The following is a 284672-nucleotide window of genomic DNA, read 5'->3' as shown; positions in this document are numbered from 1 at the left end:
AAACCCAAATAAAAAATAAAAGTTATATTCAAAGTTGACATTGGGAGCCGTGGTAGCCCAGTTGATAAAACGGTTGCCCCTCACTTTGAGGTCGCGGGTTCGAATCCAGCACAGGCCTAAACCAATGATTGTCGAATTTATTTTCGAATTGTGAGGAAACCCACGTTCCCGAGAAATGCATTTTATGTGACCTAACCTGTATTGGGCTGGTTTTCTCTTCGCGTGTTGGAAGGTCAGACAAGCAGTCGCTTCTGTGAAAAATCGGACCTGTCAAATCTTCAGGTTTGGTACGCGAACCCTGTGAATAACAAGATAATGCTAGGGAGATGTCGTTTCAAAGTTGACATTGAATTTGTCCTTGATTCCAGGATATCTCGACGTAAATCAATAACAGTCATTAACCGCAAACTATAAAAGCGTGAGGAAGAACCTTAATAAAGATGGAACATTAAGTTTCTTTTAAGAATCTATTAAACGAGAAAGTTATAATATCGGATCCCGAGCAGCGTCGTCGTCGTTTACTATCACTTAACTCATTTTTATATTCGCCATTTTGGCTGGCTCGCTGTCCCAGATTCGCTATGAATACAGAGTGGAGCCCACATAATACGATACATGGCCTGCTTTGAGAGGGTTTTTCCCAGTTTATATTAGTTGTTTACATTGTATGTACATACGGGACTTCCGTACATGGGGCATTTTGTCGTCCCAACATTAAGTTTAAGGTTACCCCCTCGTGTGCCGCTTGTTACCTCACACTGTTATATTTGTATTACCTGCTATAAATATTCATGTAAGTAAATTACTGTTGTTGACAAATATGAGGATTATGCCAGGGTTCTCTTACAAAGGAATAGGGAAGCAAATAATACATGTTAAGATGAAGAACTGTAGGTATATGCATTTAATTTACAGTGACAGACATTGAGCGACGCGCCGCCGCTGCCATCGCAGATCGAAGGGTTAATTCCTGTTCCAAAGTGCAGCATTAGTTGGACCTCTCTAAATCAATACACCGTATAGATGTACCTTATTGAATAGTGAATGTCTAAGACGAAGCTTAGGGTGCAGTGAGCGACCGCAAGCGGAGCAATAAGGCGCGTGAAGCGGTCGGGCCTTGTCTTAATTGTCAATAAACGTGAGTCCCAGCGCGCCCAGCCAGCTCCCGCCGAATAATTAACGAACTTCCGCGATTTTCGAGTTTGTAAATTGCCTCATGGTCTCGTCGACCCGCGTCCCTGGTTTGCTGATATAAATTATGTGCGCGGAAAATTAATCTTACTGATTTAAGAACACCCCTTCGCTGTAAACCCGCCGCATTTTTAACTGAAGATAAAATAGCTTAATCTATGTATTTTGCAAGAGCGTTTACCGTGCGCCAATTATTAAACCGAACAGGTACCATTAACAAAAAGCTATGAATAGGACATAATCATTTTATAAATCGAGAAAGTCTACATCATATTTAAGTACGCATTAGGCGAAAGGAGCCACAAAGAGCTCAATGATATATGTACAAGGCTTTTTATATTTATGTATCCAATACCCGAGGGGATACGACACTTATCAATAATGTCGCCGACTTTGAGCGTTTCATAGATGCTTTGAAAATAAAAGCTGTAGTGACAGACAGCGGAACTCTTTTTTAGCGACATTTCATATATTCTTTCCGTTATTCATTGACACTACAATATAAGTCTCTGTAGCACAGCTTTCAGCCTCTGAGCCTTAAACAATTTATTTTATGATATAACAAGCGATATTTTTTGAAGATCTGATAAAAAAACCATCCACAAAACAGTCAATTTATTCTATCTGAAGAGGACGTCACAACGGCCGTGATTGCGAAAGAAATCAACACCATTTATCTTTAAAATGTTATATAATGGGCGAGCGAGTCTGAGAAAGTATATACATACTTACACACCAATTTTCTTATTTAGAGTCTATATATACCAATTTTCATACATATACTCCACATTTTACTTGGTTGTCATTTTTCATGAATACGATAAAATTAGAATTGTGTACTACCTAACATCGGAGAATAGAAATGAAAGTTTCCAGGAACATCTATTTTCATGTAGCACGTGCACGAATGCCGCGAATACGATTACAACGTTACTGATATGAAGGATCTTTATACGCGGGTGCGGGGCCCCTACTACCGTGATAAACAGTATAAACACAGAATTTACAAGGAAACGCCTTTCATTAAAATGTAAACAAGCTTCCATATAATTCGCGGTGCGTAAATACATCAAGGGGAATCACGGGGGCGGGCGGGGCTAAGGGCATGTTTGTGGTCAGCATTTAGCCGCGTGATGGTCGAAATTGTCATTTTGTACTGAATTCACAACCACTGGATTGAGCAGATTAAGTATTTAAATCTATCGCGTATGTAAATCACCAAATATACTGCTCCAAAACACGTTTGCGGTGCTATCATCATAATATCTTATAAATCCTGCAAAACGCTTTGCACTTGTATAGTTATGTCCTTTCAATTATTATACCTACTGATTTTACCTTCAAGATTGCTCTGAAAGGACATTTAATGTCAGACACAGATTACTTGAATTTCTACTACGGTTTCCATCCAGTTTCGAAATTGAAATAATGTCTTAAGTAAAGAAAAGCTTATAACTACTCTAGCGACTGCTGGAATATTTTTTAAGATTTTCGGTTATATTTCTTAATATTTGTAAAAGTAGACGCAGAATTAAATACGAAATAGTTTTTATGGTGTATAATTGCGCTATTAAGTATTTATTTAACAACTTTTCAGAATTGCCGCCATGAAAAAATAACAACAGAGAATCAACTCTTTTCATTAAAAAACCACAGGCAAAAAATGTACCGAACGTAACAAGTTTGCCAGTATCATTTCAATATTGAGCCTCCTTGCTAGATTATACCAACTGTAATCCACCAAGGAGTATTATTCTGATTGTTAAATAAAATAATTGCGTAATAATAAATAACAGCTCTGCTCAGCTTAAACTATATCATCAGCACAAGAAAGAACAGCTATACAGCCATCAGCGATCTCACATACATATGATATACATATTAAAGAAATGGCGGTGATTGTCTGTTATCTACATTCCAAAAAATCGATGTTATCTTCGAGTCTGGGGAGAACTCAAATACTATTTAAATATTTAATAATAAATGTATTTGCTAGGATTTCGAAGAAAAACAGAATGAAAGGTTATAAGAAATATTGATGAACTGACTTAGCGCGAACTAATATATTTTACCATTGTAACGAAAAACTTTTAACTAACTAAACCTAGTTGGATAATGAGGGTAGGTACTTTTAGTTTCTTTTAAATTAGTTTTTCTGATACTTAGGTTACTCAAACAAGCTAAATTAAACAAAAAAGGGGTAACAACATTAACAAAAACCGACTTACTAAGATTGTGAAGAGCTTTTAATACACCTATTCCTTGACTACAGACTACATAATTTAAGTCTGTGTAGTTATAATATTGGGGACCGCGTTTTGAAAATCATTTCAAGGTCTTCTGTACTTCTGTGGGCATATAAAGCATAAGTCGGTCCCTGTACCCTTTAGGAGACTTGAAAATATATGGCCATTGGGTTGGGTTGGCTGCTTACTTGCCGCCCCCAACCCAATGTAGAACAATGTAGCGATTGTCTTGTTGATGAAGAAAGGTCTATACCCCGTGAGGGTTTTATATAGTCTGTTCACGTATGGCTGTGGTGTTGAGTGGTTAAATTCATCAGCTGAAAACTTTTCTGCGCCCACATCAGCCTGAAACGTCGGCTGTTTTCTCTCAGTCCCTATAATTAAATGCTCCCGTGTAAACATGTCCCATCCTACAATGATTAATATACTTACTTTACATTATTATGAATTCCGTGTCTCGTCAGACATTCAGAAATCCGCCTTTCAAAATTAATTTTATTTTGCTCCGAAATTGCGCTAGCAGACGAAATAATATAGGTACTTACCTACACACAAATAATTTGATAACCGATTTCTTCTAATTGTTTGACAAATTATAGATATACTTACATAACAAAAAGTTTGCAGAGTGGAGAGTTGATCCTCTAGTTGTTAACAGATCGAAAACTATCAACGAAGTAATGCATTATTTGGAACAGTTAGTCAATATATGGTCGAACGTTTCGTAGCATTTGTATCGTGTTTCACCGTGCTTTTTAGGGCATGTGAAATTTATATCTCTGTCAACTGGCTCTTAGTTCCACCCATCGACTCGTATGCCGTAGTCTAGCAGTTAACAAATGTGTCCACTATTTGGTGCACGCTATCCGCACATGTTTATGTGTACCCGTTTACACCAATAAACCTACTTCTTCTTATTTATTTTCGATCGCTCGTCAATGTAATTTAAAACAGCTTATAAACATTACGTCATTCTTGTCGAACAATATTTAAAGTATATTTTGCGCAAGAACAAACTGTGCAGTGAAAGTTTTATAAGTAGTCGCAGTTCGCGTAGTTCGGAGGGGATCGGGGATCGGTCCGCCTATGGCATGTCTGCTGACGGCACAACTTGGAAAGAATAGCACCATTAATCGCATCTGCCTTCTACACTCTAATGCAAATGATTCTTCAAAGCTGTCAAAGACTTCAGATGCAAACGAAGCAATTTTTTGCACACCACCTACTTGTACCTACGAAAATACTCGCTATAAAATGCAACTGAATGTCGTAGATATGTCGAATAGTATACATACGTAACATCGTAATGAATATTGAGGGGGACGATTCAAACCATGATTCTGAGCTAATATCAAGTGGAATTTTCTGACGTAAAATTATTAAACTTATTTTCAATTTGCGATAGGAAATTCCACTTGAAAATAACTCAGAATAATGAGCTGAATCATCTCCCTCATTATTCGTTACGATGTTACTTACTAGTACTACAGGTAGCCACACACAGAGACGATTAATGACACCATAACAAATACTGACGGCGATGATGCAGACCATGATTCTGAGTTGATATCAAGTCCTCTCGGAAAATTCATATTTTTTTTAATTGCTTTCAGTTCCATAGTTTTGTGACGGCAACTTCCATTTCATATTATCTCACAATCATGGTCTGAATCACTCCTCAAAGTTTTCGTTATGATGTCACTAACACCCTGTATATAAAAGTGGATTTCGTTCAGTTACTGTTTAGAAGAAGCAGTTATAACCTCGACGAGTAGTATGTAAAGGGTCGTGCAATTAGAAGGTACCTACCAATGTTTATCCGAAGGGGTACGCAATATCTACACCGAGTCACGTACAAAGATAATGTTAACCTATCGTGGTCCGACGACCTCCGTGGTCCAGTGGTTGAGCGTTCCGACTCACGATCCGGAGGTCCCGGGTTCGATTCCCGGTGGATACATGTCACAAAAAAATACTTTGTGGTCCCTAGTTTGGTTAGGACATTACTGGCTGATCAGCAGATTGTCCGAAAGTAAGATGATCCATGCTTCGGAAGGCACGTTAAGCCGTTGGTCCCGGTTACTACTTACTGATGTAAGTAAGTAGTCGTTACATGAGCCATGTCAGGGGCCTTTGGCGACCCAATAGTAACCCTGACACAGGGTTGATGAGGTTGGTACTCCACCTTACCTACAACCCACACGATAGAAGAAGAAGAACCTGTCTTGTTATTGTTATTATAAAACTATATAAACATTACGCTGTTAATGTACTGAGGTGGTCACGGAGCCCATTAAATTGTAATTTTGTACCTTTTTTGGTTTGACCATTATAATTGGAATGAAATAAGGGGTGTGTGAAACTCTATAACTTTAATATTTCCGCTGCGGTTTATGGGTTTGTGTTTCAAAGCTTTAAATTGCGAAATGAAAAGCTATTGGAAGGCTATTAATTTGGAGTAAAATAATGTTCAGTTAAACTATGATTTTTATGAAAAGCTTTCTGGGTAGCTAAACTAGAATGGCGCACTTCAATTCTTCCATTTGATGTAATAAAAGCGACGCAAGTACTGAAATGGAGATGTCTGCAATGATAGCTAGTTTACGAGTACATCCTAGTATTAAGTTTGATGCCGCAGTGTGGGAGATAAGATACGACATTACGACTCTACTGTGTCAAAACTTCTTTAGTGACGAGAGTTTTGAGTACGTTACATTTCCAGAAATCTAAAAATATTTGTATCTATTCTCATGTTTCATCATCATCATCACCAGCCCATTAACGTCCCCACTGCTGGGGCACGGGCCTTCCCTATGGATGGATAGGGAGATCGGGCCTTAAACCACCACGCGGGCCCAGTGCGGATTGGTGGTTATTAACGACTGCTAATGCAGCCGGGACCAACGGCTTAACGTGCCTTCCGAAACACGGAGGAGTTCGAGATGAAAACTTTTTTTTTCTCATGTTTAATAAACAATAAACTTTATTAATAACGGAAGTTAAATATAAGAAGTCGCATTTACGTAAATTCGTTCTCAATAACTAATTGTAAACCATAGCATAAGTTTATCTAGAAATTAAAGGTCAGTTTAATAACTTAAGTAATATCTGATATAACTTACTAACAAATAAATCTGGAACGAGAAGGGTAAAGCCAAACAAAAGTGACACTACATAATCACGTAAAAGCGTACATTATTCAGCGGCTCGAGCCTACGATGGGAGAAGTTATAGCTGTGATTGTCAAGGCAAAAACCACATTTCATACCATCACGAGTACTAGACGATATCATAAAAACTTGGGGAAAGTTCGTGCGTTGAGACTACCGACCCTTACCGCTGGAAATTAACTCACTTGGCAAATTGTTTTATACTCGTCGACCCTCGTCTTGGCCCCGACAATAAATTGTATCCGATATAAATTTCATCCTCGCGTCGAAACATCAGCACACAGTTAACTGGGTCGGAGATAAAAAGATTCGCGCAAGAGTGACGATCACTATATATTTTCCTTCTCTATACGTACCGCATAACTATTTAGTGCACCATCTTATTTGAAAGACATCATGTACGCGTGTAATCTTTGAGATAAAGAATACTTCAAAAATCCTTAGAGAATGCTCTCATAGAAACTCGTGTACTTTGTTAATTACAAGTCAAAGGACTTCTAATTTTAGAATAAACGCTTACAACACACATTGAAGATGCCGAATGCTCAGTACAACCAACCAATACCAATACCTTACACAATTTCCTCATTGAAGCACATAAGCCTCAGCTGTATCATAACGCATTGATTTTTATCAATTATGAGAACACAGATGATCCTAACGTTATCCGTTTACCTGCAATAAGTATTAGGTATTGTACGATATCACATCAATAATACGGATTTAATGGATCTGAGTTTAGGACATCGAAATGTTTAATACGCCAATCAAAACGTAATTTATGGACGGCTCAGGATTTATTCGCTTGAATTGCAAATAGGGTACCAACGTACAATGGTCCTCGCAATTACACCCATTAACCCTAAATAGTTGGTAATTCAGCGGTTTGATAGCTAATTACCATAGAATTGCCATCGCGGAACAGTTTAAGACTACACAGTAAAGTTATATCTAAACAATAATGTTTCTTTTTTGTCTATATGTTTGTTATTGTGACTAGGTACATATTCCAGACAAAGCTGTGCCTGGTATTGTTAATGACTGTTTACAAATAAACATTTTTGAATACTTCGGAATTATCATTCTAATGTTTCTATAAATTATGTTGAGAATCGTTGCGAATCGTTTAGTTTATAAGCATCTTCACCTAACGATGAGACTGCTGTTGAGTTGTTGATTTGTTTTGTATGTTGCGTGCAATAAACTATATTTTGATTTTTAACGGGAATTTACCTACAATAAAAAAAGAACTCTCTCTCTGTCTCTGCTTACCCCGGTGGAAAATACGCGTGAGTTGATGTATTGTATGTATGTAAAAAATAAAACTATTTCCTTAGTAATTATTGTAGATCACAATCTTCATCCAGGGTCGCCCAATGTACCAAGCAATTGGGTCGTGTAATAATTTCAAGATAAATAATGAAATTCTGATTACTATATAAAGACAAATCTAACACTAACGAAAAATATTTTCTTTTTTCATTTTAACTAATTTTAAACGTAACAAATAATAAGTTCGACATTTTATCACGTTTTCTATGACGTTAGAGTGTGCTTTTTCATACAAATTCCATAGTAATTTCGTGTTTTGATGTTTAATAAAAAGTAACTGATTTGACTACTTGGAAACTACCCTATTACATCTTCAATCAACAATTCCTTTTGTAGAAAGTAAGTATATTTATTAAAAACATTTAACTTTATGGAGACGTGGAATGAATCCGATTACAACGTATAACGGAGGGATGGCTTTATGTTCTATTCACATGTGGTTTGGCCCGAGCCTCTTAATCTGGGCGAGGCTTAGCGGATGCTCTTATAGTGACTCGCATTAATTTATTGTCTTTGAGCTTAGCTTCCATAAGGTGGGAGCTAAACTTGGGAACGCTTTGTCTCTCTCCCCAGAGATTATACCCGTGGCTTGACTTCAAGTTCTTTTTTAATAAACTACTCAAGTTGCAATTACAAGCGTTATAGCTCTCTCAAGAGGTCCCCGATGACCTCTTAATTGTTTGCTTGTATTGACCTGAACAATGTTGAACAAGTAAGGTAAGTTTCTATTGAACAATCACAGGAAAACCTACCGGTAGCTACTTATTTTTTGTGTTGCAAGAGAAACGGGGTTTAGAAAAAATAATAATAGGTATAATATATCCAATTACTCGTATATTACTAGTAAAATAAGTATATTTATTGATTTACTTACGGTAAGTACCTACGTATATTAATTATTCAAGAATTGAATAAGAAGGAAAAACATCTACAAAATGTGTACTCATATTTGTTTTCCTGATTACATGTGAATTCCTAAGGCAGATATAACGTACCTTCATAATAATATAATATATCCCTACGTCATTCTCGGGGGACGAATCCCTGCTTCGAGTAATCTACGGGCTTAATCCAAGGCAAAATGTTAATTAATATTTTCCTGATAGCGGCACCATAATATCTCTCACGAAACGTAAAACCGTTTAAATCACTTAGGCTCTGCCCACCCCATTAGGGATTACAGGCGTTAGTTCATGTATATGTATGTATTAAATTACGGTTGTATTTGTAAATTGCTTCGATTATGGCTGAAGGGAATGATGAGCAATTATCGGAGGCTTCAAATTCGTCAAGACAAGTACGCGCCACTTAGGAAATATGAGAAGGCCATAACTCTGGTAAATGAAGGACGGGCGGATCAGAACGGCCGCCCGCGCCCCTGAGTAATGGAAGTGACAAGGGTTCCCCGAATGATGGAAGGAATTCCAAGGGTTCCACTGGAGAGGCGCGTTTTATGAGTCCCGCTGAAGATAGCAGTCACTCCTTCATTTCGACTCTATATCAGAAATGTCTGTTGCATTAGTAGGTACCTATGTTCGAGAATACCAATATCGAAAGTGATTCCTAGATGTGCTCACATTATTAAACGAAAATGTAACCGCTTTTCATACATACTTGCAGTTTTACATAAATCTAGATATCGAATTTACACGAGAATATAATAATAATGTTATTCAGCTCATCGTTCTGAATAATGTGTTCGAGTCCCGATATGATACCTGTCTGGCGCGGTAAACTTGGAGTATTGTTGTGCGGAACCATATTAATGTTATTTTTACTCGGAACAGATTTTCATTGTGGACTTCATAATGCGCAAAGTAATTATCTTACCGTAAAGATGTCCAACCCGTTAATCCAACAGTCGTAGCCTGCATCTACGCCTAAGGGAACGAATAAATGAGCCCATTGTCCCGAGCTCGTTCCCAACCCATTTAAAGATAGACAATACCCATTGTCGTATACTCAAATTATCCTAAATTTGTTTGTGAACAGGAATTTTATTTCTCAGAAAAATAAACGTCGGACCAAACACCAACGTTAAGCTTATTATAAACTTATTTACAGACACGTGTCGCCGATACAATGTTTTATGAGATTGAGATTGATTTCGTTATACATTTATTAGGGGAACAATAGAACACAATGAAAAAGTCATATAATAAATGTGTGAATTGTACGAAATAGCTGTGACACTACGAACTCACACATAAAGTCCATTTTATCGCGCCACTCAAACTACGCTCGTAAAGTAGAAAAGAGGCGCAAACATGTATCGCACAACCGTAAGTGAATCTTTGAAGCTAAATGAAATCCCCAAGTAAGTATCTGAGTAACATCAGCGCCACTTGTTAACAATGCTTCGTAGTTTGCAATGCAGATATTTAAAATTTGTTCCAGGACAAAGAAGAAGAATAAATTTCGAGCTACAAAGTTGTGCATGTGTCTCGAGAGTAACGACGCTCTCATTTCTGAGAGTAGGCACCAGATTGGACGTCAACTTTTCGTCTTTTTCCGCTCGTGACAGTATGTAGCTCCACACAAAGAGCTCATCTTTCGATGAGGAGAACTTTACTCGGCATATCGCAATATTATGCAACACACGTGCTTCTACTGCTTGGCACTATCATTCGAGTTAATTCTATGTATCATATATGTATAGCTATATTATATATTTCTTCGGTATGACTGCTCAGCACTGTGGTTTTGTTATAATAAAATCACCTCTACATTCAAAAAAGCCTTTCGGCGAGAACAAACATAGCGAATTTCGTCTATAGACTAACAACACAATTCAATTGATTCAAACTCAAACGTTTCCTGAAATAAGAGAAAATTGGCGCTCATTATTGAAATTCCAATAAATTGGAGTTGAAATGCTCTGTGATGTTCATTTCACGACAAGTTAAAATCCAGTGACCATTTTATCACTTAACGATAATGGGTTCATTATGTTCAATATTTATTTATCGTATGTTTATTATCGACCGATCACTTTATCATATTAAAGCGGTGAACCGGAAGACTTATTTTTCGATGTAAGTAATGACAAATTATTGACATCAAATGTGCTATCAGGGGGCGTGGGAGCTAGAAGACTTGGGGAAGACGTCGCGCGTGCAGTGGCATAAGCCACGCTCGCGAGCTTGTCTCGTGACGTTCCACACAAACGGGAAAAAACCCGCTCGCGCTCTTTCTAAAGCAGTTACTAAACGTGTAAACGTACAAACGTGTAAACGTACAAACGTGTAACACGTAAAAACGTGTAAACTACCTATGTTCCAATTTCAATTTCCAACTTACTTTCGCTACACCCCAATATTTTTATTATTGTTATAAACAATTTAAGTTTCATAGCTTTTGTTTTAGGTTTGTTTGAACATGGAACACCGCATTTCCATAGCTCGATCAACCTAGCAATCACTTCGTTTTTACATTACCCGACTTTGCGAGTTTCGCCTTGTAAATGTGTGTGTGTGTGTGTAAATAAGGTCTTCATTTATTCATCTGCTTAGGAAAAATAACATAGTGTCTAATCCTGATTAGCGATGGGATATTCTATCTGTGGTTTCCGCACCGTGTGTGTGCGCATCGGAGACGACGCTGGCTGACACTCGACATGAGCTCTACGTGACCGCGCAGACAGCTGCACTAATCTGTTCCCCACGATATTTATGAGTCGCAAAATGTTATTCTTTACTCAGATAACTACGTATTTGCAACAGGACACAACAATCGTGATTTTCTTCATGTACATACATAGACTTACGCCAGTACCGGGTGAGAGCCTTCAGCGGTCCCCGTTTGTCCGGCCAAGTAGTTAATGCCATCTGCGGCAAATCTACAATAAGTCACGTCAAAAAAACAAAGACTTACGCCGATAAACACCGTTGTAGTAGTTAGAGTCACAAATTATTAGCAACAGCCCAGCATCGGTTCAGCCAAATATTGTATAACATTTTTAGCATAAAAATATTTATATCCAGTCTATTTACGTTTCATACCATTGGGACAGGCGTCTACTTTTGAGTGATTTTTTTGAGTTTGCCAAACGAGATGTGGCTGTTTTAGCTAATGAAACATCTCCAACTTGGCAATGTGAATTCGTTTTAGAAGTCAAGATTTTGGGTCAGTACATTTGATTTGTGAATGCAGTTTTTTTATAGGCGAGAATGAAGAACAGGCGAACCAAATGTATAACGAAAGGATGTTGTTTAGATGTGTATACAATTTCTCGGTCACGTACTACGCTAGTGCACGCGCCGAACTTTCCCCGCGCCCCTTCGATGACAAAAAGACAGAGAAAGCGAGAAATAAATGGTGTCGAAATGTCGAAGCGTGCTGTTTTTGTATTCAAACTTTGCTCCTAAATCAAAAACTACTTTCAGAACTGCGCATATAATAAAACTCGAGATATGTTGTGTCATCGGCATGGACATTTCTCCCATATATCGCTAATCTTTTCTCTCGAGACGCCACAAAAATGTTTTGCGTTTTCATAAGTATGTTTTTATGTCATGTTTCTATCTGTTTACATAATCAAATAGTTGATATCTTGCATCTGGCTAAGTTTAATGCCATTTGCGGCAAATCTACAATAAGTCACGTCAAAATATTAAAAAAATAAATAAAATTTTAAAATTAATACTTTAAAAAAGAAGGGTTGGATTTCGATGTAATAATGATAATCAAATAATATAATAAAAAAAATAGGTATTTTTTTACATAATTAGTATTACAGTTTTAATGGACTATGTTTTCCTTCACCACCACTGTGCACACAGGGTTATCACGAGCGTAGTGAGTAATTGCCTACTTGAGATATCTTCATAACTATCAAGTGTATAAAGTTAACATCAGTCATCTGAGATGTTGGGTCTAACTATTGCTCTGTGGCTAACGATGTTAGTCTCGTTAACTAAGTTTCGACAGTTACTACTACGTACCGGCTTAACAAAGTTTATGCAAACCAACTGAAATAAATTTATTTGCTTACCTGATATTAATTTACACAGTTCGAACCATCGGCGTGTCGATTAAACGTTATTAACACAAGCTAATTGAAAAGTTTTACCGCGATCTCGTAGGGTGGAAAGTTAAGTAAAATTGTATGTATTAGTACTTTCACAACATTATGAGTTGTGATATGAATAATTATAAATAACAATGAACGATATGTGAACTCTAACAAATTCATAATCAAGGATCGTAGTATGAAATTGACCCAGAATGAATGGCTTTGAGCAATCACCACAAATTACTTTTGAAGATTTTCACCCGATCGGAAAAAAAAGTGTGTGAATATTAATATGTCGGCGAAGGAATTTAATATTTGATGTAGGACAAGAAAGCAAGGGAAATTCCACACCTGAGTGCCGTGTATGGAATTGACTGTGGTAGAACCCGCCGAGGGGTAAGCCTGATACTTCTTTATGAGTTTTCTGAGAGATCAGGAATGTTGTAATGAAAAAGTTTACGGGTACAAATATTTAATAAAATTCACACGCAAAATCATCGATTATTCGCATACAAGTTATATAATAATGATTAACTGCGTAAACATGTATAGATTAGAACTATAATCAAAACCTTACAAAATCTTTCTTTCTGTGTAAGCAAATCAAAAAAAGGAAAAAAGGCTAAAAACAAATAAAGTAAGAAATATAAAATTATTTCTATTTCGTACTCGTAACTATATAAGACTTTTCATTACTAGTCTATTACATCAATTATGCAATCTTATTTGATCGTAGCAAGTAGTACTGGTGTACTAGTGGCCGACAGCCGTGATATTATTTATATAAAATATATCTAAGTAAGTATATAAAATACGCAACCTAACCTCGTCGCAACCTAGTCTACAATACTTTCTGAGTTAGAGCGGTTTTGGTGTTACGCGCACGCGGGAACGCGGGAAGTTTGAGTTTGAGTTTTCTACAAGTTGCGTAACGGTACAGTAGTGTTCTATAATTTTAGTCAACGGTGATGATTCCAGCTGATTCTAGAGTTCTGCCTAAAATTGACGTACGTTCCATGTTTTTATAGCCTGACGATTATCCGTCACTTTCCTTTTCCGCGGATAAGAAAATGACAGATATAACTTGAAATTATACTATACAAGTGTCAACTTTCATTTACACAACACACACGTGTACCCCGCGTGTAAAATAAACACTACAGTGTTATTACAAAACAAAGACTAAAGATAAACTAGGTTAAAAGTAAGAATTCGCGCCACAAAAGAAATCGACGGATTTTAGTGGAACCACAGTTATATCTATGCAAAATCTGCGACCGTACCGATATGTCACGCTTTACAAATAAATCCACATATGAATAAGTTCTTTGAGGGTGCTACGCATGTCGGCCTATCTCGCGTGCGTGAATAGAAATCTGCATGATACTAAAATATTATCGAGTATGGCTTCGTCCAGTCTCCAGTCAAGAGTAACTTAGCGTTCTCAAATCCCCCGGTGGAAAATTTTCAGCACAATCGGAGCAACTTTTCTTCTGAACTTCGACTAACCATAACTTCCAGTCATTTTATTTTTTAAAGAATTTCATTCTCCATAAATTTCCGTATTCTCGTCCAATTGACTAGGGTTTTGAACAGTAGTCCGGCCATTTAATATCCTATGCCGATGATACGGTGCTCTTGTTCTCAGCTAAGACCTGGCAGGATGTTTTCATCTGTGCCCAAAGAGGATTTAATAAGGTATCCAACTGGCTGTCAGAAAATGCACTGACCCTTAACTCCAGTAAAACTAAATATTTAACTTTTTCACTCCGCAATGTCTCAAAATTTACTAAAAACCTCTACATTCGAAGTCACTCTTGCAATACACCTGAATCAATCAATTGTTCGTGTTTACCCCTGGAACAGTCATTTGTTATAAAATATCTAGGCATTCAACTAGATCACAATTTAAACTTTGAGAAACATATAGAATCTCTTTGTGGAAGGATACGCAAACTCATTTACATATTTAAAAATTTAAGACACGTCGCTGATAGACCTCTACTACGGCAGGTTTATTATGCACTTGGTCAGTCGCTTCTCACCTATTGCATTTCATCTTGGGGTGGTGTACCTAAAACTAGACTTAAGTCCTTGGAAGTAGCCCAAAGAGCTGTTTTAAAGGTTGGTTTCTTTAAACCATTCCTTTACCCCACAGACCTCCTCTATCAGTCTTGGTTGGTTTTAACAGTGCGACAGCTTTTTGTTTTGAGCATTATTCTCAGGCAGCATAGTGAACTAACATACGACCCAAACTTTCTCCGTAAGCGTCGATGTGATGTGGTATGTCATAGGTCTTCTAAATTCAACACAGCATTCTCAAATAGGTTTCTTTGCTTTATAGGTCCCTACCTTTACAATAAAGTAAATAAAATCATGTCACTATATTCATTAAATAAATATGAGTGTAAAACCAAAATTACTAAGTGGCTTCTTAAACTTTCGTACGAGGACACTGAGGAATTATTGCATATTTCTTCATAAAACTAAACCCAATTTATTTTCAAGAATAATTATCAAATAAGACTAAAGAAAGAAATAACACCAAAGTGTTCAAATTTATATAATATAAATAAAAAAAAAAACTTTGTATTCTTTTTATGTTTTACTCTTTTACACACCCTCTCACACACACTCACGTACAACTACATTCCACACAAAGAGAGGATCTTTCTTTCTTTCTGTTTTTTTTTGTCTTTTTATTTTGTTAAGCCAGTCATTAAAAACTTTTGTATTTCTTTGTTTTGGTAACATAAGTGCGTAAACTAGCTAGCTTAAGTAACATAAATATCCAGGAGAGAGGCATCATAGGCTGTAATACAAGTATTTATAATACTTAGTCAGCTATGGTACCTACCTATTTATACCTGTGTCCAAGACTAAGCTATTTTAAGGAAAAAATTGTGCCTACTTTTTTGGCAATAAATTATTATTATTATACACTTCTCATCAAAAAAATCGAAACACTTCCGTTTTCATTGTTTCTGTCCGAATTTAACACAAAAAAGAATTCATACAATGAAAAAAAATACATAAATGTATAGCTGGCAGTTTGGCCATTACAGTAATAAGCGAAAATTCTAAATTCAAAATTAGAATTTCATTTGTTTATCTTATAAACGAAATGAATCACTGTTTTGAGACAAATGTGTGTTTAGGGTTGGAGTACATTTAGCGTTTAAAAACTAAAAATTGGCGCCTATCCTTAAACTTTTTGTTTTTTATTTCAATACTGTGACTTTGGGACGTCTGAAAAAAGGTTTTTTTTCTAAAACGTATGGATACTTCGCCCACAGAAGCCGCCCAAGTTGTGGCATTGCTGGATTCTGGCCTTAGTCAGCGTGCCCAAGTAGCAATCAAGAATTGTGATTAAGTCATATATGTCTAAACTTTAGCTAAAGTGAGATTTATCCAAATCAAATAGGACTTATTAGGACTTCATAAATTCATTTCCTTCTTTAATACTATATAGTTTTCAACAAATCCTACTTTAGATAATTTAGAATACACAAAACCAAGTTAAGTATTCACAAAACTATTTAGTCTTATCTCAGCCTACTGTTAAGTCTACAAGTATTCTTTTACTTTACTCAGATTATTTGAAGGCTCACTTAACACTAAATTTAGTGAAGTATCAGTTTAGTCTTGTAAAGTAAAAATTGATTGCCTAGATATACTTAAGGCAATTTTTATTATTTGTTGCTCCTATACAAAACTGTTTTATTCGTTTTTGACTACAATAAGTAAAACATAAGAAAAGTCTATTCAATGGACGATAAAATCGAAATAGAAGCAAGCAGAAAGATGGATGACGTCCAAATAATAAAAGGATCTGGTGGTTTTCGAAGGCAGAATATTAAATACAGAAAATTAACCTGTGATAATGCACATCCCACTGTTTTTGTTAGCGATGCGATATCTTCTTCATTGCCATCATTTTTTTATATCGATTGGTATAACACAATTTTTTTGGCAAAAAAATCTTAAGTTCCTGTTTTTCAAATCCGATCCAGCGTGTGGCGGCCCAGGTACGTCTCGCACAAATCTTCTCAAAAATGACTAAGCTAGTCTAACCTAGTCTAAGCGCACGGCAACACTACACCATGAAAAATGGAGTTTTATATTAAAACCTGCTAAGTTCAAATATAAAATTAGGTACCTATTAGTCTAATAACAAATAAATCCAATCAAAAACATAAATGTGAAATGAGAGCCAAGTTCAATATTATGATAAATGCTTTGGTTGTTGACTTCAACGACAAAAGAAGTGAGATCTAAATGGGTGCCAAGTTCAATGGTCAGTCCTGAAATTTATTTATAAGTAACAGTATAACATATCATATCTTCTTATAACATAAGATAATATATTGTAGCCTAAGGTCTGTCTTATTATAGGTAAGTACATATCCTCGTAACGCGTGGGTCCTTTTAAAAGGACAAATTCAAAACTAAAAGTCGACTTTATAGATATAAAACATTTGAATACCTATTAAACTCGTTTAAGATTCACGTTAAGTTAAAAAAAAAAATATGCCAGTAAAATGGATGAGAGTTGTGTTGTATCGTGGGCGAAAAGCTGACAACCTATCACCGCTAAACACATGTTCCAACTTGCTTACCTACTCTTAAAGTACTTGTCGAATGTGTCGAATGTGTGTCAGTCAGTCAGTCAGTCAATGTTAAAAATGAGGATTTTAGGATAAGCTTATGAAATTTAGAACACTTATATGTATCTCACAAGTCTCAATATATGAGCCAAATTTGATACGTTTATGTGAAATAGTTTTTGATTTATGAGGGGGTCAAAAATATTACACACGGTGCGGCTCGCCAGTTCTATTTCTTGAACTTGGCTTGACACGCTACCGCGTGTCTAGATACTTTTCTTAATAATTTTAAAATGTACCTATTTTTAACTAAGCTTTATTCACAATCATAAACAAAACATATCTATTTTAAGTTTTGTGTATGGTTAAATGCATTTAAAGTGGGCATTAGATTCGATTCCTTTATTGTTTTAGCTTGATAAAGACATCGGGAATTTGGCCGCCTTTTTTAACAATAATGTTTTTGGTGGGATTAGAAACTACCGCGCACACACACGACGTTAATCAAATTGCAAGGGTTCTTCGTATATACAATATTCAACGGATACTCGTAAATTTTTACAATGATCACATTATTTCCGTTGGCAATTAGAAGCGCGGTGATCGTACCTACTTTGCGTCAGCGAACCATGTAGGTACCTATGAGAATGTATGCGCGGAGACTCATTAGCAAATTGAGTTTATGTTTGTTAGTTCCAATTGTGATAAATATTAAATAATTAAGTAAATCACATTCCTATCCAAGTAAGAACTCAGCATAACAATATTTTTTTATCTTCCACGAGTCGAAAAACTTACCTCTCAAACAAACATACTTTCCATAGGTTTTAAGCTTGTTCGATTTTAATTGTTACTTGTTACATAGATGATTCTGGCACAGAATAAACAAACATGATTTTACGACATTACTTTACTAAATCAAAATAGAGGATCACTTTAGATATAAGAGTTTTAAGTAGAAATTCACTAAATACTTTTTGTCTTAAGTTGGTATACTCCTAGACAATTGAAGTAAAATTTATCTTAACTAGTACTTGATGAAGTGCAACTGACTGACTTTACTTTTCTAAACTGATTCTTACGAAATCAATTGTTTCTAAAGTCTTACTTCATTTAGAAAAATATTACTTAACGCCATTTTGCACTTACAGGAAGAAAACTAATATTTTTTTGACAATATTATCGTCAAAAACTGAAGTAAATTGATATATATTTCTGTTGTAGTAACAATTACTACGTTCAGCTGTCACATATTAATAGAAAATGAATTTCTCTATACTATATGTCACCATTTTTTTTATTTGCTGAATAATCAATCCAAATTATATTATTATTTTTCGGGTATATTAAAGGCCCTTCTGTTTTTTAACACTTTCTATCGATTTTACACGAGAAACAATCATGCGTTTATAATTTCCTGTATGTGAAACGGCAGAATAACCTTTTGTTAAAACAACTTAACAAATATTTTAGACGCCATTTTCTTACAGACTTCATTTCTTGTGTTAATGTAAATGTTCGCCATTATATTCTAAAATAAAGACGCGTGAAGTAAAAATCGTTTTAGTATGACCTGAAGTTTTACTTCGTTAAGTTACAATTGACTCAGTGCAATTCAATCCTATAGTCTAAACTAAGTATTGTAGATATCTTCAAGTATACATTCTTGGTATTAAGTGATACTACAAGAATTCTAAGTTTAGAATACGCAAGAACATTGTCTAAAGTAGGGTTTAAGTCTGACTTAGCGTTGTCTTAAGTCTGTCTTGTATAAGAGTTAAAGTATGTGCCCACTTTTACTAAACTGTGTCTTCAAGATATCTTGAGGGATATCTTTGAGACCTATAAGACTTATCCAAGACAAGGGTTTGATTTAGTCTACTTGCCTTCAAGATATCTACAATTCTCTTTTAAGACAATCGGTTGCTACTTGGGTGTTGTGGCTGCAAGACTGCATCTAAGCCTGTCATCTGTTCATAGAGTCTATAAACGTTATCGGGAGACTGGTTTGTTCACGCGCCGTTCAGGATCTGGCAGGAATCGGGTCACTTCTGAGCGAGATGATCGATTTATTGTAACAACTTCTTTAAGAAATCGACGCCTTAACGCTTTTCAACTGCAGCAGCGGCTTCGTGTTGTACGAAGGGTGGCTGTAAGTGACTCTACAATTAGAAGAAGGTTGAAGGATCGTGGACTGGTACCGCATAAGCCAGCAAATGGGCCGAAATTAACTGCAGACCATCGAAGAGCGCGCCTTAACTTTGCACGTGAGCACCTAAATTGGTCATACCTACAGTGGAGCAAAGTTCTCTTTTCTGATGAGTGTAAAATTATGCTGTATGGTAACGACGGAAGGAACAAGGTCTACAGAAGAGACGGAGAACGCTATGCACAATGCTGCATTGAAGAAAAGGTCAGCTATGGTGGCGGTTCGTGGACGGTTTGGGGAGGAATGAGCGCCGACGGTAAGACAGAGCTTGCTTTCGTGTCTGGGCCACGTCTGCCTGCACTAAACTGTCATCGGTACGTCGAAGAGTGTCTCGAGCCTCATGTGATGCCCTATGCACATTTTATTGGCAACGGCTTCATATTCATGCACGACAATGCTAGGGCTCACACCGCGGGCGTCGTACGAGATTATCTTAACGAAGTCGATATCTCTATTATGGAATGGCCAGCAAGAAGCCCGGACATGAATCCCATTGAACATCTGTGGGATGAATTAAAGAGACGAATTCGAGCAAGAGATCCTGCCCCAGAAACACTTAGCCAGCTGCAAGATGCAATCCAAGAGGAATGGGACAATATACCACAGCATGTGATCGTGACTCTCATCCGATCGATGAAGAACCGTATGGAAGCAGTAATTAGAGCTCGGGGAGGGAATACAAGTTATTAAATAAACGTTTTTTAGCTTTTTTTCATTTACGTGTGTTGTTTTATCCATTTCCTTTATACTCCATACGGAATAAAAATGACTCATTTAACAAAATACGAAACCTATGAAAAATTCATTTAAATTTAGAACATTAACATTAAGATTTGATAAGCTCATATTACTCACTATTAAACGACATTTAACATTTATTCCTAAATGTACACATTTTTCTGATAATCCTGACAAAACGTAAACTTGCAAGGTGTTTCGATTTTTTTGATGAGAAGTGTATTATTATTATTATTAGTAGGTTGTTCGAGCTGACATTTTAAATACTTACTTACTTTCGGTTTCCGAAACGATAATAACTTGCTCTGAATTTTAAATCGATTATTTGATGAGTTAGAGAGTCAATATCAATCAATAGCTTCAATGGAATTGCATGAAAATATATAACTGCACTTATTCCAATAAGTCATTATTTAAAGTTCTTTTAAACTCTTTCTTAGAATATCCAGATATATTTCTGCATGTTTGGGTTGAAACGTCAACGCCGGCCGGAGTCGGATGGACTTATCACCACAGGGTCCACTTATCACACCTTAGGAAGAAAGTAAAGACATCAAAACATGACTTTAAAACATCTCGTGTACCTATGGTTTCGCATGGTTTCGTTGTTTCGTGCCTACACCACAAACTTTTCTTCCGCATAAAACGTATTCAAAATATCGCTATTCGTTCCTGCTATTGGTAAGATATTCTAACCCTGTTTTTTATTTTAAATTGCATTGTTTCTATTTGTAATACTTATTTAAAACAAAAACAAAATCAAACCTCCTCAAAGCTCTGCGTGTTTTGTCACGAAAGAAAATTGTGCTAAGTATAATATCTACGGCATCTCTCGAAGTTGTATCTTTCTAACTTAAACTTATTATATCAATGTATTATACAGAAATATATACATACCCTTTTCCTTTAATATCCTGTTGAGTCTATCTCTGGTCTCTCCGTCTTTACAATCGTACGCTATGAATGTACCACGACCACGCACGCTATTTATAAGACCCGACATGTCTTTCTCCATCTTGAGAAGGCCGTTCATAAGGATCTCTCCAGATTTTTTTACCACATCCAATAAATTTTCTTTGTTTATAGTTTCAATAATCTTTTCTAATAGTATTAGCTTCCCGGGGTCGCCCATCCATGTGTTAAAAATTCTATAGGGTTGGGCGGGCCTAGAAAGGAAAACGGAACTTATATGCCTTTACGACGACGAAGGGTGCATCGTGCTGAAGGAAAGGTTACCCTGCAAGCTCCGGGACTAGTCACCACCAATTTTAATCATTTTGAAAACATAAAGAATGCTGATACCGCTTTGAAAGCGTAAAGTATTCAGCCAGATGATAATTAAGATTAAACAAAATCGGAGTTACAAAAGTAACAAATATAAGTAAAGTAAATACTTTAAAGCTTCCGTGAAGAAGAATCCACCAGTCTGCATTTTTTTGCTGAATATCACAATATCGGGCGACGAATGAAGACCAAAGTGCTCATGACACCACATTTTTCCCGTTGGCCCGCCGCCAGTTTGTACCTCATCCATGATAAAGATGATTCCATTCTGAAAAATAATCATCATCATCATGATAATTTTGAAAAATTAATAATTTTTAAATAAAAAAATATTCAGTGACTTATGTTTTCCATTCATGGTCAGTGCAGAAAACGACTTATCACTTAGTTTCATGCACAGCTATACAGAAAGTTAGTGATGATACTATGGATGGTGCTCAAACATAAATAGCCTATACACGTCCCACTGCTGGGCACAGGCCTCCCCTCAATCAACCGGGGGGAAAGTGGGAGGGGCGGATTATGGTGCTCATTAGTATCTTAATACAAAAAGTAGCTCAAGATGTCTCTTCGTGATTTGTTATTTGTTACGTACACATAGTTACCTTCAATGCAGAAAGTGTGCAGTGCATTTTAACGTCAAAAAATTGAATCTTCTTTTGTATTTCTTCACGGGGTGTTCTATTGTACAATAATTTGCATTTATGCATGGTACGGGCAAAAAAGTAGGAAAAAAAAAGGTAAGCCAAGGCAAAAGGAAAAAAAGGAGAAATTGTTGTTTAGCGGGCGCCTATTGTGCTTATTTTATTCGTATGTATATGTTTTGTACAATAAAGAATTATTGATTGATTGAAAATAACAAAATAATATTGCGCACTATTTACTCACTTACCTTTTTGCATATTGTCTGAAGATTCTGGAAGAATTGTGGTGAAGCTTCCCTGTCTCCACCTTCGGCCTGTATCGGTTCAACAACTACAGCGGCCACGGGATAGCAATCCTTGTATATGTCTATGAGATTCTGCACTTCTTGAAGACAGCTAAAATAATATACTTATCATACAAAAGGGTTGACTTGTTTTGTATGTTGTGTGCAATAATGTATATTTGTATTGTATTATTTGTACGAATTCACCAACAATTATTGAACTGATTACCTACATTTGCGCATATAAAAGTAAGTGCGCAATGCATACAAATGTCAAATAGCAATATTGCTTTTTGATTAATTAATTTGATGTGGCCTTTCTAAACCCCCTGCACAAAATAGAAAATACGACATCTCAAAATCAGAAAATGATTTCGATGTAAACCTGATCCACCTTAAGCCTCATCTCTCCTTTCCGTGAATCAAATAAATTTCTCTTGAAAACCAAAACCAAATGAACAGATATTAAAAATGCAGGAAATAATAAATAGTTAAATACTTGACATCTTGTACTCCATTATGCCGGACGTTTAAAGCAAGAGGATATTTATATTGCGGGAATGAAGCAACTGGCCATTTCAATAACGGGAAGTCCAGTCTGTGGAGGGGTTTCGACCTGGTTGCTGAAAGAGCTCCGGTGGTACGCCCATGAAAACTACCCTGCAATATAAACTAGAAAATTATTTCAATCAATGGGCCTGGTACTTTCCAATATCTGCCTAATCAATATACCTACAAATATTATGAAACATCAAAGTTGGTACGCATTTTTCATGAAAAATAAATAAAATATATCGTTATATTTTAATAATGCAGTTCATTATTCTACCTGCTGTACAAGGTAGGGCCACTCAAATTCATTTACCCAGCTGCTTTGAAGATTTTGTAAAATCTATTTAGTGGAAATGTGATCTGCCACTTCAACCCGAGTATTCCTTTGATATATGGTAACTGATTTCACCAACGGACGGATTAATTATGATCGTAATATACGATCCCGACGACGCGATTACTCTAGCCATAGAGGCGGCCAATCAGCTCGCAACACTAAACACTTCAGAACCCCGACATCGACTCCGCCGGCGTGGTCGATGATTTCTCTCATTCAGCGCTTATCGCTATTGACCCACGAGGTCGATTAATTCTTTCAAATATTCTTCCTCTCAGACGACGCCCTGAGCCGAGGTTCGCGCCCAAATGGGCACCCTCAGGCCTTCTTAAATTTTGTACCGGGTGAGAGCCCTCAGCGCTCCCTATTTGTCCGGCCAAATAGTTAATGCCATCTGCGGCAAATCTACAATAAGTCACGTCAAAAAAAGGCTTATGAATTTGAACTCTAAAAACTCTAGAAAATCAAATATTTTACCATAAAAGACAAAATAGAGACATTCGGACAGCCAGGCGGTTCGTTCATTAAGGAAGTATTCATTTCTTCTTGTGTGAAGTTAGTCGTTCCACGTTGTTGAGTACGATACCAGATGAAGGCTGATTTGTAGGCATATTCGTTCGCGCATGCGCCACACATCATTGTATGAACATGGTCCAAACCTCGAGGAGCGATTGATAACAGCACCTCACGCATGCGACAAGGCCAATCAGATCCTGGAAAAACGCCAAGGGCTGGCCGATTGATCATGGATCTCTGAAATATATGGATTATCATTTACATAACATGAAAAGCGTATTCAAGGCTACATATCTAGAACTACGTCGCACCTAGTTCTAGACCAAAGACTATTGTTAAAATTTGGTCTTCTAACTTTTGTTTCTAGGATTATCTTTTCTTCTTCTGGTGTTATGGTTATTACTGATCCACCAGAGGCTTGTACCTAACTAGTAACTAGGATAACGGCTTAGCCAAAAATCTTAGGTTCGGACAATCCAGACATGTCGTCAAGTTGTGAGCCAAACGTTCGAGCCAGTGGACCACATAGTTTGATATCATTTTAGTACTTAATCTTCTTCTATAGTGTGGGTTGTGAGGTGGATTACCAACCCCATCAACCCTGGTGTCAGGGTTATTATTGAGCCGCCATAGGCCCCTGACATGACTCATGTAACGACTACATACTTACATCAGTAAGTAATAATCGGGACCAACGGCTTAACGTGCCTTCCGAAGCACGGATTATCTTTCTTTTGGACAATTAGGTGATCCGCCTGTAATGTCCTAACCAAACTAGGGATCACAAAGTGATTTTTGTGATAGTACTTAATAGGTAGGGGTCATTAGTTGAGACTGTTAACAAACGCTAACCTACTCCTATTTGTAATAAAATCAATTTTGCTCCTCCATTTTCCAAACAAGCAATTCTTTATTATCATTACGTCATTTACTTACCAGAGCATGTTCACTCTTGAATGCATTCAATAAATTTGGATGGTTATAGCCTAGAGGTACAGAGGATATTTGTGTGAACACGTCCAAGAACCGGTTGCCATCGACATCGGCCAAATAATTTCCATAACTGTTATTGTAATCGGCGAATAACTGCACAGCACCCGCTTGCTACAATATAAATGACGAAATAATATTATAAATTCTACATTGATTGGATGCCTACAAATGGACGTCGTAGCAGACGTGTCTGCAAAAGAAGGTGGATAGATGATTTGGCTGCTATTGAAAAGGACTGATTTTGCCATCGATCCTTATCTGCCTGGATAAGGAAGATGCTGTGCAAGAGGAGAAGGTAGGCCTTTGCTCAGCAGTGGGACACGATAGAGAAAACATAATATAAAACTAATAGTATAATACAAAATACAGAAAACCGCTGGCAATCAATTTTGATACAAAGTCCTAAGATCCATCGTGTTAGAAAGGACATACTTAACACTTCCATTGATATTTGTCATGGTCGGGAAGGTGAGCAGATGAACCATTTCTATTGTTTTTTATTAGCTCCCGGTATAGCATAGGCCCAGTCGTCTTTTATTTGGATAAAAGGTTTATTTAATACTACTTTAGATCATGGCGTAGTACAAATCTTTAATGAAACTGCACGTGTACAGTCATGAGCAATATCATGTACCCACTTTAAAACCCTGTCGCACTATCATATTTGTCATTTTATGAGACTTACGGTTTAATTTGTTAATAAAAAGGTAATGTGACATGGTTTCAAAGTGTATACATATGAGTACTCGTGGCCGTACGTGAACATAAGTACCTGCATTTGGTTAAGCTCTGCTAACAGACACTGTGTCTTCGGGCCAGGTACTTCGGTCATCACTTCTGGTTTGTCAGGTTCCTTTGAAGCATCTACAAAGGTAACTGCTGGCAATATCAAAATTAAACAAAGTACCTACTATAGGGAAAATGAAGTACTCTCGACAATCCAACATTACCAAAGACAAATTCCACCCATGATAGACATGGGGAACTTTTAGATTTAACACTTATTAAAACAATCAATACATTTTATTGAGACTATCTCTTATTGAAAACATATGTAAAGAAATGAAATATATAATGGTTTTCCGGGTACCTAGAGGCGTGTTGGTTCAGCAAAGAAAGAAAGAGAATATCTACCTATTATCAGAGTGTACCACAACGATTAACGTTTGTAGTTAGGTAGGAACCCTTTAATATCCTTATACTCTATTTAACAATACTATGAGTAAGTAGTATTATTATAAAGAGCAAGGACAATTTGTATGAACGTATGAACTCACAACGTTCTTCACACACAGTAGATTCACTGGCACAACGCACCGAAGTTTGTTTATAGTTTGAGGTTGGTACTACTGAAAAGGAACAAAATTTTATTTAATAAAAAAAAATATACGGCATATGAACAATCCAAAAAACAAATATTGTCTGCTCAATTGTACTTAATCGACTTAGATACTAATGCTTTAAACTTATAACAACCATTTTATCTTGAATTGGCGGTTAAAACATCTACTGGAGTATACTATAATATCCCATTTATATGTTATGTCGAGGCGTGACCGATGTAAGTAAGGTAAAAATTGGATAATTTTAAAATATACATATTATACAAGCCCAAACGGTTTTGATAATATGAAAAAGTAAGTTTTCGTGTCATCACGGAGGAATATTCGTTTGTAACTTACTTTTCATGAATGGTACAATATGTTTAGGAGTGCGAATTAATAAATCCTTTGTTAATAACATTTTAAACACAATATAATATAAAATACTGTATATTTACAATATAAAATTGTGAGAAATGTTTAAGAAACATACAAAACTGACATAAGAAATAAAAATTTGACAAACGGCCACTCTGTCAAAAGAAATCAGCGTTGCAAATAAGAAATTCTTTTTGGTAAACATCTTGCATTGACACAGTTGGCTTAACCATGATAAACGGCGATACAACTCACCACCTATCACGTCGCCGTCGGTCTAACAAAAAGCTCGTTGAGGTGTGGGTAGGTAGTTCATCATGAGGTGAATGTACCTCCGACTACCCTTATTGGGAATAGTACTAGGACGACTATCGTAGTCGTGAACTTATGATAAACAATAAAATATATTCTCATGCTTTAGGAAACCTGTAAGCTCGAACCCGCGACATTCTCTTTTGTGGCAAAACATACCTAAACTCAACTCTTATTTACTTACATAGGGAAACTTGTAGAGTGAAATGAAAACTCTCAACGAAAGAACACGGAGAAGAACTGAACTTTCACAAGATAATACCCATGCGCGATGGTTTCCAAGTAAAACATCATATTAATATCACGTTGTGAAGTTAAGTCGTAAGACAACAGCGGTGGGGTTCATCGAAACAACAAACCATTAGGTACCGCTGAAGTGCCGGAGACATTAACTAGGTGCGAGGTAATGTTCGGTATTCTCCGCCAAATCGCTTGCTTTCTAATTTACGTCCCAAATTCGGTGACACGTGCGCTTTATTGATTTGGTTTGTTATTAACGAAGCAGGGTTTACGCTAAATGAAGCCGTTATCTTAAGTAACTTTATTGGAGGAAGTGGAGTCAGTTTTCTTAAAGCAGAATGAAGAACAAAAATATTTTTAAAATGTCAGCAGGGTTCTTTTTAGTAAAGTAATCTTACCTACAAATAAAAACTGTCCTTCAACTACTACCTTTCATTTAGGAAAACTACTAAAACTTTTTAGCCTATTGGATCAGAGAACCTACGATATTATGATAACATCCTACATCGTACGATCTTCGCAATGAAATAAGAATATAATTCGGACGAAACATAAAACGCCGTCACCAATATGTTTTTTATGAACAGTAGGCGGTCCATTGCGTAATTTGTAATCCCCTCTCGGGGAAAATAAGTCTCCAACCATGGTACTACAGTTTTTTGTGGTTTTGGCACAGTGGGAGGCTTACCAACTAGGTCGCTAGCATATCCGTAACGTACACACAAGAGGAAAACGGAAGAACTAGATTAAGAGAAGATGGATAGATTTGGCATCAAAAAATCGTAGGAGAGTAACATAACATAAATAGTCTATACACGTCCCACTGCTGGGCACAGATCTCCATTCTATCAACCGGAGGGTGTACGGAGTGAACTCCACCAAGTTAAGTAAATGGAATAGTAGGTTTCGTAGGGCAACAGTGTGCTGGAGTTCGTTCTCGTTCGTAAGAATACCTTGAGGGCAGACGCCCAATAGGTATTAAAAGGCTAGATTTATCCTTACTTATATTATTTATTAAAAGAAAATATATACATGACACATTAATTAAGATTTCTCGAGAGCGGGTTAGGTTATTTGCATTTTATTCCTAGGGAATTAAGATTCGTGTCGCGCCGCCCGCGTGCCGACTGACTTCGCACACGCTTCGTGCAATTTCAACCTAGCTGATAAGCAGCGCAATATTTCACATTACACATGACGCTGTTTTCAGATAACTACAACAGGACCGTGTTACGGTAGTACCATTAACGAGGGCCCGTAACAGGGGGAATGAGGATGGGTTCACCTAAGGTATTTTAGTAACACGTCGTGTGTCGCTAACACTCGTACGGAAAACACAAGCCGAACTAAGTCCATACATGCAGTGCTGAAAACAGCAGGCAACTTTTATTTCACCCTCAGTGCTGGTGCAATGTATCCCGCGTGCTAGTAAATCTTCTTATCTGTGTCAGGTAATGCTCTACCTAAGCGAAGGCGAATCCTTGACTTCGGGTGTTTATAAAAGAAAGGTGCTACGAGTGAATTCTCTTAGGACAACCAACAACAAAATTAACTTACCTAAAGTTGTCATTTAATTTATTATACGCATACATAGGAAAACGTAATTTACCATATTTTTCCCATTGTTTCCCTAGGCACTTCGGTTTGGCAGTACCAATCGAGTCATGGGAGATTATTCTTTCCAGTGACACTATGGTAGTCTTTACATAGGTATTCTGTCTACACAACAGCGGTTACGAGCTTCGTCATCTGTCGTATTGCATTTTAAGAAGCGTTTGCTTTGTCTCAACATTACCGACACTTACTTTTTAGCCATTTTGGTATTACACATTTGCTTTAATTGTAGCAATTGTAGAACCATAGTCGTATAAAATTTGCTTGTACATAATTTAAACAAATTGTATCGAGGTAAGGAAGAAATCTACTTGGATAAGCGTCAAACTCACTCCACTAACTCTTAACTCCTGCCTTAGAGCAATACGGGCCTTCTTAGGTACTGTCACATGGGTAAAAATAATATTTAGTTTTAAAAATGTCAGAATCTGTAAATAGATCATGGTGATGATCATATCATGAGCATGAGAAATGTTTAAATTAAGTACGAAATATTTTTAATTTAGAATTTTACTCAAAAACGATTACCCGCAACTTTTAGAACAGGTGGCTCAAACATCTGTACCTGCACTGATACTATATAAAGAGGTACGTTAATATCTGGAACCACTGAACTGATCCAAAAAAACTTTAGAACACTGTTGGAGTAAGTAATACAATATGCTGCACTTTATTTTGAGTACTAAAGTTGTCTTTTATTTAATAGGCTACTTGGCAACTTGGTCGAATGAGATACAATATTTACTTTCTACGAAATGTCAAAGGGAACTTTTCTTTAGAGTTTGTATGGAAATACTGCCCTGTGATGTTATCAATAAAACGGTTAAACGTCGTACTCATACTTACTTAATTCACAAATAAAATTTGAAAATAAGTCAAAAAGTAAAATGACCTTGATTTTTGATAATCTTAGACTGGCATCTATATCTAAAATAATCAGCATTTTATAATTTATCTTTGACCAAGTCAAAAATCTAATCTAGCAGCTACAATACAATACAGGCTAGTTCCCAACTAGTCAAATCAATTACATTTTACTTAACGTCAAAACACGAAATCACTATGAAAAAAATATTAGAAAAACGTGATTAAATGTCGGACGTATTATTACGTTTTTTTATAAATACTTAACTTAAAAAAAAGTAAAATGTATTTCGTTAGTTTTAGATCAGTTTTTATTTAGTATTTCATAATTTATCTTTGACCTAGGACACTACACAATTATGCTTTATTGCACAGAAGGAACACATATTGCACAGAAAGTACACAGGAATACAAAATAAACAAACATGGTAAGTATTACAAGTTCTTATAAAAATATGCACAAACATGTGACACCCTGGCTTATAGCAGCTACGTTTACTTTGTTATTGGCTGTACTAACCGCATTGCTAAGTGTTCCGTACGTTAAAACATAGATTTTAGTTTGTGCACTATCCCAGACCTCTCGTTAAGAAGATAAACGTAACTTTATTTGGGGTTTTATCTATTCGCAACTACACGCTATGAAACTAAATGAGTTTCCGATAACAAAGTTGAAACTGTATGACCGAGTTACTGGTTTACTGCCCTGATTAACATGACGTAATATACAAACATTTTACTACATATTAAAAGTTCAAACACTTTGATCGTTGGTATCCTTTATACTATGCATGTACTAAGTACGGTGCTCCTCTAAGGTTTACCTGGAGAGCTAATGAAATCATAGAATACTTTCAACTTGTCTTGCCGGGCATGTCGTAAAATCCGACAGAGGGATTTTTCTTTCTAAAACGATGGACATTTTTTACGGGCGACAGGCCGATTCCTTGTCACCATAAGGTTCATCATATCCATCTTATTTCGTATCAACAGTGGCTGCAAGTTGTATTTGAGTGTTTATTTGTGACTTTGTCCATCCTATTAGAGATTACTTGCATGAGTTTATGTGCCTATGTAAGTATGTACTAAGTACAAATTATATGTATATAACTCATGACAAAGTATGCTATGTAAATATTATAATTAAAAGCTTTAAAACATAACTTTCGAATATTGTAGTGGGTACAAAGTAAAATGCTAAAGATTTTAATTCAAAGGTCTCTCAATAACTGATCACAGACGCGATAAAGGAGACGTCGCGTCGGGTGGGAGAGAATAAAAATCCCAGTCATTGTGCGCTCTGCACCCTCTGTGGTCCAGTGGTTTGAGCATTGGGATCACGATCCAGAGGTCCCGGGTTCAAATTCCGGTGGGTCACAAAAATCACTTTGTGATACCTAGTTTGGTTAGGACATTACAGACTGATCACCTGATTGTCCGAAAGTAAGATGATCCGTGCTTCGGAAGGCACGTTAAGCTGTTGCACGTAGCACTTAATGATGTAAGTAAGTAGTCGTTACATGAGCCATTTGGCGGCTCAATAGTAACCCTGAACCCTGACACCAGGGATGATGGGTTTGGTAATCCACCACACAACCCACACGACACCTTAAAAAAAGGCTTGTGTAAAACTAACTTTTAAGAGATAACATTCTAAATCTTCTCACTTTCCAATGTCAAAATCCATTCGGAATTTATATCTGCCCATACAAAACAAACACTAGAAACAATCCTCCATATAAAAACCTAACAAGAAATATGACAAGAAAAATTTCACGCACCACCGACGTAGCTTTTAAAACTCCGCTTTTGCAACATTAAACTAGGCATGCAAAACATGGATTAATGTCGTGTCAATTTCACGAAGCCGCAAAATAAAATGTACAAAAAATTGGTTAATGGCGCGCAGAAGCGAAATATTAATAAAAACGTTTCAGTTTCAAGTTTTTATTTAAAAAAAAATAACGGCTCTTTTGTAACAGGTTCGTTTGAAACTAGCTCGTAACTCGGGACAAGCGTTTAAAGTAAAAACTTTAAAAAACTATTAAATTGGATAGCCCAGTCGTGTTGGCACGATTCCGGAGTTCCAGAGGCTTTTGCTATTTTGTTCGACCTAAATAAATAAGTAGAGGGATTATAAATTCTTTTGGATGTCTATCAATTCCTTTATCTTTAGTGCCGGCTATAAAGCTGGCTCAAGTAAATAAGAAATAGTTGTATTAAATAAGGCAGACCGTAACTCCTTAGTGATAACGAGCCCTTTGTCTCATCGCTGGCGTTATTTACCCAACTTGATTGATAGAGATGAATATTCAGACGGGCCGTCGACAAATCCCGCTATGTTTCGTCTGTAATGGCCTGTTTCCCCTCACCTTCTGGAATTGCAACATAAATCTCTGTCCGAAATGGGTACTTTGCTTCACATCATTGCGTTACTGGACGAAATTATGATTCAAAATCCTGTTTACAGTGCATGTAGCGGCGGAAAATGTACATTTAACGGTTTATTAAACTTTATTAAGCATATGATTCACAATAATGTACCGAGACTGAATACCTGTTTCGTTTTAAATGCTGTGCATATTATAATTCTTTGCGCGTATTTGTTACTAGATAACACAACAGGGTGTTAGTGACATCATAATAATTCTGAGTTAATATCAAGTATAATTTTCCGTCGCAAAATTCATGATTTTTTTAGTTTTTTTAAATTATTTTCTCTTTCTTTATTATTGTTTTTTTTGCGATGGAAAATTCGACTTGATATTAACTCAGAAAAATGAGCTAAATCATCCCTCTCAGTATTTGTTACGATGTCACTTATACCCCGTACAAGTACGTACGGTCACGAGCATTAATATGTATTCACATTGGTACCATGTCACATTCACTTTTTTGACAAATTGAACTTCAAGTCTCACTAAGTGTCAATTATGTTAGTGCGACAGAGTCCTAAAGTGGGTACATTATATTGCTCATGACTGTACAGGTTAAAGCACATAGTAACGTGTAATATCAATTATAATTTTCCGTCACAAAATTCATGAAGTTTTTTAGATTTTTTTAATTACTTTCAGTTCCATACTTTTGCGACGGAAAATTCCACTTAATATCAACAAACAATCATCCCTTAAAGTTTTCGTTACGATGTCACTAACACCCTGTATGTAAGTAGCTATATACGTCCGTCAACTGGGTACAGGCCTCACTTGAATCAACCGGAGGGGAATAGAGGATGGTTACTATCCTCATACCGTTAATCATAAGTATTTAACTTAAGATACGAGTGCCAAGTAGCTGCAGTTAATTAATCTTGATTGGCTTGTGTCTTTGACTACCCCTAAGGATTATGCACATAAGTTTATGTAATAGGTAAGTACTACAAACTAGCAAGTTCGGACATCGGGAGACTGTGGAAATGCACAGGAATTGATTCACATTCATCGGTGGAATTTATTCTAAGAATATTTGTGGGCCGCAGTTGAGTCACCTCTTGCATTTCCTGGGCGTTTAGCCCGCTCCCGGCGAGATCATAAATATCAGTTCTAGAGAGCCTTGGCAAGGACTCGGCTTGGAATCCTACCAAATTTAAATATCCTCTTTGCAAAATCATAAAGTTCGCATTACGTATGACAAAGCGGCTGCATTGTCTACTTTTCTTTCCAACTCACCATCTTTCAACTAAATTAAACCGCCGGTCAATTTCGCCATGCTAGAGAATTTTCGTTATTTTAGTTGTTTGCATTTTTTATCAAGTTTGTAATACCTTTTGATGTTAAGGGCTGTTTAGAACAGAAAATGAAAGCAGATGAAAACTCGAAATTGGTTTGTAAAGAATACTTTTATGCAAATTAGGCGAGAGAGAGATTAGAGGCAACCCTGCAGCGGGGAGTATTCTCATAACGGTTTATGTCGACAATTTACTGAGGTTTAGCCATGCCCGCGCCACATTTGTTTGAACTTCTGCACTCAGAACAACACAAATATACGCTTCAACTTTAGTGTTATGTAATGTTAAACCAAATAAGGTTCAATTTGAGATTTGCGTTGACTTCTGTACTAAGTTTCATTCATGTTTTGTGAGAAGGGATAACGACTTAAGTAAGATACAAGAGTAAACTTAATTTGGAATGAAATGTATTAGTATGGTTTAATGGTTTAATGGTATTGATCTAAAATATTTTATTGTAGTTGAGGTTAGTATTCCCCTTAGTATTCCCGCATATAAAAGCAGCGTTGTGTGTCAACTTCAAGCAAAATTAAAATTATTTACAGACATTACTTCGGCCTAATCCATACATGAACTACAAAATTATTATTTACCCTTATTACTTTTCAACTTTTTTCTATTTTGTTATTTTCTCTTGACCATGACTTTCTGGGGGTGAAGGCCTAGAGTCATAGAACACAGGGTATCCTAGTTTAGGCTCCAGTTTCTATAAATATTACCATGTATTTTAAAATAAAGATGTACATACTTTACCAAAGAAAATAAAATAGAAAGAGAAACAAAATCCCCCACTGCTGCGCCTTGAGACCGGATTGGGATTCTGACAGAATAAGTTGTCTGCTCATCCACGCCTTCTGAAGATAATACAGTTTATGACATTGTATTTTCACAATATCGAAGAGTCCTGTTCCGCAATGTTCTAAAATGCACCACAGGGAGTGAACATGTATTTCTGTGGGGCGCGGCAGAGTCAATCCAATTTGCTCCGACATCTAGTGGCCGCTACACAGGTTTATTTGTTCATCATATCGCAACAGCGGGAGATTTACACCAGAATATCGTGTGACATGTATTCCTCGCAAACGAGGTTTGTTCCAACTTGTCTACTTATTATTCAAGGATCTAATACATGGGTTAGATAGGCTAGCCTATAACATACATCCCATTTGGATAATAATGTACGAAATTATGGATTCAGCCAGACAAATGGATATTCAAATAGCAGAGCCCGAAACAAAACATTGGTTTAGAATTGAACAATGCCAATTTATTGACAATGGTCCCGAGAGCGTAGATATTAAACACACATACCTGCCTAAACTTACCACCTTGCTCTCTTTGCGGATGGATAGAGATACAAGTCGATGTAGACAACTTATACTCGCAGCATTGGATAATAGATATAATATGATGACTCTATTAGCAAACAGCATTGATACGCTACACGATACAGATTTCTAGCCTATCGCTTATAAAAAATAGTTTTTTACGTTAGATACCTTGGTATAAGAAGTCGGCGAAGGAATCATAATCATATCTAACGTAAAACTAATTATTACAGGCGACAAAAGCATAGGCTTTTGTTTGTTGAGTTACTGTGGTCCTGTGTGTCACAAGCTTGCTTCTCAAACGGACTTGCAGCAATAGGTAATGATGATTTTTTACTGACACAGTTGGCTCGATCATTATAGACGGCGATACGCCTCATCGCTAATTCAAAATGTGATTGAGCAAATAATAACAGGCATTTACTATAAGGCAACGTTATGTAAGATGATCTAAATTAATCCTTTCATCTGATAATAATATAATATTTATATAGCGAGCGTAAGTATATATATCTTACATGGCTAAGCTTCGCAAAGAAAGCTAGATTGATTTCTGGCCAGTGTCGGGGGACATCGCCTTTTTAGGAATGTTTCATTAAGCCGTCCTACAAGATCGACTTTTCGATAAGTCCATTAGCTTGAAAGATAAGGCAGATAAGATACAAAGTCTTCGAATTAAAAACTTCCAGATTGATCCGCAGCCAAGGTGGAGTTACCTTATTAAAAAGTTTCACACTGAAAGCCGAAGTAATGGACATCGTCAATTTTAAGTTACGTGATCGGTTTTAATAATTAAAAGAGTTCACTGTTTACAGTTATATCAATAAGAAAAAATTACAGAGACAGAACGATTCGACGGACAATTCTTTAAGACCGGAAAAGTTCTTTAATTTTCCATGTAAGTACTCGTAACATGTTTACATTTCTTCTATCATTTTAAATCAGATATTTCCTAGAATTATATTTTACTCGAAGTAAAGTCATATTCATAACAAGACCACAAAAAAGTATTTATTTCTGGATGTAATGTTATCAGGAAATTTATTAATGCGCTTATAATTTCTAACACACTAAACTGTATCTACAAATTCATAATAGATCTTTTTAATATAAACATAATAAAATTAACGCCGCTAATAGTTAAAACTTAAACTCTAAGAAAAATAGCAAAACTAAATTTGTGTGTGTGTCCGTAAACTTTGAAAGGTACTCATACCTTAATTAAAACACATAATAACGGGTTCTTACCACGTTTAAAATAGGGATATGAGACACCCGATATTTCGACACTATATGCCTATTTTAAACGCGGTAAGCACCCGTTATTATGTTTTAATTATGATAATACCGCGTAAACTTAAAACAATGTACCCATACCTTTCTTCTAATAACACAAATTATGACAATATTCCTGAAGTAAACCAAACTGTAACACAAATTACAAATTTTATCTTCATTTGAATAAATTTGTAAGGAGTTTTTGACGCGATAACGCTACAAATATATATAAATACTGTACTGCCAATACGGTATCTAAGGGTAAAAAATTACGCTAATTCTAAAAGCATTTCGAGATTTCGTCTTATTTAGCTTGACTTCTCTAGTTTTAGCGCTCAAATCAGCCAGATGGTGTTTATTTTAGCAATAATCGCGTATTTATTTGACATTCTTCTGACCTCTAAAGGTAGTCTGTTTACCCAAATTGCCGTTGCCATATGGCGTTTATAATGTAATTAATATAATCTATGGTCATCACTAGAGTAAAATGTCCTACGAGTGTGCGGTTAAGAAGCTTAATGAAATAACTTCAATAATAATAATGAGGTTAGTGATCCTAACTCCCATCATGTTTACTAGAAGGAAACTTAATTGAAGAAATTAATAATAAACAACATTTTGTTTGTATCTATCTTTAATGGGCCTGAGTACTCTTAGGGACCGCCCAAAGCTTGGGCACATTGCTCTTAAAATTTTAATACAAACTATGCAAAGGCAAAGGCATAAACGTCATTCAGCCTATATTAGGAGAAAAGCAAAATTATTCAAATTCGTTTTTTAGAAAAGTGGAGTCAATGTAGGGAACTTCTAACTTGCCGAGGACAGGTCAGATTTCAATGATTTTTTCTTTTGAAAAATGTTTGGTTTTTTTTTAATCCAATAAAAATGGATTTAAACTACTTTTCTAATTCTGTACAGTGCTGTCCGTTTGTCTGTCCGTAAATGCCGTATCTTTTGATTCCTATTTGAAACCTAGTTGAAATTTGCACAGAATATGCATTATTATAGCGGTTATACATCAATTCATAAAAAAAGTTTTTGAAACGAAGGGGGGGCCATACATGTAACATGATCGAAATATTTCTTTGCCTAACTCAAAAAGTTTGTGATTTTCAATGATATAAAAAACTACGCCTATAAAAGAAAAAAATCATCAAAATCTGACCTGTCCCTGGCAAATTAGGCTTTATTGACCCCACCAAACGTTTTATATAAAAATATAATAAAAAAAAATACCCTCAAATACTTTACATTCCCAATTCCAGTCGGCTGCGCTATTCCGCATATTCGATAATCAACGGAATTCGACAACTTCAATAAGATTTATATTACATTGTCCCCTTAATAATTTCGTTTGGTGGAAATCGCTTCTTTCAATATTTTACACTTGGCTTGATAGAGAACAAATTATAATAATATATTTTTATTTTATGATGTTTCTATAATTATTATCACTCATGTAATAAAAAAAATAAGGAAACGGTTTATTAAATCATACATTTGGAGCATTGCACTCTATGGAAGTGAAACGTGGACTATGACACAAATAGACAGAGAGAGGTTGGAAGCGATTGAGATGTGGTGTTGGCGAAGGATGGAGGGTATAAGCTGGACTGAAATGGTGTCAAATGAAAAAGTGCTGGAAAGAGTTGAAGAAAAAAGAACCATAATGAAGACTATAAAGAACCGGTAGGGAAATATGATTGGCCACCTGATACGACACGATTCATTTATAACAAACATCATAGAAGGAAAAATTGAAGGGAAGAGAGGAAGGGGTAGACCAGGAGAACAATTATGAAACAAATAAAAGAAAAAGTGCAGGTCGTGTCGTATCAGGAGGTGGAGGATTTTACAGGAAGAAGAGAGGAATGGCGATTACTCCACCGACAAGAGCGCAGCTCTTAAATAAAGAGAGAGATATTGCAGATAATCATACCATTATGAAGACAAGCAATTTTAAACTGGTTACTTATAAAAAAAAAACAGATTGTACTATCTTGAGAGGATGTGTTTTTAAAACATGCTGCACGTAAAATGAACCACGATTTAAAATTTCCACGTTATTGCTTTACAACCGTGTGTAACTTACGGTATAAAGTAAACGGTACACCTACTTACCATGGAGCAAAGTGAATATTCCTAATTCCAAAAGTGGTTGTTTTTTCACAAAGCCGCGGCAACTTTACGTTCGCATTTAATTAAAGAAGAGGTGTAGTCGTGAAAAGTAAATCTGGGCCACTCACCACCTCGACCCAAACAGCCTTCTCCACAAATATTTATGTGTCTTTATTTTAATTTACTTTCAAAATACAAGACAAAAGTAGTTACCCCCGGAAAAAGTTTTGCTTATCGAACGCCTCGGTGATGATTAAGCACTTTATAATATTCTTGCCAGTTACTGAGGGTTATTGTCTATGAACTTAAATTGAGTAGGTGATAATGACTTGTAATTATGAAGACTAATTCACGTATAGTGGGACAGTGTTTAAGTATGCTATTTATGTCAAAAATGTGATCGCCTTGTACCAATTGTTTGTCTATAATTGTTCATGTAAGTAAGTTGTTTCCTTTGTGTGCTATAAAGAGTTTTAGTTACCCGACTGCGGTGAAGAAAAAAGGAGGGTAATGTGTTCGACCGCTATGAATGTATGTGTAACTTCTAAACCACTTTTCAGAATATAATAAATGCCAATCTATCCTAAGGCACGCGACCACGGTTATCTGCGAAACATCACTATTTGGAAGAATTTCAGAGAATAGAAGAGAATATTTTCTTGTTTCATACTTTTTAGAGCGTGATTTTTACGTAGTCGGGTTTTGTTTTTAAACTTATTTTTTTTAAGTGGGTATTCTATTGATTACTTCTTTGATCATAATAATGTAAACCTGTTTAAAATGGGTTCGCCGTTGTAACAGTCATAATATTAAGGTAGCAATGAGTGAGCCCTCGTTATTTAAATTACAATGTCGTGGGGCTCCGCAAACTTCCTTTATTAGTTAAATTTTACTGAATAAAATAAATTGAAAAAATATCTACTAAATCCAATCTACAAATTGCAAAATTCGTTTTAAATTATACCAACTTTAGTCGTAAGATCCTTGTGAGTACCTCAGACCAAAGTATCTGGTATTAGCGGTTTTCGAAAAAAAAAATACCAAGTAAGTAGGTACTTTTGAAGAAATGTGATGACTGCGCTACTTTTTTCATAAAACCCAAAAACCAGAGACGCGGAAAATAGATAAGCGTGTGGGGTAACATAGTGGGGAGATTTGCATGCGAGTTATCCCTGAAGGGTTCGTTGGCAGTTTGCACAGTTCGGTGCAGATATCGGGTATGGTCCTTGCAGGTGGCGTGCTATAATTCGATATGGCGGCACTTAGCTTCGCAGAGATCCCGTTGCCCATAGAGACGGCGCCGACACTGGACGAGAAAACATTCCTGTAATCCACACGTGCAGCACATACGTAAAATGTGAACAGAGTTCAGAAACTTTATTTATCACCATAATGACTTACAACGGAATTGGTTCATATTTTTCTGGATTACATGCAATGTTCAACCCTCATAGAGCTCAGCGACTGATGTCATTTGGATCCTAATACGAATGAAAAAAGAAGAAGGAAAAGCAGAAGACGTACTTACATTATAAATATTTTTCGTTGCTCCTCACATGGTACAATTTAAATCTTCACCCGTGCTGTCACCACTATCTACCTCGGTGAACCCGATTACTGAATTTACGACAGCTCGCCGCAAACGACCCTTCGAGCAAAATTATTGCTTGCCTATACCACTTTTTGCCATTCCGCTACAGGAAAAAAACAAAAATACGTGATTATCTCGGTACCTTAAAATGGCTAGTGTAATTGGATAATAAACCAAAAATACGCTGATAATTTCAGGTAGGAAATTCGCATTTCACGCGATGCATTTGAATAGTTTTACAAAGCTTTGATAACGTAAAGCATTTATTTTAAAATCATTCCAGCAAAAAGCTCCTTGTGTCCGAACACAAACAATACTAGACGGATTTCGCAATGTAGGTTAATATTTTACTTTGTCCGGCTGCCGGCCACAATTTTTGAAAGCTTTCGCTTTGTGTATCGTACCTACTGAAAGAGCATTTTTGTTTTATTTATCTAACCTTTAGTTATAATGGAGGTTTATAATGCTAGGAGTTATCTGTGGGGTACATCGTTATTATAAAGTTGCGGGAACAGGCCGTAACTGACCCGTAAAACCTGAATATGTAATACGTTTATTTATAAATACATTAACCTCTTTCTTTTATTACAAATGCTATATTTTACAGCTGTAATAAATGCTAAATTATGATAACCCACATTATTTGTCTTGTGAAACTATGTATAATTTAAAAAACATCTTAAAGGTACACTAAACCAAAAAATATATTTTCGGATATATTGCACAAACACATTACAAAGAGAATTTTGTAAAAAATGTACATGCGCAATTTTACAATGCAAGTAAAACATGTAATGTAACAACAAACATGTAACATGTGTGTGTGTGTGTGACTGTAAATATTCAAAGTAATATTATATTAAGTAAAATACATAATGACACTGATATGTAGTTTAAGCGAATTAAACAGCAAAATACTTCCCAACCAAGACTATTTTATATCTATTATCTGCACCTAACTACGCTTACCAAGTAGCTGCATTAAAGATCTGTGCCATTTGAAAGTGAAATAATGAAACTAAAAGTTTTTCAATTTGTTATTCTAGGTGATTGGAAAGAGTCGCCACAGTAATAATATTGACTCGTCCTCTGTCGAGCTAACCGGATTTCTTCATTAAGGTCTGAACTATCAATTGAATTAAAACTGGTACCCAAGTTAGCTACGTTCCTACATTTTTTCAACTGTAAAAATTGAAGACCGGCGGACGATCAATATGATGTTATTAAATTATACTTCGGCTTCGCCTAGGTACATTTTATCTATCTTTTTTTATTCTTGGAGAAATGCAAATCATAACAGTAAAAACCTGCTTACATGCGAATTTCTTCAGTATTTCAGTCCGAACGTAGGCACCTAACATAGGAATTTTGAAACAACGAAATTCTGATATGTTACATTTTTGGCACAGAAATCGTCGATTGATTGGTGTGGCTCAATTATAAAGAATGATCCCGCCGAGATGCACAAAATAAAGTTGCCACAGCAATAATATTGACTCGTCCTCTGAGTTAATAGGATTTCTTCATTAAGGTTTGAACTACCAATTGAATTAAAACTTGATCAAAGTTAGTTACGTTCTTTTCTTATTTTTTATTTTTTTTCAATTCTTGGAACAAGGGAGAAACTAATGGACGAACGAAATAGAATTTTATTTATTGTTCGTTAATATTATTTAAAATTCATATGTCTGGACACGAAGGACATTTAGGACAAGTTGGTAAGATTATGAAACTAATGTTTATTGTTTGTACCTGTAGTAGTGTTTTCAACAAAATATTACTACAAAGGTTTCTAATGAACGACGTGCTAAATTACACTTATGTAGTTATATAAATGAAACAATGACGAAGAATTCTGAAACGCACAGCTGCAACATTGCGATGTGTAAGTAGGTAATTTTCTTCGTAAAGCTATTTGCAAACAGACTATCTGCTGACGTTAGAAAATTGGATGCCGACGATGTTTGAAGAAATTTTTAATATAGCGTGTAAGTGCAGTGGAAAATATGTGTGGACCGACACGTTCCAGAGATGGTGCAGCCGGATATCGGCTTATAAATCAAGCCGTGTGCATCCGGAGCATCCGGGAGTTGGCAGAGCCGCCCGAGTGCGGTGTGTCACGGCGCACGCCCGCACGCCCGCCACCGCCGGCCGCGAGCCGTCGCCACATGCTCAGAAATCTGTCTTGCTTTACGGATTTCAGACACGCGGAAACGAAATTATGTCTCTTTATCTTCCTTGCTGCTATATACAGTTGCCAGCACGGTGTGCAGTGCATGATGAATACCGTTATTCATCATGCACTTCACAGTTAATGTTTATAATATTAATGTAAAAAAATAGTTACTATATAGTAATTATTTATATGTGTATATATATTATATATCGTCGTCGTATTTCAACTTCACGTCACTTTTCAAACTCAGTGTGAAAATATTTTAATGTAAGATTTGCAACTTTTCAACGGCTTAATTCTAAAGCTACCAAAATATACACAGCTATAGAAGATAGCGTACTCGTAGATTTATGTGTTATTCTTATGGAGATAAGTTTATACGACACGCTTGCTTATAGTTGTCACGATTCTGCACGGCGACACTTGGCAAGTTGCATCGCGGTGTGGGCGCGTCGCCAGATACGTGTTCACCGCTCGCTACCTGAAACTAACTCCAAAGCCTCTTGTTATTCTACCACGCCACACAAACATAATAACATTGTACCGCCAAAGTCAATACAGATCGGAAACACCGAAAAATGTTTTCAACAGGCAATTTTATACGCCAGTTTTAAACCCAAAAATGTATATCAGCACGAAAACAGTTTAACAAAATACCGCTTCATAGAATTGGTATCCACGGGTAAATTGGTGCATATTATGTAGTTTCTCAAATTATGCTGTTTTATATTATTGCCATTTTTTGCTACAATTTACGAACAATACAAAACAAGCATTATTCACGCGGAACGTAAACATAAGTGGGAAATGCAAAATAAGATAACAAAGAAAGGCGGGTGATATAAAATATGCAGACGTGCGCAACACAAATTGCGCTAACTTGAGTACGAAATGCAGAACTTGAACGTCTCGCGGAGGCCAGCCGAGTCAAGTGTGTCGCTAGCTTTATAAATAGGACGCAGGGCTGTCGGGAGGCAAAAATAGCCAAGACGACTCTCGGCGGCTTAGCTTAATGAATAGAAAGTTTCCGTAAGCGACCTACGCTAAATGTCTTTGCTCAGAAATCACATTTCCCTCCTTTTATTAAAAGGTTGCGGGAATTTCCTGGGAGTGCATGCTGGATGCTTTTATAAGTTAGGACGCTCGTAGAGCCTCGTTGCTCTTAGCTATACCTTATAGAGGAATCTTTCGGAATGACTATTTAACTAAGTGTCCTAACTAAAAGATTATGGATATTTACTGTGAAAGTATAATTTAGTTAAAACGTTTATATAAATACGTTTTATGTTTATTAAGATTTAATAAAAGTAACTATTATTTAAGTAACTATTGTCAGCATCAGTGTCAGTATATTGACAGTGTCGAAGTTATAAATGTTATATTTTTCCGATACAATTCATACCAACACATATATATATATATATATTATATTTAGTATATAAATACAATAGGGGGAGGCCTATGCCCAGCAGTGGGCGTCATACGGCCGATGATGATATAAATACAATAGTTTATGAGGGGTATAATCTCTTAAGCAACCCTCCGTGAAGTAACTCTAACAATGACGTTATGTACAGTTAACTAACTTGTTTGTCATTTCAGTCACAGTAACTGTACGAGAATCGCCCGGGGAACTTTCCCTTCTACTACTGACGCGCTGTAGGTTACAAATACAATTGAATCGACATGAGAAATTAAGTTATTTTATAAAATATTACAGTAACTATATGATTTAAATAATAGTAAATATAATTATTTGTGGAAATTAATCGCAAAAATACTAAATATGCATTTTTTCTCTTTTTTTTTTCTTTCGTGAAACTGGGGCAAAATAGAAAGTATCTCATAGTTTATCAGTCGAAGCCAGTCGTAGAGCTTGACTACGAAATCACGTCGTACCGTAGCGTCGCGCTACGGCGCTGTAAAATAGGACACGGGGTGGCTGATGGTACTACCCAGTGGCGAGGTGGCAATTTCTTTTTACAAATTGTGTATGAAGCCACATCGGCGAGGATCCAATTTAATATTTGTAAACTTTACTGCATAATCGGTTATCAATAATGTAAATGGTCATATTTACAATACCTTGGTATCCGTTGCATATTGAAAATATACTTTCATTGATTAAGCAGTATTCGCCAGTTTCATATCACGTTTTACATTCCATCAACATTTTAACTCCCACTAAAAACGTTTACAAGCATACAAATAGCTGTGAGGCAGCAATATAAACCAGATATAAAGAACAGAAGGCGATTTTAAGCGCCATTTACTGTTTGTTGTTCGTGAGAGGCAGTATGAACTGTACAGCCGCTCTTGAGATCTTATCCAAAAGAAACGTGACTGAATTGTTTTACAATGTAATAATTTTAGCGTCGACTTCACAGACTTTTATTGGAGTCCATTCAGTTAGGATTTAGAGGCTGTTAGCGTCATATAACCGCAATTTAGTCGTTCCCGTTGCCGACGGCGCAATGTTTTCAAATATTGTTAAAATTACCACATTTCATACGTTACGAGTCTCTCACGGCTTCTTTACAGTAGGAAAATTACTGTGGAGCCATTTGGTGGTCTTAATACATTCTTGTTGTATAAATATTTTGGAACCTTATCCGATATTCCATGTTCGTAAAATGGAAGATAGTTAGAAGAATAAAGTTTGTAAAATGTGAGAGATGTTGTACCTATTGGCGTTTGAATGAGATTGCGGGTGACAGACAGCAGCTAAATACGCGCGGCATCGAGGGGGAAGGGGTGCCGCGGCCGCCGCTTGCATCTCATGCAGGGCTCTATCTCGGAGACACTATCTGCGCCCGTCATCTTCGCAGTGCGCCCCCGCCCCGCGACCCGCGCCGCCCTGTCTCTCATTGTGCCCGTCCCACTTTTTAATCTGGAGACGTCGAATAAAAGCACAATACCCTCCTCAGATACGTCTGCTTGATATTTGTTTCTCTTTTAATCACAGAATAGTCAAATCTTTCACTGGAAAATTATACGTCTATTTCATATCTGCCTGCTACTACTATCGTCGATGGATTATTTTATGATACGTTTGAGGACACGTAATAAATGATTCATAGTGGATGAAAAACTACACGTCTAATATCAGCGCCGAAATATTAATCTAAGCCTGCTCACTGCGTCGACAACACATCTTCTACTGTGAGATTGTCTGCGACGTGCGGATAAATCATAGTGATATTACCAAGTCGGTGTGTGGCGGCTTGTAATATATCAAGGGGTATAAGGAGAAGGCTCGCGGACGGAGTACCTCTCGTCAGGTTCGTACCTCATTGCCGCCCTTGCGCCGACAGCGAGACACGGCGAAACAGTTCGCACCAAATAGACTTCTTTCACACTAACATTTTTTGCGGCGATTTCTTAGCCGAACAGTATCGCGGCGAGCTCGCGGAGCGGACGCAGCCATAATCCCTACAAAAAAGAATGCACAAACAAAAATAAATACACATAGTATATATGGGTATTTATCATGCACTGCACACTTACAAGCGGCAGCAAACGTACTGTCATAAGGATAATAAAAATCTTGTAAACAATTATAAAGGATATCAAAGCAAATGTCACGCAGTAGTGAGAGACAAAGTTTTTGCAAAGCAGTCCGCATGTGAGCGAGCGCTTTGTATTAGCAACAAAGCCTGGGGGACGTGTATCGCCGGGGCTTTTAGGCGGTAGTTATCGTGCCAGCCGCAAATGCGAATTTACGCTTTGCATTTTGAAAAATTAAAAGCGACATTTTCAATGCAATTGCGAGCTTTCTTCCCACAGTCGGCGCGGGTAATGGCCACTCCAATCCGAAATTGCACGGTTCTTTTTTTGTCGACGCCTTCGTAAACACTCATTTGAGCGTACTATTTGCAGTGCACTCCATTTTATTTAATCATGACAACATGTTTTAGTATCCAATTCGTCTTTCAATTACTTTTTTACATTTAATAAACTAATGTACTTTTAATACAATCCTTTGACATGATATTGAGTTCGTGAATACGTCAATAATATTTCTATATTGGTGCCTTTCATATCTTTGATAATACACCCTCCTCAAATACGTAGGTAACGTAGAAGTTACGAAAGAACTCGTTTAGACCACTTTTTAAATCCGCCATATAAATAAAGTGAATTCCATTTGGAAGCAGTCTTTCACTGGTAATGTCGTAATGATTCCAATTAGCTTAAATACGCAATTTAAATAACCAGATGGTTCGGAGCGAGCGAGCGAGTCGCGTAGGTAGCGCCACTGAGACGGAAATCGTTGGAATCCACGTGCTACGGAGACCAACCCCGTCCCTAATGGCTACTAATAATAAAAGCAAATGAACGAAAGACTTGTAATAAATTGCATTATCTTTTCAAACGGCGGCGCTTGAAAATCGTTTGTGTCGCCACGCTGAACGTTGATAACTTCCAAGTTTTGATCTCTACACAACTTTTATTTGATTTATTTCGAGACCGGCAGTCCGTGCGACTTGATTTGTTTACCTACAGTTTATTGCTTAAAATAGATGATCGAAAGTACAAATATACTTACAGCATTAGTAAGTAAAGAGGTTCTTCATAAATCGCAGTGTTTGGACATTCTGCACTATATCTTATATTGAATATTTAAATAGCGCTGCTATCTCTACATGATTTCAAATCAAATGACCAAATGTGAGACTTTATAAGTTTATAAGTATTCTAGATCTGCACTCACCTTTAGTAAAACAAATGAATAATAAATTTATATTTTCAAGTCAATTAATTACCAGCGCTTAAGCCTAATGAAATGCTTACGAGTGAAACAACAGAATGCGATACTCTAGCTAGCTTGTTAGCAATAACAAGTGCTTATTGCATCAGTAGTGAATTGCGTATTTTATTTCGAGTATTTCACTGAGTATTCTAGTTAAATAAGTATTACGATTAGTTATCTAATTAGGAAGCTTTTAAAATGTTGTACGACGAATACGCTAATAAACAAACAGCGTAAAACATTCAAAAAGCATTTCTCAAACTTCAACACGCCGTAACTATGTCCGACGTTAATTTTCGGTGTCGCAATGTTTTAGTCCGTGGACTACTTATTTTCCGCCAGTGACAATTACAAACTGCTCTTTTCTTTAAGAGCAGATTTAATTTATCTTCATATTTTTTTTGCAGGAAGGCACCCGTCAGTAGGTTAAGAGATGGCTTTAAAAAAACGTCTAGGGTAGCTTGACTGGAATAACAGAACGCGCGCTAAATTAATTCAAGAGTCGCATGCACCCTGAATCTGGTTGCACGCGCCACATACCCAGATTGTTTTAACTGGATTGTAATTACATTAGGATAAGCACACATATAGTAGATGGATAAACAAGTCGTCATATGCGATAAAATAAGCTCCAGCCAGTCACATGTGCTGTCAGTGTCTTAAATATGTGTGTATAATGGCAGGTCACTTACCCTTCGCTTGCCTGCGTCTATTATACCTACATCATCTTTGACGCGACGTGATGCCTTAGTTGACTTCCATAATATTCACGGGAGGATAAACAGCTTTGAACGTACGTACTAAGTTTTTCTCTTCATGGCTGACCATTCGTGAACACAATCTGAAATTGTAAAAGCTATAAAACGTTTATGATTCTTACCTACTTCCTGCTTGTTTGTTTCTACTATCGCGCTCAAAGCTAAAACTAACTTCTTGGAAATAAAATGTTTCACAGTCACCCTAATAATATTATAGGTCAAGGTGCAGATGTATTAAGTATTTTCCAATTGAACTACTATTTATCTATCACGCTTCCGAGCCATATCGTTGCATCAGAACATTTTCCAAACAGTTGAACCAATAAAGTCGACATGAAATAAACGATTTGTGAGGTGCCAAAATATGTCACTGGAATAGTCTCAATCGAAGCAATGGCTGAGCGAGGACATTGGAGTAACATTTCACTAGCTTCACAGTACATTTTCCAGGTCAGGAAGTACCGTCTATCTGTTTAACGGCGCCTGGAAGGCCTGCACCAGCCAATATTGTCCACCGTATTCATGAAACCTGAGCTTGAACTTAGCAACATATAGGTATATGTATATTTTATATTACCTATGTTGTATTATGTTAGGTCAAGCGTGGGCACAAAGGACAATTCAGGTGCCTACATCTTTTCAGATTATCAGACATAAAACAAATTTCCAGAGCACTTTTATAATAAAATTAGTTAGGTATTACATTATCTCACACATAAAGTAAGTTTGGGTATGCTGGTGCTAGACAAAGGCTGACTCTAACGACGAAATTAAATTCCACACTTGTCGCCCGCATTTAGCTGCAACTTCCGAATACACTTTAGGCACGCCTCTTTACCCATAAATCTTATCCTATTAAAAACGTTTTCATTCCATATTGTAAGCAGAAAGTGGGGCCATTACCGAGCCATTAAATAGAGCCACCCAGTTTCTAGAATACGAATGCAGAGGACAAGATATTTTATGTTACTTCGATGCATTTGTGGCAAAATCTTCATAATGATGTACGTTTCCCGTTACGTTGGGCTACTAGAAACTGGACCTAGAAGAGGTTAGGAAGGAGGGTGTACACTTATGCAATTTTAAGGTTAGGATGCCAGAAAGTGGGTCAATTTTTTTACGGCGTCATAACTCATTATTTCATTAAAGTATCATAGGCAGCCATGCTTTGAAATTTTTTAAAAAATACATCTAGGTTGTCGTCTACCGCAAAGTAACACACGCATTGATGGCTTACGGGATGGCATGCGGGAAGATGGCTTGGTCTCCACCACATTGCTTTATCAAAGGATCTCACATGTAGTTAGGATTATTAACCTCTCATCTGCCGAGATACCAGACACAATAGACTTTACATTATGTCTGGTTGAGATCTGCGTTCCGGCATTCGAAAAGTTAAAAACTTAAACTGAATCATCCCTCTCAGTATTCGGTTCAGTGTCACTTCCTTGTAGAGGTATATTCCAGTAATGAAAGGTGAAAGACACACACGTGCCACGGTTAATCACGGTAAAAGTATCCTTGAAAGCTCGATATGGAAATGAATTTAAAATCCTATTAGCCGGGTAATCCTTACATCTTTAACGAGGCAGGACGCAATTTCATAATGAATAAATATAAACAAAATTTAAATCAATGGTCGCTGTCGGCCCTCGTTAGTTGTAAATTAGGCTAATTAACCTCTGGGAGAGTAATAACTGTTTACCAAATGCGATTACAGAACCTATACCAAACGCAAATATTATACAAGTACAAAACCCAATATGTAACCCTAATATTTGCATTTAATTTCATCTTTAGTTTAGTTTCAATTATTACAGTATAATTAAAATTATTAGAAGGAAGATTGTTATATTGGCCCCGATTCCGTCAGACACCTCCTAATTTTATTTAAGTTTTAAGTACCCGTCATTTTCTTATTCGCCGAAAAGGAAAGGGACGGATGATTGACTACTGTTAATTTTAAAATGAAAGAATATTTAACCCGGACGAATAAAAAAGGCATCTCCCTTATATGCATACCGTTTGACCAGTGCTGTCAACATAATTATGTCGGGTTATTGGAAAATATAAAATTTTGGAAGGGTTTTCTCTAAAATTGACGTGTGTTCCATAAATATGCCTGTCGATTACCCGTCCCTTTCCTTTTCGGCGGATAAGAAAGTGACAGGTATAACATAAAATAAACTTAGATGGTGTGTACCCGAATCAGTACCATTATGTTTTATAATACCTACACAAAAAGTGTAAGTGTTATTGTATGTTCTCCCTATACCATGTAAGTTTTTTTTTTCAACCCATTACTTCATTGAAACACGTTTCTCTTTCGAGTACTCCCCATTCGCCTTATGGATATGCAAATACTGCGTCCCAATCCGACGGACAAAATTGTTCACACACTTACGTCGCACATTTGGCTTTGAATGCACCGCTGTATTCAGTCGAGAAATCCGGCTCCATACAGTTTGCCAATACGCGGCTATCTTCGGATATCGCGTGTACACGGATCGAGCTGACTTGCTTACACTCGGATGAATGGAATGATTTTACATAAATAAGCAGTATAGCTCCTTGGATACACTTTCTACTTGAAAACTTGCTTCGTACCTTTTACAGATAAATGCAGTGCTGCATAATGTTGTAAAGTACCTTGCATTCCACCCATACAAGTCTGTGTAGGGTGTTTTCGTACCTATATCGTTTACTGAGTACATACCTAGTGAACGTGAGAGGTCGATAAAAAATGTACATCAATATTCATCATAAAACGCCGCAAATTCATTTTTTCGACTTTGATTTACGGGCGGTTCTCTCACGCATGCTCGACTGTGAGCTACATGATAGCCTGAAAAGATTATCCCATATTGTTCAAAGTGCTGCCTATTACGTAGGCAGTAGGAATTATTCACGTAGGGACATAATGTCCCAGTCGACGACCATAAATTATACATACGCAGAGCCCGAGGGCTAGTGGTAGTTAAAAAATAATACTTGGTTTACCGACTTTCTTCAGTTACCATGACAACCATATAACATCGTCTAAAAAGCTTTACGTTATAAGATAGTACTTGGACGATACAAGTAATATTTAGTGATCTAGAATATTCGCGAAGACAGGTCATTCCCCAATGATTCATAAATATTTTAAACAATTTATTAGTATTAATTGAGGGTTGTTTCATTTAGGTAGGTCTACTCTTCTCTTGTAAATAAGTATATTTTTTTTACTAATAAATAAATAAAATATTGGTGCACTTATTAAAGCAATCTCGTTTAATCTGGCATTCAGCAATCTCGTATTCAGTTTATTTCAATTTCAGATTTTAATTAAATATTGACATATTTTTGGAATAGCCGACACTAAGGTGTCAAAAGACCCTCATTGTAAGAAGTCTCTGGAGTAGGTAAATCTCGTTACTCGAGTCAAGCTAAAGTCAAGATTGTCGCCTGAAGTTTAACTAATGTAAATCGTCTTGGAACTTATAAGAGCAGCAAATTGCGCCGTATGTGTCGTGCATTTCCCTTGAATGATTTGCAAAGTTTCTCAGTCGATGCGCTCGGTTTGGAGTGCGCCTTCGACAAATTAGAACGACATAGCGATATTAGTTCCTGTTGCTAATATAATTTACTGTTTGATGCTGCCAATTGTATGTGCTGTCGCTTCACGTGATATATTGCTTTACTACTTACGCAGGCGGTCGGAGACGTTCATAAGTACTTACGAGTACCTTCTGTAATACTACTTACAGAAGACACACTCGCCGCCTGGTACCAATATAAGGTTGGAGCGAGCTTGTTAAATCAAGCACGGTACAAGCACGGTTCAGGCGACAAACAGTAGGAACGAAATTTTTGTATCAAACTACGTCTTTTCGAAAGTTATACGTTATTTCGGAAGTTATACTTCTATTCTGAGAAAACTATTATACCTAATTGCGTTTATAAGTAATACCTTGCGATGACAATAACTATAGATTGACTGCTTCAATGGAATTCTTGTGGTTCATGTATAATTAGAATTGACTGTAGGTATTATGTCTTTACCTATAATTTATGGAGTTTTGAGACTTACAGAATATATTTAAGTATGAGAAATATTTAGTTTTAAAAGAGCAATTTTAATTGAAATTGAATCCTTTTAATTTATAACAATCTAATAAGCCACTGTTTCTCACGGTAATATGTATAATAATAATAAGTATATTTTCAATTTCCAATCCGCGTTTGAACAAACAAGTTCGCTACCGTTTGCGAAGTACTTAGCATTCAAGTGAGCCGGCCGGTTACTTTATAGACAAATATTTCACGGTAACATACGAGTAACCCAAATAAAGTGCTCCATTTATTTCTCTACATTTATTATATTTTTTCCATGCCATTGAACATGGCATTTTTAATATTGCGTATTATTAGTCTGTCGGAATCAAAAACCGATATGCAACGAATTTCTGTTACAATTGTTATTTAATTTACGAAATGTGTTATTTATGATATTATTACTGATTGACCCAGGATAAGGGCATGTAAACATTTCATGTGCTCCGTCTGCTATTTTTTAAACTGACTTTCATATTTCTAAAGTAGGGTTTTCTCTGTCTAGATTGCTAGTAGTATGAGGATGTTGTTGTTGGCTGTACATATATCTAAATTGTTTAGTGCTAAGACTATAATGTATGTATTTTGTACTGCTGTTTTTCATCCCAAATAAAATAAAATTGCTAGGAGTATCGGATGAGAAGCCTAAACGCTCCCCATTTCTCCAACCAGGTAAGTAGTAAAATGCCGTCCGACGCAAGAAAGTAGACATGCTGTCAATTTTGAGTTTCAATGTCTTCCTTTCATTCGTATTATAAAGATGTGGTGCGCTGTACTAGAAGACTTATTTACAATAGTATCGCTGCAAACCAGAGCATATAAACCACAAAATAAATACAGAGAGGTGTTCAAATTCAAATTCAAAAATATCTTTTATCAGTAGGTAACATAGTTACACATTGAATCGTCAATTTTTACATAACGAACGTCTCATCCGCCTAAAACTACTGCAGCTTCTCACAACCTGTATAGCCGGGGAAAAGAAGCTGCAAGAAAAACCTCGGCACAGGGCCCTAGACGTTCCATAAAAAATAAATACTTAAACATAAAATATTATTATACAATTGAGTAATTTAGCTGCCTAATATCAGTTCTCAGACAGTTAATCCCATACATTCATATCTTCTAAATAATCACTAACTTTATAATTAAAGAATTAAAGATGTGATGTGTATTGTCCTGTGCTATAAGACTTATTTACAATAGTATCGCTGCAAACCACAGCATATAAACCACAAAATAAATACAGAGAGATTGTGTAGCAAACACCGAATTTCGAAACAATCGCACTGTGAAAATGGTTTGAGAGCAATACTTATTTGTAGTGCATGCTTCAAGGCTCATTAATAATGAACAGTTGGTTAGGAGCGATGTTATAAACTACTCGAGTGATGCTCAGAATCAGGAAGCGATGAGAGCCCTCCGACCACAGACTGGCGTAGCTAGTGCAAGATTGTGTTGTGATATCATTATCTGTCTTCTATCGTGTGGGTTATGAGGTGCATTACCAAACCCATCAACCCTGGTGTCAGGGTTACTTTTGAGCCGCCAAAGGCCTCTGACATGGCTCATGTAATGACTACTAACTTATATCAGGAAATAGTAACCGGGACCAACGGTTTAACGTGCCTTCCGAAGCACAGATCATCTTTCTTTCGGGCAATCAGGTGATCAGCCTGTCCTATAACCAAACTAGGGATCACAAAGTGAACTGGACCACTGAGGCGGAATCATTATGTTTCGACTACACACTTAAAGTCTGTTTCACTCTATCTGATTTATCCAAATAAGCTATCAGAGTGTACATCCAGAAGATTGCCATACAATAACTACCTTTATCTAAAAAGAAATAGAATTTAAAAACTAATTTGTAAATAAGATTATTTCACATTCTGCCTAACGGAATAAACTTAATATTATAATTATATTCCTACACACACGTCATTATGATACCAGAAATATCTACCTGTATGTGGTGAAATAATGCATTATAGGTAAGTAATTTAAATTACACTCATCCGTATTAAATTGTAACAATATTTTATTAACGTAAAGGTACCTAAAATATATATTGCTTTATCCATCAGTACATTGACGGTTGGTTGCAACTGCCTGTGTTGTAAATTCCAGCTTTATTTCGAACGTTTTATTCGCAAAAATATTTTTTATTTTTAGCGACACCTTTTTGAGTGTGTATATTTTCGATAAATAGTCTTTTGTTACAGCCTCCGTGGTCTGGTGGTTAGAGAGTTAGATTCACGGACAGGTCCGGGTTCGATTCCCGATGGGGATATTGTCGAAATCACTTTGTCCTTTGTTTGGTAACAGCTTTTCAGGCTTGAATCACCTCATTGTCTGATAAAGTATGATAATTCCATGCTTCGCAGGGCACGTTAAGCCGTTGGTCCCGGCTATTAGCCGTAAAAACACCTCCACCAACCCGCAGTGGAGCAGCGTGGTGGAGCATGCTCCAAACCCACTCCGGTTGATTGAGGGGATTCCTGTGCTCAGCAGCGGGACGTATTATATAGGCTGTATCCGTTTTATGTTTATATAGTCTTTTCTACTCATAAATATACGATATTTTAAGATGTTTCTTTGCGTTGACGCACTTTCTCCTTCAGCCACTTAGCGCTATCTAAAATTGCCATAATGTACAAATCTCGACTAAGTGAAGGGGAGTGATGGAGTAGACAATCGAGGCCTTTTTTTTAAATAAGTAACCGAAGAAATCGCTCAATGCCAATATTTTCTACTTCATTAGCCGTCACGGTACTATTCCATTTCTCCTTGAAAGGCAAAAATAGTTTAAGTAGTTCGCTCTAATTAAAATGTAAGTACGTACGTACGTAGACGTAACATAATTACTTTTTTATTTACCGTCATGTTGCGTGAAAAAAATATAAGCAAAATCAGCATTTTCACGTAACTGATTAATTATTAACCAGCGAGGAAGTCTAATCGACCCATCAAACCTTTAAAATGTATGGTTTAATTAATGAGATTTTAATTGCCTGATACAGAGTCGAAATTAGAATAAATATTTTTTAATATTGTTATAAGTACCTACTATACCTCTAGAAGCTGATACAAGATTTGTGAAGCATGAACTCCGAAGCCACAAGAGTTAATTGTTAGAAAACAAAAATAAGTTTAAAGTCTGTTCTTTGATAGCAGTCAACTATTTATCACGCTAAGTTGAGAACATTTTCTCTATAAACGTGTTCGTGTTTAGTTTCGTTTGTTAAAGTTAGGCAAGTAAAACTGTTCGTCTATCTCTCAGCTATAGACTTGATGTGAAACCTTCGACAGCCGTAGAGTTCTAGCCAGTAAAAGCTGATTTAATTAATGTTGTTAGTAAAGTTGTACGGCGGTGCTTGCAAATAATCTGAGCCTAGCTTCAGGAGTAAACGCTTCGAACACTGAATTAACCTACCACCACTTTGGCCTTTAAAGGCTTCAATCTAATTCCTCTTATCCAAATTGCCATTGACGTTTTTTGACGAGGGCCGTGAAGTTTGACAGCGTAAAGGGGCCTTCATTTGTCTTTAGGACGTTAGAAAACTCTTATTGGCCGTTCTCGTATATAAAATTATCTATTTATCTAGCAGTGTCATCTTCGACATTTCTTGAATGACAGGGTGGGCGGCTCAATAACCATCCAATTTGCATAACCTAATTTCTCGTGGCTGCGTCAAATTGCTGACAGATCTCATGGCCCGCACTTCGCCCGTAATGGATGGGACGTCGATTCCGATAAGCCGGTAAACTGACAAGAATTTTGATCTCAAATGTTCACTTACATGCTATCACTTTGAATGTTGCTATTTTTTACTCACTTTCCAAGGAATGGTAGCCATTTCCTGGTTATTCAACATGAATGATTATATATTATTTTATACAAGTCAACAAATTAATATACAGCTTTTGTGACAGTGAATTAAATCCAATTACTCAGCTGTAATGTTCAAATCAGTTGAAGAAAGATGTAGTTCTAAATAAGGTTTCATTTTGACTTTGATGTTCCCGTATTTGAAAGGGCTGTAAATCACTACGAGTAATTTTATTCCTGCACTAAATTGGCAGTTGCATGCGACTGTAACTTGGACGGCTCTGTCTCGTGTGTTAACAAATTTAAATCAACGAACTGAACGGAGGAGAATTGCTGCATGTAGCGATGTAGCTGAGGTGAACTGGGTAGCGGTGACTCCGTCCGTTTGACATTTTAAAATGAAAATTTACAATGACAAATTATTTTTATGGTAGAAAGGTGAAGTAAAGAGGAATATTGTAAAAAATATTTCCAACTTGCTTTCTTTGCTTTAATAGCAAGTACTTATTGAAAAATAAAAACACAACACGGGGTTGCACCCTCTGGTCTTCCTTTATTGAATAGAGAATTTAATACATAAGCAATTCACTTGTGGACACTGGACTGTACCATACGAAAACACATAATAACGGGTTCTTACCGCGTTTAAAATGGGGATATGAGACTCCCGAAATTTCGACACTGTCATGGCACTTGCAACAGTGTCTAAATATCGGGAGTCTCATATCCCCATTTTAAACGCGGTAAAAACCCGTTATTATGTGTTTTAATTATGATAATAACCGCGTAAACTTAAAACAATGTACCATACGAAGACAGATTTATATATAATGAAAACAATTTTAAATTACAGTAGGCAATAGGGCATCACTATGCAGTATCCCCTGGTGCAGTTGCACTGGTTTCAATTGTCATAGCGGAGCGGCGCTGCGGTTTGACGGTAGGCTGATACTACACAATGAGTTTCCGCATCAATTGAGCCATCAATCGTTTGTAGAAACCAACTGGAACCCGACCATGTAAATAACGCGTCAACAGTTTCGAATTCATCACGTTTGCCGCAATTCTGATCAGTCCTGAAAGCACTGGACGGGTGAAGTTAAAAATGGAATGTACCTACATAAGATCGTACGTGTACGTCGGCTGCAAATCGAAACATTTTGAGATAAGAAGGAATTTTCTTTAAAGTATTTGGGTGCGATTTTCTTGATTAGTTAGGTACATTTAACAAGACTATGCTCCCGTAATAATCGGACTATGTAGTTCTCCTGACCAGCGTTACCGATATGTTGATAATAGCGCCGCACCCGGCACACGACAATAGGACCGTCCGTAATCCTCTTAGCTTTATGGTATCTATGAAGCAAATAACGCAGTGACCACATCGTATTCTATAGTAAGCGGTTCACTATCTAAATGAAATGGAGGCTCAACATCATCATATGAGTTATTGTATTCACTAATAGGCTTAATGATTGATGTGGAGGAAGCAAGATAAATGTGTCAGGATCATAGCAAATGGAAGTCCATAGTCTCTGTTTACCTCAGTGGGAAACAGGCGTGAGCTTTTGTTATATTATGTTGTTATGTTCTTCTATCATGTGGGTTGTGAAGTGGATGACCAACCTGATCAACCCTGGTGTCAGGGTTACTATTGAGTCGCCAAAGGCCCCTGACGTGACTCAAGTAACGACGACGTACTTACATCAGTAAGTAGTAACCGGGACCAACGCTTTAACGTGCCGTCCGAAGCATGGATCATCTTACTTCTAGACAATCAGGTGATCGGCCTGCAATGTCCTAACCAAACTAGGGATCACAAAGTGATTTGTCTCCATCGGGATTCGAACCCGGGACCGACAGATCGTGAGCACAACGCTCAACCATTGGAGCACGGAGGCCATTAAAGTGTTAATCCTAAAAGTGTATGTAATCTTTCAAAACATTGTATTGGGTATACACGTAGTTTGTTCAAACATAAATAAAAACAAGCAAAACAAAATGATAAAACTTACCTCATGTCAGATTTTATGCCCACCTAGAAATGTGGCTGGAATTCTCGCCGGCATTTATTTCTAGTTCCATGGCTATAGGCGGTCAGCAAATCAGTATTCAGCGGTCAACCGTGGTAGATTGAATGCAGCAAGCCGGGGATTCGCAACTGGAGGGAAAAATTAAATTCCTCTGGGAGGCCGCAGGCCGCCGCGTGCCTGCTTGTGCGTGCCGCGGCCAAGTGCTGACACGTAGCAGATCTGAAGCCTATATGCCTAAAAGCCGCCACAGACTATATATTTTTTTAAATTGATCCTGAACTGGAACTGGAACTTGTCTTTTGCGGCCGATGGCAAATTTCTTTTAACAGTAGAGTCCATATACAGACAAACCCGCATTAGACAATTTTCAGACACTTTTGGTCTTATCATAGGATAGAAAATGACAAACTGTATTATAGTAGGGACCATAACCCAATGTCTTTAATAAATACATCCATCATTTTACACTCTAGAAAGTAGGTACACCTACACAACGAAAGATGTAATGTAACTATCCTGACGACCCGATTACTCTAGGTATAGAAGTGGTCCACCATTTCGCGACAATAAACACTTCGGGATCCCGATACAAACCCCGCCGGTGTGGTAAACGTTTTTCTTCTTTCAGCGCTTATCATTATCGATTCTCTCAAATATACTCAAGCCCAAATATACCCTGAATGAAGGTCGCGCCCACCTGGACTCCCTCAGGCTTGTTAGTTTTTTCACCGGGTGAGAACCCTCAGCGCTCCCCATTTGTCTGTCCAAGTAGTTAATGTCTATCTATCTAAGGCCAACCTACAATTACAATAAGTCACGTCAAAAACTACTACATGCTACTTACACTTACTACTTACACATGAAAATAGGGTTTATAGGGTTTTCAGGACCGCCGACCGTAATAAATAAGTACTTGGCATAGTTAATTGCATGCGTCATATTCATATTAATAGAGTTAATGTTAACCATAACATTTCGTCCTATCATCATATTTACATAATTTACTCATTCATATTACTGCAGATCGATTAATCTAGTTATGGTGGAATGGAGATATGGTTTAACAAAGTAATAATACTTAATTACTAATAATAAGCCAGAAGATAATTGCAGCCATTGTTTTTTCGGTGTTCTAATATACTTAATTACTGTAAAGAACCACTAACTTTATACTGATAAGTCGCTAATTAAGTATACATAATTAGCATAGAGCTTAGAGCTATAGCTTTTATCGACTTGTAAGATATGTTCAGGAACGTGGACGTTGTTTCGAAAATTCGTAATAACGAAAATAAAAATATAACGTACAAAATGTTCTTCTAAAAAGGTGGACCGAGGCTCTAGGTCTTAGCGCTAAAAATCGAAGCCTTAACTTTAAAAAAATGTGACGTCTTTAGCGAAGTCAGCACTCAAGCAGATGCTCAAAGCTCATTGTAATCCAGCTTCGTCTGACGTCTTAGCTTTCTTTTTGCGTTGGAGTCGAAGTGGGGCAGCTTAGCGCCGCTTGTAACTTGTAAGGCGTTGAACAAAATTAATGGCTTCCCAGCGCAATGCTTGCAGAAGGCACGCCTGCTGGCTTAATCCAGCCGACACGTGATGCACCGTCGTGTTCCCCCACCTAATATCTCGCCGGCGGCCACTCGCGTTAATCGAGCCTTTACACTCGCGGCTCGAGACAGCTTCCTCAGTGCTATTTTCAGATCACTTCATATTTTCGGACCGGTTATGTTTATAATAGTTTAACAATGGACACTGTAGACCCAGTACACTGTAAATGACGACCATTGTTAAACAAAATTACGTATTAAAAGTTACTTTATAAATATGTACGTAATTTCCCACACAAGACAAAATTAATTGTCTATAAATATATTGGTGTAGGTATGAAATATGGATGGCATAAATATGTTTTTGTCGCAAAGCCTCAATCCTTAATTTATAAGTAAACACTTGAATAATTGGACAAAATATTTTTGTTGCGTTTCCCACATGTTCCAAAGAGACCTCATTATGCCAAGTAGCAGATTTGATTTATCGTCAGAAAGAATAAAATGGCTCTCGTCCTCCTTTTAGCGCTAAAGAGCTTTTTCATCTGAGGACTGCGACACGTAAATGCAGACACGACTTCTTGAATCTTTCCCCCCATAATTGATTTCGTCTTTGAGATATTTCTATACCATTGCCCTCGAGATATTTTCCCCTAAGTATATATTTATTATTTGTGTTTCTCTTATACCTCTATTAATTAATAATTTCCCTCCGTCTGTAATGAAGACTGCCTCGGTTTGATAATATATCACATAAATGGATTTGTGTCATATTTATTCAGTGAAAACCAAAAAATAGGTACCAACTTGTTTTATGTGTGGTTTACTTTTGTAAATATAATAAAAATATGATCAAAAGATTTTATTAGACTAACATCACTATTTATTTGTTCGTGTTTCTTAGAAAAACGCTAACCAAATTTTAGTTCAAATTGGTTCGCATTTCACTCTGATGTACAGAGTACCTACCATTTCTTCGTCTCAAGATAAATCGTGCGACTATGACAAAAGTTCCTTAAGACAATGATAAATGGAAACATTGAATTACCTTGTTATACCTTTGTTGTTAAGTCGGATACCGATAGACGACATCGATTAACAAAGACCTCATTCCACAACCTCACTGAATTAAAGTCTATTTATAAACGTTGCTCCAATATTTAGGCGTTGAATACCTCATCTAGTTTCGAACAATAAAACAATACAAAACAATTTCACTACGTGATACAATATTTGTTGATTCAATTATACTCAGTAGTAAATATGCAACTCTCAAGAACGTAGTCGTACTTCGTTAATATTTTGATTGATCTTGTAAATTTACTGTAAGGATAATGTTTGTAGGTAATTTTTGATATAAATATTTGAAGCTAGTCAGAGTCACGTATTTATTCCGCGGACATCTACGTCTGCGTGAACTTTACGACGCAGATCGCTCGACCGTAAATTGTACTGCCACGAAACGTGGGTCCTGCTGCGGCCATGTTACCAATTATGTACACAGACCCTCTACCATTCTGCTTTATACAACTTTAATACGCAATTCAAATATTCCAACATAACGGTATTCCACGTTCCCTTATTTCAAAGACAAAAGAAATGAACGAACGGTACCTACTACGTAATGAACTCGGAAAAATTGAATTAATTCCAGAGTCCGATTATTGGAAAACTGGAAAGCACCTTGTACATAAGATGCGCCTTTTTGACTTTCAAATGGTGTACCTAAATGTTTGTTAAAACAACTTGAGGCAACTTTTCTACTAAACCTTCTAACGTCTCAAACTTCTAATGGGGCAATTGCACTTCAGCGCTTTTCGCGATTTTGCTCGCCTAAAGTTGGTGACTTCGGTGGAGTAGTTTAAAAATTTACGTAACTAACTTTCATTCATACAATAATCCCTTTTCACTCGAAGTTTCAACCATACTCGGCACACCTTATTGTGATTTGTACTGTATGAGTCGATAGCTTGTTTGGTTCCCCTTTAGACTAAGAAAAACAAATCCCTAAAAAAGAAGATAAAATTGTTTCAATTATAAGTCGTCTCTGAAACTACTTAAATAGAAATTTTCCATTACTTACGTGTAACTTCGGAGTGTAATGTTTACATAAATCCTGCAATATGACAAACGGAATGAACGTACATTTCATTTTGAAGCTCCTATCTATTGTTGCCGTCACTCTCCTGCTAAAATAACAACAGTAGTATGAACATCATAGTGTTTATTTATAATTTAGTTTGCAAAATGACGCGCCTAGATAACAGGTTCATTGTACATACAAAATGAATGACTATGCACACGTTGACTTATTGTGGCAAAATTCAAATTTACTTTTTACTTCTAATTTGCACTGTCCATCCCGCTAAGCTTTTATTAAATTCATTTCCTATACCTAAAGGTTAAGAATAAGTTGGACAGAAAGGGTTACAAATGAGGAAGTGCTAGTAAGAGTAAGGGAAAAGAGACAAATACTGAGAATTATTGAGGACAGAAGAGGCAAGATGATTGGACACCTAATAAGACACGACGAATTCATTAAAAACATCATAGAAGGAAAGCTAGAAGGAAAGAGAGGAAGGGGAAGACCAAGAAGAGCTTACATGGAACAGATTAAAGAAAAGGTTAACGTCGTGTCTTATAGGGAAGTCAAGGAATTGGCCTTTGATAGACTGGAATGGAAAATGCTACACCGACAAGAGCGTGGCTCTTAAATTGATGATGATGACCTAAAGGTTGCTTAGAAGAGATAGAAATAGAAATGTTTTATTGCGACCATTTGTTCGTACAATACCTAACGTTCGTACGAGAATGCTACCTTGACAATAAGGCCGCCTGTTGTACTATCTAACTGATTATAATAAATAGATTTTTGTAATATTTATTTTTAGTGCAATAAAAATATAAGTAATTAATATATAAGTGTTTTTTGTATATTATTTTTTGTAAGTAAATATATTTATTCAGTAAGTAACATAGTTACATTTTGCATAGGTACAATGATAACGTTAACGTTTGCAATACCTAACGTAATCTTACTAGTCCTATAACAGGTATTAGTACGGCATAAAGTCACCTCACGTGAAAGTTCCACACGATGTAGAGGTCCCACTTGTCTACATCTTCCATCATCCAAGTCCTCCCTCCGTTGACTTTCCACCCTACTGGTGGCATTATTACAAATTCTTGTAGACGACAATAATTCGTGGTTTGATGAGATTGTAGAGACCCTGATATAGCAATGAACATTTTTATGCGAATACAAGTAGTTTATTACTTATCCATGACTTGTATTCTTTATTTTTGAGTTCCATAACATTTAAAAATAAAGAATAAATTTAATTGTAAGTACCTTTAAAAACCAGCAGCCTTTAATAGGTTTACATACCTCAACTAAATTAAGCCACGTTCGTCCCTGGCTCTAATTTCCTTGTGTATCGATGTATCCGCAGATTAAATTTGAATATTATTCCGTAGAACCCTTCTGAGTAGAAAGCGAAAATGCCGTGTCTGCGAAGACAAATCCACCTCAATTTATTGATATGTTTGAATCGACGTATCCTCTACCCACATTGGATATTTTACTGCAAAACGCATAACCTCTATAAAACTTAATGGCATTGTTAAAATTACGCTCCTTCAAAGGTAAGTATCTCTAAAAAGAAATCTAGGTACACCAGTGAATGTTGGTATAGCGTAGTAAAACTGTGTTTACGACCCGTGACCACCTCGCTATTGCAGTTACTACAATGTGCTATGGAAACTGGTTCAAATATTTAATTTTGTTGACAATACAAGTAGGTGCCACCTTATACTCGCAGCAACTGCTTCCGTCGACGAACCAAAATCGCATTGGTAAACATTATTAGAACTTTTTCGCCGGTGACAGTCGCCAAACAATTCGTATATGAATATATAGCGGACTCACTTGGCGTCGCTTTGGAAATGAAAGTTCAATGTAAAACGCGACTATGGCGTCTCGGTGAGTTATGGCCCTAATTCTATTATGAACTGGTTTTGCTTAAATACTTTTAGTGATATACATAAGTACGTCGCTTTACCTAAAGCTAAACCGACTTTATTAGTATCCTGTGTTAGGTACATGTACTAAGTACCTAATGGTTTACCAATATTCTCCTTTCTTGTAGGACAAGACAAGAAATTACACACATTAAAAGGTTTTCACATAACTTCTCATTAATATTTTTTAATAGATTGGTGCTGATCTCAGTACACAACATCTAATTTTATTTTAAATTATACCTGTCATTTTGTTGGCTGCTGTAAAGGCAAGGGACGGGTGATCAACAGGCATAAAATTTATGTAACACATGTTAAATTTATGCAGAAGTTTAAAAAACTCTTCCAAAATTTTCAACTTCAACTTTATGGTTGTAAGGCAACCGGTCATCATAGAGAAGACACAAGCATTACTGCCAATGTCTTCCAAAATTTTATATTGGCTAATAACTCGACAGAATTAAGTTGACAGGAAAAGGCAAACGGATTACATATTTTAAAATTAACAGTTGTAAAATAAAATTAGGAGGTGCCTGCATGAATCGGGGCCAGTGACTGTATAAATTAAATAAATAAAATAAAAATAATAAACTGTAGAAACAGTCATTTTATTTTCATGAACACCTCATACGTAGTAGTTAAACTGAGTGAGTACTTACTTTGTTTCAACAGCTAAACTAAATGTAACTGCAAGCAAGCTCGCTGGCTTCCACTCAAATTTCTAAGTTCAAGTCTTGGCTGAATCTGCCTCAATTTACCGCACTGCAGTCTCTTTATTCTAATCTTTAGCCTTAAAACAGTGCAACTTTACATAAATATATTATACAATAATATTTCCTACATATTTTATTAAGTAAGTATATGTAGAAAAATAAGAGAAAATAATAATAATAATATACAATAAATTAAATAAGTGTATCCAGAGGGTGAAGGCGTACAACTGCCAGCTATTCTTGTTACTGGGATGTCTAAGATACAGTCATAACTCCATCTCGTTAACATAACATTGCATCACGCCTGTATCCACTAAGGGGTAGGCAGAGGTGTATAGTACGGTCACGAGTACTAATTTGTATACACTTTGAAACCATGTCACATTAACTTTTATGACAAATTAAACCGTAAGTCTCATTAAATGTCAAATATATGTTAGTGCGACAGAGTCCTAAAGTGGGTACAGTATATTGCTCATGACTGTACACCCACTCTTGGCAGCTATACCTATTTATGTCCCGGGTCAGCATATCCATCTATCTCGTTTGGAAGGGCAGTCTCCATTTGACGATTATTAGCAACAAATTTAAATGCTTCAAGATGTACTATTTGATTCTTTTGCAAGTAATAATAAAATAAATACTATTTCGATCCTTAAACAAATAAAATATAACCAAGATTGTGAAATTACTATAACTAATAAAGACCGCTCTATATCTTTATTATAGTTTTTAAATTAAGAGTGTTATTGTAAATCTTAGTCCTTTTAGCTAGAGTAGCTAATTGGGTAGCCTCTTACAGTAAGTACATACTTACTTAACACTTTGTTTTTAAAACAATAGTTAACTGTCCCAAGTCACAGTGTTACTTTACTGCTGTTTTACGAGCAATTTTTTGTCCATTCCTAGAACTAAAGCTCAGGCGCAATGCCGGTACGGTTTACAGGAGTGCTAGATTTATAACTGCCATTAGTGTTGTGTACTTCTATAGTGCTCCTTGAAAAATATTATCACCGCTACCCCGGCCAAGAACAACGGAAAGCACGTACTAACTTATACATAACTCATGCACGTAAACCTTACCTGTTAAGCAGCCTGGTAGTGGTTATAAGACAACTATACCCAGTTTTGGTATTGGTGACCAAACTTGTACTGCATAGTGATAAGCCCATCGCCTTATAATAAGTTTCATGTTACAATTCTGGTGGACTGAGAGTAAATAAATAGTAGTACTTACATTGTACGTATCATTTAAAAAAAAAAGAAATTAACGTCTAAGGCCCTGTGCCGAGGTTTTTCTTGCAGCTTCTTTTCCCCGGCTATACAGATTGTGAGAAGCTGCAGTAGTTTTAGACGGATGATGAGACGTTCTTTATGTAAAAATTGACGATTCAAAGTGAAACTACGTTACCTACTGAATAAAAATATTTTTGAATTTGAATTCGAATTTGAATAAGGGCGCAAAATAATATTTTTCCCAGAGACGCTATTTTGAATCTAGAGCGAAACGAAGGAAATTGTCTTTATAGACCATGAGTTTGCAACCTGTAAGCCTTTCATAATCCATCATAAGTATAGCCACGCTTTGTTTTCTACAGCATTTTTTTTCTGGTCACGTGTGATTCCGCTCGGTCCTTTTAAATTCCGGCCAAGTCCGTTAATGTCATCTGAAGCAATTCAAAAAAAGGAAAAAATTAAAAAGATAGACACGACTATATTCCCAATTTGGGTAGTCAGAAGTACAGCCTTTACAGAGTAGTTACCCGCCAATGAGAGACTTTCTAAGTTACGTTCGCCAAAAAAATATAGATGGCGTTGTCGAATTTTTTCGGAGAATACGTGACTTACATCGTAGTGTCATGGAGTCAGATCCCGGCGCGAGCTCCAAACCACTGAATTAGACTTTAGTTAGAATTAAAAAAAAGAAAGAAAGGAAAACATGAAACAGTAGGACTAGGGCCCTGTGCTGGGAGGTTTTCTGGCCACGTCTTTCCCTCAGCGTTACAGATTCCGATGTGGTAGTAGTTTTACAGCTAGTTACATAATACGTAATTTAATTTTTGACGTTCAAATAGCGCTGACTATGTAAGCTAATTTTGAAAAATAAATATTATTATTTTTTTATTTCTTTTTAATTCGTGTTTGGATCATTAGACAATTGATATAACGTGGTTTTCAGGATTTGTGCCTGATTAACTGCTATAGGCTCGCCCCCCATTACAAGGGACTCAAACATAGCTAGCGAGGAATGGATGTATGTACACTTTTTCGTACCTTGGGGATAGTATGTTCTGTGTCCAAACCTAAAGTCCGTAAGTCTATTAAAATAGTAATCGACGCTGTAAGTTGACTTGTTACATCTTCTGAAGTAACTAATTAACCGAAGACCCAAGTTTAAAATAGACATAGTCAATTGGCCTAGTAGTAGTATGAATAATAGTACAGGGCATAGTAAAAAATATTACCATTTATCATCAGCGTGTTGTGGAACCGCTGTTGTTCACCCCTCATTCACCCTTCCACTCAGTGTAATCGATCAAGTTACGGTACGATGTTGGTACATTATTTATCACACGGTACTTCTCGCAGTTTTATTTCCTAACTCGTGCTTCTTGTACAAGCTACACAATTTCCACAAAGAAACATCTACCGACATATCAACATTTTTCACGATACATTAATAAGTTTCATAAAACCTACCATAACCCGAATCACCCTTTGCGCCTCCTTACTCACCGTCTCCGAATATTTTATAAACGGAACATTAAAAATACATTAACTACATGTAGCCGAAACATTTCCAACCCTTCCTTAATACTAACTGACTTACCCATTTGAATACTTATTGTTTCCAGACGTCCCATTAAACAGGCAACACAATTTTATACGTTGTTCTGAAACAGAGTTAATTTAATTTAACTCCATTATATTGTTACTAGCTGGTACCCGCGACTTCGTCTGCGTACTTTTAATTTGAATATTAAGGATTATATAAAAGGAACGGTATAGCATGTGATTAAAAGAGAGTAAGTAGGTATATTTAAAAAAAAATAAAAAATATCTGTTTACAGTCGTTATAAAGTACCTATGTATTCCATTCTTATCTTATTTAGCCTATACGATCCCACTGCTGGGCAAAGGCCTCCCCTTGATTTTTCCACTCCTCTCGACTTTGTGCGATCTCCGGCCAATCCTTGCGATAAGCATTGAGGTCGTCACACCATCTTTTACGCGGTCTGCCTCGACTTCTAAGCCCGCCCTGAGGTATCCAGGTGAGGTATGAGGTGTATTCCATTGAGTGGCAGAAATTACCTAGGAATATTTATCGGTCCCTTATGTCCAAGACACTTACAGGGGTCAGCGTCACGTTGTGTACAAAAATATTTTAAAATGACCTAATTTAAAACTTTTTTGTACACAACGTTTGCTATTTTGTTATTATTTGTTAAAATGTAGAAATTGTTTGGACTCGACACTCGCGAGCAGGCCACGTATACACCACGTGCGCTCCCCCACCACAAGACAGCGCCGTTGACTGCCGCCACACTTCGGCGAATGTGCGCGACGACGAACGACGACCGACGGCAGTGGCGGCGATGCAGAGTATTCGTTAAAAGGAACTTTATCTACAAAAGCCAAATTTTTTTAACTTGATACACCCAAAACTACTAAATATCATGTTCCTAGGTTCAGTGGTTAATATTTTGTATACAAAAAGTTTGGCTTCGTAGTTCCCGTTCCGAATCCGTTCCGTTCCGTTCGAATTTCGGAAAATCCGTTTGTTGAAAAACTCTGCACATCCTAAGAGACCTACGTATCAAGTTTCATGGTTTTATCTTCAAAAATGACGAATACCCATACAAACATTCAACCCGTATTTCACCCCCATACTGGTAAAAATTTCAAAATGCTTGAACAAACGATTTTTTGTTTGTTATTTAGTGCCTAAACACAAAATTTAATATTTTTATCTTGAAAAATGACGAACCTTATAAAAAATTTCAACACCTATTTCATCCCCTCAAAGATCGAATTTTCAAAAACGCTTTAACAAATTGTTTTTTTATTTCTTATCAAGTTCCTAAATATAAAGTTTCGTGGTTTTATCCCCAAAAATGACGAACTCCCATACAAACTTTCAACCCTCATTTCACCCCCTCACTGGTCGAAATTTCAGCAACGCTAGAACAAATGTTTAATTATTTTTTATCAAGTGCTTAAATATAAAGTTTCATGGATTTATATTTTAAAATTAAAATATCCCATACAAACTTTCAACCCCTATTTCAATCTCTTCGTCCCTTCTTTTCGCAATAAAAGGTATCCTATTTTCTTTCTCAGGGTCTAAAGATTGTCTGTGCCAAATTTAATCAAAATCGGTTGAGAGGTTTAAGCGGGAAAGCGTAACAGACAGACAGACAGACAGAGTTACTTTCGCATTTATAATATTAGTAAGGATTATTTTCCCTCGTTAAATAGTAAACAAACTAAGTGTAGGTGTTATAATTTCGTTGACGAACTGATTACCTATCCGTTTCTTTGTCTAAAATGAGTATTACCTTATTACTATGATTGATTACTGGGCTTAAAGTTCGTATAAATGTCTATCGAATTACCTCCTCAAGTTTAAAGCGTAGCTAGTCATGTAGTACTATATTAATTATGTGGTGTAAGTAATTAGATTTTATCTGTATGTAATGTAACAGTCAGTTGAATAAAAAAACTTATACAAATCAGATCAATTAATTGGCGTAATGTGATTCTAGAAAGAGTTTTAATGTTAATAGATAGCTAGCTATAGCTATGTGTAGGTTCCTGTAGGAATGAGATATAACTGTTTAATAAAGACAGTTGCATCAAAATTTTATCATAAATTCCCTAAATTATGGCGCCTACCTACCCTCTAAGTTAGAAAAGTGATCAAATACTAACTTGAGGTCACTCAGTTTAAAAAAAAACATCGAAATCATTCCAGTAGCTATGGCGTCATGCGCTTCTTGACACGATCACGAAATCTAGATTTCCGCGGGAATGAGGTATTTTCCCGCCATAAAAAGTAGCCTGTGTCCGTGCCTAAGATCCTATCTTTAAATTAACCAAGTCTTATAAAATTCCGTTCAGACGTTAAGGCGTGAATGAGGCAAACTTTTAAAACAAACAATTAAAAATCACTAACCTAGTTTTCTGTCTACTGCCTACGCCTTAAGTACGATAGCATAAATATTAATAGGCCATATCCTTTTCTAGATTACTATCTATCAGCTAACTAAATTTCATCAAAATCCGTTGAGCCGTTTAGGCATGATAGACAAAACTCCCAGCAAAAACCATAAAAAAATCACTAACTCAATTCAGTTTTCTGCCTACTTCCTACCCCCTAAGTACGATGACGTGATCAATTTGATCGTACAACCGTTTTTAGATAACCAACTATTACCTTACTAAATTTCATTAAAATCCGTTCAGCCGTTTAGACGTGAAAGAGCAAAAGTCCCAACAAAAACGACTACAATTCACTAAATCAATTTAGTTATCTGCCAACTGCCTACCCCCTAAGAACGATGGCGTGATTATTTATAGCCTATGACCATTTCTAGGTTATCATCTATCACCATACCAAATTTCATGAAAATCAGTTGAGCCGTTTAGGCGTGAAAGAGTAACAGACAGACAGACAGACAGACAGACAGACAGACAGACAGACAGAGTTACTTTCGCATTTATAATATTAGTATGGATGAGCTGACTCGGAATTGTAATCTGAAATTACTTCCCGTATTATAGAAACGTTTTCGATACCAATTATTGAGTATAGTTACACAATAGGACAAATACGAAGGAAAATAATTAAAACATTAGCATTAAACGTGATCGGTGCCACGGCGTCAGGTGGGCCTAAGCAAAATGTAAATAGGCCTGATTATTCGCTCTCGACATTCTGTATTCGTTAAGATCAGCGGAAAATAAAATCAGACTCTATTTTCCAAGTAATTTCTGGTCAGGCCAATAGAATAAGTCAAAGCGAGCATTCTTGTACTGGAAGACAAACGAGCCTAACGTTTGACAAAAAATAGCTGGATGTTTGTCAAAACAAGTTAATCTCACAATGATGATGTATTAAACATTGTTGAAAGTAATTGAATATTCGATTGATATCTTAAGATAAATGTTTTGGTATAACTTGTGCCTTAGTTTATTGATATTCGTACTCATTGATAATAACTGTAGCGTGATTGTGTAGAGTCGCGATAGTCGTCGAATCAAATGTAAAGTTTCACTTCATACGCCCCTAAAGGGTTTCATAATCCCTTGACTTTTGTATCGCTTCTATTTAGAGGTCAGCGGGTCTTGGGAGTGATAATCCACGAAATTCGAAATTGTTTAATCGATCGTTTGACCTTTGAACTATTGACCTGGAAAAGTGAATGATTCAATGAGGGACGGGATTCTCTTAAAATGCATTAATGTTTTTGTCATAATTTTAATTATCATAATCCTTTTTGCATAACGTTTTTTAGCATAATAGTACTTTCCCATAATAACATCTAGGAATACTGTTTTGTTAGGTATAACTTATTTTTGGACTAATATTTGTTGGTATAAATTTGATTCGCATATAAATAGGTATCCATAATTCTTTTTTAGAATAACAAATAATGTTTTGTCATAATTTTTACAAGGCATAACATTAGGTTAGGGTGCGGCGGGGGTGGCCCTTGTGCCACCCCTAAGCCGCCAGCATGTTTATCTTACACACGAAAAGTATACCGAATGAAACAACAACACCATGAAACCAAACCAACAGCATGAAATAGTGGCAAAAAATATAAAAAGTCACAATCATGAATCAAATGCAGCCAAGGAAAAAGTCAGAAAGGAAAATTTCAGAAATGTTCAAAGTTGTGCCAAAACTTTTCTTATTCGGAGTATTGTTTTTATGCTTATAATAATTATGCTTATATATCATTATTGCCATTAGTTATTATGCTTATAGTAGTTATGACTTTCAAAATTATGCTTAAAAAGTTATGACAAATTAATACTATGCGAAACTAATAATAGGTCAAGTAACAGTATGCCATGGTAAATTATTACATAAAATTTTATGAGTAAAAATAGAGAACCATGAGGGACTTCCCAGGGTACGTTCCCTAAAAACAATATAGACGGCGTTGTTGAAATTTAACGTGATAATCTAGTGATAATATCTATTTTCTCATTGCTCGGGGGACATAATAATACAAAAATATTATGTAATGGCAGTGGCATATATAAAAATAATTGTTGCTTGATATTTCGATCAGATACGTACAGAATTATGTTGCCACCTATATTTCTTCTCTTTATTTTCATCAGAATAATAATGGGTGGAAGATGTGTTTTGCCTGAGTGTAATAACAAGGTAACAAGGGTCATCATTTATATCCAAAAACAAAGATGAAAGATGCATAAGTCTGTTATCCATGAAATTAGAAGGTTATACGAAGACAAAACTGTATAGCATCGTCTACAGAAAGTCCTTCATTAAGGTTCAATTAAGTATACATTCAAATATATGCACTAACATAAAAAAGGAAAGTTACAAATAGAGACTTAACATACATTGAACATGGCAATCGATTTCTTCCAGGGCGATTTTTGTTAAGGCGAAGAAAAATATGTAAAAGTTTAAGGAAACTAAATACAATAATGCAACGCAAATACAAACAACACGTTATGGTTAAAACTACAATCTAATAATAAAATAAATAAAATCTAGTTTCATGGTTTCCTATTTACACTTCAGATTAGAGACATTACATTAAACACTAATAAATATAGTAAATAACACAATTAAAAACCTACAACGCGATAAATTCAGTGCTTTTCAATTTCAGTGCTTTTTAATCAATTCTACGTGATTACGTACTCGAGCTGTGTTAAAAGATAGTAGAGCTATTTTCATTAAAGGTGAGAGCCTCACTGCTCCCCATTTGTCCGGCCAAGCTGTGGAAACAAACAAATATGATGTGTTCCGATGTTGTAAAGTTAATTAAACCACTGTAGTAACCAGTGGGTGGTTTCCCACAGCTACATAGACTAACCTGGATATTGAAGGTAAACAAACGCGCAGGGAACGGATGCAACTTGTGATCTCTTTATACTATCATCCCACACTTGAACGCATAGTTATGTCTGCATGTATAATGTCTATGCGAGCAAGCTTACGCCATGCCTATGTAAACTTATCCGTCGCATGCATAAGTTGCTGCGACTGAAAGTAAAGAAAAACATAAAATGCTTTCTGCTTATGAATGAACGAATGTAAAACGGCCTCCGTGGACCAGTGGTATGAGCGTTCGGCTCACAATCCGGAGGTCCCGGGCTCAAATCCCGGTGGGGACATATCACGAAAATCACTATCATAATCAATGGTAATCCACCTCACAACTCATACGACAGAAGAAGAAGAATGTATAAACATTTGATCGTAGACACAAACACATAACAGGTAGGTTTATTCCATATTTATTTCTAAATCTAAATTAATGACTATTAAGGTAAACGAATGAAACTCAACAGGAAGGTCGTAGAGAATCAGCCCACTTCAAGTAATTTTGTAAAAAGATCAATAAGTATATCTAAAGAGAAAGTTTGGAACTCGGCAAAATATTGGCAGATTATCGAAGTACATTTTTGAAACCCCGAAATAGTTTGAAGCTTAGCGAGTTGTTGTGGCGCGATATGAAGATATTGGGAATTAAGTAATATGGAGTGGAGCGATGAACCCTTGTGATACCTATCTATATCTATCCTATCTATATTCAAAATCAATATTAAAAAAATACCAACAGGATTTTTTATAAGCAGCCTAAATCAAATCCATCATTATCCTACATACATCTACGTAGTTACATACATTTTTTAAGATTTTCTTTCCATGCCACCTCTGTGATAAATATATTTATTTTAGGTACTTATGTCAAAAATCCCGCGCTTTCTGCACATAAATGGATTTTCTTACAATCCTTAAAACATAACAAATAATACTACGTAAATAACTCTCAGCGGAGGCCCGCCTCTGAGCCGACGTTCGCCCCTATCTGGTCACCCTTAGTCCTGTTGTCTTCAATTTTGTATCGGGTGAGAGCCCTCAGCGCTCCCCATTTGTCCGGCCAAGTAGTTAAAGCGGCAAAATATACCTACGTCACGTCACGTCAAAAAAAAAAAACAATTTTACCATTCTTTGGAGTACTCACACGGCTATTTCCTCTGCGTGGTTTAAAACGTTTGGTGGAGAGTATGCCACACTACTACTTACTTAATAAACGTTTATTATACACAAAAACATAGTTACACGAATATTATCCTTCCGTTTACTTACTGCGATAGATTAATGAAATAAGTAACTAAAATAAAATAAACTACCAATTCATCTACTTGTTCTGTTTTCCAACTTATGTAATAATATCCGTTATAGTTTGGTATTTATAAATATTTGTAAAACTACATAAATAACATCCGACCCGTCATGACCAAAAGCCGATATTGGGCCGATTTGTCACCACAGAACCGTCCTCTAGGGCATGGGTTCGCCTCTAATCTCATTTCAATTTATAATGTCGTGTCCCTACTACATTGTGTAGGTAAAGTCCTTCAGAATAAAGGAATAAACTATTTTCAAAACAAATATCTATCCATAGACGTTCTCGGTCGCCTATGTAAATATTATTCCTGATCTGAACTGTTTGATTTATCAGAATAATCTTAAAGGCGACGTCGAGATGCCACTAGCTCTACGTGTATGAAAATCCTGTGAAACAAATTGAGAACAAATCGTGTCGCCTTTTCTCTCTACCTGGCTTGACAATGCTAAGCGCGTGGAATGATTTATGCGAGTGAAACAATACATTGCCTGTTCCGAATTAACAGTTAAAAAGTAACAAACCCTTCGTGTGACTACAAGAAGAAGTAGATGTAGGTACTAGACCTGTTTAACGTTTACTTTTATAATAAACGGAAACAAACAAAAAATATAAGTATAGCATTTTTGCTGTCATTACCTATTTTACACATACTAGTTATTTTAGATGATATCGAATTTATTTTTGATATGAGAGACGTAATGGAATTACTTTGAACTGAAACTTAAATAAACAGAAACCGTAGTTATTCCGCACACGGTTTCACCGACATCATTATGTACAAGTATCTAGGAATCATCGTATCTCATTTAAATTTTATTAGTTCGTAATTATTTCGTTCGTTGTTGAATAGCAACGCCCGAGGGAAATACATTTTCGTGTTTCTATTACAGTTGCTGTAAAAGCTCCCTTTTATTCCAATTCAGAGTACCTGTGGATTTTAAAGTGGGCTGCCCTCGGCTTGTCTTTCAAAAGTTTACCCCGACGTTCTTTTCATATCTCCGCTTCAATTTCGCAGCGCAATTTATATGCACTTTGTAGCGGTGGGCGCTCAAAAGCACCTCGGCAGAGCGTTTATTCGTGAAGAGTGCTACTGTTAAACGCCGTTTTTTCTGCTGAAGAAGCGTCTTGATGACGGCGTTCATAGTTAATGAGCAGCCAGTATCCGGAGGGTGTTATAGCGCAAATTGCCCGCTCTTTAGAGGCCCGTCGTTTGCCAACTTGGCTGAACCGGTCTGGCGTGAAAGAAGCTTCCGACCGTGCGTTATTGTTTGCCTCCGGAATGACTTCCTTTTTCTGCTGCACCTAGCCAACATGACACTGTGCAAACTTATCTTTTTGTACGGTACAAACAAATCCATCAATGTGAAGTCTCCCCGTTAATAGTTCCCTGCTTTGACGGTAGTTCAAATGTTCTAGCAATATGTTCGTTAACGGAACGGAGATCACAGTCATGTGGACACGATTATTCAAATAGGTATACGCGTGTTTCTTGCATTGAATCCCTAATCTTTGTACTTTGTTTGCATATTTATATCACTGTCACAGTACTAAAAATAAAAACTCAAGTATTGAATTTGTGCCAAGTCGGTTAAACTAACTAGTAGCGAATCTATTTTCTATACAAGGACGTTCTGTTTTGTTTCTGATACCTCAGAACAAGACTATCAACGAGTTGGATAGGCATTTTATAATGTCTCGAACACCTGCGCGAAATAATCAGTGGGAATATTTCGCTTATCGTAGAAATTACATTGTTACCTAACCAAAGTATACCAATGTAGCATTTTGAATCAACCTTTCATAACAAAGTGCAAAGTGTACTGGATCGTTATTTTGAAAAGATTGTTTAGACGTGGTGGAACTGAGGAAGATCTGCTAGCCGGGTGTCCAGCTGGCCGGGTGTCCGGATCCCCAGGTGTCCGGGAGCGCGGCACGCATGCGGCGAGCCGGCAGCGGCCGCCGACGCCGCACTACGGTCGACTCCAAACGTCCGGCGCACACGATCCATGTTGAATAACTCTCACTCATATTTTCAAACTATGTCGATTACACATACGCCTTCTGACGGCGTGTTCGACGCTCAGTGATTAATGTATTTTCTATTATGGCAATTGAACGCATTGCGCATGCGACGAATTTTATTATTAGAAGGACGTTAAACGAGATCACACGGGCCTACGGGAGGCCGCTAAAGACTGTAAAGTGTCTGTTGTGTTTACGTCAAAAGTTTGCGGTTGATTTTTTTACATTCCTCTCTCTCGATGTAGTTGTATAAAATTGTTAAGTTTAAGTGAAATAGCTCATAGTGCCGTGACCCTGACATTGCGAAGATGACGATTAATGGGAATGAACATGGTGAGTGGCCCGATTTGTTTCATTTTGAAGTTTAAGAATTGTGCTAATTATAATTAATGAAAGTATCGGTAATTAGACGGCATTTTTTTGTAAAACAGATACCTATTTTAAAATCCATTTTAAACGTTTAATTAAATGTGTTTCAATATAATGACTAGTTCGTGTTACTTAAACAACCGTAATTTTTAAGTCGTGAAATTATCAAATTTAGTTTAGTTCTTTTTATTTAGTTTAACATCACATTTTGTTTATATCTTACTATCAATAAATAATAGTGTTTCGGTATTAAATGTTTGACGGGCTAATGTCGGTTAATAAGACTCGTCTTATTTATATTCACTTATGTAATGAGATGTTTGAAATTATATTTTTAAATACTATGCCATGTTCATGATTTTGTTACTCTTTTAAAAATATTACCGGCTCATTTAAAGTGACAAAATAAGCTATTAGATAGTTTATCAGTAGTTAATACACATATTTATATTGAGTTACCTCTTACAGGATTGATAGATTTCGATTCATGCCCGATCGTACTTCAGGGGGCAGGATGAGTCCGAGTGCAAGGTCAATTTTAATCGAGTAAAATATTTACGAGTCATTGCAACACTGGCCGAAATTAAAAATAAAAAAAAAGAAAAATGTTTGAAGGCGGGGGATTGTTTTTTATTTTGTCGTACGGGGATTTTGGTTTTAAGTAGCAGTCACGGCTTTTCTCATATAGGCCATGGTCAAGTTACGCTAAATTAGAAACGTCCCGTAACCGTCCCTTGCTGACATTTATACAATATTTTATGTCAGATCAACGTAGCTCAGGGAATAGTATAATTACATGATTATCAAACAACATTCTTAAATAGTTTATCTTCGACTATACGTGGTCTGTGATCGGAGAACATGTTTATAAATCCTGCTTTCACTTTCCAACGGTGATCGTCGGATGCTACCCTGACTCCACTACTCATATTGTAATCATTTCAATAGATACTGTATTGCTTTTATAATTTAAAACTAGTTCTAACTGACATTTTGTGTGGAACCAAACGTCATTAAGTGTGGAAAAAGAATGGCTTTAAAAACATAAGATAGAAAAGAATAAGTAGATAATGTAACAATGTTCAGTCAGAGCTATTGATAACCTAACAAAAACAGCAAAAAGTACAGTTTGCGAAGTACAAAAACTTTCCGTAAGCGCTTTCTCCCCGAAAGGATTAAGATTATTTGTGTTTTGTATTCCTCTGTATTTCAGGTAAAAATGACGTTAATTACAGACGAACCCACGTGACAAGTTTCGAAGTTGGCTCGTCCCAAACGTGAGTAAGTGCTTGTGTATCTAACTTAGAGCTTAACAGGCCTTAAAACATTACAAACAATTCCAAAAGCTATAAGTAAACGCTTTTCAAATAACCATAACGGCCTGTTCATGAAATGAAATTTGCTATTAAATATAAAATATAGAATAATAAATTAACTTACAGTGAGTTTTAACGATTACGACTGTAGGTATATTTCTTTATGAGATCATAACTAACGTCGATTCGTGCATTATAGAATGCATTATTATACTTTAATGGGGTTGTTATGAATTCCAGGTGATGGTCTCTAAATTAATAGCATCGTTTTCAAACATCAGACAACAACAGCAATTCAGGTTCATGAGCTGTTTACACCTGAAACGGACCACTAAAACTGTGGCGTACTTTCGTTTACGTTCACACACAATACCGCCACGTCGTTTGTAGACTATACGACCTTTAAACCACTCGTGGAATTACTAGAGAAGTTTAATGTCAATAGAAGTTGATTGTTTTTGGTCGACACTGCGTGGTTTTGATTTTTATTTACATCTATAGAATTGGAAGCGGTCAGCAAAGTTTAGTAACTTACGAAATAAGACAAATACTCTTTAATTACTTAACTTACTTAATTACACAGGCAACTCTTTAAATTTTAGCTGATAAAGCGTGTAGCTTCAGAGGCGGTTATGCTGTTTAAAAACTATCTCCTTAGCCTTGATATCAACCAGCAACAGAGCATATTAGTAATTGGTCTGTACCTGCAAAACAGGACCTGTACTCAGACGCGAGAACCATAATTAACATAATGGTTACCAACGTATTTTTTGAAGAATTTTGCTAGTTTAATAGGCTTTAACTTTGCACAGTATTTTGGTTTGAACTTTTTATTTACATTTTATTTGTTATTTCAAATAGAATTAGAATGAATCTTAAACGAAAAATTCCTGAGAGTTAAACAATCAATTTAGAATAATAATAGTAAGAACGCGAGACTCTATGTGGACAATTGTACATAAACACTATCTGTTGCTATTACAACGCAGGACGCTGGCCTGTAAACAGGCTGTGGAAATGAAAGGAAAATATATAAATATAATTGTTTGTTTGCAGCAGACCCCACGAGAAACGCGAGAGAGTGTTTCTAAGGAAAGTGTTAGAGGCGGCGCCCACACTCGCCGAGCTAAGACAATACACGGGTGTCTTGTTATGTGGTAAGCACCCTCCACACTTCCTGTAGTGCTTACACTGACCTGTCTCTAACTGTCTTGCTCACATTTAGCACTTTCCGAATGCTACCGTTTCATTACTCTGAAGCTGTTTTAGGCGATTTACACACGCGTTGCATGTATTATTTGCTACACGCGGCACCTGGTGTGAGTTCGTGCGTTCATTACATTATTTTATTATTAAAATCAATCAACGGCCTCAGTAGTCCAGTGGTTAAGCGTTGGGCTCACGATCCGGAGGTCCCGGGTTAGAATCCCAGTGGGGACAATCACAAAAAAACAATATGTAATCCCTAGTTTGGTAAGGACATTGCAGGCTGATCATCTGATTGTCCAAAAGTATGATGGTCCGTGCAACGGAAGGCACGTCAAGCCGTTGGTCCCGGTTACTACGTACTGATGTAACTGAGTAATCGTTACATGAGCCATTTCAGGGGCCTTTGGCAGCTCAATAATAACCCTGACACCAGGGTTGCTGAGATTGGTAATCCACCTCACAACCCACAACCCACACAAGAGAAGAAGATTAATAATAATAAAAGTATGTGTTGTAACTAAAATGTAAAAAATACACTTTGTACCTACCTAAACATTTTTTACCAATCAAATTCCTTTACATGATATCGAGCTGAATTTCACTCTTCAAATAAATACAGCGAATAGTCAACTCCGTTTAGAGCCACCACCACCCATCTTCATTTATTAAATATAATATTCCTCTGGCACCAGTGTTGCCGTGATCGGTAATCCATCTCACAAACCACACGGTAGAAGAAGTTTTAGATATTTAGATTGAAAAAGGTTGAAATAAATGATTAAATTATATATGTACAACACGTGTAAAACCAATGAGACATAGAAGTACATAGACATAGGTTATCTTATTTATTTGAAAGGTACAGACTTATATAATAAACACAAGGTCCACAAAATCATCTTTGTAATAAGCATATTACCTACTAGTAAATAATATTGTGAAACATTGACATTATGAAGAGAATTTGGTAATATATTGGTCTACATTTGCACCCCCTTAATGCGTGTCGTCTACATTTATAGCCGTTTTATGTACGCACATTTCAACTAATAAGTTGGTAATAGCTTACTTACCACTATTAACAAGTTCGTATTGTAGTACTCGTATGAAGTGGCAATCGTAGCTCTTGCTCACGGCCACGTGTAATGCTTATCACGAAGTACTTTTTTTTATTAGGAATAGGTTCAGTGAATGTGGTCAGGCGGAATGACGATGTTCGAGGTTTTTGTAGCTTCCCAGATTATATATGATACATCTTTGTCGACATAAAATATTACTTCGATAAATGTATACAAATCAAAAGCTGATTATACATACTTACAATTAAAGTTATAAGTACTAGCAGCATGCAAGCCTTTTTTGATGTGACTTATTGTAGATTTGCCGCAAATGACATTGACTAATTGGCCGGGTATGCAAGCGAAAAAGTGATCCAGCTATACGGGGTGTTAGTGACACCGTACCGAATATTGAGGGGGATGAGGGGGATAATTCAATTTTCTGTCGGAAAATTTATCAAAAATATTGTGGTATTTAAAATTTTCCGTTCCTTACTTTTGCGACGGAAAATTTCACTATCAACTCAGAATCATGGTCTGAATCATCCCTCAAAGTTCTCGTTACGGTGTCACTAACATCCTATAGGTACACTGTAAAAGTGTATAGAAGTACCCTAATCGCCATCGGTAGCGGTAAATTTGAATTGAAGGAACTGCATCATGGTGACTATATAAGTCAGCGTAGCACAGACGTAGGAGATAGGCAGGGTTGCGTTGACGGGTACACAGCGGCACAGCCACATCTCCACCGGGCGGAAGTTGAACGCGTTCAGAGCATGCTGCATCTCCTCACGCAATAACTGGTCTGAAAACAATGAAATACTCTGTACAATACAAAAAAAAGATCACGAAAAATTATCTATATATTTTCTATTATCTTAATTTTAATGTGCACGCCTATCTGGTCTCTCTTGGTGTTAGTTTATCTCTTTCCCGGCCAGCTGGAAGATATTTCTAATCGAATAAACTGTATATAATCAACTTGTCTTGTGTAGAATAAACTGTTAAATAACTAAATAAAAACATGCATAATCTATACGTTTAGTCATACAGCATAGATACTATTATTAGAAGGGACTCGCAGATTAGATCTTCTTCCAAGGTATCGTTATCCGCAGCTTTATCTGCCGATATTGGCCAGCTGCCGATATAATTTATGTTACAATTCAAAAGTGCTGACAGTTGTTTTTTCATTCAAGATATAAAATGAAGTAAACTTGTCGACTAAAATTACATGGTCAGAGCCCTCGGCAAATCTATCTACGATGAGTACTTAAGTCAAAAAATTCGACTGAAATTGTCGTCAAGGAAACATTTAGCGAGCTCCTTGACGGCGCAATGCCACTCGTGCTATATTTGTCAAACATAAAATTGAAATTCATAAATACTTTTGCATCGAGATATTTTGATTGTGAGGCAATTTTTCATCTTGTCCGCTTCATTCGCTGCAAGCTCCATAAACATAGATGGCACCATGGCTAAAAATGAATTTAGCGCAAGATCCACTGAATAAATCGATGCTTGTGACATGTCGATCTGAAAGTAATTGTCGTCCTTACGAATCGTATTGAAACATTATCAATAAGTAATTATATTTGTTAAAAGTATTTTTTCTAAGTAGGTAGGTATACTTATGAACTAATTACATGAATAGTTTGTCTTATTCTAATCTACCTGGGGATGTTTATTCATTATCCCGTAAGCACATCCCAAAATCTTCAAAAAGCTGAATGTGATCGTAGTTAGCAGCTGCAAGGGAAATTTTATTTTTAATTCAATTTTTCAAAATAAGTAATACAATACTTTGCTTACTACATGTGTGGCTGTACCGGTAGTGATTTTTATACAAAGCGAGACTGCAGAAATTAGTTATCTTACCCAAATTTGAAACTGGAATTCAGCTTCCTGTAAGTTATCCAGAATCTTGTAATATAAACGTACATGTTTTCTAATATTCATGATCGTGACTGCCACACTTTCAGGCTCTCGGTCATTTTTAGAGCCAACTTGTGTGTTAAAAGATTTTCTGAGCAACTTCATCCGATCATACAACAGATCAATGATGATAATTCTGGTAACGACAGTTAATTCATTCGATACTTGTACTACGTTTATCATTATAGATAAGAATAGATTATTAACTTGTTTAAATAATACAAAAAATGAATATATCCATCTCATGACCATAGTATAAAACAAAACAATTTTTCCAGTTCCTGTCAGGAGAGGTTTCTTCTGCCCTAATTCAATGTCAATGAGTTTCATATTGGTTAGATATTTTAGAAAATATCGGTTTTTGTTGCAAACACTTTGTACCGAGTTGAAAACCAACTCTACTGCTGGTATCATGTACACAGTGAATCTTGTTTTGGCGTAAAAGCGCAAACCTATTACGGTCGTAACATACACGAGGCAGTATAGTGTTGATAAGGCATTGATGAATTTCGAGGCACTGATATTGTAACACTGGCCAAGGAAAATGTGAATGTAAATCACAGATTGTAATGACGGATAACGTTCCAAATAATGCTTTATGAGTGTCCATCGACTCATTGTAACTAGTTTTAATGCAGCAGAAATACCACAATCAAAATAAAAAGTAGGCGCACGGTTGATTCAAAGTATTTCAATTATACGTATACTTGGTAGTCTGTGACTGAAGTGCCATTCTAGACTAGCCGCAATACCATTTATAAAGTCAAAGCCACGTCATGTAATAATTCAATGAATCCAATAAAGCTGATGTGTTTTATAGATATGCAACTAAAACAGCTAGTATCGTGATAAAAATACACTCGCTAGAACTATGCTTATTGCATAAAATTATACCTACCTATGACAAATAACTATGAAAATTAAGAGATAAATACTGCTTAAGAGATAAAAACACCTCGTGGAATATATGCCACACGCGATGGAATATATGCTCCATGTCCTACTAGAGAGAAGGCCTGTGCTTAGTAGTGGGATATATTTACACTCTCCTCTATTTCTATCGTCTGGGTTGGAGGTGGAGTACCAGTCCCATCAATCCTGGTGTTAGGTTTACTATTGAGCCACCAAAGGCCCCTGACGGCTCATGTAACGACTACTAACTTACATCAGTAAGTAAGTAGTAACCAGAACCAACGGCTTAACGTACCTTCCGAAGTTCCGATCATCTTACATTCCGACATTCAGGTGTTCAGCCTGTAATATCCTAACCAAACTAGAGATTACAAAGTTATTTTCGTGATGTGTCCCCACCGGGATTTAAATCCGGGACCTCCGGATCGTGAGCCCAACGCTCTAACCACTGAACCACAGACGTCGTTTACACTTATATTTACCCTGTTATGTTATGTTCATGCTATGTACTTTAAGCACAAACAACATACATACATACATAGCCGACAAAATTATTGCCCTTTAGAAAGAGATTTCGTACATTTTACATTCCAATGTTTTGCTCACGCATTTTCCTCCTTCGTTATTGCTTCCAGTTGCACAAAAAGTCTGTCCATCCCTCCCTCTGTCTCTCACTCACAAATAAACTTGAAGTTTTAATAAAATAAGGGCTTTGCGGGATTTCACCCGGGAACTCAAATAATACTGCGATTTGGATGGTAACTTCGTAATGCTGAGGTCGTTTTCAACGTTGTGAGTATGGAATTCGTAGTGATGATTTTTTCCACTATGGTTTTATGTACTATCATGGTTCATACATTAATCTCAATATCTAGACCTAGACATATTGGTGTCTTAGAATTAAGTTTTATAAGTATTTACATTGAAATGCACAATCAAGTTGGGACAGAGCTTCTTTCATAATGTTATCAGTATAATTTCATTCAGTAACCTCATTGATTTATTAGTAGCAAAGTCTTCCATTATACGTACATATAGTTCTGTATGTGTGTTCATTTTGATTTGTTAACATTGTGGAAGTGTGATTTAAATTTAGCCCATACTATGAATACCGTGAATTAGTAACATGATTTTTCATAAATACGAGCATAGTCGATACTCTCTTATTAGCATTAACAGACACAGTGGCTGATATAACATACAAATATGTCGAAGACAAAATAATGTGCTTTTTTTTTAAATATAATATTTTAATCATTTTAAACGAAAATATAATATAAAAGTGGTTATTGTTTACATTTGCTGATGACATTGTTCAAGTCCGTAGTCATGATATAAAGTACAATTAACGTAAATTGCTAGTATATGACGCCCCTCTAGAAGACATTATAGCACTTAACTAATTGAAAATGTCCACGGGAAATTTTGTAGACAACCATTTTTTTTATATACTATACTTACTCATACTGAAGCATTCGTTAGGTACTTATACGGTATTATAAGTACAAGAAAATTTTCCTTTTTCTAGCCACCGCTAAGTGCTATGTTTTTATCTTTGAGATAGCCAATCTATTTTCCTAAAGATATGTGTCACGCACCTAACCTAAATGCACGTACACATAGTCGGTAGAACTAATAGCTAGATATTACATGCAGCGACTTTTGTAAATAAACCCCAGAATGATACATTCACTGTATGCACTGCGTAACTATACGCATAATTCTTTACTTAGTTTACGACAGCCGGAAATGAGAACTACCAAAGTAGGTATACCTTTAGTTTACCTTTTAGTCCTAGACCGCACACGAAACAATAGTTACTCCATTATTCATAATAAAAAGACGTATGTTTACGTTAGCTCTTGTACTCATGCCCATCGACGTGTGTTTGCTACGAACGTGTAGCGTACTCGTATTGTCAACAAAATGAAATATTTGAATGAACTTAACCGTTTCCATAGTACATTGTTGCGCGTCACTGCAGTAGCGAGACGACCACGGCTCGTAAAATCCGTTTTATTACGCTAAACTAACAATCACTGTTCTAGCTAGATTATTTACTTTTTAGAATAAGATATTTTTAACCGTCGTAGGAAAACCTTAGGCTTAAGCTTATTAACCCATCAGGCAACACTGAGTGACGGGTCCACATTTATTCCGCCTGTGCTACAGCGGCGCAGCATGCTGCCGCGCTCAGTCGCATGCTGTCGCGAGCGATAGCACCCTGTCGCAAGTGGTCGCACGCTACCGCGTTCTTTTGGCATTTGATTAAAGCTGACAGTACAACGTGCGACAGCGCGATCTGCCGCGCCGCTTCGACCTCGTCAACTCCGCCTCGTACGCCGTACATTCGCATTGACTCGTTCGAATAAATGACGGTTCTAAGTGACAAAAAATGATAGAAGCAATAGCAAAGTGCGATGCGGTGCGGCCAGATGTAGTCCCTGTTGTCCCTGCTGTCTGTTGTGTGGGTGGCCCTTAGAATGTTCCATATTGATTATCATTTCGATCATAATATTTAATATAAGACGCCATTATAGCATTACGTCTCTCATTCAATGGACGTTTATAGGTAATGTCATATCATATTTATCTCTAAACGCAAATAATCATATTGACCGCAAGATTGTCTTGTTGTTGGTCCAGTGAAATGCGATAGGGATAAGGCGAGTGTATAATAATTATATGTTTCCGTAAATTGGTAGATGGCAAGCAAATCACGATATTAGTGCATACAGTTAGAAGTGGTAATGCCGTACCAATAGTTATTACCACGGTATACATATTAGGCAGGTATTTATTATTGATATCGCTAGCTATCCTAGGTATTTGTTATTATTGTTCTACTGCCGATCTAAACGAACCTATTGTGTTCCTACGTTCACTTGGTTGTATTTGAATCTACCACTTGCGTTTGCATTCGTGAAAATAGCAATATTGACTGAGCCATTTGGTAGTAATCATTTGTCTATTAAGTACTACAAACAAATAATCTGGTCGTCATCTTTGCATCAGTTGTAGTTTACGCCTAGTGCAATGCAAATATACAGGGTGTTAGTGACATCGTAACGAATACTCAGGGGGATGATTCAGGCCATGATTCTGAGTTAATATCAAGTGGAATTTTCCGTCGCAAAATTCATGATTTTTTTTATTTATTTTTTAATTATTTTCAATTCTATACTTTTGCGATGAAAAATTCCACTTGATATTAATTCAGAATAATCAGCTGAATCATCCCCCTCAGTATTCGTTACGATGTCACTTACACCCCACACAAGTACATACGGTGGCCATACAAGTAGGTATGGGTGTTAGTGACACCGTAACGAATACTGAGGGGGATGGTTCAGACCATGATTCTGAGTTGATATCAAGTGGAATTTTCAGTCTGAATATTCCTGAATATTTTTGTTTTTTTTTTTTTTAATTATTTTCAATTCCATACTTTTGCGACAGAAAATTCCACTTGATATCATCTAAGAATCACGGCCTCAATCACCCCTCAAAGTTTTCGTTACGATGTCACTAACACCCTGTATAAATTATGATGTGATTGTTTTCTTCTAATAAGTACACAGAACGCAGTCATACAACACTTGTATTTCAAATTAATTTTCAATCTCAACCTCACTTCCTTTCTTTAACTATTGCTATTTTTATCCGAAGAGAGATCACTGCTGGGAGCAAGTCACCAATTATTGTTGGTTATTAACATTCTTATCATATTTCTGTTGCTTCAGACTTTTTAGTTTTAACATAACATAGTATCCCGTCTGAATCTTTATAATTTGGTTTACAAAAATAGTCACTCTTAAAATAAATACAGCGAATAGTCAACTCCGTTTAGACCCACCACCACCCATCTTCATTTATTAAATATAATATTCCTCTGGCACCAGGGTTGCCGTGATCGGTAATCCATCTCACAACCCACACGGTAGAAGAAGTTTTAGATATTTAGATTGAAAAAGGTTGAAATAAATGATAAAATTATATAGGTACAACACGTGTAAAACCAATGAGACATAGAAGTACATAGACATAGGTTATCTTATTTATTTAAAAGGTACAGACTTATATAATAAACACAAGGTCCACAAAATCATCTTTGTATTAAGCATATTACCTACTAGTAAATAATATTGTGAAACATTGACATTATGAAGAGAATTTGGTAATATATTGGTCTACTATAAGGGGGTGCAAATCCCTTAATGCGTGTCGTCTACATTTATAGCCGTTTTATGTACGCACATTTCAACTAATAAGTTGGTAATAGCATACTTACCACTATTAACAAGTTCGTATTGTAGTACTCGTATGAAGTGGCAATCGTAGCTCTTGCTCACGGCCACGTGTAATGCTTATCACGAAGTTCTTTTTTTATTAGGAATAGGTTCAGTGAATGTGGTCAGGCGGAATGACGATGTTCGAGGTTTAGAATCTTCCCAGATTATATACAGGCTGTTAGTGACATCGTAACGAAAACTTTGAGGGATGATTCAGACCATGATTCTGAGTTGAAATCAAGTGGAATTTTCCGTCGCAAAAGTATGGATAGAAAAATAATTAAGAAAAACACAAAAAAATTCATGAATATTTTGACAGGAAATTCCACTTGATATCAACTCAGAATTATGGTCTGAATCATCCCCCTCAATATTCGTTATGGTATCACTAACACCCATACCTACTTGTATGGCTACCGTATGTACTTGTACGGGGTGTAAGTGACATCGTAACGAATACTGAGAGGGATGATTCAGCTGATTATTCTGAGTTAATATCAAGTGGAATTTTCCATCGCAAAAGTATAGAATTGAAAATTGAAAAAACATGAATTTTGCGACGGAAAAATCCACTTGATATTGACTCAGAATCGTGGTCTGAATCATCCCTCAAAGTTTTCGTTACGATGTCACTAACACCCTGCATGATACATCTTTGTCGACATAAAATAGAATAGAATAGAAATTGTTTATTATAAAAGGACGCCACACACAAAGACAAGACATTAACATCACAATATATTAATATATATTATAATATATTTATCAAAATATTACTTTGATAAATGTATACAAATCAAAAGCTAATTATACATAAGTACTTACAATTAAAGTTATAAAGTACTAGCAGCATGCAAGCCTTTTTTTATGTGACTTATTGTAGATTTGCCGCAAATGACATTGACTAATTGGCCGGGTATGCAAGCGAAAAAGTGATCCAGCTATACGGGGTGTTAGTGACACCGTACCGAATATTGAGGGGGATGAGGGGGATAATTCAATTTTCTGTCGGAAAATTTATCAAAAATATTGTGGTATTTAAAATTTTCCGTTCCTTACTTTTGCGACGGAAAATTTCACTATCAACTCAGAATCATGGTCTGAATCATCCCTCAAAGTTCTCGTTACGGTGTCACTAACATCCTGTAGGTATACTGTAAAAGTGTATAGAAGTACCCTAATCGCCATCGGTAGCGGTAAATTTGAATTGAAGGAACTGCATCATGGTGACTATATAAGTTAGCGTAGCACAGACGTAGGAGATAGGCAGGGTTGCGTTGACGGGTACACAGCGGCACAGCCACATCTCCACCGGGCGGAAGTTGAACGCGTTCAGAGCATGCTGCATCTCCTCACGCAATAACTGGTCTGAAAACAATGAAATACTCTGTACAATACAAAAAAAGATCACGAAAAATTATCTATATATTTTCTATTATCTTAATTTTAATGTGCACGCCTATCTGGTCTCTCTTGGTGTTAGTTTATCTCTTTCCCGGCCAGCTGGAAGATATTTCTAATCGAATAAACTGTATATAATCAACTTGTCTTGTGTAGAATAAACTGTTAAATAACTAAATAAAAACATGCATAATCTATATGTTTAGTCATACAGCATAGATACTATTATTAGAAGGGACTCGCAGATTAGATCTTCTTCCAAGGTATCGTTATCCGCAGCTTTATCTGCCGATATTGGCCAGCTGCCGATATAATTTATGTTACAATTCAAAAGTGCTGACAGTTTTTTTTTTTCATTCAAGATATAAAATGAAGTAAACTTGTCGACTAAAATTACATGGTCAGAGCCCTCGGCAAATCTATCTACGATGAGTACTTAAGTCAAAAAATTCGACTGAAATTGTCGTCAAGGAAACATTTAGCGAGCTCCTTGACGGCGCAATGCCACTCGTGCTATATTTGTCAAACATAAAATTGAAATTCATAAATACTTTTGCATCGAGATATTTTGATTGTGAGGCAATTTTTCATCTTGTCCGCTTCATTCGCTGCAAGCTCCATAAACATAGATGGCACCATGGCTAAAAATGAATCTAGCGCAAGATCCACTGAATAAATCGATGCTTGTGACATGTCGATCTGAAAGTAATTGTCGTCCTTACGAATCGTATTGAAACATTATCAATAAGTAATTATATTTGTTAAAAGTATTTTTTCTAAGTAGGTAGGTATACTTATGAACTAATTACATGAATAGTTTGTCTTATTCTAATCTACCTGGGGATGTTTATTCATTATCCCGTAAGCACATCCCAAAATCTTCAAAAAGCTGAATGTGATCGTAGTTAGCAGCTGCAAGGGAAATTTTATTTTTAATTCAATTTTTCAAAATAAGTAATACAATACTTTGCTTACTACATGTGTGGCTGTACCGGTAGTGATTTTTATACAAAGCGAGACTGCAGAAATTAGTTATCTTACCCAAATTTGAAACTGGAATTCAGCTTCCTGTAAGTTATCCAGAATCTTGTAATATAAGCGTACATGTTTTCTAATATTCATGATCGTGACTGCCACACTTTCAGGCTCTCGGTCATTTTTAGAGCCAACTTGTGTGTTAAAAGATTTTCTGAGCAACTTCATCCGATCATACAACAGATCAATGATGATAATTCTGGTAACGACAGTTAATTCATTCGATACTTGTACTACGTTTATCATTATAAATAAGAATAGATTATTAACTTGTTTAAATAATACAAAAAATGAATATATCCATCTCATGACCATAGTATAAAACAAAACAATTTTTCCAGTTCCTGTCAGGAGAGGTTTCTTCTGCCCTAATTCAATGTCAATGAGTTTCATATTGGTTAGATATTTTAGAAAATATCGGTTTTTGTTGCAAACACTTTGTACCGAGTTGAAAACCAACTCTACTGCTGGTATCATGTACACAGTGAATCTTGTTTTGGCGTAAAAGCGCAAACCTATTACGGTCGTAACATACACGAGGCAGTATAGTGTTGATAAGGCATTGATGAATTTCGAGGCACTGATATTGTAACACTGGCCAAGGAAAATGTGAATGTAAATCACAGATTGTAATGACGGATAACGTTCCAAATAATGCTTTATGAGTGTCCATCGACTCATTGTAACTAGTTTTAATGCAGCAGAAATACCACAATCAAAATAAAAAGTAGGCGCACGGTTGATTCAAAGTATTTCAATTATACGTATACTTGGTAGTCTGTGACTGAAGTGCCATTCTAGACTAGACGCAATACCATTTATAAAGTCAAAGCCACGTATGTAATAATTCAATGAATCCAATAAAGCTGATGTATTTTATAGATATGCAACTAAAACAGCTAGTATCGTGATAAAAATACACTCGCTAGAACTATGCTTATTGCATAAAATTATACCTACATATGACAAATAACTATGAAAATTAAAAGATAAATACTGCTTAAGAGATAAAAACACCTCGTGGAATATATGCCACACGCGATGGAATATATGCTCCATGTCCTACTAGAGAGAAGGCCTGTGCTTAGTAGTGGGATATATTTCACTCTCCTCTATTTCTATCGTCTGGGTTGGAGGTGGAGTACCAGTCCCATCAATCCTGGTGTTAGGTTTACTATTGAGCCACCAAAGGCCCCTGACGGCTCATGTAACGACTACTAACTTACATCAGTAAGTAAGTAGTAACCAGAACCAACGGCTTAACGTACCTTCCGAAGTTCCGATCATCTTACATTCGGACATTCAGGTGTTCAGCCTGTAATATCCTAACCAAACTAGAGATTACAAAGTTATTTTCGTGATGTGTCCCCACCGGGATTTAAATCCGGGACCTCCGGATCGTGAGCCCAACGCTCAAACCACTGAACCACAGACGTCGTTTACACTTATATTTACCCTGTTATGTTATGTTCATGCTATTTACTTTAAGCACAAACAACATACATACATACATAGCCGACAAAATTATTGCCCTTTTGAAAGAGATTTCGTACATTTTACATTCCAATGTTTTGCTCACGCATTTTCCTCCTTCGTTATTGCTTCCAGTTGCACAAAAAGTCTGTCCATCCCTCCCTCTGTCTCTCACTCACAAATAAACTTGAAGTTTTAATAAAATAAGGGCTTTGCGGGATTTCACCCGGGAACTCAAATAATACTGCGATTTGGATGGTAACTTCGTAATGCTGAGGTCGTTTTCAACGTTGTGAGTATGGAATTCGTAGTGATGATTTTTTCCACTATGGTTTTATGTACTATCATGGTTCATACATTAATCTCAATATCTAGACATATTGGTGTCTTAGAATTAAGTTTTATAAGTATTTACATTGAAATGCACAATCAAGTTGGGACAGAGCTTCTTTCATAATGTTATCAGTATAATTTCATTCAGTAACCTCATTGATTTATTAGTAGCAAAGTCTTCCATTATACATATAGTTCTGTATGTGTGTTCATTTTGATTTGTTAACATTGTGGAAGTGTGATTTTAATTTAACCCATGCCATGAATACTGTGAATTTAATTAGCACTAACAGACACAGTGACACAGTGTTTTAGTAACATTTTTCTATGTAAAGCCCACGAGATTAAAGATTTATTCCTTACTGCAAACTTCGGTCGTTTTGCTTACCTAGAGCGGAGATCTTAACACCGACCTCAAAGGTATATAGTATACACACCCACTGCTCGCCAGCTTTGTGCTATGTTTTTGGTTTTTCCACATGTTTATTTACTTCTATTTGATATTTCAGGATTATCAATATGGGGAACAACGTGGTTCCTCTTCCCAAACGAAGTCCTGCCGGGCAGGAACCTGTTCAACATGGCCGGAGTGGTAGCTGCAGGATATGTCTTCGGGCATACATTAGAACGATATACCACAATCAACCCCGTAGTGGGTATGACCCTCATCGGGGCGCTCTACAGAAATTTTGGACCACCAAATTTTTTAGACTATAGAGCTCCTGATACGATAGATTATCATTTAAGGTACAATACAATACAATACAATACAATGCAATGCAATGCAATGCAATGCAATGCAATGCAATGCAATGCAATGCAATGCAATGCAATGCAATACAATACAATACACTACAATACAATACACTACAATACAATACAAAACTCTTTATTGCACTTAAATCATATTAAAATACATTAGGTATATAATAGGTTAGTTATTAGGTGGTTGGTTGTTAGGTTATACGGTTTAGGTATACGTACATTAGGTTATTAGGTAATATAATACCTACCCAAAAAAAACAATAAAAGTACAATAGGCATTATGGTACCTTATATATTACCTAGTTTTTTTATACTATGATTCATCCCCCGATCAATACGTAAAAAAAAATGTGTGTTTCTCCACGGGACACAGCACTTCTTCATCAAGCAGTGCTTAATCTAAAACAAAATAAATTGATATAGTAAATATTTTGTTCGTGATTAAGTTATGTAGACCTTTTAAAAATGTGCATTGCTTAAAACTGCAGGAGCAGAAATTAAGTTAGAATATACTCATTCGCATACTCTCTCGCCTCGATGAGTACAGACATGTACCCATCCTGAAATGAACAATATTAGCTCTGCAGTTTCAACATATTTTAGTAAAGTCCCTACATAAAAAAAAACATTTTTGATAGTATAACTCATTTTGTGCACTCGTAGTGCATCAATCTCATTCCACGATATTGGCTGAATTGGATCATTACCCGTATATACATATTATGTTTCACAGGCCGCTTTAACCAGCGCTTTATAAGAGCTTAATCAGAGAGCATACGTACAGTGTACTAATTATGTGTTCAATAACTTTTATTTTACTGGTTTGCAAAACGGCGTGAACAAATTATAGCTCAACCGCGAATAAATGCATGATATTTATAAAAGCTCAAACGATCAATCTGGACAAGTAAAAGCAGTTTTAATCAACATGAACAAAGCACTGGTTACTTTTTTGTTTCAGACGAATTTACCCCGTAATTATCCTGACGAAGGGGCCGCTCGGGTGGAACTGGGATTACATAAAAAATAATTCGGTAAAAGTTTTTTCATTGGCCACTCTGCCCTGGATCGTCGAGTGTTTGTCTACGGCCTTCTTCACTCACGTACTACTCGAATTTCCATGGTATTGGGGTGAGTGAAAACCACTGTGTTTCCAACATTTTCTGCTTGGCTAAACAATTTGTACCCAGATGTCTTATTTAAGGAAAATTGCACATAATTACATAAGTTATTTTCGCCATAAGAAGCTACTGGGTATTTTGTGGTCCAAATACTACTACTATACTACTACACTATTATATACTACTATTATAGAACCCTATTCATATCCCCATGGTTTCGAATTGGATAGATACAATAGGAAAAAGTCGTGAAATCGTTTCGTTTATGATTTCCCTTTCACCACATTTTCTACGACTTTGGAGAGAAGCACAAAATATCTCATTTTTATCCTTGGCTATTTCAAACTTGTATTTAATAAATCGATTCGTTGGCTTGTATTCTTACCTCTCGGGATTTCCTTTATACTGTAGACATTTCGTTAGTCCCGGATTAAAGTTCGTGGAGCGAGACCTGACCGATAATACCACTAGCAAATGGAGTTGAATAACAATATGACTTATATTATAATCTAAGTTATAAGTTCTATTGCATGAGACCGTATTTTAGGATTATCTACGATATATACGGTACTGAAGCCACGAGAGATGGATTATCCCATACCGACCTTTATACTTTTGTGGAGTATAAAATATGCATGAAATACGCAAATAATGGTTCTATAAAAGTAAACTATAGTGTTATTATAAGAATATTATACAATTTTTGTACGACATTCCCCAATGTTATAGAGCTATAGTCGTCACAGTTTTCTTAAAGTAGGTACAGAATGATCGAAAGTACCAGTTGAGAGCTCTTAGCGCATTTCATTAGATCGGTCAAGTACTGAATGCCGTCAGAGGAAAATCAACAAAAGTCACGTAAAAAGAACGGATATTCCTTTTTGCGTATTTATTTCTTCCTGCTTCCTGAATATGTAAGTTTTCAATTGAGAGTATTATAGGTATCTATGCCGGGTGATAGTGACATCGTAATGAAAAATTGGAGGGATGAGTCAGGCAATGATTCTGAGTTGATATCAAATAGAATTTTCCGTCGCAAAAGGATGAAACTGTTACGCACCCTTAACGTATGCACATCGCTGTATAAGCATCGTCCTCAATTTCAACATGCACAAGTAAACTGCTGACGCGTGGGAACGTGTCCCGTCAACGTGCCACATGACGACAGCAATCGCCACATCGAATTTCATTCCTCGTGTTCTGACATTCTTGTACCTAATATCGGACAATTATCACGTCTATTGTATTGTAATTCCTTTATAATTAAATTTATTAAATAAAGTTTGCTTTTTTTTGAATCCTCCGTTGTGACCACGCATAATTGGCGCAGTCGGTAGGATATTCGGGATCGGTTCGCGCTTCTTAGAAGATTTCCGAACATCGAAACCTGTGCTGCGTGCGACCGTTCCTGTGGCTATCAAGTCGCCGAAGCGAATATCCTGAATCTACGCGTGGCTCCAGCTGAGGTGAATCCAGACATTGATTCGTCAGAAGAAAGAAACTTGAAGAATGCTGTAAGTGTCTTGAATCTTTCAATTCCTTGCTTTCCTTAGTCCTATATAATTTTTATTTAGTTTTATTCTAATTCTTCTTTCTTATATTTTATACTGTGTGTGTTTTACATTCTCTGTATTATAGATATATATTTATGTGTAACCGATATAATAATTAATCGTAAAAATTTTTCATCCGAGAGAATCACGTAACGTTAGGGTAGGGGATAATAATAGATTATCCAGTAGGAATAATTGTATGGACGAACAAAGAGGTTTAGAAAGCACGATGGCTCACGACGACGTTGATGTCATTTACAAGTCACTCAGAATGTTGCCTGAGTTTGACGGCAACCCCCACATTTTAACCCGCTTCATTAACTTGTGTGATCAAATTGTTCTGGCTCATTTTAGGGTAGGACCGGGGCATGAATTAGCTAATCAAGCTCTTATAAATGGCATACTAAATAAAGTCACAGGGCACGCGGCTAGGTTGATCAATTCTAATGGGCTACCAGAGAACTGGAACGGGATACGGAGCGCGTTAATCAATAACTTCGCCGATCATCGCGACGAGACCGCTTTATATAATGATTTGTCTCTACAGACTCAAGGATCAAATACCCCGCAAGAGTTTTACGAGCGTTGTCGATCTTTGCTTAGCACTATAATGACGTATATTAGTCTTCATGAAACTGTCACTACCACCGTTGAGGCAAAACGCACTCTATACCAAAAGCTAACTCTGCAAGCGTACTTACGCGGTTTGAAAGATCCCCTTGGGTCTAAGATTCGTTGTATGCGTCCCTCCACACTGGAACAGGCGCTAGTGTACGTTCAAGATGAGCTGAATACCCTGTATATGCAACAGCGTAACGAAGGGGTTAGTAGGAACGGGTGGAAGGAACAAACTTTCAATGCTAATACCAACCTACCCCTAAATAACTTCGCGCAAAAATTACCTGCTTTCGGTACGCCTGGTCCATCAAGGCAGCCGATATTTAACTTACCTGGCCCCTCGCGACAACCGCCTATACAATTGCAACCTTTTCAAGCCTGGAAACCTAATATACCACCCCAATTGCAACTACCACGCGGTCCTTCTCGCACACAAATGATGTTCCGCGCCCCTCCGCCGAACTACAACCCCCAAAACAACACGTTCAGGATGCCGCCTAGGCCACAACCGCAGCAATTCTCTAACTTTAATGCTGCGCGTCCGATGAGCGGTGTAAGTCATTACACTCCTAAGGTTTTACCCCCTACGGGTGCTGGCGGACATGACTGGAGGAAATTCGGTAACCCGCCTCCGAGCAATTACTTCAAGACGCGTGAGATGAATTTTAACGAGATGTGTGATTATGGCTATGAAGCTCATTACGATTACGACTACAACTATGACTATCCTGAGTACTACCAACAAGATTATTCGAACCATGAACAGTACCCTGTTTATTACTACGACAATGAACAGTATCCTCATGCAGACACCCAAGCAGTTGAGAGTGTAGCTCCAAATTCCTCCTGCAATGATGAAAATTTTCAGGAGAGTGCCAAATCAGAAAAGCCAAAATAGAGGTCAACTTTCATATTCAGAGGCAACTCGGCTACATACAAATTAGCAATCCCCCTTTAAAATTTCTAATCGATACAGGAGCTAATCAGTCATTCATTAGTCCACAAGCAGTTGAAAAATATTTTAATCACATACCCCTAAATTACGACCCTTTCGAAGTGACAAATGTACACGCAACAAGTAAGAATGACTACTCTATAACTCTACCATGCTTTCCTGAGTTTAAGGAACAGGGTGACATCACCCTATTCGTATATGATTTCCATAACTATTTTGACGGCCTTCTAGGATTTGATTTACTTGACATATGGGACTCTAATATAGATCTTAAAAGCAAAATGTTAACAACCCGCAACTCTAAAATCCCAATACAAATGTACGATTCCCGAAACACTAATTTATATGAAGAAATAATTCCTGCTCAATCATCTAAATTAGCTAGACTGCCTATAAATAGTCAAAACGGGGATGTATTAATTACCAGCCAAACAATATGCAACTGCCTCATCTCAGAGTGCCTAACTGAAGTAAAAAATAATCGTGGTTGGGTAGAGGTTACAAATACCTCATCTAATGACGTCATATTTTCTATGGATCGTCCGGTTTCAGCTGAAATATTCAACACAGAATGTGAAACTACTGAAATCTGCTCAGATCGCGTTGAAAAAGTATTGTCACGACTTCGTACTGAACATCTTAACGCGGAAGAAGTCGCTAACCTACGTAATCTTTGTGCACAGTACGCTGATGTGTTTTATCTTGATGGCGAACATTTAACATTCACCAATAAGATAAAACATAAAATAAAAACGACAGATGAAATTCCAGTGCACACGAAAACCTACAGATATCCCTATATCCATAGACAGGAAGTCAGAGATCAGATAGGGAAAATGCTTGATCAGAACATTATAAGACCTTCAGATTCTGCCTGGAGCTCTCCTATTTGGATAGTACCCAAAAAGGCTGACGCTTCCGGTAAAGTGAAATGGCGCCTTGTTGTGGATTTTAGGAAGGTTAACGAGAAAACTATCGACGATAAATATCCGATACCCAATATCTCAGACGTACTAGACAAACTCGGCAAGTGTCAATACTTCACCACCCTTGACCTAGCAAGTGGCTTTTACCAGGTGGAGATGGACCCCAACGACATCCACAAAACCGGATTCAATGTCGAAAATGGGCATTATGAGTTTCTCAGAATGCCCATGGGCCTAAAAAACTCACCATCAACCTTTCAAAGGGTAATGGACAATGTTTTAAAAGATCTCCAAAACGAAGTATGCCTAGTATATCTCGACGATATAATCGTCTTCAGTACCTCCCTTTAGGAGCATATAATAAACTTGGAAAAGGTGTTTAAGAAATTACGAGAATCTAACTTCAAAATCCAGATGGATAAGTCTGAATTTCTGAAGTTGGAAACCGAATTCTTAGGTCATGTCATCTGCGGAGATGGTGTTAAACCAAATCCTAACAAAATTACAGCCATTAAAAACTACCCCCTTCCCAAGACACCAACCGAAATAAAACGTTTCCTTGGATTACTGGGATATTATAGGAAATTCATCCCTGATTTTGCACGCCTCACAAAACCACTTACTCAGTGCCTAAAGAAAGGATCTAAAATAACTCTAGATCAACCCTATATCAACTGTTTCGAACACTGCAAGACATTGCTTACCAATGATCCCGTACTGCAATACCCGGATTTTACAAAGGAATTTCTATTAACAACGGACGCGTCTAATGTGGCCATAGGAGCAGTATTGTCACAGGGTGCAATAGGGTCCGACAAACCAATTGCATATGCCTCCAGGACTCTTAATTCCAGCGAATCAAATTACAGTACCATCGAGAAGGAGCTCTTAGCCATTGTGTGGGCTACCAAATACTTTAGACCGTATTTGTTTGGTCGTAAGTTTAAGATCATTACAGACCACAAGCCACTACAATGGATAATGAACCTTAAAGAGCCCAACTCACGGCTTACTAGGTGGCGCCTAAAGCTTAGCGAATACGACTACACTGTAGTATATAAGCAAGGCAAATGCAATACTAATGCAGACGCCTTGTCTCGTATTGAGATTAATAACGATGAGCTAAGTTCTATCATAGTTAATCCATCGGAAAAACCACCTTCTTTAAATGACTCTAGAACTCTAACCGCTCCAAATTCTGCGGGTGAATCCAGGACTATGACTGTTCATACCGACAATGAAAACCCCATATTAGAGGTTCCGATTACGGATGAACCCCTAAATAAATTTACTAAACAAATCATACTTACCGTAGTAGGCGACATTAAAGGGAGAACCACTGTAACGAAACCATTCGAGACTCATACGCGGACGTCTATTCAATTGTCACAATCTAACCTCGAGGATGACGTCATTAGTGCGATTAAAGAGTACGTTCACCCAAAAATTAAGACAGGTCTAATAATTAATCCACCCGAAGAAATGTATAAAATAATTCCCATAATACAGGGCGCATTCAAAAACTCGGCGATGAATTTATGGTTAACCAAAAATGAACTAGAAAATGTTAGGGAATACTTAAGACAGCAAGAGATCATTAACAAATACCACGACGGCAAAACCAACCATCGTGGTATCACCGAATGCTACCTGGCTTTGTCTCACAAGTACTATTGGCCGAAAATGCGCGAGCATATCACAAAATTTATAAATGAATGTACAATCTGTGGTCAGGCGAAGTATGATCGCAACCCCATAAAACAAAAATTTCAATTGGTTCCACCCGCTAGCAAACCTTTTGAATTGGTCCACTTAGATCTTCTTACCATACAGTGTGAAAAATATTTAACGATTGTAGATGCTTTTTCAAAGTACGCTCAAGCTTATTATTTAAGGGACGGAACAGCAATCAGCGTAGTTCAGGCACTACTTAAGTTTTGTACACATCATGGTATACCTATAACTATAGTGACTGATAACGGTCCTGAATTTAGTAACCAACTCTTTGCAGAATTTACAAGGCTCCACAAGATACAGCACCATAGAGTAGCACCCCATACACCCAATGAAAATGGCATGGTTGAGAGGTTCCACTCAACAATACTGGAACACCTTAGAATTCTAAAACTCGAACAAAAAAATAATTCCGTAGTCAATTTAATGTCTTATGCAATACTAGCCTATAACAATACCATACATAGTTTTACGAAGTGTAAACCGATTGAAGTAGTTACAGGACATTTCGACCCTCGTGACCCCTTCGACATAGATCTCTCCACGCACCTGTTACAGCAGTACATGACAGACCACAAGCTTAGAATGATTAAAGCTTACGATTTTATTCAGGATTCATGCACGACCCTACGTAAAGACTTGACAGATTCCCGAAATAAGAATAGACAGACCGAAGTGGAGTATTCACCCGAGCAACAGATTTTCATACGTAATCCAGTCGCTACCCGACAAAAAATAGCCCCTAGATATACCAAGGACATAGTAATGGCGGATCTCCCGATTCACATATATACAAGGAAAAAGAAAGGCCCAATAGCGAAATCCCGTCTAAAAAGAGTTCCTAAAAGTGCCCAATTGTTGCAGGACTCTCCTGGTACTTCATCTACTTCTGCAGCCGGCGTTAATGCAGGAAATAATCCTTGAAAACCTTAGCAATGGTCCAGGTGTATTACCCTTCAATTTAGGCCCCACTAGAATCATTTCCCACTATCACTCTTTTGTGCAACATATAAACTTACAGGACCTTCAAAGTAAAATTTATGAAATAATTAACCAAATAGATAATTTCAGCCCCGAGCTTAATAATAGAACTTCATCCCTATTCGAACCCCACATAGCCTACCTAGAACTTAAACTCCATAAAGTACTTGAGCATTTACAAACTTTTGAATCGAATCGTATAAAAAGAGGTCTCGTGGATGGTCTAGGCTCGGTAATAAAGAGTATAACCGGCAATCTTGATTACGCGGATGCCTTACATTATGATAGAGCTATAAAATCGTTACAAAATAAAGAAAATGAGTTAATAACTGAATTCAACAGCCATGTTAGTTTAACTAAAAATTGGACGTCTCAGTATTCAAAAATAATCGATAGTGTTGTAGCCAATCAGAATCAAATTCAAACATTAATGAACAAAATTAGTCAAAGTATAGCAACCAAAGAAAATGATCTGGTAAAATACGCACATCTTGCACAAGCACTTGTTATTTTAGGTGATAATGTAGATTCTATATCATCAGAAATAACAAAATTACAAAACATATTAGCTTTTATTAAAACTTCAACCACTCACCATTCCGTTATAGGTATAAAAGAAATAAAGTCTATGATTAACAAGCTACATAACTTATACGGCAAACAAAGTATAATCGATCTAGATATCAGAGAGTATTACGATATTATGAAATTAGGCTCTTATTACTCAAAGGATGAGATTGTTATAATATATAAATTCCCGATTATTCTATCTCAAGTATATAATCTTTATAAATTATCTATCGTACCCAATAAAGACCATGAAATCCTTATACCCCGCTCTCCATTCCTTGCAATATACCTGAAAGATTTCAAGTACCTACAAGCGGAATGCCCGAGGACAAGCAAGGGATACCTGTGTGAAGAGGATAGGAAACTGCAACGCCGCACACCTCAGGACTGTATTCACCAACTCATCACTACCCAGCAAATAACTGTAACATGCATACCGACCACAGTCTCACTAGAAAATTCAGCATTCGAGAAACTTGACGACAAACATTATACTGCCAACTTCCCTACCTCAACAAATGTTCACCTATCCTGCGGACAAGATTTACACAAGACACTTCAGGGCAGCTATCTCATCATCATCCCTCATCGATGTTACGTCGAGACAACAGAATTTGTGATTTCAAATACCAAGGATCGTCTGAAAGGTCAAGCAATGCAAATTATGGACCTGCCTAAAGAAACCACGGGGACGCAACAAACCCCATCATTCAAGTTAAAATCAATCAACCTGGACCAATTACATAAAGTCAACTCCAAAATAACTCAGCAATCACTTGTGAAACCCTACAGGGACAACGGTTACAGCCTTTATCACACTACTTTACCAATGTACGTTGTGATAATAAGTGCATGCGCACTCATTAGCTGCTTAGCATATCGCAAGTACCATCTGAAACAAGACAAAAGCAAGCAAGAAAACTTTGAAGAAATCGAACTGCAGCCGCAACCAATTTACGCCATCCCAAGGGTTGGCTCGGATCATCCCCCAGCTCAATTTACGACGAAAGTCTTCAATACTCGCTGTTCTACGGGGGGAGGTGTTACGCACCCTTAACGTATGCACATCGCTGTATAAGCATCGTCCTCAATTTCAACATGCACAAGTAAACTGCTGACGCGTGGGAACGTGTCCCGTCAACGTGCCACATGACGACAGCAATCGCCACATCGAATTTCATTCCTCGTGTTCTGACATTCTTGTACCTAATATCGGACAATTATCACGTCTATTGTATTGTAATTCCTTTATAATTAAATTTATTAAATAAAGTTTGCTTTTTTTTGAATCCTCCGTTGTGACCACGCATAATTAAACTGAAAATAATGAAAAAAAAAAACACTAATATTTTCATTAATTTATCTTTCTTTATACTTCCACAAAACCATTCCATAGTAAATTTCATGTTTTAAATTATTAATTCTTTCAATTATTAATCTCAGACGACGCCTTGAGCGGCGGTTTGCTCCCAACTAAGCATCCTCAGGCCTGTTGTCGTAAATTTTGTACCGGGTGGGGCTCTCACCCGGTACAAAGCTCCTCATTTGTCCAGTCATGTAGGTAATGAAATGTGCGACAAATCTAAAATAAGCTATGTCAAAAAATCTATTTTATAGTTTTTGTTATGTGATTGTTTGGCAGGTTTACACTTAGGATCGATTTTAGCGTCGGTATCGCCAGCAGTAGTGGTGCCTACAGCGATGGCGCTGAGCGCTCGAGGACTCGGAGCCAAGAACCAGATAGCTCAGCTGGTGGCCAACGCTGGAGGCCTCGACACTGCCTTCACTGAAGGCATGTTCGGTGTCATCAACGCAGCTATATTCTACCCATCGCCTCCAGTATATAGAATAGTAAAGGTACCAAATTTGTCTATTAAGAATGTTGCACAATTATCACTGTGATTATCATAATTTTTGTTTTTTAATAGAGCGACAACGATCTTTTGGCACGTGGCCATAATCGAAACTAACGCCGCATCCTGTGAAAACGTCATTTTTGTAAATTTTGTTGTTATAAATGGAGAATGTATAACAATAAATGTCGTCTGAAAAAAATACAGAACGTCACGTCAAATAAATTACCGAAATCAACAAAATATGACTACGTATTTATATTAAATTCCATTGTATGAGATAGTACATTTGCAACCCACTTTTGTTTTAAAGCGAAAAATATTACTTATTCTTACATAAACAAAAGTTCATCAACCCCAGTATGGCGCACATTTATGCTTACATTAAGTAATATCCTTAATGTCTCTACTTAGTAGTCTGCATTGTAGGAGTAATGCGACAAATGCAGAACTAAAGATAATAAGAGCATTAAAATCTCAACTTAGGAAACATTAATAAATGTTAACTGGCGAACACGTGCTAGCACGAAATTACTATCAAGCTTCTTGACCATTTAAAATGAATACTTATCGTTCCTTCTTGTCACCCCATTCATTACAACTTTAATTCTGATTGCCAAGACTGTAGCCCACAGATTCATGCATAATTAACCTAATTAAAAACTTCGGATTGAAATCATTCCAAAGTTTTTGCTTTTTTAATTTGGCAGGCGTTGCTGGCGATATTTGTGGGTATTGGCATGGGGGTGTTTTGGGGGGTGTTGGTGGACTTCATCCCGCAGCACAACGATGTGTACTCGCCCACTATACGGAGCCTCCTCATGCTGTCCGGGGGGGTGCTGCTCACCTACGCTTGCGGATACTTCGGCTGGGGCGGCACGTGTGAGTCAATGATTATTGTATTTGCTACATTTACTTAATCAAAATAATAGTCATCATCATTATTATCGTCAAAGTTGTATCTGCGATTCATTTTATTACTTCGTTGCTGTGGTGGGCCCTATTTGGCTAACAGAACTTGAAAATCCCATTACATAAAATACAGTAAAGCTGACAGTTAGATATACCTAATAAAAGGCACACGTTCAATCACAACCTTACCTGATGGTGTAACTATGTAGTAACATAAGATAGAACTCGCTTCTCAAAGAGATCCCACATTTACTATTCCAGACATCTTACCAAGAGTAGAAACACACTATTACGCTTAGTACCCGACTAATACTGGCTATGCCGGCAAAGTATACAAAACATAAGCAGCCCCACTGCTGTTGGACTGGCCTCCTCTCAATCAACTGATGATATGACTATAACTCCACGCTGATGCACTGCGGGCACAGTATAATAAAGTAATGATGCTAGGAGTGATAATAAAGGTCTAACTGCTGAAGCGTCTACGATCAGAGAGAATTTGCCACCACTCCACTGTGCATCGCGTTATGCTCACAATTTTGGGTAATAAAATCCAACGCCAACCGCGCGTGACTTTTCACACTATGAAAACTGTTTCTGGAAAAAATAATCATTTTACACCCTCGAGCTAGTGTCTGCCCGATGTTTCAGTCTTTTTAGTCGCGTCTACCAGGACAACAGAACAAATGTATACGATTTAACTCGCTACCACATAAAATCTATTACTTAGTTAATTGATTGTTTCTGCTTCACGAAACCTTTGAGTCGTGGATTGCCTTTTCGCCTTGGTGTGTTTCTACCAGTTCACATTATATTATAGGTATTGTAGGTATTCAAAGGCTAGCGTACGTGCTCGCTTGATTGTCGCTAATATGATCAGGACTTTATGTTACGTTATTTTCGCTCAGTGACTAGAAGAAGTAAGTCATAACATCGTAAAGTCTATAAATTAAATTATTCTCAGAGTGTATTACTTATAGCTACGTTTCTATTTTTTAAATACGATAGTACAAAAGTAGGGTAGGTAAACTGAAATATGTAGGTGTAGATATTACATTGTACGTTTCCAAATAAAATAAAAAATCAGCGTCAGCGGCGTCGTAAATCAGCGTTATAGTCTAGCTAGCTACTGCTAGGCTGTGACAATTGCTGAGCTGAAACCGTTCCGGTCTTAAGTATAATAATTATTAAGTTATTTAATTACCTCTAAATAAGTTATATTGAGGAGCTCGGTGGCGCAGCGGTAACCGCGCTCGGTCTGCGATTGTTGAAGTTAAGCAACTTTTGCAAAGGCCGGTCATAGGATGGGTGACCACAAAAAAAAAGTTTTCATCTCGAGCGACTCCGTGCTTCAGAAGGCACGTTAAGCCGTTGGTCCCGGCTGCATTAACAGTCGTTAATAATCATCAATCCGCACTGGGCCCGCGTGATGGTTTAAGGCCCGATCTCCCTATCTATCCATAGGGAAGGCCCGTGCCCCAGCAGTGGGGACGTTAATGGGCTGTTGATGATGATGATGAAGTTAATTTATGTTATGTCGAATATTTTTTTTCTTTCTGTCTTTCCTTATTTGTAAGTGTGTTTATAAGTTGGTTGTTCGATAATCTTTTCCAACTCTTCAACAATATTTATTTTAAAGACCCTTCCACGTTCACAAGAAAGGTCAAAATACCCTAGTCTTCCGGTCATTGTTGGCACCGTACGTTGTCAACTTGCATCCCTAGCAACCACAACTTGTTTAACTTGAGGGCTCTCGCTAGTCTAGCAATTATTGTGTAATTAACAAGGTTTGCTTAAGAGGTCCCACTATAAAGTCATAATAGTTTTTTTATCCAGTTGAATTATTCAGAACATTCAACCACTCTGCTTCACTGCTTTTTTAAGAAATTTCACATAAACATAATGCCGGAAATTCGTAAAAGACCGGAACGAAAGAACTACAAGATCCTACTAGAATAACTTGCAGCCGTTTTAGATACAAAATCTTAAGATGGATATGAAAGCATAACTTCACGTAATAAAGAACTTTGAAATCTTTTCATACTGTTCTTGTCATCAGTAAATATATTTTGACCCATGCTCTGCATTAACTGTATAGAACACAGTATAATCCTATAAATTAATATGGAAATATTATTATATTGGCGATTGATTTACCACGATTTGTTGGCATACGGTTAACGTAATTATTATCATTATAATAATTACGTTGTTTAAACTTTAATAAAGCCAACGCGATAGTGATAATATAATAATAGAGCACCATCACAATAATCGTTTTTCATTGAACCTACATAATTAATTTCAATTATACATTTGTATTATTTTACAATACCTGTGTCAGTGGCTTCTGTCGGCTGAAAAATATCTGTCACCACGCTGCTGAAGTCGGTATTGACCTTAGAATTAAAACCCTACGATCGACAATCCGACAACCGACTCTCCGCAAAAATTTAGGTTTAATACCTACTCCTTCGCGTACTCAAAATGTTCTCCTATTATAAGTCTCTAAGTGTCATTATTGTATCCCAGCGACAAACATGAATAGCCACTTCATTATAGGTGACGTCACTATAATTTTGTCATAATAATTTATCATGAATAGGAATTATCAGACTCACTAGAAATGAATTATCACATAGTGTAATCCCTGTTATTTATATTCACAGAAGCTAAAAATAACTGTGTGCAATCATGGATATAAATAAATTCTGATAAGCAATTTTATTATACATTCAGTTAATGACAATATCATAAATTAATTTAATTTTGAGCCTGCAATAAATTACCAAGTATGGTTAAATTAAAACGTCTGTACAATTATCACTGATTATATCTCTTTGGATTTGAAACTTTATCTGAGTATTTTATTACTGAATGGTGCTATACTCTACGTCATCAACGTATTACTTAGTAAGTAATTATATTACTAGCTGACCCGACAGACTTTGTCCTGTCAAAAAGATTTATAATGTAGCAGGAACACACCTTTGAGGAGCTCGGTGGCGCAGCGGTTAACGCGCTAACTTTCGCAAAGGCCGGTCATAGGATGGGTGACCACAAAAAAAAAGTTTTCATCTCGAGCTCCTCCTTGCTTCGGAAGGCACGTTAAACCGTTAGTCCCGGCTGAATTAGCAGTCGTTAATAACCATCTATCTCCACTGGGCCCACGTGATGGTTTAAGGCCCGATCTCCCTATCTATCCATAGGGAAGGCCCGTGCTCCAGCAGTGGGGACGTTAATGGGCTGATGATGATGATGATTGATAAGGAACACACCTACATTGCTTAGACAACAGTGAGTGCTTGCAATATATTATGTAAAAATTGACGATTCAAAGTGTAACTATGTTACCTAATGAATAAAGATATTTTTGAATTTGAATATGAACTTTTTACAATAACAATAAAGCTCAAATTGACTGTACGTTTTAGTTAGAAAACGTTTCTATGGGAAAAAGAAAAGGGCTGTTTTTAGGGTTTTTCCGACAAATATTCGACCGTATAAACCATCCTTGGACTTCAACGAACATTTAAAAAAAAAAGAATTGGCCAAATTGATCAAGGCGTTGTTGAGTTATGAGCTTACCAACACATTTTGCGATTTTAAGCAGACTCTGTGAAAGGAGATATTGCTAGGTAGATGTAGAGGACTTAATTTTGCGATTCATTTTTATATTAGATATACTCGCCTTACGAAAAGACTTTTTTTATTTTATTTACGGGTTTTAAAAAAGGCCACATTGAAGCAATTTATCTAAAAAAGCATGTAAAAGAAAGAGCGCAATGCAAACAAATATCAAATAGCAGTATTGCTTTTTTAGACAAATTGGTTTGATATAGCCTTTTCAACCCCCTTGATCTCAAATAGAGTTCACATACTAGAAAACTCAGTATGTCTTTCTACTAAAAACTTGCCTAAAACCACAAATCTTCAAAAATTCAAATTCAAAAATATAAATTTTTCAAAATTGGCTTACATAGTCACCGCTTTTTGAACGTCAAAAATTAAATTACATATTATGTGACTAGCTGTAAAACTACCATCACATCGGAATCTGTAACGCTGAGGGAAAGACGTGGCCAGAAAACCTCCGAGCACAGGGCCCTAGTCCTACTGTTTCATGTTTTCCTTTCTTTTTTTATAATCCAGTTTGTATTACGTAATTTATAAACTTAAATACAATGGTATCTACTATCTACTCTTTGGGATCTGTTTTCCGGCCGGTCGCGGGTGATATGCTAAAATTATGGTATGTCCTCCTTTATATCGCTACAATATCTCCAGTTACTGAATAAAGCAGGGTTTATGCACTTTTGCCTTTGTTCACAGCCTACTGTGAAAACTAGCACTTCTTTAAGCCTTTATAGCATTTGTCTACGTTCTTTTGACTAATTTGACGTTATGCGCGATGTGATATTATTATTATACGTAATTAGACTACAAGAAGAAAAAGAAAAGAAGAAAAGGTGCAGAGGAGAGAAGGTGCAGGTCGTGACGTATCGGAAGGTGAAGGTTTTGGCGGGAAGAAGAGTGGAATGGCGGTTACTCCACCGACAAGAGCGCAGCTCTTAAATAGAGAGAGAGAGAGAGAGAGATACTACAAGAAAGGCGAACGTATCTAGAAATAGACAATTAGAATGCGACTGCAGCCAGTTTCGTTCAGTAGTAACGACTATTATCAGCCTTGAAATACCACGTTCATTGGGGACAAGTGTCTGCGTTATGAAGCGCACTAATTGTGTATGGTCTTTGTTAGCCTCCACTTCAATTACATTCAATCAACGGCGCTTATTTTATGCACGACAGTTCCGAAGAAATAATGATCATCAAGAAGAATGTGTAATTTTCATTTCATAAACTTTCAAATAAAATGTTCAATCCGTATTCTTCTTCTTCTCGGGTTGTGACTACTATCACCAACCCCGGTGTCAGAGTTACATATTAAAAACTCTATAAGACCTCTGTCTAACTTAGCTTATGTGATGACCACGCACTAACCTACTTAACCTCGTAACGCCGAGATTTCCAGACATAATGGTTAGATCTTGGGCTTTTGATTTTAAAAGAACACTCTGTCTTATGACTTTAAAGTGAAAAAATAGTAAACTGCACCCATGAAGAACGGAATTCATATTTTATGTATGTATATTTTTGAGTGATATTACGCAGGATATTTCGCAGTGGAGCAGCGTGGTGGAGTATGCTCCATACCCCCTCCGGTTGATTGAGGGGAGGCCTGTGCCCAGCAGTGGGACGTATATAGGCTGTTTATGTTATATTTTTCGGACTATCGGGTGATTCTTACTAAAATGTGCCAAAGATGGTTTACCTCTACACCTTATACTCATTCTCTGTACCCCATCAAAAGCGCTTAAGTGCTACGTCTTTAATTTTCTTTTGTACACACTGTGTATAAAATCGTGCACAAAAGAAAACAAAAGAAGAGAAGTAGGTACGTAATTAACGTACACGGTACATTATAAGTAATTTCACCAAGTATTTTGTTAATCTACAAATTGAGTTCTCGGTTTGTTTCGAAGTAAATTAATTATTATTACGCTTACTAAAAAATTAAACCAATATTTCTGTAAAAAGTATATTTAGTTACTAAGAATATTTTCAATGTTTTGTCTTCTTACCATAGGAATTTAATATTCTATGAAAGTTTATTGGAGTTAACTCAAGCAGATGTAGTTCACGCGACTAGTCGTCGAAGTATTTAATCCTAGGGAACTGTTATTGTTACTTACTATCTTAGGCAACGGATTATATTAGGCGGAGGAGCTCGGTGGCGCAGCGGTTAACGCGCTCGGTCTGCGATTGTTGAAGTAAAGCAACTTTCGCAAAGGCCGGTCATAGGATGGGTGACCACAAAAAAAAAGTTTTCATCTCGAGCTCCTCCGTGCTTCGGAAGGCACGTTAAGCCGTTGGTCCCGGCTGCATTAGCAGTCGTTAATAACCATCAATTCGCACTGGGCCCGCGTGATGGTTTAAGGCCCGAACTCCCTATCCATCCATAGGGAAGGCCCGTGCCCCAGCAGTGGAGACGTTAATGATGATGTGAATATATGGAATTAATCAGCTTTACGACTATCGTAAAGTACGTTTAGCGTTTTGTGTTAGTTTTGTTTGTATTTGTATGAATTTATCTACAAACGTCTTTATAGATAAATTCATACAAACAACATTCGAGTTGTTTTAAATTTTAACTTTTATTGCATTATTTTAAAAAAATAACTAGTAAGATCTAGCTCTATTTTTAGAAGAGTGATAATTTATCGAATATACCTATCTATGTATATATACTGCTCCCTGTGTATATATGCCCCCTTCGGTTGATTGAGGAGATGCCTGTGCCCAGCAGTGGGACGTATATAGGCTGTTTATGTTATGTATATATACTATATACTTTATGTAATCAATGAAAAAAAAATGTTGTTAGGTAATTTGTAGATTTCGGATACAATTTGAAGAATTGACGTTGCCCTAACCTGGGATATGTAATCAGCCCCTCGCTCTTATCCGCCCATCATGTTTGAAAAGACACAGCCGATTTATCCGACATGGCCTGGAAAATAAGTAGCTGAACGCGTTCATGCTTTTTGTTAGCTCTCAGTATGTGTGAGTAACAATTTCTCCTTTCAGCGGGAGTTGCAATCATGGTGTGCGCGGGCGCAGCAGCGACGCGGTGGTCGCGGCGAGGCTGGCCGCTCAACGACAACCCCGTGGCTGAAGTGTACAAGCTGCTGTGGAGGATCTTCGAACCCATGCTCTTCACTCTCAGCGGGTATTACTTAGAGGTACGTTGGTCCAAGTAAAGTCGTTATTTAGCGTACAAAGAAAAGGTATGACATTGATTTAAAAGATGTGTTGCTGTTGCAGTTTCTTGTCATTTCTTCTCTTCAGCCATAACAAATGACGTAGATTGAAAAATGTTAAATTTACCTTGAACAAGTTGAATAAATAAAAAATGAGCAATCACTTGCCCTAAGATTAACTTAATAAACCTAGGTACTTGTGTTAGAGCTCTAAATACAATACGTGTTGCTTTATTTAGTTGGTTTTTGTTACACCGTCAATTGTAAAAAAAAGTATTAAGTATTGTACTTATTTTTAATAAAATAATAATATTTTAACTTATTGTTGCATTTCTATCATATGTAGGTATATTGCTGCCTAAAGATGTAAATACATAAGCCCACTGCGATAACCCTAATAATGAATGGGATAGCCATAACCACAAGTAATCAAAGACAACTTGCAACCACTGTTGATACAAAGTCCTATAATGGATATGATGAACCTTATGGTGATATGATAAGGGCAGCCCATAACATTTCTCCATGATGTTAGAAATAACACAATCGATCACAAACTTTCGGATTATATGACATGCCCGGAAAGAAGCTCAATGCATTCTATAATTTTTAATTCGCTCTCAATCCAGCATAGAAGCTATAATATAAAATATATAATACCAATATTTACTCTACCGCAACGGGTTTTTAATATATCACCAACAGTTACCTACGTAGACTATCTCTTATACTTAGTTAAGATATGGTACGATTCCGTAATTTGAGATTAAGTGTAATATTTATAGAACAGATAAAGCATTTAAAGGTATTATGCAGTAAGCCGAGGGCTCAAGAATTAAAGTAACTGGAAATAAATAGCATTATTTATTGTGTTTTGATTAGGTACTTCAATATAACGACATAAAGGACGTAGTTTAAATATACGTATGCTATTTTTCCAGAAATATCGATGATAAAGAGTCGAAAAAATCAAAAAGTCAAAAGCATATTATTATTTAATAACATAGGCGCTTCTCTCACGATTCACGATAGCTCGTGAGGAATAAGTGTATTATATACTTCTGCCTACCTCTTGACAGGCGTGGTGCTATGTTATGTAATAGCGAAAGGATTTGTTGTGGTTTCACTCTCTATAAACAATAGAAATGAAGTTACCATAACACAATTATCGTAACAGTTAGTAGAGTAGTATGCATTATTGTTACTACATTTACTAAGATAATTTGGCTGCTACTTGATCAAAGGTAGCCTTATCAAATTCCCAGACAGCGTTTTGCATAGAATAGCTATTATTATTACAACAAGCACCGCCATTTTGCTCTGTAGATTTCTGAAAAGAAATAAAGTATTGTGAAAATTTTATTTTATTTTCGAAACAATGCGGCAGAGTTAGTAGCAGTGACATATTTTTAAGTAAAATAAGGTCCCATTCACAATTGCCGCATGAATTAATCAAAAGATTTCAATGAAATTTTCAAATTCAACCCTGGCAAAATTGCGAGTGAAAAATGACCGACACCACCGGTCGTAATCGCCGTCATTTTCACCATCCTTCTTTTCTCAGCAATCTTTTAAATAATGGTGGGAAAAATCTTTTGAATAATAAATATCTGCAGCCCATGCACTTAGTATTTACAGCGAGTGCTAGTCGAATTCGCGCCCATGCATTAGGCTCGTTTTTTGTGCTCAAGTGAATATGCAACGTATGTACGAGATTGTCCACAAGCTTACCTACTGACTGCGGTTACGGCAGTTTTCGACATCCAAATTGTTCATAATGACTTTGTTTTCAATCAATGCAACGTGGTATTTTTTTAATCCACGTTTTATAATAACGTTAATACGAGGTTATTACCGTAGAAGTATGATCTATGACATAGATGATCCCCTCGGATTAGCGTTCCACTTCGGTTTGTAATTATATATACCGTTTTTTGTCAACGGTTTAAAATACTTTAAATTTAGTAAATAGGTACTATTACTTTCTAAGCTAGTACTAAACCCGCTACTATCTTTAGTCTACGTTTAATAATAAGAGGGATTGAGATTCATGTGGTTTTGGTTAACATACTAGTGCTCCACACAAATATGCCTAAACTGATATAGGTTAAATAAACAATTCCAAGACTGTGTTGCCAACAATTACTGAAAAAATAACAGGAACCGTATTCTGCCTTCTGGGTGCGAAGCTCTATTAACACGCATGAACACTGTTAAAATGCAATGTCCGATGCAAACGTCTCTCAACACTCACAACTCTCTCAATACACTATGTAAACATTCATCACCTGCATGTACGTTAGTTCAAGTCACTTTATGAACTCAATTTAAAGCTAAATTAATTTATCCCTGCTAAAATAACACATCAAAATAGCGAGCCAATAATGTACTACATAAACTAACTTTTAATGCAAGTCGTGTAATCATATTTGAGTATGACTATGGCCACGGGTTTAGCTACGCTTCAGGTTTTATCAATTTCAGCTGGAAAATGAACTAGACTTTAGTATGGATTCCTAGGGATTTGTCCTATATTTGAATAAATTCTGTTAACAAGGTTTTATAAGCATTAAAGAAGGAAGGACGGACGGGTCAATAGATTATACGTACAATTCCTCAAAAACATTAAGTATTCTTTGGTAGCACCTCAATCACAAAATCAGGTGCAGAATTCGATTCTCGGTCGAGTCAATTCAGAAAACGATCATTTTCTTTCGGGAGTGAGTATTTCACTTCCAACCCACAAAGGAGCCGTGTGGTGTTGTATGCTCTGTACCCCAACAGATTTATAAGGGGTAGTCTCTAGCCAGTAGTACGAGTTATATCTACCATATAACGAAAGTGATCCGTGTCCGACCTTACTTCGTCCGCTCCGTCTCTCTTAAATACTTCTAAATCCCTTTAAACTCAAGAAAAGTTTTTTTGAGTTATTCAAAGCATACCCTTAGGGAAAAATATACGTAGGTCAAGTTCGAGATTTGCAAAAAATACCCTCATGATCTCCCGTTTTTCACAGGGTCCGCTTACCTGACCTGAAAATTTGACAGGTCCGGTTTTTCACAGAAACGACTACCTGTCTCACCTTCCAACCCGCGAAAGGAAAATCAGCCCAATACAGGTTAGGTCACATCCCTTCGGGAATGTGGGTTTCCTCACGATGTTTTTTCCTTCACCGCTGAGCAAATGAAAATCATTTATGATCCAAACATAAATCCAAAATTCGACAATCATTGGTTTAAGCCTATGCTGGATTCAAACCTGCGACCTCAAAGTGTAGGCAAGCGTTCTACCTACCGCGCTACCACGGCTCAAAAAATACTACTACTACTAAAACACACTCACACATACTTACCTACATCACTTTTTTACGTGACTTATTGTAGATTTGCCGTAAATGGCATTAACTACTTGGGCGGAACTTACATCACTTAATCTAATATGAATGTTTCTATTACTCAGATTTTGTGTACTATAAAATCTTTTTTGTTTATACAGGTATCGCAAATCTCTGTAAAGGAATTGTGCCTCATAATAGCTTGCTTATTCGCGGCATTATTCCTTCGAGTGTTGGCGGCGTTCCTGGTATCTCTAGCCAACGAGTTATCTGTAAAGGAGAGTCTATTCATTGCTGTTACTTGGATACCGAAGGCTATAGTAGAGGTTAGTATGGATTCAGTTTGAACTTTGCAGACGGTTTTGAGATAAGATACCTCTTCGTGTATTTATTAAGTATGATATTCAACAACTCAAATAACACTATAATTGGTACTAATTGAAAAAGGTATTAAACTTAAAATAACAAGCCTGAAACAGCTTACAACGAATATACATCTGCCTTTGTACGTTTGCGTTACAATATCTAGTTTTGTTTTACTCGTATCTACAAACGAAAGGTGCACAAAGGTAATTCCACGTACCTTGTTCTAAAGAAAAATCATTTATTTTTATTTTATGCAGGCACATCTTTCTCTACGATTCGCATTCTCAGAACAATAACATATTATTTATATAACTGCCACAAAGTAAAAATTAGACTTTTGTTTCTCATTTAAGTATGTTTTTATCACATAGAGTATAGCTTATACAACATAAGCTCACGATCCCAATTGGGGCAGTCAGAGGTACATCCATCGTAAGATGAACTAAGTATCCATACCTCACCAAGCTTTCTGTTAATGTTCTAATATGTCTTACCTATCTTGATTTTCATACTATTTTATAGCAATGTAACTGAACAAACTCCATAACTCTTCAGTTTCATGAGGGTAAGCGCATGCACAGTGTTTAAGAAGTAATAAGAAGTAGGTACTCGCAAATGAACGGCGCGGCGCAAGAAAATGGCGTAATAAAACCATAAGAAAAGATCACACTTAATTAATAAGAATACACGCTCCATGCGATAAGATAACGTGTGATATTATACTAAACTCATGATTCGCATAATTCTTAACGGAAGACAGGTATTAAATAGCGTTATTATTAGAGAGGCTTACATATTTTATCGTAATTACTAAAGAGCATAGGAAAATTGTTGGGCAAATATTTTTATAGCGGGCGTTCGTAACACGCGATAGCGATTAATCATAGTCGTAGGTTGGCCGGTGCTCCGCGACCAGACGGCGCGGCCTTGTCACCGCACTAATGTAACGTTTAACTGATCCCCTCATTAAAGAATGAAAACCGACCGCCCGGCGACCGCCTCCAGTTTAATTCACTTTGAGTCCTCCCCGTGCCAGCTCCAACAATTTCGAGTCGAGCTGACTCGCTTCAAAGCTTTGACAAATGTATTACTCGTAAGATCTCGGAGCCCTTTGTTACGTAAAGATTAATTAACGTGCCGGTCATTAGACTTCTAAGTCGTTTTGCAAAATGTGCCTACATCTTTAATTCGTTGACACCTATAGCTGTATACCTACACCTGCGAAATTTATATAGATATAGATAATGTCGCGTCTTTAATTGTGCACTGCACTGCAAAAATAAGTGTCTACTCACTACCTACTACACTTTTAAAATTATAAATTTATAACAACTTTTTAAGTACACAAGATAAATTGACTCGCAATGTTACTAATGTATAGTTTAATAAGTACAAAGAAAGCTGATACAATTATTTTCTTGTTTGTTCTTTGTTTTTCTTGTTTATTGTTTTTCTTATTTTAAATCTGTAACTTCTGTAGTATAGAAAAACAAAAAAAAAGTGTAGTGCTTAGTTTTGGCCAGTGTATGTCGGACGCATGTAAAAAAGAAACACGTAGTAGTTCACCTGATCCCACGTACATTAAGTTAAATAACCTTGCGTTACGTTTGGTAAAATAGCTGTTTTTGTATTGGAATGTTCCATTTACCTACGGCTGTAACGTGATTGGCAATACGTACGTGGCAATATACATACTGTTTATCCAACTTCAATGATCCTACGACCTTTTGAACTTATATGGTATAGAACAAAAATGAAACTTTCCTGTATTGACTTTAGAGATATGAACATCATTATCATGCACCCAATTATACCGTCACTATCAAGTAGGTACGGTCACGAGTACTGTTATACACTTTGAAACCATGTCACATTAACTTTTTTGACAAATTAAACCGTAAGTCTCATTAAATGTCAAATATGATAATGCGACAGGGTTCTAAAGTGGGTACATGATATTGTTCATGACTGTACAAAGTTTTAGTACCTAATGATTTAGAATTGAACGAGTCTCGTCGATATCATGTTATACGAAATCGATTTTTATGATGTATATAGGTACAATAAACAAAGTACATGATAAAGAAGAAACTTTCCTTTGAGTTTATGATATTTAAAAAATGATACGACAATACACCGTAGTAAAAATAATATAAAATAAATTATACAGGGTGTTAGTGACATCGTAACGATAACTTTGAGGGGTGGTACAGGCCATGATTCTGAGTTGATATCAAGTAGAAATTTCCGTCGCAAAAGTATGGATTGGAAAATAATTAAAAAGAAAAGAAAAATTTTCATGAATTTTTTGACACGAAATTCCACTTGATATCAACTCAGAATCATGGTCTGAACCATCCCCCTCAGTATTCGTTACGGTGTCACTAACACCCATACCTACTTGTATGGCTACCGTATGTACTTGTACGGGGTGCAAGTGTCATCGTAACTAATACTGAGAGGGATGATTCATCTGATTATTCTGAGTTAATATCAAGTAGAATTTTCCATCGCAAAAGTATAGAATTGAAAATAATTTAAAAAAACTAAAAAAAAAACATGAATTTTGCGACGGAAAATTCCACTTGATTTTAACTCAGAATCATGGTCTGAACCAACCCCCTCAGTATTCGTTACGATGTCACTAACACCCTGTATATACTTACTCATTAAAAACAACAACATACGTCACGATATCTTATATTCGATTCAAAAATATTTTAACCAAGCGAGCTAAAAACATCGTATTCAGACAGGTAAAAGGAAGCTAACTATTCAGTTTCCTTGCTTTTTCGTTCGGAATTGAGTACAATACGGTCTCGAGTTTATTATGATAAAGGTATTCATAAAAACGTATTTCAATCAGAATGTAATTTCAGGCTGTGTTGGTGCGGGTGGCCGCGGATTCCCTGTGGACGGACGGCGCCACCAGCCAGGACGAGCGGATCGCTGCCCAGCACTCCAATATCATCGTTATCGCCATACTCATAACGTCCACATTGGGGTCCGCCCTGACCACCATCTTAGGCCCGATTCTCCTCTCACAGGACTCGCGAGTCGCCCCCGAAGGTATCTATCCCGAGCGGTATATAGTTTTTTATCCGAAAGGCTGCCGCTGAATTAATTCTGAATAAAAAATGTCTTAGCGGCAACATGCTGCGTGGCCGGAAACTTAGGCTGTTAAACGCAGTATATGCTTTTTGAAGAAAACTAGACTAATTTAAAAAGACGTAAAAGTTTTCTTTTGCAAACGGCCAAGGGTGACAATGTACTGTTGTCTTTTAAATGATTTTAGTCATTAAAATGTAGACGTCTGTTTCTTCTTCTTCTATCGTGTGAGTTGTGAGGTGGAGTACCAACCTCATCAACCGTGGTGTCAGGGTTGCTATTGAGCTACCAAAGGTCCCTGACATGGATCAAACGACTACTTACATCACTAAGTAGTAACCGGGACCAACGGCTAAACGCGTACTGTGTGCGTGTGGACGTCTGTTTGAGATAATCATATTGTTTATTTTAAGACGGCCTCTGTGGTCCAGTGGTTGAGCGTTGGGCTCACGATACGGAGGTCCCGGGTTCGAATCCCCGTGGGGAAATATCACAAAAATCACTTTGTAATCCCTTGTTTGGTTAGGACATTACAGGCTGATCACCTGATTGTCCGATAAGTAAGATGATTCGTGCTTCGGAAGGCATGTTAAGCCGTTGGTCCCGGTTACTATTTACTGATGTAAGTATCTAAATATGTAGTCATTACATGAGTCATGACACGGGCCTTTGGCGGCTCAATAATAACCCTGACACCAGGCTTGATGAGGTATTCACTTTACAACCCACATAAGAAGATTGTTTATTTTTATTATGAATACTTTTATATAATACAAACTTACTTCTGTTCTAGAATTTTACCGGACACAGACGCTGTCGCCGCCGCCCCTGTCAACAGATGCCAGCAGAAAGAATAATAATACCTCGAACTCTTTACAATATATAGATATTCAATAAATTTTATAGATTATACAGATTTTTCCTTTTACCTATACCTTAGCTTAGAGGTAGGTTAATTTTGAAATAATAATAATTATTATAACCTTTTTCGAGGGATCAATCAATTTACAGACGAAGAAAAGAAAATGTAAGTCTGTTAAGTATTGAGTTGTATTGTAACACACAAGTTCACACAACACGCGAAAACATAGAATGACTTTATACCGACTCTAATTTTCTACCCTCGCCTATATAATAAGAAAATTGGGCGTGAGATAATACAAACGTATATGTATATACATATGACATAAAAATATGTTTTTAATATTGGAGATAAATAATAAAGGTCAGAAATTCGGTGGAAAATTTACCTAAACTTGATGGTAGTGCATAATTTATAGAGTTAATATTACTTTACTACCACCAACCAGCACTGGAGCAGTGTGGTTGAGGGGAGGCCTGTGTACAGCAGTGGGACGAATATAGTCTATTTATGTTATGTATGATATTAGGTACATTAGCCGCCTTACCCGCCTTTTTGAAATTGTATTGTTTGTTCCTTCTTTTCTAATATACTTTCGTAAAGCACTGTCATATATTTAAATGAATATACTACTTATTTCGAAATTATGTCGCAGCCGTAACATATTTTATTTAAATTTTAATGGTAATAACAACTTTAATTATTATGTATCACGATCAAGTTTAGGAAAATATGTCACCGAATTCTGACCGATAATAATTAAGCCCTTATTGTACTTCTTTTTCATTTGCAATGAAAAAATAATAGTAGTTCTTCAACTCCATTTTACTAGCAATGTTACAATGTTACAAAAAGAAACAGAAAGACAAAAATGTTTTTGGGCACTATGATGAATGTGTCTACAGAATAAGAGTTTCCAAACTAGGCCGAGTCTGCATAATTCCTAAATTTAATATTTCACGTAGGTATTTGTTGAAAACATAAAATCAACGGTTTTGCTAACCGAAAACTACACGTACCTACTACTAATTAACCATGCAAATATAATATGTATTTTATAAACTTGCTTATCTTATCTTGGGACTTATTTCGGGAATAGCTGCGGGTTGTCTTATTGATGACATGCGGCTCCGCCCTCCCCTTTAAGGATTACGGCCGAGACTAAGTATGTAAAAGCTGTGGCAATTAACCAATCATCTTTTAGTCAAATGATTTGAGAGGGTAATAAATCTCCTTATCTCTCTAGTTTAATCTTCCGGTGATTGAGTGCACAATCTGTAAAATAAAATAAGGAGTCGCTGTAGCAAATGACAATTATTTATTGATTCGCCGTATGACACGCTCACCGACAACCGTCACTGTCGGTAGCGCACGCGCCGGTTACTTGATTCTCTCATAATAATTTCTAATATAAGTGTAAATCTTAATTTAAAAACATATTTTTATAACAAATAAATATATAAAAGACTGAAATATTTTGAATTAAGTGAACCTGTTAAAAACGACTGATAAATTAAACCTGTAAAAATGCAGCAAAGTAAGTACTCACTTTCTATCTTTTCTTCTCCATTATTTATTTAATTTTTAAATAGTATGTAATAAAACGTTTATCTGATAAATTGATAATACTTAAAAAAAATACACAGAAGTTTCCACTAACGCAAAATTCATCGAATAGTGACGTAACAAAACAGGATAATGGCTTGATTTGCTGCAGAACTATTGTTGTTTTATTTCGAAGAATTAATTTCAAAAACGCATTGAATAATATTATCTGATTTCACCCTGAGTTTGCGATCTCATTGACCGTGGAGCGGGGACATTTTTTGCAATAAACATCGACGTACGACGATTTAGAGTTCGATAATCAATATTATAAAACGAATCTTTCTTTTATCGATATCCGGTCATCGGCCCGTAAACCAAAGCCATAAACTCCGTCAACTTTCACTGTACCTACGGTGATGAAATTTCACGTTGGATGATAATAAATGAGGAGCAAAAGATTTAATGTGACATTTTATGCGCGTGAAACAATACCGCAAAGACACACTACAATCAATAGCAATCGATTGTATATTATATTTGTACATACGGCAAATCCGGAACTCTATGGAATACACGTCCGAAACACATTTGGACATTTCTTTCTCAATTGGAATGCATAGTCACAAAATGGGTATTTCATACACTTCACGTCTGTTAGTTCGCTTTCGAAATACTGTTATAATTAACAATTACGTACAAGGTTTACATTTGCATTAACCCGGAGATACAGCGGCTACGGGAGTAAACAACAGGAGACTTACACGTAATCTCTCTAAACTCTGAGTAAACCTTTTCTTCGCGGCTTACTACTTACTATTGTTATGCCACAATACATTAGTACAATACGACATAATGCGGAATACATATTAAAAATATCCTAGCAAAAAGCAAAACTGTGTGTACATATACATTAGTGACATCGTAACGAATACTGAGGGGGATGATATCAGACCATGATTCTGTGTTAATATCAAGTGGATTTTCCTGTCGCAATTTTAATGATTTTTTTTAAATTATTTTCCGTTCCATACTTTTGCGACGGAAAATTCGACTTGATATCAATTCATGAATTTACTATTTAATTAATTAGGAATTTTAGAATCTTGACCTGAATCATCCCTCAAAGCTTTCTTTACCGAGTACAGGGTGTTAACCCTGTCTATTATTTAAAATGTATTAATTATGCAAAAAATACTCATTCATTTCGTCAAAAATAATTTCATCTCTGACGTCACTGTACAACCAAGACCTTATTTGTTTAAGGTTAATAGAAGTTGGGTACAGATGTACGGTCACGAGTACTAATATGTATATACTTTGAAACCATGTTAAATTAACTTCTTTTCACAAATTAAACTGTAAGTCTCATTAAATGTCAAATAAGATAATGCGACAGGGTTCTAAAGTGGGTACATGATATTGCTCATGACTGTACAACATACATAGCGGTCAAACACATAACCTTCCCTTTTGCTTCGCCGCAACCATGTAAAAATTTCATAAAATACAGTGTTACTTTTTTAACTCATGTATATAATTTATTATATCATGTATCTCCTGTTTCATGTGTTTTTATAATGTCTTAACCAGTCAATCACTAGCTATACAAACAGTTTATAAAGTCAATCATTCATCCATTAAAGCATGCTTCGATCTCTTATTAGCAATTACGTGATCGACAATAGATTCTTTCATGTTGTGCCTAATATTGAAATATTTCGAAAGCAGTAAAAAAGTGACCATTCTAGAATAAATTCATATTTATAGAATATGAATTCATTCAGTAATTATAGTTATTAATGATGATAATGTTTATAGATAAGGAAAATGCTGATGTGTACATGGGACCTCGCACGGGTATCCTAAAAGGAACTAAAAACGTGTAAGTAAGTACATCTCTATCCAAATACAGTTCTTGATATCGCCAAAGAAGTTGTAATTAAACGTTTGCTAGTTGTAAATTGAACAAATATGAAGGACGCGATACGTTATTAGTCAGAACAACGTGGGACAGACTCCGAGCCGATATAATGCGCCGCTCCCTGTAAGAGTTTACCAAACATATATTTTATATTTCCACTGAAAAATAATGTTACGCTCCCAAAATAAATTAGGCACATTATTATTTCAGAACGGTCGAGTTCCCGGCAAGCAACAATTTAGAAAAAAATATTGACGACGACGACGTGATAAAGAAGTTGTCATGGTATAATTCTCCGGCGACCACGAGTATCTTTCACTACTTCACATTATTTATATTAGGTAAGAATTATTTTCCTTTAAGTATTTATTATTATTTATTTATTTATTTTATTAAAAATAAGTACAGTACTTAAGACATTTAGATTCGTAAGTTATTTTTAACTGATTGTGGGATGTTGAGGAAGATGTTCTATTTATTTACATGAAAGGACACAGATAAGAAAATTTTCAGTCCATTCTACCTGGCACTCATTAACGGGAAATGTATTTAAATGTATTTTTGGCTATGTATATATTATATATATATAAAGAATAGGTTCGTATATATACGAGTGTTCAAATTGAACATTGACAATCTTAAATATTGTAACTATTCGACAAATGAGACGCCCCCGGTTGTAGTAGTAAACATAGGAAATCGAAAAAAATAAGTATACAGGGTGTTAGTGGCATCGTAACGAAAACTTTGAGGGGTGGTTCAGGCCATGATTCTGAGTTGATATCAAGTAGAAATTTCCGTCGCAAAAGTATGGATTGGAAAATAATTAAAAAGAAAAGAAAAAATTTCATGAATTTTTTGACACGAAATTCCACTCGATATCAACTCAGAATCATGGTCTGAACCATCCCCCTCAGTATTCGTTACGGTGTCACTAACACCCATACCTACTTATATGGCTACCGTATGTACTTGTACGGGGTGTAAGTGTCATCGTAACGAATACTGAGAGGGATGATTCATCTGATTATTCTGAGTTAATATCAAGTGAAATTTTCCATCGCAAAAGTATAGAATTTAAAATAATTTAAAAAAACTAAAAAAAAATCATGAATTTTGCGACGGAAAATTCCACTTGATTTTAACTCAGAATCATGGTCTGAATCAACCCCCTCAGTATTCGTTACGATGTCACTAACACCCAGTATATAAGAGCAATTTTCCTGACTCCTTATATTTTTTTTTTGTCAAACAAAGAGATGTCCAAATTCATGAAGTTTGAACGTGCTTGGAATTTTTCCTCAAGGGATATTGACGTGGGGTCTGCTATGGCTGACGTGGGGAGACAACTGGCGATGGGACGGCTCGTGGTTCAGGATAGCCGCGGTGGGCGCCGTCGCGTGGGCGAGTGGACGAGTCCTGCACGCCACCACCACTCTCCCGCCACTTCTAGGAGCCCTGCTAACAGGAATATTCGCTCGCAACCTGGGAATTCTCGACATGCGAGATTTTACTGTGATCGATGTTTCTCTAAGGTATGTTTCTGCACCTACCGGCTACATTGCTTATGAGAATTTGAGCGTATTCCTAAATACATATAAAAGTCATATTCGCAAACCATTAGTTAAGCAAAAGTAATTATTATTGCAGATATACAAATACGTATTATAAATTTTACTAAATAAATTTTGTGTGTAATACTGAGTATTAGAGAGCGATTATTTGCACATAATTATAAATTATCTCCTACAGTAGGAAATAAAAGAAAATAACTGTAAGTAGTTACATCTTCTCTCACTTCATTCTCAACAAGACGAAGGTGTCATAAGCGGCATAGCGCTTTCGTCAATTTAGAAAGTCGATTACATACGAAACAACATAATGTATGAACCTAATTTCGTCCTTTAGGAGAATCTACCCAGTGTTGATCCTGGGTAAGGGCTCGCTGGGGTGGGACGTGAACTACATGAGAAGACATTGGCGACGAGTGGCGGGCCTGGGAGCGATGCCGTGGACGGCGGAGGTCCTCACAGTTACCGTCCTCACTCGCTTCCTACTGGGCTTCCCTTGGATATGGGGTAACTACTTTGATACATAATCATTACGTTTTATTTTTTTAATAATAAAAATAACACCGAATATAAGTACAGGATAAAAACAGGTATCTATTTGTAAAGTGGGAGAGGTGTATACTGCAGTTTCTGATGCTGCTCTACTGCAATTTGACGATGAACACTCTATACAAAGATAAATCAAAATTGACCCGAACTTATCTGGTAAACACTGATCAATGCGGTAATGATCAAATATTTCTATAGATGACAAACAAAACAAGAGATATTGCATGAAGTATGATCAGCGACCCGCTCGCCAACTATACTAATTATGCCAGAATCATTTTATTGCCATTCATTAGAAGCTAGATATATCCAGCAGTTGACTGCTGAAACTGACATGATTATAATGAATGATTTTGAAGAAATCTCTGCTAAAAATAGCCTAATACAACATCATTCACTTAAGCTCAATTTAAATATTGGAATATGAACTCATAAACGATATGTGGTGGTTGCGGAGGCAAATGAATTGTGCATTCAACGCTACTTACCAGAATATACGTTACAAAGCTTCGCAATGAAATCTCCACTGAAGATTGCAATTCGATTTTGTGGGATACATACACCTCTCGTGTAATAAAAGAAAATTTGTCACGAACGCAAAACACAATGGGGAGCGATGTGTGCACGGTACAAAGCCAATTCAATAAATTCTGTTGGAACTCGTATTGCAAAAGATTTGAATGCATTTTCGCCGCATGACGGGAGACTGGAGGGTCGTATTCAGCCACGCCGGATCACGGCCTGTTCCTATTTTCTCCTATTCCAATATTTACAAATGTGACATAAAAAAAACATTGTGTGTCTCCTAAATCATGTTATGCTTAAATGAGAAGGAAAGGAAGTTTTCTCGAATTTCTCGCGCTGCGAAGTTTGAGTGGGGAAAAGGAAAAATACTTCTAATTTTCTCTCCAAATAATTTCGATAGACTAGCGGAAAAGTTTTACTTGAAAAAAATTGTGAGCCGTGTAGCTTCTGGCATTTTCAGTCTTCTGTAAATATATTATGTAACGATATTTTGGGTAAAACCAGAAGTGGGTAAACCCGGAGTGGGCCCGGGAGCGCCCGCCCGCACTCTCCCACCTGTAATTACACGCCCCGTTTATAGACAAAACATCAAAGCCGAAACTTTTCAATTGCGTGTTTTGCTTCCACATTTTATTCTTCGCTTTTGATTTGGCTGTGAAATACCTTTTAATTAAAATATACGGAATTGATGTTAATGACAGTTTTCATTCTGGCCGCGTATTTTGATTTGTTTCGTTCAGTTTGAATTCACAATTTTATTATCTTATTCGGTTTGGTTTGCCGCGCCTCAAACTTTATAGGTAGGTTTTGAAACTTTTCGAATATTGGTATTTTTACCTCCTGTGACTACCCGAATTAAGAATATAATTTCAATAACTTCATTGCCATTGCACAAAATTCTTATACATTTTAAATTATAATTGCCTTTAAATGATATTGAATGAGTTATAATTCTTAAATAAATTATTCTATATTGAAATCCTTTTACACTATAAGTTTTTATTTTTATGTGACCTAAATATACTTTATCATAAATCAATTTTCAATAAAAATAATATGTACTTACTTTTTAGTCTAACTTCATTTTTGTGGCTTTATTTAGCTCTCATACTTATCACGTTACTTACAACAAATTTCAATAATCATAATTTGACTTGAAATACTAGGTACTTCCTGAAAAAGTGATGTTAGACATCTAATAATGTTTTTTAAAGATCTTTCAAATGTTACGAGTATCTAGATAGATAAATGGTATACTTAGATAAAAATATATAAAATTACGGCGTATTATAATAATAATATTTCACGGACCCAGTTTAATACACAAATGGAATTGAAAAGATTATCGCAAAACCTCACGAATGTGTTAAAATAAAAACGCCATTGGGATTTTTTTATATCAATCTTATGTTTGTAGTTTTGTAGGCTACGTATAACAATGCCAATCAAAATTTAGAAGTTTTAAAATATCTAAACACATTCCATATTTCTTTTACACAGGTTTGCTACTAGGTTCAATATACGCGTCGGCATCTTGTCCGGTGATCATGCCGTCGGTGGTGCGAGCCAGCGCAGGCGCAAGTGCGCACCGCAATTGGCCGCAACTAGTGTGCACGGCGGGCGGCGCCGACACCGCGCTCAGCGTCGGCGTCTTTGGACTAGTGTCCAGCTTTATGTTCAGCGATACTGACGACGATATGAGATATGTCAGAGTAAGTGAATATTTTATACAAAAGGAAGTAAACAGCGTCCCTTTGCTAAGCGCCCCTCATCGATCGGACTGGATGCCTACTCCTTGAAAGTTTGTACACAGAATCAATTATTTACCTGCTTCAATAATAGGTATGCTTGTAATTACTAGCTGATTTGCAATCACCGTCTTTTGTAGCATGTAAGACTGCATAAAACTGCAACGGCATAAGCAATTTTTCTAAAATAGATCTAAATTGAAATGTGAAAACAGATTAGAAATTCGTTGCAAAATGTAATAGTTACAGCCATCCAAAATCAGGAAGACAAATAGAAAATCTTGACATCAGATGTTACTAGTGCTATACAAGCTACATTTATACAAAAGAAAAGACGTTTTGCTAGAACGGGTCGGAGGCCATAGCATTCCGCCACCATTGACTTTAACCATTGTTAGATAAAATATATATTGAAAAACAGTTTTTAGATTAATCTTCAACATGTTCACGTGAGTAGATTGATGCAGTAATAAAAAAAACAGTATAAAACAAATGAATTGAATTCTAACCTATCGAAATAACATCCAGCCAATGCTGCTTCTCATTATGTTTTACTAGGTATAAATCTGCAGTTGCATAGCAGTTTCTTGGTATTTACCTATGTGTTAGTAAACATCCAATTTGTTCGCCCGCCCCGCAGCAGACGGCAAATGTCTGTGTCAGTTTAACGAGGTTCTTCCTATTCCAACTAGAACTAGCGCGATTGGCAGGCACCAGCACTGACGTTGAATCCAACGCGTTCCAAATTTACACAGCAAAATCAAAAACAGTATTCGCTCACCTTGAGTTCCGTTAATGACGAAACATACCTCATTAGGAATACTAATTGTGTTAACTTTGTGGAACCACAATTTTCCACAGAAATATATGTATCCACACAAAGTTTGTCGCCTCAAGGAATTAGTTTTGAAAGGGAAAAGTCTACAGCTCTGCTACTCTGCAGTACTAACTTAGCAAGTTTTCTCATCTCCAGAAAATTTGGGCCTAAAGCTAGAAAGGTCGGATGTTTGTACTTACATGCGAGTTTGGAGACCTTTTAACTAAGGGAACTATACTAATTTGGGCTCTGTTATATCCCTATAGAATAAGCTTTTATACAGTCTGTTCCATTATGTTTCTTTCTTATTTTTGAAGGAATTTCCAACCTGGCAGGAATAATAAGTACGTACCTATCTGACATCCCTGATTACAGACACAGACAGCAATAAAATATAGATGCGAAACAGGCATTAATGCCTACTTGTATCAATTCTACCATACATTTCTAACTCCGTCGACCGTTACGGGAATATGGGTCTTTTTCACAGGTTTTTAATGTGACTTATTTAATGGGCATAGAATAAGGAGTACTACGTATAGAACGGCAACTCTAAGCTCCCCACCAGCGGCTAAGCTAGCTTTACCTCACCCCCTCGGTCTTACTTTAGTCCTCAATCGTATGGCGTCAGACGTCACACACACAGATGCGCGTGTACGTAAAGTCAATGCGTAGTGTCTGTGTAAAACGAGGTGTTTTGTATGAAGTGTCCGGGGTATTCCTCGAGTGGCATTCACCATGAGAAACACTGAATAAGTGTATTTATTCTTCAGGCTGCGTTGACAATGTTCCTGGGCGTTATGCTGGGCGTCGCGTGGGGCTACCTTGCCGGCCTGCTGCCGCACTCCAAGGACCGCTACCTCACCGAGATCCGGATACTCTTCGTGCTGCTCAGCGGACTGTTTGGGCACGTCTTCACAATGCACTACGGATGGGGTGGCACCGGTTGGTTCTTTATCCTCACTCAGTTATGGCAGATTTACGGAGTCGCCAGTAGATTAAAGGATTGTTGGTCTCGACTAGGGCATATTACTGACAACCCACATTATATCTGACAACCAACGCAATAGAACTAAGTTCTGGCGTCCATGTTCATCATTATCATCTCCCTAGCGTTATACCGTTTTCACTGGATTCGCTTAACTAATCTGAAAATTTGACAGATCCAGTTTTCTACAGAATGGCCTGGCGTCAATGTTCATATTACATTAAAATTATTTAAATGTGAGGGTAACTCTGTGTCTCTGTAGTGTTTTCACTACTAAACCGATTTGTATGAATTCATACATAGACATTAAAACCCAGACGTAGAGTAAGTGGCGGGCAAAAATATAGTTCTTATTTCAATATTTCAAATTTTAATCTCTGATGTTATATCTCTTTGCGGCCAAATCGATATTTTGGATGATAACTTACACATGGAGAGATCGAAACCCAGAGTAAGCCACTTTTCTGTAGCTAACTTAGCGTGCTTATCGCAATAAATCAAAGCCCATTGTTTAGAGTAGAGACCAAAGTAATTATGCTAATAATTACTCGGTTTTTCTCACTGAGTACCTACTAACAAATACATGCACAAAAAATAATGTTTTAATTATATGCGACAACCTCCAGTTTAAAGCTTTCATTTAGTACGTGTGCAATATGTTGCACGGTATATACAGACTTCCTTGTGCTGTTCTAATTGAGTTTCTTAAATATTCTGGAAGAAAATCCTTGAGTATTCTTTGAATACTTACACAATAAGTTTACGTATTGTCTTTTATAATATGTGTTAACATTGTCATCGGCAGGTGCTGTAGCGGTGTTGTCTTGCAACGCGACGGCGGCGACGTTCTGGGCTCGCACCGGGTGGCGACTCAACAACAACCCTGCGTCCACGGCGTACCGAGTCCTCTGGGCCGCGGCTGAACCGCTCGTCTTCGCCTACTCGGGCACATTTTTTGTGGTCAGTCATCCCAGGGCACAGTATTGAATGAGATATATATATATATATATTTTTTGACGTGACTTAGTGTAGATTTACCGCACATGACATTAACTACTTGGCCGGATAAATGGGGAGCGCTGAAGGCTCTCACCCGGTACAACGTTTAAGACGACAGGCCTGAGGATGCCCAGTTGGGCGCGAACCTCGGCTCAGGGCGTCGTCTGAGGGGAAAAATATTTGAAAGAATTAATCGACTCTAGTGGGTCGATAGCGATAAGCACTGAATGAGGGAAATCGTCGACCACGCCGGCGGGGTCGGTATCGGGGACCTGAAGTGTTTGGTGTGGCGAGCTGATTGGCTGCCTCTATGGCTAGAGTAATGAGATATGTGAACCCACATCTACCTGCAAAGCGTCTCAATTCGCGCAAGTTATAAGTACTTTAGCGAGTGATGGAATCACAACGTTTCCAAATTTGCTACGCCTCTGATGTGTTCCTAGAAACGAAGGTTTGGTCGGAGAACGGTATAATTAATATACTGTCACGATACAGCTAGTACTTTATTATTATATGTACATACGTAAGTGTAACATAGTTTATATTGCTTTCACGTTTTTTTACTTCAAGATATTCATTATTATTATTTGAAACAAAAGGGCTCGAGCTGCTACAGCCCCAATGACCACTGCGATCTATTTGATCCACTAAGATCTATTGTGACCAAATCCCTGCACATAACAATCCTCCGGTAGACTGAATCCGTTCGGTTAGATCTAGCGTCTTTTGGCTCCATAACCTCCTGGGGATCCATTATGTGGCCCGCCAGTGTTCGGCTTCTTACGAAAGCCTCACAGCAGCACAGTAGGTGTAATAGCGTCTCATCCTCCTTTAAACAGAATCTGCATAAAAGGGACTCGATCAGCTCTTCGAGACTGCATCTTAATATCCTTACCCACCCCCTAGTAAGAGTAGTGATGATGAGAATTTCTACTTCGAGGTATTAGAAGTCTGGGTAACGTCACGTGATTATATTATATCGATCCCATACATTCTTCTATTCAATAGCGTTAACGAAAGCCTTTAGTAAAGCCCTCAGTGGTATCAATGATTTGTTGTTGATTAAGTCTTATGAACATTTGTAATTACGGTACCTGCAAGCTATTCAAACGCCGATATCATCTAGCCTTAACATGTGACCCGTTGTCTACAGATGAGTCCAGCAACAGGGCGGACCCTGCTGTACGGGCTGGCGATCCTGGCGGCCTGTCTGACAGTCAGGCTGACAGTCGCCGCGCTCGTCTGTTGGGATATGAGCCTCAAGGAGAAGATCTTCGTGTGCTGTGCGTGGACACCCAAGTCCTTTGTAGAGGTAGGTGCATGGTTTTATTTGGTGATGGCAAAGACATAACTCACGCCTGTAATCCCTAATGAAGAGGGCAGATTCGAACCACTAGTATTATGAAAACAAACAATTTTGCTGCAAAGACATAATATGGCTATATAGTCGTAAGACCGAATATCCTTTTAAAATCCAAACCCCATTATTTAACGGTTGTTGTGGGAAAGAGAACGTACATATAATAATGTATATTTCCAAAATACACCTTTCATGTTTCATAATTTACCGCTGAAAATTTTAATTACAGTCTTGTGGTTTTGAGAATTTCTCTTCACACCTTTTTATGACTCTTTGAAATGAAGAGGTTTATTTGAAACGTTTGAAGTTTCAACAAAAATAATTTCATATTGTAGAATATGTGTGCGCCGTATATACCTAAACCCACATCTATATTCTCTATTGAAATAGGCAAAACGATAAGTAACGTGACAAGATACCAAATAAATCAAATCAAATATACTTTATTGCACACAACATACAAAACAAAGTTATACAAATGGATGATAGATACAGTACAATCTGGCCATAAACTTTATCTTTAATAAATAATAGGTACGAAACAATACCTAACCAAATGTTAATGCTCCACACTACACAGTTATAGTACATATAAGTAATTACAAAAAGTACCTACATCGAAAATTCTCACGCCATCACTCAAAACTACAAGTATTGATTATAGACAAAAGAATAACAATAGCACTCGACGTCATGCACTATAGGTTTTATCTAACAATGTGCTCTATTACAACATTCATACATTTTTCGAACAATTCAATGGTTCTGCGTATTAATTACATTGCATGAACAGAACACCTAATGAGTTCCCATTTACAATTTTAAAGAAAAATTATAAACAACGTCACATCAAAAATATTTAAAATAAGAATAGATACGCGACTTCCGAAAAAATATTAAACAGAACTCATCAAAGAGTCTTCATTACTACTTATGAACAAAACAGGCCATATCTACCGAGAAAAGTGGGTAGTTTCCCTAAGTCAAATATAAATTATGAAATTCTGATTACCTACTAAATAAAAAGACCGATCTAAAGGTGACAACAAACGTTTTTTTTAACTTATTTATGAATTTTATTAAAGAAAATTGTAATAATAATTGCGACATTTCGTCACGTTTTTCCATGACGTCACAGGTTGCTTTAAATACAAATTCCATAGTACCTAATTACATGTTTTGGCGTTTATTAAAAAGTATAAATCATTCGAGCAACGTAATCCTCTTGCGGATAGAAGGCGGTATGATAAAATTATTTTAAAGAATAATATTTCGTTTCCAGGCAGTCCTTGGCCCGGTGGCTATCAACACATTCCTGCTATCTTCAAGTTACTCCAAACAAGAGATGGGCTATGCAGATGACCTGTTGCGGCTAATCATTCAGGCCATTCTAATCACCACGCCTATTGGCTTCCTGCTTACGCACTACCTCGGCCCGTGGCTACTGAAAGAGAAAAAAAATAATATTGGTAAGTAGATGCTACATTCCTTCGGGTATGACAAATATGTGCTCAGGATTCGGATGCATTTAAGCTGGTTATATTATGATGCGTGTGATGGCAATTATTCTACCATTATTTTACATTTAAAATTAATACATTATCTACAAAGATGATAAATCACTTCGTTTTCATAAAAAGCGTTGCGTTTTTATAGATATGCCTTTAGTTAGGTCTTTTTTCTTAAAATGTTCTAATATTTTTCAGATTTCGAGACGCACCGAAGAAAATCTTCTACAAAATCTCAAATTGAAGATGTAAGATTGTAAATAATAAATATATTTTAAATGTGCAATTTAACTTCTGCAAGGATCAAATGAAAGTCGAGGAGAGCGCGGAGCCCGGCTATTAGGACCGAAGCTTTAATTAATGTAAACTTTTTTATCTTTAGTCAGATAGAAAAATAATATTTAAAACCCGTGATATAATTATATAATATATATATAGCAAGAATGAGAGAGTCAAGAGAAGTACAAAAGTCACGTCTGTGGGTAGATGTAATTTGATGTATGATTTGAAGTTCAGTCAGTATGTCAGTCACTTTGAAAGGTATTAAATTTAAAAACCAAAGGTAAAAAATTGTATTTGTTAAAGATGGAAGATATAATATTAAAAGAACCCTTGAGAGTAGCAAAATGCAATATCTTCAAAGCAACAATTTCAAAGATACTTAAGTAGGCCTCAATAATATACCTTTCAATTAATGTTCTCGAGTATTTTATGCTAGAAAAAAATGTACTAAGTATTGATGAATTCTTTTTCGTAAAGGTCTTTTGTGTAAGTAGATACCTATTGAATATGAAATTCGTATCTGTGACGTGTAAGGACTAAGTCCAATACTATTTTGTATCTAGTTTATATGGTAATAAAGATGAATATACTCAAAAGAATCGTTACGATTATTTTATTCCAACTGATGCACTTAAATATGCGTATTTATATAAGGATTATTATACCATCAAACCAACAAATGAAAAAAAATATGATAACATAACAAATATAATAATCTTAAAATCGAATAAATACCCTTACGTTGATTTTTCTTCACATTTATTGAACATAAAATGATGTAAAGATTCAATAAGAGAAGTATGTCAGGCTCGAAGCAAATGGAGTTCCATAGTCTCTGCTTACCCCGGTGGGATGTAGACGTGATATGTTTATAACGCCATCTACCACAGACCATGAGAACTAAAACAAACGACAAGAAATGTCGCGGTAGAAAACTCCAGCGTTACCTACTTAAGAACTTACCGCCCTCTGTTGGAATTTCGACGAACTATATACCAACGGCGACAACGCAACGTGAAGACGTACGTCTTTCAGGTTTCAGGTCGGCTTTCAACCTACAAGTACTTGTATTCATCGACTGATGGCGTAACAGAGTAATATCTAATATTGTTGTTAATAAACTGTACCTTTTAGAAATAAAGATGAGTGTATAATTAAATATATTAAGAATTCTACTGGATGACGCAGACAGTGATTCATTTTTAAATAATGGTCTATGAAAGATAAGAACTACTTACTGAGCGAAGATCCGTTCAGTTAGGTACCTACTTGTTTTACTTCATTATGTATAAATGAGATGAGTTGTTAAACGAACAGGCGTCCTTCGTATGGCTGTTACAAAATAATCATAATGTTATGCATGTCACCTACTTACGTTATGCAAAATGCAATTCAAATTACGCGTATGTTTACCACAACTGATAAATTAATTGAGAATAAGCGACAAACGATATTAAAATTTAAAATGACTCAGACCAACTTGCGAACAAAACCTTATAGGGACATGTCGTAAATTGATAGAAACATTTGTGTTAATGATGTTTTGAGTTAGGGAGCACATTGGATTGTCGCAAGATCTTTTAATTACAAGCAATAAGAGCGAGGCGGCGGCACGCGCCGGTCGCTAGTGTATATGTACTCGCGCCGCGCGTCCGCCGCTCGCCGCCGTCTGCCGCCGCTACGCACCGCTCACCAACGGCACAGACTGCTCATGCGTGGTCATCCCGTGATAAGTGCTAGTGTAAACCCTCGAGCGACGTCGGCGCCGCCTCGCCTCCAGCTCCCTCCAGTTCAAGGCTCTTACGTGACCGCGTCGAGGTGTTAACATAAAGAACCTCCATCGTCACGTATCTAGGCAGCTGACACTCGTTTTTTGTCGTCACTCCTTCACCTTCGAAAAAATATCTTATCTAGTTGTCAAACTGTGACTTCCGATCTGTTTTTTGTAGAACCGTTGATTTTATTGAGATATGTGAGTGACTATACGTGTAATGATCGATATAGATCAAGAACGATGAAGACGAAAGATCGTCGTGTGAAGCAAGAGGTGCGTGGTGTGAAGCCGGAGGTGAAGAAGAGTGGTCGCGGGAAGCAGGCGAGCCCGCAGGAGATAGCGGCGCGGGAGCACGCGGCCCGCGAGCGAGCCAAGCGGTCGGGCATCGAGGCCGTCAAGCTGCACCTGGAAGTCACCGGCGGAACCGGCCGCACCTCACGGTCCGCTACATCGGTAAACAAGCACATATTCTCTAATTTTATGTAATCTTATTTATTGTGGCTTGCACTCAATCAAATAATAATAACCTAAATGTGCCTTCACTTTTAGATTGTATTTATAAACAAATCCTCGCAATCAGTTTTCTAATCCGACCCAAATTAGTTATTCAAAACTTTGTAGAGTGGATATCGCTGAGACTTAAACAGCCTACTGGTCGTAAAGTTCAACATAATCGCACATTTTTACGATAAACAGTATTAAGTACATGTTCATGCGCACATGGAGTTTTTAAATTGCAAGAATTTTATCCAATTGATGATATTGAAAGTGCTCCGTCCGCGACGCATTTATTGTCGCGTTTTTTTTTTTTAATGAAATAGGCTCGCGTTTTACCACAATCTCACCTGATGGTAAGTGACGATGTGGTCTAGTACTATAGTAGTGTAGTGTGGTGTGGTGTGGTGTAGTGTGGTGTGCTGGTGTGGTGTAACTGAAGCAATCACATAACACTTACCTACTCATATTTTTATAGAGGTACCTACTTATAATTATAATTCTTGCATTTTTTCCTTATTAGATTACCGATTTGCGTTGCATAAAACCCAATTACTCTAGCCATAGACGCAGTCAATCAGCTCGCGACACCAAACACTTCAGGACCCCGATACCGACCCCGCCGGCGTGGTCGACGATTTCCTCAATCAGCGCTTATCGCTATCGAACCACTAGGGTCGATTAATTCTTTCAAATATTTTTCCTCTCAGACGACGCCCTAAGCCGAGGTTCGCGCCCAACAGGGCACCCTCAAGCCTGTTTTCTTAAACGTTGTACCGGGTGAGAGCCTTCAGCGCTCTCCATTTGTCCGGCCAAGTAGTTAATGCCATCTGCGGCAAATTTACAATAAGTCACGTCAAAAAAAAGCGTTGCATAAAATGCCATAATTGATTGCTATTTCTTTTTTGACTTTACTATAGATTTGCCTGGGATGGCTTTATTAACTACCTACTTGGTCGGATTGGCTGCTACAGATACATCTCATTCCCACTTAATATATGATAACACCATGTGACGCTCTAAAAACCATGTGATCCTGGTTATCACGCTTAACAAAATCATGACAGTAGGAGATTATCGAGAGGGGCTTATCAGTCTGGAAACAATACAAAGTACAAGAGAAATGATAAAATCCAATCTTAAAGTCTAAAACAAACAATAAAACAGTTGTATTGACTAACATACATATAAATAATTGACTGACACATTTTTCTAGAAATACCACGCGTTGCAGGTTAATAGGTAATAAAAACTTTATATGGAAAATCAATTAGCTGCATAGCAACAACCTGTAATTTCATAATGTAATGAATCGTTTTTAACCATTAACAATAATGAATTGTATTAAGTAGATACGTACCTTTATTTAGTCACGTTGATGTTTGGCATTTTAAATGCGGCCTGTTTTGTAAACTCGTTACTCGGAGCTTTAGACACTTGCCAAAATAAATAATTAATATTAGTGATTCATATAATAAAGTTAAGTTTCTAATAATAATATGCAATCTATATATTATTATTTCATTTATCTACGAAAATGCAATCGGTTTGGTTCTGTATTTCAGCTCTCTGAGCTTCTTGATCTCTGTACCTCTGTACATCCATCACAGGACGTGTTGTCGCTGTTTCACGCAGAGGATGCTCTATATATGAACCCTCTATCTCTAGGGACTATCGAGGAATCTTAAGCGATTTCTTTCGTCACAAATATCAAATAATGTAAGTACTATCATCACGAGTATGGAATATTCAGAGCCTAAGAACGTCGTCATACTATCGAGATAACGCTTAACACCACTTCAATCTGTCAATCTCAATCAATGTCATATTTTACTATCATCAATATCCAAATGTTTGTCTACTAAGTCTGATTTTAACTTGCTACACTTTAAGTTCAAAGTTGTAAGTACCTACAAAGTTTGTCAAATATTTGCAGATCATAAAAAATACACGAAAATAAAAAGTTTTATGTTCACTTCGTTAATCTGTTACATTTTTGTGCAACAAACTATTTCATAACTTTTGAAATCTAAATGAATAAATACCTCTATCATATTCTGCGAAACGGAATTTCATATCCCAAAACGACGAGGGCAGATTCACTTCATTATACATGCCACTCATACCCGCGCAACATAGGGACAATTCAACATCATAAGATGTTCATCTTATTCCATATTGTGCGTTATATTTCAATATTAATAAACAAATACTGACTACTTTGTGTGAAATATATATTATTACTTATTAAAAAATAATTTGTACTCGTATATGCATATAAGTGAGCACCTCACTGGCTTTCACAAATTGCAATAAAGTCTTTATAGAGATGATTTTGTCGTAAAATTGAATCTATAATGTTTAAGAGCACGTCCTCCTTGGACATGTAACAGTTTTCCCCTGTAAACTGCTTTACCTATTCGACATAACATAGTATACACACTACATTAACGTTATTATGTACACGTGACGAGAATAAAAACCAGCGGAAGCCCGCCGACAGTTGCAGTTGTACTGGAGCTGGTGAACCACCACCACCAGTCTCGTGGCCATACTTACAGGAGGCTCGCGCGTTCTCTTGCTTAGTACTTACTTAAGAGTATGAACTTGTCAATGAGTTGAATGAAAGTTATAATAGGATGTCTGAATAAAAAAGGCCTCGAATTTACCTAAAAAAATCAAGGTTTATTAGTGCGAACGTGGAGTGTTAAGAGTGCCCTTAGTCGGTGTAGTCACGTAGAGTCGCAGCCGCGGTGGCCGGGCGGCGGCAGTCGAGCGCCTCCGTCCCCCGTCACGCGTCACTCAGCGCTGCCCACTGCCATCTCGCCCTTATCCCTTATCTGGAAGGCCTCCACTCGAGCCTCGTGATCACATACCTGTCGACGCGACGCGATATCGCGACAAACGCCAATCGGAGTTAAACCTTCATTGCTCTTTTATTGCTCCGCGTATCGATCATGTAATTTACGATCATCACTATTATAAAAGAATATAATTCGAAAATTAACGATATTTACCATATTGTGTTTGGTGAAGTGGTGATCTAAATACGTAGTTTCAGGTACGTACGCGTATTAATTACTTATATTTTTTCTTGTATTGTGTTACAAGTGGCTAATTAAATCATATTAAACTGTGTATATCTACCTAAATATGTACATAAATGATTGATTTATGTTTACAAACCAATTGATACAATTAGTCCTGGTATAATTATTACCCTGACTTTTAAGCAGTTGAAATGAAAAATAAAAACCAGTAGAACTTGTTCTTAGAGGGTTATCATTTTCATGCCTTTTCGAATATAGCGATAGTCAACCCTCTCAATTAGTAATTGATTAGTTCCGTCACTTTTAGTGCTCGCCTTTTTCAATAATATTTCCTAATACCTTATCAGTTAAAGACGAAGATTTTTAAGGTTCTCAAAAGTCGATTATCTTTACTTGACTATCATTCAAACGCATAAAACATATCTGGCGAGGAGTGGGTGTGTAATTATTAGTTGTACGCCTCAATCTGGTGAATCTCAAAATTTCAAGTTTGGTTGTGAAATTTCATATTATTTTTTCGTGAAAAATTGGGTTCCGACATGAAAAAGATCCAAAAGGATCCTCGGTTCCGACATGAAAAAGGAATTTTTCAATTCCCAATTTTCCCAATTTCCCCAATTTTTCACGAAAAAATTATATAACAGTTCGCCACCAAACTTGGCACATTTTGATATTCACCCATCTACCCTTTCAGGGATACAAGCATCGTGTTATGTTATGTTTGTAACTATGTATCATTAATTATAAATACTTTTATATCCTCATTCTCATCCGTATAAACGTTTTGAGAAATAAAACAAGGACTTCCAATTTTTAAACCCAGAATTATGACTAAATGGTCTTATGATTAAATTATGATCATTGTGCAAATCAAATAATTGTAACTTTCTATTCCATATTTAACTAACATTAACACTTATTATGTGTCAATATTCTGTATCAATGACAGAGATAATAAAAGAAAATGCAGTTTGAAAACATACCAGCAAAATACTTTCGCAACTCAAAAGATGTACTTACCAAAATAATTCTCATTTAAAAACCCTAATGACATGCCTTGTTAATTCATCATAAATTCTGCCTTTACAGTTAATTCCCATATCTGTAGCATAAACTTAAAATAAAATACTCCTCATTTAACATACTTACTGAAAACTGAAATCCCTCTGCGTAAACACATTGAAGTCGAAGAGGCGACACTTTGACGAGACAGACGGAGTCTACTATTAGACGGAGTACTATAAGGGCCATTGTGATCAAATAAAATCCATTAATCAAGAATACTATAAGGGCCTATCTACTAGGACTAGTAGGACATGACCATGAAGGCGCCGTCACAGTCAAGGTTTAAAAATAAACAAGAAAATTTCGGTTATGAAATTAAGTAAAAAAAAGTCAGTTCAACCACAAAAAATATATTATACTTTATAAAAATATATAATTATATATTATGTGAATATATAATATATGAATATATCTATACTTATAATAAATCTGTAGAGAGGTCAATTCTGTACATTAAATATTTTTTCAAAATAACTATCAGGGGGTGATAAGTGATCGATACTGATGCCAAAAATGCAATCAGTAAAATTTTTGTCTGTCTGTCTGTCTGTCTGTCTGTCTGTCTGTCTGTATGTTCCTTATAGAAACAAAAACTACTGGACGGATTTTAATGAAATTTGGTACAATTATTCTTCACACTCCTGGACAGGTCATAGTATACTTTTCATCACGCTACAATCAATAGGAGCAGAGTAGTGAAGGGAAATCCTTTTGTATGAAAAATCTAAACCACTCAAGTTAGACGTTTGAAATTTGGCATGCAGGTACCTTAGATACCGTAGAGGTGCACTAAGAAAGGAATTCCCGAAATTCCTACGGGAACGGGAATTAGCGGGAAAATCCTTTTGTATGAAAAATCTAAACCACTCAAGTTAGACTTTTGAAATTTGGCATGCAGGTACCTTAGATAACGTAGAGGTGCACTAAGAAAGGAATTCCCGAAATTCCCACGGGAACGGGAATTAGCGGAAAAATATTTTTGTATGAAAAATCTAAACCATTCAAGTTAGATGTTTGAAATTTGTCATGCAGGTACCTTAGATACCGTAGAGGTGTACTAAGAAAGGAATTCCCGAAATTCCCACGGGAACGGGAATTAGCGGGAAAATCCTTTTGAATGAAAAATCTAAACCACTCAAGTTAGACGTTTGAAATTTGGCATGCAGGTACCATAGGTACCGTAGAGGTGCACTAAGAAAGGAATTCCCAAAATTCTCACGGGAACGGGAATTAGCGGGAAATACCTTTTGTATGAAAAATCTAAACCACTCAAGTTAGACTTTTGAAATTTGGCATGCAGGTACCTTAGATAACGTAGAGGTGCACTAAGAAAGGAATTCCCGAAATTCCCACGGGAACGGGAATTAGCGGAAAAATATTTTTGTATGAAAAATCTAAACCATTCAAGTTAGATGTTTGAAATTTGTCATGCAGGTACCTTAGATACCGTAGAGGTGTACTAAGAAAGGAATTCCCGAAATTCCCACGGGAACGGGAATTAGCGGGAAAATCCTTTTGAATGAAAAATCTAAACCACTCAAGTTAGACGTTTGAAATTTGGCATGCAGGTACCATAGGTACCGTAGAGGTGCACTAAGAAAGGAATTCCCAAAATTCTCACGGGAACGGGAATTAGCGGGAAATACCTTTTGTATGAAAAATCTAAACCACTCAAGTTAGACATTTGAAATTTAGCATGCAGATACCTTAGGTACCGTGGAGGTGCACTAAGAAAGGAATTCCCGAAATTCTCACGAGAACGGGAATTAGCGGGAAAATCCTTTTGTATGAAAAATCTAAACCATTCAAGTTAGACGTTTGAAATTTGTCATGCAAGTACCTTAGGTACCGTGGAGGTGCACTAAGAAAGGAATTCCCGAAATTCCCACGGGAACGGGAATTAACGGGAAAATCCTTTTGTATGAAAAATCTAAACCATTCAAGTAAGATGTTTAAAATTTGGCACGCAGGTACCTTAGACACTGTAGAGGTGTACTAAGAAAGGAATTCCCGAAATTCCCACGGGAACGGGAATTAGCGGGAAAATCCTTTTGTATGAAAAATCTAAACCACTCAAGTTAGACGTTTGAAATTTGGCATGCAGGTACTTTAATAAACTTAAAGCTTAGTTGCAACAGGATATTACAAAATTCCCACGGGAACGGTAGTTAGCGGGAAAAAACATTTGTATGAAAAAATCAAATCTAAATAAAAGGAGAAACTGACTGACTCAGTGACTGACATATCAACGCATAGCCTGAACGGCTAAATGTAGGCATTTGAAATTTGGAAGGGACATAGCTTAGGTACCGTAGAGGTGCACTAAGAAAGGAATTCCCGGAATTCCCACGGGAACGGAAATTAGCGGGAAAATCCTTTTGTATGAAAAATCTAAACCGCTTAAGTTAGACGCTTGAAATTTGGCATGCAGGTACCTTAGTTAACTTAAACCTTAGTTGCAACAGGATATTGCAAAATTCCCACGGAAACGGGAGTTAGCGGGAAAAAAAACATTTGTATGAAAAAATCGAAACCGCGTAAGATAGATGTTTTCAATTCAATTCAATTAAATTATTTATTGCATTCCATGTAGTACAATGGGGTGTTACATAGGCATAGGAACTAAAACATGGACCCTGTAGGGCACAGCAACGTTGAAGGGAAGAGAGGAAGTGTGTATTAAAATTAAAACTCAATGAACAATCAATTAAAAAAAAATCAATTCAATCAATTGATTCAATCTAGCATGCAAGCATACCTTAGTAAATATAAAGTTTATTTTTGGCTGTATTTTGAAAAATGGGAGTTATTGGGAAAAAAATTGTATGAAAAAATCTAAACTGCATAAGTTAGATGCTTGAAATTTGATATGCACTCCCACACACACAAAGATCTCTCTTATATAACACGCCACGCGGACGAAGTCGCGGGCAAAAGCTAGTAGTTAATAAATCTCAATTACAAAGTTAAGGAGGTACCTACTTACATATAACTTGTGGCCGGATAGTAGGAACCTCAGCATTGGGCTGCTGTTGTTATTCAGTCACCCTACAAAACAAATCATTATGCGTGACACAGAATCATTTAAATGAGAAGTACTTACTTAAGTACCTAGTTCAAGATTCAAAACTAGTATTTAATAGTGTTTTTTTTGCAGATATAACGCATGTGTTAGCTCAAAAACATGGAATAGAAAAAAAAATAGCGACCGCCCGCAATTCCACTCACTTCGATAATGTTTATTCACTAATCCGAAAATTCCCGTAGAAAGATTGAAAAATCCGTCCTTATACATTCATTAAAGGAATCTCTGTGTAAATTAAGCTTCCTTGACCCTTGATTTTTTGTCGCATTACGATCGATTCTCTATTAAGCCGCCTAAGAAATACTATCATAATGAATTTATGCATTTATTAACCATTCCACAAATAAAAAGTGTTTTATGCCGATAATAATTTTACATTTATGATAAACGATGGGCTGATATCATACGAGTACGTCACAGTTCGTCACATTGTCATAATACGTCACAATACATTTTACTATTGGTATTAAAACTCATCTAGAAATAAATTATAAGAGAGTGATAACATATTCATTTTCGTTTGTAGAAATTGATTAAAACAATACTTATCTAAATTATGACAACAATAGAGGATTTATAAGCTATTAATTTTATTGGTATTTTATTGAAGTATTAAGATTAAGACAGTGATTAAAGTATACTTAGACTGGACAAAATTTATGGCTCTTTATTTCGAGTAATGATCCTTTTACTACTATTTTATATTTCATTTTATACTTCATGGGTCAAACTTAAGTGGAAGATCGCTCTCCAAATTATTTCAAATTAATTTGATTAGATTAAAATAGTCCTTTGAGTGTCATTTTTTATTTTACTTTGACCCTTTTCAAAGCCATTCAGTTGTTTTTTGAATGCATTGTATGTGTGTCGACATTTACTATAGATCGGATGTTTGTGATTTACGTATTTTAGAATAGTAAACGTTTTCAACACAGTAAATTGTTCTCTGTTCAAGTTTCATTTTGTTTTAAAAAAACAGCTCGAATGTAAAAAAGCTAACTTTAAAAAGCTGACTATGAAAAAATATGACAATGAACTGTACTACTGTATTAAAAACTTTTTTTTTAAGTTTCTTAAATGTTACAGCACTTACTTACGTCTAATCCTTATCGGTACAAAGATGTTTGCTATTGAAATAAGGAAAGCTTTTTTCTAACCCCATACGGCACACATTTATACCCGATAAAAACGTATGACTTAACCTATTATTGGCCTGGTTTTCCCTTTGAGTTGGAAGGTCAGATGCTAGAGGTTTCTTTGGTGCTGTCAATCATTTCCTGTTAAGTCAACAGAACTCGGAAGCGGGACAAAGGTTCTATGCTATTATTTATTTATTTATTTTTAGGGAAATTTACAGCAAAATAACACAAAATGTATACAATTTAAGTAGCTACATGCCAACAAAAAATTTCCACATATATGAGTCTAAATAGTTAACTACATACAAAAAAAAATCCTTCAATTATTCCAAGTTTTTATTATTTCTCACACCATGAATGATGCTATTTGTCTCATATAGACAAGTATAACACGCATTTCAATATTTATATACGTATGTTGTCATAATAGTTAAAATTTTATTTTATGATCTCTCCTTGAAACCAGGTCACGTAAGAAGTGTCATCCTCAAGTGAGAATATTAAGTAGAGAGGAAAATAGTGTTACGTAGAAACGTATAGCCGACAGCTATATACAATACTTATACCTATATTTATATATACTCATGTTATTGATGAACACTGAACTACTTTAACATTAAAACGTAAAGTACATAAGATCTGGGCGAATATTGAGGAAGCGTTAGGTAGTTAGAGGGAATTTCGATGCTATGTTCCCCAAAAATAAAAAAATAGGGCTGTCGACATTTAACGTGATAATTACTTTTATTTTTTCATTACTCGGTTAGAAAATTATTGAAAATACAATGTACAGACAGAAGCATACATAAAAACAATTGTTGCTTGATATTTGGATCAGATACGTAAAGAATTATGTGATCAAAATAATAATGGGTGGAAGATGTAACCTTATCTGGGTGTAGTAAAAAGAATCGTCATTTTTTTATAAAAGATGCATATGTCTGTTATTAATGAAATTAGAAGGTTAAATGAAGGAAAATCTTTACAGCGCCCTCTATGTTTTTGAGGAGCGCAGCCTAGAAAGTCGTGAGGGTCTTTCTATGCTCGCGTTAGTTCATGTTTCTCTTCGCATCGCTTAATAGCACTTAAACAAGTTATTGTAGATCTTTATAATGTATTGTATGTCAGTAATTACAATTACTGGTTGACAGTGTTTCAATTACAGATAACGATAAAAGGTATAATTAAAGCAAAAAAGAAATAGAATTTCACAACACATTGTATGAAACTTTAAAGAACTTTGAAACGCAAATAATGAATAATGCAACATGCAAAATCCTAGTGATAAAAATGGCCTTGTTAAAAAACAGATAAACGCGAGATACTTGTATTGCAGCATTACAATATAGGCGTGAATAAGTCTAACAAATTATTATTATTGTAAAGTTGGTTATTTATTGTTTGTGTTATAGTCCAATTTGCAGTGATCATGGTTGGGGGAAAATAGGCAAGGAAAGCCAAGAAGTGTTCGTGCCACATACAGTCAAGGAGGCCTAACAGGACACTTGTGTCGTTCTCTTCTAATAAATATTCTTCATTGATCGTAGTGTCGACATAGTCCAGTATCACAATTAGTCAGTGTTTGTGCCAATCACAGCAACAACGTGGACGCAGCAATGGTTAGTGTTTTGTTTATTTATACAATAGGTACACATTTAATTTACGAATGTTTACATACGTAACTATCTGCAATGTTTATGGCTATTACGTGTTAAGTACCTATAACCAAGACTTATATATGTATAAATATACGATATTTTTTGAAGAATATTTTACACTTAAAACTTGTCAGTAATATATATCTACATAGTATGCTAGTCGTTCATATTATGAAAACCATTTAAACTTATTGCCACAACTTTAGTGAAATATATATTTATAGATGCATCAATTGATCGTGACTCCAAATTAATCGAACCGATTCCTCTCTATTAGTATCAATGAAGATGCTATTTCTAGCTAGGCAATTATATATTGTGAAGAACCGAAGTCTTATAAGTGTAATTTTTCCATTTAGTAATGTAAAACACGTAATACCGGGTTCATAGCGCGTTAATCAGGGATATGATACTCCTATTCTCATTGGGAGTCTCATATCCCTGATTAATGCGGTGAGAACCCGGTAATATGTGTTTTAATTATGATAATAAACGCGTAAACCTCAAACAATGTAGTTATGTACAATTTACATATCTCCCGCATTTACAACATCACTATTTAAATAATTGTACCAAAAGAACATGGCACTTTGATATTATGAGTAAATATATTACTTACATAGATCTAGGTTACTAACAACAATAACCTGAATGTCATTAAAAGATTTCATGATGCAGAGAATTGCAATACAGCAGTTGTGTTGTAGAAAATAAATATACATAAACAAAGTTCTTATATTACGAGGTTAGATATCTGCAATATATTAGTTTATGTCACCAACAACAACATTTTGGTGATACGTAGAGCGTATTTAGATTTAATGAGTTAAAACGGTGCAAACTTAACTAATATAGCTCCAAAATATGTATTTGTTTGAATGATCTCTTCATTTGAATCGTTTGAAAGCTCTTAGCTTAAAAAGCTATATTTTAAAAACCTAAGTGAAAATAAAAGACACTGATATCTATCAAATAATAGATAGTAAAATATGACTTTAAATTGCACGATGTCTAATGTCTATGTTTGCACTGTGCGTTAACAGCACTTTTTAGAAGTCTTTAGCAAAAAAATCCAAACGCTTAACTTTATAAAAATTCCAGTCTGATCAAGTTTTACTTTTTTACAAATATTTATGCAACATTTAACATACTTACCTAGGTTTTTTCGATTTTTCTCCACGACCAATCAGCTCGCGAAATCAAACACTTCAGAACCCCGATACCGACCCTGCCAGCGTGATCGACGATTTTCCTCATTCAGCGCTTATCGCTATCGACCCACTAAGGTCGATTAAATCTTTTAAATATTATCCTCCCAGACGACGCCCTGAGCCGAGATTCGCGCCCAACTGGGCACCCTCAGGCCTGTTGTCTTAAATTTTGTACCGGATAAGAGCCCTCAGCGCTCCCCATTTGTCCAGCCAAGTAGTTAATGCCTTTTGAATAAGTCACGTGAAAAAATAAATAAATAAAATAACATACTTACAAATATTTAAAAGCTATTCTAATTTTGTGTAAAATCCCTCCTGCAATCAACAACATAGCTAGAATAAAATACTCAAGTTCAATATTCAGTGTCGTTGACAAATATTCACGGAACCCTCTTAGTCGACTTACGATACGCACTTGACTCGTTTTTTACGAGCAATGATTGTCAATAACACGTCGATCGTGACTCCCGAGTTAGTTTGTAACTGCAGTTAACGGATTGCTAACATCTTGCAAATATCTTTCACTGCTATTGTCGTCATAACCCACGTCTGAAAAAGATTACGACTAGACTGCTAAATTGATTGTTTATAAGTATGTATAGGTATGGGTATGTAGTATTTTATCATCAATTTAGCGCATTTGGGTAGGATAAAAACCGCCGAAAAGGATGCCGTGAAAGAGAGGAGTCGATACCAAAAAGCAACATGGGAGTACATACGCAAGCATTCCCCTCTGCGAACCTATATGTCCCCAGGACAGGTAGTTCTATAAAGCCTCGTATCCACTAGGCAACAATTAACGCGCAACACGTAACGCTCAACAAGTACGGCAACGTTGCACAACAGCGCGCGACGTTGCCAGCTGAAGCGCAACATGTCGCGCGGCTTGTTGTTTGTAGTACAAGTAGTACATGCTTAGACAGACAACGTTGTTAAACAAAAGTTCCGCGCTATTTTTTTATATGTTGAGCGGTATGTCGCGTGCCAAATGTTGCCAAGTGGAAACGTGGCTTAAAAACTAGTTGCATTTGGCTTGCGCGCTAGACTGAATTTGATTTCGTTCAATCCAAGTCGTTTGTGGTACGAATTTTTACTTGGATTATATATGACATCGTAACGAAAACTTTGAGGGATGATTGAGACCATGATTCTGAGATGATATCAAGTGGAATTTTCCGTCGCAAAAGTATGGAACAGAAAATAACTTAAAAAAAAAACAAAAATTTTCATGAATTTTCCGACTGAAAATTCCACTTGATATCAACTCAGAATCATGGTCTGAATCATCCCCCTCAGTATTCGTTACGGTGTTACTAACACCCCTACTTGTATGGCTACAGTATGTACTTGTGCGGGGTGTAAGTGACATCGTAACGAATACTGAGGGGGATGATTCAGCTGATTATTCTGAGTTAATATCAAGTGAATTTTTCATCGCAAAAGTATAGAATTGAAAATAATTTAAAAAAACTAAAAAAAATCATGAATTTTGCGACGGAAAATTCCACTTGATATGAACTCAGATTCATGGTCTGAATCATCCTCCTCAGTATTCGTTACGATGTCACTAACACCCTGTATGCCAATTACAATTACTTCCTCAGTTTAACCTGACATTCCATCAATAATATTTCCTTCACTCCATTTTTGCCAATTTTATAAAACTATCTTTATGAGTTTATATCATATTTTATACCTGATTTCCCTGAACGAATTTTCAAATTTATCGATAGTTCTTTTATCGACAACTGGTACAACTATAATGTGACGTCTCACCGTTCCCGCTCCGCGAAAAGTGGCAGAAAATGTTATATTGACAACTAATGGCATGGCTACTCCCTCAGAACAATAACTAAAGCATAGAAGGAAGGCTAAAATAGCAACAGAACTCTATAATTCTGCTCTACTTTATCTTACGGAACCGGCGTAATGTTAGACAAAGACGCATATACAAAAATTGTTTCGTAATTTCGTAGGTTGTCACAAGTTTTTCATTGCCTAGTGTTGGGTTTCACTTTAGTAATATGTCGATAAAATTAAATTTACTTACAATTAATGTCGATAATTTTTTTTTTTACAAGATTTCTTTTTGTAGGATGCAATTATCTTCTTCTTGATGAAAGGAGACTCTGTCTCTGATAGGTAAGTATCTAACCATTTTTGGATTATATTGTCTGGTTTATATTAGTTTGGAGCTGCAGCTCACATTCAGGAAGGAAAGAAAATAGCCAACTGTTATCGTTTCATCGGTAAGTATTTTGTAATATTCGAATTTATTTATGATGTCATCCGCCGTGCACTGGTGTCGATCGACGTGCCGTGCAAATTGGAACCACCGCCGCCGGGTCTAAGCCGCACAGACGGTAAGAGGCCCGATGGGGTCACGCCATAGACATAGAAAAGAGTATGGACTGGAAATACCTACAGAAAAAACGTGCCACTCTGTAAACATAAAATGGCGGTCTTTACTAGGGCTACAAGCTGTTTCAATACTAGGATTACCATACTCGTACCTACTAGATATAGCATTATACTTTAAAAAATACGGCATACAAGTATTCATAAGAGAACAGAAAGGGAAAGTAAAAGGTAGGTAGGTGGTGTACTGTATCTTTCGTGTAAAACTTGTAAGTATTGTATGTTGTGTGCAATAAAGTATATTTGTATTTGTAAAGGAAGGTTTAGTCAAGATTTATCTAAGTCGCTTACACAAATCTATAACATTCATTACATTCTTTATTGGGCGCAGTTCGTATCAACCTGGAGTGTTGGAGTAGGAGTAAATAAGAACAGGAGGTAAAATGAAATATAAATTAGATCGTAAATCTGTTCATTTTCATTAGCAAGTATTTATTTCACACGTTATTAATTATGTACATTATATTTACAATAAATACAAATTTATTAATTTCTAAACAGTGTCAATTTGCTTAGAAACTGTCTTTGTGACACCCTGTCACATTGTTTTTTTTTTTTCATTAAGTCGTTTGATCTTGAGGCGGGACTTGTTCAGCTTTTCTTTTAAATTTTTCATCTCGTCTTCTTGAACTGACTGAAATAAAGTTTAATAATAATGTTAAAATAGTATATGTACAAAATAATCTATAAAAATAAAAGTAAAATATATCTGATTTAAGTGCATTGTGCAGCTGGTTGAATTATACACTCTATATATGTATATCATATTAAAAATATAAAAAAAGAAAATTATTTGATATACCTTTTCATGTAAATCCAGTCGACACTTTTGGATTTAATATCTGAAATCAAAGATAATAATAATTTACTTATATAAAACGTGTACAACTCATAATTGTTTAGACATAAAACAACTACAGACTTAGTATATACTAAGTTTATTAAGTACATAATAATATGTAGTTGAATGATAGATAGTATAAACGTGTTGTGATAACATGATACAAATATCTTATCTATCTATCCAGCAGTGAGATGATGCAGGCTAGGCTGAAATTTAAATTTAAACACCATTTCATCTGTCTGATCTATAATGTTCAATGTAGGAATAGCATCGTCTCGAAGACGCCTCCACTTTGAATTAGGAACACACATAAATGAATCCGCAGTAAAATGTTTCGAGCAAATACGGCTGTACTTATTTGGAATCCAATTTCGTCTATTAATGCGAATTATCCATTCTTTCTCTTTGTTATCGTCTACAGGAAATCTAAAAATTAAAAGTATCGATAATTTTAGTACATCACTATGGACAATCAACATAACCTCAAATCAATTCCGTATTCATCGATGAAACGTATAATATAATAGATATCTCAAATATTTTATGCTACAAATCTATTCAGCAAAACATATTACTTTCCTAAAATTGTTCAGCAGTTCACATTTCACTAGAAAATTACAAAAAACTTACCGATGAAACGACAGAAGTTGTTGGCTATTTTCTTTTCTTCCTGAATGTGAGCTGCAGCCCCATACCATACAAGACATAATGTCATACAGTCGAGACACTCAATTATTTGATATAAATAAAAGTTTCTTTCCATTTATTTGGAAAAATATTGTTAAATTATCACTTAAAACAATCTGAACACAAGACACTCGTAAACACAGTTGACGCGACCGTGTCAAATAGTTCGGTAAATATAAGTAAAATCTTCTTATGTATGTTACTATGTATTTGGCCGAGTTAAAATGAGTCCAATAGGTAATAGGTCCAAATGACATTTCATGTTGTGACAACCTCGGAAAAAATGAAGCAAAGAGCGAATCATTTGTCCTTTTCTCACTCATAGTTTGTGTCGTAAGCTAGAAGAGAGCCGGTTTATAGTTTCTGAATTCTTATTTTAGCCTTCCTTCTATGCTTTAGTTATTGTTCTGAGGCTACTCCCCTCCGGCCCGCAGAGGTCCGTGTTGGTCTATGGTAGATACAAACTGAGAAGATATAGGTAGATAGTGTATCTATTAGTACCTAACCTCTAGACAAAAGAGGGTGTTCACGTATCCTAAATGTCACGTATTTTAATCACCTAAAAAAAGAAATATACTTGAGATGTAAAATAGATTACTGTTTTTAATTATGGTTTAGTTTATTAAGAAACTAAAAGCTTGTAGAGTGTTCCTTGGTAAGTGTTTAATTCGATATAATTCTACGGAAGTAGGTACTCCTCTCGCGTAGTCGTGACAAGCTTTTAGTTTAAAAGCTGTGTGGTTTATTAATTAGCCTTGTCACTGAAGACATTTATCAAATCGTCCCTTTGGTTATTTTATTTAAGATCATTTTAATAAAACGTTATTTTTAAAAATAGTCTAAATTTGAAACAAACAAAGTTCATTTCTTTCATAAACTTAGTCGATTTTCAAACAATATTAAATTGAGTTCTATCCCAATAACACCTGATACACAATACCATGCCGGTACATACCTGATATTGGAATCCAGTCCAATTCTGTCTATCCTTATTTTATTCCACCTCAAAAAATTTTTACAATCTATTCTTAATCTTTTTCTTTATCCGGTTTATATAATACTTACTTACTATTGCATTTATAGTTCGACGATTTCTAATTTAAAGTAGGAGAGTTAGTATGCAATGGTCATACATAATAATGAGCCATGATTCTTTCCAGTGATCAATGTCTAGGGACCAGCCGACCTCGCCTATTGTCCATGATTGATATCTATAAAGTACTAGTTTACTGTTCAACGTTCATTTGTTCGTAAACAAACTAATAAGGATAACAACTAGAAGTTCAAATGTAGGCGACAGCACTTGACCACTGTTGAGTGTTCCTAAATTTTGACAGTTCTCCATACTGTCCAGCTAAAATTCGTGATAAATTGCTATAAAATGAAAACACGAAAGCAGTCACTTGAAGAAAAGCAGTTTTGTTTAAAAATAAGTTTTCAGCAAACAAAGCCATCAGCTTAAAAAGAAACGTTAGTTACAATCCATTTACAATCTCATAAACAATACATTCATGAAACTTATCACGAATCGATAGGCGAATGGCTATCCATTAACTTTAAAAAAATAAAAGTAACGTAAAAGTACGAGATATTTACAAAACAAAGTAGAAAACATTTAGCGCATGGTAGTGGTACAGCAAGTTAAATATATATGGAAAAATTTTGAACAAAATCAAAAATACAAAGATATAATCACGACTTTAATATATTTGCTTAATAGTATCACATAATCATGGACCTACACAGAAACACAATATGACAACATGAACAACAACACACATAACTTATTTCTAACAGAAATTTCTTCCAGGATTTACATGTAAGTACAATATACATAAATACATGAAAATTTTCCCACATTGTGATGCCAATAAGACTTGATGTTACTAGTCAAAGATTATTGTGAATAACAAACACTTGTATTCGAGTGGCTCAGTAGCTTATCAAACAAGCGATAAACATAAAAAAACATTCAGGTACCAAGAAATTGCAAATTAAAACACGTTATAAGAAATTAAATATTTTTAACAGTAATTCTCGAAGTGTCTGTGATAGTTATTATTATTATCCATGCTTTGTTTCATAAATTAATTAGCATAAATTAAACCAATTTGCTTTCTAAACAATTAAACAGCTACCTTCTACATAACCTTGCAAGGTAACTTTAACACCGAGATTAATATATAAGGATATGGAGTACAAATATAATGTCAAAATATACTGACTAATGTTCTGAAAAGTGCTACAAATATCGCGAATAATTAGACACTTTGTTGTTATAACGGCAGGCAATGATGAGACAATTGTTTTTAATGGCTCATTACAGGACAGTCGGGCAAGGAGCATTCTCGTGGGACACAATACATCGCTAATGGAGATTTTCTTTACAGTATTGTAAAATGTATAGGCATGTCGTTACTTACTAGTGGTTTGTAATGAGTATCAGCTGAGGAATTGTTGGTCCCGTGACCACAATGCTAATGATCTTTACTCCGCTTTCAATAAAATAAATAACAATGCCCACATTAAAGTTACAAATCCTACAATTGGATATTTGACTGGGTCAAATATAACTTATAAAATGCTTATCTAGAAATAGCAGCCAGTCTAAGATGATCAAAAATCAATCCAAGTAAAAAAAAAATATATTTTTATTTTACGACATAAAACGCCCCATACCAATTTACAAAAATGTTTTAAGCTAATATCACTAGTCATAAAATACCAAGTTGTAAGTTTCAAATGGTTGTCCATAAAACTTACTGCTACCATGTAGCTTACTATCTTTACATAATCTCATCTCTATCTCATTAATCTCATTTTACTTTTCGACTTATTTTCCAATTTTAATTCCGAATTAAGTAACAGCGGACGCGACGTTTGATTGCTTTTATTGATGACTTCACAGGACAGTATTTCCATACAAACTCCAAAGAAAACTTCCGTTTTAACGTTTCGTAAAAAGTATCACATTTGACTAGGTTGTCAAGTAGCTTATTACAATAATACAGTTAAGCAGAAGTCACCAATTTTTAGATTTGTTTCTAAGACGAAGTAGGTATAATATGTGTGTAGTATCGTATCGTCAAATCATCTCTTATCAACTTTCGAGATCGTGGCGTGGTCAAACGCAAAACAGTTATCAATAACGGCCAAACACCGATGTACCTGATGTATACTTTATGAGAAAATATAATTATACCATAACGGCCTCTGTGGTCCAGTGGTTGAGCGTTGGACTCACGATCCGGAGGCCCCGGGTTCGAATCCCGGTGGGGACATATCACAAAACTCACTTTGTGATCCCTAGTTTGGTTAGGACATTACAGGCTGATCACCTGATTGTCCGAAAGTAAGATGATCCGTGCTTCGGAAGGCACGTTAAGCCGTTGGTCCCGGTTACTATTTCCTGATGTAAGTGAGTAATCGTTACATGAGCCATGTTAGGGGCCTTTAGCGGTTCAATCATAACCCTGACACCAGGGTTGATGAGGCTGGTATTCTACGTCACAACCCACACGATAAGAAGACGAAGAAGATTATACCATATTTTAATAGCGGCTTCTGTGGTCCAGTAGTTGGGCAGCTCACGATCCGGAGGTCCGGAAGTTGCAATCCCGGTAAGGACATATATTACCTATAAATTAAATTAATAGTAAAAAGTTATTTATGTAATTTACTTGAAAAAAAATACTGTTTTTACTAACACAATAAGTATCTGTCATAATAAACGTCGAGGGCAATCACCCGCAATACATTCCAAGTCATCAAAGGAACGAAACGCGTGCGCAGACGCACGTTAAGACTTCGCGGCGTCAGTGGTCATGTGATCGACTTCACACTTAAACAATTAACTCACTAAACAAACTGGGTACCTAATTATTCAAACGTAGCAATTAAATATACAGCAGCATGTTTCAATTAATTACATTGTTGACGACTAAGCGATAGATGCCTCTACTTTTTTAATTCTCTACCTTGTATTTCCTCTCTTTCTTGTTTTTTCCAAAAAAGACTTTTTCGTGACATGGCTTATTGTAAGTTTCCCTCAGAGGGCATTAACTACTGGGCCGGACAAATGGGGAGCGCTGAGGACTCAGGTTCAGAGGTCAACAAACTTAAATGACGAAATATACAGGGTATTACTGGGTTTCGTGAAATATATTTTTTAGTTGTATTACAAAATGTGTGGCAGTAAGTTATCTTCTACGGGAATCAGTAGCTCTTTTCACCCCTGTGGACATTAAAAGCGACGATTTATAATGTATGTCAGCTGTGCGGTGGCCAAATTCACAGATTTAGCTTTTCGCTATTACTTGTTTTAAAATAATTTCAATTTACTCACCTACTGGTTTTGTGTAGTATGTGTTTACTGTAACGGCTGAATGTAAAACTGTATTTCATCATCACTATTTAAGACCCACTTTTTAGAAAAAAAAATAAGGCAATATTTTCTCTTGTCTTCCGCCCTGCAATACTCTGTCTGACGCAAATGGGATGGCGCCCAGAGTAAACTATTTCAAAGCCGTACCAGGACTCCTGTCCTCCGCCTCTAAATAGTGCTGACAGTTACTGCTGCCCTCTGTCAGATTCCAGGTTACAGTCCCTCTGACGCGTCCCTTCCGTCCTGCATAGCCGTACCTATGGCTTCCATGTCCGCCTCTGCAACCGTTGAGATTTTCACGCGTATCCCTGGGCAAGGATTCTACGTTATACCCCGTAGGTCTGGGTCCCAATCCCAACTCAGCCACCACCTCACTCCGGCCTACTGAAATAAAACTGTATTTAAAGAAAGAAAATAAATAGTTTATCAGATTTATGGAAGCAGTTGGTACCTTACGAACATCTGTTATTTGTCTTTGAGCAATTATTATTAAAGTTGATAATTTCACAGCTGTTTAATATGTGCCTACATTATCGTCGAATTCTGTATTTTTTTTTTGTTGTGATTCACAACGGCGTTGGTGGTGTAATGGTCAGCATAGTTGCCTTCCAAGCAGTTGATCCGAGTTCGATTCTCGGCCAACGCAACTTTTTTTTGCGTTTTTATCCTGTGATATCTAATACTAGCGGGAAAGTAAGAAAAGAAACGGACTGGACTAAACATTCATCGGTCTATCCCTTATTGCCGGTGTTTGTAACCTTTTGTAACTACATAAAGTTAATTCAATCCATACATTTTTTGTCTTTATTTTATTATTTTTAATTCTTTTACGTTTTCAATGGAAAATTCCACTCGATACTAACTCAGAATAATGAGCTGAATCATCCTCCTCAGTATAACACCCATACGTACTTATACGGGGTGTTAATGACATCGTAACGAATACTGAGGGGGATGATTCAGACCATGATTCTGAGTTGATAAGTAGAATTGTCTTGGAAAATTCATGAAAATTGTTGTGTTTTTCATTATCATTTTCAGTTCCATATTTTTACGACGGAAAATTCCACTTGATATCAACTCAGCATCATGGTCTTAATTATCCCTCAAAGTTTCGTTACAATGTCACTAATACCCTGTATATTATTAAAATCGATGATAATCTTTCCGACCAAGTAGTTGCACTGCAGTAGTTTATATCTACAATAAGTCACATCAAACAAAAAGTTCCACAACTCGGTGGAATATTTAAATTATCATTTTTAGTAAAACAATACTGTTAATATGCATATAATGTTCTACATAGCGGAAGCTTTTCAAGTAGCGTTTCAGTATTGTACGGCATAAGACGTATTGTGATATTTTGTGGTGTAAACAAGATGAATATTTTGAAACAGTTTATAGGTAAATGATGTTTGTTTTTATAGCACTTACCCGTGTCTAGGGAAACTCACAAAGAAAAAAAAATGGAAAAAAAACTGACTCGGACGGGATTTGAACCTGCAGCTCTTGCAAAGCCGGGACGAGCGTGTTAACCATTACACCACCGGTAGTTTATAGGTAGTTTCTATGTACTTATTTGTGCCTAAGAGACTGACTGAATACCTTTAGAGGCCTATTTCTTTTCAATTGTAAATTACAACGAGAATTCAATCTATATTGCGGAGTGTGTGATTAGAAATATTTTATAGCCTTATATTAGCTACGCAATGAACCCAAAATTATCGTTGTAATTTACAATGGTTAGTTATAAAACAGCCCCTGGTTAATTTAAGTAAGTACACCCTGGAGAATAAACGGGATGAACATTACAGTCCCAATAGTTTCACTTACATCATCTAGTGCCTAGCCTATGATCGATTTTATATTTTAAATATTTAAGGTGAGACGCATTTGTTTTATTTTTATTTGTTTGTGTGTTTTATTTAAATTTTACTTTTATGGTTTCATGACTTCTTTTTAAATTTAATTTTATAAAACAATATTTTTGCTTATGTGGTAGTGAAAAAAATATCCCGTTGATGTCTTTTTTATGAAGTAAAACAATATGAGACTTGTATGGAGCAAAGTTTTATTATTTGTATGATATTATAATGTTTGTAAACATATATTTAGGTGTTTTCCGTGAGTGCTGAAGTAAGCAAAACAAAGATAACGTATATATGTATATACTCACTCCTTGCTAGATATGTTGCAAATGCATTACATGTGTATGTGTAATTATGGTGTAGTTGTATTATGTTCTAGGCAAACCCACAAACAATAAAGGCTTTTGAACGTCATTAGAAAAAAATAACAATCTGATTAATTATATACCTATGTTAATTATTTTCCCGACGTTAACTTATGTTTATAATAATTTTATCGAACTACGTAGATTAATTTTACTAATATTCTAGCCGTACATTATTACTGCATACAAATCAGTAGCATAAACAATAATTTCAATTTACAGGTGCGTAAGACGAGTATACGGATGACTGCGATCAAGGAGTATCCCTTCGATCTCAGTGATCTGAATCAGAAGGGTGAAGGACAGAGATCCGAACCACCTCCAGCGCCTGACTCTCCAGACCTCCCCCCACCGCCTCTTGAGTCCGCCCTGCGCTCGCGCCCCTCCGTCGTCTCCCGCAAAGTCTCTATCATGGCCGACGACACCAGCAAAGACAGAGAGAACCTACCAGAGGCTTACGCGGACAGGTAATAACATATACATACTTTATAAGTACCTCTATAAACACAACATAGCTCAAAAAGGTCAATTATCATACAGGGTGTAAGTGACATCGTAACGAAAACTTTGAGGGGTGGTTCAGGCCATGATTCTGAGTTGATATCAAGTAGAAATTTCCGTCGCAAAAGTATGGATTGGAAAATAATTAAAAAGAAAAGAAAAATTTTCATGAATTTTTTGACACGAAATTCCACTTGATATCGACTCAGAATCATGGTCTGAACCATCCCCCTCAGTATTCGTTACGGTGTCACTAACACCCATACCTACTTATATGGCTACCGTATGTACTTGTACGGGGTGTAAGTGTCATCGTAACGAATACTGAGAGGGATGATTCATCTGATTATTCTGAGTTAATATCAAGTGGAATTTTCCATCGCAAAAGTATAGAATTGAAAATAATTTAAAAAAACTAAAAAAAAAACATGAATTTTGCGACGGAAAATTCCACTTGATTTTAACTCAGAATCATGGTCTGAATCAACGCCCTCAGTATTCGTTACGATGTCACTAACACCCAGTATAAGAAAATAACGCCTGCTTAAACATAAAACGCAATATCTCAGCTAAGCATCTGTCAGTAGTGGTTCATACGAGTGTCTTACTCATTTTATGCAAATTAACATTTAGCCCATATCATAGAATAAGGAATAATAACACTACGTATAGAACAGCAACTCTCCGCTCCCCACCAGCGTCTGGGCTAGGTTTACCTTACCCCCTCGAACACAGTTTAGACTTAATTCGTATGGCGTTAGATGTCACACACTCAGATGCGCCTGTACGATAATGTCAATGTATGGTGTCTGTGTAAAAAGAGGTAGTATGTTTGAAGTGTCCGGGGTGTGCCCATATTATGTGCCACTTCTGGACACGGACCTCCCTTCAATAAAGCAAAAGTGGTATGGAACCTCCACCACGCTGCTGCGTTGCGGAATATGTTTATTTTGGGGTCCATTGGGATGATGTGGTAATAGACAGAATCGACGAATTTACTTGAATTTCGAACCACGAAAAACGTTACCTTTGACTCTTAGTTTAGGAGAGATACATTCTAAGCTAAGTATAATCTGAGACCACACAATTTATTGCCTGTTAATTTTATAAAGCAATGCAACCTTTTCTCACTATCTAGTGAGTTTGCTATATACTTTTATTAATATACGTCACTTGTTTGTTAGAAAAATCTTTAGTACTTACTTTAAATTTTTAGACTTCACAATTTTATGTTTTGCTTTGTAGAAGGGGTGGGGTGTAAGCAAGTCTTCAAAAGTCCTATTAGTATAATATGCTGCCAATTATTTATCTTTTGAAAGAAAAACGCTAAAGTTATTTTTAGTATATGTATTATGATTTTTTTAACCTCATTTTTATTCTTCTGCAATCAAGGTGGAATATAGGTAATAATAATGATAAAATAAATAATTATAAGTTCTATAAATCTATAACTTTTTAATTACTATTTATAAGTACTTACGACTAAGACCGCTTGTTCTAACTTTTAACTAAAGTAAATTCAGTTCCAGTCGATGACAATAGAGTAACAGTTTCTGATATGGTATATAAATAAACATATCATTGCAACCTTCCTCCCCGCAAATCACATTAATATTCCACATGCGGCCTAGCAACCGCGATAGTTTATCATATATGTAGACACGTTACCTCAACTCCGAGTACGTATATGGTGACACATGTGTATGTGAGTGAAGCCACATGGAAAAATTCCTGGATGTTTTTTTAACGTGGCACACATTGTGTCTGCGAGTGCAAGAGAATTGGGGTTGTTTAAAAATTTACTTACTCAACGGGCAAGTTCTTGACAAGAAGTTACTTAGATACTGTTGCGAAACCTCATTAATATCATCGTTTTACTGTGACATTCTATTATATCGTTGGAAAGTTAATTTTCTTCTTAAAATACCTACAAAGCCAACCGTCAGATTTTCTTTTTAGTTTTCATACCAAGCTATTCAAAACAGTTAATTTCTTGCTGATATTTAGCATATTTCACAACACTGATGTTACTGTAAAATTATAATTTCCTATTTGGTTAATCATATTTTATGTCATATTTGTCAAAAGTGAGCATGTCCACCTATGAGGGCGCGGGAAATATGCTCAAGCGGCGCGGGCGGGGCGGTGCGGCGCGGACGCTGTTATACGAGCGTTGTTTGAGATGTTTTGGTCAGTATTATAAACAGTGGTGCGATACCGGTAGCCATTCAGTCGTCAGCTCGATACCGCCACGGCTGCCACTTCGGGATATGGTTTAAAGCGCATTTCTATGGCAGAGAGCTCATTTTTGTTTTTAAGCAATAACCGTCAGCTGGCGCCGCTGGCGGGGTGTGAGTGTGGCAGTGGTGGCAGGGCCAGCCGCGAGCCAGTCACGTGCCCGGGGTGAGGCGCGGCGGGTGGCGCCGACACAGCCTGCTCTTATAAGATGCACTCTCGTCGCGGCACCGGTGTGGAGCGTGCTGACTCGAGCGGCATGCCCCCGCGCGCACCGCACCACGCGCTCGCTCGCTAACTCTAGTTCTAGTGCATAAGACTCACCGAGTGCCATGTAGGATGTCTCACAGTAGCCTCAGTTGTCACTACGACAGCTACCTCCCGTCCGACTCCTCACTTGAAACGGACGCATTGAACCGACACTGGTGAGTTACACTGCTACTCCTGTCATTCATTAATTCATATTTTTCAATTACATAATTAAAACCATTTAATTATGTAAGTGTAAGGTATACCAATACCTAACCAAAATTTTAAATCACAACAGTTTACAATGTAATTAGGTAGAATATGCGCCATTTCTTTGTCACGATTAACATATACTTGTTTGTAACTGCCACGAGTCAGGGTGATAACAGCAAGTAGTTAAAGTTAAATGAAACCAATAGTTGTAATGAACCGTTTTACAATAACATTTAAGCACGATGTGGCATCCTCCGGCATTAATTGTTGTTGAAAGTACGTCGCGCGGCGGTGCGCCACACCACGTGCTTCTTATCAGCTTGTTGCTTTGCTAATAACAACATTACTGAAACAATACTTCAGTTAAATGACCTTCAACTGAATGTTTCAAGACTTAGATGTTTTTCGAAGTACCCCTAAATTCTAGTCAATATATAAATTTTGCAATAGCTCGAAATGGACTAATCGTATAATAATTATTTTCAATATAAATATTTTTTCCGTACGTAATATTTATAAATAATTTTAATAATAGCTGCCTGTTACTCATATTTATTTACTCCAGAAAAATAGAGACTAACACGCTTTATTATAATAAGTATAAAATAAAAATCCCATGTGGATTTGTTTATAAATTCCTTGATGATGATTATATTCCTATTATTTATCTCGTAAACATACATCCATCCATCCATTGCATATAGTGTATTTTAACCCTATTTGAAAATGACTTCAACGATATGATGTTTACTGTTACAGGGGGGTTAAAATGGCCACATCGAAGCAATTCATCTAAGAATGCAATGTTCCAATTTGACATTTGCGGACATAAAAGTAAGTGCGCAATGCAAACAAATGTCAAATAGCAATATTACTTTCTTAGACGAATTGCTTCGAAGAGGCCATTTTAACCCCCCAGGAACTTGAGGAAAACTTACTTCAACAACCCCGCCAGTGGGGTGTCAGGTTTTCTCTCATTTAATGCTTATTGCTGTAGGCCTACTTTGGCCTTGATATAATTAACGAAAATCAAAGAAAGTGCCCTCCGACGTTCATGCCCTCTGCACTACCTCACTCTTTTAGGACATCAGTCTTATTTTTTTTTTACGTAAGAGTTTTCAGCGCTCCTTCACCCGGTCGTCACAAGCACAAGATGAAAAACAAAACCAACTTTCACATGACTTTTAATCTCTAATACCTCATCAACCTATCTCATATGCAGATACTTACACTTATCGATCCACAAGATATTAAATAAAATAAATCAAAATCCAAGCAACAAACTGTATGACGAATATAACATAAAGTGTAGAACATAATTATCATACAAATATGCATATGCGAATACGTTCCTGGCTGACGAATTGTTAATACGTCTCTAGTCCTAATAGAGTTCTGTCTATGCAATAAAGTATATTTGATTTGATTAGAAACATTATTATCGCTTCAAAAACCTAAAACCCTATAATAAAACATAAAATATCTTAAACCGTGTATAAACAGATATTATGACAATTTTAATATTAAATATTACGTAAGTACTTACTTAAAATATAATGAAAAACAGCATAAAAATATTAAGCTAATTAGATGATTGTTATAATATAATATCAAACGTTTATATTATAAACATTTTCGTAACACTATTACAACTAAGTATATAAATAAAAGCGAACATAAATGATGGCGGCAAATTATTACAAATAAATCCTTATGTAACTTTACTACCCATACAACCTACAGAAGCTACTTATATACATATAAGCAATAAGTCAAGACCTTGTATAACGCCAATCTATCACATGATGAATAATTCGAAATACACATGAAATAACAAATTACCATGTAACTACTCCTTACTTTACTCCATACAAATGGGTATATAAATCTTATCTGTCACGTAATGTATATTAAATGTGACTTTCAACTTACTGACTCGAACACCTTATAAATCAGTTGTCAGGGAAAATACTAACTTTAAATACTTACCTAAGTGTTTATAATTAAAAGCCAACTCCTAAGAGTCCTATTTTGAGGCAGAAGAATAGAGTTTACTACCTGTAGACAATATTGTAAATCCGACGGAATGATAAAACATTTCTTCCATAATCAAAAACGACAAGAATTATAAATATTCGGTTAGAAAACAAAAATAAACTAATTGAAAAAAAAAATACTTCATTTACACTGCCTATTGAAATAATTAGATACTTACATAGCTGCAATTTGAAAGAACTTTAAAAACCATTATAAGGTTACTAACATATTTTTTCAGAAATCAACACTTCAGTGACACCTTTTTTTAATTACTTGTTTATCTTGGTTTACGAAATTAGTGTTAATTACTACTCATCATCTCCCTAGCATTATCCCGTTTTTCACAGGGTCCGCTTACCTAACCTAAACATTTGACAGGTCCGGTTTTTTACAAAAGCGACTGCCTGTCTGACCTTCCTACCCGCGAAGGGAAAACCCGGAAAGGGAAGGGAGAGAAGTGTCAATTATTACTATCGGTTGAAAACTTACACGCTAAGTTTCATGTATGTACTTAAGTACCTGTGACTTATAAGAGTGATTGTAAAATAAACCGTTTATGTGTCGCAAACAATAGGTAAGAATTGTAATATACGATTTGAATCTGAATGTGTACAATGAGATTACATACAATATAATTAACGGTTGATATCACCATATCGGCGCGATCAAGGCGTGCGACCAGCCGACTGCCGGCCACACTGAAACATTGACCCAGAACATTCACACGTAATTCTCGATAACACTTCACATCGCCTTGCAAACTGGTTACTCATAACGTAAATGATAAGGAATTCACGCTATGTAAGACCTTAATTAAATGCAATTGGCAATTGGACCTTAAATCCTTATTTAAACGTTTTATTTTGATTACCTCATAACATTTAAGCGTTTACAAATCATATGCAAATAACTTGGTGTGAAACTTAGTTGCTTTGAAGATACATTGTAGTGACAGGTCAGCCCATCATGGCTTGTACCACGTCCAACATTGGGTACGACGAATCGGAAGATAAGCAACATGGTAATAATACCACGTATTAATTGTTATCAATTGTTGTTAATTCACATTGTTTCCCACACGTCGTCTTGTACAATTTGAATTTTCATGATTCTCAATAGTAACTTATATAAATCAAATTATATACCAAACTTATCTTTATATTGGTATGAAAACATACACCACTTGTATATAAACCACAATTGGAAATCATTTAGTATATTTTAGAAAAATACATTTAAATAATAAGCTATAAATGACACCACAATGTGAAAATGACCAAGCAGATAATACTTAAGTTATATTCTATTTACCACAAACCGAGTAATTCGGACCAAGGTGAACGTCAAGTGTTGCTTTCTTACTTATAGAAGTAATGTGTTAAATATTATACTTACATATATCTATATTTAATAGCTGTATTTAATGCATAATATAACATATACCTACTATCTTACTGCATCATAATATCGCAACCAAGATCAAGATACAAAACGGTTTGAGTAGGTAGTATTAGATATTGTTATTATTATTATTATTGTATATTTATTGGCAGACAAAAATAAAATATCCTGCGTGGATCATATATCCACCTGAAGCTCCCCTAATCAAGTCTCTGCTGCGTCCGTCACACAATGCAGCTCGGCTATACCACCTGGGAACCGGTGCAGAGGGCACTCGTTCACTATGTGAGATATGGTTTAATCCGGGTTACCACATTCACAGTATGGCGACTCCTTTAAGCACCATTTATGTAGGCGATGGTTTGACTTTCCATGGTTGGTCCTACACCGGATCATTCGATTGATATTGTTATTGATATTGTCGGTAGATATTGTATATAATCGTCACAATTATGAAAATTAAGCTCGCCAAACAATGGCCCCGATTCCTGCAGACACCTTCTAATGCTACTTTAAGTTATACCTGTCACTTTCTTATTCGCCGAAAAGTTATTATTACATTATTCAGTATTATTATTTATTACTATTTATGTATTATTATTTTTGTATATGTATATGTATGTATATATGTGTGTATATGCATATCTTCTTATCGGTGTTACTTTAATCAAACAATTTGCTTTTGTATTCTTATTTTTTATCAATACCTACATATGTTCGCCTCCATCAAATTGTAAACCGAGGATAGTTATAATTGGCTTATAAATTTCATCTTTGTACTGTAACCTTAAAATGTAAAGCTGTTACTATCCCTACGAATAAATAAATAAATAAAAGGAAAGGGACGGAGGATTGATAGCTGTTAATTTTAGGAAGAATGAGTAAATGAATGAATAACCCGGGAAAATCAAATAGGTATCTTGCTGGTTGGCAAAACGTTTAACGTGTCTGTTAACTTAATTCTGTCGGGTTATAAGCCAATGTAAAAAAAAATAAAGGGTTGTTTTCAATTTCTGCCTAATATTGACATGTGTTCCATAAATTTAATGCCTATCAATTACCAGTCCCTTTAAAAAAATTACAGGAAAATGATAAGAAAATGAATGAAATTTGGATAAGAAAATGACAGGTATAAGTTTCAATAAAATTAGATGCTGTATACAGGAATCAGCACCAATATATATCTAAGAAAAGTTTGAAACTACTCATACTGAAACAAATTCAATGAATACATTGTACGCTTTATACCAAGCCTAAATGGATTACACGCCATTACACACGACTATTGTTTAGTAACCTACGTAGTTTTGGTCGTCATAACCAATAATAGTAATAACTAACTTCTTTCTTATTTATTTAAGTAAGTACTAATTAAGTTATACTAGGTATTGCGTTTTATATCTTTAAATAGGTAACAATTAATCGAAAGAATGTTATTATCATATTAGTATGCCCAGCCGTGGGACGCTTGATGTAGGCCGAATGTGTACTCTTGGTTTCCTCACGATGTTTCCTTCACCGTCAAACATTCCTTGAGGTCGATCTGCAAACTTATAACCTGCAACCTACGAAGGAGAGCGCTCGTTAGGAAAGAATATTTTTTAATTTAATTATACCTAATATTATAATTAGATAGTTAGTACAACAGGCGGCCTTATTGCTAAGGTAGCAATCTCTTCCAGGCAACCTTTAAGTATAGGAAATGAATTTAATAAAAAACGTAGCGGGATAGACAGTGCAAAATAAAAATTTGAAAAATATAAGCATTCTTAACTACCTAACTTAGAATATACCTAATATTTTTTTTCGACACAGATTTCAGTTACTTATTAATTATTTAGGTTGTTATTACAGTAATTTAGCGTGTATCTATACCAGTTATTGTATGTTCAGGAATGGACGGGTGTCGGCACAAGCAGAGGGGCCGTCGCGGCGCAAGAGCAACCTCCACAATGCCATGGCAGCGGAGATGGATTCTTCCTGGGGTAATTACACGCAATAAAGTATATTTGATTAGATTCGATAAACAAAATTAAACTTGGGTCTCGGATGACGTTCACTATTATTTGGCCGAGGGCTCATCCGGAAGCGAGGTCCCACTACTAAAGCTAATTCAAATTCAAAAATATCTTTATGCACTTTGAATCGTCATTTTATACATAACGAACGTCTCATCCGCCTAAAACTACTACAGCTTCTCACAACCTGTATATCCAGGGAAAAGAAGCTGCAAGAAAATCCTCCTCACAGGGCCCTAGACGATCTTTAAAAAAGAACATAAAATACTGTTACACAATTTAGTAATATGGCTGCTTAATATCAGTTCCCAGACAGCTAATCCCATGCATTGATATCTTCTAGATTATCACTAATCTTATAATAACCATTTTTACAAAGTTTTTGTTTGGCAAGTGCTCAATGTCAATGGGAATCTTATTGTAAAAACGTATACATTGTCCCTTAATAGATTTAGTGATTTATATAATAGATCGGAAGTGCTTATTCTATTAACTGTATTTTAATTTGTTCCCCACCTTTTACACGATTATCATTAAAACGGTGCGACCTTCAACCACGACCTATATTTGATTTGTATATCGCCATAATTATTAGCTATTTAGATTGTAAGAACTCCACCAGGTGTTTTACCAGTCCATTTGTTGTTTCCCACGACGACAGTCGTATTCAGGGAAATAATACTTACTACTTACTTTTACCGTGAATAACTTTACTGAAAGGTGTATCAAATTATAAACGAATATTGAATGTAGTAAATATATGTAACACACACAATATTATTTATGCATGCATTATACCTGCAGATATAGGTAATAAAAGTAATCGGACATCAAAAAGTCATAAAGCATAAAGATTTAATATTTTCCATTTAATTCGCCAGTAATAAACTAATGAACCCAAATTTAGAATTTTAAAAATGAATGGACCCGGCGACGTACCTAATGTTATAAGTACATAAATTAACTTGAATATACAAAACACTGTAAACGCATAGCAAATCCCACCTGAATAAGGTTCTGATCGATTGCCTCTAGGCGCCTATTTCAACCAGTGTGTCACTGACTCTCGTAACAGTCACATCTTGATCTTCAGATCGACAAACACACATCGAAGGCCGGTTCAAGAAATACTCAACCACTTCATCAGTGTACTCCAAGAAGGCGTTGTCACAGCAAAGTGAACATATCGAAAGGTAAGACGCAATAACGTGAATAATCTATTCAAACAAGACCGTTATTATGCCAGTCATCATCTTTTTCAGTCGAACTCAATCCTACTGATTCAATGTCTCCTGTTGATAACGTAGCGTCTGGACTGCGAAGAATTCCATTGAATATGTTATCAATAAAAACTTCAATCGAAACAAGTCAATTATGGTACAGATCATATTAGCAACGAAAGTTCTTTGTCTAAGGTACTGACCTACGCAACCTTGTTCATCGTTACAAAATGCATTGATTGGTACATTAATAATTTACCGTTTTCCGCCAGATCTTGGTGGTACGCGTGTTGTGCTAAGTGTCATCAGGAAGAATCCGGAATTCCATCGTGGGAGCCGCCCAACTGGCAGAAAGTATGCCCTTATCCACTATGCCCGTCGTACCGGCAGTTCGCTCAGACAGTCGCAGTATTCCTTATTGGTAAGTCCTTGAAATGTATGCAACTAAGTCGCAGTACATTGACAGACGTCCTTCGTTGCATATGAGTAGATGACACATGCGATGATTTATTAATATGGATGTGATTTGATTTAATGCATATCCATTGGATGTTTACCAGGTATAATGGTGTGGGTCACGGTATGGATAGTGATGGGGGACACTGCAGCGCCGGGAGGGCAACTGTTCATGCTAGTCGTCCTGACACTGGCTTCATATTTCGGCGGCTGGCTCATGATGAAGATCACCACGCTTCCCGCGCTTATTGGCATGCTCGTAGTCGGGATTATCCTCAAGAACGTAGGTTTCGTCAACTTTGACGACACCTATTTAAAAGTAGGCTCTTATGTAAGGTAAGGGTTGTATATTTTAGTAATTAGTTTATTACAATAAGTTCCTTGGTATAGCGTGTACACCGCGTGCCACGTGTAGCTTTAATATGTTCATAATTTGCTACTACTATTTATCGCATTTAGGTAGATACGCAAAACGTACAGTCGTGCCTAATTGAATTTAAAATCTCTTAAACATCAGTCTAAAGTGTTAAAAAATAAGATGCTCGTATATTCCAAATGTCTTTAATAATGTTATTCCTTTCCAGAAAAATCGCTTTAACGATAATTTTAACCCGAGCTGGTTTGGATTTGGATCCGATCGCGATGAAGAAGTTTTTCTTCACTGTTATCAAATTGGCGCTACTGCCGTGGACATTCGAGTGCTGTCTCTGCGCAGTCATGTCTCACTACTTCTTAGGACTTCCGTGGGATTGGTGTAAATACTTATTTCAATATTATCTAATTTTACTTATTCTATTGTTTACCGCGCTATATATTTCCCCAGAGCAAAGTTGCTTAATAAAAGTCTGGACACGAGTAAACTATACGTACGTAATTATAAATGAGGATAAAACATAGCAATCGGTAAATTAAAAACATTTATCAAATTATTTTATGATTATTACATTGACTCCCTGATTTAGTACGGTCAGAACACGGTATTATGTGATTTAGTTATTCTATGATCGTTTTCCTACTAGTACCATGTAAAATGTATACTCATAAAATATGTAACATCCATGGATTAATATTTACTTTTGTATTTCAGCGTTTCTCCTCGGTTCCATCATAGCGGCGGTGTCCCCGGCAGTAATTGTGCCATGCTTGTTCCGTCTTCGTGAGAAGGGCTACGGCGTGTCCAAGGGTATCCCAACTCTGGTGCTGGCGGTCTCTGGTGTCGACGACGCTGCTTCAGTCGCTGTCTTCGGAATAGTCTCCTCTTTCATGTTCGGCTCTTCATCTCTCACAATGAACATTGTACAAGTAAGTTCTCAACTAGCTAGCTTTCAACCAGAGACGCATAATATATAGGGTACCCTAAGGTATTTCTTCTGTACTTACTCATCATATTTTTACTTACTTTATAATTTTCTCTATTACCTATACTAATAATTTCACAACGCTCAAGCGCGCGATCCAGTCATTCATTAGGTACTACCGCGGATACTTCCAGCACATATTGTACTTCTACACAATATTTACAAAGTAAACCAGTATCTTGATCGGAAAAGTCATAGAATATTATATCTAATTCTACTTCTACTCCGGCAGGGCCCTCTGAGCGTGTTCGGAGGAATAGCGTTCGGTGTGCTGTGCGGGTATTTAGTGCGGTTCGTGCCGGAGCGCAACGACGCGTTCTTAGTACCACTGCGGGTGCTGCTGCTGCTAGCGGGCGGGCTCATGTCCGTGCTCGGCTCCGAGGAGGTCGGCTGGGGAGGCGCTGGTCAGTACACCCCTACATTACACACATATTTGACGCGTTCATAGTACCACTGTCGGTGGTGCCGCTCCTACTGCGTACAGTTTAGTAAGCACAATGTGACAGTTATTTTCTCAGATTTTCTTTTGTTTTCCGCTTAAACTTCGTATTTTACCTTTGACGAATGCGTTAAAATACTTCAAGGTCAACTTTTGTGTAGAAATTAGTAGCAACTGGATTCCGTCATCAATACTTTTTGATTTTAGGAGAATTGTTTTTGTTGACAATTTATTTATTATTAGTTATTACTAACGAAACACGTGCTTCGTGTCTGTACATTGTATTTTATGGAAACCGCAACGCAACAAAAGGATATTTTTAAAGCGTTCCTCGTACTGGATAATGACTTACGTCCTAAAAGCAAAAACGCAAAAAATACGTCAAAATTGTATTTGTTTAACACCGGCCGGTTTAGCCGAAGATATAAGTTACGCTTATCATTATTATCATCGGTATTATCGAAGACTAACCGCATTGTTCAACAGAATTTATAAACAAATCGACAGACGCAAAACACTAGCACGTTCTTACTAACTGAGTAATCGTAAAAACTGTTTTGTGGAGTCAATTGCTATGATTGATTGTTTTCCGTAGTGTGGTGCTTGACTTTTGCCTGAACAATGCATTGTTATAAGTCAATGTGCCGAGAGCCAATAAAACAGAAGAGAAACAATGCCAGTAATCATCTATACATTCCCATCACACACCTTACTACACCCTCACTGTTTATTTTTCTAAAAGACTTGAAGATGTTATATAGTTTAGTACATAATGGCTTATTTTAAAAATCGAATTCATAACAGCTCAACTCGAAAGGTAACATTATGAGCATAATTATAATCATACGAGTGTACTTTCGTCGCCACTGTAAATAATTATTTACTTATTTAATTTTGAATTGTTCATTAATATCTACTTTATGAGTTCATAGAAAATTGATATCACGTGGTTTCCAAGATTGTTTCCCGTTTATGGGTCGCCCCCTATTACATGAGGCTTAAACAGCTGCCGATGAGTGGATGTACTACTATACACCTCTGACTAGCCAAATTGAGAATATAGTCATGAATTTATGTTAACGTTGTTTGATTATTTATTTTATGACCTTGAATTATATACAAACTTACTGCCTTTATCCTCTATGGAGTAAGGATATAAGAAACGCCACAAGTCGTCAGAGAACAAGTTGAAGCCGCACAAGACTCCAATAAGGTTTTTATAAAATTAATAACTACAGGTTACCAGGCCATAAAAATACCTAGTCGGATATTCCTAAGATGATAAGCAGCTGAACGCATTTTGTTTTTTAAAGCCCAGCGGCAATCTATTAATAATCTCTGGTTTCTTCTTATCGCATGTGAGTTGTGAGGTCACCTTAACATATCTGGCGTCTGGATAAAGGCCCCTAACATAACCTTGTAATATATTCTGGTGAAATCAATGTTTCAGGTCCATTGGCTGTGATCGCGTTTGCGTTCGTGGCGTGCAAGAACTGGACGGAGCAGGGCTGGGAACTGGATGACAACCCCGTCGCCACCGCCTTTGAGGTCTTCTGGATGCTCTTCGAACCCATGCTGTTCGGCATCACTGGGTCACAAGTTGTTGTAAGTACTTATGTGTATTTATTCTTACTTGACCTAATGGTAAACGGGGACAATCACAACGTATTCGTCGAAAATGACAATGATAAAAAATATCGAAGGTCAGTTTACTGGGAATAATTTTACCATTGAACGACTGAAAATCCACTAATAATTTGGTGCCTTATAGTGGCGACTATAAGGTAAGTCCACTATTAATTTTCACCCTAGGGGAGGGAGGTCCGGGTGCTTTATGCATGTGCCGATCACCCTCGTGAACACACTGCTAGTCCGATAACGTAATACTTCGTCAACTATATCAAAACAGGAGTAGGCAACTTCGACTGAAAGAAAAAACCAATCTCATCAGTCATCCCGTGATCATGGCACTTGCAACAGTGTCGAAATATCGGGAGTCTCATATCCCCATTTAAACGCGGTAAGAACCCGTTATTATGTGTTTTAATTTCGACTGAAAGAGCTCGACGAAAAACGCGAAATACACAAGGATCGTCCCAAACCCGTCTATGGCTACACTTTTTACTCGGATGAACAGCTATTCTGCCTCCAATGTGACCGGGTGTTCAAAACAAAGTTTGGCTTTGCCAGACACATTCGAGCACACAAGAGAAGAGACTGAGGTCGCCGTTGTCGGTTGCGACAAGGAGGGCTAAATATCAATCAATCAATAATACTTTATTGCACAACGACATATACAAAGGACATAAACATACGAATAAAAACATAAGTGCAATAGGCAGGCTTATTGCTAAACATCAATTTCTGCCAGGCAACCTTAGGTTGAAAGAAGTAATATATACTTCATCCAACTGCTTTCTCCCCAAAACTAACCTCCTCAAAACTAGAGTGAATAGGCTACACACACACACTTACTAATTAAGCGTGTACTTACCAAATTAGGCCACATCTTCACTTATTATAGGGAGGTTAAAAAAGCCACAACAAAGCAATTCATCTGGAAAAGCAATATCGGTACCTATCTGACATAATATGTTTGCAATGCGCACTTATATGCGCAAATGTCAAATTGCAATATTTCTTTTCAATGTAACGTTTTTAAAACGCAGGTGACATTGTGGTCAAACGCAAAACTTATTTTTACCCGAAGGCAGCGAAACAAAAAGGATGGTTATGTGTTTGACCGCTATGTATGTGCGTGTGAATGTACGTCCGTTCCAACCTAACTTCTAAACCAACAGTCACAATTTAACAAATAAAGTGTCACTAGAAGCGTCTTGATTGTCTGGTGGTTATAGGCTATGTGACATTTCCTAAACATCACTAAATTCGGAAGAATTTCAGAAAATATACCTATTTTCTTGTTTCATATTTTTTTAGAGCGTGATTTTCCGTAGTCGGGTTTTAATTTTTAAACATTTTTTTAAAATTAAGTAAAGATAGTCCATTTGTTTACAAATGCCAAATTAGGTGGAAACCTGTTAGTTGTTATGATCCTTTCTATGGTTTTAAAAGCTACTGGTCTCCCAAATATTGAATAAATAAATGCAATTTAAAATAAATGTATGATATGCCATTCCAGATTAGGGAGCTGCCAATCCACCTGGTGCTGGTGAGCGGTGGGATCCTTCTGGCGTGCATGGTGCTTCGAGCATTGCTGACGAGCGGTGCCGCCGTGCGCAGCAACCTCAACACCAAGGAGAAGTTCTTCGTCGGGCTTGCCTGGATGGCCAAGGCTACAGTACAGGTATGAACATAAGCTGTTTTTACATTTACCAAACTATCCTGTCCGATGCGTCATGACCACGGGCGCGGCGATCAGGATCGTGTTGGGGCGTAACCATGGTAACCACGATCTGAAGCTAGTCTAATTTTCGCAATCTCGATGTGACCTTGACGCATCGGTCTGAGTAAACTGCTGCGTATTATGCCTTATTCTATGTTCCTGCCCTCTCGCCTCATACAACCGAAGCGGGCATAGAGCATACTCCACCGCGCTGCTCCACTGCGAGCCAATATAACCTTTAGTATACTTAAATATTAGTTTTTGTTCTTTAAAAGACACCAGGTGTTTAGATACGTAAATAATTGTGGTTAAGTTGTTTATTTACATTACCTCTAGCCATAACATCGTAAATACTAACCGATTTCTTAAGTATGTTCTACAGTCATTGCACTAACACTATAATAAGTATCCAGTCAGATCTAGATATACTACCAACTTGTGGCTAGCGGGGTACTATGTTCTGTTCGGTACCCCGACACCATCTGTTGACGGCTGCCGACACTCGCCGCCAAAATAAAAACATATCATAGGTTCACGACTATATTTAAACGCAATATTTTCCGGCCAAGTGGTTAATGCCATTTGCGGCAAATCTACAATAATTCACGTCAAAAAAAAAACAAATAAACAAGTATACATGTAATTTAGGCACAGGGATCTTTGCGCACGTTTAGTGGTCGCATCGGTACTTTAATAAAATGAGCACTTTTCAATATAATCGTCTTTTACTTCGTCACACAGTTTTTATATACAATTTTTAGCCAGAGCTAGATTTCCTTCACACGGAACAATGACAAGTCAATACAATATAATAAAAGTAAGGGTACAATAATAATTATAAATTTCTAAATAAGTACCCTACAAAATATTAATATTTATAAAATAAATAAGTTTGTTTCCTATGAACAGATTAATAATAGGTAGGTTCTCGTTTGCAACAGGTTCGGACCATAGTGCTGTCGATAACAATACAGACTTATTTCGACACTGTTAGGACTATTGTTAGAGCAGATACCGTACCTACTGTATAATAATTAATACCATTACAGGCTGCCTTAGGCCCAGTGGCGCTAGATGAGATAAAGAAGTTAGCGGGCGAGGAGGGACCGGCAGCCGAGCTGGTCGGGTACGCGGAGACTGTGATCACCGTGTGCATCATGTCGATCGTGATCACAGCGCCCATCGGAGCCATCGTCATCACCATCGCTGGCCCCCGACTGCTCTCCAAAACCACCAAGCCCCCAGTTCTCGAGGGTATGAAACAATATCTTGCTTTCTTTTTCCAAACCATTTTTGTATTTTTGTCGGATGGTATTTGCTACATTGTTGTTTAATAAGTGCTTCGGGATCTCCTATTTTACTTAGGGGTACTTATTCCATATTTTCAGCCCTGTTAGCAGAACACGTGACTTCCATCTTAGTGTAACTGGTTCGAATCGCGGCTTGTGCTCTTAACCACTGAATTCGACTTCATGAATTAGAATTCATGTTTGGATCATAGATGATTTATATCATATTGATGATAGGATCTGCTTAGTTAATGGCAACAGGCTCGCCTCCTATTACTTATATGGGTCGGGTCTTAAAAGTAGCTGACGAGGAGTTGGTGTGGGTGGATATGTGTGGGTCTCAACGCTTCTACCTACCTCTACATGGATAGAAGCGTAATGCTATGTCATGTGTTATTTTCAGGGAACTAGAGGGTTAAAAAGGCCACATCGTAGCAATTCATCTAAAAAAGCAATATTGCAATTTGACATTTGCGCATATAAAAGTAAGTGCGCAATGCAAACACATGTCAAATAGCAATATTGCTTTTTTAGATGAATTGCTTCGATGTGGCCTTTTTAGCCCCCCTGGTTTAAAAATATAGCTGAAATAAAAGAATAGGTTAGGTACCTATTACATTAATATCAACAAATTTATTAAAATTAAAATTACAATGTTAAAGTTTAAATACTCGTAGCCATAGAATTGGAATCGTAAATAACTTTAGGCTATTTGTTTAATTAATACGGATATGAGAAGTCTTTAGGATCCAAATGTGGTGATTTATTGGGATTACTGTTAGGAGATGCATAAGGAGAGTTGGGACTGAAAGGAGCTAGTGGAGGCCTGTCATCATTAGACTGACCATTAAACAGTGTTTGATCTAATGGGTTAAAACTGTTATGGGAACCATTAGGGTCATTTTTTTGACCATATCCACCGTATGGAGAATTTGTTTGACCATTACTACCATAAGGTTGGTTTTGACTTGGATTATAAGGTGGATAGTTATTATTAGAATTTCCCCAAGACGGATTATAAGCCGGTTGACTTGGATTGTATGGGTTTTGGTCTGGGTTGTAATGGGGATAATTAGATTGGGAGGTATTTTGAGATGGATACGTAGGTGGTTTCTGACTGGGATTGTAAGATGGATATCCGGGTCGAGAATTGTTTTGAGATGGATAAGTAGGTGGTCTTTGACTTGGATTATATGATGGATATCCGGGTCGAGAATTATTTTGAGATGGATAAGTAGGTGGTCTTTGACTTGGATTATATGATGGATATCCGGGTCGAGAATTATTTTGAGATGGATAAGTAGGTGGTCTTTGACTTGGATTATATGATGGATACCCGGGTCGAGAATTATTTTGAGATGGATATGTGGGTGGTATTGGATTTGGATTATAAGATGGATATCCGGGTCGAGAATTGTTTTGAGATGGATAAATAGGTGGTCTTTGACCTGGATTATATGACGGATACCCGGGTCGAGAATTGTTTTGAGATGGATAAGTAGGTGGTCTTTGACTTGGATTATATGATGGATACCCGGGTCGAGAATTATTTTGAGATGGATATGTGGGTGGTATTGGATTTGGATTATAAGATGGATATCCGGGTCGAGAATTGTTTTGAGATGGATAAATAGGTGGTCTTTGACCTGGATTATATGACGGATACCCGGGTCGAGAATTGTTTTGAGATGGATAAGTAGGTGGTCTTTGACTTGGATGATATGATGGATACCCGGGTCGAGAATTATTTTGAGATGGATATGTAGGTGGTCTTTGACTGGGATTATAAGACGGATAGTTAGAATGGTTACTATTAGACCATGGATTTATTACATTCGGATTGTACGTGTTATTGTGTGGCGGATTGTACGTCGGCGGCCTTTGGCTGGGGTCATAGGTTGGATAGTGTGGATAAGAACTGTTCGATGACGGTATGTACGGGGTATTAGTTGGATTGTACGATGGATAATTATTATTAATAGAACCTTGGTTTGGATTGTAAGGTGGTTGACTATTGTGAGATGAACCTGGATAGCTGGGATGGTATGATGGGTTGTAGCCCGGATAGTTCGGATATGATGGCAGTGTTGGGTATAAATGAGAATTTCCTGAAGTTTGTCTGATGACTCGAGACAAGTTCGGCACCACCGGAGATTCTTCTTTTGTTTTCAAGTTTTCTTCATCACGATTTTTTTCTGTCGAACTTTTAAGTTGAGTTTCATCAAATGTAACGGGTTCATAGTTCAATAGGTGTACTAAATTTTCATAAGCTTTCTGCGGATCTATTGATGGCTCATCAGGTGAGAGAGGATCAGGCTTCGATCCAATTCTATGTTTTACGTCTTCTGTTTGTACGTGTCCATTGGTCACACTTTTACAATCACTTTTCTCATTGAGTATAAAAATCACAAGAAAACTCAAATAAATACGCCACACTACATTGGGTGAAGTCATTTTGACGACTGACACTACATTACGAATACTTAATTATACAAGGACAGCATAGATAAACTCGACCTTTCCTTATCGAACGTGTTTACAAGGAAAAATAACATATTATTGCTAATGGTCACTTACTTTACCGTATTAAGTGTACTTGGGTTTTTTTTACTTAAGCGTCTCATCGGCACCTACGTATAACATTTGAATGACAATTGCAGGCTGGCGGCGGTCGCACCGGCCGTCCATCCGCGACATCTCCATCATCGACGAGGAGGAGACAGGCGAGCGCGACGCGGAGGCAGACGACTCGTCACCCACGCCCGGCTCCCCCGTCACCCCCGCGTCGCCCCACGCTACCCCCGCCGCCAACAGCACCCCCGCGCCCATCACTGTGCAACCCAATCACCGCACTTGACCCCTGCACATCCTCTACCGCCCTCTACATTCCTTCTTCTTCTTCGCATGCTACAGGTACGCCAACAGGGCGCGCTTCCGCGTGGCGTCATCTTTGCGTTTTAACACATACGACGCTCTGCCCGCTCCACGTCGCCACAGACGAGATGGTGACAAAGTTTAGACATTTTACATTCCTTTTAACACTATATTATGTGGTAGGACATACCGCACTAACTTAGATCCAGTGTCAAATAACGTTACCGTTTGTACATTTAAGCGAGTTAGAAATCCCAAGATACAAAAGATATATTTATGTGTGAATGTAATGTGTGAACATGTGTGTAAATATCGGTGTAGATTACATATTTATATTAGAACATGCTATGAAATTTCGAAATACTTAACCAACCTTTTGAGTAGGTATATGATATTATATAGTTGGCTACTTGACAGTTTTGGCATAAGGAAGTATTTTAATAAAAAAATAGAAACGCTTCTTTAAATACCTCTTAAAATATTTTATTTTCTCGAAAAAGCTTTATATAAGTCTTTATGTAAGTAATTTGGTCACGTGACATTTTGCCCAGTGACAGACACATTTCAATAATCAAAAAACTGTCAAACAGTAAACTTTCAAGTTTCAACCTGACAGATTGTTTCTGTTTATTTTGTGAAATGTGACGTCGCACGAAGCTCAATCATGGCCGCCCGTGTTTCGAGTCTTGTAAACTTGTAATATACTTACAGATAAAAAATCACATTCTTATTTTGTAAAAATAAAATATTTCTAAATGGTCAATAAACAAAACTATTGGATAATTGTCATTACTTATACGTCACATGTACCTTTTTACTATGTTCCACCTTAATTTATGTTTGTGACATGCAATAAATGAATATGAATAAACTACCGTATCTGACATATTTCAATTTATTGTTACAACTGTCAAGGAGCCAATTTAATCAATTCAAAATGCTTTACTGCTTCTTTCAGTAGCAGGTTTTAGATTAAAACTAGTTACAATCATTACGATGTTCATGTGATATTTAACTATGTTAAAAATTATTGTTCATGTTTTCGGTACCTACGTAAATAGTAAGTAGTTTTAGTAGATAACATTAATCATATAAAAATATTTATTTTTGTAAGTTTTAAGTACCTATCAATAAATATTTATTGAAATCAGTATTTTCATTGTTACCATTTATCTTATTAGCTATTATAAATAGTTTTTAATATTTTGATTGGTACAAACTATTAATTAGGAGTAAGCACGTAAAGTGGGCATGGAACTAATAAGTACTGACTTAGAAGGTACTTATAGGTTTCATGTCGCAGATTGTGTAATTGCCTGGTAAGTCGTAACTTAAGCTTACTGCACACAGAGCGACGGCAGCGGGAAAAGCAGGCCGACGTGCGAATTTTGTTTGCAGGGTTATATCAAAACCTGAGCCCTCTGGCCCGCTTGTCCTTATTTCCAGCTCTGTGTGCAACAGTCATTAATGCACCCGTTTCACTTGGTAATTAACATCACCATTATTCATTTGTAAATAAAATGATAATTTCACTGTCATCATGAAACATATAAAAATAGACTAGATGAATAGTTTGTTTTAAATATAAATAAAACTGTAGAATTAAGAATAACGTGTATTTACTGTTCGCTGGAATATGCTACCGTCCATTAGTCATTGTATACATAACGGTGCTAATTTCATGTATTTCTTTCGCTTCGTAAATACATTTGTGATTCACAAATTACTGTCACAATTCATGTAATGTTGACATTATTGGCATGTTCGGTAAATTATGTGTACCTACCAATCTATAAAGTAAAGGGACCATTTATTTTAAAAATTGTATACTGAATTGTAAACGATATGCGCTGGAATAAAAATATTTTATCTACAATGTGAAAAATAATATTAAAAAAATATAGAAAATATATTCAAAACGAAATAGTCTACTTTATTTCTGAATCACTATTTTTGGTACTAGGTACTTACCAGTAAGTTTGCATTGCGTTAAGGAGCAATTGTTTTCGCTGTCTATCAACAAATATTTATAAAAATTAATAATGAGTTTACTACACAAGATATACAATATTTACCTACTCAATAACAAGGAGTAAACTCGGCATCTACGATAGGGCTGACTATCCGGAGATCCCAGATTTGAATCCCAGTGGGGATATATCACAAAAATTACTTTGTTGTTTAGTTAGGACATTGCTGGTCGATCGCCCGATTGTCCAAAAGTAAGGTGATCCGTGTTTCGAAAGGCACGTTATGCCGTTGATGCCGGTTTCTACTTTCTGAGGTAAATATGTAATCGTTACATCAACACTCCACCTCACAACCCACACGATAGAACAGTAAAAGATCGACCTTCAGGTTACGATAGGTATATGATTATTTTTATCGAAATTTTGCATACGAGATTTATTTCTGATTACTTATACATACTTACATACATACGCCTATTTCCCACCGAGGTAAGCAGAGACTATTTAATTCCATTTGCATTTCTGATTATAATACCATATAAAACTGTAAATACTGACAGCGAGTACTAAAGATTTAATTTGCTGGCACCTTCGCGTAAGTACGGGTAAAAAAAAATAAACATAAAATGTAACTATGTAATTCATATTGTCCTGGAACAATCCAGCGTTACTTATTGCTAAAGAATACAAATTGTGAGGCAGTGTTTTTCATACGCAGAAATACACTAATACATTTAAATGAATTCATCACGTTTTGTGCTCAATAGTCCATGAAAGTAAATGCAGTGAGTTTAATTAATCTTTTCACGTCGCTGAATACAAAATCAAGATATACATATTATGTAAGTACTTCCAAAAGTGACTTAATCTCAGTATTTTGTAAGAAATATAACGTCTTCGAATATACTCTCTTACCATAGATTTATAAAGCTAAAAATGAATATATGATCCAGGATATATGTGGCTTACTACAGTGTCAAGCTTAAGGTATAAGTCATACATCCATACTAATATTATAAATGGGAAAGTGTATGTGTGTCTGTCTGTATCTTTGTCCGTCTTTCACAGCAAAACGGAGGGACGAATTAACGTGATTTTATAAGTAGAGATAGTTGAAGGGATAGAAAGTGAGATAGGTCACCTTTTGTCTCTTTTTAACCCCCCATTTCCCTAAAACCGGAGGTGAAAATTTCGTTAAAAACTTTACATTCATACATAAGCTAGTACACACATAATCTCTAACGCATATTTCCCACCGGGGTAAGCAAACAGGTAGAAGTCATAAGATATTCAAAATGCGATAACATTGGTGTTTGAAAATAATTAACTAATCAAATTATAATCTTTACACGCCTTCACATTGTACTTTTTTTTAAATTAAGATTATATCAACAACCTAAAAACTAAGATTATGTACCATAACTACTTAAAAAATCATATACGTAAAACAAGGTGCTACCTGGAATGGTTAAACATTTTTATAATACTTTTATCACTAATTTGTTTTAATAACGTAAACATAACATGCTATTAATTTGTTTTAATATTTATCGTATTATTATAGGTGGAATACAATATAATTTTTAATCAATTTTATTTAATGCAGTTAGTACTGTTTGTTGACACTTTAGACATTTTTCATTTAACTTTTAACGAAATTGAGTTTAATCGCTTGTCTGGGTCAGTGGACCGAGTAAATAACGAGATGCGTTATTGAAGTAAAATAAATCGTAAATACCCAAGTAAGTAATTATAATTTGTACGATAGACTAAATACCTATATTTACAAATTATGGTGAACTATTTCTAGCATAGAAAATTAAAATACAAAATATTGTCAAAACAGATAATTAAAGCTTATTTTCAAAAGCGATATTAATAATTTGTTCTCAATACGATACTTATCCTATGACTAGATGACTTTATACGAGTGCCAAAAGCTTATGAGATGCCTATTCTTTCTAATATTTTTTTAAATTAAGCACAGTTAATAAATGCGGTAAACCGATGCCGATATAAAAGTGTTTAACTATTAATATGCGTTATCGTGACTTAAGTACATACATATTTTTAAACGTGAATTTCTCACAATTGAATGTTTAAATATAGTCTTAATTGGTTATCATGCACAATCATAAGCTGTAAGTAAGTGTGATTTCTAATAGTATGTACATTATTTATCAAAACGTAACTCATTTAGTGTAACAAAAGGACTGATAAGTATAAATAATTATTTCATTGATTACACTTGGTTATTGTTGACAGGCAATGTTAACACGTTCACTATATATGAACCACATATGAGGAAATAAATTTGAAACTCATACGTGCAAGACCCATATGTGGGGCACTAGGGAAAATAGGAAAATGTGACGGGAGGCTTTTCAGATTGTTTTTTCCTGTCATAGTGTGTAATGTCTATGTGCCTGAATTCCAATGTGTTTCCAATGTGCACGTGAGGGATCGTTATCTGATTTCCAGTGAACGTGTTAAATATAACTGTAGAAGCAAGATCAAGCGCGTTTGACTTCGTTTTTGATGTCGTTATTGGGAAGCGAGACCCGAAGTGTGGCTCGCTCGTCGCTGCTGATGGTTCGAGAGAGGAAGGTAGAGGAGGTACGCCCCGAGGACACACCATTGTTCTGCGCGTCCGGCTTCACCAACCCTGCCACATATTAGTACTCGTTAATCACCGCAAACATTATCACTATCTTGTAAGCTCACGTGCACAACGCCAGATCACGATACGATAAAGTGTACACGATAACAGCACTAAATGTGCATCAAATACATAAAGTGCAATCACTAATTTATGTCAATGTTATCAGTGTTCCATATTACTGGGCGCGAAGATAATAACTACAGCAGTGTTAATCGAGCTGTTAGACTAAACAACACAATTACATTAGATGTACAGGAAAGGCTACGATAAAAGTAGCATTAGTAGAGTTGTTAATAGATAAAGGATCCCATCAAGTAGGTTGTCCGGGTGAGCAACTACAGATAGATACAACAAATAGTAGGAAAGTAACTAATAAACTCATTATATACTTGTGTCTATTGTTGGTCTTGTGCAACCTGGAAAATAACAATTCAACTGAAATGTGCTTTAAATTATAAACCACTACACCGAAATTTAGTGTATTACCTACACCAAAAGTTGCATATCTACATGCCACCATTTATTTACAAATCCGAAATATTTATCAGGTCATTATTCATAAACTTTAATAATATAAAACATTATTAATAATAAACGATAATAATACGTATATAATAAACTCAATTTTTTACACTCTTAAACCACTGAATCGATTTGGATGAAATTCAGTAAAAATGCAAATAGTTTAAGAGACTCAGGGGAAAACATGAGATAGGTTTCCAAAAATCACCTCTTAAGGGGATGAATAGGGGGTGGAAAAAAATTGCGGCTCACGCGATAACCGTTGTCTACGCGGACAGACTCGCTTTTATTATTACTATTGTGGTGTACCTATAGCATAAACATAATCGGCCCATATACAACCCACTACTGGTCATGAGCCTCCACTCAATCAACCGGAGAGGGTATGAAGCATACTCCACCACGCTGCTCCATTGCGGGTTGGTGGAAATGTTTTTTCCGCTAATAGCCGTGACCAACGGCTTAAAATGGTCTCCGAAGCTGGGAATCTTCAGGACAATCGGGAGATTCAAGCCTGCAATGTCTTTACCAAAGAAAGGAGAGTCTCGTAAAGACAGCAGCGGTAGTTGTGGTGTATAGCATTTCACAAAATTATTTTTGAACAAAAACTTACCGAGTCTCTTCTTGATGAGGAAGTAAACCTTTGGCTTGAACACGAGGAGGAGGAATATGAAGACTCCTTGAAGCTCATTGATAAGATCGACCACCGACCACAGCCACTGGGGCTCGCTGAACAGTGTCGATATCAGTTCAGAAATCCATCCTGCTCCCATCACTACCCATAACTTGCCGGTTAATAAGTACCTGAAACCATTGACCGATGTTTAAGATCTTTTGTTTAAGGCTTTTTGATTACTTACGTACGTAACGTTTATTGTTTTTAGTGTTGTGTTTATATATTCAATAAAGCGTTTTTGTATTGTTGTATTGTAACGTAACCAAACTTCTAAATCCACTCTTTTTGGAAATAAAAGTATGCGCATATTTGGTGGATATTCGTACGTTTTATCAGGCATTCTGCGAAACTACTTTACTCATAATCTTAAACAAAATACCTACTTCGAATTGCGTGTTTTTATCTCACATCTCTCTAAACTAATTCTTTCAACACCAACAGATGTATTATTTCCACGTTATTTGTTTGAAATATGGGATCTTTTACACAAACAAATCGATTCCGATCCAAGGTTGTCTTCAGTCGTATAAATCCTGCATTGGTAAAATAAAAATTAAAACTGAGTAAAGGAAAACTTTTACCATCTACTCAAAATTTTAGTTAACGGTTAACTGTTGACATTTTTGTTCCTTAATTAAGTAGTGTTCTTATTGACATCCTTACAAATAGGTAGTAGTTATACAATCTCCTGAGTTACAAGAATTTTAGCACAGAGTACCAACAAAAGGTTCGCTTCACGCGCCTTTTTCCCAGCTCTATCATAATTTAGGTCGTGATTCACGCTTCAGTTTATTTTTAGTGAAAAAATAAAAAGTCGTTATTGGACTCGTTATATTGTAACGTAATAGTAGAATAGTAGAAATATCGCAATCTCGAAAATGTCGTAGTCATATCCATATTAACCGCAACAGTCAAGGTTATTGACCCTAAATGGCACTAGCTATCCCGATCACTGCTCATGAGTTAGCATAAAGCTCGTGGAAAAGTGACGTACTTAGCTCGGTCGATGCGGAAGCGTGACTTGGCCCGGTCGCCCACGGAGCCGGCCTGCAGACGGTGCACCTCCGACTTGACTCGTGCACAGTGCCGCGCCGTCAGCACCCACAGGATCAAGTTCACACTTGTCAGAATACCCATCGGCACCACGAAGAAGATGTAGTGCGGCCAGTCCGTGTGCTGGTTTTGAACTGGAAACAACGAGCAATTAAGTATAAATAGTATATTATAGTTTAAAAAATAATTAACATAGCTGGCGAGAAATGAGTTCATATACTATACACCTCTACCTACACCTTTGGGGAAACAGGCGTGAAGCTATGTTAAGTTCGTATGTTAAAAAATAATAGAGTAGATTTTTTTGTTAAAAATAAAGGGAAAATGAACAGAACCAATAAGGAAGTTTCAATGAATCACTGAATAAGTACAGCGAGATTAAACAAGTACACGTGTCTGGCCTATTGGGGCGAATTGGTCGTGTACTTAGTTCAAGATAAATTCTGAAATTTAGATCACTAAATGAAGTTAGATCTAAAACTAACGAAAAACATTTTCTTTTTTCTATTTAACTTTTTACTTATTAATTTTAATCAAGAAAAACTTAGATAATAATAAGTCCGATATTTTATGACTTTTTCTATGACGTCACAGTGTGCTTTTTAATACAAATTTCATTGTAATTTCGTGTTTTGACGTTTATAAAAGTTATCCATTTGTTGTTTGTTTTCATTTGGTTGGAAACTAGCCTATTTCATTGGGATTTACGTCGTCTACAAGCGTGCACATTCATGGCGCTACTACTTATACAGTAAGGAAATCTACAGGAGGGATTTACATAACCATCTCCCTAGCTTTATCCCGTTATCGCATTACTTACTTAACCTGAAAATTTGTCAACTTCAACTTTTTACACGGATTTCCCCGACATTAAATTATGACAATACCAAAAGGGTTGGTCTCGCCACTGTCTGTTACCAACTCGTTAAATATATTTTATCACTCTTTTATGATTTTATACCGCCATCAATTTGTCGCCACAGCTACGACTACGTTATGTTCGCCAATGCGCCGTCATAAGCAATTCCTTTGTCTACGACAAAGCGTCAGCGAATACATGAATAGGTACCTAATGTTCCGAAACAATTCCCTTCTGAATCTGAAACATTGTATGATGCTCTATCGCGGTGCCTTCACTTAGCTTCCGATTCAATTGGAGACAATATAGTTTTGTGTGCGGTCACGAGCATTAATATGTATACACTTTGGTACCATGTCACATTAACTTTTTTGACAAATTGAACTGTAAGTCTCACTAAATGTCAAATATGTTAGTGTGACAGAGTCCTAAAGTGGGTAAATTATATTGCTCATGACTGTACGTACTACATAGTGTCTATATATTATATATGTAACTGAGGTCCTGTGTTATACCAGCTTACTTCTCAAACGGGGCCGATTCGAACCCTGGGACCGGACTTGCATCAATGAGTTATTAATTTACCTTAAGTGTAGTTAACACTAACTCAGTTGGCTCTACCATTATAGACGGTGACTATATCGTGGGCTTTGACCAATAGCCATACGGCGACTATCAAACGTAGATAGCATTACTTGCGTTTATTGGTTGAGACCCTCAATATAATACGCGCCGCGCGCCGCGCGGTTGTCATGCAGACCCTGCAGCGCTCGTTAATAGTGTCTATATCGTCTCCAACGGAATTGGAAGCAGTGCCCCGCGACAGTACATCACACGAAACATTCTGTTTCGCGTCATTTCCATACCATACTTACCAAGTTTCTATTCTTGGTATCTTTGTAAATGCTACAACAACATTACATCTATCACAATAACAAAACAAACATTAACTGTGCGAAAAGCTTAGCTAAAATATTTTTAAGTTAAATAAAGCTGACGTTCATTATCGTTACGGACCAAATAATCTGGTATGTATGTTTAAGTAAATATGTCATCTTTATACAATGAGATCATCTTACGAACAAGGGAACATTCATATAGGCGCCCACAATACAATCCCAGACGTAGGTACCTATAAACAGTAGTTTAATAAGTACAGATAACATAAACATTACAAAACCACTACAAAGCAGGCTACAAAGCAAAGAAGTTTTATAAATCTAAATAATCGAACTGAGAAATAAGGTAATTTAATCAGTCCGTTCGCGATGATCCGATATATTTAAACAAAAACTTCTAAATGCTTCCATGATGATTGATAACCTCTGATGATCGTGCATTGTGTATATTTAGTTTTTCTCAAAGCTTACAAGACAATAGGGCGACAAAAAATACCCTAATCTGAATTCAGATCGCTTGTTATCCATCTGTATAGATTAGATTTATATCGACTGTAGAGATATATAGGTATCGCACCACAGTGTAATATGAAATAATTTAAAAAATGAACATTGTGTATTTTGGTTTAAAGCTCGTAGTCACAAACAACAATAGATGACAGCTGATTGAAACGTTAACTTGTAAATAACTGAAACAATTAGGTAAAACAACAAAAAAATTAAATGAATGGGAAATGACAACAGGTTGATAAATTAAAACGATTCTATACAGTCGAACGCAACGAAATTTTGTCATGTAAGCTTTTTATAGAAGGAATGTAGTCGTAATTTGTATGCTTAAGTAGAAAAGATCTAATATTTTTTTTATCAAACGTAAAGAAAATTTCAAACTTTGGTAGTATTACTTTAATGGAAAATAATTCTTAGTAACAAAATGCCTATTTTCCAATCCCTAATTTAACCCTAATTTCAGTAACCTTCTTTGTAACAAATAATGCATCTGTAATCTACAAAACCTAACATCTGTCTTATCAGGGAACAGTGGTAAAAGAGAGGAGAAGGTTTTCCTCAGCAGTAGGATACCACAGGCTAAGCAAAGATACACGTGAAAAACCCTGTGTTAGGTCTTTAAAAAATCTTACCGCTGCTGAACCAGCAATGATCCCTGCCGATGTTGGCGTCCAGCAGATCGGAGACGTGGTGCCAGTCCAGCAGGAACATGATGAGGGTCAGCAGCAGCGTCATGCCCCACGCATACAACGAGTACCACGCAAACCGACGACGCTCGGCGCTGGCTTTGCGCATCGACTGCACCGTACGGACAGACCTGAATAATTAAAAACAGTAAATTTAGAACATCTGTTCGTCTAACAGAACTTCTGTCGTGAACTTATAAACTTAAAAATATTTTTTTTGTACTTACAAATGTGTTTTTTTATAATATTTCGATCAATTAACATAATACCTTAACTAACTAACGTAACGCAGCGTGACCTATATGTCAAAGTTAAATATTACAGTAAATTGGTAACGTACCAAAATAGGATTCTCTTTATTTAAAAATAATCTAAATATATAAAGAGAGAAACTGACTGACACACATATCAACGCACAGCCTAAACAGCTAAACGTAGGCACTTGAAATTTGGAAGGGACGTAGCTTAGGTACCATAGAGGTGCACTAAGAAAGGAATTCCCGGAATTCCTACGGGAACGGGAATTAGCGGGAAAATCCTTTTGTATGAAAAATCTAAACCGCTTAAGTTAGACGCTTGAAATTTGGCATGGAGGTACCTTAGTTAACTTAAAGCTTAGTTGCAACAGGATATTGCAAAATTCCCACGGAAACGGGAGTTAGTGGGAAGAAACATTTGTATGAAAAATTGTATGAAAAAATCTAAACTGCATAAGTTAGATGCTTGAAATTTGATATGCACTCCCAAACACACAAAGATCTCTCTTTTATAACACGCCACGCGGATGAAGTCGCGGGCAAAAGCTAGTCTCAATATAAATCTACTATCTAGGATTTACCAACGGGTAAAAATAGACGGATCAGAACTGTATGTTTTTTTTCCTACAATAAGTAATTACCTAACTATTATTTTTATTTACTTACTTACGTAGGTGATTGTACGTAGGTACAATCATATTACTTATCTGTACTATACCTACAGAGTTCCTTAAGGAAAATATTTACACTTATATCTACCATTTCAAATGGTTCTTATAATTCCTCATATTATGTACAAACAAAGTATATTTACAGGGAGTAGATATTTCAATCGAATATAAGATTATCTTATTAGTAATCGTATATATTATTGTCAATAGCTCAAATCAATAGGCTAACACGCTCGTCCCGGCTTGACAAGAACTGCGGGTTCAGGTCTCGTCCCAGACAGAATTTTTTCTATTTAATTTTCTCTTTGCTAAAGATCCTTCAAAAATCCTTAAATAACAAGTAAGTTACTTATTAGAACTCTATATGGTTACAAATACTTTATGACATTTTAAATCCCGAAAGTGCGTTACAAAACATTGTAATCAGACATGTAATGCATAAGTAAATGTCAGTCAATTACAAGCACTCTAGATAAAAGCTTATTAAATAAGCCTTACTACAGAAAACGCAAGGGCTTACCTCATATACAAATAAACACCTAACTAATGAATAGGTGTACTCACGAGACACGACAACTCCTACACATGAAACATAATACGTACTTACTCCACGTACAGCCATCAATATCCATTAATTTTACTGTTTCCCATTAATAAACCATCCCCCCGTCCACGTGTGAGCTTCGCATGTTAACAAGGGATAAACATCAAACGATAAATCTGATATCGATAACATAACAAATAAGCCAACCTATGAGTGTTTGTATACGGTTTAGTATGAGAATAGGTACCTAATTTGATAACACTTTCGTCCATTACAGTATCAGGCTCACCATACCTAAACTAAGAACTTGTAAATAAAACTGAACGCCTAACATTTGCCAGACGGAATATTATTTATGAATCACTTCGGTGTAGATGTAAAGCCGATAACCGCGTGTAAAACTATTAGATAACTATCAAACAATTTGTAATACAAAATGCGAAACATGTAACTGACATAATTTATCGCAATAGCATTTAAGTACTTCACCAAACCATCGATAACTACGTAAGTAATTGGTAAGCTTTTGTTTTTGACGAATCGAGTTTCATGGCCAAAAACGTACACCTAGCATTCAGAAGATCGCAATATTTAACCCGTTGAAACCTTAAATCTTGTTCGTTTTTAAATTAATGTACAGTTTCACTTTGGCGTACCCAGCTATTGGGTAGCTAAAATGGGCATAAGCCCGCCTAAATTGCAAAAGATTGCACAATGAATATTATAAGTAATTCTCGGTTACAGACGTCATTTTCACATTATCGTTTCAAAAGCTGTAACAATTGCGTGTTGTCCGCGAACAATAGGCCCACAGAGACACCGGCGGCGTGGTTTAATTAGGACCGGGCCGCGCCTGCGTTATGGCTAATATACAAAGTGACTTTTCCTATCATGTCTCTATTCATTAACATCAATCTCTATTTACATCTCATATGCATGAGGAGCTTGGTGGCCCAGCGGTAAACGCGCTCGGTCTGCGATAGTGAAATTAAGCAACTTTCATAAAGGCCGGTCATAGGATGGGTGACCACAAAAAAAAGTTTTCATCTCGAGCTCCTCCGTGCTTCGGAAGGCACGTTAAGACGTTGGTCCCGGCTGCATTATCAGTCGTTAATAACCATCAATCCGCTCTGGGCCAGCGTGATAGTTTGAGGCCCGATCTCCCTATCCATCCATAGGGAAGGCCCGTGCCCCAGCAGTGGGGACGTTAATGGGCTGTTGATGATGATGATGATGCATGATAGAGAGAGACACTGGCGTTTTATACAAAATAATTTATTGTATTACCTAGTTTATTTTTAATAACTAACGCGTATCTTTAGGTAGGCTATTAGACTTGCTAATTGTGTGCATGCTAAGTTAACACGCCGACTGACATTTAAAAAAAATCTTTAGTGTTTTTCGTTTCCGAACTTGACTTAAAACGATTAAGTATGTGTAGGTTTAACCAAAGATTCGGCAATTTTTAGCCTTATAATCACATTAAGGTAGGGGAATACAAACTTATGGGGTAGTACCCATAGACCTAGAATCGTTCGGTTCGTTCGGTTCGAATCGATTTGGCAAAAAGGAAAGACTTACAGCACAAGGAAAAATCCGAATATAATATTGTTGTTCCTTCACAAAAAACGCGATGCTATCACAAACTTACTTGCTAATCGCGACCTATGTCAATGTATGGACACAACAGTTTTTCAACGGCAAAGTCATAGCCTCCCTTAGAATATCTTTAGTAATTTATAGCAAAATCGGTGTGCGAGATTCGGCCAAGTAGTTAATTCCATCCGGTCAAATAGTTAATTCCATCTGCGGCAAATCTACAATAAGTCACGTCAAAAAAAAAAACAAAAAAGGTGCGCGAGTCGGACTCGCACTTTCTATTACCGGCTTTTTATTACGAACATAGACATATTAATTAGACAACAAGTATAACATGTCTATCACGCTTGCTAACCGCCAACTTATTAATTCGTCACGCCTATTTTTATTCTGTGTTTTTTTAATCTATTTGGTGAAATTTACCAAGAAATAGAAATATAATGAAATAAACACGTGAGTCACCATACGAATTCTAATAATCTATCTGTAATATTACGTGTTACGTGTGGCCAGATTACCAAACAAAGGAATTAGTTTGTTCTACTTTGACGATGGTCTCGGGACAAATAGACTGGTAAATATATAGGTTAATAGGTATACCTACATACAGGTATTACGCGGATTGCTACATAGTGGGCAATCAGGAGAAACTATGACTCCACGTTCGACAGCCAATAATTAATAGGACTAGTGAATTGTTTTTTACGCCCAATAATATTGTGTTAAACAAAATTATGATTAATATTGACATAGAGGTGCTATCTGTAAAATTATTTATCTCTGAACCAGCTTTAAATCGTGTACAGCTTTCAATGATTGCCCTTTAAGTTTGAAAACCAGCTAAAAAAACTAACTATCAGGTAACTCCATAAAGCAAGGTTAAGTCTGGGCAAATCCCAAACAGATGCTAGACCATTTTAAAGCTATAATCAGATTTTGCAAAGTAAGTATGTCATTGTGAAACTTCAAATAGGCACAGCAAACACAAATATTGTGGTATTTAATAAGTTAGCTTAAAGAGGTTGAGAAAAACAAATATGATTATTTGTTCACAATACAACAAGATGGATCAGAGAGTTCTTCATTTATAGACAACGGCACATAGCTCTATGATTCTCTAACACTTAAAGTGTTATTATAAAATATTATTGGCCATTTGAAATGAGCCATTTTAATATACTTATTGATACAATTTATTGTTACTTACGTCATTAGAATTCTCTGAAACCGCAAAAGATATATTGCGCAGGAGAGTCCGATGCATTTTGACGACTGTATTTTTTTGTTAGAATGGTCAACTTTGAGACGTAGCCGATAGCCGATTTGCGTAAAACTATTTCTTCTTATTAAGACTTAGGATTATTTAAGGTATTTGTAATTATCTATGAAATGAAACTACGTAACAGTTTCAACAAACTGCAACAAACTGCGAAAACAAATATAAATTATAAATAATGGACGCAAGGGAAACATACCTCCCACCATCGACGCTAAAGACTAAGGGGAATATTACTCATCATTCATACATCCACGCTTACAATGCGGTCGATACCTTGAAGATATGTATGGCTGAGAACAGTCAGCTGGTTAGACATACAGATTTTCTGGAAGTATTATAGAATACATGCTTCATCAATATGTGTTTAATACACATGTAAAAGTTTTAAGTAAATATTTGCAAGAAAGTTCAAAATTAAACTAGCGTTGAACTGCACGGATACACTGCAGCGTCTACAGATACTTCCTACACATATATTCTCATTTCCTTCGAGATTTTGAGAAACCGGGTTAATTGTATATATTACGGTAGCAACGTAAACTTTACGCCTTCTTAGTTTGCCTATTTTTATAAAAGCTACTCGGAATATATAATCTTATTACGTGGGCAAACGAGTGAGTAATTTCCATTCATGAGCTAAGCTGGGTACTTTTTATTTTATACACCAATGACGTCAGAATAAACATTGATTTGGTAAAGCGTGTTTTATCGGATCACTTATGTTATCGATATCCTCGTTAAATATTGCCCTTCTATTTAACTGTGTGGTGTTCGAAAATGTTCCCATAATGTGGAGTGTATAGGTACTTTAGTGTTAGAGTTGTTTGTGTACACTAGCGGATACTCACCCAAATGTCCACCAGATGTCGAAGCACATGACGTTGAGCCAGAAGAACGCCGCCACGAAGCCGAAGTAGATCCCATACCCTGGACAAACACACGGTGATAATTGACAGGCTCGACGACGACCGGTGGGAAAACAAAAGGGGATGAACCTACTTATATACAACTTCACTATAGAATATAGATAATTATATTATAGAGGTTTAACGTAACACGTATTACGTGAAATTAAAATACCAGATGCGTATTTTTGCCAGATATAAACTTTTGTTAATAGTATTTTATGTTTTATACACACCTCAGTAAAACAACGCAAGTTTAAAAAGAAACACGTGTTAATATGGCACTTATCTTCTTGTTTGAATCATAATAGGTACTTGGTAGTAGCTGCTTAATCGCCACGAATTGATAATTTGAATCCATGGATACTTACCTACTTATACATTTTCGTCAATTAATTTTACCTAAAATTACATAACTTGAAACGTCATCAATAATAATAGCCCACTTACTGCTCTTAAAGTTTAGTTTCAAAGTTAGTACTCATTAAAATAAAAAACTCGTATAACAAAGCTACGGTATGAGATCTTTTTATCCCTATTCTTCATCTAAGACAAAAAAATCTGCTGACTCATAAATTAAGACACCACTGCCGCCGCCCGTCTACAATTCACAATAAAAGCAAAAAATTGGTTCGGCGAACTTATCGGGCCTTCCCTAGTCAAATTCCAATAGTCTAGAATACAGGGTGTTAGTGACGTCGTAACGACTAAGGGGGATGATTCTTCTATGAGACTTAATCTAGTGGAATTTTCCGTCGCAAAATTGATGATTCTTTTTAGGTTTTTTTTTTCAATTCTATTATACTTTTGCGATGACAAATTCCACTTGATATTAACTCAGAATAATTATCTGAATCACCCCTCGCAGTACTCATTACGATCTCACTTACTTACACCCCGTATAAGCACACACACGTACGTATACGTGTTGTGACACTGTAACGAATACTGAGGAGGATGATTCAGACCAAGATTCTGAGTTGATATCAAGTGGACTTTCCTGTCGGAAAATTCTTATTTTTTCTGTTTTTTTTTTTAAATTATTTTCAGTTCCATACTTTTTCGACGGAACATTCACGGACGGAATCATCCCTAAAAGTTTTTGTTACAATGTCACTAACACCCTGTATAGTACCTACTTAACAAACAGGCATTCGCTTTGTGTTGTTACGTACATTGCATATTAAATATTTGCATGTAATTCTTTGGTATAGTCTTTAAACCAAAATAAGTCTCATGATTTATATCATGTGTCTGGACATTTTAATTTATTTCACAGTGATCAAATCTACATCACCAATGACTGCTAATTGCGTCAGGGTTGTAAATAATCCTGCTTCTATTTGCGGGGGCAATGATCAATCAATCAAGTTACCTAATTTATTGCCGATGCTCATTCAATCGTAAAAGGCATTGTTTTTTTTTTGGAATAAGAACTAGGATAAGTTCTTAATTATATTAGTCGCAAGATGAATTAGGTAGTCACACCTAACCGAGCTTTCGTGAGTCGTACGCCGTCTGGTACCTAATGGTCAAGCCAACTGTGTTAGTGAAAAATGCATGACCAGTACCAGGGCTCGAAGCGGCGGTCTCCGTTTGAGAAACAAGCATGTATACCACAAAACCACATTGCCTTTTTTATAAGTGATAGTAAAAAACTCAACATAAAATCACAATGAAAATAATAATAGTTTCTCGGCGAGTTTTGGCTCTATCCACCCCAAAAGAGATTATGGGCGTAAGTTTATGTACGCAAGTTCGTAAAAGATGAGTTATTATTACCATTAGTGTCCATTAGCCAAGGCACTGATGTGTAATATGTTACTACAGTAACACAGCTAAGGTAATAAAGTTACGTCACTTAGCCAACCCACATCATAATATCCATACCTACATATAAAGCCTACTTCCGATCCTGTCAAACAAGAAAGGGCGAGTTGAACAGAACACTTCATCAATATTAGCTTAGTAATAAGGACAAGTTGCGAACCTCTTTAAGCTTCGGCTGCGCTTTATGCCACATGTGGAAATGTCTCGCAAAACAATTTTAAGCTAAAGCTGTTTGTCGTTTTAACATAAAATGTATGAATACATTAAAAAGCACGATCCCTGCCCGGGTAGATAAATCGAAATCAGTTTTAGGTGTTTTTAAAAAATATCAACATATTCTTACATCATCAATTCATCATGTTCGACGTGAGGCAGTTCGTCCCTCCCTTACTTACTTATTAAAAAGTAGCTAAGTACTTAATTTTTTTTCTAACAACTCGTGGATCTGTTTAGTAAGTCAACATCATAATGAATTAACATTTTCGAATTGAAGTTTTGAAATTACCTGGCATAATAATACAATTATGCACATGAACAGTGCTTTGTAGTTCCCGGGAATATTCCAAAAGTGCGAATATTCCCGTTGTAAAAACCCTTTAATAGTAACGACAGTGGCTGCTTTTCTTTTTCAAATTGTTTTTTCTTGTACTCTGGTTTTACCTGCTCAAAAGTTAGGTAATAAAGCTATTTTTACATAAGTTTTACGCTTTTTTAGTGGCGGAACCGTACCCAAAGTGGGAACATTTCCGGGACAGCACTGCATGTGAAGATTTAAAAAAGGTAAACTTACCTAAGAATTTGCAGAGTGCAGGTTCGCCGACCTTATCAAACTGTACCCTGGCGAGACAAGAGTACGCCACCAGCATGGTGCCGGCGTGACATATGACCGTGCGGCCATGCAGGTTGTGCAGCTCCGGTAAGCAGCAGTACACCATCACTGTGATGAGTAGGAACACCGCTGACAGGGTGTTTGCCTACAAACAAACTAGATACTTTAATATTTTGAAACTCTCCCACTGAAAAAAGGAGGATCAGGTTAAAACCAGGGGGTCAAAAAGGCCACAGAATCAGAATCAGAATCATTTATTCAACGTAATTATCATGGATAAACTTGTTGAAGGTCAATGTAACATTTTTGAATTTACGTCATTTCGCAAGGTGTTATGGCTGAGGAGAAGAAATGACAAGAAACTGCAACAGCAACACATCGAAGCAATTCATCTAAAAAAGCAATATTGCTATTTGACATTTGTTTGCACTGCGCACTTACTTTTTATTATTATTTTGTATTATTATTATATTGCTTTTTTAGATGTATTGCTTCGATGTAGCCTTTTTAACCCCCCTGGTTTTAATTTAGTTACAATAGGATTTTGTTTTTATAACACACCTATGTACATAGAGAAAACTCCGAGCTGAGCATACGAGTATCAACACGCTTGAGCTGCGGGTTCAAATCCCGTCTATGTCAGAGTTTTAGATATACAATACGTTGTGAAAGCTCAACCAATAATGTAATGAAATGAAAATCAAATCAACAATGTAATATAATGTAATGAAATTAAATTCTTTGCGGTCTATCATGTTATATTCCGACGAATGCTTTTAGCTCTGTCTACTCCAATAGGGATCAGGGGCAAGAGTGTATATTCAGCAATATAATATGTGTCTACTTTTTTTTAATAATATTGAATAAGTTGTATGAATATGTAGTTTTAAATAGGTAATTACATAATATATATTCGGAACTCAGAAGTGTCTATTTTGGACATCAATGGTGGCAAAACTAATTGCAATGTAAGCCAATACCTAGCGATAGCGGCCGTAATAATAGGTAGTATTAATGTTTCGTTTGATATATGCGCCGTCGTGTGCGCCGCGCGCCGATGGCTCGCGAGCCCCATCCACGCCGAGTGGCGGCGCTTGCATTGTGTAGGGGGCCGGTGATGGCATGTGTATGCGGTGCGTGTGTGACTGTGTTTGTGTGTATGTGATCAGTGTATTAGATTAAATTGAAAAATAATTAATTGTATTACTATATTTAATTTAATTCATTGTAACTTAATTTGATCGCTATTGTAATTGATATGGGCACTGTCTGGAATAAAGAATTTTTATTTATTTATTTATTTATGCGAATTTGCGAATATGACCCTGTTCGTAACCCTATTGAAGAACAGTATTTTTTGTACAGCAATATCTTTTGTACTTTGATGTTTTTGCTCTACCTGTCCTCTCTTTTACGACTCTGTTCGTTTTACACGTATAAATTACTTTACTTTTTCTCATGCATCGGAGATATTTACCTACTTTACGCATATTTAACAGTTTGTATTTCGAGTTTAACATATTTTTTAAGGATAACAAAACCTCTCTATAACAATTTACAGGGCTCGCAGTGAATATAAATACTTAAAATGACATTAATATTCCAAGTATGATTACTGGCCACTCACTCAATTGCTACCAAAAAAATTAAATTACCTACTAAGTAGATTAATTAGTAATGAGAACAGCTATTAGCTATTTGGTATTCATAAGGTACATTTAGATTCGTAAGTACTGGCAATAAACGTAAACATTTTTGCATGAAATAATAGAGCAGCAAGAGTAAACATTTTTATTTTTGAACTAGTAAGTATTCATATCTGTATTTGCGTGATGTTGACCAACTTACACAAAACGGAAAACAGACAGAAATATAAGAAAAATATTCAATTTAGTAAAAGTTATTAATATTTAACAATAATTGAATATGATTGGACTGAAATTACTTTTGAATGTAAATGAGCTAATTTGGAAACTGCAAATTTTTTTTTTTGAACCTCAAAATGCACGGAACTGGAAGCTTTTAGGTAGGTACCTACCTAGCAATGTTACGAAGCCTACCGTAATAGAATAAGGAGCGTCTGAGCTACGTTATCTCACCACCCTTCGGACATAGTTTAATCTTTAATCGTATGGCGTCAGATGTCACACACAGATGCGCGTGTACGATAACGTCAATGTGTGACGTCTTTGTAAAACGTGGTTATTTGTATGAAGTGTCCGGAGTGTGCTACTGTCGTAATTTTATAACGTAATTACGTAAGTAAGTATACTCTCCAATATACACCCTCATTGTTTTTGCACCAAGTTCATATATAATGGTGAGACCAAGTAGTTAATGTCTTCAGCGGAAAATCTACGTCAAATCACGTCAAAAAATAAGGATGTGATGTAACAAATTTATTTAAAGTTTCAAACATTCGATAATATTTTACAAAACTACATCCCAGTGCGAAAAATTCTAGGTCTATGCTTGAATCGATCGTCAGTAATTACATTTAATCCAATCTAGCTTGTAAGATCTCACTATGGGTAAAGGAATAACATAAAAGGAAGTATGTCTTCTGATATCCGGGACAATCTTGAGAACCACTGAATGAGTGCAAGCGCCTTTTAGACTTTTGTAATGTGCATTTACCTAAATAAACTTTTTTATTATTATTTTATTATTTTTAACTATTGGATAAAAATTTTACATAAGTAGAATCTTACCACGGCGGAAAACTTGAAGTTCCTGGTAACGTTGGGGATGAAGCAGCCGACAGCAGTCACCTCGATGTTATTCTGCGGACAGTCGCGCCAGTCGAAGGTCTCGAAGCAGAACAGGTTCTGTTCGAACTGCTTGCCCATCAATTTGCCGTCTCTTGTCAGCCAGTGATTGTCGATCTCCAAGGACTTGTTCAACCCGTACTTGCCCGCCGGACATTTAATGCCAATGCCCAAGCCTACTACATCTGTATCAAACGTACATATCATCAGCAAACTTAATGTGTGGTAGAAAGCATCAAATAATAATAAATTCTTAATGTTATCCACATTTGGATGTTTATGGCACATTACCATTATCTGTCTATCTATTAGAAGTAGTTCCTAGTATTGTTGCGGACAATGACATGGACTGAAGTAGGTAACTATTGAATGAGAACGTCATAGCTGTAGAAACAATACAAAATAACTAACTATCCACAATATATTAACAGTAAAAATGAACATGTCTAACGTTAATAAAGTGATAAATTCTCACCTGCGATGTCATCGTAATCGTTCTTCAGGTCGTCGAGGTATGAAGACGTGTCAAATAATATGCTGTCATCATCAGGCACACAGGCGCTCCGGAAGGAAGTGCAAGAAAACGCCTTAAAATGGTAGCCTATAGGACAGCACTTCTTGAGGCAGTAGGCGTCGTAATTGGCGCAGTCGTCGGTGCATACGCGCGCCACCAGCATGGGTCCAGCGTAGTCGCGATCTACGCACCACTCCTCCGACGGCACCCGCCCCTTCCCAGCCACATCCAACACACTCCCATCCACACCAAACGAGAACTTCCCCTCGACCAACTCCACGGCAAACTCCTCGCGCTTACACCTCAAACCAATGTCCACATCGTATACAGAGTTCCGCTTCACATTCAACCATCTTAACAGCCCTTCAACAGTATTTTTCTGCAATATATCCCGGCATTTATGATGCTCGACATCGTAAGCTTTTCCTTCCGGACAACATTTACGAATATGATTTAATTCAAACATCGATTTTGTTTGATTTTCAGGTTCATTACATGCTAATGCTATAACTTTTGGAATGTTTTGAATAGTTCCGTTAAAAACTTCAGCGATTATCTTGTCGTAACAAATGCTGTCTTCAGCCTTAAACTCCAGTTCGGATTCGTTTGTGAGCATCATCTGTAATTCACTACAGTTCGCAGGCATCCCATGATGAATGGCTACATCTTCAGAAGTTATTAAACGAGAAAATTTTGTAATATTGTACTTTTCTACAGCACTCTCACTGTCAACACAATCAAATTCATGTCCGGCCGTATCGGTTATTGACACTTTTACAAGACTTTTGTTTTTTGGGCAGCACTTTCGAAAACCCACCGTATCGTTATCGTTACTTGCACTCACAGTTGTCACGACACCGATAAAGACGCACAACAAAGTTAAGAGCCACATGGTGTCGGCGGAAATTTTTGGTATTTCTCAGAGCTCACATTCACAACAGGTGGCGAGTGTCGATCAGCAGCCGAGGCATTGTTTATACTGAGGAGAGCGGCGGGCTTAGAGCCCCGGCGGCGAGCGCGGCGGCGGCGGGCGAAGTGCGGCCGGCCGGACGGACGCCGGCGGCGATCACTCGCGGAGGCTGCTGCGTCCTTGAAACAAACCGCCGGCAACCAACTCCCCGCGCGTCCTCCAACGTCACAAGCTTATTTACGAGCTTTCTTCTTTTGCAATCATTTGAACACGCTTCGATTCGCATTACACGCTCACTCACGTGGTAATTTACAAGAACTTTGAATATATTACGTATTGAACTGAATCGTAATCTCAAAATGATATCGGAATAAACTAAATGCAACACACAATTTACCCAACCGGCTTTCATTTACAAATCTACATTCTGATATTAGTACAAAGACGTCGATTCAGGATTTCCTATCTTTACTGATAACAGTATGAGGTGTCCGGTAGATTGCGCAAATCTAAAAACGTAAATAAAAATATACCGGTGATACATTTACTGATATGATGAAGTCAATAGGTACCTATCAATCGTTTGGTTGTGTCCGTCTAGTTTCGCCTTAAACATTTTTCAGAGAAACATCCAATGACGCCTATGTTTATAAACATAGGCCATGGAATATTTACTAGTAGAAGTTATACAATAGTTTTAAAATAAATATTGGCGCCCTGACGATCCGATTACTCTAGACATAGCGGCAGCCAATCAACTCGCGGAGACTCGTGGAGAGAGAGAAATCATCAACCGGCGGCGTGGTTGATGATTTCTCTCTCTCTCTCCAGCGCTTGTCACTATCGACCCACTGGGGTCGGTTAAATCTTTCAAACATAATCCTCTCAGACGACGACCTAAGCCGAAGTTCGCGTCAATCTGGGTAATCGCAGGACTTTATGTGTCTTAATTTTTATTTACCGGGTATATAAAATATATTTGGCCGGACAAATAGGCCAAGTAGTTAATGCCATATTATGCGATGCCAAATCTACAATAAGTCACGGCAATAAAAAAGTAAGTACTTAATAAAACAAATTTAGACATTAATTCGATACAGGTAATAAAAGTAGTAACACTTCACATCAGTCCTAAAGCAAGTTCTCCGCGAAATCAAGTTTACACAGTTTTAAATTAGTTTAAAGAAAAACCTGTTATATGAAAAACATTTATTTAAAAAAATATCAAAATCTTATCTCTATTTGTATCTACCTATTTTACAAAATGACTTGTTTCATCAATATACCTAATTAATTGGCACATAAATCACTAATAATACAGTATACCATACAATAATTTACGTTACATAATAAGTAATACCCAATTTAGAAGCGACCTTACATAATAAAGCTTACAGAATACAAAATAAGTATGATAGGTGAAAATAATAGTTCATTGATATGTAGTTTGTGACATAGTTTTGTTCATTGATCCTAAATAAACAGGTACCTACTTAGGAAACAAACATTGATATTTTATGCATATATGAAACCATTATCACTTTAAAGTTTTAAAACCTTCACATGGCATTTTTACTGCAATGTCGCGTCGATAAAATTCAAAAAGGAACTTTTCAGGCTACGTTACCAAAAATAATATGATATTAACCAAAAATAATTGTTCCAAGATATTTGGTTCACCATATGTTGTGGCTTATATTGCTTCTCTTCATTTTGGTCAGAATAATTATGGGTGGAAGATGTAATTGTGCCTGGGTATAATAAAAAGGGTCACTTATACCCAAAAACAAAGATAAAAGATACATTGTCTGTTATATCCATGAAATTAGAAGGAAGAAAATCTTTACAGCTCCATCTATATTGTTTTTGAGAAACGTAGCCTGGAAATTCAAAGAGCTTTTTACCTACTTTCAACACGATATAGCAATGTTAGTTTGACTTGAAAGGCTTTCTTTAAAATTCTAATGAAATTCTATACAAAGATTTTTAAACCAAATCAAATCTGTCACTGGCTTACCTAATTAATTCTACACAGATCTACAGTTTAAGTAATGCATAGTATAGATAAATAGCACTTTACCTACTTACATATTTATAAATTCGATTATTCTCGTTCAATCGAAATGCATTAAGTAATTAAAAGTCTATTGAATATTTTATTACTAAGTATATAACAAGTTACAAACGTTAAAGCGCAGAGGGAAATGTATGGAAGACTAGGTTGGTAGGTATAACCCGGTTCAACACAAAACGATTATAATAATCCATCGAAAAATATACCCACATAGCTAATATAGGTACTTACATAATATTTAACTGAACATACTTTTTTGTATTAATGATAATAAAAGCTCTGAACAACTAAGTTAACGCAAGGGTTCCGTACCTATCCCAAATCCCAACGTTATAAAATATACCTACCAATTTCCAAGAATAACTAGGTTTTTGCAATCTGCCCCTCGGCTCAGCAACCTCGCCGTGGAGTGCGAAAAGTCCTTTTAAAACCAAACCCCGTAGTTAAACTATTGTATCTGGAAATCTCGGCCGCCGTAGGGGGTTATATCGAGGGCTTCGACGTATAGATGCAGTGAATGTTATAAAGGTAGATAAATATCGTAAGGCTGTTGATTTGAGGTTGCTGCTCTGCCAAGGATGCTTTATGTGTAGGTATAGACAAAGGTTATAATATTGTTGACTGTTTTTTCTTTTATTTTCATCAATGTACCCACATTAATATGCTAAAGATTAATATGAAATCTGCTTTTCAATATCTCAACTAATAATTAAAGTGGTAGGGAAATGTTCAGATTGTAGCGTTCCTTTTGCCATTTCTTTCGCGTTTCTTGATTTCGGTTCGCTGTAACTGTTTAATTTTACGTCGAATTACGATTCTGTTTTCACATTTGGCTAGCAATGTATGTCAATTTTGGATAATGAATCACATAACTTATCAACCGCCATATTAAGTGAGAGAACTATAAACGGACAGTTTCAAAAAATCGTTTCATTAACACGGGTTATATTGTGATGGATGATGTAGTAGATCGACCCAAACGCAGAGGTCAATGACACCCGCAGCTTTTGACTACCATGTTCTTGTACTTGCGCAGGATTACATTTGAATCGTCTGTGTAATACAGCACTGATATCGGCGAGAGCTTGATCGGCGCACAAGACGGCTTCGGCACCTAAAACAATAAGTAAATTGGTACATAAATAACACACGCGGGGAAGCTGAGCTAGTACTACTAGTCGACAAATAACAACTTGCAGTTGTGCCAGTTGTGGTTGCTATTATCCAAACATAACTATTCTGTTACTAGAACTACCTAAACATGTAATAAACTTCACGAAGTAGGAGCGTTGTGTTCACTGTATAGCTAGAACTAAGCTTAATTTATGATACCTAGGTAATTAAGTGGTATTTTGATACCTAGGAATACGTTTGTTAATATCACCCACTCCTTTATTATTGTAGCTAAGTAGTCATTACCTACTTCATTCATTTTCAATTAAAATAGTAAAAGTAAAGAATTAAAGAATCCCCAAATGACCGAAACGTCTGTCACGCCAATACAACACTAAAAGTACAATTATAAAAACAAGCACGCTATATTTAATGTAGGTATTCAAAGAATACATGTTGGTTACGTCTATTCGAGAAGTCAGGCACCAACTACACTCCACAAGTATCTGGTCAGAAAAAAGACAATTCAAGTACCTACGTACTCGTATCATCGACCTCTATAAAAAGTTGTTGGAAATACTCCCAACAAATGGACTCATCGTCTTAGTTTGGGAATTGCTCATTAGTTTGGGAATTGAAACATTAGTTCGGGAATTGGTCGTTTATTAGCGAACTATCTGTACGTAATCGATAACAATATGAGCCCTTCGGGCGGCTTGTGAATTTTGGCCAGCGAATTAGATAGCTACTAGGCCTCCACCAACCCACACGGAGCAGCGTGGTTGAGTATTTTCCATACCCCGTCCGTATGATTGAGGGGTGGTCTATGCCCCGCTGTGGGACGTATTTAGGCTGTTCCTGCTGCTTTGTTGCCATAGGCCACAGTAAACTAACCTGCGTAGGGTTGAGGAGGTGCACAAGAGTCTGCACGATGGCATGGTTGGTGGCGTTCTTGTGTGCGTTAAGAGGGAAGTTGCACTCCCCGCTGCAGTAGAACGCACCGTACCCGTCCGGGGCGATGATCCAATCCTGAAATTATACAGTTGAATATCTGAACAAATAATATAAATTAAAATATAAATAAAATAATAATATACGCCTGCGGGCTCTGTAGGACCGCGAGGGCTGAACAAATTATACAGCAGCGCAACGTGATAAAATTAATGATCGATTAAATACAATTTGTCGAAATCGATAAGTTTGTTTTTTCCGTAACATGGTACCATGTGATTTTGTTCGTATTTTGGGCCAATGAACGTAACGAATGGCTTATATGGGTTCACATATTAGCACCAATCGTGACAAAATTTTATCACATTGCGCATGTTAGCCCTACAGGTATTATCTATGCGCGTCATTTAGCTTTATTACAGAAACTTATAGTTCTATGACATTTATTTTGTAAATGTTTAAGTTGATATAATGGGTGCCTAATGTGTTATAATGGAAACATTCTGTCAAGGCTTACCAAGCACTTAAGGTCGATCCAGAGGCCCCGGGTTCGGGATCCCTAGTTTGGTGAGGACATTACACCCGATTGTCTGACAGTAAGATGATCCGTGCTTCGGAAGGCACGTTAAGCTGTTGGCCCGGTTACTACTTACTGATGCAAGTATGTAGTCGTTACATGAGCCATGTCAGGGACCTTTAGCGGGTCAACAATTACCCTGACACCAACGTTGATGAAGTTGGTAATCCACCGCACAATTCACACGATAGAAGAAGACTGAAGAAGTACGACTAACCTGCCATTCTAAATCTTTGAAACTGACGTACAATGTTTGAATCTCGCAGCTTCTTGTCGTCCAATGCGCTGTATCTGAAATACACAATAAGATAAATATACAGATAGGGACACGCGCAGTCACTGAAACAAGTGCCAGATGACTACTTGCTTTAATAAAGACAGGTCACCAGCTCAAAACCCGTAGGTAGCTTATCACGTGAGACTGAGGCGATTTCTTCGACGTGTCTGGATAAATACGCACCATAGAACACTCAAACTTACTACATATTCTTTTTTTACCCTCGACCATGAGTCTGGAAATTCTTTACCTGTCAAAGGATTCCTGAGATAGTTCTCAGAGTATCCATGCGAGCGCCAGCGCCGCGCCTCTCGTTTCCTCCGTGCGCCTGCGTCGGCGTTACCGAGCTTGGGCCCATTCTTGAAGAAGGCTACCATGAACGGTTGCTTGCCCTCCGGCGCCCCGCCCCGTGGCTCCTCCAGACCAATTTCCTCTGGCTTCACATGACGCTCTGAAAAAGAAGAAAAGCATGTAAATAGTAGTTAGGTAGGTACAATAATCGAAAATTCGAGAAATACTTGGACGTTTTTTTTATTGATGGCTTAATAATATTAAAGTATTATCCAACAAAACAAACAAAGCTACTTAGTTTGATCAAAATCGGCTTAATCTTTTAAACAAATAATTATGGAACAATATCACAATGATCTCGTTGATGTCTTTTGTATGAAAGAAAGTTTTATCAGTGTTAGTAGGCAAATAGTATGTATTGCAATATTTTTTTACCGACTTGCACAATGTAGACTTCAGCGACTTCAGAATTTAAATTGTAATATTATATTCAACAAAATATTATTTCTTACTTTTTAATAGACAGACATGGAAGTCGATTTATTAATTGTAAATTAAGTACTTTTTGTGTTTTAAGAACTCATCTGACTTCGGTTGATCGGCTAGTCGCGCCTCCAGCGCATTCAACAAGTAACAACACAACAAGAGCTCCAGCCTTATGCGGGTGCTATGTCGCGGCTACCAACCTGGCTGCGAATGCGGGTGCATGGTGATGAAGAAGCCGCGATTGTCGGCCGGCGCAGTCAGCCACGCCGCCAGCGCTGTCGTCACGTTAAGCTCCAACCAGCCCTCTGCGCCTGCGCTCGTATTTACCGCTGCCACTTGCTCCAATTGCAAACCCCTATATTAAAGTTAAGTTAATTAACCTACTTACTCGCCAACTCATCTAATGGGAAGAAAAACTGACAAGCAATCGAAAAAACGCTTGCAGACACTTTACGTAGGTACGAAGTCCCAAGCTGAGACCGTCATACCATCATAGGAAACTTAAGTACCAATTCTTATACTATTCCTTCTATTTAAAATGAAGAATGTAGGGGATTCTATGTCGGTATATACCTGAGTAATTTTAATGCAACGTAATGTTTGCAATAGGCAACCTTATCTTTGTGAAACGAATCCTTACCCCATATTATCAACACTGAGGACTCTATGAGCGATAACGGTGTAGAGGCTGGTGGGCTGGTCTGTCTGCACGGGAGCCTGATGCAGCCGAAGCTCAGCTGTGAGGAGAGCAGTGGCGTCCCCCGGAGCGCCCGCCACGTCGAACCACACGTGCCTGCCGTGACCGTGACGCAACGCACCGAGGTGATGCTCTGAAAGACCCGCAGATTACAACTTAAAACGGTATATTACAATAATAAAGTGTGCCTATAGGTACATATATCTCTGCTTGGACGCTTCTCCTTCTTCTATCGTGTGGATTGTGAGGTGAATTACCAACCCCATCAACCCTGGTGTCAGGGTTATTACTGAGCCGCCATAGGCCCCTGACATGACTCATGTAACGACTACGTACTTACATCATTAAGTAATAACCGGGACCAACGGCTTAACGTGCCTTCCGAAGCACAGATCTTTTTACTTTTTGTACAATCAGGTGATCAGTCTGTGACGTTTAGTAAAAAGTAACTTCTTCTTCTCTCGTGTGGGTAGTGAGGTGGATTACCAACCTCATCAACCCTGGTGTCGGAGTAACTGATTAGACTAGTTGGAAACTAGCCTATTGCTGCATAGGTACGTACTTGCCAAGCTTAACATTGAAATGTAACACTACGATTCCTGCCTGACACATCACTTTTTTGACAGACATGAGTAAAAAGCAATAAGTTTTCAGGTTCCATACCTCATGATGCCCAAAACCTCTATTAGGTGGGCAGTTTCAAAAATGACTCGAATGCAACTAAGAAGGTACTTCAGAATTATTTTTTTCTGTTACCTACCTAGTAACTTGTTTCTTGTTTATATTTTCTTCGTAGAGGATATAATGAGGACGTGAATACTCTTCAACAAATGCATCAAAAAGCGTGATGCGCTCTAAAACGTGACTGGCTGTACTCGTAAGTATAAGTAAGTATACAAAAGTTTTCGTTTGCCAGTATCCGCGGAATGTAAACAACAGAGGTAGTAGTTAGCAGTGACGTAATACACGGCGTACCTACTTGAGTGTTAATAGAAAAGACAATTCGCATGCAAAGTGAGGAGGTCGCAGGTGTATAGTCGCCTAGCCAGTTGTAACCCGACTCCTAGTGCACGTGGGCCACATAAATTATTACCCAGTCAGATGTTCTTTAAAACAAAAGCTAGAAAATCATGTCTGCTATGCTACCATAGAATAAAGAATAATACTATATAGGCTACGTAGGCCTCCGTGGTCCAGTGGTTAAAGCGTTAGGATCACGATCTAGGAGTCCGGGTTCGATTCCCGATGGGGGCATTGTCAAAATCAATTTGTGAGACTGTCCTTTGTTTCAAATTCAAAAATATCTTTATTCAACAGGTAACATAGTTACACTTTGAACCGTCAATTTTTACATAACGAACGTCTCATCCGCCTAAAACTACTGCAGCTTCTCATAACCTGTATAGCCGGGGAAAAGAAGATGCAAGAAAAACCTCGGCACTGTTTGGTAACGACTTTACAGGCTTGAATCACCTGATTGTCTGAAATAATAAGATGATTCTATTCTGAATGAGAGTTAAGCCGTTAAAACACCTCCACCTACCCACAATGGAGCAGCGTGGTGGAATATGCTCCATAACCCCTCCGGATGATTGAGGGGAGGCCTGTGCCCAGCAGTGGGACGTACATAGGCTGTTTATGTTTATGTAGGTACTTGTAGAACGGCAACTATCCACCCTGCAGCAATTCATATCGGCCGCCGACCTCACCCCCTTTGGATCTGACTAGGGGGAGAACGCGAGGACTGTCTTGCTCTCACTTACGCGCACGCAGCACACAAGAATGAGATTTTTATATGGAGTGTACTGGGCTCCCAGGGTGTAACGCAACGTTGTAGTCCTTCACGAGGTCGCAAATGAAACATGTGGTAGGTAGGTTGTGGGATTGGGGTACTCGTTATTGACTCCTTATTGTCAAGTAGATGATAGAGCTACCAACAGCAAGGTTTTTTGTCACATTTTAGAAAGTGAATGGTTCTATCGACCCTTTCAATGTGATTTATCGTAGACTATTGCCTATTTGTCGTAGACTTTCCCCTTCGGGAATACAGGCGTGATGCTATGTATTTTATGTATTTTGTATAGGTATCTGTACGCTCTCTGGAGAAGCAGATCATCGTTGGGCAAGTGGATGGCAAACGTGCGCGAGGAAGGGCGCCTACGAGGTTGTCTGACATCGTGAAGAAGACGGTGGGCGGCAGCATACAGAGGGCGGTCCACGCAGCATATAGCCGTACCGAGTGGAAAACCATAACCTGTGGTCGCGATCCTCAGCAGTGAGGGAACGACGAAGAAGAAGTATAGGTATCTACTTACTAAAATGAACCTAGATAAGTACTGAACTCTGTCCATTGACACAATTAATTAGCACCTACATAAAATCGCGTGAATTTCCGTATGCATATTACGTTACGGATTGAGATAGTTTCCGAGAACTGATTAAATTCCAGAAATAAACTAGTGCGAAATACTCCCGCTTTGTATTACGTTGTATTATTTCCTCGCAGTATAAGTGCAGTTGTATTATGAGTGTGTGTCCGATTGCCAGTGAGTGTGTGCACGGAAGGGCATCGTATTGTCTAACATCAATTATCTTTTTTGTCTCGCAGCGGTCTCCGGCGCCGCCGCTATAATCTGTGGTATGCGAAGTGACTCACTCAACATACTTACCTGACGACTTCTACCTGCAGACCCGGCATGGGGTTGTTTTATAGCCTAATGGGTAATGGGCTAACCTACCTCTCTACGAAAAATGAATCAGATAAGGTACCTAACCATTTAAGAGAAAGATGAGTTTAATTAGGTCTAAGTACCTAATTAATTAAATAATTCCGTAAGTGAATGGTGGTCGTAGATAATTAGTGGATAGGTGGATACCTACCTAATTAAATAATTACCTACCTGTGTAGGTATTTAATATTTAAGTTTGTATTTGCATTGTAAACATAATTATTGTAAATAGTAAGTAAACATAATAAGTAACTAAGCAGATCTAGGTAGTTAACGTACTTATTCATAAATAGATATGTATATCTAACTTAATTACGAGTATGTATGTAGGCACATGAACGTCAATAAATGTGATGTAAACATAGTTTATAACAACAGTAGGTAAGATAGACGCGTTTTATCGAAGTTCTCCGTAATATATCAATTAAGCAGGCGGAATTGTGTCAGAGCGATGATATAGCTAGGTACTTACTTTTGCTCTGGAAGGTCATGATCAGGTCGCTCTCGTCGATAGCTTGCTGTTCGTCGCCGCTAAGCGCCATCTCCGAGCTGCGCGTGGGCCGCGCCTGCTCGTGCTCCTCAGCCAACTGCTTGTACACATCCATGAGGAAGCTGGGCGCCGACCGGTCCAGCGGCGGATCACGGACTCGCCGAGGCCTCTCACCCAGGCCCAAAAGCTCTAGGATCTCATGTTCAACGACCAATCGTTCGTTACGTGTCATAGAATGATGTATCACCGTCTGGTCGACACCGTTATCGATGTACAATCCTGAGAGCACAGCCTCCGCCGTCAAAATAAATAGTGTAAAGCACGCACAGTGCCACGCCGCCTTTGGGGCAGCCATGTTCGCAGTTCGCGGGCGGTCGACTGGCGAGTAGTCGCGGCGCGCGCGCACAAGCCGCGGTGCGGGCGCGGCGGGCCCCGCCGCGGAACCTGCCCACTCAAGGTGGGCCGCTGGCCGCCTCGCGTCTCGCGCTCCCCCTCTCTCGCCTTATAAACACTCTCAAACATAAACATCGCTGCGTGGATGCTCTTGTAATCTCGTTTCTAAGATTGCAACTTAAAACGTAATTATACTTTATTGCACACAAACAAAACATACAGAAACGGGGGTCTTCTTATTGCTTTATTAGGTATATAACGAAATTCGAAGGAGTTCCTGCTAATGAACATACTAGAAGCCTATTAACTATTAGGTCATTAGTATATTTTGAAAAACTAATCTACACTAATAACATAATTGAACTATTATTTGTGATAATTAGTATAAAACAAAGAAAAAACTGTAACAAGTGGTAATGGAAAGTAAAACAAAAGGTTGAAAGTTATTTTACTTTATTTAATGTAAGAAAATTTAAACTACAGCTTTTAAAATTACACAGGCAAACTTAATTTCCTATTTGACATATTTCTCCATAAACTTTTTATGGAATTCTGATCTTAATGAATCATTTATAAATGTATTTCCTTTCTTCTCTGGTTCGGACCTGGCACAATTTTTGAAGACAACATCATCATCCCATCGCCTTTTTACCTATAGAAATAAAAATAATAAGTCCAAATAGAAATTAGAAAGTATAACAGTAAGTATGCTAATGTTGCTTGATATTTGGATCAGATTTGTACAGAATTATGTTGCTACTTCAAATTAATAAGTTACCAAAACACTTTTGTCAAAAATTAGTAATGCTAAGTAACAAAGTACACAGAACAACATATGCAAGATTTTTTTATAATGAAATATTTACCTTTAAGTCATTTTTCTGTCCTGATGCTGAATAGTTTAATAAGGGGTTGCCAGACAATATGTTCTCCATACGAATTCTCTCTTCCTCCTGTTTTCGTTCAGCTTCCTAAAAAAATTAAAAACAAAAATATTATGTAATGATAAATAAAAATAAATTTTGAAATATAACGAAGGAAAATCAATTAATATTTTCCCTATTTTCTTGTCTTAGAAAAACAAACATAATATTTACTTTCTTAGCCTGTTCAATAGCTCTTTCTTTCTTTATTTTGTTTAACTCTGCCAACAAAGCAGCAGTGTCATCATCTGAATCGTCAGAATCTGAAGAATCTCCTTCAAGTGGGTCATCTGCATCCAAACTTGCTGCAGGCACTTGATCTATTTTGGCTCTCTTTACTGACGGCTCGGTTTGTCTCCTCCCGACTCCTTTGATATCTTTTTCTCTTTCATCTAATTCTTTACGAAAATCACGGGACCTCAATTCCTCAGTAGTGCCTTGACCCTGCTCTCTGAAAGAAAAAATAGATGGATTACAACCAACGACAAGTATGCAATAAACGAATATTTTATTATATATTCATATTAAACGAATATTCTATTGTAGGTATTCTATAGTCTTGTTTGTGTTACCAAGCATTGACAAATGTGACAGAAACAATTAGAGCAAAACTTTGAAGCTACACAAGGGTTAGACACCTGTATTTCAATTTGGTATGACCAGGAAGATCTCTGCTTGAATATTGACGAGATATCGCACTCAAATCCTTCTCGCCACGGCCTGTACCACCTCTTGCAGGATCGAAGGTTGGGCGTGCTGCTGTAGTCATTTCGTTATATTCCAAGAATCCACCTAGTTATATATTCTTCAACCTTTCTAGTAGAGAGTGATAAAATTGTTGTTTATTGCGAAAAACACAGCACAAAGCTATTAATACACAAATAACACAAAAATAGTACAGCTTGATTGAACGACTGATTCTACTGATAGTGAATTAATGACATGGTCAGGTCTTTGTGTGTCTTTGTGACTTTGTGACATTACATTGAATGAATGAATAAAACAGACCAAGTGTAGGGATGAATAAAATAAACTAAAGAATGAACGGTATTAAATATTGGCAACATTACTTGTGGTGTAAGCCTCGTGTAAGCTTTGGCATTTTGTTTGGCATGCAAATTCATAATTTCACAAATGGTCACACTGGAAATATTTTTTTTTTATGCGTGTGGGAGTGGGGGATAATGTGGATTTGTCAAAGGGATTTGTGTTGTGTGGTTGTGGGTTGCTTGAAATTGAAGAAAACTAGCATATATAAGAATTTACTGATTAAGCTGTCTGTTATTTGTAGAGAAACGTGTCTACAACTTTTAGATTCAACATTCAGAAGAGATATATTTTCAGTAACAGCAGGTAAATTCATTTATCTCACTCCATTTTGTACTTTTGCTCGACATTAGCACGCCATTTTGTTCTGTTTTTTCATTGTAACCAAATTTCTAAAGAAATAATAAAAACCTACCTACCTATTTTACAAATGCATTAATGACAACAGGTAATAATTTAACAACCTTATTATGTAAATGACAATTGCACAAGTATTTTTTTAGGATGGCAGAAGATTTGGATGTCGAAGCCATGCTGGAAGCCCCCTACAACAAATCTGTAAGTATTTTCTAGTAATTATCGCCTTAGTTATTTTTTATAATGAATATTAATTCTGTAATATCATAATACCATGATTATTTTGGAGATCAATATTCCAACACTAACCCCTGCATTTTAATTCACCAGTAATATTGTAGGTTGGAAGTACAAATTTTTTCAACTGCCCAATTTTACTGTAAATGTAATTCAAATCAAAAACTACTGAATCATTGAATTTTGACTTACTATTTTTCTAATGTATACTTTTTTCATTCTTTATCTACATTAAGGTTAAGCTGCAAAAATATCATACATACTGTTTTAGACTCACTATGTAGCATTTTCAGATTTTTATATTTATCGTTAATAACGACATACAGTCACATTATACTTTCACTTTCTATGCCATAACACACAGAAAAATACAATATGCAGTAAAGATATTGTATGATATAACACATTTCTATTGTCATTATTTTTGTGAACTAGTCCTCTAAATTATAAAAAATATAGTTGGCACAGCTGTCTAGTAAAAGTTAATTGTATGTATAATGGTCTATAGTCCTTGAGATATAAGGGAAATTAAGAATAATAAAAAAGACCTGTAACACAAAATGGCATTTTTCATATCAGTATAGGCTTAGTGAATCTGAAATGTTCAAAGATGTTTTAAAATTAATTGATTAAATGATATCAAAACCATTGAATGTATTTGCATTTTCTCAAATCTGAAGATAAATAGAACAAATAATTATATACATCTTTGAACAGTATTTGGTATCAGTGTAAAACAAAATTACATTTGAGAATCATTTCTGTATTTATAGAACTTTGTGGTAATAGTCCAGCATACTTCACCGACCTGAACAGACAGAGAGGTATCCACTAACTCCTATTTTTTATTAAGAATCTCAATTATCAAATTAAAATAAAGAATAAATGAATATAACTTTTTTTGTTAAATTGTGATACAGTCAATACCTATTGAAACAGACCATACCACCTGATGGGTCATAATCTTTTGCAGAAGTATACCTGTGTGATGTTAGCGCTGTGTACGACATTTGTCAGTGGGTCAGTGAACGGTAAGTGTAGACCAGGGCAACGCAACTGACTATCAAGAACCAGATCAGTGATGATCATAGACTTACTGTCGGCCTCCAGCAGTAGCCTAGGTAGTAAAGTAAAAGTCGCCATCAAACACTTGTGTTGTTTCATCAACAACATTTTACATATAATGTCTGTTGATGAAATACCACACTTGTACTGCAAAACACTATTATAATTTAAACTAATGCAATTTTTATTTATTCACTCGGCGTGTGTTGCTGTGGCGCTGCTTCTACCTTGTGCTTTGTGTGACAGGATAACACTTCCTCTTCAAAGCATCGATCGGACAAGTATTCTGATAAGCACAAAGAAAAGGACCGCGACAGTAATCGAAGGTAATATACATTACACTGATATACATATCTTTTTATCTAGTTATATCATGTAATAACCCTAATATTATATTTCAGACGTAGCCGTTCCAAAGACAGGATAAAATCACGCGACAAGGATTCTCGTCGTTCCAGGGATAGAGATGACAGAAGGGACAAAGACCGTGACAAAGATAAAGATCGGAAGGATCGTGATAGAGACCGCCATAAGGACAAGGAAAGAGAAAAAGACAAAGACAGAGAACGTGACAGGGATAAAGACAAAGAACGGGATCGCGAAAGGGACCGTGACCGAGAGAAGAGACGTAGCAAAGATAGGGAGCGCAGTCGCGAAAGGGGCCGCAGCCGCGAAAAACACTCGCATCGTAGAGAGAAGAGTGGGGAAGCAGATGGCAAAGAATACAGATCAAAATCTAGAGGGGCTGAACCTAAACTTGATGACTTGCCTCCTGAAGAACGGGATCTACGGACTGTCTTTTGTATGCAATTATCTCAAAGAATTAGAGCTAAAGACTTAGAAGAGTTTTTCTCTTCTGTTGGGAAGGTCAGAGATGTAAGACTTATAACTTGTAACAAAACCCGAAGATTTAAGGGTATAGCATACATTGAGTTTAAAGATGCTGAATCAGTTCCATTGGTGAGTAACTGGTTAGCTGGTAGGAACTGAATATATATGAAAATAAAGCTGTTGCTATTATTTTAATACTGTATATCTTATCTTTTTGCAGGCTCTGGGGTTAACTGGGCAAAAACTGCTTGGAGTTCCTATAATAGTTCAACATACACAAGCTGAGAAGAACAGAGTAGGCAACACATTACCCAATTTAGCTCCTAAAACAAGCAATGGACCAACAAGACTTTACGTGGGATCATTACACTTTAACATCACAGAAGATATGTTAAGAGGAATCTTTGAACCATTTGGTAAAATTGATAATATTCAACTTATGACAGACCCAGAAACCGGTAAAAGTAAAGGATATGGTTTTCTTACTGTAAGTATTGTAATCTTCATTATACCTGTTTCATCTTTTTATTTAGGTTCACATTAATAATACATTATATGTTGTTACAGTTCCATCATGCTGCTGATGCAAAAAAAGCTATGGAACAATTGAATGGTTTTGAATTGGCAGGCAGGCCTATGAAAGTAGGAAATGTTACTGAGCGCACTGATGGTGGATCAAGTACTCGGTTTGATGCAGATGAATTGGACCGTGCAGGAGTGGACTTGGGCGCTACTGGGCGACTGCAGCTGATGTTCAAACTTGCAGAGGGCACTGGTCTACAGGTAAGCTTTGCTAGTAGGTAACCTAGTTGAATTAATGCACAGTGCTTTGTCCCACCAACTGACTAAGTACTAGTAGTTACTGACTAGTAACTAACAATATCACTAACAAAAGCCTGTAGGAATAACATATTTCTTCAAGCATTTTTGTAAACAATGACAATTCCATTCCAGATTCCACCTGCAGCAGCATCAGTACTGATGGGGACTGGTTCCACACTAGTCAACCCTCAACCACAAGTGGCACCACCAATTGCAACGCAATGTTTTATGCTCAATAACATGTTTGATCCGTCTTCGTAAGTATTACACACACACAGTTCAAATTATTACTAAGTTCTTCATGGATCATTACTAAATGCATATCTAGTTGTTAGGACACAAAACGTTCAATACAAAGCAATAGTGTAACTTCTTCCGGTTCTCAAGTTCAAATGGATGTCCCACAAGAATCCATTTTGGGTCTGTTGCTTTTTGTAATGTACCTATATAAATTATTTACCTTATGCAGAGAGAAGCACTAGGTATGTTCAGATACATCTGCAACAATACACCCGCCATTCTGACCCACACTAAAATACCAGATAATATTTTGAATTTAAAGAAGCTAAAAGTAAAAAAGATTAATGATTACTTAAATGTTAAAGTGCCTGGTATTAAATGTGTTTCTCTAGTTAATAAATAATTTGTGAACTATAGCTTCACTGATTTAAAAGATGTGTTGCTGTTGCAGTATCTACTATCTTGTCAATTCTTCTCCTCAGTCATAAAAACTTGTAAAATGATGTAGATTCAAAAATCTTAATTTACCTTCAATGAGTTTATCCATCCAATTTTCTCTTTCAGTGAAACAAATCCTAATTGGGATATTGAAATAAGAGACGACGTCATCAGTGAATGCAACAAACATGGTGGTGTATTACATGTTTACGTAGATAAAGCGTCACCACAGGGGAATGTGTACTGCAAATGTCCGACGATAGCAACTGCAGTTGCGTCTGTGAACTCTCTGCATGGTCGCTGGTTCGCAGGTCGCGTGATCACGGCGGCATACGTGCCCCTCGTAAACTACCATTCCTTGTTCCCAGATGCAATGACTGCCCTTACATTATTGTTACCTTCGCGATCACGATAAATTTTAAACTGAACTAATACAGTAGCATTTACACAAAAGGTTAATGAAATAAGGAATTTGAGTGTATTCTCTTTGATTGTAATAATATCTAGTATTCTCCTAATTCTAGATAATAAATAGATGTATGGTATTTTATTATGTCTTATTATTTAATCACTTGTTAGTAAAATTCTTCCGTTGGATACAAAGAGCAACGTACAAGTGCTCAGGCATTCGTGCTCGGGCATTTTCTATGTCCCCAGGACAAGTAGTTTTGTAGAAACTAGTTGCAGTCTGCCTACTCACTTAACCTACCTGTCCGTCAGGCTAGATTCGTCAAGTTCATGGATGGTTACCATGATTACTTCCCACCAACTCCCGTTTGCCCCGATCAGATCGTGTAGGTGGTCTAATAGCAAAGGAGTATAACCATCCGTGACCTTGACGCATCTATACACGATAGGTGTAATTGTCGTATTTTGTATGAGAACCGCAAACAAACTACGATAACTCTGCTTCTCAAATTCCATAGGCACTTTGCCGGTAATAAATGCATGTGATAAACTGCAATTTTATCATTACTTTTCGTAAGATATACAGGGTGTTAGTGACATCGTAACGAATACTCAGGGGGATGATTCAGACCATGATTCTGAGTTAATATCAAGTGGAATTTTTCGTCGCAAAATTCATGATTTTTTTTAGTTTTTTTAAATTATTTTCAATTCTATAATTTTGCGATGAAAAATTCCACTTGATATTAACTCAGAATAATCAGCTGAATCAACCCCCTCAGTATTCGTTACGATGTCACTTACACTCCACACAAGTACATACGGTAGCCATACAAGTAGGTATGGGTGTCAGTGACACCGTAACGAATACTGAGGGGGATGGTTCAGACCATGATTCTGAGTTGATATCAAGTGGAATTTTCAGTCTGAATATTCCTGAAAATTTTTGTTTTTTTTTTTTAATTATTTTCAATTCCATACTTTTGCGACGGAAAATTCCACTTGATATCATCTCAGAATCATGGCCTCAATCACCTCTCAAAGTTTTCGTTACGATGTCACTAACACCCTGTATAGATACAAAAGTAAGTTTTTGATAAATAGCCGATCACACTAAGATTTTTAACTTTCCCGTGATAAGGAGTGATCTGTCCTGCAGTTTATATTGCACAAGACGACATTTTAATCTGCTAAAGCGGCGCTCATTGAGTCGTAAGTTTACGGGCGAGTGAAGTGCAAAGTTGAAGTATAAAGTATTTGCTCATACTTATATAGCGCCCGTTTCGCGCCCCTTTGGCCCTTCCAACCTCTTCTATTCCGTGTGTCACACCTACCCGCCCCGAGAAAAGTGGCTGAAAATGTTGTATTGTCAACTAACTCTATGTCCTCCCTTCCGGTTATTCCTTATTCTATGCTTCCGGTCCGCGGAAGTCCTTGTGCTCTATGCTTGCACACAAACTTTTATCATTTTGGCTTGAAAAGATTCAAACTCTATTATGTAAGTATATTGTAGGTATCTACTATACTTTGTTAAACTCAGGAACACAGCATACATTCGCTATTTACAGACACGTGGGACATTTAGGGGTAGGTAATAAATAATCATAATTCGTATTTTATATTATTATAACGAGTGGCAAGGCCCAGATATTTTTTTTTATCCAAAACCCATTGTTCAACTATTTTCTGGAAATCCTGACCTTACGAGGTTAAATCTATAACGTCAATGCGGATCCCAGATGTACTATACATAACATAAATCAATGATTTTTATTTTATTGTAAAGTGGAATAAAACAAAAGTTAGAATTATTTACGTATTCTATTTATGAATTCAGTAAATAAGTCTATTACAATTCATATTTATTTCAAGAACATGACACGCACGTGTAAATACCTAGTGGATAGGTATTAATTCCTTACGCTGCTGCTTTTATCCAGTCGATCTCTAAAGTAGCCGGTCCTTTTTGCTTCACTGGCATATAAACTCCTCCATACATTTGAATACCAATACTTGTTATTTGGGAGATATCGAGTGGTTCAGTGTTATTGACTACCTTTTTACCCCGGTAATAAGCTTGAAAATCCGAAAATGGTAAACTACGCACTGCGAACTCGTCTTTCGGCGCCTGTAACAATGAATAAACAGGTTAATCGGATTTAATCTTATTTAATAAGCTTACTATAATATAATCTCCATATTAATATTTATCTATAATCTCCTACTATACTAAACTCACGGGCCCCTTGTTATTAAAAATCTCGGAATAATGAGCTGAATCATCCCCCTCAAATTCGTTACGATGTCACTTACCTCTTACACTCCTTATAAGTACCTACATGTAGCCGTAAGGTTACCTATGGGTGTTAGTAACACCATGCCGAAAACGAAAACTGAGAAGGATGATTCAGACCGTGATGTGATGTCGTGATGATATGTGTAATTTTCCTTACTACTTGTGCTGTAAGACCTGCCTTCTTGCCAAACCCGTTTCTTTGGATTGTATTGATTTAGAAGATTCATTTCTTTACAGCTTCAATTAGCTTCAACATACGTATTCCATGTTCAATTCAACTTAATACCTCTACGCGTTCCAGAGAAAAAGGGTCTTGACTTAACAAACATTCGGAACCCTAAAAACGAATGACGCTGTTTCAATCTCTCTTTATATATCGTCAACATTACAATAGATAATTAACGTACCTACGTAATCGTATTTACCAGGCGTTATCAGTAGGTATATATGACCACAAGTAAAAGACCTACTAGCGAGTGATTGGCAAAAGTTCGATACCCTTGTCGGCGGTTGGGATCGGATGGGGCCAATATGACCTTCTTCTATCAAAGAAGAAAATGGTTAACTGCCGTAACTTTATATATGAAATAACTTTTATTTGGTTTATTAAGTAGAAACACGGAATAAAAGACAGAGGCTGGAAGGGCCCTAACGCACATTTTGTATGAGAACCACTGTCGCTGGTTCAACCCACTTTTGTCCGGCCAAGTAGTTAATGCCATCTGCGGCAAAACTACAATAAGTCACGACAAAAAAAAAGGTTCAACCCACTCTCTTTTACTACTACTTCTGCACACAGATAACTACAATAGCACTACTCTTTCTCAATGTATGTTATATCTGATAGGCTGCTGTTTTACCATTACTTTTCGTAAGATACTGCATACAAAAGTATTATTTTGATAAATAACTGATCATACATACTAAGATTTTTAGCTTTCCTGTGATAAGGAGGGATCTCCTTGTACGATTGTCGATATTTGATTTTTTGCCCTGCAGGTTAAGTATAATTCACAAGACGACCTTTTAATATAAGTAGGTATTATCGCGAAGCTCCGTGCGTCGTAAAGTTTGCAAACGAGTGGAGTGCAAAGTTGACGTATGAATTATTTTGCTCACACTTGTATAGCGCTCGTTTCGCGCTCACTTGGCCCTTTCTTCTATTTCGTGAGTAGAATCATTTACGTTTTCCTACCCTCAAGCTTAGGAAGTAACTATTTAAGCGGTGACCCTGCCCTCCCGATTAGCAATTCTTTAATTATTTTCGAACTATTGGTAGAAAAAACGAAATCCTGAAGTACAACACAATTAATGAAGTCACTCGCAATTTCGAGGTGGGTCGACCCGTGAGTTATCAATAGCAACTACTGCCGACCGTATTGGCGCGATTGTCCTGTAAGTAGGTGGCATTACACACATAGCAATACGCCTGTATTATAGTTAGTACACCCACTCCTAGAGAGCTATGTATAAGTTCCATCCATGTAAGGCCGGATTTCCACTGACGCGGAGAAGAGCGGAGATGTGCGGATTTGACCAATCACAGCGTTCGGGATGAGCGAAAAACGAAGACGCACTGTCACTCCGATTCCTGCACATCTCCGCACAGCTCCGCGTCAAAGAAAACGCAGCCTAAGGAGGCCAGCCCATTGGCAATAACCGGACACAAATCCTGTAAACAACATAATATCAATTATCTATGACCTAATACATAATAATTGATTTATGAGTATAAAGTCGAATTAAATGGTTTAGGGCCCGAGCCGAGCATTCAGACCTAGGTGACGTTAGCATAGAATACCTAAACAATAATACTACGTGTAGAAAGGGATACTTTTCGCTCGTATCGGTACGAACTTGGTAGTAGGTAGTTAGTATATCATAAAAAAAAAATAAGTAACCAACTTACGTCGAATAATTGTTCAAACGAATAATTAGGTTCATCGTTTAATCCTTTGTGTCTCAACACAATTTTATAACCATTGTATTGTCCTTGTCCACGACATTGTATTTGGAATTTGGAATAACCAGTGAGGTCTTTGTATGTTTGCAGAGATCTCATTCCAGCGAAACCAGCTCCATTCTGTTGAGGATTTAAGAGGGCAAAGAATATTGCTCTTCTAAATCCAATATTTTGATGTAATACAAGACTGGCTTTAGACATCCCAACATCTCGAACTGTGTCCGATTGCTCTGTCCAAGTTCCGACGTCGTCGTTATTCGTAAAATCAAATATAGACAACTCATTCGTACTGCAAAAAAAAGGCCTTATCAATATGGGTTGCTTAAAAAACGGTTTACTGAAGCTCTTAAACAATTCGATAATCTGGATAGGTGAACTTTTTAAATTAATTAAAATAGTTAATACTTCAAGTGGATACCTATCTATATATAGATTCTAGTACAATGCAAGTCAAAAGGGGTGTACCTATAGATGGATAATCTAACCGGTATTTTGGGAAAATTCCCAAAAAATAAAATCGGGTAGACTCAGATCTCATTTATGTTATATTACTTTAAGGCCGTATCTAAGATAGGCAAGGAAGGTAAATAAACGGGAATTTATCCATAATACCAGGCAGATTGCCCATAGATACAAAGGTGTACCTATTCATTACCTTATTTTCTAATTAAACTTATATAGGAATTGATAATGGTGCTGATTCAGGGGCACTCTTTAATTTTAAGTTATAGGTAGGTAGGTACATGTCACTTTCTTACACTGAAAGGGAAAGGAATGGGTAATCAATCTACCCCGGTATAGGCAGAAAACTACAACCATTTCAAAATGTTACGTTTATGACCGTTGGCGTTATAACTTAAGTATAACATCACAGAATCAAGTTGACATAACACGTCATACAGGTTGCATACCGCGGAGATCCCTATTTGATTCGTCCTGGTCATTCATCATCCTTTTCCTTTTGGCAGACGAGAAATTGGTAGGTATAAGGTAACTAAGAAGATATAACTAATAAAAGTAGGTATCTGCTGGAATCAGCAACACTTGTAGGTAACAAGTTCCAACATTCTAGATCAATCAATATCACCAGCTAAGAATTACTTTTGGAACTGTGACACTTTAAATCATCATTCAAAGTTAAGTTTAACACAGTAATGGCGTTTTCGCAGTACACCGGATTCTTATCCGACCAGTCATAGATATATAGCATAAAATGCGTAAGTTAACATACTTACAACAAGTACTACTTACGACCACTTTTTGAAAGGCTTGGATCGGACGTAGTGCGAAAACGTCCTTACACATAGACTATACGGTTACGTTGTACTTATAATCACAGAATTTAAATAGTACTAAGTGTGGTTTATGTAATGAAATAAAATATTATCTTACCCGTCATCACAATGTACTTCGATCATTGTCGTAAATAGTAACAGCACTGCTAATGCTAAAGGAAGCAAGGTACTGCCTATGCTGAAAGGAGACATATTGAATCACTTCTTTTTCTGTAATAAGACTTAGAAGAACTTTAATGCGTGCTCCCGTTGTAATGTCCACCCACACACTCACTATCTCTTGGTAAAGAAGATAACTATTTATTGAACATTTGACATCATTATTAGAGTTGCCACGAATAATGATTTGGCCGAATACCGAATATTCGGCAATGCTGTTGGCCAAAGCGCCGAATGGGGTGTTTCAGGGTACGTTCTCAAAAAAAAAAGATGGCGAGTTGCCTTCGTTTAACCTTCTAATTTCATGGATAACAGACATGAATCTTTTATCTTTGTTTTTGGTTATAAATGATAACCTTTGTTATTAACCCAGGCATAATACATCTTCCACTCATCATTATTCTGATCAAAATAAACAGAAGCAATACTTATATGTATATATGTAACGTAGGTAGCGACATAATTCTAATTCTATACATATCTGATCCAAATATCAAGCAACAATTATTTTTATATATGCCTCTGCCAACAGTAGCCGAATGTTCGTGTCATCTCTAATCATTATCTTAAAATGTTATTGACACTTGTTCTCGGAGTAATACTAATAATTGATGTATTCAAAAAGTACGTCTGTACCTATACGTATAGGTAGGTCCTAAATTTGTATTTTTTGTTTCAGGAGGAGGAGGTAATGTAAAAATAAATGAATATAGGTACAAGCACGTGCTCAGGAACGTTCCCAGTTGGTGGGAACGAATAAAAAATCCTTTACATTTATTTTATTTACTGATTAAGGTTTATTGTAGTATGACTTCATAACGTGGTGTCTGAGAATTTTATTATCGTCAGTTTTTTGATGTAGCTGGAGGTTTAAACTTCGGTTGAATTTCGACTAAATCGTTAGGAATGACTTGACTGTGTTCGACAAAACCGTTCGGTGACTAAAATCGACTGCATTCGAACAAAATCAACTGAATTCGACAGAATTGACTGCAATCGTCAGAAATCCATTGAAACCAACTAAAAGAAAATTGAACAAAATTGACTGCAATCGACAAGCATGCCTTGAATCCACTCTACTCGACTGGATTTCACTTTAGTCGTTCATCAGTTTTGTCGAATCCAGTTGATTTTAATGAGGGCCTTTCAAGGCCATGTTCCCCAAAACAATATAAATTTAACGAAAATTTTAGAATGACAATGAAACTTTCACAGCTTTCTTGCCTATGGCATTCTGTATTAAGATAGTTAAATATTGCTAATATCAATTATGTACGACGTAGGTACTGTAAATATAGATCCAATAATTAAAATTAAATAATGATTACTTGCATTGGAGCAGCGTGGTGGAGTATGCTGCATAACCTCCACAATTGATTGAGGGGAGGCCTGTTCCCAGCAGTGGGACGTATATATGTTTGCTGTTTATGTATGTATGTATGTATGATGATTACTTTAAGGTTCAACCTGTATGAACCACTTCAAATGGTTTATTAGTTTTACGGTATTGTAAATAGATAATGACAGAAATGTATGAGAGAAAGTTAGTGTAGGTAAGTAAGGGATTAATATACGGTTTCTTGCTGAAACCACTTTCATTGAATGTCGTCTAGGTTTTATGCTTGTTATATGGAAATCTTATAAGATTTGTAGCGAAAATAATAAATTGGAAAACAATTCGCCTAGATGAGCGGATGATCCTCACCAGGTGGTCAGCATACGAAAATCAACACCCAAACCTCTCGACTCAAGTTTAACTTTCGTCTCCTGGGGAGTAACGTGTATAGTAAGATTATTTTCAGAAGCCGGTATCATTACGCCTAAAAGCGTAATCGTTTGCTACCAACAAATGCTTAAAAGCTGTATATCCATCACAACTTACCACAGATCAATTTTTACTCATTAAAATATTGTAATTTGGTAATTAATACATATTATCTTGATTAATGAGACGTGCCTTTTCTCTTGATTCGACCGACTAGTACGCCTTATTCGGTCGAGTACCGAATATTAAAAAAGTGGCCGAATACCGAATAGTAGGCGAACATTCGTGGCATTCCTCTGAAAAGCTGTTTTGCTGAAAATATGCGTAGCGTGTCGTATTGACTAAATACGATATAAATAACGCATACCATATATGACGCATATTTTCAAAAAGCCGTGACATTTGTACAACTAATTGATTTTACACATTATGTTAAGCAGCCAAAGCTGGTATGTGTAAAATTTCAAAAAATTTCACGGTACCCACATTTTATTATTATGCGTATGGCAAAAAAATAAAATCGTATTTCTAGTTGCTCCCTCAACCAAGTCTCTGCCGCATACATACAATGCAGCTCGGCTATGCCACCTGGGAACCGATATAGAGGGCACTCGTTCACTATGTGAGATAGGGTTCGATCCGGGTGACTACATTCAACGAAATTATCATGGATAAACTTGTTGAAGGTCAATTTAACATTTTTGAATCTACGTCATTTCGCAAGGTGTTATCTTATGGCTGAGGAGGAGGACACGACGGTCCATCTAGCCTCTCTCTCTCTCTCCTTGGCATTTATTATTCCCAACTGGTGGTGGGATCTGCCTTCTTCGTATTTCTCTTCCACTTCGCTCTATAGGACGTATCGTTCCGTTCTCGGAAATCTCGGAGACATTGCGCGAGCGTCCTTTTTGTCCACATCCGCCCATCTTGCTTGTTTGTGGTCGTCCTCTTTGTCTAAGTCTTCGCAAAAAGAATATCCCAGAAAGGTACGTTGATATTACAGCCGACATGTACAAGGACGTAACTTCAGTAATTAAGACAACAGTTGGTCAGACTTAACCGATAGCCGTCACAGAAGGAGTACACCAATGCTCTGTTCTGAGCCCATACCTCTTTTGCTTGGTGATGATGTAGCGATCTGTGTGACATCCCGAATCGAACTTGAGCATGCTTTAGGAGAATGGAAGCGCTGCCTGTTGCATGTCTGCAACATGTTGCTATTGCTATTGCTGAGTGTTTCGAAGACCCAATGTTGTGTTACGACCCATCTCCCGTCAACAACCCTCTCATTATTGACGGACACCAAGTCATCAGATGTGACGAATATTAATTTTTGGACACCATGTTGCACTCTTCTGGCAATCTGGACTCAAACATACAACATCGGATAGCGGCAGCCTGACTTAAATGGCGGGAATTAACTGGCGTAACCTGTGAGTCCTGGGACCAACGAATTCCCGTATACAAGAGCATGATCAGGCCAGTCTTAATGTTTGGTAATGAAACGTGGGCAATAACGCAGCGCCAAGTTCAAACCATTCAAGTCGCTGAAATGAAAATGCTTCGTTGGATGTGCGGAGTGACGAGGCACGACAAAATCCGTAACGAATACGTTAGAGGCAGTCTCAGCGTACGTGACATCTCCGAAAAATTAAAAGAGAGCAGGCTTCGTTAATTGGACACGTAAAAAGAAGACCTCCCGCATTACGTGGGTAATGTTACAGCCAATTTAAATTCCATCTTCTTCTATCGTGTGGGTTGTGAAGTGGATTACCAACCTCATCAAAACCATCCATCCACACACATCCTCCTCATCTAGTCCAAATAATATACTATAGTGTTAGATATTAGTTAGGTTAAGGATAGGCGTACGACAGCTGACAGCATAAAAGCACAAGGAACGAGAGTCTCGGGCTCATTACGATAAATCACATACCCTTTGGAGGAACATTTAGGTTTATTGATAGTTTATTAGTAGTAAATAGTTGTTATTGATTATTGTAGGTACATAAGTTGATCAAATTTTACCTACGCGTAAAGTTTAGGCCCTAAACACAAAAGTACCTACCTAATTCGCAAGTAGGTAAGTATGTTTCATTTATCGATAATATATAGTAATGAACAAGGTTCTTTTTGCTTGTAGACGGATCTAACTAATCCTGTTGAAGTATGAAGGGTTTGTTGTTTGTGTATTCATAATTTTAATTAATAAAGTGCAATAAGGAACATAATATAAAGTAAATAGGTATGTTAGGTCGAAAAATCGACAGATGACGGGCGGGTAAAGCGCAGCACGGGATGGCGGGGCCGCGGGGAGGAGTTCGTCGTCGGTACGACACGCACGTGCGCTACGGTTACGGCCAAAGTTACGGCGCGGCGGGCGCGTAGCCATAGTGTGTCCCGGTCCCAGTGTGTATGTACTATTATTCCTTATTCTATGGTCCCGGTCCCGCTTAGTGGACAATGGACATTTTTAAACTTTCTGACGCCGTTTCTAGATTAAAAAAGTATTTATGAATAGGTACTAAAAAAAACAATAAAATTTATATTGAAGGGGGCTTCCGTACAACAAACATAACTTTATTGCTCGATATTAATAACGGCAACACTACACGCTTGAAATATTCCCAAATATCTTATTATAGGTAGGTATTCACTATAAATACATCTAATTAAATTAATATTTAAGGGAGGCTTTTCCATACATAATGGAACACACTAGGCCAGTTTTTTGTTTGTCTAACAAAGTTAGATATTCACATATGCCACATCAGTTAAAAAAATACAATACAATTTATTAAGTAAATATTTAATTCCCACCACCACTCTACTTAGGCCCACTTTTTCTTATTCTTAAATATCGAACAATAAATGGCGTAGCTGTTAATGTTATAGCTATTCTAATTGGAGCGAGACACTTATGTACTGCATATGCTAAAACAAATGTTCCTGCTTCTGTTTGTAATCCTTGTGTAACAGATCCTACATTGATATTGATTTTGTTCAGGATATCCATTACATTGACGTCAAAACTGTAACAAACAAAGAACAATATTTGCCATCAATAAAAGCTTTCTACTATTGTAAAATGAAAACTTAATATTCATACATGTATAAAGCAATTTAAAATCAATATTAGTAAAGGATGAATTTCTGAAAATTAAAATAACAATATTAAATAAACATACCTATTTATAAGAATATAACATCCACCCAAAGAGAAAATAGATATAGCAACATGGAACACTATCACTGTTGTGCCATATTCTTTGACAGCTCTTTTCAATTTCTCCTTAGAGGTCAATTTAGTTTTAGCCTCTGTACTGATATTTCTGATTCCAATTGTTAGAACTATGCTTTGAAAAAATAAAACAAAGACATTATTTTATCCATTAAAGTAGTACAAAAATATGTAGGCATAATGTATATATATTTATAATAATATATGTCAAAACCAACATCTATTGACAATCAATAGTTAGTTACAAGATGTAATGATGAATGTTGTTATGTATCACACTTACTTTTGTTGGTCATATTGCTGCGATATTCATTCCTCAGAGTTAAGTAATGAGCGCTGTGCAAATGGTCAGACAAGTACTTGTACCCCTGCCCCCACTGAGAGCCCGGCATGTTAAGATGTGTATGGTTACCACTAAATGGGCTGGGCACATTGCTTTGCATTGAAGATGACAGGCTCACTGCTCCACGACAGTCATATTTATTCACATGGGGATCTGCTTGCACAGTAATATCTATATTGGGATATTTTTGACTCTGTTTCTCATAGAAAGAGTTTATAACCGGTCCTGATATATCTCTTTCTCTTAGAGGAGAAAATCTACCCATCTCTGAAGAATTGATATCAATGACATTAGTAGGGAGCTTGAGTGCTGCAACTTGAGGAAATTTATATATGGACGAAATATGCAATGTTTTATCAACTGGATTGTTTCCTTTTCCTCCTGTAACAAAAATAACAATAATTGAGAGTTTTAAAACAATAGTACAAAGCGCATATCTAATTAGAGTAGACGTGATAGTTCATATAGATCAAATAATAAAATAGCAATTCATTGACGTCAGAGAACAAAAATAAATAAAACATTGAAAGTTAAAACTTGTATCACAAAGCAAAGGTATAATCCAAGGTCAATCATCATAAGTATAATAGTCGGTATCTTACCAAAAAAAGTGTTTGCGAAGTATTTTGACCCATTATAGTAGTTACTCGGTTTCGAATACACTTTGTACATCTTGATGTGAAAATTCTGCTATGTTACAATAGTATTTTATGCAACAGTTGTATAAGAAGGGTAAAAAAATGCGAGTGGCGTGAGTTGCGATGTGAGCCTTGGCGAACATCGCAATAAGAGACGCCACGAGCATTTTTTGACCTAGTTATACAACGTTGCATACAATACTTTTTCTACGACGACGTAATTTTAAACGAAACACAAAAATTTTCCAATTTATTTTCCAACGCGCGGGAAAATGGCGGCAAATGTATACTTTTTTTTTATAGTATATCTATGGCACCAAACAAAGTAAAGGTGCCAGTTTCCAGGTCAAAAAAAAAAAACAACAACAATGCTTTTTTGGCGACATTATAGTACAGTTACACTTTGTAAACAATGCTTTTATAGGCCATAGAGCGTACACTTTTTCAAAGAGTTTAATTATGTATGTACTTATATTAGACTTTTTGGTTATTTAAATGCCAGATTAAAGTAGAGGAGTAGAAAAACAAATAAAAGATATTAACAGATTTTTAAGGAAACTATTGAAGAGCTTTGTTTACACGTCACACCGAACAGTGGCACAGATTAAGAAGATATTACCATAGAATAAGGAATAATTAATACTACTCATATCATACACTACGATGAGAAGGACGACAGACTTCCATAGATATTTTTTTAAGGATGGACGAGGTGAAATTGAATTTGGCATTTAATAGTTTTATTTAAGCCTTTAAGTTTGAACCCTGGTTAGTCCGCTATACATAGCTAATTTTTGTTTTGTTTTAGGTATTTCTTTATTTTATACATTTATTTTCGAATTTTATAAATACCTTTTCTTTTATCATTGACAGTCGCTCAACTCAACTATCAATGCGTCGTGTGCACAGACTACAAAGAGAACCTGTCGTGTCTATGTATTTATAATGTTGCACTAGTTATTTATAGGGAATCAAAAAATCATCACAAACATCAGCGGGCTTAGCACCGTAAGGGCGCGACTCTTTCTCGCCTCGACATACGTCACTCTCTCTCTCACAGTACTGCACAGAAAGAGACAGACGATCTCTGTCGCGGCAAGAAAGAGTCGCGTGCTTACGATTCTAGGCGGTGGTCTCCAGAAGTATTCCTTATTCTGTCTCCAGTCCGCAGACTGATTTAAGATAACTACAAAACATTATGGTGGTCTCAAATATTTCTATTTTGCTATTTAATCGCCTGGTTGCACATCCTTTGTAGTATTATTCCTTATAGTTATTCTATGATTTAAGTCAAGACTTTGTTTGGTGTTGCCATTAAAAAATTGGCTAGAATAAAATAATTTTACAAGGCTTGTGGGCGTGTACTCCCGTTTCAATATTAAAGTCTTCCAGAACAAAGATCTAGGAGGTTTATAATTGGGCGCCTAATAAGATGAAAATATAATAACACTATATCGTGTCTCGAATCACTTGGTATTATAGAGACCCTTGCCATAACCGAAAAAAAAATACCGAAAATTTGCGTAACGTCATAGAATAAAGAATAATTATGTGTGCCTTTGATGTGTGCATATACATCATTACATGTGCGAGCTCGAGAAAAGTCTATAAACTGGAGTATCCCCGTGTGAGACGACGCGTAGTCCATGGAGAGCTCCAGATCCCAGTACTATCATGAAATAAAAGACAAATCGAATATTACATTTTTCTACTTATAAATATAATATATTATGCAAAAAATTATTTACAAATAAAACGTAAATCTGATATTAATGCTATGTGATCGGACGGAAAAACTATACTTGGTAGAGCTGTATGAGCTTCTAACTCTTCAACACTTGGGAATGGCACCACCTGTAATCAAGATTAAAAGAAAAACAGCATTTATTAAATTATTTTCTGATATAATAGAAATACCCGTTCTGTACCGGCGTGCGCGTATGAAGCGATTGATGAAAGTGGAGGAAGCAAAAGAAGTGTGTCAGGATCGAAGCAAATGGAATTCTATAGTCTATGCTTACCCCGGTGGGAAATAGGCGTGAGTTTGTGTAGGTATGTATAATAGAAATAGTGTAGTTGACTGTTTATTTTTTATTGCATCAATCTGTATGGCTGTAACTGTTATTAGGGCGTTTCCACACTACTCCGATTCTTATAGGTTTCGAATTAAGTACGTCAAATGTCGAATCTGAAGTAGTTGTAGTGGTATTTGTATGGTAGCTTGCGTAGTAATTTTCTTCTGTCCGTCAAATTTACGGACTCGGATCAGATGTAGTGCGACCACATCCTTATTTTTTTTTAACATATTTCGATTCTGTTTTCACATTTGACTACCTACCTATCAATTTGTCTCTGTGATAAAAACAATGTTGAAAACGCGTCAAATTCTATACTAATCAACTACCCTATTGTTGAGTTGTGAGAAAGGTAGACAAAAGTATTTGAGATACCTACCTGTTCAACTGTAAGATTTCTTTTATCATAGAATATGTAGTCCAAACAGTCTGCGAAACCAGCAGTAAAATTTGTATATTGAGGAGTTCCACATGCACTATCCAAAGGAATATCTTGTTCTAATGTTAGATTATACACTGCCTCCTTCTTATCTAAAAGATAAAAAACTTAATGATAAACTGAATCAACTTTATAATTAATCTTTTATTCTAAGAACATGTTCTTCATTAATAAAGGATTTCAATAAACATTATTGCATAATGTTTAGTAATGCTATAACTATTATCTCTGTGATTTTTTAAATATTATTATTATTGGTTTATTTATATGGATTATTGGTTTATACTTACTAGATTTCCAATCAGGCAAAGAGCTTGGAGATATTCCTGTTGTGTACAACTGATAAATGCCACATGACGGAACACTGTTGAAGTCACCACACAGTAACAAACTTACCTTTTTATTTGAATTCTGCAAAGTAAAAGCCCAATGTTACATTCCAATAAACCAACAATCACTGACCAAATATGTACTAAATGCTTTCATTGTTATCACCTCATTTAAAATGTCCATCCTAATTTTTTTCAACCAGTATATTACGATGCCACCTTGAATGAGTCTGATGTGATCAGCATCAGGATGGAAGTACAGATGTGTGTTGCCAACCACTAGGATCTCATTATCATTGTCCAAAGATTGCAGGATTGTTGCACTAGCTGCAGTTGACCGATCCAACAATCTTTCATTTAATGGTTGGTTATCTTTGATTGCAGTCCAAATAGAATTCAAACATGGCTCAGTTTGCAATGCCTGTGATAAAATTATGTTTTCCTCAGTTAATAATCTGGAATAATTAAAAAAATAAGTGTTAACAATTTGAAATGGTCTCAAATTACGATTTTTTTTTATTGAATTGTTGAAACCACACCACACATGCATGAGTTGACTTAAGAAAATATACTCTTGTAGTATTCTCTGATATTTATACAATACTTAATACCTAGATACTCACTTAAATCTATCTTTTCTATAAAAGCAAGCTAATCCTTCAGCTACTTCTTTGCCTTTTTTATAAAAAGAACCGTTTAGCCCTTGCATCTCAAAAAAGGGCTGAAGGCAGTGAACAAAGATCTTCCGGTCTACTTCTTGAAGACACATTATATCTGCATTATATCCTAAAATTCATATATAATTGAAATTACCATAGAATTATTATTTTTTATTATTATTAAACCTTTATTTCAGACATATTTTTTTTACATAGAATACAACATGGTAAAACTTAGGGATGTAAAAAATACAGTGCTATATAGATTAGTTAATACTTACCAAGTAACTCTTTCATGATAAGCTGTTTTCTATAATCAATGTGCAAGGCATAAGGTGGACAATAAGGATGCAACACAGTTCGAGTAAAGTCTGAATCACAATAAAGATCAGCCAGAATGTTATAAGACACACATCGAAAACTGGAAATAAAAACAATTTTAAGTAACTATAATCAATACTTTGTAAATTTATAATACCAACATTATCTTGGAAACATACCTTTTTCCACTGAGTTTAGACTTAGTAAACATATGCCTACTCTCAAAAGGGCACTTGCCGGGACCAGCTTCAACTTTGTTTTTGGATATTATTTCAACAGCAGGCCCAGTGGCAGTTTTATTACCTGTAAATTAACATCAAACAAAATTTTATCTGTGAACATAGTACCTGCATTAGTTATAAAAATTATTTATTTACAAGAAAAAGTTTACAACATAGGTACCTGGGATACATTCTAATTTCAACTTCATACCAATATCTTGTGCGGTGGGTATGTAAGTAAATCCATTTCCAACCAAGTCCCATTTAATATGACAATCACTAATCACATTTCCATTTTCATTCACTGGTAGACCCCTGTACCAGTTAAAAATTGTTGTTTGTTTTTCAGTGTAATAAGTACAAAAATTTTCTGGATAAATTGGGAAACCTGCTAAAATGCTTTGTGGCAGATTTATACTGACTATCCAAGGGGCATTGAATATTGCTTCATATTCTTGGTCATAAACTTTTAATTTTAAAGGACCTTCATATGAGAATAATTCTTGACATGTAGCCTGTTCAGGGATTGGATTATTCTTGACATCATAAAAATTTACCTCAATTTTCAAATCATCTTCCTTCTTCTTCTTTTTATTGGCCTTGTTAACTGCTTTCTGAACATTTGTACTAATTCTAGTAAACAGAGTAAGCAAGTTTTCAGTAGGTTTTCTACTAAAATTGAATTGTCTCATTGAATCTTTTACTTTGAACAAAAAAGTTATATCTATTTTGTCTTCTTCCTGTATGTGTCTAAAGTAACACTTCTCTAAATTCATGGTTTTTGTTCTTGATATACTAAATACAGAATAAAACTTATAAGTCCATCTACGTAACCTTAATACCATAATCTGACGAAACACCGTCCGTAATTATCAAAACTTTAACACTTCGATCAATTTGATGTTTCGTTCTTCGCTTCACCGTTCACTGGTTATACCCTCTTTAACGGACCGGTGAATATCCGTACCAAACGCAGTGAATTGGACACCAATGCGTGAAAAGAAAATATGTCAAAATGTGCTAATCAAATCACGTGTAAGATCAATCAAAGAAAGAGGATTTTAACATAGGTAACCACTACGACGATACGATTATGTAGAACTGTCACTGTCAACGGAGTGACTCCGTCGGAGTCAATTGGGAGTCAATGTCAACAACTCAACAACAGACTAACAATAAGATTTCCGATTTCCGTAGATATTTTTATCGATAGACGGGGTGAAATTGAATTAGGCATTTAATAGTTTTTGGTTAAATTTGAGCAAAGGCAATAAGTTAATTATGCCAATTTGACCTGATTAGTCCGCTTTATAGGGAAAGATAACTTTAAAAGTTTTTTAAAAGAGGGACCCAGATCTACGAGTCCATATCGCAGGCGCATATATAAAGGTGAGCAGCCCCGCCGGCGACACAGTTCTCTTCCGAAGAGGAAACAGTTCACTTCCGAGAAGAATCGAAACAGTTCGGAGCAAGAAGAATAGTGAGTGAGTTCCAGTGCAGTTTTACAGTGAAATAGTGGGTGTTATAATTCAGTGCCCGGTTTTAAAGTGAATTTATGTTAGTTTATTTTCTGTCGCGTTTGTACCTATCGTTTTACTTTTACAGTGCAGTATAGAGTAGGTAAATTCCGTGCCTACAGGGTCAGTGACCTGTAAAATATAGCAAAGCGTATTTTTTGTAATTTAACAATAAGATAATTCGTCTTAAAAGCTCGCGTTATCATTATCAGTGAACCGAAGAATTTGCTATCCGCGTAACCGCGGTGGTGTTGTGACACCAATGAACTTTCGAGTCAGTGAGTGAGCGAGTTAATTTAATTAATTCGTGTGAACTGTTCCGAACAGTTTTTTTTACGGCGAGTGCATTTAATAGTGGCAAACTGTGCATTTTAATAATAAGCGAACTTGTTAAACAGTGAACTTTATAGAAATATTTGTAAAAAAGTAAATAAACCGTGTCAGATGTAACCGGTGGTATTTCTTCTACGGTGAACCACCCTACAGTTTGTGTAAAGGACGCTTAGGTGCATCTTAAAATGAAAAAAACTTTTTATTTTTAAATCTCAACGCGAAGGCGGAGGAGGAAGGCTGGACCCGACGCACTTGTAATGATGTAGCACAGGATAATATTACGAAAACTTCACCAACAACGAAACAACATTTGCGTACCGAACATGTGCCATTAACGAAATAAAAAGTAACGTCAATATCATTGGGCTGACATTATCCAAAATGACATTGCCCCCGTCGGCTCTAGGTCGAAATCTTTTTATATGAGAGTTAATCAGCCTGAATATTGATTGTCAAAGTCAAGCACCACCCCGACCTCACACGGGGGTACTGGAGTATCCAGCCAAGTAATCCATGGAATCAATGGTCAGTTTACATAACAATAATCTAACCTGAGGATTTGACAGGACCGGTTTTTTATAGAAGTTTTTGGAAGTTTAAGCGTATATTTGAAAAAAATACGGTTCGAATCGGATGTAGTGGCAAAACGCTCTAATATTTAATCAATATTTTTTTCAGATGGGCAACATTCAATGACTACGTGTCAACTTCAATCGACGCGTAGCACGTAGCTAGCCAACACGGCCACTTTCCTTGGATGTACGAACTTGATACAGGTTACTATACTGCACGATTCTGAGTGAACTAGTTTGTTTTAGTGGATTAAAACCTTTCGTTACCGAAAATGGTGAATATTCAATTAAATTTGTATTTTGTATAACTTTATAGATAGAATAATATTGTTCATGTTTTGTATCTTTATGATTTTAGCCACCTTCACCAAGTTCAACTTCAGTGGGTTCTGGCGGCCGTTCACCTAGCAAAGCTACCTCGGCACCACGCTCTGCCAGCGGCAGCACGGTGCGACAGCGCAAGTCCACCACCACAACCACCGCCGCCAGGAACCGAAGCACGGGCGCTGGATCTGGTGGCATGTGGCGATTCTATACTGATGATTCCCCAGGAGTCAAAGTGTGAGTATATACCTACTACTACTGGTACTTCATATTATTAAGATCACCCATTTATCTAATTACCTAATAAACATAAGTAATTATCGGTTTTAAAAGAAAGAAAAAATAAATTTACTACCAGTCCTATGTAGGTACTTATCATAAGAATTAAACTTGTATGGTGTACTTACTTTATTTGAATGATTAATCAACTTTAATGCACACAAATATTACAAAGAAAATGAACAAGCAAATTTAATTATGAATCAACACCAACTTATTGGAAATTCCTAGATTTGGTGATGGTTTTTTTATAACTAAATTCATAATATGTACTTATGCATGATTTGTTTTTTTTACAGTGGACCTGTACCTGTATTAGTGATGTCTCTTCTGTTCATTGCATCAGTGTTCATGCTGCACATTTGGGGAAAATATACTAGAGCCTGAATAATTAGATTGTTACTTTTTATTGGTGAAGAAAGAATGGTGCGACAGTATGATGCAATGATTTTTTATACTTGGAAGAGTGAAAGGTTAAGGAACTTTATTAATTTATGTATGTAATGAGATAGACTTATCTGATGTAAGATTTAAGATATTTAATAAACTATGATTCTGAAAACAAAAATTCTAAACATTTTTATTTATAATATATCTAGATATCCATTTTAAGATATTGTAAGTCTCCCATAACAAGATTGTGCTTGGAAATAAAACATGTTGAGTAAAATAATATGTAACATTTATTTCATTACATTTTACACATAATTGATTCCTTAATAATTAATACTTATAAAATCTTATCTACTTACAAAAGAGAGCTGCCTTATTAAATAATTATTTACATTATCAGCCTTGTTTGAATTTCATCAATCAGAGAGTTAAAAAAAGTAATGCACAAAAATGCTATGACACCTGCTAAGTAAAGACGATCATCAGACATATGCCTCAACTCTTCTTCCTTTAATTCTATCAAAGAACTGACGCCAAGAAACCAAAGTTTTACCTGACCAGATCCAAAAACTAGATGTAATACCTACTATCATAGTCATTAGATATTTGATCATGAATACTTCAAATTTAGGTCGGTCCACTTCCTCAGTAAAAGGACATGGGATAGAATAGGGTGACTGCGGGGAGCACATGTCTCGCTGCCAGGTCACCATCCACTCATCATAATGAGCTTGTTCATAAAACAAGCATGCAATTACTATTAGTGCAGGAACTGTATATAGGACTCCAAACACACCAATCCTTATCATTAACTTTTCAAGTTTGTCAGTTTTTGTACCATCGTGTTTCATAACTGTTCTTATACGGAAAAGAGAAACAAAACCAGCTAAAAGGAAGACCGTGCCAAGCACCAAGTACACACATAATGGTGACAACACAAATCCGCGAAGAGCCTCTGCATCCCACAGTCCGACATAGCATACACCAGACAGAATATCACCTGAAACAATAAATTAATTACTTTGTTAAACATTAAACCCAGACATGATTTATATAATCATCAACATGAATAAGGCAGTGCTACAAAGTACCAAATAAGAAGAAAACTATAGCTAAGACTGGTAACCATGAAGTAAAATAAATATGATTAAAGGGAGTATTATAACTAAATCAATTTGTTCTAAAATAATGACTATTTATAATAATTACAATATTAACTCACCATCAACTTTTCCCATGGCTAATATTGAAATAGTTTTGATAGCAGGGACAGCCCAAGCTGCCAAATGGAAGTACTGTGAGTTAGCCTCAATTGCTTCATGACCCCATTTCAGTCCAGCTGCTAAAAACCATGTGAGTGTCAGCACAACCCACCAAATACTGGAAGCCATACTGAAGAAATACACTATCATAAAAAGAATTGTGCATGGTTCATGTTTAGTGCCTTGTGTGATAACAGAGATATTTGGTAATCTTGTTCCACTTATAGTAGATGGAAATGGACCTTGGCAGCTAATATTATCTCCTGAACTCCATCCCATCACATAGGCTGCAGCCACCATGAGGTAACATACTGATAGAAATATGATTGGTCTCTCAGGATATCGAAATCTGTCTGTGTCTATGAGGAATGTTAAAACAGTAAACAGACAGCTTAAAGAACACAGAACTGCCCAAATTCCAATCCATAGCCTTGCAAAATTCTTTTCATCTTGACTGAAGAACATTCCATTACATGGTGCACCACAATCATGTTCTACTTTGTCCTTCACTTTTAGGGAGTACTCTAAATCCAAACTCTTGGGCACTTTAAATTGAACCGGACACACAAAGCCAAGATCTTTAGCTCCATGAACTTTTGTTGGATCTCTTTCTATAGTAGATTTAAAATCTACTTTTGGTAATTTCGCTTCAACTGTTGATTTTCGAGATTCATGGGTTGTGTTTTTATCGCCGAAACATATATTGTCGTCAGTAGCGACCGGGAATCTGGAACATTTTAAATGTTCTGGCCACGAAAATCCGAAGTTTATCATCAATTCATCACAATTATGTCTAGCAGATTCACACAAATGTCGACATGGTGGGATTGGCGTGTCCAAAATCGTGCACACTGGAGCATATACAGAACACAAGAAGGCTTTTAGATCAGGTGAACAGTTAACTTTGATGAGTGGTGTAAATTGGTGCACCTCAGGACCAGCGTCTTCTTGTTTAGCGTGGTTCAATAAGTTTGGAAATATTGTTTGGTTGTACATTATCTGCTGACAGAACGGTATAGTGATGGGTTCACATCGTCCATGGTGAGGCAATGTATCCCCTGGTACAACAGTCACACGCGAAGTTTCAGTAAACACAAACAAATAGATCACTTTTATAACAAACGAAATACCTATTTTTTCCATTATAATATCGAAGTAAAAGAAAAAAAGTAAACATTTAACACATCACATTACAAAAGTAATTCTTAAATAACTGATTGAACTATAAACTTCATTTAGTATAAAATGATATCTCAAAAACAAAATGTAAAAAACAGCAGTTCAGTGCAAAAGCAATGGCAGCCATCTGGCGACACAATAGACATTTTTTTCTTCATTTGTCCCGCCCGAGATGCAGCAGGCTGAGAAACGTAATCATACAGCCTAGTCATTGTAGACGACAATAATATTAATTCTAATAAGATCGATTTTTCTAAACTATGTCGCATAAATTTTACGGTGCGTGATTGAAAGATGTAATCATGTGGTATTAATTGTAACCAAAATCAAAACCAAAATGTATTCCTCAATTAGGCACTGTCAAAGTTTGGAAAAATCGACTTTTTACTCTGCTGTCGGCGTCGATAGTTTGTGATTAATCTTGGATTAATCTTTTTCTCTTTTGATAAAGGCATATTATTTTCGCGGCGACTAAAAACTTAAAGGGCGACTAATTGTTTTGTTACAAATAATTACTTGGCAGCGATTAAATATTATTGCGACAATTATATTAAATGAGCTTCGAAATGCAAGGATTTATAAAAACTCAATAATGGCTGCTACTTTAAGGTAGCAAAAATATTTAACAGGGCCAATGAAATTATAGGTGAGGTATTATAAATAATGACTTGGCGACTAATATTAAGACAGGAGAATTAAAAATATTTTATTGGCAAATATAGGCTTCCATATAAAAATACACTTTCGGGCTGCGATTTGCAAGCACCTAAAAAAATAAAACGGGTAGGTACTGTAATTAAGTATTAGGATTCTAAATTTTTGTTTGGGAATCAAAATTTAATGAAAACGGCGGCGCCAAGCGCGCACGCGTGCGGGCCGCGGTGCGGGGGGTGTCGTGACGATGAGTCACGATTCTAAATATGGAATGTCACAAGTAGCAACACCGAAACGGAAGCCCGCTAATTTTTCTATCAGTAAGTGAATCTTGTCTATGTCTTAAATCTTGTCTTGACAAGCTAGTTTTTGAAAGTAGTTAAAGTGAGTTTAACTTTTATATGAGTGAAAAAGTGCAGAAAGTCCCGCTGATGCTGTTACCAAAGCTACGTAGTGGTGATATAACTCCCTTTTATTATTCTGACTATAATTTTACTAACGATGATGCCAAATTCTGTTTAATAACTTGTGTTTAAAATGGCCGGCCGGCAATGCGACTTGTAAAGATAGATGAGTACTCTTTAGGGGGCATCAATAAGTAATGCCCACAATTGAAGACGTTGTCTGTATGCATAGCTTGCAATTGTAGAAGCCTTCCTTGGCTACCGTTGTCCAAATGAGTAGCCCGCAATCGAAGAAGTATTTCCTGGCCAGGTTGCATCTAAGAGTATGGTGCACCAATGTAGAGGCCTTCTTGGCCACGTAAGTGCTGGCGTGCACACCGTTGAAGAGGTCTTCCTTGACCACCTAAGTGCTGGCGTGCACACTGTTATAAGAGGTTTTCTTGGCCACGTAAGTGCTGGCGTGCACACCGTTGAAGAGGTCTTCCTTGACCACCTAAGTGCTGGCGGGCACACCGTTGAATAGGTCTTCCTTGACCACCTAAGTGCTGGCGGGCACACTGATGAATAGGGCCTCCTTGGCCACCCAAGTGCTAGTGGACACACTGTTGAATAGGGCCTTCTTGGCCACCTAAGTGCTGTCGGGCACACTGATGAATAGGGCCTTGGCCACCCAAGTGCTGGCGGGCACACTGATGAATAGGGCCTTCTTGGCCACCCAAGTGCTGGCATGCACACTAATGAATAAGTCTTACTTAGCTACCTAAGTGCTGATAAGCACACCATTGAAAGGGTCATGTATAAAAGGGCAATTAACTGACATAAAGTAAAACCTGAGAGTAATGAATAAGATCACATACGCTGGTGTTCAGCCAGAGTCATTAAGAGAGATAAGCTTACATTCTGCAGGGTGATGTGTCACCAAGTAGGTGGTAGTTGTATCACCAATCAGTAGTTCATTTATGTTTCTTAACTTACAGATGGAGAAGTAATCCGTATCCATGAGGTGAAAGGAAGAGTGTAAGGAAAGCCATATTGAGGATCTGATCACTGACATAGGAACTTATGAGTGAGTAAGAGTTACATCCTATCTACACATACTGACTGGTATTCGCGACGTCAGTCTAGTATGTGTGCATTCACATCCCTACAATAGATTCATAATTCTTTGATTATATACATAATTATAGATAGATATATATAAGTGTAAAAGAGTCGTCGCGATAGGGGGTGGTGTAGGGCGTTATTAGCCAATGGCAAGCGGCGGGCGGTTGTCACGGGATGATACGATTGCCTGTTATTGTTTACTTGTAATATTTTCACATAAGTGTCACTATACCGAACAACGTTTCAACAATTTTTGAAAACAATTTTTACTATTAGCCGAAGTCTCTTTTGAAGTTTTTTCATTCCCTATATGATCTATTTGACATATTTTGGTTAGTTGTGACCATCGAGGCCCGAAGGGCCGAGAGGCGGCGGTGAAGATTTGTTTCGTAACGACAGCAGTCACGGGTGCGAGCGAAGCGAGCACGGAAATTCGCGGCACCCCGACACTGTAGATATAGGTTACGAAGGCTGTATGGCAGGGGGCGAGCAAAGTGAGCCCCCTGCCATATAGCCGAGTGGGTTAGGTTACTTGTGACCATCGAGGCCCGAAGGGCCGAGAGGCGGCGGTAAAGACCTTTTAAGGTCACAGATTTTGAAGGTTTATTAACAGTAGTGTAATGAATGTTCGGCATCATGATATTTGGGACAAAATGTATTTCGGCCAACCCTAACTTCGGAAAATAGTTTTTCCCACAAATGAAACGTCGGAGTAACGAAAAGAACGAATTGTTATTAAGTCAAACGAAACTTAGGCAAACGTGATTTCAGCGAAGTGAAAAAAACCGAAACGAAAATAGTCGAAAAGTTTTCTGTTTAATGAAATTCGGCAGAAAAAACCATCAAACTTAAGGTACAAGTATTATTATAAACCAATAATATTTTTTGCATGCCAATATTTGCTTTATTTAGACCTCATAAAATGTCGCACATAGTATGTTTTATATGACCATGTGCATATTTTTTCTCATCCCATTTAATTTTATAAACGACCTCATTGTATAACTTAATATAAAGCTGCCACTTTATGCTTAAAAGGCTACTTCACTGTAGCTGCCAACCTATTATTTTTGCTACCCATTTTAATTATTTTTAAAACCCTAAATCACATTAGTTTGTCGCCGCGTTAAATACATGCCTTTGATAAATAGTATGTAACCTTACAAATAACGATCAAAGTACATTTATAATAAAGTAGAATTTTCGTTGAATCTTAAATCACGATTGACTAATGATTGAAAGATGTAATATCGTTCTAAAGACCATGGAGTCTTTGGCTGTAACACACGGGTGTAAAAAAAATCGAAAAGTCATCTCTTAAAAAATATTATCAACATAGATCAGTATTTTATGAAAATGACAGGACATCGTTCGGTGCGTGCACGTTGTTCCTTTATTGGTGAAGGTTTCCTGATATTTTGCCTTTGTGTCGAGTGTGTAATTGTGTTTTCGAGCCTAGAGAGTCACTAACCTTGACTACTTTGTCTCGTGATGACTTTTTAATTTACGAATAAGATTTGCTATAAAAAACTGTTACAATCAGTCTAATATATTTTAAAGGGCACACAGTCGATTAAAAGGAGAGTTGGGCAATCCAAAACCAGGTATTTATAAAATTCAAAATTAAATGTAAAAAATTAAACATTGTTTCTTTTAATAATCCCAATACCCACGACAAACCTCCTTCCAGCTACGAAGTTATATCCACTATAAACCGCAGTAATCGGGTTAAATTGGCAGAGTAATTAAATTATTGCCTTTGACCGAAGAAACAAATAATTATTATTCTACAAAACAAATAAAATTCAAGTTGTCATTTTCATTTCAAAAAGCAACAATTCTAAAGGTGCAAAGGTTTTAAGTCTAAAGGTAATTCTAAAGGCAGGTAGTTCCTATCCTTGAGATAATGAAAGCACTTGGCTACGGCCAGTGCCACTTGAATCTTCTGAGAGAGAATTAAAATGTATACATGAATTTTATAATAGTAATTTAGGCGTAAAAAACCTATGTACAAAAATTAAGCAAAATTAAATTTCAAATTCAATTTAACCCCGTGTATCCCTAAAATATTTATCTCTGATACGTAGTACCTTCCAAAGTATCTTCTTTTTAGTCTGTGGTTCACTTCGTTCTGTCAGAAGGGTGTGTTGTTTCTGATTCTGGTAGGTACTTGGTCCAACTTGGGCCTTAGTGTTTGTTTTTTGAAATTGATTTGAAACGTTTTTATTGCTTCAGAAATATGGATTTAGGAAACGATAACTTGGATTTTGTGAAATTGTTGAACGTTAAAGGCAATGTTGAAAATATTACGCCGCACAAAATAGCCGTTGTTGCTTTTATTCGTGAATATGGATTATTAAAGATTGAAGGTAATTATAAAGTTTTATTTATTTTACATAACAATGTAAATTGTTTTTCACAATGAGAATACAAGTATGTAAAATTGAAATCCCTTTTGCACCACCAACTGCTTTAAGGGGGTTGTGGTTATAATAACTGTTCTAATATTCTACTTTTTCAGCTAAAGAAATGGTAGACTGTACTATGGCGCCAAAATATAGGAAGGATTTTTGCTTGTTAGCACTGAAGTTAATTCAGGTACTATAAATTTATTTTTGACAGAAAATAATAATTTACCGAGCTTCGACATGTTAAGGTTGCTAATCATTGGATACAAAATGAGTAAGTCTAATATTGCATTGTGACTACTGAAATTGATTTTTAATATAAAAACTTGTGTTTTAGTGTCCAGACATGGAGTTTAAGGAGTTGGAGGCACTTCTAACAGATGGAAGATACAACTTACTAAGTGTACACCTTCAGAATTTCTGTGTTCGTCTGCAAAACATCTACATCAATGGAATAAATGCTCTTATGGACTGTGTTACATCGGCTATTGATAAACTAATGATAGAACCAAATGAAACTAATCCATGTGTGATAACAAGATGCAGTGTTTTAGGTAATCTTGTCAAAGTATATTATATGTCTGTCATTTCAAATTAAGCAAGAATTAAGAGGTGGGCAAGCCGTTTGTTCTGTACAAGTATCATAAAATATGTGTTTTTTCTCTTACTGATAAATAATAGTTGAGTAGTAACTTACTTAAATAAAGCAAATGTATAAATTCAACAGACTGTAAAGAGTGATTAACTGATGAATATTTTCAGGTTTCTACCTGAGGAGAATAATGCTTCACTTGGATAAGCTAACTTTTGTTCAGGTGGTTTCTCTGTACAAATCATTTTGCTTATATTATCAAAAAGGTAGACCTGGACTTATGATGAGATCTTTAAGCAAAGAGGTACTGTAGTTTGAACATTATAAATAGGTATAATAATTTTGGGAAAATCATAGTTATTTTGTTTCATTAAATTCTTTTTGACAATTTCAGAAACTCAATAAATTGGAGCCTCAGACTGCAACATCTTCCACTGCTGCAAATCCAGAGGAATCCAAGCCACATGAACACTCTGTGCGGATGAATATTATTGACAGAGATATGTAAGGTCATTAGTAAATAAGTTCAATTTTTTTTTTTACTTTACTGTGTGTAATGTGTTTAAGAGGCATCTGCTAATACTACAAAATAGTAAATTCAACAAATTTCTAATATTTTTTTAGTAGCTTTGAAGAATGCCAGTGGTCTAGGAAGCAAGCTGAGCTGTTTACAGCACAACAAGCAAATTTATTGCAAATAAATGAGATGAAGGCAATGCCCCCAAAACAACTGCAGAAAACAATAATACAAGTGATAAATGACATACCAGATTATCCAGATATAGTAAGTATTTTTATTCTGTCACTTCTTTTTACAGTAATTTTAGTATGTAAAAGAATGAAAGTTATGCTAATTCTAAAACCATTTCGAGATTACGCCGCTTTCGTCCCTCGCCTTGTTATTGTCTGTTGCCCCGCACAACATTACGCGGGCTGGCAAAACCAAATATAATCCACAAATAAATAATTGAAATTTAAGATTATGTTTTGCTTCAGGATGTTTTTCTAATGCACTTTTTTGAGTTTGTTTTGTAGTAGTTCATTTTTTAAAAAACCTTAATTAAAATTAAATAAGTAACTAGTGCTTGAAAAGATTTTTTGAATAACATAATCTTTCATTTAAAAATAGAACAATAAATATGAAATACCTTACATACCCAATTTAAGCATTGTTTACTTTCATTTTTCAGCATTTCCTAAGCTTTCTAAACTGCATTAGAATGAAAGAATTTAGCGGCGCTCAGGACTCACTGTACAATTGTTTCGACCGTTCAGTGTTCAGTGTGTCTGGAAGCAACACCGTCGTCAACGATAGAAACAAAAACTTCCGGTACGCCGCTCTTAACAGAGCGGCTATGCACACTCACTTTGGGCACAAGTAAGAAAATATTTTTATCATCAATCACTATACCCCCACCTCTAGTTCTTTACTCTTTCACACCCTTCAATCTGATCCCATTCTACCGGTAGCCGGCTTCTCAAGGCCCGTCATGTCTAAGTATATTTTCGGTCGCGGTAACAGGAGCGTAGCGATGGAAGGAGTGCGCGAGGCGCTGTCGACGGCGCAGGAGGCAGGCGACGGCGCGTGCCTGGCGCACGCGGCGGCGTGGGGCGCGCTGGCCGGCGGGCGCGCGCGGCGCGCCGCGCTGCTGGGCCGCGAGCCGCGCGCGCCGCGCCCCGCCGCCGCCGCCGCGCAGCTCATGGCGCAGCACGCCGCTGTCAACGCCGCCAAGCCCGCTGAAGTCTTCCAGGTTATCTTGTATTGCTTTCTTTCAAATTATTTTGAGATATTACGTTTGAATTTAGTCCATTCAACTATCGAATGAATGTCGAAAGAGTAAAATTAAGATGCGTAGCCTACTTCTTCCTTTTTTGTTGTGGTCGTCGATATTATTGCGAAATTCTTGTATGATAATTATAAACCAAGTCTTATTTATTGTATTTTTTGTTAAGAGTATATTAAAATCAATACAGGGTTTCCCTAGTGCGGGGTCCGCCAGTAATGTATACATGTTTAAGTCTTTTGATAAATAAACATATTCTATTCTATTCTAATAACGGCGTCTCTTCTATTTCTCTTTTGTTTGTAATTTTGTATTTCCTGTGTGTGCAATGAAGAATTTGTAATTGTTTTAGAATTGTAATATTTTTGCAGTATATTACTAAAGGCGACTCAATCAACTACCTACATTCTATGACGGACCTGACGATGGCCAGCCTGGCAAACACGGCTGCGCTGTGGGCTCTCTACGGGAAGACGGAAATGGCATCTGTGAGCTGTCAACTACTTCTCAATCTGAACACAAGTAAGTTTATTTATTTAAAATGAATTCAACTAAATACAAATCTTATTCCTGGAAACAGTGTTCCGTATCATCGTTGCTTTAATTTGAGGATCATATATCTTCTCCATCTAACAAACTTTAGATTTTTCATGTTGTTACAAATCTTTGTAATCCCGCTGTTGAGTGCCTTGTGAGAAGCGGTAATCCGAAAATAAATTATGAACAGAACACGCCAGCGCGAAAAATTACTGACAATATTCGAACCAGACGAGAGACGAACGTCGGCGTCCAATTTCAAAATTTGAACATGTAAACTAAACCGATAAAACAAAAACGGTCCGCGCTCAGCCTTCTCGATTCAAGTCTAAACCATGTTCGAGGGAGGGCGAGGTAAACCTTGCTCAGACGCTGGTGGGGAGCGGAGAGTTGCCGTTCTATACGTACTATTATTCCTTATTCTATGCTCCGGTCTTATCTGCTTAAAAGTTAGGTAATATAGGTCTTTGTATATAAGTTTTGCGCCTTTTTACATACATACATCGTGTACTTCAGAGGTGCAGGTGGGCAGCCGCGGCGTGTGGCACTGGGCGGGGCGCGCGGGCGGCGGCGTGGCGGCGGCGGGGCTGGCGCGCGCGGCGGCGTGGCGCGGCGCCCCGCTGCCCGCCGGCGCCGCGCTGCCCGCCGCGCCGGCGCCGCCCGCCGCGCCGCCGCTGCACCACCACGCTGTGCGCACGCACGCGCAGCAAGCGCTCTTTGCTGGTACGCTCTATCTCCTAAAACTTTTACCTATTTATATATAAGGCCCTCACATGAACTTACCCAAAATGTAACTTGCTTCAAACTCAAATTACGTATCGCAGATGACTATGGCTACTCTTCAGTTTGCCGGAGGCCCATGGTGCACTATAATTATGTTTCTATGATCGCAAAACCAGACATTATTAATAATCTCCTCTTGTTATTGAACAATTATGTTTTATTTCAGGAAAATGGGAAGAGGCCGATCAAGTTATAAGTCAGCTAGCATCTTTCGATAGATGGGAGAGCCAGCTACTGAAGGCAGAGATGTATTTCCTCAAAGGAGACGCTACGGAATCTCTGGAATGCCTTCACGACATACTAGACTTTTGCAAAACGGAAGACGACAGCATGCACTTCATATCATTACGGGTGCAATCTATGATCCTGATGTCCGAAGTTCAACATAGTTTTAGCAATATTCAATCAACAGACGTATTGTTATTGAATGAAGCGTTAACAATAGCAAAGAAGTATCACCTGCATTACTTGGCGGCAACGGCTGAAATGCATATAGCGAACGTACAGTTGAGTGTGGGTTGTGCAAAAAGCGCCTTAACCTTGGCTAGAAAAATATTGCCTTCAATAATGGCTCATGGAAGTGCATATGATATGGCAAGAGGTAATGCATTATTTATTTATTTATTTGTGTTTAGTTTGTCTGTGTATAAGTTTTGACACCTCTTGTATGGTTATAGGTCTCCTGTTGTACACCAAATGTCGTATCGCAAATGCTCCCCCCGCGGGCGAGCCACGAGTGCAGGTACTTCACTCTTGCTGTGAAGCTCTGGAAACTGTCAAGAAAAACTTTACGAAAATCGGCGCACAAGCTCGATTACTACAAACCTGGTATCTACAGGTAATTATGTGATAACTTCTATTTTATAATATCCTAGTAAACTGTATATGCTGTACTGTTGGAAGGTCAAAATAATTCTAAAATGTTTATACAAAATATACTTAAAATAATGTAGTGACAGATAATAAGCAATATAATGAATGGTGTGTAGAGACACCAGTCACAATAGAGTTTACATTATGTTCGGTCTAAATCTGCGTTCGACAGCCAAGTTATTAATTAATTATATAGTTCATCTTATGACAACAAGTTAAGACAGACATCTAATAAACAGATAAACTACATTTGCTGTTCGGAAGCTACCTTGATTCTCCGTGCAATCGAAATATTTTAGAACGAAACATAAATTGAATATTTTCAGTTTTCCTTATACAGGGTGTTAGTGACACCATAACAAACTTTGAGGCATAGTCCAGACCATGATTCTGAATTGATATCAAGTGTAATTTTCCGTCGCAAAAGTATAGAATTGAAAATAATTTAAAATATCTGAAAAAGAAACATGAATTTTTCGACGGAAAATTATCTTGATAGTTACTCAGAATCATAGTCTGAATCATCCCCCTAGGTATTGGTTACGTCACTAACACCCTGTACTTTAATTACATTATTGCGTATTATTTTCAGGCACAACTTTACAACGATATTGGGAACATCGCAGCCAGAAACCAGTGCGCGTGGATGTACAGACAACTTGAAACGCAAAATCCAGTGGAACCGTCAAATATGTTACACATTATATATTAAATAATAGTTAGTTACAAGTTTTGTTTATATTTATAATTCCCACAGTCCCGCAATAATTATAAGTGTCGAATTTCTAACTGAAATAGGTGAAAGCTCATTGTTCATAGTGGAGACGCTTATCTTATGCGTGTCTCATTTTACAAGAGAGATAGCAATGCAATTTATTCTCTCTCTCTTTCTAGCGGAGAGAAGTATACGTTCTTCCCTTACCTTGAATATTATACGACATAATTGTAAGATTTCGAAAAAGTTATGATAAATAAAACTACTACAACAAAATCCTTAGTTAATATTGATATGTATTTCATAAAAGTACGCACTTATCTAATACAGCTTATTGTTAAATAGATTGGAGAATGTCAAATTCCATATCATATAGTTTTTCGAGCTTTACCACCAAAACACATACTGTCTTCTGTGGCCACTGGAAACCTTGAACACTTCAAATGTTCCGGCCAAGAAAACCCGAAGATCATCAGCAATTTATCACAATTATGTCTAGCAGATTCGCACAAATGTCGACATGGTAGGATTGGCGTGTCTAAAATCGTGCACACTGGAGCATATACAGAACACAAGAAGGCTTTTAGATCAGTTGAACAGTTAACTTTGATGAGTGGTGTAAATTGGTGTATCTCAAGACCAGCGTCTTCTTGCTTGTCGTGGTTTAACAAGTTTGGAAATATGGTTTGGTTGTACGTTAACTGCTGACAAAACGGCATAGCGATAGGTTCACATCGTCCACGGTATGGCAATGTATTGGCCTCTGGTGTCACAGTCACTGGCGAAGTTTTAATAAACACAAACAAATTAATCACTTTTAGAACAAACGATATCCATAATTTTTCCATCTTATTAACGTAAATAAATACAACACAATTTTTGATTAGTGGCTTGTGAGTAGTAATATCTACGTCAAAGTTCTGGGGCACACTTATAAATGCTTAATTTTTCTAAACATCCTTACCTTATATCTGGTACGTGGTTGAACTCATTAGCGAAGTGATACCAAATACATTTACAAATTGGGTCGTAAATTTGCTAATCATTATTAAAAATACAAAGAGACAATGACAACCAATCATTACGACTTATTAAGGTTATGTAGATATCAGTAATGAAAACTGTTAAAAATAAATTCAGGGATTTATTAATCGAGAGTTACTACATTTCTAATACAACTTATCGTTAAGTAACGCCTTTTGCAGTATTTCTTGCATAGTCATTTTAATATCTCTGCATAACACTTCAGCAACTAATACTTTAGTTTCGGGTTGCACGTCAGAGGCTACGTAGGCCCCTTCCCCCAGTATGTTTGCATCATTCCAGCAATGGCCGAGCGACGCCTGCGATTCGCATATACGTCCTAGTTGTAACAATAACGATGTTATGTCTTCCAAGAGTGAAGGGAAAGCTGTACAGATTCTTACCAAAGATTTCAAAACTGGCTGAAACAATTCTAATCGTAAATCGCTCGGCAGAACTGACAGCAATGTAGAAAGTGTATTCACACATAATCTCGCTATAGACATAGCTTTAGGTAAGGCGTATTGAATAGATAAATGAGAAACAAGATCCACAGCAAATATTTGCTTCTCCAAAGATGCTTGACTCAAAAGTTCTGGGATGAAATCCAAGCAAATGTGCATTGAAGGAATGCCTTGTACCGTCACTGGTAACAACTCTCTTGGATATCCTTGGAAATGGACAAGCTTAGCTAAAGACGGCTCTGAAATGAAGACTTGATGCAGAAATGAACATATTATGCTTCTTACTTCTCGTAGAGACCACATCAGTTCAGGTTTTGATTTGTCTTCTGTAGTCTCTAAACAAGCTTCTAATAATATTTGAAGTGCTGCACTCTCTTGGGCCGCAACTAAAGCATTTTTTAATTCCTCTCTTTCAGAATCAGATGTCAGTTGCCCACTTTTCTCTAATAAAGGTTTATCCAGTAGATGACGACTTAATTGACTTCTTGACGCCGCCAAACTTGCTTCTAGAATTCTTAATATAATCTTTAAGATTGGTCCACATCGAAATACTCTTATGTCGCAACGCAGAACTTGTAATGGATCCACCAATACGTTTTCCTGAGTAATTGTAACACTCTTTGTGCTGCCATTAATGTCTAATAAAGCATTGATGGTCATTATCCAAAGGCAACGAGGTAATACCGTGTTGAGTCGTAGCCATACTTCTCGATATAATTCCTGTATATGACGCGGAACTTGATCCCCAAGTACACTTTTGAAATATCGAACAAATATTTCTGCAAACGGCCATATATCTGTCGGGTTTTTGCTTAGCATTGCTTTTAAAATCTTTCCAGTTTTGTATGGATTTTCTTCAATGCTTTGGAAGGCTTCGTGTATGGACGACTCTGATAATGTAACATCTATTTGATGACGACAATAATCTCCAAAAACTTGGTCATCCATCCAGTCATCGACGAGAGACAGTTGCGGGAAATGTGTCGCGAGAAGACGAAGCAGTGGGCTGAACAAACCACCGTAACTCATCTGGTCTTTTTGGGCTTGATGTAATAAATATTTAATCGGTAATTCAGATAGAAAAGCCGCAGAATAACTTTTCACTTTTCGGCCATTTGCAAGGAGAGTGGCTGCATTAGATAGCCTCACATCTTCATACAGCAGCAAGTAGTATATTAACAATAACTGTGAAGCTAATGTAGGCTTTTCCAAATCGATCTCAAGGGATTGTTCGCCATTATCTATTTCCATTGGAGAAAAAGTTTTATTTTTGACGTCAAAGTTTGCTCCGAAAATGGAGTTTCGGAAAACTCTCCTTATTTCTTCTTCAGTAATTGGCTTGTTAACATATTCATTAGTGCCCTTGTTATTAATAACAAGGATTGAGTTGACATAAACCTCCACAAGAGCAGGCATTACTGGGTGCAAAGGAGCGGTGCAGTTGCAGATTTGACGATAAATCCAATTTTTGATGGGCACTTTGTGTTTTGAGAATGCACGAGATTTTAGAAGTTGATGGATGCAGTGGACCGGTAAGTAGCCCGGGATGTTGTTGTTTAGGTTTACTGTCACAGGTACCTTTACAGCATGAGCTGTTACAACCTGGAAGAAGGAAATATTAAATTTACGTACTTATTTTAATTATTTCGTATGCAGTGAGTATACACTCATACCTAATAGTTTCTTCTCAATATTTTGCTACATATTCCTATCTGTCAATTATGGTTGGTTTCCACTGAAACTGAAACAATCAGGGATGTGCAGGAATCGACCAATCACCGCGATAGTGAGAGCGACAAAGCATCTACTCTTTGGTTCTCTGGCACGCTATGACTGGTTGATTCAGCATCTGGTAACCTAACCCTGGAATTCGCATATATACATAATCATGCTAACCTGTTCAGTGAATATTTCTTGCGTAAAAGCTTGCTTGATGCGCGCCAGGCCGTTGGGTCGCACTGGCACGCGCATGCCGAGAGTGGCGCAAACGAGCTCGCCGACCGCCGCTAGCTGGCCAGAGTGGAAGTGGATGGCTATCAGCAGCAACATTTCACCAAACGATGCCGTCACTCCAGAGTTGCTACAACAAAATTATTTTAACGAAAATAACAATTAATCCGGAGCGTAATAAACATGTTCTATAATACAATCAAATTAATTGTTTTGGCATTTCGGAATAAAAAAAATCATTTGCCTAGGTTGTCATCTAGGAATTAAGTAAAACAATTTTATAATTATTTATGCATAATAAATAACACATACCTTTCAAAGTATGCTTCTTCCTTTACTAACCACTGCACCCATTCTATAGCCTTCTTTTCATGTTCTGATGCAGCTGTAAATACATACAAGTTAAAATGCAACTTTCACGTGGCTAAATTATAATATAGTTTGTTATAAAACATGTGTATAATTTAAGTACTATAAAAACATACAACAACAATGTTGTATGTGTTCTGCCATCATTTTTACACTTCTAATAATACTCACCCATTAGAGAGGGACATGCAAGTATCATACAGAGGCTTAAAGACACAAAACGGACTCCTGCAGGAGTTGGGGGAGGTTTCTGTGTGACCAGCCTTAGAAGCCCAGCCACATCATCATCTTGAAACTTGATCCCTGCTATTCCTCTGAGAGCGCAGTACAGCCTCAAAAGAGCAGATGCGTCAACTCCAGCTGTGGCAACCTTCAATCTGTTTAATAACTCTTGCCTTAGTTTAGTCAGTGCCATATATCCATCCCCCTTTCCTCTCTTATGGGAATTTCGCAAGAATGTCGCGAACCATGTTCTGGTTGTTTGATCTGATCCCAAGAGAAGTCCAGACATAAAATGAACCTGCAAATAAAAACTTTTTAAACATGAATTGCTAAATGACCACACAATGCATAATATTTTTTTTTTAATTCATAAGTTAAATCTGTAATAGTATATTTACCAAGTCATCCTGATGGTGTGTCAAAGTAAGTGTGATGACTAATGATGGCAAGCGTGCTGCTGATGCTGCCTTAGCCCTGACAGCTGCTGCTATGTGCGGGCACACCTCACATAGTATGCTCAAGGTCTTTGCACGAATGCCACCCTCTTCTCCTCTTTCAGAGTTTAATACTAAAGATTCTGCAACTGTAATAAATGAGTTAATATCAATCATTCATGTTTATATTTTTATACCCCATTTTGTATACTCCAATAGTGCTTTTAAGCATATTTGTTGATATCATTATAATTTTAAAATGTTACCTTCTTGCAAAGTATCAGGCATGTTAGCAGTGACCCATGATATGATTGTAGGTCCCTTATTAACATAGAGTAGCACCTCAACAACATCACATATATTTAGCAAGTTTGGTAATTCTGCTAAACTGATGCAAATCACGTCAGTTATTTCCTCCAAATAAACATCATTGTCAAAGAGCTCTGATGGTTTAACTGTACATTCAGTGTTTGTGTTTTTATTTTGATTATACTCTACCAACTGGGCCTGCATCTGCAGTATCTCAGAGAGTACCAAGCGGACCCGGCGAGCAGAGTCAGATTGTTCAAAGTCATTTGCTATTCCATTGACAATATTTGGAATCAAAAAGGATTCGGTACATTGCGAACCATTTTTTTGTCTGAAAAAGGAATAATTTACTTATTAGCATTTGTTCCGAACGCATATAAAAATATAATTAAAAATTAGTAATGGAATGGAATATTACCTCATTTGCTGCTCTTTTTTGAGGTCAATTTCCAAAGTATGAAACTCTATTGATAAGAGAGATACTATGAAGTTGACGAGGTCGATACCAGACAGGAGAGTTAGAATATCTTTCTTGGCCTCTGCACAATAGTTGGTGATGTCCAATGGCGATATAAGTGCCATCCGAACGAGACACGGTATTATGGGTCTAATTTCATCAGGTGTGCATTTCATAAGGGTATTAATGTCCACATCCTGTATAGCTTTAAAAACGTGAGGTTGTACAGGTTTCATAAATACGAAATCCATGTTTAGCGAGAAGAAACTGACGCCGACAAATAATTTCAGAGGTTATGTACAATATCAGTACCCTGAAATAATATAAACACTGGTTATAAAAAGCCTTGCAGTAGAATAATGACTTAATTAAAGCACATAATAACGGGTTCTTACCGCGTTTAAATGGGAATATGAGACTCCAAATCGACAGAAATGGGGATGGGAGTCTCATATCCCCATTTAAACGCGGTAAGAACCCGTTATTATGTGCTTTAATTATGATAATAACCGCATAAACTTAAAACAATGTAGAATAATGACTTGTAAAATATGTATACTTACAAACCATGTCCATTATGAGATTATTATGACGATTCTGATTCCACAAAGTACATACTACCAAAGTAGGCAATAACAACAACTTTGAAGTTTGACAGTTTTTTTTTTTTTTTGTTTTTGTTTTACCCGAAGGGTAAGGCAAAGGGAACTATGCCCATACAGCCATGTCTGACGTATTTTTTTTCTTGATGATTAATGAAATGATGAAAGGTGATGATGATGATGATGAAACCTAAGCCCCCACCCTCGGAGTAGACTCCTACTCCGAACCCCAAACGAATTAACTCAAAAGTCCGCATAAACTTTTGAGTTATGAAGCGGCTTCCTGACACGAAGCGAAAATAGGCAGATACACTTTTTTTATTGAATACTCCAATATAATAACACTCGCGAATGTCTTCCGACTAACTTAATGCGATCATTAACCACAAAACACCACTTCGTATTAATTATTTAGATTATTCAATGAAGAAAGCAACTGTCCCGTTCCCGTTTCCCGCCAAAAAGCCTGAAGTTTGACAGATCGACAACCTAACCATAAAGTTTTTTTTTTTTGTTTTGGTTTTCCCCGAAGGGTAAGGCAAAGGGAACTATGCCCATACAGCCATGTCTGACGTATTTTTTTTCTTGATGATTAATGAAATGATGAAAGGTGATGATGATGAAACCTAAGCCCCCACCCTCGGAATAGACTCCTACTCCGAACCCCAAACAAATTAACTCAAAAGTCCGCATAAACTTTTGAGTTATGAAGCGGCTTCCCGGCACGAAGCGAAAATAGGCAGATACACTTTGTTTATTGAATACTCCAATATAATAACACTCGCGAATGTCTTCCGACTAACTTAATGCGATCATTAACCACAAAACACCACTTCGTATTAATTATTTAGATTACTCAATGAAGAAAGCAACTGTCCCGTTCCCGTTTCCCGCCGAAAAGCCCCATAAAGTAAAATCTTGACATTGTCATTTTCTTATTTCAAAAATGTTTAATTTTAATCACTGCTTTTTTAGATGCATCTTCAATATTCTAGAATCTTTTTCTTTCTGAAATATCTAATTAGAACTTATGTAAACTTACGTTACAACTTACTCACTGTGATAAACACAGTAATAAAGAAATTATGATCACCAACAAAATGTATTTTGTCGGAAAATATGGAAAATGTAGTCGACAACAGCAAGAACCGTGATTTGGTTGTAACTTTAAGATGCACGCAAGATGGAAAGCCGACTAGTCGGTCAATATCATGTGACTAGTGGGCGAGATTTACGTTACATTTAAATATTTCTGAATTTATTGAACGTCCCTTTAACTCCGTAATGGAGGACGGTTGCGTTTAATGCATGCTGTACACAGAGCCGAGAAAGCGGGACAAGATCGGACCGGGGCGCGGGATTATGTTTGCATTTTCAAACTAAATCTATACGTAGGTAATGTCTTCAAACTAACAATGATGATTATAAGAGAAGACAATTTAAATTATAATAATAAAGAAATATAAATAAAGAATATTTTCCCCCCTATTGGGAGGAAAATGATATTAAAATAATAATTAATGTAGGTCGAATCAGTAAAAACCAGGGAGCGCTCGAGCGGGAGAAAATATAATCGAAAATACTTTTTTCCGTAGCTTAGTTTTACATGCGATTTCCTTCTGAGACAATACAGTTGCACTCGTTGCCATACAGGTCCAAGACATCTTCACCTATCTTCCCGATTCACCCTCATAATGCCTATTGAGGTAGTCAGAGTCGCAAGTCGATGGTATAGAAACCAGTCACATCTATACCTACAGTTGTAAACACAGTAACATGTTGTACCGACCTTAGGCAAAGATACATATACACATACCTACAATCATATATAATAGGTGTGGAAATAAAATAGTCGTGTGTTGGGGTGGGCTAAGCCGGAAATCATCAATGAGACTACTTGCAACCACTCCTGGTATTTGTTCTAAGATGGATAATATGAAGAACTGCATGATGACCGCCTGACTGGCTATTGGCTAACAGTTTAGGCCATCATTTATCTTAAGCTTTGTTGTGCGTATTATTTAAAGTAAAATGGATATGTTATTGATAGAGGCATGTTGTGATCCGTTTAAACCGGGACGTTTAGACTGGGCTTGGTTTACCGCGTGTACCATGTAAATGCGAGGGTACTTAGTTCTACTTGCAACTCGCGGTACACGGTAAGACCGAGATTGTTGCATGGAGTGCCCGAGTGTGACGGTACCTTCGGTCATTTAGCACGTGACAAGAAACATGTCAGGACTTTGATACATACTCCGGTTGGTTTACGTTTTCCCTCTTCCGCTATTGGTCCATCAGGGGCCGATTCTCTCAAATATAACTCCGTTAGACGATGCCCTGAGCCATAGTTCCCGCCCAACTGAGCCTATTGTCTTGAACCGGATGACAGTCCTCACCACTCCCCATTTTTCAGGCCAAGTAACTAATCACAGGCAAACATAAAAGTTACGTCCCAAAACACGACACGTCTCATCAAAAAAAGTGTGTGAATATGTTCTACGTAGATAAGCTAGATAAGCTCAAGAACTTTAAAGTATCTTTCAGAGGTCATATACCTCAAATACTGCAAGCAATGTAGGTGGTTGGAAACATAGAATCCCAGATGCGCAAGAATACGTGGAATATGCAGGGCATACTTTCGTACCATATTTTACTAGGTCTGGCGTAAGCGATCGAAGCAATCTAGGACCATTTATTGTTCATATACTGATGGTAAACGACTTGTCCAGCGTAGTAAAGAACACCAATGTATTATTTTCGCCGATTTTTTTTTTACGTGACTTATTGTAGATTTGCCGCAGATGGCATTAACTACTTGGCCGGACAAATGAGGAGCGCTGAAGGCTCTCACCCGGTACAACGTTTAAGACAACAGGCCTGAGGGTGCCCAGTTGGGCGCGAACCTCGGCTCAGGGCGTCGTCTGAGAGGAAAAATATTTGAAAGAATTAATCGACCCTAGTGGGTCGATAGCGATAAGCGCTGAATGAGGGAAATCGTCGACCACGTCGGCGGGGTCGGTATCGGGGTCCTAAAGTTATCCTGTCCCATAAGAAGTGTAGAAGATTGTGGAAAATTGCAACAAGACATACACCGCGTAGTGGCCTGGAGCAAAGAAAATCGGTTACAATTTAATACAAAATATGTAACCTTTATGTTATCTCGAGCACGTACTATCATTAAAGTGTTGATAAAACGTCTATGAGTAGAGTAACAGAGGTAATGGATCTTGTTGTTCGGTTAAACACAGATCTAACGTTTTCGGGAACACATCTCTAACTGCTGTAAAAAAGCTTTTAGAAACCTTGGGCTCATTCTTAGAACAGTGCGTTGCGTCAAGAATATCAAAGCAATAAATACTCTGTATAATGCTCTAGTAAGAAGTAATTTAGAATGTAATACAATGGTGTGGGCTTCATATGAAAGTAAATACGTAACAATGTTAGAACGAGTTTTTTTTTGACGTCACTTGTTGTAGATTTGCCGTAAATGGCATTAACTACTTGGCCGAACAAATGGGCACCGCAGAGGGCTCTCACCCGGTACAAAATTTAAGACAACAGGCCTGAGGGTGCCCAGTAGGGCGCGAACCTCGGATCAAGGCGTCGTCTGAGAAGTTAGTGCAAAATAAGTTCGTTAGATGTTTATATTTACTATTCTACGGAGTAGGTACCTATATCTATTCTACGGATTCTACCCGTTGTTGTAACTGACTATGTTTATTTTGAGCATGGTTGGGTACAAGAGCTAAGGGTAAGAAGAGCTAGAGCTTTATATGTTTTCAAAATAATAAGAGGAAAAATTAAGAACGCGGACATGTTACGGTGTCCCGGACGGGTATGTGCAGCGCCATCGCCGGCCGCCGTTGCTGGCTGTGCCCCGCGGTCAGACCCACCAACCAACAAGGCTCCGTTACCGCGGGCACTCTACTCTCTTAACCACATACTTAGCGAAAAAAAACTGTTCTTCTATCCATCTGCGCTCTTAGTGACTTCATCGTAGCACTCCTAGTTTTTTGTTATGAGGAAAATTCATTATAATTAATCAGTTTAAATATTAACTTTTGTTAAGTTTTGTACTGTAATACTGTATAGCCTGTGGTTGTAAATAAATAAATAAAACTTACTTTTATCGTATCGACAATGTCCCCAAAGGGAATCGAACCCAGACCTCCAGATCGTGAGCCTAACGCTCTAACCACTAGACCACGGAGGTTGTTCAATCACTTTGTGAGACTGTCCTTTGTTTGGTAAGGACTTTTCAGACCTGAATCACCTGATTGTCCGAAAACACGTTAAGCCGTTGGTCCCGGCTATTAGCCGTAAAAACACCTCTACCAACCCGCATTGGAGCAGCGTGGTAGAGTATGCTCGATACCCCCTCCGTTTGATTGAGGGTAGGTCTGTGCCCAGAAGTGGGACGTGTATAGGCTGTTTATGTTTATGTGTTTATCGTATCGATGTAAGTTGCAGAAGAACGTTTGTTCGCTAATATATGTTACCGTTGTAACAATTGCTATGATTATTTTACCTAATTACGATGGTCTACGTAAAACAATCACTTCCATCTACTCATAAAACGCCGACAAATTGCCTCCATTTGTGTTAAGTAAGTATCTAAAAGTTGCATACAATTCGTTCGATAGACCGACCGCTCAGAACTTTTCATCAGAGTCCCTAACAGGACCCTCGGGTTTCACCCACCTCTTTCTCTCCCGCGACCTCAATAAAGTATATAGACAAAACACCTTTCCTTGACGAGCGAATAAAAAATTCAATAAGCTTTTTAAAGAAGTAGATCAAAGTATAAAACTGGTTTTGCACGGGCGAGGAGACTATTAAGTCAAAACTCAAAAATTTAGTAATAAGTAGGTACTTAATGGTTTCCTACTTAATAAGTACAGAGTTATTAGTGGAAACAGGAATTAGTCTTCATTTATTACGAATGTTTTGTTTCGTCTGTCAGTATTCCTAAAAAAATATATAATTATTTACATCAGATGACTAACCAAGGCTAATATAGAATATGTGGAGTTGTCTGTAGCGATTCAGTTAGGTTTTGTAGTATGTAACTATCTATTTGAGTTCTGTATTTTACACATTTAATTCCCATAGCTTCCCAATAATAATTATCCCAAGAATAATCTGAGTCTGCTTGATTCTATACACAGTTAGGTAGCTACATTAGTTTCTAGGTTAAACGTTTAAAACAAGGACGCGTGTTTGCGTGTAATCTTTATGAAAAACGACAAACACTTAGAAATTACCGTAGCATTCGTTGAAGGCAATATTTTTGTGTGACATTGGCAACAGTAGCTATTAGACACGTTACAACATATGGGTAACGCGTCCGTGAACTAGGAGCGAGGGTGAATCAATGTGGTGGTCGGGCGGGCGCGGGCCGCTGGGGCGGGCGCGGCGCGGCGCGGTGGGCGGCGGCCGAGCGCGGCAGTCGCACGAGGCACGTGCGCGCATCGCCTCGCCGCAGCCGCGCCCGCTACACCGCGCACTGCTGCCCGCACTCCCACTCGCTCGATATTCCCGGACGCTCATACATCATCCCTACATTCCAACATCATCAATACCCGACGCATCATCTTAGTGCCGACGATACCATCTCGCCTTCTTTCACGTCCAAACCGGTTACGGGTCAATAGTTAAATCTTTTCGTAGATATTGCTTACATCATCGGTACTGCACTTTCGGCGGGAAACATTACCATGTTCACCACTAACCAGTAAGCTTTATACAAATTGATCAAAGCAATTCAATGGTAATGTTATTTATTGTATCTACTTAGTTATTGTCTCATCACACAGTGCCACGAAATCCCAGATTTGCGACAACACTACCAAACCATCTGGACCTCTATAGTGCAAAGAGGGCCTAACATTTCACTAACCTAGATATCCGTGAGTGACTATCATTTAGAGTCACTTTACGGTTCAAATATACAAAAATTTACATACTTATATGGAGACTTGTTGTATCACATTTGAGCTAGTTATCATGATTTGAAATTAGCAGTTTCAAAATTCAGATTCTACTCGTTAAGTGATGCTTAGGTAAAGTGGAGATAGCTTAATTGATTTCAAAGAATTATCTATTGTGTTATATATAATAATATATGATGGCAGAAAAGGCATCTCAGGAATTCGGAAAAAATGTAATTGCCTAAGCACCCGAGCCACTTAATAGCCGCTATCTCGTGTTTATTGCATTACATTATGACCCGTCATCTAATATACCTACCTTTAAATGGTGCATCATCGTTCATTATTGAATTCCTTAAACAACTGACATATTCTATACATCATGAGTTATTATATTAGTATAGACTGATGACATATAGTTATTTAACTTAAGTAATGTAAAAGGTTTATGGAACACTTGTAAGATAATTTATGCAAAACGAATACAATGCAGACAGGACATGGTACTGAAAAATTGAAATTCACATATTCGTGTAACTTCAATGAGACAAGTTTTGTAGGTATGTCATAGCCAATTTAAGTCTGAATGATAGACAGCTGAAAATTTTAAAATAATTTGTTGTGAAATCACCTAGTGAGTGAAACAAATAACTTGTCGTTTATGTGAGTGGAGTTTCACGGTCACGCTACTTAAACGTGCGTCGTAACTATTGTCAATATTGAAATTAGTGGCGAGTGTGTAGCCGACGAAGCCACGATCGGATTCTGTCCAGTGACGGCTTGGTTAATGAACGGGTATCGGGACAATGTTTCAGCGTGTAATTTATTCATTGTGCAGCCGTCCTCGATCAGCCGTGTGCCGCTAATGGAAAGTCTCCGCTTGATGATCTGTGACGCGCTGCGCAGCGTTAGTAAACTTTAGTCGGCTTGTATACATCATGTCTTTTACCTACCATTAAATTATCGCATATGTATTACTCCGATAGTCTCCATCGCTTAAACAGTGCAACGAAACGTTTAACGGTTTCGATTCGTTATATCGATATAATATGTAACAAACTACATAATATAACACTACCTACACAATTTGTAAGATTCACCTTCACCTATTGACTACTTCTATTTATATTCAATCAATAACCTCGATGATATGTGGTAGGGCTATGAAATAGTTTCAGCTGTTAGAATATTTACAATCTAAAGTGAAAGAAAATAAGTACCCAGTGAAAATTGCAAAGTATTATAAAAATGTTGAAAAGTGGTTAAAAAGTTGAGAGGGTTGAAATATGAGGAAGCATTGAAGCAATGGAGAAGTTGATGCAGGCACGAACGGTAAACAAATGTTCATGTTGGATATGCCTGGTGCCGCCGTGGGGGTTCACGGACCTGGAGGAGGAGCAACTGTACTCGGCGTACACGCAGCGGCAGCGGCAGCGTGCTGTGCCGCGCCTGCTAGTCGCCGGTGCGCTGTTGCAGATATTTGCCGCAATCGTACCTGGAGAACGCGACTTGCGGTTCGCCTATACCTCGGTCGTGATTGGTTTGTTGACCAACTTGATTCTGGCAGTGCTGTACGCTTTCATTCGTCCCGCGAGGCCCGTTCTGAATCACGTGGCCTGGATGGCGCTATGGACCCAGCTACTGGTGAGCGCGTCGCGTCGCCTCGGGGACTCCTACAACGAGTTGCTCGGCTGGGCCGTCGTGCTCCAATACTTCACACTTGCCACGTTACCCTTCCATCACCTGCTGTTGATGTTTTATAGCACCACATCCTTTTCTGCTTACCTCCTCGTGCAATATTACAACGCTGCTACATCTGAAAGCAGGCTCCCAGATGATTTTGTATTCCAGGTAAGTGTACGCCGCGTCGAATTTCAAGTGTGCCATCATTTTCAATTAGCATTTGAAAGAAAATGAGAAAAACACAAAACTGTTTATGTTGACAGCAAATAGCAAACGGGGCTTTACTTCTGGGAGCTACACTGCTAGGTGGAACTGCGTATGCCGTAGGAGAGCGCCAGCAACGTTGCTCATTTCAAGAGACAAAACGAAGTTTGCGCGATAAACTTACTATCGAACAACAAAGCAAAGAACAGGTGTGTAGGTACCTACGCTATTCATAAGTTTGACTTGCAGATATACAAGTTTCTTATTTCCAATGTAATGTTTTCTTCTAGGAACGGTTGTTGCTATCCGTTCTGCCAGAACATGTTGCAGTGCAGATGCGTCAAGATTTAGGCCTTATTGATACTCAATTTAAGAAGATTTATATGTCTCGCCATGAAAATGTTAGGTACGTAGCAAAGTTCTGTAAGTATATCGTCACTGGAAAGGCAAAATTACGTAAGCGCCAAAAGGCCATTTCGAGAAAAAGCCGTTTAAAGTTTCATTTTTTCGTTTTTTTATCATAACTTTTTACCCAATTATCCAATTTAGATGATGTCAAAGTAAGGTTACATTGTTTTTTAATTTTCTATGTCCAGCAATACATATTATAACTGTTGGATTGCTATTTTAGGATATAGTGGCGCTTACGTAAAAATGACTTCAGTTTACAGTAAAGCAAATTTACTTAACCGCCATCTGGTTAAAATATTATTTGGAAGCAAAATTACTTACAGCTCTTACGACAATGCATACGAGAACGACAATATTTCTTTAAATATAATAATACTGTAATGTTAGCGGAGTAAAAGTTACTGTAACGACTTTTACACATCTGCTCTCATTATGTAAAAATTGCCTACAAAGTGATCGATTGATTATGTCAGTTCACCAAAAATTCTTTAAAGTAAGTTTTTGTAATATCTTACATGGGTAAAAAGACGTAAGAGACAAATAATTATTCTTAATACCTCTTTAAACTACTTATTACTTCAATTGATTTATAAAAATGGCTATTAAAATACTGAAGTGCCAGAAATAAAGTTTCATAAAATATAAATAATAGCGTACAACCCGTTATCTGTTTGTAAAAGTTTCTTTTTAACACTTTCAAAGACGGAACGTATACGGACGTTCCGATTCCAAGGTGCCATACTACCTATTATGAACCACCAATGACCCATGGTCTCTGTCCGTGAAAGGGTTAAACGGTTTTATTTAGCTAAACCCGTACGGTATATTTGTATCAAAATTAGATATTGCAATTTAAGTACCTTCCTGTTGTCAGATTGATCTGAAAGGTACGCACCTTTAATTCCGATGTCAATACAATATAATAAAATCAATAACATTATAAATCTATGATGGCAGCCGGTACATAATGGGGGATTACATATTTTTCCACAACCCCCTCAATATGGGTATCAAAGATAGGACTACACTAGTAGAATACTGTCATTATGTCAAAATTTCAAATCCAAGATGGACGATATTACAAAATGACTGAAAGAAGGATGTTGCCCTTAATTTTGTCATTGTCATCCACCGTCCATAATATGCAGGGCAGCACAGTGGATCGCTGGGTGGGGTCGCTCCGCGAAGCCTGTGAAATCCCCTTCTGAGCTTCTGGAAGGAGATAGGTTGGCTTACGTAGTCAACAATTACACGCATAATGGGCCACCTTAGAGTCTAAATGCGGAAAACAGAGCCCACTAACATAACATAACATATGCAGGGCAGCACAGTCGACCATGCAGTAGTATATTTGGGCTCAAAATTGTTTGAATTAGGACAAGCATACGTGGCTCTAAGTCGAGTCAAGTCTCTGGAAGGGTCAAGTCTTTTTAATTCCTCAATAATTCCCCTTATTGTTTTTAAGAGTATTTACCACGAAGTTTAATACACTTTTCCATTCGCTCGAACCAGGTATTATTTAACATTTATTCCACTCCAAAGTAGAAGTGTTCAAAATGGCTGACTTGAAAGCGTTGGCCGCTTCTTCGCCGCACTGGAACCTTTGACCGCGAAGAGTTTCTTTTTTAATTTTAGGAAATGTAAAGAAATCATTGGAGCTTAGGTCAGGACTGTATGGAGGATGGTCAAGAATTTCTACGTTTTCCTGCTTCAAATAATCGTTTGACGAGCGGTGTGTGAGCTTGCGTTGTCATGGTGCAGCATCCTGCACTCCTGCGCATCATCATGCGTCGCTTTGGGTTACATTTTCGAAGTTCGGCGATGACTTGTGGTAAACAAATTGTGGTATACCAATCTGCATTAACCGTCCTACGATCTTCAAGTGCAATTGTCGCAACATGACCGATTTTCTCCACGAAGGTAGCCACTATCTTCTTTGAAGTGCTTCAAGAGCGAACAACTTTAGTCGGCTTTGACTCGTTTTGGAAGACCCAAACTGTGGATTGTTGTTTGGAATCAGGATAATAGCATAAATCCAAGATTCGTCACCACTGATGATGTCGTACACGTGATTTGACTCTCCTCGGTTGAATCTCTGAAGAGTTTTCTTACACCATCTGACGCGGGCTACCTTATGATCGTCAGAAAATGCGGGATGCAACGGCAAACTAGTTTTCTCACACCAAGTGCCTCATTCAATATCGTTTAAATGGTTGTCCCTGAAATGCCTAATAACGCCTCTATTCTCGGTATGTCACATGACGATTTTTGAGGATTAGTTGTCTCACAGCAACGATATTATCTTCAGTGAAGGCGGATATCCACGCTCGAATTCTAAATACCAGCGTTCGATGGCTCGCAGACATGGCACTTCATCGTGGAATAGAGATTTTAACTGTTTGAAACACTGAAGTCGCAGTAGGCCTCTTCGAAAGTTATAGAAAATTTTTCTTTGTAAGATTCATTTTCGGACATGATCTGACAGATTCAAACCAACGCTGTGACTAAACAATTGCATTAATCCTAATGCTTTCAATTGTTTTGATATTCGAAATTCCAACAAATTTGAATTTAGAGTTCTCAATTCAAAATTGGCGCTAAATATGCAAACGACAGAACTTAAAAAGTATAACAAAGTCGCTTTTTCTGTTCCTATATCCCTATGTACGCTTAAATCTTTAAAATTGCGCAACGGATTTTGATGCAATTTTCTTTAGTAGATAGAGTGATTCAAGAGGAAAGTTTATAGGTATGTATAATAACATCCAATAAATAGTGTAGAAATACTGCTATTTTTGAGGATTTTAATGTGATGTCGTAAATAATTTCATTTTTCCTCAGCATTGCATCCGAGCGAAGCCGGGTCGCTAATAAATTATAAAATCAATTCTAAAATAGTTTTACTTTTAGATCTATTGTTAAAAAATAACTTCCTGGGAAACTTACTGCTAGCCCACAAACTTGCTTAATAACAGCATAAAAATGCGAAGGCAAATTTACGTAGACGCCTTATTTATTCTAAATACTGTAAGTCAAAATTACTTATTCGCCATTCACTGCATAAACATGCTAGGACATTTTTTTCTTATACGCCTTACTTATTTTAAAAGCTGTAAATAAAAATGACTTATACATAGTCTATTTTTTATTTTCAGTAGTCCAAAATTACTAATAAAATGATACTTTTCAAACTATAGAATGCCAAATTTACTTAAAGTTAATATGTAGTTATTATATAGGACAACAATATTACTTATACACCAGTCACGAAAAAAACACCAAAATCTTGTCGTTTAAGAAACTGGAATTGAAAAAAGTCAACTATTTTCAAATTTACGTAAGCGCCAAAAAAGTGCTCGTATCGCAATGCTACCCAGACAGATCGACGCAGAATGAAACGCTGATTCCGAATATATAAAAAACCCAAAATACCTATTTTGGCGCTTACGTAATTTTGCCTTTCCAGTGACGATATATTTTTTCATTCGTATTGGCTTGGCGGTTTTGTTTAATATGAACTAGCCGGAGGGAACTCGTGTCCTTCGAATGTACATAAAGTTTCTACTCGTACAATATGTACCTACTTAGAAAGTTGAATGTTCTAACACACTGCTATCTATTTGTCACCACAGTATATTGTATGCGGACATCGTCGGCTTCACGGCCATTTCCTCAACGTATTCAGCTCAAGATCTTGTGGCAATTTTAAATGAACTGTTTGCGCGTTTCGATCGGCTTTCCGAGGTAAACTACTTGTCTTGTTAATAAGTAATTTGAAGGAATAATCTACATCTGTAAATACAAAATATTATTTTTTCTTATACAGAAATATAAACAATTACGTATCAAGATCCTCGGTGATTGCTACTACTGCATCAGCGGGGCGCCGGTGGAGCGACCAGATCATGCCGTCCTTTGTGTGCACATGGGCTTATCCATGGTCAAAGCAATTAAGTGAGTTTCTAATGGTTTCTAATTGAAAATGTTGTTTTTACTCGCGTAATATTGTATACATGAGCAGATAAGCTTTGTGTGGCCAACCCATGAAAATATCAGATTACGGTTTACGTTCGTACTTTTATGATTAAATTCCAGGTAACATTACAATAATGTTTGTTCGTAATATATCTTGATTGGAAACCTTACGTTTTCCTTTTGAATTAAACATTAGAATACGCTTTATGTCGGGACGGTCCGGAGGATGTCAAATATGTGAATGTAATATTGTGCTGCTTTGTTAACGGAGAAGGAATTAATTATTACTAATGTTGCTGGTGGAACGTAACTTCAGACACCAGATTGTTGATTTCTCGAAATTATAATTATGTAGTGTAGGTACATTGTAAAGTATGTTGTAACATTTTTTAAGCTCAAAGATCATAGAAGCGGTACTGGGAGAGTGTGTTTTGAATTAAGTAGTGAGTAAGTAGGCACTTAGGTACTCGATTTTTTAGGTACAGTATTTCCGTTGACATAGAAATTCGGCCCAGATCACTAAGCGGACATTCGCATTGAGAACCTACTCCTTTATTTGAAACCAATTAAAACATACATGATGATAATGTTTGGCACAAGGTACGTCCAGCAGACGACGAACTCGCCGGTGGACATGCGCGTGGGCATCCACACGGGTGCGGTACTAGCCGGCGTGCTGGGCCAGCGGCAATGGCAGTTCGATGTGTACTCGCGCGACGTCGAGCTCGCGAACAAGATGGAGAGCAGTGGCATGGCCGGGTCTGTACTCAGCTTTGTTTATCATCTTACTACTTATTTCATTATACTCTTCGCATCATCAGAAAAAAACATATAAAAGGTCTCGTTTATGGAGATGGAGAAATGGGCGATGAGCCGAGCGTGTGTCACTCTATATCAGTCAAATCACTTCTTTCTTTTTAGACGCGACTTATCGCATATAACATTAACTACATGGTCGGGCAAATGGGGAACGCGGTTAGCTCTCACAAAATTTAAGACAATAGACTTGAGGGTGCCCAGTTGGGTGCGTACCTCGGCTAAGGGTATACTCTGAGATAGGTTTATATTTGAAAGAATTAATCGACTCTAGTAGCGATAAGCGCTGAATAAGGGAAATCGTCGACAACGCCGGTGGGTTCGGTATCGGGGTCCTGAAGTGTTATGAACACTCCTATACTTACATCGTCATATGTTTCAATCTGCGCTCCATAACGGGGCCTTACGAGTAAGTAAGTAGAGTCACATTATTGTTGTAGCCGTGTGCACATATCGGAGGTGACGCTGAGCTTCCTTAACAACGAGTTCGAGGTGGAGCCGGCGCACGGCGAGCGGCGCGAGGAAATGCTCCGACAGGCCGGCATCAAGACCTACTTCATCGTCAAAGTGCTCAAACCTGTGAGCATCTATACATTTTTTATTTTCTATTACAAATGACAAATCTATCAATATCAAATGATTATCACGTGATTAGCGGTGAAGGAAAAAATCGCTAGGAAACCCACATACCCGAGAAATGCATTTTCGGAGACATACCTCCGCCCAATACAAACCAAACCAGCCAGCCAGCCAGCAGGTTATATGTAACCTAACCTGTATTGGGCTGGTTTTCCTTTCGCGAGTTGCAAGGTCAGAAATCGGTTTTGTAAAAAACTGGACCTGTCAAATCTTCAGGTTAGGTAAGCGGACCCTGTGATAAACAGGATAATGCTAGGGAGATGACGACAAATGACAAATCTATCCTTACTAATAATATCATAAATACGAAAATAACTCTGTCTGTCTGTTACGATTTCTCGCATATCGGACTGAACCAATTTAGGTGAAATTGGATATGGAGATAGTTTTTCTAAAACTCAATACTTACATACCCCGGTAGGCAATTACCGAAATCCACGCTAACGAAGTCACCGGCTGAGAGCTAGGTCAAAGAAAATCTAAATAGACATTAAAAGAGGGAAAATTACAGGTGATTACACGCAATATCAGGGTTTAGTCTAGAAGTGGGGCAGGTCAGATAGGTAACGTTTGAAAAAGATACTTACGAGTAAGTTCACGACCTCATCTGTCGATCAAAATATTACACGTCTCTAGTTTTCAAGTTAGTTTCCTGTCTTAGTAGCACACGATCACGATTCAGTTCACGATGCAGTTCGCGTCCGATGACTTGCAAAGCCGATATCCTATAGCCGCTTTACATAACTGATGAAGTTATGCTAACATTGCAAAATCTTCCTCTCGTAATTTAATTCAATCATGTGGGCTGAATACACTTAAGCAGTTCGAAGAGATCTGAAGTTCTGGAATTCGAAAATTTCGATGAGAGCTATGAATGTAAATATACCAGCAGTACCTAGTGTAGAAAAATAATATGCAGCTTTTGTTTCTTTTATTATCTAGTTCCAGGGAAACGAAGAGAAGAGTGCGCTCGAGGGCGATACGGGTGAGGGAGGCGACGCGGGGGACACTATGTCCGACCTCAAAGACGACGACGAGGACTCGGTGAGTGCACTACTGTCCCTCCCCCGCCACACCCCGCCCCGCCCGTCGGCGCCGCCGCCGTCGCGCGCCGACCCTCTCACCCCAGCTTAAATAAATAGGACACTGGGGCACTAGGCGACTGTTCTGCTTACCTAGAGCTAGACTAGATAACACTAAAGGCAGCTTGCAGGAATGATTTGTTTTAGCTTTTGGTTCCGAATCGAGCTGTTGTTGTTTCATTACATAGTCGTAGTCTGTTCCGATGTTTGTTATGTTACTGTAAAAGTCAAGAGTACGGTACCAAGTGATTGTGGTAAAAGTCCGAATTGTCTTTTAATAATAGTTCATTTCGGACCTTTACTGGCAGGCACCTGGTTAATCTTTGGTTTTAGTGGTAAATCTTAAGATTCACCTTAGGTACTTCGGGCTTTTACAGTAATATATAAATACATGAACTAGGTACGATCGCAAATATGATATAGATAGATATGATCTAAAAGTAGGTACTTATCTATGTAATTATTTTTCTTGCAAGTGGTCTGAAAATGGCTAAAAATTCATGTACTTACCAAAAATCCGTCAAGTACAATTTTAGCACCAATTTACCATAAGCTCTCAGTCATGTGCGCTCATTTTTGCTGGTTACTATAGAATGCTTCGTACGTTTAATTTGTAGGTTCTGTCGCCGCAAGATGAACACAAGGACAGTGAAGAGTTGAAAATACTATCAATGTTACAAGAAGAGCTCGTTCAAAGAGACGACAACAAGTGAGTTGATGCCCATAATCTGTGTATCAGTGTTTTTTTTAGTTTTTACCCTAAACGTGTTTACTGTGTTGGTTATTTTCAGCTTAATTAACATATCTTTATGCTTTCTTCATCTGCTTTGTAACTGTTCAGTTTCATAGGTAGGTACTATCACAACGGTATGACTTTCAACAAAGAATCGAACATTCCTCTTTTAGAGTTTAACTAAGCGTCAAAAGACAATTTAAATAAATTGGTATGTGGTCGGTAGGTATGGCCCTGTTTATGAAACTGTGTCAGCAAACACTTTTCACAGTCAGCGCAATTGTAGTGGATTGGTTCCGCTCGTTATGAGTTTTGAAACTGCAACCTGGACGATAGCGGCAGCGGGGGCGGCGCCAGTGGCTGCGGCGGCTCCTCTACTACTGTTCCGCTCCCCGGGCCGCTGCCATAAAGAACACTTCAAAACAAATCTTTGCATCTGAACACGCCGCCGCTGGCATCTAATTTGGCCTTGGTGTGGCCGTGAATATGACGAGGTGTATGTTGCAGGGAGCTGGCGGACGCGACGACGTTGTGCCTAACGTTCCGGTCAGCGGAGGCGGAGGCGGCGTACGCGCGACGCGGGGACCCGTGTCCATTGGCTGTGGCCGCGCCGCCGCTCATGCTGCTGCCGGCGGTGGTAGCCCTCGCCAGCTTCGCCGTGCCGCAGGCCTGGTCGCTGCACGCTGTCTACCTCGCCCTCATACTCGAGACCGGCCTAATCAATGTCGTCTATTACGCCTGCTTCCGATACGCTCAATTTAAGGTGCTAACATACCCACTATAAAAAACTTGTATATAATTATATTTTCTTTTTGGGCTGACCTTATATGGCCAGTTACTAAGTAGTATGACATACTTGACCTAGCTGTTTCCAAAACTTTTAATCATATATTATGTATTTCTTATTAGATAAATACATTGAAATTTTACCCATTTCTAAACACTTCTATTCCAATTCCAGAAGAAAACAGTCAGCCCCTATTGGAAATTGACATGTGGAACTTTCAACATAGCCATGTTCGTGGCAGCAAACATCGCGCCTTTGGTACGGGTTATTTTTATTTCATTTACTTACTTAAGTAGTTCTTAATATAAGAGGGAGGACATTTTAGTTCTTTTTGTACTTAACGTTCAAGTTTGTATGCACCTTTTCATACAGAAATTCTGGTGAAGCATGAAACCGCGCGGTTTCATGAATAGCACCCTACGCTTTCCGCTCTCTGTGTGCCATAAGCTTTAAGGGTCTACAAGTTCAAGTGATTGATTATAATGTTGCATTTCTATGTTTTTATTTATTATACAGATCATCTGCGGCAATTTCGAGACGTTGATCCGTGAGGACGGTCTGCGGGAGGATGCCCCGGCGCACGGTGGGGCTCGCCGCTGCATACATCCATCCTACTATTACCATGTAAGTACGTCTGCTTTCACATTACGTCCTATGAATCCTATGATCCAAGTTAAGTACATTATAATACATTGACACTTGTCAAGAATTAGCGGATACGTGCGAAATTGTATACGTAAGTAATCAATTCTCGCTCGTCTCTGTTACGTACATTACGTAAGTTGTCTGTCATTGAAGCTGAATGTGTCATCTCTTTGTTGAAATAGGTACCAATTTTGGCTATTTAATTCACTAATTTCATACTATTCTCCGTAGCTCTTGTCATCCTCGCCTCTATCTAGCATACCTATTTGAAACTTTTTGTTCATCGAAATATTGCCATTCTTTTAAAAAATAGATTTAACGTTGCAATAATAATGATTAATGATTTAATAATAAGTACTCATCTCCATAGCGTTATCCCTTTTGACAGGTCCGGTTTTTCACAATAGCGACTGCCAATCTGACTTTCCCAAGTTAAGGTAAAATAGGTCACATACATGTACTTAATGAAATGATAACTGATAACATGGTGCAGGTGGGTGCAGGCGCGGCCTGCGGTGCGCTGTGGGTGTCCCCGCTGGGCGGGTGCGCACGCGCCCTGCTGCTGCTGGCGCTGGCAGCGGCGCACGCGCTGCCGGCCGCGCTGCACCCCGCGCTGCTCGCGCCGCGCGCCTCGCTCGACCGCGACCCCTACCAGCTTCCCTTCAACGCCACCGTCGACTTTGACGAGCAAGCCTTTAATGTTCTGTAAGAGTATTTTTAACCTTTTTTCGAGATGTACGGTAGCGTAATAGATAAATGTAACATTCGGAATCATCTTTTCACCGATACACCATTTAACTTTGTACTAATCAAACTAAAATTGCTTTTTAGAGGTGGAGTCGGTGGAGTAGACAAAAATGAAAATATCATTTTTTTGTTATATATATAAACTTATGTTATTTTTTCGTAGTAGAATACTTAATAGGTCTCACTAATATTATTCGGTAGTTAAACTCGTTACGACGCGGGACACCCATGATATTCCGGATTAACTCATCTTTGTCAATGTGGCAGAAAATAGAACAATAAAAACAACTTCAAACAAGTAGGTACCACATTAACATCAACAATCGTTCATCTTACAACATACAAACATTCAGAACGGATACGTAATCGCGTTACTCTAAAAAAATAAAGGTGTCAGCGTTTGAAACATGACTTACCAGTGTTGTAAAACTTTTATTTCCAGGTCGCAGGTTCACACCGGACGGAACATCATAATGCTATTTTTCGTGGTGCTGGCCCTGCTCATATTCAACAGATACGTGAGTACTCTACTCTATTCGTAGAGTCGTTACAGTTATCTGTAAAGATGGGATTTGTGTGCGGCTATTTATACTGATTGTTTACGTTACAGAGCGAAGCGTTGGAGCGCGCGCGGCATTCACGCGGGGAACGGATGCGAGCGCAGGTACCTACCACTAATCTCAAATTATTTAAAAAATGTTTTTCGTAGACAGTGAGCATAGAGCAACGATTTCATGTTTCCAACAAAAATCACGCGTTTTGTCACTATCTTCTGAGCCCAGATGTAGGAAACTGAGTAATAACATGAAAAATCCAATTGTACAAAAGATAATCTGATTGGTACATTGTACGAAATGAGCACCACGCTTGTCATTTAAATTAGGTGTATGAATGTAATTAAGTACATCCGTTGCCTTAGCTAAACTATAATATTCATCAAGTATATGTACAATATATTATACTTACTTATTTGTTTTACATAATAATTTTCATGACATAACAAAATACTTGATGTCCCAATGTAGGGCTAAAGACTTATTATACTCTGTTCACCCATGTCTAGGCATTGCAAAGCTTGCTCACTTTTAAAATATCTTTTGAAATACTTTTCACTTGGCATTAAACATTTTTACCGTGACTAATAACTCAAATAAATCTAACTCAATGTTTCTTTTATTCATTGTATCAATCAACCCGTATATATTTTCGGAACGTCTTTTCTCTTATCATTCCCTTTCATCCGTAATCTGTGAATGAATATACCTACCGACAGTGAAGCCTTGTTAAAACCCTCTGAACTCCTCCAAGCCTTTATGAACATACAAGTGAAAACACGACATACATTCATAGCATTTTAACGTGACTTGTGTACATTTTTTTTTTATTAGGATATTCCCTAATGAAGAATGTTCGTTTGTTTATAGGCAGAACAGGCGGCGGACCTGCGCCGGCGCAATCAGGCGTTGATCCATAATGTGCTGCCGCCACACGTGGCGCGTCACTTCATGGGCGCCCGTCACCATCACCGTGACCTCTACAGCCAGAGCTACGCTGAAGTTGGCGTGCTCTTCGCTTCTATGCCCAACTTCACTGGTATATACTTTCCGCTTATTTTCATCTTCCATGTCTTTCAAAAATGTATATCGTAAGTTTTGTGATTACAAGAAGCGGCGTATCAATGCAAAATACGATATCCAAAGTACGATTGACATTATCCTGCTTGTATCCATCCGCATCGTAGAAAACGTGTTCTAGATTGGTTAATATAATACTGTTCCACCAGATTGCTTCTCCGAAATCCATTTGCGCAATTCATAACGAATTATTTGGTTATAAATTCACAGGAGTTATATTTCATCTAGAACTGTTTATCTGTTTCAGAATTTTATTCAGAAGAAACCGTAAACAACCAAGGCCTGGAATGTTTGCGATTTCTTAACGAAGTTATATCGGACTTCGATTTGGTAAGCACTTCAGCGTACGTAGTTGAATAATTAGTTATATGAGTATGGCATTTTAATTTTTAAGTAGAACCTATTAACATTTTATCATGATTAATGATCTACAAGAACTGTATAACATCTTACCTAATCCGTGTAAGAGTAGTGTTTTTTATTTGTTATGTTTCCAGTTGTTGGAGAACGCTAAGTTCAGCAACGACATCATTAAAATCAAGACTATCAGCTCCACGTACATGGCTGCGTCAGGCCTAAACCCCACACGACAGATGCAGGTACCAGTAGCAGCTAACAACATTATTGCACCTAAACTAAACAATATGAACATAAGTACCTACCATAAAAACAGCAGTGCGAAAACATAAAGACAGCCACTCCAAAAGATATATAGGAATATACAGTATTCTATTCTATACATATCCTTATACTACATAAACACGCCTGTAAGACTTCGGAAGATAACTTTCAACCGCTCTTGATGTCAGCGTTATATGATATAGAAAATAATATAACTATTGTATACTATACACAAGTACCTATTTATTACAGTACCTACCTATCTAAAACATATTTATTTCCATGTGTTTTATTACTTTATATTTTCGGTCGGTGAGGTCGGCCCCCGATACGAATTAGTGCGGGGCGGACAGTTAACGCTCTGTCATATTGTTTATTATTCTAAGTCTAACGGCATCTCAGGATGACCCTGCATATACCTATATGGCTATATTTCAGCCGTCCGATGGAGTGTTGGTGAGGTGGGCACACCTGGCGTGCCTGGTGGAGTTTGCACTGGAGTTACAACGAGTGTTGGCGGCGATCAACGAGCAGTCATTCAACCACTTCGTACTGCGCATGGGCGTGAACCACGGCCCGATCACCGCCGGCGTCATCGGCGCGCGCAAGCCGCACTACGACATTTGGGGAAACACCGTCAACGTCGCCTCGCGTATGGAGAGCACCGGCAAAGCTGGCTGCATACAGGTGACAGAATATAGAATACTACCAACGTGGTTATATAATAGAATGAAAATATAAATGTGACCAAATAAATTTATAAAAAAAAAACCTCTGTTAAACATGAAATGCTTTTCATCCCGGGCAAAAATCACTTTGTGATACCTATTTTGGTTAGGACATTACAGGCTGATCACCTGATTGTCCGAAAGTAAGGTGATCCGTACTTCGGAAGGCACGTTAAGCCGTTGGTCCCGGTTACTATTTACTGATGTAAGTCAGTAATCGTTACATGAGCCATGTCAGGGGCCTTTGGCGGCTCAATCATAACCCTGATACCAGGGTTGTTGAGGCTGGTATTCCACCTTACAACACATGATAAGAACAAGAAGATTGAAAGAAGAAGAAAAGTTGACTAAGACCCTCCGTTCTAAAGGGTTATGTTATTGCTAATACTATTACGCTAACACCATCTCTATAGATATTAGAATTTCGTATCCAAAGTGTAACTGCAAGTTGTCTTCTGATTACTTGTGTCTCTGCCCACTCCATTGGCGATCACAGGCATGAGTTTATATATGTTATAGGTATGATCAAAGAACTTCCACAAAAGTTGTAATATTTTTCCGAAATTAATGAAGAACTTCCGAAGACTGGCTAAATGTGTAAGATATCGGTATAAATCTTATTCTCTTACGTTAGAACCGTTTGTACCAGCAATCGATACAATTAAATAGGTCAAGGGGAACATAACTCTTTGACTTCCTTCTGACCCCGGGGACACATTCCAACGTTTCCGTATTGACTTCCAAAGCTGTATTAAATATTCAGAAAGTGTTACATTCATATTTACCCGTATTAATTACTATATCTACTCACCCACAACTTCATACGCCTAGATTTATATGGCAGTAAGCATTCTAAAACCGTCCCTGAAACATCTTAAACTTTACAAGGATGTACGTACTTTTGAGAGGTTTCAGGGTGAATATTGGCACCCAACGAACATATGATACTTACCCTATTTTCACTCCCTGTTTTTACGTCAATTTTCACCCAAATCGGACCAGCTAATTAGGCGTGAAGTTAATGGTAAAAGACAGACACACAGAAATCGATAAACTTTCTAGTATTTATAATATTAGCATGGATTTAGGTGACGGAGGAGACCTGTGAGATTCTTCAGAGCTTCGGCTACTACTTCGAGCAGCGAGGTCTGGTGGCTGTCAAGGGCAAGGGGCAACTGATGACATACTACCTGCAGGGCAAACGTGACACGCCCACTCGCACAGACAAACCCACGGTGAGGAAATAGTGAAAACTTCCGATGTCATTAATAACTTTCTTATAATTAACTAAAGTATCATTAATTAATTACGTAGATCAGGTAAAGTGAAACTAATTTCCTTTTACGCAAACGAATGATTAAAAAACGAAAGTTTGAAGGTAATATTTTAAAGTTAGATGTTTTCACATCAAACGTCGTAAGAAGGTATAACTAGGTACCGATGCCTATCAGAACGGTCTTATTAAAGGTGCATGCTTTGTGGTAGGTACACCTATTGCAAAATTAGTTAAATCAGTAAAAAACACCTAGAATGTATTCTTTGGTTACTTACAAATCTAGTTTGCTAACAAGCCCACCATTATAGGCGAGCATTATCTGAAAGCTTTAACCCAATGGATGCAGCTGTGACGTCATCATGCGATGCGCCCCGGTCAGTCTACCCGGACAGGCCGAGTGCCACAGTCGGCCTGCACGAGCAGTCTGATCGGGTTGCTACTCGCTACTCTACTGCGACAGGAACCATACAAGATAAGAAGAAAACAAAATGCTCTCAAGCTAAATTCATATAGAGGTACCTAGTACCGCAAGTGTTGAGGGCTGGGGAAACCGGTGCTTGTATGAAACCCAAAACTGTCTGTGTGAACGAGTGCGTACTAACGGGGGCACATAAAAATCAGCGCAGAACACTCCCACTGCTGCGTTGGTATAGGAGTGTGTGTGTATAAGCAATCAATCAATAATATCACTGAGCTTTATTTATGTCTCTCCGATCATTTGATTTAAGTAATTTATTTGTATCAGAGTTCGCCCTAAGTTATAGCAAAGATCTACTTCATTCTGGATTATCTGGCACGTTCGTTGCTTCAGACAATTGCATGGCTTTCATAATAGAAAATCATATATCTAATCGAACGTAACTACTACTTAATACTGTTTTTTTAGTTTGTACCTACGTACATATATATACGTACAGTTAGATAACCCATGCCGATTCCATTGTCATAAGACAATAAACCCCCAATTGTCGTCAAAGGAGAATGGGTACCCTGGCTTAGGAACAATAATAACCTTGTGTCATTTGTAAGTATAATCTTTCAACATTCAACCAACTTTTGTTTGAGACTCTATCAAATACCATGGCCGCTGGTAGACCTTGCTCCGTGCACTCTAGCATATAGATACCCCTCTCTGATGATATTATACTTATTGCTTATGTATTGTTACTACCCAGCCATTAATCGGCATCAGTGGTCCAGTGGTTGAGCGTTAGGCTCACGATCCGGAGGTCCCGGGTTTGAATCCCGGTGGGGAAATATCACAAAAATCACTTTATGATCCTTAATTTGGTTAGGACATTACAGGCTGATCACCTGATTGTCCGAAAGTAAGATGATCCGTGCTTCGGAAGGCACGTTAAGCCGTTGGTCCCGGTTACTACGTACTGATGTAAGTACGTAGTCGTTACATGAGTCATGTCAGGGGCCTTCAGCGGCTCATTAGTAACCTACCTTTTAGTAAGTGGTTGGTAATCCACCTAACAACCCACACGAGAAAAGAAGACTATCCTGCTATTTGCTAGCTTGCGTGGGTTTATCGATATTGTTAGTGAAGCGATTAAAAGAAGTTCACGTAGCGATGACCTTTTGACCGATGCATAACGACTTAAACAGGTTAATCGGCGTGACCTCCGGCCCCGGATACAAGTCGAATGCTCTTCATTTCCTAGACGTTCACATCAGCTAGATTGTTACGAGTGACGTGGAAACAATACATTGCGACTGCGACATCCGATTGCACAAGTGTGTCTTAAAACAATAGAAATAACTATTACAATTATTTAATGATCTCATTTAAGTACCTACCTACCTAAATCATTTAGAAATGGCGGGTGACTTGTCGTCTACTGCACTTTATTACGCTGCAGCGTAATTAGGTGGTCGCTATTTTATTACATAAATCAATTAATTACGTCTGCAGTTGATGATTCAAATAATAAAATTAATGAATTATTGTAATCAGTCAAAAAATATATTAGGATTTCGGGAACAATTCCATTTTCTTGAAAAGCCACAATAACGAATACATATTAAACGGTCTACGAAATTTTGTAAATAAATAGTTATAAGAAATTCTGTTACTTACACTAATAAAAACCGCGACTATCTATTAAACAGAAAAAATACGGAGCATACTCCACCACGCTGATCCGCTGCGGGTTGTTAGAGAAATGCCTAAACCTCAAACAATATAAGTACATTATACAAAAGTATTCGTTTTCTAAATTGACTCGAACTTACTGCATTGCGAGTTTTAGCTATGCTTACTTAATAATTATTGGCTACATCCAACATCCGCACTACATTATAATATATATTTTATATCTAGGTATCTTCGGTGCTTAAAGTAATATACTTACCATGCCACGAGCACGTATTTATATATTAAGAAATCCTACTTTAATAAGTTTCAAATATATAGATGGAAGAGACCGCGCCTGAGCCTGGTCAGGGAGAGGCGTTGCTGGCGAACGGTGACGCGACGAGCACCGGCGCGGGTGCAGGCCGTCGCTCCCCGCCGCGCGCCGACGCCGAGCGCCCGCTGCTACCTCCATAAACTCCATCCACCAACATACATTAAACAGTCTATTACGTCCCAATACTGGGCCCAAGCCTCCCTTTAGTCAACCGAAGGAACATACTCCACTAGCTCCACTGCGATTTTATGGAGGTATTTTGGTCACCTTCAAATATGTACCTGAACCATTTAGAGTTCAAACCTGACCACTTATTTTATTAAGTTGGCACTCAAATTACTTTTTAAATCTCCCAAATAAGACTCACAAATGTAAAGATTCACCAGCCTGATAAAAATAACAGTTCTAGAGTGTATAATAGTGTGTTAGTGACATCGTGACGATACTGAGGGGGGTGATTGAGACTATGATTCTGAATTAATATCAAGTGGAATTTTCAGTCGCAAAATTAATGATTCTTTTTGTGTTTTTTAAAATGATTTTCAATTATATACTTTTGCTATGGAAAATTCCACTTGATATTAACTCAGAATAATGAGCTGCATCACCCCCCTCAGTATTCGTTACGACGTCACTTACGCCCCGTACAAATACATACGAGTAGCCATACAAGTACGTATGGGTGTTAGTGACACGGTGACACCGTAACAAATAATGCCGGGGATGATTCAGACCATTCTGAGTTGATATCAAGCGGAATTTCCTGTCAAAAAATTCATGAAAATTTTAATGCTTTTTTTAACTATTTTCAGTTTCATACTTTTGCGACGGAAAATTTCACTCGATATCGACACAGAATCATGTTCTGAATCATCCCTCAAAGTTTTCGCTACGATGTGACTAACACCCTGTATATCCATCACGTGTCTATGGCTTTGGTGAAGTGATCTGGGAGGTTAGAAAGGCTACATTTAAGCAATTCATGTAAAAGAAATATTGCTATTTGACATTTGTTGAAATAGTGCACTTATTTTTATATGCTTTTTAGATAAATTGAACCGATGTCGCCTTTTACCCCCTGATTTCCACTTTCGCTTATGTTCTACCAAAATCGAGTGTGTCGATGATTCCACTTAAGACCAATTCAGCACACATATAGTACTTGCTTATTATCTAATATTTCAAAATTGGAAGCCATGGCTCATGAAGTGTAGGACCGTTGTGAATATTACCAAACATTTTAACGCGAACTTGTTGAAACCCACTAAGGTATACTTATCAATAAATTTTGACAGCAATAATTATAGAAATACAAACTTTTGGTAAGGATAAAAAGTATAATATTAATTATTGAACATCATTAAACCGAGATAATATTGTAAGTAGTTAAGTATCACTCTTATTACAACTGTTCACAGTCATATCAAGGCGTAAGAAATGTAATGAAATATTTGTGAAATATAAAGTAAAACAAACGTATTGTAAATATCACGAGAGAAGTCTATGACAGCTGTCAGAGTTTTCTTAACGTCACATATTTTATATAAAGTTTAATTTTCCTTTCTTAGCTTCCGTTTACTATGAGTCTGACAAGTGTAATTATGGACTTATCTCGTGATTTCCGCAGTAATGTAACACGTTTACAAAATCATCATTATAATTAATCTTGCTATGGATGCACCTCTGACTACCCCAATGGGTTTACCAAATACAAAGGTACAAATGTTTTAATATAACTTTTCATAGAGTTGTATTTGTAATAAACAGCTCAATTAATCAATCGATATTATGTAGATGTAGCCAGGTGTCTAGTATTTGTATGAACACTTTCAAGAACAAACTATTACCTACTTGTCCTGTAACTGAAGAGCTTCAATTTCGATTTGTGTAAGTCTGAGGTTGTGTTTAAGATTGAGATTCTGCTGGATGGAATATAAAATAATGAAAATAACAAATATCATGCGAATTGTATCAAAAGTAAGTTTTTCGTAATTGTAAAACAATGAACATTTTAATGAGTGAGATTATTATATACGATTAAAGTTTTATTCTGTGCTCTTACTTAAATATTGCAGTACTGACAAAATAAGATGATATCCATGAAAGATTAAACGAAACAATATTAATTTTAAACTTTTAAAAATGTTTGTAAGGATATAAAAGCCTTCTTTGGAATTCAACGTTGTAATAGACGCTTTTGTCGGTCAGTGGTAAATAATATATGATTGGAGTGATAATGCGATGATGCACAGTCACGTGCGCCTGCGCGCTGCGCCCGCGATGCTTGTTACATAAGGTGCCGTTGTGCGGATAAATCTATAGTCGATGTTGCCTCATCCTTACTTCATGTATTTTAAGTAGGTAGCTATATTGTGATATTCATTATTAGGTCTCTAGGTCTATTAGTATCAATGTCGCTTAAATGTTATTTAGGCAATGTATGTATATAGGTAGAAAATGTATAGATTATTTGATTAGGGTTGTTTACCGTCAGTGCTCTTCTGTCAGCAGCAAATTCAAAATGTAAGTTCTGGACTCTACCCCTCACTTAGTAAATTAAAATTTTACACGGTCTCGCAAGAGCTTGTGCTGCAATAACATCTGTCATGGACACCAATTAGCCAAGGATAGTGTTTGTCGCTAGGTACAAACAGTTAGGTATTTGTGCTTTGATATTAATTCATTCTTGTAGAAAATATTTTAGCTTAAGTATTTATTTTACTGTAAGTAAAAATGTATTTAAAACAAAAGTGTCTATTAAGAGGTATCAAGTGAAATAACCTATTTTTAATTGGAATAAAACATAATGTAGGATTTTCGATGGTGATATTATTATGTGTAGGTGGTACCTATATAGCCTACCTGTAAAGGAAGACGATTTTATTTTTCTCTCTAGTGATATATTATCTTCCTGTGATTTGTGACTATTGATAATTTTATACATGTGTCCTAGCTCAATCGTCTGAAGGTTGAACCTCTTGTGGCTATAATTTTACTAAATAAAGCAATATCTTAAAGCATTTTTTTCTTGTGATTTTTAATTTGGCCATAGAGATCTGAATATATTTTATCCAGGTTCAGAAAAAGTTGATACCAAAATATTCCATACAAATTTACATCCCGAGGACATTCTGGGTACTCATCCCGAACATAGTTGGGTAATGGTGCCTACCTAATTTGTTTTTTTTGACGTGACTTATTGTAGATTTGCTGCAGATGGCATTAACTACTTGGTCGGACAAATGGGGAGCGCTGAGGGCTCTCACCCGGTACAAAATTTAAGACAACAGGCCTGAGGGTGCCCAGTTGGACGCGAACCTCGGGTCAGGGTGTTGTCTGAGAGGAAGAATATTTGAAAGAATTAATCGACTCTAGTGGGTCGATAGCGATAAGTACTGAATGAAGGAAATTGTCGACCACGCCGAGAGGGTCGGTATCGAGGTTCTGAAGTGTTTGGTGTCGCGAGCTGATTGGCCGCCTCTGTGGCTAGAGTAATCGGGTCGTCAAGATCGTATAACGTGCTTCGGATGCCGATACTTTTTAGTACCGTACCTGAGCGGGATATATTCGGAAGATGGTACGTACCGATAACCATAAATTGACACACAAACTGTATTTAAGTCACTGCGGTCCTGTGGTTCACCGGGTTGCTTCTTAAACGGCGAGCGCCGGTTCGACCTCCGATACCGTACTCGCACCAATGAGTTCTTTAGAAATCTTTAGTGCAGTTTTCACTAACACAGTTAGCTCGGCCATTATACACGGTAAAACGGCTCACCACCTATCATGTTCGTCTAGCAGAAAACTCGGTGAGATGTGGGTACTTAGTTCACCTTGTGATGGATGTAGGTATCTCTGACTACCTTAGTTGGTAATATAGTCGTGCGTGAGCCTGTGAGTTTTATGTTTATGTTGCAAAAGAATTACATATGGGTACAATACAAACGTGCGTTACTAGAATTCGAGGTTCCCACTACAGCAGACCACCACAGCAGTTAATGGACGTAAACCTCAACATGTGTAGTGTGTATCATGGTGTAAGACAAAACATTTGTCACATACATAAAAATAATTAAAACAGTAAGTACGTAAATCTTTTACTAAAAGTACAAAATTTCCTTGTAAAGTAAATTAAAAGCATTGGATGCGGGTAAGTAATTTATTTTTTACGAAATGGCAACGTAGGGTGGGATGACGTCAGCTGGGCTTACCTTGAAATACAAGCTGTAAGTTTTCTTATGCCATGGTGTGTACGATGTATGTAACATACGCATAACATCAAATATCATGTAATTTGGAAATTATATTTGATTTCCCTAGCTTTATCCCTTTTTTCACAGGGTCCGCTTACCTAACCTGAAGAAATGACAGGTCGGTTTTTATAGAAGCGACTGCCTGTCTGACCTTTCAACCCAAAACCTGCCCAATACAGATTAGGTCACGTACCGCCGGAAATATTTTCTCGGGATTATGGGTTTCCTCACGATGTTTTTATTCACCGCTGAGTACGTGATAATCATTTATGATCCAAACATGAATTCGATAACAAATTCGACAATCATTAGTTTAGGTCTGTGCTTCGAACCTGCGACCTCAAAGTGAGAGGCAAGCGTTCAATCAACTGGGCTACCACGGGTCCTCATATGGAAATGATATTTGGCAGCGTGTAATTTAACTACGGAGGTAATGCATACGCGCATAATGACAGGTGCGTTTGATTGGTCAAGGGAGTCATGGCCGCGACGTGTGTTTGCACTGCCAATCGTGCATCGTTTGTATGACTGCATTTTTTATATTTCGACATTACTATAAAAAAGAAAGTTTTTATGCATTATTTAGCAACTAACTAGCTACAACAGATTTTTCTGCTTTTTTAATTATCTACGTTCAATCCCGTGGTTCAAACAGTTAGACATACGAAGTACGAACTTCGTTAATTGCAGGCAGTAATGTGCCGTTCCCGAATGTTCCCAAAGCGGGAATGTTCCCGTTGTATAAACTCTTCAATAGTAAGCACAGTGGCTGTTTTTCTTTTTCAAATTGTTCTTTATTATGCTCTGGTCTTATATGCCTAAAAGTTAGGTATTAAGTAATAAAGCTATTTCTACTTACGTAAGTTTTGCGCCTTTTGACTGCCGGGAATATTCCCAAAGTGGGAAAAAATCCCGGGAACGGCACATCACTGTCTAGGCATATCTCACCACCATACACTATAATAAGGTAGATAATTAACAAATCGGCCAAGTATACCAAGTACATCGGGTAAAATAAAAAGTGAGTCATATTTTGGTCAATCTTGTTGTTGCGGTTCTGAAAACTAATAATTGCAAAACCCGACCGTTGGGATCGTTCATTGAAGCGTGTGAATCATGAGTTGCACGGCTGTACACTTCAGGCCTTGTAGACAATGGTTTGGAGCTTTACAATGTAGGTAAGTATATAAATAATAAAGTGGTCGCAACTCGTTATCATGAAAAATGTCATGCTTAATTCAACATCCCTTTTGGTTTGAATCTGCGGCAAATCTAAAAAAAGGTAGATTTGCGCCCAGTTAATATGGTAATAGACTCGTCCCCTATTACGAGGGATTTAAGTATAACTGGCAAGGAGAAGGCGTATAGACTACACATATCTACCTACCACTTCGGAGACATAGGCGTGATGCTATTTATGTTATAAATGTGGTTTAGACAGCGTCTAAATAGAGCCAATGGGATTAACAAAGCCCGCCGTCCTAAGGAAAATATCTTATACTTACTTATACAGGGTGTTTGTGACATCGTAACAAATACTGAGAGGGATGATTCAGACCATGATTCTGTGTTAATATCAAGTGGAATTTTCTGTCGCAAAAATCATGTATTTTTTTTTGTTTTTTTTTTTTAATTATTTTCAATTGTATAATTGAAAAAACCCTGTACAAGTACAATTAAGTAACAATACAAGTGGATAGGGTGTTAGTGACATCGTAACAAATACTGAGGGGGACGATTCAGACCATGATTCTGAGTTGACATCAAGTCGATTTTCCTGTCGGAAAATTTATGAAAATGGTAATGTATTTTTCAACTTATTTTCCGTTCCATACTGTTGCGACCGAAAATTCGAATCATGGCTTGAACATCCCTCAAAGTTTTCGTTACAATGTTACTGATACCTTTATATTAAATTAATGAAAAAATTAAGCTCAATATTATTATATTTGAAAGATGATGAGCAAGTGAATCTGCAAGCGCAACGTTAATCGACATTGGTGAAAATGTATAATTAATTATTTAATGAAAACTAATCACAGTACAAACGACCGTATTTACTAAATTGATTTTACTAAGAATAGGAATTAGGTACTCATGCCATTTTTTTGTATAAGTAACTCTTAAAAATATATCTTCTTTTTAATGTGACTAATAAGTCACGTGCGTTATTAATCTATAATAATAGATTTGCCGCAAATGGCCTGTACTTTGTCGGAGAAGAAATTATCGTCAACGTACATGTAGAATCTCTAAGACAAATACTTACATAAAAATCGACTCTTGATATATACAACGCATCGCAATGATTAGCAACGTAAATTAACAATTGTCAAACTATTACAGTAAGTTTATGTGGGCTTTCAAGGTGATGGTATCGAAAATTTATAGTATGACGTACTTACTCATAATGTTGTAAAATAAAATAGTTTATCGAACTTATTAATTTCCTACATGACAGTTAGTTAATAAACGAAAAGAGTAAGTAAATAAAACAAAGAATCCATAATAATGATAATTATGAATAGGTATTCACGTTACGCTCTTTAGAACATTATACGCTTAAAATAAAGAAAGAAAATGTTTTTATAAATATTTAAAATATTAATGTACTGAAGTAAATAATATAACGTAAGCATGTCGAATTATAACACATGTTATTAATGAAACCGAAAATCCAAATAATGAGCTTATGATATTTAAGTACACCAATAGAAAAAACCTGGATAGCTCAGTGCCAATCAAAGCAGTGATGAAAAAATTTAATATACTTAATAATTTCAGAGAAGAATGTGTCATCGTTATCAACGCTTAAGTAAAGTATACCGATTACATTTAAATAATAAAGGAATTGCGAGTAGAAGATTGCAGTGTGTTTATTTTGAGATGCAGCACCTGATGGCGGTGATGTAGGGCGACGGGGCTGGTGGACTGCCGGGATGGTGACTGGTGGATGGTGGCGGGAGCGCAGGCCCGGCCGGGCGCCGGGGCGCGGGCTGCAGCAGGTGATTCACAGCTGATGAGCGTGCTGGGTGTCGGCAGAGGTGTGAGCGCCGTGGGCGAGCGGGGCGGGCGGGGCGTAGATTGAGGCCACTATTTAACCGCACGGCCGCCGCGCAACGACCTGTTGTGATCCCGTCATGGCGCGCTACGCCCGTGTCGCTACTTTGGCCGCGTGTCTCTTGTTCGCCTGCGGTGAGTCCTAACCTTTATCTTACGTCTCCAGACGCCGTCCATCTCGCGACGTCACCAGTGACGCGATGTCACATCCGCTCATCTGCTAATAATCAGTGATTGCGTCGAATACAAGTGCCGCAAAAGTGAACAGTGAAGTTGCAGCTAGCCCACAATCGCGAGATAGACCGTGTCTCCTCATAGTTTATAAGCGATTGCAGCCCATTGCGATCTCCGTGCGCGAAGCGACAAGGGATATCGCTACGCCGCCGCAAGTATTTCAAGGATAGCCTCAAAACGTTAACCGCACGTTAACACACACAGTTTGTCTGGCAAGTATCGAGCCCATACATGAGTGGCGGTGTTGTGGAAATCAAAAAAATTGAATGAACTTTGCTGTTTTTAGACGTTTTAATTCAGCAACCTAATTAAGGAAATGCTCTGTTGTTGCAAAAAATAGAGCTGGTCAATAATTTAAGTATATTCTGTAACAATAAGTGAATAATTGGCCCATTTGAAAATAGCACAATATTTGACGATGAAGGTAGAGCTTTTCTATAAAGATTGTCTTCGCATGTCAAGGGTTCTAATTGGATATTAGAATGTTAGTCCTCCTGTGTGAAGGATGCTGTTTGTAGATAGAATAAGTAAAACAACTGTTTAGCACCTGCAGTGAGTGCGCACTGCGGCCGCGAAGAACTTTCACATTCGCCCGGAGTTGCGCTGGCGCCGCCGCCACGTGACGTCACGCCGTGTCGCGGGGTGGCTCGCCGGCTGACAACCGCACTCGCCCTAGCTTTTGTTTTCCAGCCACTTATGCAATAGCTAATTGATTACTACATAATAGCGCTTAATGCAAATGGTATGCGGTAGCATTTTAAATACCATAGTAATATGTTCTCGTAAACAATCACAGATAATATTATTCGCGGTTAGTACCTATCAAGTACAACCTCGAGAAGCAGTCTTTATACTTGATTACAGTATTGATAGCTAGGTAAATTGTAGAGCCATACCTAAATTGACCACGTAGCGCTTATAAATTTATTTACGTAACTGAAGGTATGTGGGTAAATATTATGCAAATTATTATCGTTAACGAGTTTAATGTAGATCGCGACAAGTTAGTCAACTGCGTCCACGGCGCTGGGTGTGGACGGTATCCAGTCTGTTCCGTGAGGATACAATCCTAGTATTGCTGAGCAAATTATAAGACAAAATCCCTTAGAAATGAAAATGAAGGGAAAACTGGGTATATGGTGTTTTAATTCTTAATTATGGTTATTATTGTCATACCCAATACTCAGATCTAAAAAAACTAGAATCGTGTCAATAAATTAAAACTATGACTAGTCCTAATTTCAAGAAAAATGGATAATCACATGGTAAATAATTCAACTGTAATGCCTCGTGAAATGACCTTGAAAATAAACGAATGTAATCATTTACAGTAATTAGGTACTTGCCTACTTTCAAAAATTAGATATTTCGTAACTTGAGCTAATAAATGTTAATTGACTAATCGTGATGCCTACTTAAACTTAAAACGACTAAAACGTTATGAAATTTTACACAATACTACTTATTTTCGTCTATATTTTTCATAATTTTCTTATCAATTACTTATGTAAAAAGCAACAAATAAGTACCTATCATGCATCTGTCTGTAGCTGATGATATATAAATAAAATGCTTGAGTCTATAAATGTGGACTGTAATACTTTGTTTAAGTAAATTAACAAAGTGAAAAATCCATGTTATAGGGTAGAAGACAGGGTAAAAATATATAACAAAATGTAAACTTAGCAACTTACATAATATGATGGGAAGTAGAAGACATTATCATGTTTTAATATAGTTTTTGAGATATGATTATTTTTTCATAATCTATGTCCTCATAGCAAAGCTCTACCTTAACCAACCAAAAGTTTCATTTTCTCTTGGTTAACGTGTTTATCTATATGAATTATAAGATATTATATAAATCAGAATAGTGAGTTTCAACTGCGGGTAGTTTAGGGATTTTTGCGTTGTGTAGGGGCACATCTATAAACCTAGTTCAAATTACCTAACCAAACACTCATAACAACTTAGTAAGCAACAACATACTAATAAGGGTAATTTGGAAGCTAATTTCATGAGTTTTCCTTCGTAATCGAAGTCGTGCTCCCGTTGACTAGCAAATGCAATATTAGTTACAAAAGTTGGACTGTTAGTTCCGTTTTGCAGCACGCGAGCGGTTGAGTTGAGTCAGTCGGTAGAATAAGCACAGCCCCCGTAGCATGTAGCACGCGTATTGCGAGCGGTGCGATAAATAAGCCAATATACTTTGTTTTTTATCGCAAAGCGTATAGAGTTGGCTCATTTATCGCATAACGCGCGATATGCGAGCAGCATGTTACGGGGCCAGCGGACTTAGTGCGTGACTGGCGTTATAACTCGTTGTGTGGTAACTGAGTACTTATGGATGTCCACTAATGGAGCCCGTTTAGCTGGCCGCCCGCTAAACCGGACGATCGAGAACTTCCACTCTATATATACACGTAGCCGGCAAGCGACGTGTCGCATGAATTCTAATATGCGATTGTTATATAGTTAGATAGGTAAACGCATATATTTCATCTCATGTTACTCATAACGTCCATTGATAGCACTTACTTATTTTGAATCGATTTAAAAGAACTGG

The 284672-nt window shown here is 37.0% G+C and overlaps 19 protein-coding genes, 2 long non-coding RNA genes and 1 other non-coding gene across 61 annotated transcripts in view; 10 read left to right on the top strand and 12 right to left on the bottom strand.

The window, feature by feature from the left end:
- Positions 1 to 20920: 20920 nt before the first annotated feature.
- Positions 20921 to 44936, bottom strand: LOC126367187 (4-aminobutyrate aminotransferase, mitochondrial-like). The gene is made up of 9 exons (XM_050010612.1): positions 44801 to 44936; positions 25890 to 25993; positions 25061 to 25228; positions 24086 to 24361; positions 23219 to 23379; positions 22684 to 22831; positions 21902 to 22059; positions 21405 to 21673; positions 20921 to 21039 (listed from the first exon to the last, which is right to left on the bottom strand). Exons 1-9 carry the CDS (start codon positions 44934 to 44936, stop codon positions 20921 to 20923), a joined length of 1539 nt encoding a protein of 512 aa, XP_049866569.1.
- Positions 44937 to 75229: 30293 nt separating this feature from the next.
- Positions 75230 to 117108, top strand: LOC126382265 (sodium/hydrogen exchanger 9B2-like). Of its 6 annotated transcripts, none has more exons than XM_050032087.1 (11): positions 75230 to 75581; positions 76831 to 76894; positions 77993 to 78090; positions 91091 to 91328; positions 92308 to 92477; positions 101447 to 101661; positions 102368 to 102539; positions 109218 to 109372; positions 112886 to 113050; positions 115970 to 116159; positions 116992 to 117108. In XM_050032087.1, the coding sequence occupies exons 1-11, from the start codon at positions 75557 to 75559 to the stop codon at positions 117093 to 117095; spliced, it is 1596 nt and encodes a 531-aa protein (XP_049888044.1). In that variant the 5' UTR covers positions 75230 to 75556; the 3' UTR covers positions 117096 to 117108. The 6 variants fall into 6 exon arrangements, with proteins under 6 accessions (XP_049888044.1, XP_049888038.1, XP_049888051.1 ...); XM_050032081.1 differs by having other exon boundaries at positions 77990 to 78090; XM_050032094.1 differs by having other exon boundaries at positions 75233 to 75581; positions 76831 to 76898; positions 77990 to 78090.
- LOC126382436 (uncharacterized) lies at positions 87225 to 88996 on the bottom strand. The gene is made up of 4 exons (XM_050008875.1): positions 88782 to 88996; positions 88578 to 88652; positions 88292 to 88439; positions 87225 to 87707 (listed from the first exon to the last, which is right to left on the bottom strand). The coding sequence occupies exons 1-4, from the start codon at positions 88941 to 88943 to the stop codon at positions 87517 to 87519; spliced, it is 576 nt and encodes a 191-aa protein (XP_049864832.1). The 5' UTR covers positions 88944 to 88996; the 3' UTR covers positions 87225 to 87516.
- A 1198-nt stretch (positions 117109 to 118306) lies between the features above and the next one.
- LOC126382303 (sodium/hydrogen exchanger 9B2-like) lies at positions 118307 to 131475 on the top strand. Of its 2 annotated transcripts, XM_050032126.1 has the most exons (11): positions 118307 to 118597; positions 120427 to 120490; positions 120740 to 120870; positions 121836 to 122064; positions 122438 to 122607; positions 124675 to 124886; positions 126513 to 126684; positions 127533 to 127687; positions 128880 to 129038; positions 130369 to 130555; positions 130793 to 131475. In XM_050032126.1, the coding sequence occupies exons 1-11, from the start codon at positions 118588 to 118590 to the stop codon at positions 130852 to 130854; spliced, it is 1551 nt and encodes a 516-aa protein (XP_049888083.1). In that variant the 5' UTR covers positions 118307 to 118587; the 3' UTR covers positions 130855 to 131475. The 2 variants fall into 2 exon arrangements, with proteins under 2 accessions (XP_049888083.1, XP_049888085.1); XM_050032128.1 differs by lacking the exons at positions 118307 to 118597; positions 120427 to 120490 and adding an exon at positions 120623 to 120652.
- A 1400-nt stretch (positions 131476 to 132875) lies between these two features.
- On the top strand, positions 132876 to 176479 carry LOC126382069 (sodium/hydrogen exchanger 9B2-like). 3 transcript variants are annotated; one of them, XM_050031774.1, is made up of 13 exons: positions 132876 to 133103; positions 155142 to 155386; positions 163449 to 163540; positions 164667 to 164766; positions 165066 to 165214; positions 165354 to 165585; positions 165834 to 166003; positions 166337 to 166551; positions 166840 to 167011; positions 168497 to 168651; positions 170189 to 170353; positions 171442 to 171646; positions 174342 to 176479. In XM_050031774.1, the coding sequence occupies exons 1-13, from the start codon at positions 132891 to 132893 to the stop codon at positions 174536 to 174538; spliced, it is 2310 nt and encodes a 769-aa protein (XP_049887731.1). In that variant the 5' UTR covers positions 132876 to 132890; the 3' UTR covers positions 174539 to 176479. The 3 variants fall into 3 exon arrangements, with proteins under 3 accessions (XP_049887731.1, XP_049887743.1, XP_049887751.1); XM_050031786.1 differs by lacking the exon at positions 132876 to 133103 and adding an exon at positions 135682 to 136206; XM_050031794.1 differs by lacking the exons at positions 132876 to 133103; positions 155142 to 155386 and adding an exon at positions 157642 to 158080.
- On the bottom strand, positions 146437 to 148319 carry LOC126366039 (uncharacterized). The gene is made up of 2 exons (XR_007566297.1): positions 147574 to 148319; positions 146437 to 147405 (listed from the first exon to the last, which is right to left on the bottom strand). It is a non-coding gene; the product is annotated as an uncharacterized LOC126366039 (long non-coding RNA).
- Positions 153261 to 153332, top strand: Trnag-ucc (transfer RNA glycine (anticodon UCC)). Its single transcript has one exon. It is a non-coding gene; the product is annotated as a tRNA-Gly (tRNA).
- LOC126382115 (uncharacterized) lies at positions 172284 to 174135 on the bottom strand. 27 transcript variants are annotated; one of them, XM_050031919.1, is made up of 3 exons: positions 172986 to 174135; positions 172812 to 172919; positions 172284 to 172661 (listed from the first exon to the last, which is right to left on the bottom strand). In XM_050031919.1, the coding sequence occupies exons 1-3, from the start codon at positions 174133 to 174135 to the stop codon at positions 172402 to 172404; spliced, it is 1518 nt and encodes a 505-aa protein (XP_049887876.1). In that variant the 3' UTR covers positions 172284 to 172401. The 27 variants fall into 27 exon arrangements, with proteins under 27 accessions (XP_049887876.1, XP_049887909.1, XP_049887916.1 ...); XM_050031952.1 differs by having other exon boundaries at positions 172812 to 172853; XM_050031959.1 differs by having other exon boundaries at positions 172812 to 172985; positions 173118 to 174135.
- Positions 176480 to 177147: 668 nt separating the features above from the next.
- LOC126382079 (probable G-protein coupled receptor Mth-like 3) lies at positions 177148 to 196722 on the bottom strand. 2 transcript variants are annotated; one of them, XM_050031803.1, is made up of 9 exons: positions 195550 to 196722; positions 195018 to 195259; positions 192268 to 192451; positions 189591 to 189669; positions 184339 to 184523; positions 181380 to 181572; positions 180323 to 180513; positions 179577 to 179603; positions 177148 to 179190 (listed from the first exon to the last, which is right to left on the bottom strand). In XM_050031803.1, exons 1-9 carry the CDS (start codon positions 196478 to 196480, stop codon positions 179039 to 179041), a joined length of 2184 nt encoding a protein of 727 aa, XP_049887760.1. In that variant the 5' UTR covers positions 196481 to 196722; the 3' UTR covers positions 177148 to 179038. The 2 variants fall into 2 exon arrangements, with proteins under 2 accessions (XP_049887760.1, XP_049887769.1); XM_050031812.1 differs by lacking the exon at positions 179577 to 179603 and having other exon boundaries at positions 195550 to 196719.
- Positions 196723 to 197692: 970 nt separating this feature from the next.
- LOC126368649 (protein 60A) lies at positions 197693 to 206609 on the bottom strand. The gene is made up of 7 exons (XM_050012733.1): positions 206166 to 206609; positions 202908 to 203097; positions 202468 to 202622; positions 201741 to 201941; positions 201431 to 201504; positions 200580 to 200714; positions 197693 to 199686 (listed from the first exon to the last, which is right to left on the bottom strand). The coding sequence occupies exons 1-7, from the start codon at positions 206536 to 206538 to the stop codon at positions 199561 to 199563; spliced, it is 1254 nt and encodes a 417-aa protein (XP_049868690.1). The 5' UTR covers positions 206539 to 206609; the 3' UTR covers positions 197693 to 199560.
- Positions 203000 to 206360, top strand: LOC126368662 (uncharacterized). Its single transcript, XR_007566623.1, has 3 exons — positions 203000 to 203128; positions 205049 to 205267; positions 205573 to 206360. It is a non-coding gene; the product is annotated as an uncharacterized LOC126368662 (long non-coding RNA).
- Positions 206610 to 207012: 403 nt separating the features above from the next.
- Positions 207013 to 208480, bottom strand: LOC126368654 (protein CWC15 homolog). The gene is made up of 4 exons (XM_050012746.1): positions 208138 to 208480; positions 207674 to 207950; positions 207443 to 207547; positions 207013 to 207228 (listed from the first exon to the last, which is right to left on the bottom strand). The coding sequence occupies exons 1-4, from the start codon at positions 208266 to 208268 to the stop codon at positions 207091 to 207093; spliced, it is 651 nt and encodes a 216-aa protein (XP_049868703.1). The 5' UTR covers positions 208269 to 208480; the 3' UTR covers positions 207013 to 207090.
- Positions 208481 to 208673: 193 nt separating this feature from the next.
- LOC126368642 (RNA-binding protein 39) lies at positions 208674 to 213086 on the top strand. The gene is made up of 8 exons (XM_050012719.1): positions 208674 to 208852; positions 209050 to 209104; positions 210452 to 210531; positions 210607 to 211165; positions 211257 to 211523; positions 211604 to 211819; positions 211991 to 212115; positions 212663 to 213086. Exons 2-8 carry the CDS (start codon positions 209051 to 209053, stop codon positions 212949 to 212951), a joined length of 1590 nt encoding a protein of 529 aa, XP_049868676.1. The 5' UTR covers positions 208674 to 208852; position 209050; the 3' UTR covers positions 212952 to 213086.
- A 1660-nt stretch (positions 213087 to 214746) lies between these two features.
- Positions 214747 to 218882, bottom strand: LOC126368985 (uncharacterized). Its single transcript, XM_050013266.1, has 3 exons — positions 218596 to 218882; positions 217150 to 217492; positions 214747 to 215072 (listed from the first exon to the last, which is right to left on the bottom strand). Exons 1-3 carry the CDS (start codon positions 218688 to 218690, stop codon positions 214863 to 214865), a joined length of 648 nt encoding a protein of 215 aa, XP_049869223.1. The 5' UTR covers positions 218691 to 218882; the 3' UTR covers positions 214747 to 214862.
- A 4333-nt stretch (positions 218883 to 223215) lies between these two features.
- On the bottom strand, positions 223216 to 224727 carry LOC126368976 (uncharacterized). The gene is made up of 4 exons (XM_050013253.1): positions 224609 to 224727; positions 223947 to 224387; positions 223611 to 223773; positions 223216 to 223454 (listed from the first exon to the last, which is right to left on the bottom strand). Exons 1-4 carry the CDS (start codon positions 224676 to 224678, stop codon positions 223250 to 223252), a joined length of 879 nt encoding a protein of 292 aa, XP_049869210.1. The 5' UTR covers positions 224679 to 224727; the 3' UTR covers positions 223216 to 223249.
- A 1610-nt stretch (positions 224728 to 226337) lies between these two features.
- On the bottom strand, positions 226338 to 229820 carry LOC126369041 (2',5'-phosphodiesterase 12). The gene is made up of 8 exons (XM_050013331.1): positions 228870 to 229820; positions 228647 to 228770; positions 228428 to 228567; positions 228111 to 228273; positions 227654 to 227942; positions 227449 to 227569; positions 227099 to 227250; positions 226338 to 226498 (listed from the first exon to the last, which is right to left on the bottom strand). The coding sequence occupies exons 1-8, from the start codon at positions 229531 to 229533 to the stop codon at positions 226385 to 226387; spliced, it is 1767 nt and encodes a 588-aa protein (XP_049869288.1). The 5' UTR covers positions 229534 to 229820; the 3' UTR covers positions 226338 to 226384.
- A 1406-nt stretch (positions 229821 to 231226) lies between these two features.
- LOC126369060 (protein transport protein Sec61 subunit beta) lies at positions 231227 to 232393 on the top strand. Its single transcript, XM_050013354.1, has 3 exons — positions 231227 to 231385; positions 231469 to 231671; positions 232013 to 232393. Exons 1-3 carry the CDS (start codon positions 231383 to 231385, stop codon positions 232098 to 232100), a joined length of 294 nt encoding a protein of 97 aa, XP_049869311.1. The 5' UTR covers positions 231227 to 231382; the 3' UTR covers positions 232101 to 232393.
- On the bottom strand, positions 232379 to 234671 carry LOC126369052 (frizzled-7-B). The gene is made up of 2 exons (XM_050013342.1): positions 233329 to 234671; positions 232379 to 233106 (listed from the first exon to the last, which is right to left on the bottom strand). Exons 1-2 carry the CDS (start codon positions 234509 to 234511, stop codon positions 232589 to 232591), a joined length of 1701 nt encoding a protein of 566 aa, XP_049869299.1. The 5' UTR covers positions 234512 to 234671; the 3' UTR covers positions 232379 to 232588.
- A 4206-nt stretch (positions 234672 to 238877) lies between these two features.
- Positions 238878 to 244415, top strand: LOC126367178 (anaphase-promoting complex subunit 5). The gene is made up of 14 exons (XM_050010600.1): positions 238878 to 239078; positions 239231 to 239307; positions 239455 to 239671; positions 239880 to 240013; positions 240104 to 240213; positions 240334 to 240493; positions 240900 to 241087; positions 241232 to 241460; positions 241865 to 242015; positions 242547 to 242608; positions 242651 to 242753; positions 242980 to 243414; positions 243491 to 243651; positions 244279 to 244415. The coding sequence occupies exons 1-14, from the start codon at positions 238949 to 238951 to the stop codon at positions 244396 to 244398; spliced, it is 2277 nt and encodes a 758-aa protein (XP_049866557.1). The 5' UTR covers positions 238878 to 238948; the 3' UTR covers positions 244399 to 244415.
- Positions 244416 to 245532: 1117 nt separating this feature from the next.
- LOC126366528 (integrator complex subunit 2) lies at positions 245533 to 250279 on the bottom strand. 2 transcript variants are annotated; one of them, XM_050009682.1, is made up of 8 exons: positions 250193 to 250279; positions 249591 to 249942; positions 249130 to 249503; positions 248828 to 249012; positions 248379 to 248727; positions 248151 to 248223; positions 247785 to 247968; positions 245533 to 247490 (listed from the first exon to the last, which is right to left on the bottom strand). In XM_050009682.1, exons 2-8 carry the CDS (start codon positions 249878 to 249880, stop codon positions 245571 to 245573), a joined length of 3375 nt encoding a protein of 1124 aa, XP_049865639.1. In that variant the 5' UTR covers positions 249881 to 249942; positions 250193 to 250279; the 3' UTR covers positions 245533 to 245570. The 2 variants fall into 2 exon arrangements, with proteins under 2 accessions (XP_049865639.1, XP_049865631.1); XM_050009674.1 differs by lacking the exon at positions 250193 to 250279 and adding an exon at positions 250025 to 250111.
- A 5423-nt stretch (positions 250280 to 255702) lies between these two features.
- Positions 255703 to 275255, top strand: LOC126366300 (adenylate cyclase type 8). 4 transcript variants are annotated; one of them, XM_050009404.1, is made up of 22 exons: positions 255703 to 255965; positions 257321 to 258012; positions 258108 to 258257; positions 258339 to 258454; positions 262092 to 262203; positions 262286 to 262413; positions 263035 to 263193; positions 263691 to 263829; positions 264832 to 264933; positions 265589 to 265680; positions 266212 to 266467; positions 266666 to 266749; positions 267008 to 267115; positions 267630 to 267841; positions 268326 to 268401; positions 268494 to 268547; positions 269308 to 269476; positions 269765 to 269847; positions 270015 to 270116; positions 270577 to 270825; positions 271955 to 272101; positions 274565 to 275255. In XM_050009404.1, exons 2-22 carry the CDS (start codon positions 257467 to 257469, stop codon positions 274697 to 274699), a joined length of 3219 nt encoding a protein of 1072 aa, XP_049865361.1. In that variant the 5' UTR covers positions 255703 to 255965; positions 257321 to 257466; the 3' UTR covers positions 274700 to 275255. The 4 variants fall into 4 exon arrangements, with proteins under 4 accessions (XP_049865361.1, XP_049865353.1, XP_049865370.1 ...); XM_050009396.1 differs by having other exon boundaries at positions 255703 to 256001; XM_050009413.1 differs by lacking the exon at positions 255703 to 255965 and adding an exon at positions 256814 to 257068 and having other exon boundaries at positions 257365 to 258012.
- A 6638-nt stretch (positions 275256 to 281893) lies between these two features.
- LOC126366420 (chitin deacetylase 1) overlaps positions 281894 to 284672 on the top strand; it is a 10282-nt gene continuing 7503 nt past the window's right edge. Inside the window, exon 1 of the mRNA XM_050009530.1 lies at positions 281894 to 282007. Within this exon, the coding sequence (XP_049865487.1) occupies positions 281953 to 282007 (55 nt within the window). The 5' untranslated portion in view covers positions 281894 to 281952. The remainder of the gene's footprint in view (positions 282008 to 284672) is intronic.

The sequence above is a fragment of the Pectinophora gossypiella genome, chromosome 1 (assembly GCF_024362695.1).
Source record: "Pectinophora gossypiella chromosome 1, ilPecGoss1.1, whole genome shotgun sequence".
NCBI classification, from domain to species: Eukaryota; Metazoa; Arthropoda; class Insecta; order Lepidoptera; family Gelechiidae; genus Pectinophora; species Pectinophora gossypiella.
The sequence above is the reverse complement of the archived record's forward strand: the minus strand, read 5'-3'. Positions and strand labels throughout refer to the sequence as shown.

Bases quoted from the DNA above. Each gene is read 5' to 3' on its own strand.
- LOC126382436 (XM_050008875.1), bottom strand. From the start codon at position 88,943: ATGAAGTTGCTCAGAAAATCTTTTAACACACAAGTTGGCTCTAAAAAT. The intron at 88,440-88,577 runs GTAGATTAGAAT...AATTACTTTCAG, and splicing joins TAATGAATAAACATCCCCAG to ATCGACATGTCACAAGCATC. The intron at 87,708-88,291 runs GTATTTATGAAT...CATTGTTTTCAG, and splicing joins CAAAATATCTCGATGCAAAA to ACCAGTTATTGCGTGAGGAG.
- LOC126368654 (XM_050012746.1), bottom strand. From the start codon at position 208,268: ATGACTACAGCAGCACGCCCAACCTTCGATCCTGCAAGAGGTGGTACA. The intron at 207,951-208,137 runs GTGTCTAACCCT...TTTTTCTTTCAG, and splicing joins CATACCAAATTGAAATACAG to AGAGCAGGGTCAAGGCACTA. The intron at 207,229-207,442 runs GTAAATATTTCA...TTATTTCTATAG, and splicing joins GACAGAAAAATGACTTAAAG to GTAAAAAGGCGATGGGATGA.
- LOC126368649 (XM_050012733.1), bottom strand. From the start codon at position 206,538: ATGGCTGCCCCAAAGGCGGCGTGGCACTGTGCGTGCTTTACACTATTT. The intron at 201,942-202,467 runs GTTGGTAGCCGC...CTTCTTTTTCAG, and splicing joins GCACCCGCATTCGCAGCCAG to AGCGTCATGTGAAGCCAGAG. The intron at 201,505-201,740 runs GTAAAGAATTTC...TGTGTATTTCAG, and splicing joins TCTCAGGAATCCTTTGACAG to ATACAGCGCATTGGACGACA.
- LOC126382303 (XM_050032126.1), top strand. The intron at 124,887-126,512 runs GTAAGTGAATAT...TTTATTCTTCAG, and splicing joins ACGATATGAGATATGTCAGA to GCTGCGTTGACAATGTTCCT. The intron at 130,556-130,792 runs GTAAGTAGATGC...AATATTTTTCAG, and splicing joins AGAGAAAAAAAATAATATTG to ATTTCGAGACGCACCGAAGA.
- LOC126366528 (XM_050009682.1), bottom strand. From the start codon at position 249,880: ATGGATTTCGTATTTATGAAACCTGTACAACCTCACGTTTTTAAAGCT. The intron at 248,224-248,378 runs GTGAGTATTATT...ATGTATTTACAG, and splicing joins TGCATGTCCCTCTCTAATGG to CTGCATCAGAACATGAAAAG. The intron at 247,491-247,784 runs GTTAGCATGATT...TCCTTCTTCCAG, and splicing joins AAGAAATATTCACTGAACAG to GTTGTAACAGCTCATGCTGT.
- LOC126369060 (XM_050013354.1), top strand. The intron at 231,672-232,012 runs GTGAGTATATAC...TTTTTTTTACAG, and splicing joins GATTCCCCAGGAGTCAAAGT to TGGACCTGTACCTGTATTAG.
- LOC126382079 (XM_050031803.1), bottom strand. From the start codon at position 196,480: ATGTGGCTCTTAACTTTGTTGTGCGTCTTTATCGGTGTCGTGACAACT. The intron at 192,452-195,017 runs GTAAGATTCTAC...GTTTGTTTGTAG, and splicing joins ACTTCAAGTTTTCCGCCGTG to GCAAACACCCTGTCAGCGGT. The intron at 184,524-189,590 runs GTGAGTATCCGC...TTAATTATTCAG, and splicing joins GACATCTGGTGGACATTTGG to GTCTGTCCGTACGGTGCAGT.
- LOC126368976 (XM_050013253.1), bottom strand. From the start codon at position 224,678: ATGTACAAAGTGTATTCGAAACCGAGTAACTACTATAATGGGTCAAAA. The intron at 224,388-224,608 runs GTAAGATACCGA...TTTTTGTTACAG, and splicing joins CTTCGCAAACACTTTTTTTG to GAGGAAAAGGAAACAATCCA. The intron at 223,774-223,946 runs GTAAGTGTGATA...TTCAAAGCATAG, and splicing joins CAGCAATATGACCAACAAAA to TTCTAACAATTGGAATCAGA.
- LOC126382265 (XM_050032081.1), top strand. From the start codon at position 75,557: ATGACGATTAATGGGAATGAACATG. The intron at 113,051-115,969 runs GTTAGTATGGAT...ATGTAATTTCAG, and splicing joins TACCGAAGGCTATAGTAGAG to GCTGTGTTGGTGCGGGTGGC. The intron at 116,160-116,991 runs GTATCTATCCCG...CTTCTGTTCTAG, and splicing joins CTCGCGAGTCGCCCCCGAAG to AATTTTACCGGACACAGACG.
- LOC126382115 (XM_050031866.1), bottom strand. From the start codon at position 174,135: ATGACTTCACCCAATGTAGTGTGGCGTATTTATTTGAGTTTTCTTGTG. The intron at 172,920-172,985 runs CTACTTATCCAT...GTCAAAGACCAC, and splicing joins TAATCCAAGTCAAAGACCAC to CTACTTATCCATCTCAAAAT.
- LOC126369041 (XM_050013331.1), bottom strand. From the start codon at position 229,533: ATGGTATTAAGGTTACGTAGATGGACTTATAAGTTTTATTCTGTATTT. The intron at 228,568-228,646 runs GTATGTTTCCAA...TTTTATTTCCAG, and splicing joins TCTAAACTCAGTGGAAAAAG to TTTTCGATGTGTGTCTTATA. The intron at 227,943-228,110 runs GTGAGTATCTAG...TAATTATTCCAG, and splicing joins TATAGAAAAGATAGATTTAA to ATTATTAACTGAGGAAAACA.
- LOC126382069 (XM_050031774.1), top strand. From the start codon at position 132,891: ATGAAGACGAAAGATCGTCGTGTGAAGCAAGAGGTGCGTGGTGTGAAG. The intron at 155,387-163,448 runs GTAATAACATAT...TTGTATGTTCAG, and splicing joins CCAGAGGCTTACGCGGACAG to GAATGGACGGGTGTCGGCAC. The intron at 163,541-164,666 runs GTAATTACACGC...CTTGATCTTCAG, and splicing joins GGAGATGGATTCTTCCTGGG to ATCGACAAACACACATCGAA.
- LOC126368642 (XM_050012719.1), top strand. From the start codon at position 209,051: ATGGCAGAAGATTTGGATGTCGAAGCCATGCTGGAAGCCCCCTACAAC. The intron at 211,820-211,990 runs GTAAGCTTTGCT...ATTCCATTCCAG, and splicing joins CAGAGGGCACTGGTCTACAG to ATTCCACCTGCAGCAGCATC. The intron at 212,116-212,662 runs GTAAGTATTACA...TTTCTCTTTCAG, and splicing joins AACATGTTTGATCCGTCTTC to TGAAACAAATCCTAATTGGG.
- LOC126369052 (XM_050013342.1), bottom strand. From the start codon at position 234,511: ATGGAAAAAATAGGTATTTCGTTTGTTATAAAAGTGATCTATTTGTTT. The intron at 233,107-233,328 runs GTGAGTTAATAT...TTATTGTTTCAG, and splicing joins AGCCATGGGAAAAGTTGATG to GTGATATTCTGTCTGGTGTA.
- LOC126368985 (XM_050013266.1), bottom strand. From the start codon at position 218,690: ATGTCTCCTTTCAGCATAGGCAGTACCTTGCTTCCTTTAGCATTAGCA. The intron at 217,493-218,595 runs GTAAGATAATAT...TTTTTTTTGCAG, and splicing joins GAAGTACATTGTGATGACGG to TACGAATGAGTTGTCTATAT. The intron at 215,073-217,149 runs GTAAGTTGGTTA...TCATTGTTACAG, and splicing joins CGTTTGAACAATTATTCGAC to GCGCCGAAAGACGAGTTCGC.
- LOC126366300 (XM_050009404.1), top strand. From the start codon at position 257,467: ATGGAGAAGTTGATGCAGGCACGAACGGTAAACAAATGTTCATGTTGG. The intron at 258,013-258,107 runs GTAAGTGTACGC...TTATGTTGACAG, and splicing joins CAGATGATTTTGTATTCCAG to CAAATAGCAAACGGGGCTTT. The intron at 264,934-265,588 runs GTGAGTGCACTA...TTTAATTTGTAG, and splicing joins AAGACGACGACGAGGACTCG to GTTCTGTCGCCGCAAGATGA.
- LOC126367178 (XM_050010600.1), top strand. From the start codon at position 238,949: ATGGATTTAGGAAACGATAACTTGGATTTTGTGAAATTGTTGAACGTT. The intron at 240,494-240,899 runs GTAAGTATTTTT...TTCATTTTTCAG, and splicing joins TACCAGATTATCCAGATATA to CATTTCCTAAGCTTTCTAAA. The intron at 242,754-242,979 runs GTACGCTCTATC...GTTTTATTTCAG, and splicing joins GCAGCAAGCGCTCTTTGCTG to GAAAATGGGAAGAGGCCGAT.
- LOC126367187 (XM_050010612.1), bottom strand. From the start codon at position 44,936: ATGAGAGACAGGGCGGCGCGGGTCGCGGGGCGGGGGCGCACTGCGAAG. The intron at 23,380-24,085 runs GTAAAATATTTG...TTTATATTGCAG, and splicing joins TCTCTATTTTGTCTTTTATG to GGTAGTTTTCATGGGCGTAC. The intron at 22,060-22,683 runs GTAAGTGAGTAA...ATTATTTTTCAG, and splicing joins TTCAGACAATATGCAAAAAG to AATGGAATCATCTTTATCAT.